A 251,390-nucleotide genomic window follows, 5' to 3' on the forward strand; every position below is an offset into this window, starting at 1 on the left:
TTCTCCTGTGCTCCCAATCACCCCCAATGCTCTCGTCCTAATTATACATGTGCAGCCCGAGATAAACCAAAACTATTGGGAGATTTCTCAGGCTTTCCTGTCTTCTGCGTATCTCCAGCGAGCAGGGAAAACATCCCTATCAGCACCAGAGCAGGAGAGAAATGGGATCTGGCTGCAGACGTCTCTGTGTCGTATCTAAGCTCCTTCCGGCCCCCTCCTCCATCCAAACCTATCATCACCCAGGTCGAATTCACTTTTGCAAAGAAAAACAGATTGGAGGCGAGGAAGCAGCCCAGCTACGTTACTTTAGATTTCTCTTTACGTCTTTTCCTTCTTTTATCTGCTCAACAAATGCTGGACTTCCAGAATAACAGGATACAGAATAACAAGAGTTGGAAGGGACCTGGTAGGTCATCTAGTCCAACCCTCTTTCCAAGCAGCCCCACAACATTTCTGACAGAGGGCAGTCGAGGCTCTTCTTGAAAGCCTCCAGTGATGAAGCTCCCACAACTTCCGAAGGCAACTTCTGTTCCATGGGTTGATTGTTCTCACTGTCAGAAAATTTCTCCTCGTTTCTAGGTTGAATTTCTCCTTGATCAGTTTCCATCCATTCTTCCTTGTCTAATCTATTCCATTCCATTCTATTCTGTATTTTCTATTCTATTCTATTCTATTCTATTCTATTCTATTCTATTCTATTCTATTCTATATTTACTATTCTATTCTATTCTATTCTGTATTTTCTATTCTATTCTATTCTATTCTATTCTATTCTCCTTGTTATTATTACGAGACCGCCTTCTGCCACCAATAGCCTCCCACCGGCCAGTGCGCTCACACAGAGTGGGCCTCCTCAGGGTGCCGTCGGCCAGACAATGTCGGCTGGCGACCCCCAGGGGGAGAACCTTCTCTGTGGTGGCGCCCACCCTCTGGAACAACCTCCCCCCAGAGTTACGGATAATAACAGACCTCCGGATTTTTCGTCGGGCCCTAAAAACCCATTTATTTCAACTAGCTGGGCTGGCTTGAGTCAAATTTTAAACTGATTTTAAATTGGAATTGTTTTAATTACGGCCAAAAGATTTAATCATTTTAATCAGTTTTTAGATTTTGTATGTTTTGTATGTATGTCTTGTTTTATTTTGGCTGTTCACCGCCCTGAGTCCTATATTGGAGAAGGGCGGTATAGAAATTTAAACAAATAAATAAATAAATAAATAAATTATATTTTTTTTTATTTATTTTTTTTAATTTGATTTATATGCCGCCCTTCTCCGGAGACTCAGGGCGGCTTACAATGCGCTAAGCAATAGCCTTCATCCTTTTGTATATTTTATACAAAGTCAGCTTATTGCCCCCACAAACTGGGTCCTCATATTATATTCTTCTCTTTATTATTCTATTCTACTCTCTTTGTTATTATATTATATTATATTCTTCTCTATTATTCTATTCTATTCTCTTTATTATTCTATTCTATTCTTAATTATTCTATTCTCTTTGTTATTATATTATATATTCTTCTCTTCTCTTTATTATTCTCTTCCCTTCTCTTTATTATTCTATTCTTCTGTTCTCTTTATTATTCTATTCTATTCTCTTTGTTATTTTATTCTATTCTATTCTATTCTATTCTATTCTATTCTATTCTATTCTATTCTATTCTGTATTTTCTACTCTACTCTACTCCATTCCCATTCCCATTCCCTATTCTATTCCATCCCATCCCATTCCACTCTATTATTCTATTCTATTCTGTTCCGTTCCGTTCCATTCTGTATTCTGTTCTATTCTATTCTATTCTATTCTATTCCGCTTTCTATATTCTATACTCTATTCTATTCCACTTTCTATATTCTATTCTATTCTATTCTATTCTATTCTATTCTATTCCACTTTCTATATTCTATACTCTATTCTATTCCACTTTCTATATTCTATTCTATTCTATTCTATTCTATTCCATTCCATTCCATTCCATTCCATTCCATTCCATTTTCTATTCTATTCTATTCTATTCTATTCTATTCTATTCCACTTTCTATATTCTATACTCTATTCTATTCCACTTTCTATATTCTATTCTATTCCACTTTCTATATTCTATTCTATTCTATTCTATTCTATTCTATTCTATTCTATTCCATTCCATTCCATTCCATTCCATTTTCTATTCTATTCTATTCTGTTCTGTTCTGTTCTGTTCTGTTCTGTTCTATTCTATTCTATTCTATTCTATTCTATTCTATTCTATTCCATTCCATTCCATTCCATTTTCTATTCTATTCTATTCTGTTCTGTTCTGTTCTGTTCTGTTCTGTTCTATTCTATTCTATTCTATTCTATTCTAATTCTCCTCTCCCATCCCATCCCATTCTCAGCCTCGGGAGGGGCTTTCCCCCCCCCGCCGCCCACCTAAGTTCAAAGCGAGCAAAGGGAGCGCGCGAGCCGCCCGCACTTTTCCCTCGGTGACGTCACCGCGTTCTAATCCCCGGGGTTGCCCCGGGAGATCGAACCCTCCGGCTCCGCCTTTCCCTTCCCTGGGGAAAAAGGCGTTCGGAGGCGGGGCCGAAGCCGGACCTGCCTTCGCCTCTCCGGATTGGTCAGAGGGGCTGCCCTTCCAAGACACGGGGCTCCGCCATTGGACAAGGCCCGGCCCCTGCCTGGGCTTGCGAGGCTTGGGAGAGAAAAAAAAAGGGTCTGGACGCGAGTCGAAGCTCTCGGGCTCCGCGGGTGCTAGGGAAGAAGGGGCGGCGAGACGGGGGGGCTCCGGGTTGCATGAGCCTCCCCCCCCTTGTCCTTTGCAAAAAAAAAAAAAGCCCCCCCAGCTTTGCAAAGCCGAAGTTGCAAACCTCCAAATTTTGCAAAAAAAAAAAAAAAAACCTCCAGCAAAATTGGCATTTATTGGGGGGCGATTTTAAAGAAAAAAAACCCCGCCCTCTCTGGAGTTGCTAGGAGAGGGGGGGGTCTTGAAGAGGAGGGGGTCCCCCTTGCCCCCTCCCCCAAATAAGTGGGGAAAGGCTGCCCCCCCCCCACTTCCAGGAAAGGCTTGGAAAGCATTTTGGGTGGGTGGGCTCTGCTGGTACTACGATTCCCCCCCCCCCAACCCGGACAGATGCTGACTTCGTGGCAGCCGAGATGACCCCGGAAGAAGAGAGCCCCCCAGGAGGGGAGGCTGATGGGGACCCAGCCTGCCCGCTCCCCTTCCCCAGGCATCTTTCCAAGAGCTGCAACCTGCAGAAGGTGAGGCTGAAGGGGATTGGGGGGGTAGGGGCAAAGGGGGTGGCTGGGTGACCCACACACACACCAGGGTGGATAAAAAACAATGATTTTTTTAAAAAAAAATCAAAAAAATCAGATTTTTTTGATTTAAATCGGATTTTTTGTGATTTTTATCGAATTTATTTTAATAAAAAACTTTTGGGGTAAAAATCTATCGTAAGATAGTTTTCTATTTAAGATACATAAATGATTTAGTTTACTCAGCATGAAATGGAGCTTAGTTATGTAGCAGGAGGCTGTATATTCTGCAACACTGGGACTATCGGTGAGTCAACGGTGGGTCAAAGGAGTAGCAGAGATGACAGTTGCTCTTTAAAAATTATGATTTAAATCGAGTTGATTAAAAACAAGCCTTTTTACTAGGGATTTAAATCATGATTTAAATCGTGATTTAAATCAACTCGATTTAAATCAAATCCACCTTGCAGGCACGGGAAGGGTTTTGTGGCTCCCGGTGTTTTCTTTTCTGTGGGGAACGGGTCCAAATGGCTCTTTGAGTGTTTAAGGTGGCAGACCCCTGTGCTAGTAGATCTGCTTCGCCTTCCCACCCACCCCCAAGCTGGTGCCCAAGATCCCTACTCTCTCCCATTGAAAGCAATCTGGCACAGACAAAGGAAAGTGGAGCTGTTGGCAGGGAGAAATCTCAAAAGGCATGGGTGTGTGGCAGGGTGGATTTGATTTAAATCGAGTTGATTTAAATCACAATTTAAATCATGATTTAAATCCCTAGTAAAAAGGCTTGATTTAAATCAACTCGATTTAAATCATAATTGTTAAAGAGCAACTGTCATCTCTGCTACTCCTTTGACCCACTGTTGACTCACCGATAGTCCCAGTGTTGCAGAATATACAGCCCCATGCTACATAACGAAGCTCCATTTCATGCTGAATAAAGTAAATTATTTATGTATCTTAAATAGAAAACTATCTTATGATAGATTTTTACCCCAAAAGTTTTTTATTAAAATACATTCGATAAAAATTAAAAAAAATCCGATTTAAATAAAAAAAAATCTGATTTTTTTGATTTTTTTTAAAAAAAATCATTGATTTTTATCCATCCTGGATCGTAGGGTCCTTGGTGCTCTCTGAGCTTGGAGGGTTTTTTTTGGAGACATCTCATGACCTAACTAGGTAATACCATCAGTGCTAGAAGGGAGGGGATTTGAGGAGGAGAAGGGGAACGAAAACTGTGGGGTCCTTGGTGCTCTCTGAGCTTGGTGGTTTCCTTGCAGAAGTTTCATGACCCAAACTAGGGGAAAATCATCAACTTCTGGTTATCCATCTAATTTGGATAATGAAACATCTGCAAGAAAATAATTAACTCAGAAAAGGGTCCTGCTGGACTTTTACAGTTGTACAGTGATGGTGAGTTTGGACATGACCTCCAGACGGGGTTTCTTGATGACCAGCGAGACTTTCCATAGGAGCCTGCTTTGGCCCAAGGAAGACCTGAAATGGCCAACGAAGGCGTCGTCCTCTCCTGAGACATCCTGTTTCCTAATGCTCACCTGCAAACACGTTGCTTCATCACACCTGTTGTCGAGATTGTCTCGTAAACAGCTTTTGTAATCGACGCTCCTCGCCGCCTGTTGAGTATCGTAAACCTGAGAGCCACTCAGTTCCTGCTTTCTGATCTGCAGGCTTGCAAAACTATATTTTGCTCTTTTTTTAAAAAAAGAAAATTAAGACAGCAAGCCTGAAATCTTATGTTTGTTGAATTTGTACTGGCGGGTGTGGGGTACATCGACAACCCCTGAAGCAGGGGTGAAATGCTCCCGGTTCTGACCGGATTGCCCAATCCAGTAGCGATGGAGGCGGGTGATTAGGAGAACCGGTAGCAAAAATCCCTGCAAACATCCCCCCCCCCCCCCAATTGCCCAGCTGAGCCATGCAATCATCAGAGGCTTTTTTATTTTATTTTTAAAAGCATTTTTTCTACAACCTCTTCGGACGAAAAAAATGCTTTTAAAAGTAAAAAAAAAAAAGCCTCTGATGATCGCGCGGCTCAGCTGGGATCATCAGAGGCTTTTAAAAGCATTTTTTCTACAACCTCTTCAACTGAAGAGGTTATAGAAAAAATGTTTTTAAAAGGAAAAAAAAGCCTCTGCCGATCAGGCAAGTCAGCTGGGATTGTCAGAGGCTTTAAAAGCATTTTCAGCCAAAGAGGTTGTAGAAAAAATAGTTTAAAAAGTTTTTAAAAAAAAAAAAAAAAGTTGGCCATGCCCACTCAGTCATATTACCCCCACACACACACACCAAGCCACGCCCACAGAACCGGTAGTAACAAATTTTACATTTCACCACTGCCCTGAAGTGTCTTTTGGAAGGGATAAAGGGACTTTTCGTGGCGGCTTCTAAGTGCCATCCAAAATTGTGTAAAATTGCAACCCAATCGCTGTGAAAAAAAAAAAATGAGAGAGAGGTATTTTGCAAAAATTGTTTTTAAAACGTTTAAACATGCCATGTATTAAATTACAGTAGTCCTCAATTTACAATGGTTCCTTTAGTGACTGTTCAAATTGCAACAGCACTGAAAAAGTGACTTATGACCATTTTCACACTTGCAGCATCCCCAGAGTCATGTGATCAAAATCCAGACAGTTGGCAACTGACTGGTACTTATGACAGTTGCAGTGTCCCAGGGTCACATGACCCCCTTTTGGGACCTTCCGACAAGCCAAGTCAATGGGGAAGCCAGATTCACTTAACAACTGTGTCCCTAACTTACCCACTGCAGTGTTTCACTTAACAACGGTGGCAAGAAAGGTCGTAAAACGGAGCCAAACTCACTGAACATCTGCCTCGCTTAGCAACGGAAATGTTGGGCTCAATTGTCATAAATCGAGGACTACCTATTTGCTATTCTAGTGCAGATTAGTTCTAATTAATTCTAAATTAATTCTAATTTGGAGTTTTCTTGCATTTATTGTCACAAAAGATGTTGGTCATTTAAGTCATTTCTATAATTATGATTTAAGTGACTGGTATAAATATAAATGCAAGAAAATTCCATGTCAGAATACAGGTAATCCTCAATTTACCACCACAATTGAGCTCAAAATTTATGTTGCTAAGTGAAACATTTGTTAAAATGAGTTTTGCCTCATTTTACGACCTTCCTTGACACCGTTGTTAAGTGAATCACTGTAGTGCTTAAATTTAGTCAAACGGTTGTTAAGTGAATCTGGCTTCCCCATCGAAATTGCTTCTCAGAAGGTCGCAAAAGGTGATCCAGGGACACTGCGACTGTCATAAATATGAATCAGTTGTCCAGCATTCGAATGTAAATCACAGGATTCTGCAATGGTCGTAAGTATGAAAAACAGTCCTAAGTCAATTTTTTTCACTGCTGTTGTAACTTTGAATGGTCACTAAGTGAACTGTTGTAAATCGAGGACTACCTGTAATATAGGGAACTTCACATGCTTAAAATTTTGTTTAAAAATGCCTGGAATGGGGAGAAATATTACTTTTCAGAATTGTTCCAGATTAACAGAGTTGGAAGGGACCTTATAGGTCATCTAGTCCAACCCCCCGCCCAAGCAGGAGAACCTACACAATTTTGGACAGATGGCAGTCCAGTCTCTTCTTGAAAGCTTCCAGGGATGAAGCTCCCACAACTTCCGAAGGCAACTTCTGTTCTGCTGGTTCTCAATGTCAGAAAATTCCTCCTTATTTCCAGGTTGAATCTCTCCTTGGTCAGTTTCCATCCATTATTCCTTATCTGGCCTTCGGGTGCCTTGGAAAATAGCTTGACCCCCTCCTCTCTGGGGCAGCCCCTCAAATATTGGAAGATGCTCTCCTGTCTCCCCTGGTCCTTCTCTTCACTAGACCAGCCATGCCCAGTTCCTGCAACCGTTCATCGTATGTTTTAGCCTCCAGTCCCCTCATCATCCTGATTGCTCTTCTCTGCACTTTTTCTAAAGTCTCAACATCTTTTTTATAGTGTGGTGACCAAAACTGGATGCAGGACTCTAGGTGTGGTCTTACTAAGGCTTTGTAGAGTGGTATTAGCACCTTCCTTGATCTTGATTCTATCCCTTTGTTAATGCAATTTAGGATTGCATTGGCTTTTTTGGCTGCCGTTGCACACAGCTGGCTCCTATTTACCTGGTTGTCCACTAAGACTCCAAGATCCCTCTCACAGTCACTGCTATTAAGAAACCTGGTTTCACCCAGTCTAAAAATCATTTAACCTGTTGGACAACAGCTGCTGCCATTTCTCCCAACTGGTTTGTGCTAGAATTTTTTTTTAAAAAATCCTTTCCTTGTTGACTTGAACAAGCGAAAAGAAAAATGAAAGTTTAACCTATCCTGCCGGAGGTCAAAAAAGGAAACAGAAAATCTGTGATCTGAAAGGTGAGGTTATCCAATGGGGCGATGAATTATTGGCTTTGGAAATCCAGAAAAAAAATATTCTATTTGAGTTTACTGTGCCTGCACAATACAGTCCTCGACTTATGACCAGCTGCTTAATAATTTATGATTCCCCCATAGGTATAGGTAGTCCTCAACTTACAACCGCCATTGAGCTCCAGATTTCTGTTGCTAAGCGAGACAGTTTGCTAAGCGAGCTTTGTTCCATTTTACGACCTTCCTTGCCCCGGTCGTTAAATGAATCACTACCGTTGTTAAGTTGGTAACACTGTTGTTAAGCGAATCTGGCTTTCCCCATTAACTTTGCTCATCAGAATGGTCGCAGAAGCGGATCACCTGTCCCTGGGACACTGCCACTGTCATAAATGTGAGTCAGTGACCACATCTGAATTTTGATCTCCTGATCACGGAGATGTTACAACAGTCGTAAGTGTGAAAAACGGTCATCAGTCAACTTTTTTTCTGGTGTAACTTTTCCTGATGTAACTTCGAACGGTCACTAAACGAACTGTTGTAGGTCGAGGACTACCTGTACTTAAAAATGATTCAGATGGCCACTCCTATCCTCTGTATTTATAGCAGTTTGCAGAGTCCCACAGTCACATCAGGGTAATTTCCAATGATTTGGGGGGTTTTTTTGGCAAAAAACGCATTTATTTCTTGTTTTCAGCAAAAACACCCCATAGCGAACAATGAGTTCGCTTAACAACCTGGGTATCTGCTTAATGACCATGCAGTTATTTAACAACTGATGCAGAAAAAGGGGGTAAGAATGGGTCCTATCACATGGCGAGTTGCTTTATGACTATCACAATTGGTGACCGTAATTGGCAGACTCCATTACGGTCATAAATATGAGAACTAACACATTGGAAGGTATCAGGTGAAGGAAATCAGAGTTACGCTAACTCAAGTTTCGGAAAATAATTTAACCCTTCTGGGGGAGGGAGATGACCTGGAAGTGTTTCCTTTACATTGGGAAACTTGAGTTTTTGAAAAGCAGTTTTGGGTAATGAAGGAAAAAGTTTGGGAAAGTTTTGGCTTAAGATCTTTGGCAGAATACAGCAATTGTGCTGTGATTCATTATGGATGAGTTTCCTTGTTTGTTTGTTTGTTTATTTTTTCAAAGTGCTTGCCAAATGAAGCACAATAAAATAAGTTAAAATAATACATGAATAATCCTGCAAGATTGGTGTTGAGAGGGAGGGAGGAAGAAAATGGAAGGGAAGGAAGAAGAGAAAGAAGGAGGGAGGGAGGAAATAGGGTGGGAGTGAGAGAGGGAGGGGAGGAGGGAAGGAAGGAAAGGGAGGGAGGGAGGGGAAATAGGAGGGAGGGAGGAAATAGAGACAGAAGGGAGAGAAATAGGAAGGAGGGAGGGAGGGAAGAAGGAGGAAATGGAGAAGAAAGGAGAAAGAAAAAGGAGTGAGAAACAGGAAGGGGAAAGGAAGGAGAGAGAAAAGAGGGAAGGAGAGGGAGGAAGAGAAATAGGGAAGGGAAGAAGAAGGAAGGAAATGGAGAAGAAAGGAGAGAAAGAAAAAGGCAGGGGAATTGAAGGAGAAAAAGAAGGAAGGGGGAGAGAAGGAAGGAGAGAAAGAAGAATGGAAGGAAACAAAGGGAAAGGAAAATGAAAGGGAACGGCAAAGAAAGGAAACGGAGGAAGGAAAGGAAAGGAGAAAAAAGGGAAAAGAAAGAAAGGAAAAAGGAAAGGAGACAGAGGAAGGAAAGGAGAAAGAAAAAAGGAAAAGAAGGGAAGGAAAGGAAAGGAGAAATGAAAAGAAAGAAGGAAGGAAGGAAGTAAAGAAGGGGAAAGGAAAGAATGAAATGAAATGAAAGAAGAGGAGGAAAGGAAAGGAAAGGAAGACACAGGGAAGGCTCAGGGCCCCTTCCTTCACACCATTTATTTTCCTCCCCTTTGCTGGCTCAGGGAAGCCCCTGCTTGTCCATCCGATCTGGGTGAGGGGTTTCCCCTCTTTTTCCAAAACTTGATGTGGCGGCACCTCCAAATCTCAGCATCCGAAGTTTTTAAAAGAGGGGAGAGGGAGGCAAAGCAGGCCCCCCACCCACCCACCCCCAATCCCCACGCTCTCATTGTAGAGGGGTTGAAGAAGGTTGCCATGGCAACGGGTGCCTGGGCCGTTATCTCTTCTGCCGAATGAAAGGGGCTTGTCAGGAGGGCTTCGTCCATCTGCTTCCGGCCGGGCCTGCTTGCTCCGTTGTTTTGCAAAGGGGACGTTTTTTTCCCCCCTTCGATATTTTTCTTTCTCTCTCCAAAATACAGGTGGTCCTCGACTTACGACCGCAATGGAGCCCAAAGCTTCCTTTGCTAAGCGAGACGGTGGTTCAGTGAGTTTTGCCCCGTTTTACGACCTTTCTCGCCAGAGTTGTTAAGTGAGTCACTGCAGTTGCCAAGTTAGTAACACGGTTGTTAAGTGAATCTGCCTTCTCTCCCCCCCTCCCCCGCCTTGATTTTGCTGGTCGCAAAATGACCCCGGGACACTGCAACGGTCATAAATATGAGTCAGTTGCCAAGCGTCTGAATTTTGACCACCTGACTGTGGAGATGCTGCAGCGGTCGTAAGAGTGAAAAATGATCATAAATTATTATTTTTTTTTAGTGCCGTTATAACTTTGACCTGTCATCCAGTTGCATGGGACTTCGATTCCCAGAATTCCCAAACCGGAAGATAAAAGAATGAACCAATGGTTTTGAAGCTTGGTCCCTTTAAGATGGGTGGACTTCAACTCCCAGAATTCCCCAGCCCGCACGCTAAAAGAATAGACCAGTGTTTTTCAAGTATGGCCACTTTAAGATGGATAGACTTCAGCTTCAATAGCTGGCTGGGGAATTCTGGGAGTTGAAGTCCATCCATCTTAAAGTGGCTCGCGGATCTGCGTGCACGCTGATCGTGCGTCTCTCATGCACATGGGTGTTCGTGCGCACTCGCCAGTCATTTCCACGGCCCAGTTGCAAACCCCACATAGCCCACTAGTGGGCGGCAGCCGACAGGTTGGGGACCTCTGGACTAGAAGACATCCAAGCTCCTTCCGACTCTGTTATTTTGTGATTCTGATGTTGTTACCTAGTTGGGTAATGAAATGTCTGCAAGAAAACCACCAAGCTCAGTAGCACCAAGGACCCCACATCCCTCCTCCTCCTCTTCTCTTCTAGCACTGATGATGTTACCTAGTTGGGTAATGAAACATCTGCAAGAAAACTAGCTAATTCTGAGAGCACTAAGGATGTCGTAACCATCCTCCTCCTCTTCTTCCACCTCCTCGTCCTCACAAATGCCCCTTCCTTCTAGCACTGATGATATTACCTAGTTGGGTAATGAAACGTCTGCAAGAAAACCAATTTCAGAGAGCACCAGGGACCCTATAGTCATCGTCCTCCTTCTCTTGTAGCACTGATGATGTTACCTAGTTGGGTAATGAAACGTCTGCAAGAAAACCACCAAGCTCGGAGAGCGCCAAGGACCCCACAGTTCAACCCCAAGCTACAAATAATTTAATTTAATTTATCGCATTTCTATGCCGCCCAACTCCCAAGGGACTCTGGGCGGCTTACAGCAAAAATAATGCAAACAATGAACATAGAAAAATTATTAAAAACATTATAAAAACATTTTTAAAACATTAAAAGCCCATGCACAAAATATTCTTTTCTGTTAACCCTGATTCTTCTTTTCTTCCGCCTTCTCTCCTTCTTTTAATTGCTTTGGCTTAAATATTCCATCCTGCATTCCCTCATTTTTAATAACGTGGCTTCCCCCAGATCGGGAACTGCGCGATGGGAACCTATGTTTGTGTTTTCTTTCCGGCTTGTTCCTGACTTCAGGGAGTTGCAGTAGACAGATAATGAACTTCATTACGTGGAAAATCAGTAAGGGCAGCCAAAAAAAATAACGCCTTAAATTTGTGCAACCACGGGTGATAACAACTTCAGCTGGTTCTTTGTCAGCTCTCTCTTTTGCAAAACTAAACACGGCCACACCCAACCAGCTGTGTAGAAAGAAGTTGTGAGGGTCGGCTTATGAATTTGTGATGGACACCGACCTCCTGAATCTCCAGCCAGGTGGAGACTGGTACTAGCAATTGAAGTTCTACCATCTGAACAACACCAACTTGGAAGAAGGACAGGTTGGCCTGTTTCGGAGGAAGACTAAGGGGTCTTCAAAGACATTTTCTGTCTTTGATGTGGAGAGTGGTGGGACGGAGGAGACATTGTTCCAAGTGGTTTGAAGAGGAATTAAAAATTTGAGATGTAGTGATGGCTACCACCTTGGCTGGCTGGCTTCAAAAAAGTTGGTCCTCGGTTGGACCAATTCATGGGAGTCCTATGGATCAGCAGTTCTTAACTTTTGAGGGCAGCAGGACCAACTCCGAAGATCAACTTTTACTGGTCCTCCTTGGTTGGCCTCCTTGGTTGGTCCAAGTTGTGGATTAAATAGATCAGGTGCCCAATCCAGCAGAACACAGTTTACACTCTTAAATTAAGGACTCGGGCAACCTCAGAGTCGCACTAACTAAATAAAAAAGTTACTATCCCAAGAATTTCTCCTTCTAGCACTGATGATGTTATCTAGTTTGGTAAGGAAATGTCTGCAAGAAAGCAATCAAGCTCAGAAAGCACCAAGGATCTCACAGTCGTTGTCATCCTCCTCCTCCTCCTCCTCTTCCTCCTCTCCACAAACCCAACTCCCTTCTAGCACTGATGATGTTATCTAGTTGGGTAATGAAACATCTGCAAGAAAACCACCAATCTCAGAGAACACCAGGGACCCCATAGTCCTCCTCCTTCTCGTCCTCCTCCTCCTTCTCCTCCTCCTCCTCTTCCTCCTCCTCCTCCTCTCCACAAACCCAACTCCCTTCTAGCATTGATGATGTTACCTAGTTGACTCATGAAACATGTCCAAGAAAACCTACCAAACTCAGAAAGCACCAAGGACCCTTCATTTCCGCCCTGAGCCACAAATATTCTCCTTTTAACTGAACTTCGCTATTCAGCCGAATGGAATGTCCTCTCCTTTTTTTGTACCCAGCTTTTGAAAGTAAATTGGGGAGGGGGGGGCAGGCCCTGGCCTGAAGGAATTCTGACATAACTTCTACTCTTGGTTGCTAAGGCTGGGGGTTCGGTGGAAGGAGGGCTTTATCTGAAGGTCAGCGTGGTGTATTCTTCTTCATCGCTGACTCACCCCTCACTCTCAAAGGGGCCCTTTCTTCCCACGTCTGGACAACTTTAGAAAGTTTCATTTCATCATTTACAGGAATGGTTTCTCCTTACAATAACACTGCTCCTCCTCCTCCCCACCCCCCCCTCCCCCAAGATGAGTTCGCTCTGGGAAAGTTTTAAAAAACACTAAACTTCCGTGGGATTATTTAACAATACATTTGCATCGTCCCTCACTTGGCTTTATCCAATATTTTGGAAGAGTTTGGAACTTTTTTCCTAGATGTGCATTTTACAGAGAGTCCTTGGTGAATGACCGCAATGGAGCAAGGGAGCCCAGAATTTTTGTTGCTAAGCGAGACAGTCATTAGGTGTATTTTGCCCCGTTTTATGACCTTTCTGGCCTCAGTTGCTAAGTGAATCACCGCCATTGATAGGTTAGTAACCCGGTTGATAACCAAATCTGACTTCCCTCTGGACTTTGCTTGTCGGACCCCAGGACACTGCAAACTCGCCATAAATATGAGTTAGTTGCCAAGTGTCCAAATTTTGATCAGATGACTGTAAGAATTCTGCAATGGTCATAAGTGTGAAAAAAGGTCATAAGTCACTTGATGGTCACTAAACGACTGGTTGTAAATCAAGGACTAAATGTAGTTTTGAACTTTTTATGCACATTTTATTGGGGAAATGTTTTGTTGAGTTCAGTAGCAATTACTCTTAAGTAAATCAGGTTGAATGTCAAACTTGGGCTCAAGATCAATCAGAATAAAGCTGCTCAGGCAGGAAACCCTATTCCATTCTGACAAGTGACTCTCCAGTTTCTTCTTTAAAACCTGCAGTGATGAAACAACCACAACTTCTAGTGGCAAGCTGTTCCACTGGTTAATTGTCCTCACTGTTAGGAAGTTTCTCCTTATTTCTAGGTTGAATCTCTCCTTGTTCAGTTTCCATCCTTTGCTTCTTCTCCTGCCTGCAGGTGCTTTGGAGAATAATTTGACCCCCTCTTCTTTGGGGCAGCCCCTCAAATACTGGAAAACTGCTATCATGTCACTCCTGGTCCTTCTTTTCTCTAGACTGGCCATATCCAATTCCTGCAACTGTTCTTCATAATTATTTATAATTATTTATACAAGATTAGAGTACAGTAGAGTAGAGTATATATAATTATTTATGGAAATACTTCAACCGAAAGATTCAGTTTTGATTTGAAGTAGAGGTTAGTGGTTTTTTCCCCCACTTCTGTCAATTATGAATGTATTTTCTAGAAATTAAGCTGGAAAGTCAACTTGTGGTTCCATTTGCAAGATTAAAAGCCTAAACCCCCTTCCTTGAGAGCAGGTTACACTGAAACTGTAAGGAAAACTTATCAGAAAATGTCCTGAACGTTGAAATGCCTCTGTTGTGTTACTCCCACATCTAAAATCAGTCTTGCAAAGTAAATTCATTCTAGCAAGATCACTGCATAAATTTTTTTAAAAAACATTTTTTTCATCTGCTGTATAAACAGGGATGCAATATTACCATAATGTATGTGTGAACCGTTTAGCACACTCTGGAAGCTGCCAGGTAAATATTACCCTGTGCTTTTAATTTAATTTGTGCTCGGAAGATCCAGCTGGAAAGATATGAAAATAAGTCCAGTATTTCACTTGCTGAAAACCAGCCCTCGTTTCTGCTTTCAGATCAGCCTTTTCCAAATTCAGAAGATCTCGCTTTAACAGGGAGTTGTTGTTGTTGTTGTTGTTGTTGTTATTGATTTAATTTTCAATTAGATTCCCAGTCTGGGAGTGGTACAAAACTTAACAGATCAAGTCGTTACCAAGGACCTAAGAGCTGTTAAGGTAACATCTGACTATATAGGCAGTTCTGAATAATGTATTGTTTTGTTTTTTTTGCAAAATCAGAATAGTCAGGTCTGATAAATTCAAAATTTCCACATATCTAGGCAGCTCTTTGGGGATTGCTCCAAGGGCTCCTGCTATTATTGGCACAACCATTTATTTCTTCCTCCACAATCGCCCGACTTCAATTTGCAGATCGCGATATTTCGTTATTTTTTCTAGCTGTTTCTCTCCAATTCCTGCATCACCTGATATTGCAATATCAACGAACCAGATACTTTTCTTTTCCACAACAGTGATGTCAGGCGTGTTGTGGGCCAGAGGTCTGTCTGTTTGGATCCGAAAGTCCCACAGGATCTTGACTTGCTCATTTGCAAGAACTTTGTCAATTTGTTGTTCCCAGTGATTTTTGCTTGCATTCGAACCCAAACTTCTGTCAAAGTTTCCCATGTATGATTTTGGCAACTCGATCGTGACGTTGTAGATAATCCATTTGTGAGATTATTGCTTCAGCTCCCTGATAAGGTGATCCACTGTTTTATTTTTCTCGTTGCATAAGCAACCTTTTGCTGACGGGTTAAATTTTTGCTCTCATGGAATTGGTCTGCTGGGTTTGTTCTTGGGCAGCCAAAACGAAGCCTTCAGTTTCTTTCTTCAGCTCCCCTGATCTCAACCAGATCCATGTTAAATGTCTATGGAGATTCTCTGTTGTTCAGATCAAGGTTGTCCCAAAGGTGTTGTTGGAAGAAATGTCCACCTGGGTTCAATTCCAAGTGGGGAGAAAGACACTGGAAACATGGTGGCTGCTTGAAAAGATGGTTTATTGGTGGACAGGACCACATGGTTTTGTGGTCCTGGGCAAAAAGGCACATGGGAGAGAGAGAGAGAGAGAGAGAGAGAGAGAGAGAGAGAGGGAGAGAGAGAGAGAGAATTTGAGCTTGTATTCTGATTGATTGTCAGACTTCCATGGGGCCATGCAGGGGTAAGGTTATCTTTTGAGTCCTAGGCTTGGTTGAGCCTTGCTGAGTGATACAATCTCCCCAGGTACTATGTGGTGAGTTTTGTTGCTAGATGGATAGAGGGCTAATCCTACCTTTGTTGGATTTTGGGTGAGGGCATTTGCTTATGAATAGACCTAGCTATCTCTTTATCTCTTAAGTGCAGACATCTGCTGTGGGGCTATTGAGAGTGCGGGGGCTATTAAGAGTGAGTCTGCTTCCTGCCTAAAAAAACATGTTTCTCCATTTCTCATCCAGGGAGGTATAATATTCTGTCTTTTTTTTAATATTTCCTAGAATATTTCATTTTTCTAGGAGAGGGGTAAGGGACACGGTGGCTCAGTTGGCTAAAATACTGAGCTTATCGAGCGAAAGGTCGGCAGTTCAGCAGTTCGAATCCCTAGTGCCGCATAACGGGGTGAGCTCCCGTGACTTGTCCCAGCTTCTGCCAACCTAGCAGTTCGAAAGCAGTTAAAAAAATGCAAGTAGAAAAATAGGGACCACTTTTGGTGGGAAGGGAACAGCGTTCCGTGCGCCTTTGGCGTTGAGTCATGCCGGCCACGTGACCACGGAGACGTCTTCGGACAGCGCTGGCTCTTCGGCTTTGAAATGGAGGTGAGCACCGCCCCCTAGAGTTGGGAACGACTAGCACATATGTGCGAGGGGAACCTTTACCTTTAGGAGACGGGTGAGTGCTAATTTCCTACAGTATTTTCTCAAGAGGGAACTGGACTTTTTTCTTTGAAGATCTTTTGCTTCTCTCCCGAGAAGCTTCTTCAGCTCTGACTGGATGGAGATAAATCCTTCCATTCCCCACCATCGGAGCTGAAGAAGCTTCTCTGGTGAGAAGCGAAATGTCTTCAAAGAAAAACCAGAAAGTCCAGTTGCCTCTTGGAAAAAAAGCTACCTTTTCTTCAATGTCCTTCAGGGACATTGTCCTTATTTGTTGTTGCTGTAGTTGTTGTCATTATGCTTAATTTCCTTTTTTTTTTTTTTTTTTTTTGGCAGGGTTGCGACTCCTTGGCCCAGACGCAACGCACCAAGTTACAACACCGCCGCGCAAGAATCAACCAGCAGATCAACAAAGAGATGAGGATGAGAACCGGGGCCGAGAATCTGTTCAGGTTTGCATGGGCTAAATTAGCATCCTAAAGGCGAGTGCGAATAATGTGGGTTCGTCACAAGGGTTCCTTCTTTGAGACGAGTCACCAGAAGACGTAAACGGGGATGGCTTTGATTGTGTTCTGCCCCAGCTACGGACCCCAAAGAACGCAGCACACACAAAGTCCGTTCAAACCTTAGTTTACTAAAGAAACCAGTTTTTTACAACGGTTGTTAATTAACTGCATTAACAGTCGCCAAGAATTCAAAGAATAATAACTGAAAGCTTACTATGGTTGGCAGAATGCCCAGAAGCAATTTGCAGGAAGCTGATAAGATAAGCAAGACAAGACACGAAGGTTGTTCCCTGCAAATTGCTTCAGTCAACATTCCTCCTTAAATAGGCTAAGGGAGTGGTCAATTAGCCCCAAGCCTTACTCTCGAGGAGACCTCCTCCTGAGGAGCCACTCCTGCCTTTTGGCAGCTCTGCACGCCCGTGCATCGAGAAGAGGCTCCTCCTCTTCGTCCTCTTCACTTAAAGGAGCTTCTGGAGGTTCTGAAGGCCCTGGCTGAATCTCTGCCTCTGGCACCACATCTTCTCCAGCCTCCTCACTGTCCGACTCGAGTGCCAGCTGCACAGGCTGCTGTCGCAGCCCCACACCAGCCTCCTCGCTGTTGGAATCAGCTACTATCTGCACAGGCCGTGTAGGGGCCACAACAGCTTGCATGAAGAGTGAAAAACCCAAAAGCTGCAACTTAGGGGCAGTTGGTATGCAAAGTTCTGATGAAAAGGCCGCAGCTGGTGACCTCCGCAGCCTCTTTTTTTACCTGATGCTCAGCAAATTTTTTTGGCTCTTGAAGTTCATAAACTTAGAAAGGGAGGAAAGGAAAACATTTGTAGAGGTACGCAGTACACACAACTGCCTACACAGTCACATAGTCCAAAGAAGGGAGATGTTGGCTTGAAAACATTCAAAACATCCTTTCTGGATAAGTCAATGCCTGCAAAAAAAAATTCCCACTTATACAAGTATCTTCACTGAAGGCTTTTTCAATATTCATGGCCATTGTGCTAAATTCTCAACCAATTTCTGTCCGTTTTGTTGACGTTGTATTGCAGGCGGTTCTTAATTTACATCCATTTGTTTAGCAGCTATTTGACGTTATAAAGGTGCTGAAAAAAAGTAGCTTAGTTATGACCGTTTTTCACACTTACGGCCATTGTGTCATTTGATCAAAATTTAAACACTTGGCAACTGGCATGTACTTATGACAGTTGCAGTGTCCTGGGATTATGTGATCCCCTTTTGCGAGCCAAGTCCATGCGGAAGCCAGATGCAGCTAACAGTTGTGTTACTGACTTACTACCTGCAGCGATTCACTTAACAACAGTGGCAAGAAAGGACGTAAAATGGGGCAAAAATCACTTAACAACTGCGGGGGAAATTTTGGGCTCAATTGTTGTAAGTCAAGGACCACTACCTGCACAGGCAACCCTTGACTTACGACCATTCATTTAACAACTGTTTTAAGTTACAACGTCAAAGTGACTTATGATCTGTCCTCGCCCTTATGTCCGTTGCAGCATCCCCGTGATCAAAAGTTGGGCGCTTGGCAAGCAATTGCAGGATCCTAGGGAAGGATCTCTATCCGCGTCCTTCCCAGCCCACTCTTAACAAAGTCAACAGGAGGGGAAGTTGGATTCACTTAATGACTGATTCGCTTAACAACCATGGCCAAAAGGTCATATATTTGGCGCGATTCCACAACCATTCTTGCTTAGCCATGGAAATTCTGATTTCGACTTTGGCCGTAAGTCGAGGTCCACCTGTGTTTCAGCTTATCTGGAGAGACCCAAGTTGTAGGAAGGCTACCAAGGAGGTTCTCTTCCTTGGAGTCCTGCATGCCACAAATTTTGTAACACGTCAACAGTGTTTTATCTCAGTCTGCAGCCGGGCACGGATTCCTTTGGCTCAGCCTGAGCGGGAATGGCGAGCGTTGGGAATTGCAGTTTCCAAGGCGCCTCCCCCTCGTGGGACACTGGGCTGGGACGTTCCCCTGGGACGTGTCCGTTTTCCATCCCGGCATCTGTCAAAACAAGATTGCTATTTTTATAAACTTTTATTCATTAAACATGAAACTCAGTCAACTGAACATTTAAAAATGTATTACAAATATCATTGACCAGCACTGATGGTTATTATTGTTTAAATTGACAGTATACACAGCAAACAAGATGACCATGCTGGACTTCGTATCCCAAATCACTAGTCGAACACTTCCCAAGCGTTTAGGACTTTGTTGTTGTTGTAGTTGTTATTGTTGTTATTATTTATTTTATTCATTAAACATGAAACTCAGTCAACTGAACATTCAAAAATGCATCACAAATACCATTGACTGGAGCTAATGGTTGATACAGGTTGCTGCCAGCGTCCTAGGGATCAACCAAGTCCCTTCTTAAGATGTACGATGTTTATTTATTTATTTATTTATTTATTTATTTATTTATTAAATTTGTATACCGCCCTACTCCCGAAGGACTCAGGGCGGTGAACAGCCAAATAAAATACATATAATACAAATGTTAAAAACCGTTAAAATACAATTAAATAATTGGCTCAGAGAACAAAATTTAAAACCCCCAAATTCATAAGACAAAATTTAAAATTTAGAAATTTTAAAAAGTTTAAAAGAGAGGTTAGGCCAGGCCGGCCTGCTGGAAAAGATAGCACGGCGGAAATGTTCCAAGTAGCTGGCATGTTCCAAGTTGATGGCATGTTCCAAGTAGTGCGGATTTTAGCAGTTCCGCTGGTGTTATTGCAGGAAGCTGCAATTTCTTGATGTATTTTGCATAATTCTTGGACGTGGTACCAAGTTCCCCAATGACAGTGGGTATCACGGATACATGTTTCATCCATAGCCGAGTAGTTTCGATGTCCAGGTCACGATATTTCATGATTTTTTTTCCAGTTCTTTTTCTTCGACTCTGGCGTCTCCTGGTATTATTATTATTAATTGCGCAGTCAGCCAGATGTTCAGTAGGTTTGGCATTTTTGTCTCCCGTTGCATCCTTACCAAGGACCTGGGATAGGCAGATTATTATTATTATTGTTGTTGATGAAGATGATGTTATTTTTATTATTTTATTGAAACTTGGTCAACTGAACATTTAAAAATGTATCACAAATATCATTGACCAGCATTGACAATTATTATTATTATTATTATTATTATTATTATTATTATTATTACAGGTAGTCCTCGACTTACGACCACAATTGAGCCCAAAAATTATGTGGTTAACTGAGGAAATTTGTTAAGCGTGTTTTGTCCCATTTTACTACTTTTCTTGCCATCGTTGTTAAGTGAATTTAACACTGCCGTTGTTAAATTAGTCGCACGGTTGTTAACTGAATCTGGCTTCTCCATTGTCTTTGCTGGTTGGAAGGTCGTAAAAGGAGATTACGCACACACACACACACACACCCGGGGACTCTGCAACCGTCATAAGTATGAAACAGTTGCCAAGCCTCTCAATGTAAATCATGTGAACCAGGGAGATACTGGAATGGTCGTACCTGTGAAAAACCGTCGTAAGCCTCTTTTTTCAGTGCCATTGTAACTTTGAACGGTCACTAAATGGACTATTGTAAGTCGAAGACTAACTGTAGAAAAAAACGAAAGATCTCTCAACCGTGTGCAGGTAATCCTCGACTTACGACCCAACATTTCCGTTGTAAAGTGAGACATCAGTTAAGCGGGTTTTATCCTGTTTTACAACCTCCCTTGCCTCGGTTGTTAAGTGAACCACTGCGGTTGTTAAGTTAGTCCCGCGGTTGTTAAGTGAATCAGACTTCACAATTGACTTGGCTTGTCAGAAGGTCACAAAAGTGGATCACATGACCCTCTGGGGACACTGCAACCGTCATAAGTACGAGTCAGTTGCCAAACATCTGAATTTTGATCACATGATCGCAGGCAGGGATGCTACAAAGGTCGCAGTTGTGGAAAACCGATCCTAAGTCACTTTTTTTCAGTGCAGTCGTAACTTCGAAGGGTCACTAAATGGACCATTGTAAGTCGAGGACTAACTTGCAGAGACTGAGTAATTTTTTTTTCTCTTTTCTTCACTTTGGTCTCAGGGCCACCAGTAACCACAAAGTCAAAGAGACGGTTGCTTTGGAACTCAGCTACGTCAACTCCAACTTGCAGCTACTGAAGGAGGAACTGGAAGAGCTGAACAGTTGCATGGAGGTCTACCAGAATGACAGGTGAGGTGATTGACAGCTGTCAGCTTGGAGACAGGGGAAGATTCTGGGGGTGGACTTCAGGGGTTGGGAAATTAAGTTGTCCTTTGCGAACTTAATTTGCAAAATTAAAATTTGCCTTTCCACTGGACATCTCTGGAATGGAATCTTGGACCTTCTCAAAACCTCCTCGACTTAACGACCGTAATGGAGCCTGCTGCCCATTACAGTCATAAAACAGGTCACCCATGCGACCAGCCTGATTTTACAACCTTTTATGTGGCGGCTATTAATAGACACCACGGTCATTAAGCAAAGTAATGGAACACTTTTGCTGAAAACCGAAAAACGCCACTTTTTGGCAGAGCCGTCTTAAAACGAGGTCGTGTGAATGACCTTAACGGCCATAAATGCGGGCCAGTTGCCGGGTGGAGGAAGGGATTCAGCCATCAGAACTTGAGAACCAATTGATTTTTCAAGCCATTCAGTACATTGCAAGTAGTCCTCAACTTACAACCGTTCATTTAGTGACCGAAGTTACAACGGCACCGGAAATAAAGTGACTCAGGGGTGTTTTTTCGCGCTTACGACCTCTGTAGCATCCCCACGGTCCCGCGATCAAAATTCAACGGACAACTGACTCATCCTTACGACCATCGTAAAGTGATCCCTTTTTCCAGACCTTTTGACAAGCAAAATCAATGGGGAAGCCAAGGTTCGCTTAACAACCAGGTTACCCACTTTACCCCCTGCCGCGATTCCACTTAACCGCTGACGGCAAGGAAGGTCCTAAAAATGGGGGCAAAGCTCACTTACCGACCGAAATGTTGGGCTCGATCGATTGGTCGTAAGTCGAGGGCGGCCGGTATCTTCCTTCTTCCTGAGAAATAAACCAAATAAGCTCTGGAAAAAAAACTGGTTCTCCGAAGCGAAGAGAACTGGAATTCTCCCAGCAGATTTCCTGACTTTCAAAATTCCCCCGGCTAATTTTCCAAGTTGACTCACGCAGTGACGAACGCCGACGGGGTTGAGAACATGTCCTGGAACAAACAACTGAGGGCATCAGCCAGATCATCTGAGTCACTTTTGTTGTTGTTGTTAATTGTGAAGTCGTGTCCAACCCATCGTGACCCCATGGACCACGTTCCTCCAGGCCTTCCTGTCCTCTACCATCCCTCAGAGTCTATTTAAGCTCATGCCGACTGCTTCAGTGACTCCATCCAGCCACCTCGTTCTCTGTCGTCCCCTTCTTCTTTTGCCCTCCATCGTTCCCAGCATTCGGCTCTTCTCCAGGGAGTCCTTCCTTCTCATTCGGTGGCCAAAGCATTTGAGTTTCCTCTTCAGGATCTGGCCTTCTAAAGAGCAGTCAGGGTTGATCTCCTCTAGGACCGACCGGTTGGATGGCCTTGCAGTCCAAGGGACTCACAGGAGTCTTCTCCAGCACCAGGGTTCAAAGGCCTCCATTCGTTGGCGCTCAGCCTTCCTTATGGTCCAACTTTCACAGCCATCCATTGCAACTGGGAAAACCATCGCCTTGGCTATACACACTTTTGTTGGCAGGGTGATGTCTCTGCTTTTTAGTATGCTGCCTAGATTTGCCATGGCTTTCCTCCTCAGGAGCAAGCGTCTTTTAATTTCTTGGCTGCGGTGATCTTGGAGTCCAGGAAAATAAAATCTGTCACGACCTCCATTTCTTCCCCATCTATTTGCCAGGAATTGAGAGGGCCGGATGCCATGATCTTAGTTTTTTTTAATGTTGAGTTTCAAGCAGGGGTGAAATGCTCCCGGTTCGGACCGGATCACCTGATCCAGTAGCAATGGCAGGGGGTGGTTCAGAGAACCGGTAGCAAACATCCCTGCCCCCTCCCCCAATGCCCAGCTGAGCCGCGCGATCATCAGAGGCTTTTTAAAAAAAAATTTAAAAGCATTTTATCTATAACCTCTTCGGCGGACAAAACGCTTTTAAAAGTAAAAAAAAAAAGCCTCTGATGATCGCGCGGCTCAGCTGGGATCGTCAGTGGCTTTTAAAAGCATTTTTTCTACAACCTCTTCGGCAAAAGAAGTTGTAGAAAAAATGCTTTTAAAAGCCTCTCTGATGATCCCAGCTGAGTTGCCTGATCGTCAGAGGCTTTTAAAAGCATTTTTTTTTTTTTTTACAACAAACTTTCTGGCCGAAGAAGTTGTAGAAAAAATGGTTTTAAAAGTTTTTTTAAAAAAAAAACCTTGGCCAAGCCCACCCAGTTACATACCCCACCCACCCACCAAGCCATGCCCACAGAACCGGTAGTAACAAATTTTACATTTCAGCACTGGTTTCAAGCCAACTTTTGCACTCTCCTTCTTCACCCGCATCAAGAGGCTCTTTCGCTCCTCTTCGCTTTCTGCCATTAGAGTGGTATCATCGGTATATCTGAGGTTGTTGATATTTCTCCCGGCAATCTTAATTCCAACTTTTCAGTCATCCAGCTCCACCTTTCTCAGTTTCGGGACAGCCGCCATGGCTGTCGTTCCACTGCCGCCTGCATGAAGGGAAAGCCTCTGGCCCCGAGGAACCTGCCCGTTCCTCTTGGCCGCCCAAGGGGTCCCTTCTTGTCCCCCTGTCCCTGCAAGACAGGGGAGGTCCACAGACCTGTCGGCAGCTTAGCAGACGGGGTTTTGGCGAAGCTCTGCGGAGCTCGCCATTTCCCCATCTGTGTCCCTGCGGCGCCAACCGGAAGTCGTCCAGCCCCACCTTTCTCATGATGTGCTCTGCATGTAAGTTAAATAGGCAGGGCGACTTAATGAGCCGCATTCTGAATATTAAACTTCGGAATATACTTTTGCAATATGGGAAGTCCTCAGGTTACAACCGTTCGTTTAGCGACAGTTCAAGGTTACGACGGCGCTGGGGAAAAAAGCAACTTAAGACCGTGGCAGCCTTCCTCACAGTCACGGGATCAAAATTCGGATGCTTGGCAACTGACTCGTATTTATGACGGTTGCAGTGTCCCCGGGGTCACGTGATCCCCCCTCTTTTTTTTTTAATCTCACATGTTTTCTTGTACTGTGAGTTATACAGAGTATGTAGCAGTGGTGGGTTCCTCCCGGTTCGGTCCGGTTCGGCCGAGCCGATAACGGTGATGATATGATGTCACTGAACCGGTTCTCTTTGTTCGGGAGCTGGGCCCTCCCGCCCCCCCTCGCCCCCCGCATTCTTCTTCTTTTTTTTATTGAAAAGTTTTATAAGAAATACAAACATTTTTCCTCCCCCACCCTTTCCCCCTTCCCCCCAACCCCCCTCCCTAGACTTCCCAGAACAGGCACAGGGTATAGCATTCACAAACATAAAGCTAAAATATGCTAACAAATTATTGCATTCATATTCTCCCTAGGCCTTTAACTCCTTATAGCTCAAAAACTATAAACATAAACTACTTAAAAATATTTCATTCATAAGCTATATGAATCTTCTTGTTCGGGTACTTTTTTTGCATATAGTCAATCCATCTTCTCCATTCTGATATGATCCTCTTTTGTGACCTTCCAACAAGCCCAAGCCAAAAGTCCACAAGGGAATCCAAACTTTCTGTCGCTAAGCGAGACAGTTGTTAAGTGAGACGTTTGCCCTGTTTTATGATTTTCCTTACCACATTGGTTGAGTGAATCACTACAGTTGTTAAGTAAGGAACCCGGTTGTTAAGTGAATCGGGCTTCCCCATCGACTTTGCTTGTCAGGAGGTTGCAAAAGGGGATCACGTAACTCCGGGACACTGCGACCGTCATAAATATGAACCAGTTGCCGAGCCTCTGAATTTATATCACGTGACCCTGGGGATGCTGCAACGGTCGCAAGTGTGAAAAACGGGCCTTTTTTCAGTGTCGTAACATTGAACGGTCACTAAACGAACGGTTGTAAATTGAGGAATACCTATAATTGGGCCTCTGTGGCTCCTCCAAAATTTGCTCTCATCCTTCTCACCGTTTCTCTCCCTCCCTCCCTCTCTCTCTCTTTCTTTCTTTTTCTCTCTCCCCCTCTCTTTTTCTCTCCCTCTCTTTCTCTCTCTCTCTCTTCTCTCTTGCTCTCTATTTTTTCCCCATTTTTTTCTCTATCTTCATCTCTCTTTTTCTCTCCTCTCTCTCCGTCTCTCCCTCTTCTCTCTCTCTCTTGCTCTCTTTTCTCTCTCTTTCTCCCTCTGTCTTTCTTTCCTCTCTATCTACTTCTGTCTCACCCTCTTCTCTCTCTCTCTTTCTCCCTCTTCTTTCTTACTCTCTCTTTTTCCCCTCTTTTTTCTCTCCCTCTCTTTCTCTCTCTCTCTCTTCTCTCTTTTTTCCCCTCTCTTTTTTTCTCTCACTCCATCTCTCTCTTCTCTCTTGCTCTTTTTCCCCTCTTTTTTCTCTCTCTTCATCTCTCTTTCTCTCTCCTCTCTCTCTCCATCTCTCCTTCTTCTATCTCTCTCTCTCTTTCTCTCTCTCTCTCTTCTCTCTTTTTTCCCCTCTCTTTTTTTCTCTCACTCCATCTCTCTCTTCTCTCTTGCTCTTTTTCCCCTCTTTTTTCTCTCTCTTCATCTCTCTTTCTCTCTCCTCTCTCTCTCCATCTCTCCTTCTTCTATCTCTCTCTCTCTTTCTCTCTCTCCCTCCTCTCTTGCTCTCTCTTTTTTCTCTTTCTCCCTTTCTCTCTCCTCTCTCTCTACTTCTGTCTCACCCTCTTCTCTCTCTTTCTCTCTCTTCTTTCTTTCTCTCTCTCTCTTCCCTCTTGCTCTCTCTTTTTCCCCCTCTCTTTCTCTCCCTCTCTTTCTCTCTCTCTCTCTTCTCTCTTTTTTCCCCTCTCTTTTTTTCTCTCACTCCATCTCTCTCTTCTCTCTTGCTCTTTTTCCCCTCTTTTTTTCTCTCACTCCATCTCTCTCTTCTCTCTTGCTCTTTTTCCCCTCTTTTTTCTCTCTCTTCATCTCTCTTTCTCTCTCCTCTCTCTCTCTCCATCTCTCCTTCTTCTATCTCTCTCTCTCTCTTTCTCTCTCTCCCTCTTCTCTCTTGCTCTCTCTTTTTTCTCTCTCCCTTTCCCTCTCCTCTCTCTCTACTTCTATCTAACCCTCTTCTCTCTCTTTCTCTCTCTTCTTTCTTTCTCTCTCTCTCTTCCCTCTTGCTCTCTCTTTTTCCCCCTCTCTTTCTCTCCCTCTCTTTCTCTCTCTTCTATCTCTCCCACTCTCTCTTCTCTCTCTTTCTCTCTCTCAGTGACTCCATTAGCGTCCCGATGATCCCCCTGGGGTTGAAGGAGACCAAAGAACTGGACTGGGCAGCTCCTCTGAAGGTAAGGAGATCTCGCAGGAGGCGTTGGTGATCCAGTCTGCAGCCTTTTAAGGGATGCAAAGAGTTGGGTACCAAACAGCCCTTAAGTCTGGTGGACTTCTCATGAATTCCTAATTTCCAAAAACTGAGTTTCCCTTGGGGAACTGGGGTGTGAAATTCTCTGGCTGGGGGGCGGGGGCGGATAGAATTGAAGAAAGCGGTTTACAGGTTGTCCTCGACTTACAACAGTCTATTTAGTGACCGTTCAAAGTTACGACGGCACTGAAAAAAGTGACATAGGACTGTTTTTCACAGTTACGACCATTGCAAGAATCCCCACAGTCACATGATCAAGATTCAGAAGCTTGGCCACTGGCACGTACTTATGACGGTTGCCAGGGGGGAGGGGGGTGTCACATGATTCCCCTTTGCGACCTTCTGACCAGCAAAGCCCATGGGGGAGCCAGATTCACTTAACAACCCTGTGACTAACTTAAGAACTGCAATGATTCACTTAACAACGGTGTCAAGAACAGTCATAAAAATGAGGCAAAACCAGTGCCGGGATTCAGCCGGTTCGCATCTATTCTGGCGAACCGGTTGTTAACTTTCTAAGCAGTTCGGAGAACCGGTTGTTGAAAGAAATCTTATTTTGTTTTTTTCCACTTTACAGGGCTAATCCTGTAAGGAAGGCAGGAAGGAAACATTCTGGTGTCATTTCTAGCCTAATCTTTATTGCCCTCCTTACAGAAACTGCCTCTCTGGCTAACCCTTATTACATTGTAACAGCAAAGGCAAAGCACCGATCAACGTGAGTGACGTTGAGTTGACCACACCCACCCAGTCACATGAGACCATGGAGCCACACCTCCCCAGCTGGTCATTAGGGCAGAGAACTGGTTGTTAAATTAATTGAATCCCACCACTGGGCAAAATGTGTGTAATAAACGTCTCACAGAACAACAGAAAACTCAGTTCTGTTCGCAAGCCAAGGACTTGATTACACAGTGACCTTGAAAGCGGGAATTTCAGGCAAACGAGCTAACAACAACAACAACAACAACTGTGTTTTCATTTTGTGCACAATTCCAGGCCGTCATTAAAGAACACTACAAGGAAGACGAAGACTCTTACAAGGAGGAGCTGAAAGCCCTTGTGGATTTGCGCCAGGTGTGTCATCTTTGAGCAAGAAAACTTTGGGGGCAAAAGGCATCTGGTCTGCGGTGTGTCTTTGTATGTGTGTGTGTGTGTGTGTGTGTTGCGGAGGGGGGGCAAGTTTGCAAGATGGCAGGTGTGGCATCACAATGAAAACTCCTGAATTTCAGTTGCAATGCCTCCCTTTGCACCTTCCAGATAGTCACATATTTATTGGCAAAGGCATCTGGTCTTTCTCTCTCTCTCTCTCTCTCTCTCTCCCTCCCTCCCTCTGTGTGTGTGTGTGTATTGCATGGGGGGCACAAGTTTGCAAGATGGCAGGTGTGGCATCGCAATGGAAACTCAAGAATTTCAGTTGCAATGCCTCCCCTGCACCTTCCAGATGTTCACATACTTATTGCCAAAGGCATCTGGTCTCTCTCTCTCTCTCCCTCCCTCCTTCCCTCCCTCTGTGTGTGTTTTTGTGTGTGTTGCTGGGAGGGGGGGGGACGAGGTTGCAAGATGGTAGGTGTGGCATCTCAATGAAAACTCAAGAATTTCAGTTGCAATGCCTCCCCTGCACCTTCCAGATGTTCGCGTACTTATCGGCAAACACCTCTAGTTTGTCACTAAGGTAAGGCCTCCACTTACAACCATAGTTAGCAACCATTAAAAGTCACGACATTTCAAAAGTGACTTACTGCTGGCAGTCCTCATCTTACGACCGCAGTTGAGCCCAAAATTTATGTCGCGGAGTGAAAAATTGGTGAAGTGAATTTGCCCCATTTTACGACTCCTTGCCGCGTTGGTTCAGTGCGGTTCTTAAACGAGTAACACGGTTGCTAAGTGAATCTGGCTTTCCCTGTGGACTTGGCTTGTTGGAAGGTCGCCAAATGACTCCTGAATACGGCGACAGTCATAAATGTGAGTCAGTTGCCAAGCATCCGAATGCAAATCCCGTGACCACGGGGTTTGCCGCAACGGTCATAAGTGCGAAAAGGTCATAAGTCCCCTTTTTTCAATGCCGTTGTAACTTCGAACGGTCACTAAATGAACGGTCGTAAGTCGAGGAATACCTGTACCCGTTTTCGCATCTCTTACCATCATTGCAGCATTCCCCAAGATTGTGTGATCAAAATTTAGCCGCTTGCAAGTTGTTCCCCATTTGTGACCTTCTAGCAACCCAAGTCAGTCCGGGAGCTTGGTTCACTTAAGGACGGCATGAGTGGCTGAACGACTGTACCCGATTCCCTTAACGACGGTGTTGAAAAACAGGTTGTAAAAGGGGGCGCAGTTCGCTTAGCCGCCGCCTTGCCTAGCCTTATCAATCCCAGTTGTGGCCATAAATCGAGGACTGTACCTGTCTTTTGAGCGGGAGGTTGAATCTGGAGTTCTTACCTGCGCCAAGGTAGGGCATCTCCTTTGGAAGGCGACCTGTTGCTCCATCACTGGAGGCTTTGAAGAAGAGATTGGACAACCAGTTTTTCCAAAACGGGACCGGATCTCCTGCTTGAGCATGGGGTTAGACTAGATGATCCCCGAAGGCCCCTTCCAATTCTATTACTCTGTTATTCTGTATCCCCATTGACAGAACAATTAACCAGTGGAACTACTGGCCTCCAGAATGTTCCAACACGAAGTGTTTAAGAAGAGATTGGACAACCAATAGGATAGGGTCTCCTGCTTGAGCAGAGGGTTGGACTGGATGACCTCGAAGGCCCCTTCCGACTGTTATTCATGGCTCTTTGCCTTTCTCCCGTCTTGTGTCCCCAACAGGCCATGCGGGCACCCAGCCGGAACAAGGCGGGTCTTGAACTCCTGATGGAATATTACAGCCAGCTCTACTTCCTCGACAACCGTTTCTTCTCGCCCCATCAGAATCTGGGACTTTTCTTCCACTGGTCAGTGGGACCTGTGGGACCTTTGCCACATTTGCCTTGAGAGAATCGAGAGAAGAGAAAGTTGGCAGCTCGGGTTTGAACTGTGGAGTCCTTGATGCTCTCTGAGCTGGGTGGATTTCTTGCAGACGTTTTGTGACCCGACTAGGGTACATGATCAGTGCTAGAAGGAAGAGGGGGGTTTACACATTTCAGGACTGACAATGTTACCTAGTTGGGTCATGAAATGTCTGTAAGAAAACCTCCAAGCTCAGAAAGCACCAAGGACCCTTCAGTCGTCCTCCTTCTCCTCCTCATCTCCTCCTCTTCCTCTCTTCCATGTTTCCCCGAAAATAAGACCCTGTCTTATATTTTTTTGAACCTTGAAATAAGTGTTTGGCCCTATTGCCATGTGCTCAAAAATTGGGCTTATTATCAGGGGATGTCTTATTTTGGGGGAAACAGGGTATCTATCTATCTATCTATCTATCTATCTATCTATCTATCTATCTATCTATCCATCTATCCCTATCATCTTTCTTTCTTTCTTTCTTTCTTTCTTCCTTCCTTCCTTCCTTCCTTCCTTCCTTTCTTTCTTCCTTCCTCCCTCCCTCCCTCCCTCCCTCCCTCCCTCCCTCCCTCTCTCTCTCTCCCGTGTTTCCCTGAAAATAAGACCCTGTCTTATATTTTTTTGAACCTTGAAATAAGTGTTTGGCCCTATCGCCATGTGCTCAAAAGCCCAATTGGGCTTATTATCAGGGGATGTTTTATTTTGGGGTACAACCTCCTTCCTTCTAGCACTGATGAGGTTACCTAGTTGGGTAATGAAACATCTGCAAGAAAACTACCAAGTTCTGAGAGCACCAAGGACCTCACAGTCCTCCACTCCAGACACCACTGTTCCTTCTTGCACTGATAATGTTACCTAGTAGGGTAATGAAACATCTGCAAGAAAACAAGCAAGCTCAGATCATCCAGGACCTCACATTCCTCCTCCTCCTCCTCCTCCTCCCCCCTCTCTTGTAACACTGATGATGTTATCTAGTTGGGTGTTGTGACCTCGGCTTCCTGAGTCATTAAAACACACAAGAGTAGTCCCAAAAACCTCTTTTATTGCAACAGCTGTGAATTCTGTTCATTCGCAGATGAGTCCCAATTAATTGCAAAAAGTCCTTTCGGGATAATCACCCACCTTTATCTCCCTTGACACGCTGCCAAAGACCTACTTGGCAAAGCCACATGGAGTCCAGAATCAAACAGAGCTTCAGGCTTTAAACTGCACAGAATGAATAAAGTTGCTTCCTGCAAAAGCCCACATGCCTTTGCTCCTCTTTTAAGCCTTATGGGAGGGGCCAGTCATCTCCAAGCCTTACTCCTGAGTTGTCCCTTTTGTTTTAACTGTTCTTGCCTTCTGGCAGCTCTGCGCATACACCCACTGGGAACAGGCTCCCACTGTTCCTCTGCCTCGCTGAGGTCTGACTCTGGAGGCTCCGGAAGCAGCACGTACCTCCCAGATGGCCCTTTCTCTGCCTCCGATGCAGAGCCCTTGTCCGAGCCATCCCCAGACTCCAGGACTGGCCCATTTGTCCTCTCCAGTCTCCTCACTGTCTGTTCTGCCCCAGCTCCGGATTTCCAAGGATATTGACACACACCAACGGTCCTTATCAAATTTATTAAGTAGCAAGAATAAACCAAAGTTCAGCAAAGGTTGGCAACCAGCCCAGAAAGCAAGATAAGACTTTTCCAAAAATGCTCTGATGATAATTACAAGTTGTTTCCAGCAAGAAACTTACTAATGCGTATGACTTAAATAGGCTAAGGGAGTGACCAAGTATCTTCAAGCCTTACTCTCGAGGAGACCTCCTCCTCCTGAGTAGCCACTCCTGCCTTTTGGCAGCCCTGCGTGCTCGAGCATTGAGGAGAGGCTCCTTCACTTCGCTCTCTGCATTTGAAGGAGCCTCTGGAGGTTCTGAAGGTCCTGGCTGAGTCTCTGCCTCTGGCACCAGATCCTCTTCGGCCTCCTCGCTGTCCGACGCGAGCGCCGGCTGCGCAGGCTGCTGGCGTGACACCACACCAGCCTCGTCGTCGGGATCAGCCATGATCCGCGCAGGCCGCTGGCGGGCCACAACACTGTCCAACTCTGCTGCTAGCTCCACAGGCTGCTGGCGGACCACAACATTGGGTAATGAAATGTCTGCAAGAAAACCACCAAGCATAGAGAGAACTATGGACCCCATAGTCCTCCTCCTCCTCCTCTTCCTCTCCGCACACCCCACTCCGTCTAGTACTGAAGATGTTCTCTAGTTGGGTCATGAAACGTCTGCAACAAAACCACTCAGCTCAGGGAGCACCTGTTGTGGTTCCGTTGCCTGAGCCTGGGCTATCGACAGATGCAGACTCTGAGAGTGAGGGAGAGGAGTTGGCAAGGCCTCCCTCTCCAGGACCCTCCTCTCTGGCAATGCCTCCAGAGGACACCGAAGGCCAAAAGATAGGCCCAGAGCCAAGCACGTCCCCGCAGCCACAGGTGGACAGTGACGAAGGAGATAAGTGGTGGCTGGACCCTCGGCAGAGGCGCAGGGAGAAGCATGCGCAGCAGAGGGGAAGGCGTGCCAGAGATTAGCTGAGTCACTGGACCACACCCCACAGGGTATAAATGTGGGTGTGGTGGCCGGTTCAGAGCAAAAACTAGAAATAATCCATGATCTCTGCGTTACTGGACTTTGCCTGCTTTATCGAACTGCATTTGGATTAATCCTTGTATTGTTGAAAACTCTGCCTGTTTTATCGGAATGCTTGCAGTCTAATCTTTGTTTTGTGTGAGTAAAGTCTGAATTGGCAGCTAGCCACTGGGTTGCTGCCAGCTTTATTTTCAAAGAATTTTGTCGTGTGGCTTATTAACTCCGGGCCATCTGTGGGGGTACGTGAGTGGAACGGGGACAGAACAGCACCAAAGACCCCACAGTTCAACCCCCGACCTGCCAAACGTTCTCCTTTCTTGGCTAACCCCGTTGTAGTCTCCATCTCCTTTGTCTTACCGCTCTGCTCTTCTTCCCAGGTACGATTCGCTGACGGGAGTGCCCTCTCACCAGCGGGCCTTGGCTTTCGAGAAAGGAAGCGTGCTTTTTAATATCGGAGCCTTGCACACCCAGATCGGCGCGCGCCAGGACCGTACCACTTTGCAGGGGGTGGACTGCGCCATCGAAGCCTTCCAAAGGGCATCGGGTACGTTGACTTGGGCGAAGCCTCCTTAGCTCCTTCCAATTGGGAGTGGGGACTTAGATAGTGTTGAGGTTCGGATTCATGCAAACATGTTATTCCACGCCAAGATTAGTAGGACGCAGCTCGACCTTCATATATGCAGGTCGTCCTCGACTTACGACCAACATTGGGAGCAGAATTTCAGTTGTTAAGCGAGGTTTTGTTAAGGGAACAGAACAGAATACCTGCCAGTTGCCAAGGACAATTCCTTGCGCCCTAGAAATAAACCATTTCCGTAGTTGAATAAAATCTCCTGATTTCCCCCAATCGGCTAAGATAATGGAGGTCTCCAAACTTGGGAGCTTTATGACTTGTAGACTTCAATTCCCAGAATTCCCTTGCCGATTTCGGAATTCTGGGAGTTGAAGTCCACAAGTCGTAAAGTAGCCAAGTTTGCAGACTCCTGTGCTAAGACTGTGGTGGGCTTCCCCACTAGACTGCAAATCCCCCAGACTCAGTACAGCTTAATTTAACCCATGGTGCGAATTCAAATCCTTCCCTTTCCCGTCTCATATCCCTCCCTTCCTTCCTCCCTCACCATTCTCTCCCTCCCTCCCTTCTTCCCTTCCTTCCCCTTCTCATCCTCCCTTTTTCCCTCCCTCCCCATTTTCTCTCTCCCTCCCTTCACATCTCCCTTTCTTTCTCCCTTCCTTCCCCTTCTCATCTTCCTTCTTCCCCATTCTCTCCCTCCCTCCTTTCCTCTCTTCCTTCCCCTTCTTATCTTCCTCCCTCTCTCTCCATTCTCTCCCTCCCTTCCTCCCCTTCTCATCTTCCTCCCTCCTTCCCCATTCTCTTCTTCCCTTTCTCCCTTCTTTCCTTCTTCCCTTCCTCCCTCCCTCTCCATTCTGTCCCTCCCTTCCTTCCTTCCCCTTCTCATCTCCCTTCTTCTCTTCTTCCCCATTCTCTCCCTCCCTCCCTCCCTTCCCCTTCTTATCTTCCTTCCTCCCTCTCTCTCCATTCTCTACCTCCCTTCCTTTCTTCCTTCCTTCCTTCCCCTTCTCATCTTCCTCCCTCCCTCCCTCCCTCCCCATTATCTCCTTTCCTTTCTCTCTTCTTTCCTTCTTCCCTTCCTCCCTCCCTCCCTCCCTTCCTTCCTTCCCCCTTCTCATCTTCCTTCCTTCCTTTCTGCCAATTTTTCCTAGAAATTTGCCTCCTGAACTGTAAAACAAATCACACACAAACTTGACAGTAATTCTTTGCTTGGCTCCTCGAGGCTAAATCCTATTGAGTTCAACCAGCGGTGAAATCCTCTTACCTTCGCTACCTGGTTCTTGAATGGGAGCGCGCACGCCTCTTCTGTGCATGCGCAGAGGGTCAAAAACGGGAGGTAATGACATCCCGATTGGTGGGCGGAGCCTCCCACCACCGGCGCTACCAGTTCGTGCAACCCGGATAAATCCAGCTGGATTTCACCGCTGAGTTCAACGGCATCGACTGTCCTTTGATGGGGCAACAGTTGAGAGCGGATGGTCCTTGACTTACAACCATTCATTTAGTGTCCGTTCAAAGTTGCAACAGCCCTGAAAAATGTAACTTAGGACTGTTTTTCACATTTACAACCGTTGCAGCCTCCCAATGGTCACGTGATCGAAAGCAACATGCTTGGAAACTGGCCTGTATTTGTGCCTGTTGCATTGCCCCCCCCCTTGCAAATCACGTGACCCCCTTTTGCGACCTTCCGACGAGCAAAGCCGATGGGGAAACCGGAATTCACTTTACAGCCGCGTGACTAACTTAGCCACTGCAGGGATTCACTTAACAACCCTGGCAAAAAAGGTCGCAAAACGGGACACAACTCACTTAACAACTGTCCCGCTTAGCAACAGAAATTTTGGGCTCCGCTGCGGTCATAAGTGGAGGATCTCCTCCGGCCTCTCCTTTTGCAGGCGCCTTCAACTACCTGAAGGAGAACTTCTCCAACGCTCCCAGCCTCGACATGAGCAGCCCCTCCCTCAACATGCTGGTCCGTCTGATGATCTCCCAGGTGCAGGAATGCGTCTTCGAGAAGGTTCTCCTGCTGGGAGCCCAGAGCGACTTCCTTGTCTACCTGCAGCTCGCCCAGGAAGCAGCCCGGGTAGGGAATCCGGGGACGGGGGCAAGAGGGAACGGAGGCCTCTTGAATCCCACCAGAGGGGACCAGGCCCAGTGAGGGGGGGAGAAGCTTCCTTCTCCAAGCTTGTGGGTGGGTTTCCGAACATTTTGTTACCTGGCTAGGTAACGTCTTCAGCAGAGTTGAGGGGATGTCAATGTTGGTGTTCTTCTGCTGATAGGGGCTTCGTGTGGACCAGTAGGTTTCATTAAGGAATTCGCAGAGTAACCCTTGAGTAGCAAGGGTGTGCACATGAAAGCGATGGAGAGTAGTTACAAATAAACACAGTCAACACACAGATACACTGAGTTGTGTTTACTTTCAGGAAATAGTAAGGCACAATCCACTAAACAGTCCAGGTCATACACATATAAAGCAGGAGATAGCAAAACGACAGTCCCGGGATAATCCAATAACTAAGTCTTCTTACCAGTCGTCGTAGTCATTCACAGTAAACAGTTCTTCTGGATTTGCAAACAGTAGCATACAGAGATATCAGAGAGCGAGATCAGCAAAGAGAAACAAACCATGTTTCTAGCTCCCTCTTAAGGACATTGGCTACAGAGCTAACCAATCAGGACACAGTATGATGCAATACAGCAGTCTTAAAGTTATATTGATGGTTTATATATTGCCAACCCAACAAGTTAGGTAATAGTCATTTCCTAACAGGTCTTGTGATGGAGAGGTCATGTCAGGTGACATTCGCATTAGGTGAGGGCCTTGCATTGGGTTAGGTGTGGGTCATGTCAAGTGAGGGTCATGATGGGTCAGGTGATGGGCACATCAGGTGAGGTTCATGTCAGGTGAGAGTCTTGTGGTGAGTCAGGTGTGGTTGCCTCAAGGGAGAGTCTTGTGATGGGTCAGATGTGGGTTGCATCAAGGGAGGGTCTTGCAATGGACCTTGTGATGGGCCAGGTGAGGGTCACATCAGGTGAAGGCCTTGTGATAGGTCAGATGTGGGTCATGTCAGGTGAGGGTCTTGTGATGGGTCAGATGGGGGTTGCCTCAAGGGAGGGTCTTGTGATGGGTCAGATGTGGGTTGCATCAAGGGAGGGTCTTGTGATGGGTCAGGTGAGGGTCACATCAGGTGAGAGTTATGTCAGGTGAAGATCTTGTGAAGAGTCAGGTGAGGGTCACATCAGGTGAAGGCCTTGTGATAGGTCAGGTGTGGGTCATGTCAGATGAGGGTCTTGTGAGGGAAGGTCACCTCAGATGAGGGTCACTGGTAGGTGAAGTGCTGGTTGTGTGTGGGGGGCTTCTGTGGGTTGGTTGAAGGTCAATGCTATCTCTGGTCGGCTGTGCAGTGGATTTGAGGGGTTCATAGGCTGGTTGAAGTTCGATGGGTCTGTTGATGGAATTGCGTGTGGAGGGCCAACCCACGTAACCCCTCCCCATCCGTCACTTCCCCTCCCAGTGACCCTCACCTCAGGTGACCCAACCTCCACCCCGAGCTACAGAAGTTCACCACCATCGCGAACCTGGCACCATGCTATGGAATCCGCCAAGCCAGATGTTCTTCTGGTGGCCATCGAGGGACACTGTCCTCTTCCTTGCTTGCCTCCTTGGACTTCCCGTCTTCAGCTTGCCCTCTCTTTCCCTCCCCAGGTGGAAGAGGTCTACTCCTTGGTGCACCAGACCATGGCCCAGCCCCACGTCAAGGACTACGTGCCTTTCTCCTGGACCTCCATGGTGCACGTCAAAGCCGAGCACTTCAAGGCCCTCTCGCACTACTACGCTGCGGTTGCCCTTTGCGACTGCCCCTGTGAGTAACCACGGCTGCCAAGAGCTTCTCTTGTTCTCACGGAGGACTGTCTGAGGAGGGGAAGAAGGGAGGGGAGGAATTATGTAGGGAGGGAACAGATCTGAGCTGTACGTAGAGCACCCACATTATACGGTAAAACCTCTGTTTTTTCCTTTTTTCCTCCCTTCCTTCCTTCCTCCCTCCTTCCTTTCTTTTCATAGTCTTTCTTTCCTTCCTTCTTTCTTACCTTTTTTCCTTCCTTCCTCCTTCTTTCCTTCCTCCCTCTCTTCTTTCTTCCCTTCCCCTTCTCATCTTTCTTCTTTTTTTCCTCCCTTCTCTCTTCCCTCCCTCTCTCCCCTTCTCTCCCGCCTTCCTTCCTTTCTCCCTCCCACTTCTTCCCTCCCTCCCTGCCTTCCTCTCTTCTTCCCTTCCCTTCCCCTACTCATCTTCCTCCCTCCCCCTTCTCTCCCACCTTCCTTCCTCCCTCCTACTTCTCCCCTCCCTCCCTCCTTCCTTCCTTTCTTTTCATAGTCCTTCTTTCCTTCCTCCCACTCTTCTTTCTTTCCTTCCCCTTCTCTTCTTTCTTCTTTTCTTCCTTCCTTCCTTTCTTCCTCCCACTTATCCCCTCCCTCCCTTCCTCCTTCCTTCCTTTCTTTTCAGTCTTTCCTTCCTTCCTTCCTTTTTACCTTTTTTCCTTCCTTCTTCTTTCCTTCCTCCCTCTCTTCCTCCCTTCTTTCTTCCTTTCCTTTCCCTTCTCATCTTCCTCCCTCTCCCTTCTCTCCCTCCCTCCCTCTCCCTTCTATCCTTCCTTCCCTCCCTCCTTTCCTCCTTCTTTCCCTCTTATCTCCCTTCCTCCCTCTTAAAGGATTTAGAAGCAACATTTAGAAAGGAAGATTGAGTGGGTCAGCCATGGCTGCCCTTCTGAAACTGAATGTATCTTTGCAGAGTCTTTGGGAAGATAATCTGTTGGAAGGGGGGAAATGCATTCAAATGTTGACCCCCCTTTTAATGAAATTTCAACTCTACTGAAGTTCCCAGCTGGTTTCCTTAACTTAGTTTAGCTCCTCCTCTCCCTCAGTTGCTCAGGGGCGGCCGTGATCCTAAACTTCATCCTTCACTAAGCCAAGGAGGCTTTAGCTAGCAAAATGAGGATAAGGCGAGATCTTCCCATCCTCTGCAGGATTTGATTGGTCCAAGACTGTCAGACAAGAGTGTGTGTTAGACACATTTTTTCAATAATCTGCAGAGCTTCCTTCCTGGTTTGCAATCTTTGCTTTGAATGGCCTGCCCTGAATTTGCTAGGAGAGCTGCCCTACCTCGCTTTATCCCTCTCCATAAGTTTAAATGAAAGTTGATTCTCCCTTCCTCTTGGATGCGTTATTCCTGAGCATCTAAGCCAGTGGTGAAATCCATTTTTTTTTTTACTACCTGTAAAAAAGGTAGTGGGCGTGGCCCACTACCTGTGGGCGTGGCCTGGTGGATGTGGTCTGGCTTGGTGGGTGTGGCAGGGGAAGGATACTGCAAAATCTCCATTCCCACCCCACTCTGGGGCCAGCCAGAGGTGGTATTTGCTGGTTCTCCGAACTGCTCAAAATTTCCGCTACCAGTTCTCCAGAACCTGCTGGATTTCAGCCCTGATCTAAGCCAGAGGTGGGGAAACGATGGTCCCTTTATGACTTGTGGACTTCAATTCCCAGAATTCCCAAGCCAACATGACTGGCTCAGGAATTCTGGGAGTTGAAGTCCACAGATCCATGTCGGCTCAGGAATTCTGGGAGTTGAAGTCCACAGATCCATGTCGCTTCAGGAATTCTGGGAGTTGAAGTCCACAGATCCATGTCGGCTCAGGAATTCTGGGAGTTGAAGTCCACAGGTCCATGCTGGCTCAGGAATTCTGGGAGTTGAAGTCCACAAGTCCATGCCGGCTCAGGAATTCTGGGAGTTGAAGTCCACAGATCCATGTCGGCTCAGGAATTCTGGGAGTTGAAGTCCACAGATCCATGTTGCTTCAGGAATTCTGGGAGTTGAAGTCCACAAGTCCATGCCGGCTCAGGAATTCTGGGAGTTGAAGTCCACAGATCCATGCTGGCTCAGGAATTCTGGGAGTTGAAGTCCACAGGTCCATGCTGGCTCAGGAATTCTGGGAGTTGAAGTCCACAAGTCCATGCCAGCTCAGGAATTCTGGGAGTTGAAGTCCACAGGTCCATGTCGGCTCAGGAATTCTGGGAGTTGAAGTCCACAGATCCATGTTGCTTCAGGAATTCTGGGAGTTGAAGTCCACAAGTCCATGCCGGCTCAGGAATTCTGGGAGTTGAAGTCCACAGATCCATGTCGGCTCAGGAATTCTGGGAGTTGAAGTCCACAGATCCATGCTGGCTCAGGAATTCTGGGAGTTGAAGTCCACAGATCCATGCTGGCTCAGGAATTCTGGGAGTTGAAGTCCACAGATCCATGCTAAGCTCAGGAATTCTGGGAGTTGAAGTCCACAGGTCATAAAAGTGCCATGGTTCCCCACCTTGGTCTAAGCCGCGCTGGCTGGGGGATTCTGGGAGTTGAAGTTCACTGGAAGTTCACCCATCTTCAAGCTTCCAAGGTTGAGAAACACTGGTCTAAGCCAAGAAAGGTCCAGCAACTCTCCATCCCTTCTTCCTACCTTCTCTATTTCTGCAGGCACGTCGGAGGTGGATTTTCCCGAGCATGAAAAAGCCTTCCTCCAGTTTCACGTTTCCACACCAGAAGGACCGGCTCCTTTCTTACTTTTGCAAGACCAGGAAGCGCGCCGGCGACTAGGTGAGTGATCCCCCACCCCCGCAAAAAACACCCAGGTGCAGAAATGAAAGTCAGAGGTCTGACAAGAGCAGGGACATCTCCTAGGCTGCTAATAGTGTCAGTACTCCTCAACTTAAGAACCATCAGTTAGCAACTGTTCAAAGTTACAATGGCACTGAAAAAACGGAATTTAACCGGTCCTCGCACTTATGACTCGAGCAACATGTCCAAAGTCACGTGATCAAAATTCCAGTACAGGTAATCCTCGACTTACAACCATTCGTTTAGTGACCGTTCAGAGTTACAATTGGCACTAAAAAAAAAGTTATTTGGGTCTGTTTTTCAGACTTACGACCATTGCAACACCTCTGTGGTCATGTGATCAGAACTCAGACGATTGGCAACTGGCATGTCTTTATGACACTTGCAGTGTCCCGGGGTGATCCCCTTTTGTGACCTTTGACCAGCAAAGTCATTGGGGAAGTCAGATTCGCTTAACAACCGGGTTACTAATTTAACACCTGCAGTGATTCACTTAAGGACGGTGCTTAGAAAGTTCGTAAAGTGCAACAAAACTCCCTTCGCCACTGTCTCGCTTAGCAACAGAAATTTTGGGCTGAATGGGAGTCGTAAGTCGAGGACTAACTACAGTAGTGGCCAAAATTGTGGAAATCTTTCGGGAAAAAATGTATTTTTGAGGTTTGATGGCTAATAACACCACTTTTTTTTTTTTTTTTTTTTTTTTGGAGTTTCAAGATAATCCTGTTCCACTGCTGGAACAGCCTGGGAATAGCCCAGATCTTAACCCAATTGGAAATCTAGGGAGCCGAATAAAGAAATTTGTTCGTCAGAAGCGACCCAGCAATAAAACCCAGTTAATAGAAGCCATCATTCAATCTTGGTTTCACGTTATAAAAAGCTGCAGAACTAAAAGACTTGGTTCACTCCATGGGAAGACCTTGTAAGGCCATAATTCATACTAAAGGTTACCCAACTAAGTATTAACTGACATGGTGATAATTGTTGTATATCTCATTTTTTCTATGTGTTTCACTTTCCTTCTTTATACCGTAACTGCTATTCTAACAGCAAATCCTTCATAAAAGTTACTGCATTACAATCTTGATTAAATTATCTTTCCATTGATATAGAATTTTATGGTACCACTCCAAAAAAAACCTGGTGTTATTAGCTAGTTTTAGAAAATACATTTTTCCCAAAAGGTTTCCACAATTTTGGCCACTACTGTATATTGGTTGGAAGAACTGTTTTCCGCAGAACCGGTCCCTGGTAAGATCCAAAAGATTGGGGGAACCACTGCCCTATACTACCCCAGACAAATGTTTCTCCAATTTCTTTATTCAAATTTATTTATTTAGCATATGGCAAATGTATGGATTTATAGCAGTTCAAATATTAATGTCCAGTTCTCACAGCCATTCAAGGACAGGGTGGTCTATGTTAAAAAAAAAATCAGTCATTGGGCCGGTGTAAGCTCTTGATGGACATTAGGACACAATGTGTTGAGGAGCACCACAGTCACACTGAGGGGTAGAGACGAGATCCCACTTAAACAATGAATCCTGGCAGACACCATGTTGGGTAGGAGTTGTGGCCCGTCAGTGGCCTGTGCAGCTAGTAGCTGATTCAGACAGTGAGGAGGCTGGTGTGGTGCTGCGCCAGCAGCCTGTGCAGCTGGCGCTCGAGTCGGACAGTGAGGAGGCTGGAGAAGATGTGGTGCCAGAGGCAGGGATTCAGCCAGGGCCTTCAGAACCTCCAGAAGCTTCCATGGGTGAAGAGGATGAAGAGGAGGAGCCTCTTCTCAATGCACAGGCGCGCAGAACTGCCAAAAGGCAGGAGTTGCTCCTCAGGAGGAGGTTTCCTCGAGAGTAAGGCTTGGGGCTAATTGGCCACTCCCTTAGCCTATTTAAGGAGGAATGCCGACTGAAGCAATTTGCAGGGAGCAATTTTAGTTCAATCTCCTTCGCGCCTGGATTCTCTGCAAAATTGCTTCTGGGCTTTCTGCCAACTCTAGTAAGACTGTGATTACCTTATCTTAGAATTCTGGTAGGCTGTTAAGACAGTTTATTAACAGCTTTTTGGTTGATAAAGACTAAGTAAAATAAGCTTTGTATAGAGTTTGTGTGTGCTGCATTCTTTGGGGTCCGTAGCTGGGGCAGCACAGGTAGGGATCCTTTTCAGAGTTGACCAATGCTGGCGAGGAAGGTGGCACCTTTTGTGTAGGGTCATCTACATAACTGCGTGTATCTGGGCATTCAGCAGTCCATTTGGCTTTCCATTGTGTGTTGACGTCAAAGTTGTTAGACATTTGTTGAGCGAGTGCCAAAGAGGGCTTCCTGGATTTAAGCCTGCCAATTGATAGATGAGGAAGATCAGCGTGCGCAGGAAGAAGTGGGTTTCTCATAATTTTGGACCTTTCTGGAATTGTAGTTCCAGAAGCTTCTTCTTCTTGAAAACCTCCAGTCATGGAGCTCCTTGTCAGACCTGGAAGCCATTTTTATTTGCCTTGGGCCTTCAGGCCTGCCATATTTACTGCTACTGTGGGAAATTGGGAGGGTGGATTGTATGTAGCCAGGGTGATATGTAGTCATAATAACATCCCTTTCTCAGAAAGTCAAGGACATCTTGCCCTGCATCTGGATAGTTGGAACAGGGAGACATCTCCAGTTGGGATGGTGCTTGGATTGGACCTTGTGATGGACATGTGGGCACAGGGGAAGGGATTTGGACTTTCTTTTGGGTGGGGAAAACCTGGAAGCTTTCAGATTTGGGTTTTCCCAGATGTGCCAATATGACATCTCTCATAAAATGGAACTTTGAAGAACTTCTGGCCTCGGAGTCTTCTTTCGTTGGGGGTGTTCCTTGGAACCCTGACACTCCCACAGCTTCTGGAACCATCTCTCTTGTCTCCTAGCCAACCAAGCAGAACATTGGGATTGTGACGTTAATTTGTGTCGTGGATTCCGGAAGTGCCAACATCCACACCCATAATGTAGATTTGCTTCCTATAAGGGGCAACATTTTTTGTCGGTGTGAATTGTAGAACTTCTTCTCGTAGAACGACTTCCTTTTTTTAAAATTAAGCTCGTTCGGTCCGCTTGGAAAATCGTATTTAAATTTAAGGTAAGGGTACCAGAGGTTTTTTTTTTTTTTAGCCAACTCTCAAAATTTAGAGGACAGTTTTGCTAGGGCAGTTTCTCAGTTGTGTTGATGGATGGAGCAGGTGTGATGTTTCCTGAGCACTGAGGGATTTATTTTTTTATATAATTTTATTTATGTTTTGTTTTCTTCAACATATATATTTAGTGAACAGTACATTGTCTGGGTCAATTTGCTTTATACAAAATACTAGTAATATTATTTAGCTATACATAATGATAATCTTTCAAATTCTAAGATTTACATATACATTTTGGTTCTGATGTATTATATTTTGTAGCAGTATGCATAGTAATGTTTTCCCAATTTCTACTTTCTGCCTCTTATTTTTAACCCCTAATACAACAATTCCCATATTAAGAAGTATTAGGTATCTATCCATCATCTCTTACTCTTTACTGTTTAAGCATTATGTGATCGTAATCTGTCAGCTTCTAACATTTACTTATACATACAGTAGTGGCCAAAATTGTGGAAAACCTTTTGGGAAAAGTGTATTTTTGAGGTTTGATGGCTAATAACACCCCTTTTTTTTGGTGGGGGGGGAGTTTCAAGATAATCATATTCCACTACTAGAATGGCCTCAGAATAGCCCAGACCTGAACCCAATTAAAAATCTATGGAGCCGACTAAAGAAACTTGTTAGTCAGAAGCGACACAGCAATAAAACCCAGTTAATAGAAGCCATCATTCAATCTTGGTTTCACATTATAACAGTTGCAGAACTAAAAGACTTGGTTCACTCGATGGGAAGACATTGTAAGGCCGTCATTCATGCTAAAGGTTACCCAACTAAGAATTAACTGACATGGTGATCATTTTTATACTGTATATCTCGTTTTTTCTATGGTGACCATTTTTGTATATCTCATTTTTTTCGACCTGTTTCACTTTTCTCCTTTATACTGTAACTGCTATTCTAATAGCAAATCCTTCGTAAAAGTTATTGCATTACATTCTTGATTAAATTGTCTTTCCATTGATATATAACTTTACGGTATTACTATTACAACAAAAAAAAAGTGGTGTTATTAGCTAAGTTTTAGAAAATACACTTTTCCCAAAAGGTTTCTACAATTTTGGCCACTACTGCAGTAGTTATAGTAACTTATATCAGGTAACAGTATGCATAACAACAGTTTCCCAAGTTTTCGTTTCTAGCTCTATTTTCTAATCTTTAATCAAACAAATCCCATATTAAGATGTATTCTATATCTATCTATCATCCTTTGCCCTTTTTAGTATTTCAACTCTTTTAGTATTTCAACTATTTTAAACTGTTTTTAAACAGTTTTGTATGTCCTGTTTTTTACTTTGGCTATTCACCGCCCTGAGTCCTAATTGGAGAAGGGCAGTATAGAAATTGAAATAAATAAATAAATAAATAAATAAATAAATAAATAAATAAATAAATAAATAAACTCTAATTGACTTTTTGATCCATCTCCCATGCTTCTCCCTTGGGATCTTGTATCCCTCTACATCACTCATGTTTAATCTAAATATTCTATCTGCTCTACATCTGCCTTGTTGTCTACTCTCTAAAACAGGAGTCTCCAACCTTGGCAACTTGAAGACTTGTGGACTTCAACTCCTAGAATTCCTCAGCCAGCTTTGCTAGGAGTTGAAGTCCACAAGTCTTCAAGTTGCCAAGGTTGGAGACCCCTGCTCTAAAATACCCATCAGTACCTCTTTCGTCCTTTCTAAGGGATCTTTCTCTCTGCGCTCTTCTATATCTTCTACTGAGGGGGTTTATGAGAAGGATCAACCAGGTCCTTTCAGAAAAGTAGCCAACCCAAGGCTGTGGCGTTGGGCTGTGGGTTTTGATTCTCCAAGGTGGACATGCGTGAGTTGTGTTTTTGCAGGGAAAGCTCACCTCAAGAAAGCCATAATCGAGCATGAGGAGGCCATGAGGATCCATAGCTTGTGCAAGATCTTGAGGAAGATGGATATCTTGCAGGAGGTCCTTTCGCTGGCCCACAAACGGTCCCTCAGCAAATACTCCGAAATTGACCATGAGGAAGATTTCTTTGAAACCGCGGAAGCCCCAGACATCCATCGTAAGTGAACAAGTAGATGAGTTGGGCTTTTGTGGTTGTGATTCATCAGATGGCAGCCCTTGCCAATCGTGGCTGGATGTGAGTTGGAAGAGACCTTGGAGGTCTTCTAGACAAACCTCCCTGCTCAAGTAGACCAGTGGTGAAATCTGAACCGGTTTACTACTGGTTCGCTGGCTGCGCACGCGCACCACACACCAAATGTGAGGTGTGGGTGTGCGCACGCACAGTGCACACCGAAAGAAGGCTTGGGAAGGTGTTAAGGATATTCTTGGCTCATAACCGATGTTATGGGTTATTGAGCAGAGTACCCCTTGCGTATGCACATGAAAGTGGCTGAGAGTGAATAAACACAGTTAATATACTGACACACTGAGTTGTGGTAGTCTTTTACTTTTAGGAAAAAGCAAAGCAAAGTCCAATAACAATCCAAGTCATACACAGATAAGGCGATAGTTAAAATATCAATTCAGGGATATTCCAAGTACAAAGTCTTCTTACCAGTTGTTGTCATTACACAATAAAACAGTTCTTCTTGAGTTTCAAACAGGAACAAGTTCAGTATTAAAACATTCAATAAATAGTAGAAAGCAACAAGTAGCAATGATCAAACAGTGATCATGCAGAGAGAACAGGTAGAGAGTAACAGCAAATAAGCAGATAAAATGGTGTAGTGTCCACAAGCCATGATTCAGGCTTCCCCTTAAGTACATTGGCTACAGAGCTTAGCCAATCAGGATACAGGATGATGCAATACAGTCTTAAAGCAATATAATACCTTTTGACAAACATGTATTGGTAGTTTATATATTGCCTGACCAACTAGTTAGACAATAGCCATTTCCTAACAGAAGGTAAGTAGAACAGCGCGGGGGGGTGGGGTGTGATCAGCTGTGGCACGCGATCGTTGGAGCCTTTTTAAAAACTTTTTTAATGCATTTTTTTACGATCGGCTCACGCAAGCTGGTTGTAAAAAAATGCATTTAAAAAGTAACAAAAAAGTCTCCAACGATCACGCGCCACAGCTGTGATTGTTGGACCGTTTTTTTCTCTTTTAAAAGCATTTTTTATTACCGGCTCAGGGGAATAGGTAGTAAAAAAAAATGCATTTAAAAGGTAAAAAAAGGCTCTGACAATCACAGGTGTGGCGCGCGATCGTGGGAGTCTTTTTTTTTACCTTTTAAATGCATTTTTTTACTACCTATTCGCCCGAGCCGGTAGTAAAAAAATGCACTTAAAAGGTAAAAAAAGGCTCCGACGATCGCATGCCACAGCTGTGATCGTCAGAGCCTTTTTTTTTTAACATTTTACCTTTTCGCTGAACCGGTAGTAAAAAAATGCTTAAAAAGTAAAAAAGAAAAAAAAGTTTTGACGATCGCGCGTCACTCAGCTGATCATCGGAACTTTTGTTTTTACTACCGGTTCAGGCGAACCTGACTGAACCGGTAGCATTTTCACCCCTGCAGGAAACCCTATCCCATCCCAGATAAATGTCTAATCTCTTCTTGAAAACCTCCAGTGATGGAGTATTCACAACTTCTGCAGGCAAATTGTTCCACTGATTAATTGTCCTCATTCTCAAGAAATTCCTCCTTAGTTCCAGGTTGCTTCTCTCCTTGATGAGTTTCCATCCGTTGCTTCTTGTCATGCCTTCTGGTGCTTTGGAGAACAGATTGAAACCCACCCTCCCCTCTTTCTGGCAACCCTTCAAATACTGGAACACTGCTATCATGTCCCCCCTAGTCATTCTTTTCGTTACACTAGACCCGTGATGGCAAACCTATGGCACACGTGCCACAGGTGGCACACGGAGCCATATCTGTGGGTACGTGAATGTTGCCCTAGCTCAATTCCAGCGCACTGGCCAGCTAATTTTTGGGCCTTCCGGGCCCATCAGAAGTTGGGAGCAGGCTGTTTCCGGCCTCCGGAGGACCTCGGGGGCATGGGGGAGGCTGTTTTTGCCCTCCCCAGGCTCCAAGAAAGCCTCTAGAGCCTGGGGAGGGTGAAAAATAGGCATACCGGGCCCACCGGTAACCTTTTTGCCGTTGCGTGCCACAAGCTGGGTGAGCGCTGATGGGGGGGGGGTCTGTGCATGCGCAGGGGGGCGGGGCAAAGCAGGGTGCCTTGAATTATGGGTGTGGGCACACGCGTGCGCAACCTCCCCCGCTCTCCCCCCGCTTTTGGCACGGGATGGCAAAAAGGTTAGCCATCACTAGACTAGACATACCCAATTCCTGCAACTGGTTTTTTGGTGGGGTGGGGATTGAATTTAGAGAAATTTGGTCTTCGCTATCCCTGAGCCCCAATGGAACAATCTGTTTGGCTCAAAAAAGGGTAAAATTGGAGTAATAACAGAGTTGGAAGGGACCTTGGAGGTCTTCTAGTCCAACTCCCTGCTCTGGCAGGAAACTATATCTTTTCAGACAAATGGCTGTCCAGTCTCTTCTTAAAAGCCTCCAGTGTTGGGGCATTCACAACTTCTGCAGGCAAGTTGTTCCACTGATTAATTGTTCTCACTGTCAGGAAGTTTCTCCTTAGTTCCGGGTTACTTCTCTCCTCGATGAGTTTCCACCCGTTGCTTCTTGTCTTGCCTTTTAGTGCTTTGGAAAATAGGTTGGCCCCCTCTTCTTTATGGCAGCCCCTCAAATATTGGAAGACTGCTATCATGTTGCCCCAAGTCCTTCTTTTCACTAGACAAAGACATATCCAGTATCTAAGATCTACAAGCAAAGCCATGTAGGTCTTTCAAGGTTAAATTAATCCTTGGAATTGTGCCTGGAAACCTCGTGTAATACAACACCCACAACATAGATGAAAGGTAGCTATAACAGCTGTGGCCTGTTGGCATGCAAGTACCATATTTTTTGGAGTATAAGACGCACCTTTTTCCCCCCTAAAAGGGGGTAAAAATTTAGGTGCATCTTATACACCGAATGTAGCCCCGCCCACACACTGGCCCCCACCCTTTGGCCTCTGCCTCATAGCAGTTACCTCCTTGCAAGCAAACAGCAAGAAGAAACAGCTCGTTTCAGCTTCAGCACAGCCTAATTAGCACAAGTTGATTGGATTGGCCTCCCGACTCTCAGCTGTTTTGCTCTCAGCTGTTTTACGCAGGGCTCTGCTGCTTGCTGCAAGAATGTAAATTGCTGGGAGCAGATTTTTTTTTTTCTTGTGCTAATCAAGCTATGCTGAAAACGAAAATGAAAGTAAAGCAGGCTGTTTGCTGTTTGCTGCAAGGAGGCAAAATTGCTGGGAGGCAGAGGGAGATTTCTTTTTCTTCTTTTCCTCACCAAAAAAGGTAGGTGCGTCTTATACTCCGGTGCGTCTTATACGCCGAAAAATACGGTAGCTACAGTTTGCTCTAATTCCAGTTTCTGACCAGTCTTCAAGTGGTGTGCCACTCGTCATGCATTGCAATAATCTGCCCTGTGGTGACAAGGACATGAATGAGTGTCACCTTGGCCAGTTGGCTTGCGGCCAACACGTTGACCAGAACAAGGTGAAGATCTCTTGGCCATAGCTTCTACCTACTCTTCCGATAGTAACCATAAGTCCAAGAGGACCTTTAAGCCACAGAGTTACATTTTCATGGGGTTGCTGCCAACACAACAGCTTTTGGAGCAGACAACACAACATTAAAAAATTAAATAAATAAATAAATAAATGGTTGGGTTCATCCATGACCTCCATTGACCAGTAGCAAAGACATGTTCCTTTGGTGTTTCATGAAGGATCAGAGACCTGATTATGCTCACTATTAAACTCTCCCTTCATGGCTTCTGAAGTTCTAAGTGTCATTCCAGCTCTTTTTTTTAGATGTTCTAGGTTGTTCTAGGTTGAAGGACTAGGAACTTGCCCAGAGTCAAATTCTGTATTTGGGTGAATGGAAAGCACACTTTTTATTTTTGGTCTTAGATCCATCTTCATTGTGAACTAAAGTATGGAAGAAACCAGGTTCCAAAGTTGTAACGTTTTCCCTCCTGTTGTATTCTTCTAGCCAAAACACATCAGAGACCTGAAATCAAATCTCCCAACTTCTCCAAGGTGAAGGTCATCGACATCTTTCATAGACTGGTAAGTTCGATACCTCCTGTGAGAGAATTGTGTTTGTGTGGACAGCAAAGGTCCTGTCCTCATAGAACTAGAATTCAAACAGCCCTGTGTGTTGTGATTTCCAGTATACACTTGTGCACTATCATTGCATGGTTCTCCAACTTTCATAAGAGTTCACATTTACCCAGGAAAGTTGTTGGACACAAGAGTAGAGTTGGAGTAAAATCGGAATTTCCTGATAGACTTAGTTGCCATCAAGTCGGTTCTGGAGATGGCAGGAACCAACGTTCACCATCTCAGCTTGTCTCCAGAAATAATGAATAGCTGTTCCAAGGACAGTGTCATCATCTCTTTGATCCTGTCAGGGTTCCAAGGAACACCCCCAACGAAAGAAGACTCCGAGGCTTGAAGTTCCACAAAGTTCCATTTTATTAGAGATGTCATATTGGCACATCTGGGAAAACCCAAATCTGAAAGCTTCCAGGTTTTCCCCACCCAAAAGAAAGTCCAAGTCCCTTCCCCTGCACCCACATGTCCATCACATGGTCCAATTAATGCACCGTCCCAACTGGAGATACCTCCCAGTTCCAGCCCTCCAGGTGCAGGGCAGGATGTCCTTGACTCTCTGAGAAAAGAATGTTATTATGACTACATATCACCCTGGCTCCGTACAATCCCCCTCTCCCAATTTCCCACAGTAGTAAATGTGGCAGGCCTGTTGACCCAATATAAAAGATGGCTTCCAGGCCTGACACCTTCCTTCCCTCAACTTTTCCCAAGAGTAATCTGTAAGTTTTCCAAGGATCTTCCAGTGAGGCTGTCCATTCAGCCAATGCATTATCTTTCCATTCTACTTTTTCCTCCACTTTGTCAGTAGAATAATTTTGCCTAGGCCATATCTCCTGGTGCCCCATGACCAAAGCATGTGAAGTTTTGGTATTGTTCTGTCCCCGTCCCACATACGCACCCCCACAGACGGCCTGGAGTTAATAAGCCACACGACAAAACTCTTTGAAGATAAAGCTGGCAGCAACCCAATGGCTAGCTGCTAATTCAGACTTTACTCACACAAAACAAAGATTAGACTGCAAGCATTCCGATAAAGCAGGCAAAGTTTCCGCAATACAAGGATTAGTCCAAATGCAGTCCGACAAGGCAGGCAGAAGTCCAGTAACACAGAGATCATGGATTATTTCTAGTTTTTGCTCGTCACAAACTGAACCAGCCACCACACCCACATTTATACCCTGTGGGGTGTGGTCCAGTGACAAAGCTAATCTCTGGCACGCCTTCCCCTCTGCTGCGCACGCTTCTCCCTGCGCCTCTGCCGAGGGTCCAGCCAGCACTTATCTTCATCGTTGCTGTCCACCTGTGGCTGCGGGGACGTGCTTAGCTCTGGGCCTATCTTTTGGCCTTCGGTGTCCTCCGGAGGCATTGCCAGAGAGGAGGGTCCTGGAGAGGGAGGCCTTGCCAACTCCTCTCCCTCACTCTCAGAGTCTGTCGATAGCCCAGACTCAGGCAACGGAGCCACAACAGGTATCAGCTCAAAAGAAGAAGAATTGTCCTCTGCTTGGCTATTTCCTCCTGCCCACATTGTAACTAACCTCCAGAATTTGCTGACCAGTTAAGCACGGAGAACTCAAAAGGAGGCGAAGTTATTGGTGGAGAACGTTCTATCAGAGGCTCTTAACCACAATGGTTCAGTGGGCCTTAGAGAGGCCAGACACAGTCGATCTGTGAGTGTTAGTTGATGGGGAAGAGTGATCAGAGTGACAAGTGTTAATGTGGGGTCTGGGTGCTCTCTGAGCATGGTTGCTTGCTTGCAGACATTTCATGACCCAACTACATAACATCATCAATGCTAGAAAGAAATGGGGTTTGCTCTTATTTTATATACATGTGGCTTGCCCTGTCAGTGTTGGTGGGAGTGTTCTTGCTGGTTCCTTGATTAGGCTGTTGTTTATTGTTTGGTTGTTGGTCCACTATTAATCGTGGTGTTAATCTCTAGATCTCTAATCTCTAGAGATCAATGCTCCCTCCTGTCAGCGTCTCAGCACTGACATAGAAAAGGGAGGATGAAGCCTGAACTTTTGCCTGCTAAATCCCTTTGAAGATTCGGTCTCCTTGGAGATGAGGAGGGGGGAACCATTCCTGTGAACTGACGAAAAGGGAATCAGGAGAGTGACTTGGAAGATAGCCAATGAGAAGCAGAGAATTGGGGATCGGAAAGGGAGGGATTGGGGGGCAAAGGTCAGTATTGACCGTCTGTCAGGTTTCGATGCTATCTCAAAATAAATGAACTTCCAAACTGCCGATCTTTAAGGAAATTTTCTCTTTATTCGAGCACAGCAACCTGATCCTGACTCTTCGCGGTCAGTACTGACCTTTGCCCCCCAATCCCTCCCTTTCCGATCCCCAATTCTCTGCTTCTCATTGTCTATCTTCCAAGCCACTCTCCTGATTCCCTTTTCGTCAGTTCACAGGAATGTCTCCCCCCCTCTCCCATCTCCGAGGGGACAGAATCTTCAAAGGGATTTAGCAGGCAAAAGTTCAGACTTCATCCTCCCTTTTCTATGTCAGTGCTGAGACGCTGACACCTCCCTTCTAGCACTGATGATGTTCTCTAGTTGGGTAATAAAACATTTGCAAGAAATCAAGCAAGCTTAGAGAGCTCCAAGGACCTCGTAGTTGTTGTCCTCCTCCTTCTCCTCCTCCTCCTCCTCACCCTGCAAATCCTCCTCCCTTCTAAAACTGATGAGGTTCTCCAGTTGGGCAATGAAATGTCTGCGAGGAAGGAACCAAGCTCAGAGAACTCCAAGGACCCTATCTGTCATTGTCCTCCCTCTCCCTCCTCTTCCTCTCCACAAGCAACGCTCCCTTCTAGCACTGATGATGTTACCTAATTGGATCATGAAATGTCGCTAGAAAACCACCAAGCTCAGAGATCGCCGAGGATCCACAATTCAGCCCTGAGCTACAAATATTCCCTTCTGTTGACCAGTGTAACGTATGAACAACTTCAGAATGCCTCCGCGACCCAGCCCCATCTCTCCCTGTCTTCTAGTGCATGATCTGTTTTTCCCCCCTCCCACCAGGGACCCCTCTCCGTTTTCTCTGCCAAGAATAAGTGGCACCCCACACGGACGGTGCACTTGGTCCGCGGAGCAAACGGCTTTGGATTCACCCTGCGAGGCGATTCTCCGGTCCTGGTCGCTGGGATCATCGCTGGTGGGTGTGCGGCGGTGAGTTGCCCATCCTGTAACAAGCAAGCTGGGATCCAGGGTTGCTTTGGAAATCTTACAGGGGTTCCCAGTTTCAGAGGGGCTGTTAGATCTGCCAGCACTTGGTTCCATTTGTTGAGAAAGGTATAGTTTTATTAGAAGTCAATTACATTGCAGTAATGCATAGCCGGAACTAAAAATCGTTCGCCCAAATCCCTAAATTCAACTTCTTCCTTCCTTTTATTTTATTTATTTATTTATTTATTTATTTTATTTCAAATTTATATACCACACCTTCTCCCAAGGGACTCAGGGCGGTGTACAGCCAGATAAAAACATACATTACAAACATTAAGAACAATTAAAAGGATATATATTAATTTGGCCCCAGTTTAAAATGACAAACCAATTAAAAATTAAATATATGTTAAGCCATAATTGTCTCCCATCGCTGATCCCTCCACGACCAATCATATTCAAACAAGATGTTTTCAGAACGATGACTTCAAGTTGGTATGCAGCTGCCTTCTTCTCCCAGCCTTGAAGCAGCATCTCAGGCAGATACAGCAGTTACTTTCGCTTTCCCCCAAGCATTCCCCCTTCCATCCACACACACACACACAGTTCATGCAGTCACCGCACGGTAGCAAAGTACACAAAGCGAACGTAAGATGGCAACTACAGGGGCAGTCTTGGGTCAGGATGGAAATCCGATGCTGGGAGAAATTCAGTAGAAGCTCAAGAACCCATAACGATGTTGATAAACATTCCAGTTGGTTCTTGGCCAGTTAGCTTAGTTTTCAGCCAATAAGAGCCATATCCGTGCATCTACAAAGCGGGTCATTCCGCGTTCCTCTTAAGAACTTCGGCGCCTGGGAGAACAGATAGATGGAACCTGAATCCCTGGACACAAAAACAAGGACTTCATCGCCCAAGTCACAAAGAAGGGGGTGACCTCGGCCACCGTATGGAACTTCAAAGGGAGAGTATGCAAAATTAATGGCCGAGAAGAATAGTCTTATCAGCAGCTATGAACCATGAGAGGTAAATTAATCTGCATGACCCAGCGGTCATGCTGTGTGTCCAGAAGACCAGCTGCCAGATGGCAAACAACAGGAAAAGTTTTTGTTTTGATGGAGCTATTTTGGTGGTGTGTTTCCAACCTCCTTTTCCGTGCCCCCTCCTACGGCGTGTTCATCTTGCATCCCTCTTTCCTGGCTGACCTCCCCAAGGTTTTTTTTAATGTATTTATTATGGATTAACAGAGTTGGAAGGGACCTTGTAGGTCATCTAGTCCAACCCCCACCCCCACCCAAGCAGGAGACCCTACACCATTTTTGAGAGATGGCAGTCGAGTCTCTTAAAAGCTTCCAGGGATGAAGCTCCCACAACTTCTGAAGGCAACTTCTGTTCCATTAGTTGACTGTTCTCGCCATCAGAAAATTTTTCTTTATTTCCAGATTGAATCTCTCCTTGGTCAGTTTCCATCCTTTATTCCTTGTCTGGCCTTCGGGTGCTTTGGAGAATAGCTTGACCCCCTTCCTCCTCTCTGTGGCAGCCCCTCAAGTATCGGAAGACTGCTATCCTGTCTCCCCTGGTCCTTCTCCTCACTAGACTAGCCAGGCCCAGTTTTTGCAACCGTTCATCGTATGTTTTAGCCTCAGGTCCCCTCATCCTCCTGGTTGCTCTTCTCTGCACTTTTTCTAGAGTCTCAATATTCTTTACAGATTAACAAGAGTTGGAAGGGACCTTGTAGGTCATCTAGTCTAACCCCCTGTTCAAGCAGGAGACACTACCATTTCTGACAGATGGCAGTCCAGTCTCTTCTTGAAAGCTTCCAGGGATGAAGCTCCCACAACTTCTGAAGGCAACTTCTGTTCCATGGGTGGATTGTTCTCACTGTCAGAAAATTCCTCCTTATTTCCAGGTTGAATCTCTCCTTGATCAGTTTCCATCCATTATTCCTTGTCTGGCCTTCAGGTGCTTTGGACAATAGCTTGACCCCCTTCCTCCTCTCTGGGGCAGCCCCTCAAATATTGAAACGCTATCATGTCTCCCCTGGTCCTTCTCTTCACTAGACTAGCCAGGCCCAGTTCCTGCAACCGTTCTTCGTATGTTTTAGCCTCCAGTCCCCTCATCATCCTGGTTGCTCTCCTCTGCACTCTTTCTAGAGTCTCAATATTCTTTTTTATAGTGTGGTGATAGTGTGGTATGTTTTAGTCTCCCTTCCCACCCTTTCCCAGCCTCTCCCCTCCCATCTAAACCAACTCCAGCAAATTATATACCTCTATAGGAAGCCGGTCTGAAGGAAGGAGACTACATTGTCTCCATCAATGGCCAAGACTGCAGGTGGTCGAAACACGCAGATGTGGTGCAGCTGTTGAAGGTGGCTGGAGAGGAGGGGGTGAAAGTGGGCGTTATCACTCTGCTGCCCCCAGAAGGACAGAGTGCGGTAAGCCAAGGCGGATGGGGCCAGAAATGGTGGATGGGGCCAGTAGGGTGGAACCCAACTGTTCTGGGACCCGGGGGTCTCCAAGAGAGGGTTTGCAATCTTTTACATCTAGTTATAATGGACATATAACCGTTTTTCACACTTAATGACCATTGCAGCATCCTGGTCACGTGATCAAAATTTGGTTGCTTGGCAACCAGTTCGTAGTTATGACGGTCGCAGTGTCCCCGGATCACATGATCCCCTTTTGTGACCTCCTGATAAGCGAAGTCCATGGAAAAGCCAGTTTCGCTTAACAACCCGGTCGCTAATTTAACCGCTGCAGTGATTAACTAAACGGCGGTAAAGAAGGTTGTAAAATGAGGACAAAACTCACTTAACAAATGTCTCACATCATTAGCCACATCAATTTGGGGTTCCATGGTGGGCGTAAGTCGAGGACTACCGATATAACCTATTTGTGAGCGTTCCAAGTAATGCACCCATTGAAAGCAGAATTCCGTGGCGGGTAGATTCCTCAAAGAACAATTTATTGGATACTTCATATTGGCACAGCTGGTGAAAACCGACTCTGAGAGTTCCCACGGCTTTCACCCGATTAAAAAGTGAAAATTCCCCCTTTCCCCCAAGTCATCAGTCACATTGCCCAATAGAGCCGGTTGCTTGGTTACTCCGCTCCTCCTCACCCCAGCCGCCTGTTGGAATGTCCTTGGTTCCCACAGAAAAACGTTTTCTTTTGACGATAAAACCCCAGTCTATTTCCCCCACTCCCTGTCCCTCCTTCTTCTTCCTTGTGGCAACCCTGAAGCCTCCAAGATGAACCTCAGCCAGGTTTGCTTCAGAGTTGACAGTCGGGCCCCCTTAACTGACGAGGAGCTCCTGAAAAAAAGAAAAGAAACTACATAGAGGTTCATCAGTGTTTAAATTAACCACCTCTTCCTCCCCCTTGAGGTCCCTTTGGTTTTTGAGGATATTTCTCTTGGAACTGTTTAACCAACCTGTGTACCTTTACATCCCAGCTCTTTACTCATGTAGCTTCAGAGAGTGGCTACCCCAGGGGTCGGCAACCTTAAACACTCAAAGAGCCACAAAGGTCATAACCGGAAGCCCCCCGCTCAATTCTGGAGCCGACCGGAAGTCCGGTTCCCCCACTCCTAGCACAGCGTCCTTTTTCCTCTACCTGTCCTAACCGAAAGCCCGGCTCAATTGTGGAGCCGACCGGCGACAGGCAGTCTCAGCAAAGGGATGAAAGAGCCACATGCGGCTCCAGAGCCTCAGGTTGCTGACCCTTAGGCTACTCCTTCCGTTGTACTAGGTATTGCAATCTCCCCTCGTACAATCTGATATCTATTATTCTCTTTATTTCGTAATGCTTTCAGGGTTGACACTATTCTTGAGCATCTGGCCCTTCCTTTTTTTTCTCCAGAAAGCGGATAAGAAGCCGACAGCCACGACCTCCGGAGCGGGAGCTGCGCTGAAAAGCAACAAAGAGAACAGCCGCAAGACCCCCCTGCCGAGCAAGGCTTCCGGGGGTCTCCTCGCTTGGGGACGGAAGAGCAAACGCAGCAAAAGCTGCAGCTCCGTGACCCTCCCCTTCACCGTGGGGGATAACAAACCGGCCCACTGAGCCTGCCCAGATCCATCATCCCCCTGGACCTGGAGAAGAGGCGATGGATGTCCATCACACAGATGTTTTGGACCTCTTCAAACGAGACTCATTTTGGGAAGGTGGACCAGAGTTGTATCACCTTGCTTCTGGGGATGGGCGGGGTGGGGTGGGGTGGGGTGAAATGTGCCTTGGGAGAAAAATTAATTCTGCACCACTAAACTTCCTGATGACTTAAGACGAAGCTCTGTCATTATGGGATATCTGCCTCTTTAAAACCTGTTCTGTCCCCAACCACACGCACACACACCAACAGACGTTCAGGAGTTAAAGACCAAACCAGCCGGCAAAATCCTTTTCCTTAAGATAACGGAACTTGGCAACAACCTAGTGTCTGCCTGCCAAGAGTTTATTATTTATGAAGAGGAGAGATAACTTCTCCCCACTTCTGATACATCAAAAGAAACAGCTCAATAATTACGGAGTTAATCAAGTCCAGAGATAATCCAGCTAAGTCTTATAGCAAAAGTCCGGCAATGCAGAATGGCGTGGAAGCTTTCAGCTTTGTTCGTTACAAGGTTTGACTGGCCACCACACTCCCTTTTTTTACCCTGTGGGGTATGGTCCAGTGACTCAGCCTAATCGCAGGCACGCCTTTTCTTCTGTTGTGCGCGCTTATTTCTGCGACGCTGGCGTGGATCCAGCCAAGACTCATTACCCTCATCACTGTCCATCTGTGGCTGCGTGGACGTGCTTGGCCCCGCCCTATCTCTTGCCCTTTGGCGGACACCGAAGGCATTGCCAGAGAGGAGGGTCCTGGAGAGGGAGGCCTTGCCAGCTCCTCTCCTTCACTCTCAGAGTCCTCTCCTGCCGATGACACAGGCTCAGGAACAGAACAGGTAACAACACAACCAGACATTGGAGACCCAGTTGTGCGCATCTTGCCCTGTTGGGGAATATTTTTCTGGAGGTATCAGACTGGATTGTTGGAAATTAGGATGGATGGACATTGAAACGGAGCCTCGAAGGAGGACTTCAAATCTTGCTGGTATCAGTGGACCAGAAGAATTTGGGGAAGGTCCTCTGCAACGGCTTGAACCGATCCTTGTGGAGGAATGGCTGGGATTCACCAAGGCCCAGCTTGCCGGGGTGGGGGTGGGGTGGGCCTGTCCTTGGGAAGAACAGTGCAGCTATCCTCAGCCCATCATCGAAAAAAGGGGGAGGGGCACAGCTCTTGGGGTGGAAGGGAGACAGATGCTAAAAGGGCTTTGGGAGAATATCTGTAGGAGGAACCCAAAGGTGCTCTTTCAGGAAGCAATTGGACTTTCTGAATTTTCTTTGAAGACATTTCACTTCTCATCCAAGAAGCTCCCAGAGACCGGTAAGATCCCACAGAGTTGCTCTCCTCCGGGTCCCATCAGCTAAACAATGCCGGCTGGCGGGCCCGCAGGGGAGGGCCTTGTCTGTGGCTGCCCCAGCTCTCTGGAACCAGTTACCTCCTGAGGTCCGGACCATCCCAACCCCATTGGCCTTCCGAAAAGCGGTGAAGACCTGGCTTTTCCGGCAGGCCTGGGGCCGTTGATCTTGCTTTGCGATCTGACGAGATCCGGCCATGAATGGTGTGAATGGGTTTTAATGTTTTTAATTTTTAAGTGTTTTTATAGTGATTTTTTTGAGTGTATTGTGAGCCGCCCTGGGTCTTCGGAGAGGGGCGGCATATAAATTGAATGAATGAATAAATAAATAATCAATCAATCATCTTCAGCTCTGACTGAATGGTGGGGAATAGAAGGATTGATACTCCTTGCAGACAGCTGGTCATTTGCATCCTTTTAGAGAGTCGTTGAGGCCACTTGGAGGTTTACCTGTGTCCTTGGGGTCACCTGAGTGGTGCAAATGGGTGTGGCCTTTTTGGAACAGTTGAAAGGACTGTGTTGTAGACGGTGGATAGGTGGTGTTGTATCCCTCCCCCTCTGTTGAGGGAGGGCTGTTCAGTATGGACATAGATGGCCTTTTGGACCCCTCTTTCAAATCAGGTGACCCTGAGGACACAGGTAAACCTCCAAGAGGCCTCAACAACTCACTAAAAGGATGCAAATGACCAGCTGTCTGCAAGGAGTATCAATCCTTCCATTCCCCGCCATGCAGTCAAAACTGAAGAAGCTTCTCAGATGAGAAGCGAAATGTCTTAAAAAAAAACCAGAAAGTCCAGTTGCCTCTTGAAAAAGCACCTTTGGGACAACCATGACTTGGATGATGGAGAATCTCCATAGACACCTGTAGGAGGAAAAGACTCGCCCAGCTGCATCTGAAAGAGGAGACTTGCAAGAAAACAGTTGGCTTGGTATAGTTGGCCAACCGTTGCTCAACAGGAGAGGATTTCACGAGTGGAGGTGAGAGTTGGGCACAAACACCAAGCTTTCCATGTCGGGCTTAAGACGATATGTGAAGGACCATCCTAGGAGAAGGATAGAATTGGGAAGATCGAAACATTAAGGACAACATTCTCAGTAGATGTTGCCACTTCTCTTAACGATCAATCTTTTATCGAGGATTGAGGGGAATAAATTATATTGTCTCTTTTTCAGGGTCATTTAGGTTGAGCATTTCCAACACTCTAGATTCTAGAAGGTTTCATATTCATGCTAAACCCTACTTCGTTGATTACATATGCGGCTTGTTTGTAACCTTCCTCCAACCAGATGTTGACAAACCAGAATAACAGCTGGAAGGGACCTTGGAGGTCTTCTAGTCCAACCCCTTGCTCAAGCAGGAGATTCTATAACCATGATGGCGAACCTATGGCACGCGTGCCACAGGTGGCACGCAACACCTTCTCTGTGGACACGCAAGCCGTCGCCCCAGTTAAGCTCCGCTGCGCATACCAACGTGCCTCCCACCAGCCAGCTGGTCATCTGGTCGCATGTGTGAGGGTTGGCTGCTTGCAGGGAGGCCGCATATGCAGGGGAGTGCGCACATGCATGGGAGTGGACCGTTGCACGGGGTTGTGAGGGGGCGGGACACATGCACGGGGTCCACACACACGTTGCATTTTGGGGGTTCAGGTTCGCGCCCTTTGGGCACTCCGTCTTGAAAAGGTTCGCCATCATAGTCTGATAACATGGACAAATGGTTGTTCAATCTCTTCTTTAAACCTTCAGTGATGGAGCACCCAGAATCCATCCCGTTTCTGTTGATGGTCTACAAAAGAAAGTCCCTGCAGGACAGATGGTGGGAAGATTCCGTTCTCGAGCCCGATAAGAGCCGCTGGCCATGGATTTTCTTCCCAACTTGGCACCGACTGCTTTCTAATGGGGTCACTTAGAAGCTCCCCTTGGGATGGTCCAATGGTTGCAGGAAATCAATCACCGGATCTGCAAGTATCTAACTGGCCTAACATGCTGGACAGGATGGTGGTTGGAAGACTGGGGATGTGGGACAATACACCTGGACGCATTTTGAGACTGGGGATACCAAGGCTCGCTCTGGTGCTAGAGTGTCCTCATCTACTTGGAAGCTGGTGGTCAGGGTGACTGCCCTGAAGCTTCAAAACATGAGTGATTGTGATGGTCAGCAATGGTGGGAGCCCTGTGTCTACCCCTCAGGCCATCTTCACTAAAGAGAGTCAAAACAACCAGGTTCTTTGGCCAAGCAATGATAAGGCTGTAACAGAAAGACTCCTAAATCCATCTGCCAAGGTCATGGCTCATGGGTATGTCTAATGTAATGAAAAGAAGGACTAGGGGTGACATGTTAGCAGTGTTCCAGTATCTGAGGGGCTGCCACAAAAAGAGGTGGTCAAGCTATTCTCCAAACTACCTGAAGGGAGGATAAGAAGCAAATGGACGGAAACTAATCAAGGAGAGAAGCAACCTGGAAATGAGAAACTTCCTAACAATGAGAACAATTAACCAGAGGAACAGCTTGCCTCCAGAAGTTGTGAATGCTCTAACACTGGAAGTATCAAAATCACATGAAGTATTGGTACTGCTTTATAATGCCTTGGTAAAACGACACCTGGAATTCTACATCCAGTTTTGGTTGCCATAATGTGAAAAAGATGTCGGAGACTCTAGAAAGAGTGCAGAGAAGAGCAGCAAAGAGGATTAGGGGACGAGGCTAAAACATACGATGAACGGTTGCAAGAACTGGGCATGTCTAGTTTAATAAAAAGGAGGACTAGGATTGACATGATAGAAGTGTTCCAATATCTCAGGGGCTGCCCCAAAGAAGAGGGAGTCAAGCTATTCTCCAAAGCACCTGAAGGCAGGACAAGAAGCAATGGGTGGAAACTAACCAAGGAGAGAAGCAACCTAGAACTAAGGAGAAATTTCCTGACAGTGAGAGCAATTAACCAGTTGGAACAACTTTCCTCCAGAAGTTGTGAATGCTCCAACACTAGAAGGTTTTAAGAAGAGATTGGACAACTGTTTGTCTGAAACGGTACAGGGTTTCCTGTCTGAGCAGAGGGTTGGACTAGAAGACCTCCGAGGTCCCTTCCAACTCTTTGTTATTCTGCTTTCTGTTTTTGTGGCTTCCCCAACCAGGTGAGTTAACGGAAAGGCTGCTGGTAAATTTCCGTAGGGTCCTTCCAACTTGACGTTTGAGAAGATTCTTTCTCCTGGTGACTGGAAGCCATCAGCCGTGTGGTGTTTGAAGACCAGTTTCTGTGCTTTTCTGCATTTTATTTAACAGTCACAGTGCTGGTTGGACTTGAGGCTCGACTTTAGAAGTCGCTTCTAGTGCCGGATGTTAGTCTTGGAAAATGTTCTATAGCAATAAAAAAAAAGTGTGCCTCAAGTGTACACCATGTCTCTCTCTTGACATGCGTCATGCCAGCCATGTGCAGCAGCAGCCAAAAAAGCTAATACCATCCTAGGCTGCATCAACAGAGGGATGGAGTCAAGATCACGAGAAGTGTTAATACCACTTGGTAAGGCCACCTTTGGAATCCTGCATCCAGTTTTTGTCACCACGATGTAAAAAAGATGTTGAGACTCTAGAAAGAGTGCAGAGAAGAGCAAGAAAGATGATTAGGGGACTGGAGACTAAAACATACGATGAACAGTTGCAGGAACTGGGTATGTCTAGTTTAATGAAGAGGACTAGGGGAGACATGATAGCAGTCTTCCAATATTTGAGGGGCTGCTGCAGAGAGGAGGGGCTCGAGCTATTCTCCAAAGCACCTGAAGGCCAGACAAGGAATAATGGATGGAAACTGAACAAGGAGAGATTCAACCTAGAACCAAGGAGGAATTTCCTAATAGTGAGGACAATCAGCCAGTGGAACAACTTGCCACCACAAGTTGTGGGTGCTCGAAAACTGGAGGCTAAAACATATGAAGAACAGTTGCTGGAATTGGGTATGCCTAGTATAATGAAGAGAAGGACTTAGGGTGACATGATAACAGTGTTCCAATATTTGAGGGGCTGCCACAAAAGAAGAGAGGGGGGTCAGCCTATTCTCCAAAGCACCTGAAGGCAGGACAAGAAGCAATGGGGGGGGGGGGGAATTTGTCAAAGAGAGAAGCAACCTAGAACCAAGGAGGAATTTCCTGTTAGTGATGACAATTAATCAGTGGAACAACTTGCCTCCAGAAGTTGTGGGTGCTCCAACACTGGAAGTTTTTAAGAAGAGATTGGACAACTATTTGTCTGAAATGGTATACACTGTACCATTTGGGAGGTTGTAAGCGTGAAAACTGGTCATAAGTCACTTCAGTGCCTGTAGCTTCGGTCACTAAGCAAGTCGTTGTAAGTCGAGGGCTACTTCTACAGCTCTTGATGGTTATAGAATAGAATAGAATTCTTTATTGGCCAAGTGGGGTTGGACACCCAAGGGATTTATCTTCCTCCTCCTTTGCTATTTTTTTCCCCCCTGCATATATATTGCAATGTAACTTTGGGAAAACGAGAGGAATTCAGCTAAATGAAGTTGTGAAGGAAAGAATAAACGGCATGTGAAGTTTTGGGCTGCTATTGTTCAGCCCAAAGACTGATTCAACCAGTTTCAGCTCATATTTTCCTGGTTTGTGCCAGGCATCGTTTTTACAGTATATAATCCATTTCTCATTAAAGGGGTGATTGCAACATGCCTTCTCTTTCAATGGAAAGCTAGACAGACTGCCAAGTTTAAATGTCTTGGGAATCCCAAAGGTGATTTTTCTTTTTTCCAAGAGGCTGCTGGACTTTCTTGTTTTTTCTTTTGAAGACGTTTCGCTTCTTCTCCAAGAAGCTTCTTCAGCTCTGATTGGATGGTGGGGAATGGAAGGATTGATACTCCTTGCAGACACCTGGTCATTTACATCCTTTTAGAGGGTCGTTGAGGCCACTTGGAGGTTTATCTCTGTCCTCGGGGTCACATGAGTGGTGCAAATAGTTCCTGTAGTCTGCAATTTTTCTTCCCTCTGGAAAAGAGCCTTGGTGGTGCAGCGGACTAAAGTGCTGTTAAGTAGCACTTACCTGCCAGCTGCCTGCAATTACTGCAAGTTTGAATCTCACCAGGCTCAAGGTTGACTCAGCCTTCCATCCTTTCGAGGTAGGTAAAATGAGGACCCGGATTGTGGGGGCAATAAACTGACTTTGTATAAAAAAGAACACCGCTTGGGAGGAGCCGAAAGCCCTACTAAGCAGGTATATACAAAAGTATGAAGGCTATTGCTTAACGCATTGTAAGCCGCCCTGGGTCTCCAGAGAAGGGCGGCATATAAATCGAACCAATAAATCAATAAATAAAATCCCTACAGACTTTTAGCTATAAAATTTGGGATGAAGATCCTTGGAATGGTGTGGGAGTAGGAATTGATTTCCAGAGGAAAAATTGCAGACTACAGGAACCAGGAGCACAACTCAGGTGACCCTGGGACAGTGGTGAAATGTAAAATTTGTTGCTACCGGTTCTGTGGGCGTGGCTTGGTGGGGCGTGTCATGTGAATGGGTGGGCGGGGCCAACTTTTTTTTTTTAACTTTTTTAAAGCATTTTTTACCTACCGGTTTGGGCGAATAGGTAGTAAAAAATGCTTTTAAAAAATAAAAAAAAAAGGTTCCAACAATAAGATCGTAATTATCATTTGTAAAGGAGTCAGAAGAATACATTAGAGTCAGTATAGCAGCCAGCCTTATTTTGACTTTTGGTCTTGATTGCAAGGAAAGCTGAGAATTTAGTTTCTCAGAGATGCCGAAGGAAGCTTCATCTGTGAATTTTCATCCCAAACTCTTTTAGTAACGACAATTATTTCAATCATTTCAGGGTGATATCTGAGGAGAAATCTCCCAACATCTCATCTTCATTTATGAATATAGTAAAGGCCAGAAATCAGTCCTATGTCTCTTAAATTGGAGGGGTTTTTTTCCCCTTTCTTTTTAATCGCTTGCTCTTTTTTCCCCCCCTTTCCTGTTTTCCTTTCGATTTGGCTTTTATTCTGTGGAAAAATTCTTCACAAACATCAATTAAAAAAGGGGAAACTGAACCGTGTTTTTTTTTTCCCACCTGCTGCATGTGGCCGATAACACTCGACTTATAACTGTAATTGAGGCCGGAACTACTGTCATAAATCATTGCGGTCATTAAGCAGCTCACCACGTGTGACTGGACCTGATTTTACCACGTTGTTTGGAAGCATGAAACAAATTCAGCCGTCATTAAGTAAATCCATTTTACCCAATGGCCGGAGTTTTTTGCCATAAATTGAAAGCAAACACCGGAAACTGGCACAAAAACGTCAAAAATCACATTCACAAGACCGAGATGCTGCATATCATCCTAAAGGTGAGTGGATGGCCGAACACACAAAATGGTAATCACCCCAAAAGTGCTTTTCAAAAGAACAACTGGACTTTCTTGGGGTTTTTTTTCCTTGAAGACGTTTTGCTTCTCATCCAAGGAGCTTCTTCAGTTCTTCTTCAATTTACCTTAGTAAGGCCACACCTGGAATCCTGCATCCACTACATTAAAAAAAAAAAAGATGTTTTGAGATTTTGGAAAAAGTGCAGAGAAGAGCAACTAAGGTGATTAAAGGACCGGAGACTAAAACATACGAAATGGGTTATCTCTAGCGTAGAGAAAAGGAGGAGGTGGGGGGGCATGATATTAGTATTCCAGGTTTCGAAGGGCTGTTACACAAAGAAGAGAGGGTCAACCTGTTCTCCAAAGCACTTAAAAACAGGACAAGAAATGATGGAAACTAATCAAGGAGTGAAGCAATCTGGGGAAACTTCCTAACAGTGAGAACAATTAACCTGTGGAACTACTTGCCTCCAGAAGTTGTGGGTACTTCATCACTGGAGGTTTTTAAGAAAAGACTGGACAGTCACTTGTATAGGGTCTCCTGCTTGGACTCAGGGGAGAAATGCTCCGAAGCCTGCTACTGGTTCACTGCGCGGGTGCATGCGTGGTACGCACCAAATGTGTGCTTCGCATACATGCGCACCACATGTTACCGCGCAGCGCTGAAAAAGGAGGCTTAAGAAGCCTTTTCTAAGATAAGTAGAACAGCGAGGGGGAAGGGAAACAGCTGTGCTGCGTGATGTAGATTTGCTAGAAAGCAGGATTTCCTGCTTTCTAGCAAATATAAATCGCGTGGCACAGCTGATCATTGGAAATACCAGTTCGTCTGAATCGGTAGCATTTCTTTACTACCGGTTCGGGTGAACTGGTCTGAAACGGTAGCATTTCACCCCTGGTTGGACTAGAAGACTTCCAAGGTCTCTTCCAGCTTTATTCTGATTGAGAAGTGAAATGTCTTCAAGGAAAAGTCCAGTTGCCTTTTGAAAAGCACCTTTGGGACAATCATGATCTGGATGATTTGAGAATCTCCATAGGTCACCATGTGGGGTGTGTATATGTGTGTGTGCGCGCGCGTATGACCACGCCACCTCCAACACCAAGACTAGGGGGGGGCTCTTTTATTCCTGGCTACGCCGTGTTTTGTGGTTATTCCCACAGAAGTTACGAAGCAGGAATCGCACCCTTGTCTCGGTCGTGGAAGGAAAAGGCTGGGATGACGTTGCTATTGGTAGATTTGAGGGGGATGAACAGATTGAGCCTCGATTCCCACAAGTCTGCCGTATGAGATGATCTGATAGAACAGGGATGGGCTATTAATTTTCTCAAGATTTCAATAAAGGCAGGCACAGCTACGCCCCTCTATGTATTAATGATTCACTTGTGGAGGTGCTTAGCATCATCACGTTTCTGGGTGTGCAGCTAACAAGTAGGCTCTCAACAGCAAGACCCTGGTGAAGCAGGCACAGGAGTGCCTGGATTTTCTACGTCACATGAGAAAAGTACATCTTCCTTTCCCTATCCTTACCACTTCCAGCATAGGGACAATCGAGAGCATCCTGTCGTAGGGCATTACTGTCTGGTTTGGAAGCATTACTGCTTCCTATCACCTAGATACCACTATCACTTAGATAGTGCAAATGGGTGTGAACCTTCTTGGAACTGCTGAAAGGACTGTGTTGTATAGGTGATGTCGTATCCCTCCCCCTCTGTTGAGAGAAGGCTGTTCGATTTTGACATCGATGGCCTCCTTGAGCCCTCTTTCAAACCAGCGGCCTTCTCTGTCCAGATTGTGGACTTTGCTGTCTTGAAAAGAGTGACCTTTGTCTTTCAAATGCAGGCAGACTGCTGAATCTGATGGGTTTGTTCTTCTACGTTGTGCCATGGGTTTAGGAAGTGGTTGTTTTGTTTCTCCAATTCACAGATTTGCAAATGTCTCACTGCTTTGTGCTGCATATATAACATTGCTTGAATATGCGTGGACTTCAACTCCTGGAACTCCCCAGCCAAAATTCTGGGAGTGGAAGTCCACACATTTTCAAGTTGCTAAGGTTGAGATATGCTCAGTCTCTTAATCCAGGGTACGGGACATAAAGGGCTTGGTGGACTTCCTTAGCCATTTTCCTAGCATCACATAATGACGGGAAGACCCATCACCAACCCCTTGCTTTAACATAGGGTGGGGAGGGACCAGACAAAACAATTGGACGTAGGTGTTGAGAACATGATGTTGTCTCATGTTGCTAGCTGAGGGGTTCCAGAATTGCTCTGCACCTGTCTGCTGTTGATTGGCCTATTTCTAAGAATGGGTCCAGCACTCTTGTGGGCATCCGTTACACTGTTTTTTCAAGTAAACCAATCGATGCTTTTGCTTCCAAGACCTCCAAGATCCCTTCCAACTCTTGTTATTCTGTTAATGAGCTGGAAATAGCAATAGCAATAGCATTTAGACTTATATACTGCTTCACAGTGCTTTTCCAGCCCTCTAAGTGGTTTACAGAGTCAGCATTATTGCCTTCAACAACCTGGATCCTCATTTTACCGACCTCGGAAGGACGGAAGGCTGAGTCAACCTTGAACCTGGTGAGATTCGAACTGCCAAATTGCAGTCAGCTGGCAGTCAGCAGAAGTAGCCTGCAGTACTGCACTCTAACCACTGCGCCACCATGACTCATGGAGAGCGTGTTGTGGGCCATTCAACCATCTAAACATCAAAATCTCACCAACCGTGGTAGCCCACCAATGCATTATTTCTCGGAAAGAAGGCCAGACATCTTAGGAGACAAGACTCTGCGTGTAACCCTTTAATCGTCATCGGAAAGCTTCATTCCCAAGAGCAGGAATAAATATATTTCTGAAAGGTGGGGGGGAGAGGGGAGGCAAAACGCTGGAAAGCAACAACCGAATAAATAACAAAAAAAGAGCATTCTTCTCACGCACGAAGAAAAAATAAAAGTTGGCATGAATGATATTTACAACTCGGAACTCCGTTCTGTGGTTAGTCAACGGAGCGCGTCGGTAATTCCCGTGACAGCTTTGTAACCGCATTCCCGTGACTAAACCCATATCTCTCCCCCCCACCCCAATTCAGCTGGGTTGAGACTGCAATTCCCATCCTCCCCAGCCAGGGTGCTGGGAATTGCAGTCCTAATGCTGCTGGAGGTGGATACCAGATTGGAGGGGGGAAAAAAATCTCTATTATCAGTGTTTCCCAACCTTGACAGCCGCTTTAAGATGGGTGGACTTCAATTCCCAGAATTCCCCAGGCTGGGGAATTCTGGGAGTTGAAGTCCACTCATCTTAAAGCAGCCAAGGTTGAGAAACACTTCTCTATATAATAAATTCTCTCAAGAAGGACAGAAATTGTGTGCCTGCTGTTAAGACGAGGTTATTCTCCAGTCATCTGCATCAGATTGACCTGTGTCTACCCTGCAAATTCCCCAAAAATCATAGCTAGGCCCTGACCATCATTCTTTCTTGACTGACCGAACCACCCAAAAAAAATCCCACTCAGATTCTCAAACAGCTGTAAAAAGAGGCAGGTTTCCTTCCTATTTACAAAAAAAAAAAAAAGGCATCTTGGCCAGAGACTTTCTAAGCCGATCGTGCAAAATCGATGACCGTCGGAAAAAGAGGGGCCAAGGGCTTTGCAAACCGGGCTCGGAGTCTTTGGTCCTTCTCTCTTTTCTGCGCTGTTTCTCACCGACCCCAAGTGCAAACAAAGCAGGGATTCCCCCAGCCGAAAAGATCAGCGGTGAACCTGAGCTGCTAGGCCGGGGAAAGGGCTTCCGGAATGGAAGGAGTTACGATCCAGGCTGGAAGACTGGTGGCCCTGGTTTTCCCATTTGGAGATCCATCTGGACTCCCAGTTTTTATTGGGGTGGAGGAGCCCCCCCCCCCCAAATTGATCACAAAGGCTGCCCCGGTGCCAAATCTTGCATTCCAGCCTATAAGCTCGACCTTTTTCTGGACTGGTCCCAATTGGGAAAGTCAACACTTCCATGACTTCTGCCACATGCGTTGTTCTCCACCTCCCGTGTTTGCTGGGTGATTAAGGGAGCTGAGAACTAACCCAAACGACAAACAAGATGGCAGGTGACCTTGAGTTGCCCAGCTAGGTAGCTCCTCTATGCTTCATCCTGCAACAGGATGCGATTTAGGAGTAAACGCTCTGCAGCTGGAATAATCTCAAGGTAAGAGAGTTGGAGAGCTGTTCCTTTTTAAGAAGGAGAGGCTCTGGTCTTTTGGAATAAAAGGCACTTTCTCTGAAAACCACAAGCTCCTCCAAGAACTGTTTAGCACCCAAGGGGTGAATGGGACTCTCTCCTCCAGTTGGCCAGGAGCAGCCAACAACCCCTAGGAGCATTCTTGCATCCTTCTCTAATAAAAGCACTGAAAGATGCTAGAAACCACAGCACGTGAGACACATGTAGCATGGCAGAGTTGAGGTAGCCCCACCACGGCCGACAATATCCCAGAAGCGGACTTGCCTTGGTGGGAGGCCCCTCACTACATCAGCTCATCCAACTCTACAGACCTTCAAGGCCACCATCCTGGCCTTTGGTCAAGTGGAGAGAGAGGGCCTTAGGGCTGATATGGGTCTGATAGACTGTAGAAAGCAGGAAGGCAGGAGAGCAAGAGACAAGTGGTGGGACAGGATCCCTGCTGTGTCAGAACTCTCTACCCCTGTAGGCCAGAATCATGGTTAGAGCCCAAGATGTTCTCCACCAACTGTCCCTTCCAAGGACCACCTAGTTTCTCTTAGATGATCTCTATCTCTTTCTGGTTCTCTGCTCATAGATGCACAAACACAAGATAAAGATTGTCCGCTCCAGGATAGAAGCCATGTTCCTACAGATACAGAGACATCTCCCATACGTTGTGATGGGATGGATGGATGGATGGATGGAGAAGTAAAGTTCAACTCATTGCACTTTCTGATTTTCTTTCATCTTGGGGAAACTGATGGCTTTGTTTCTTGGAAAAAAACAAAATCAGATTTCAACAGTGGAAGTTGAGAAATAAACGTGAAAGACTGAGGGTCACTCCTTTTGAAGAAGGTTGGGCAGGGAGCAACAACCTCCCGTGTTCATAGAGCATGTTAAACATGCTCAAATGTTGCCAATGCAAAGCATTTTTAGCTGTTGCTTTCCACCCCATAACCCCTATCTCTAAATACCTTTTTTTTTTGCCCCATAAGGATGTGCAAGATACCCAAGTATAAGCATTTGGGACAGAGGACACTTTATGGGAATGTTTATTCTCACCACTACTGCTGGCCTTCTCGCATTTCTGGCCTATGGAAGAGAACTTAGCTCCTTCCTTCGGGGAGAAAAAAAAATGTCTGGAAACCTGGTGGAGAATGCCCCAGATCCAGCCAAAGTCTATCATTTAAGGTGCCGTAAGGATTTGGTTGTGGACAGGGTCTTCCTGGAAGCCGAGCAGGACCCACCTTCTCTAATACCAAAGCACTGAGTGCAGGAAGGGATGTTGAGATGAGGTTGGGGGAGAATGGACAACTCCAGAATCGGGGCACCCCACTTCTTGTCGTCACCACCACTCAACTGGGGAGCTGCGACCATCAACCTTTCTGCCTTTCACTTAAGGAGAAGTCAAGAAAGTGCTCCGGTTCTGTATCACAGTGTATAAAATTCTGCCCGACAAGAAAAACGAGTGACCAGAACGAAACTCCCTTCTCGTTATTCCCCTCCTGTTTCAAGGGCCTTTTGTGGGGCACTGAGATGTTGAGATGCGGTGGGGGGGGGCTGCATGGCTTGGCCCCCTTTGGCAGTGACTGTGCTACAACAAGGAAGGAAAAAGGAAGGGGGAGGGGTCTTCCCCAAATCTTAAAAGCCTGCCGGTGTTTGAGCCTCGCCAACAGATAGTCCGTGGCTTCCAGAGGTGCCACCCCCCCCACACCTTAGAGTTCTCAATGGTCAATCTGATGGCACCCCCTCCCCTTCCACAGAAGCAATCAGACTAACTGACCTCCTGGGAGGCCAGTTCACTTTCCGCGCAACGCCAGTCTTTGTGATCTGCGTCCTATCACCTTTGTTACCTCCCATTCCTCTGACTCGTCTGAAAAGGATTCAGCTACCATCTTGGACATTCGACCCCCCAACCACCCCTATTGACCCATTCAAAAGTTCCCTCAGCTGCCCGAACCAGGTACTGCGCCCCCATTTCCACAGGACAGACTTAATTTTGGGGAGGTAGACAGGCCTCTTGGCTTTTCTAGCTTGGTTCAGAGTTCTCCCGAATGGTGTCGGGTTGTCCATTTATGTAGACACTCCTGATGAAGTCCTGGTCAGGGGACCGCTAAGAGGCAGCCATATTTTGTCCATCGCACAGGCCCCAAGGGGTTCCTGGGCAACTTCAGATGCCCAAGTTGGCATAGCCAAGATGGCAAGGTCAGTGGCCCGCAGCTTTCTCTTCGGGTGCTTCACAAGGTTGGCATCTCCTGCTGCATCAAAAAAATGGTTCTCACTGACTAACTTCGGGATACGGGAGAAGATCCAGGTGATGGTTGTCCAACTGCGGTCCGGTCCTGTTGGCACAGGGGCTATAGCACTCCCTCCATGAAGCCTGTGTCCAGGTGCTGGATGAGCACCCGGATGAAGGACATTTCCTTGCGGGTGTTTTCAAAAATAATCCTTGGGTCGTCCGACTGGCAGCGCAGACAGTTGGGGGCCATCACCATGGCAAGGTTGTTGACGTCCATCTTGGTGATGGCCACATTACCTGGCTGCACGAACACCTGTGAGAAGTGAGAAGAAGGGAGGAGGTGTTACAGTTGTTAAATTAGTTACACGGTTGTTAACTGAGTCTGGCTTCCCCGTTGACTTTACTTGTCAGAAGGTCACAAAAGGTGATCACGTGACCTCAGGACACTTCATCCATCCTCAATTGGACTGGATAACCATTTGTCTGAAGTGGTGTAGGATTTCCTGCCTATGCAGGGGGTTGGACTAGAAGACCTCCAAGGGCCCTTCCAATTCTTGTTATTCTATTCTAAATATGATCAGCTCAGTGGTGGGTTTCAATTTTTTTTACTACCGGTTCTGTGGGTGTGACTTGGTGGGCATGGCATGGCTTGGTGGGCGTGGCTTGATGGGCGTGGCAGGGGAAGGATACTGTAAAACCTCCATTCCCACCCCACTCCAGGGGAAGGATACTATAAAATCTCCATTCCCTCCCCACTCCAGGGGAAGGTTACTGCAAAATACCCATTTCCTCCTGATCAGCTGGGACTCGGAAGGCAGAGAATAGATGGGAACGGGGCCAGTCAGAGGTGGTATTTACCGGTTCTCCAAACTACTCAAAATTTACACTACCGGTTCTCCAGAACTGGTCAGAACCTGCTGAAACCCACCTCTGATCCATCTGTCAAATATTCAAATGTAAAATCATGTGACCATGGGGAAGGTGCAACGGTTGTAAGTGTGAAAAAGGGTCATAAGTCACTTTTTTCAGTGCCGTTGCAACCGCGAACAGTCACTAAACAAACTGTTGTAAGTCAAGAACTACCTCTACTAAAAGTCTCATTCTTGTAACGTTTAATTGGACAAAACGGACCATAGGGGAATAATTTTTAAACCAAGGTACCTCAAATGGGCTAATGTATAGAACACATTCCAAATCCAGAACCCATGACTCCCATGGAACTGAAATTTGGCAACATGATCATCTGTGATCATGTTCATGTTTATGTCATGAACATGATCACAGAACAGTTCATGACATAATATAAAATGTCATAAAGCATTTGTGCTGATATTTGACTGTGCTACGCAGTTCAGTCAACAGTTCAGTATGAGCTGTTTTCAAGGCAAATTACATTTCTGAACATAAATATCCCAACTTTTTGAGGGAAAGCAGGGCATTAAGAAGCCCTGCCACTCCCCAATCCAGGCATCAAGGAATTTGGTAAGAAAATATCTCTGAAAAGATGACTCAGTGTGTCAGAGATGATCTAGTATACTACTCAAACTTTCTGTTAAGATACTTAAATTTAGTAGCTGGAGTCGTGGGGTTGTGCAGTGAGCCATAACACACAGTTGTGGTTGATTGGTTGAAGAGTGTTGGCTCCTGCGTGAGGCAATCTGCGCTGTGATTGGTTGCTATGCATGTGGAGGGGGCATTTTCCTTTTTTCCCGCCTTTTTCTTCCGTGCACCCTTTTGAGATTTACCTCATGATGCTCCTGTTTGCCTGACTATCTAGTTTGACTATCTAGTTGTAAAATGTATTTATTTATATAAAACTACACATTCGCGTCAATGTCTCTGACTACATTTGGACATCTACTGTGCAATTTCCAGACACTCTCATGTCTGTAAACCTTTAAATGGATGAAACAACACATCGTGAGGCAAATGTTTTTGAACCAGAATGGGACTATTTGCCACGGTCAACTCACCGCAGCGAACTCACTACAGGACAACTTTCTGTGACCCACTAGTTGTGAGATTCACTTAGTTCCCCTTATTTTGGTTGACCACATTTTCATCAAAATTATTTTATCTCTTATATCAAAGGAAATCATTCCTATGACTAGCAGCTATTATAATGCTAATGTCAGCATTTGAAGCAATGCATCCATTGAAAGCAGAATTCTGAGGCAGGTAGCTTCCTCAAAGAACAGTTTATTGGATACTTCATATTGGCACAACTGGTGAAAACCGACTCTGAAAGTTCCTGCGGTTTTCACCTGATTAAAAAGTGAAAGTTTCCCTTTAACCCCTCCCCAGGCATCAGTCACATTATCCAATGAAAGTGTCAGTCAATTGCGCGGTTACTCTACTCCTCCTCTTCCCTGCCACCTGTTGAAATGTCCTTGGTTCCCACAGGAAAACTTTTTGCTTTGACTACAAGACCCCAGCTAACTATTTTCTCTCCCTCCCTCTCTTGTGGCAACTCTGAAGCTGTAAAGCTGGTCTCAGTCTGGTTTAGGGTTGACAGTTTTGATGGGGGAAAAAAGGAATTAATCCCACATTGAATTGTCCAGTGACGAGGCTGTGGCTAATAGTCCTAGACACTTTTCGAACCAATGTACCCCAAATGGGCTAACTTGCAGAATGCATCCAAAATCCAGGTATATGACAAGCATGCTCACATATTGCAGGAGAGAAAAACTATTCCTATTCTGAGGAGCAGGGAGTGTAGAGATCTAGAACTAAGGAAAAAAACTCCTGAGAACAATTAGTCAGTGGAATGGGTTGCTTTCAGAAGTTGTGGATTCTCCATCACAAGTTTTTAAGAAGAGACTGAACAGCCATTTGTCCGGAATGATATAGGACAGTGATGGCTAACCTTTTTGCCGTCATGTGCCAAAAGCGTGGGAGCGTGGGGGGGTTGTGCGCACATGTGCCCACACCCATAATTCAATGGACCCCCGCTCCACCCCCCCTTGCACATGTGCGCATGTCCCCCCGCACTCCCCCGTTTTTGGCGCGATGGCAAAAAGGTTACCGGTGGGCCCGGTAAGTCCGTTTTTCGCCCTCCCCAGGCTCCTGAGGCTTTCTTGGAGGCTTTCTTGGAGCCTGGGGAGGGTGAAAACTGCCTCCCCCACCCCTCCCGAGGCCCTCCGGAGGCTGGAAACGGCCCGTTTCCCAACTTCCGGTGGGCCTGGAAGGCCTGAAAATCAGCTGACCGATGCGTGCTGGACCTAAGCTAGGGCAACACTTGCGTGCCCACAGATATGGCTCCGCGGGCCACCTATGGCACAGGTGCCATAGGTTCGCCATCACGGATATAGGATCTCTAGCCAGAGAGTTGGACTTGAAGACCTCCAACGTCCCTTCCACTCCTATTATTCTATGTTCTATGTCCACTCTAGGAGTTCAACTTCTCAAGGCATCCTTCATCCTTCTTGGAGGACCTCACATGCCCCAGCCTAATGCAATCGTGTTGGTAGAGAAAGTTGTGCCATCCTCCTTCTCTTAGGGATGGAGTAGGCATGCTTTTGATCATGCTTAGGTGCATTCTCAGCCCAGGTACGGTCAGTAGGATAAGTACCACCGCCTATGTCCCAGGGGTGCTTTATTTCCCAAGAGTCAACTGGACTTCCTTTGTTTTTCCTTGAAGAGGTTTCGCTTCTCATCCAAGAAGCTTCCTCAGTTCTGATTGAATGGTGGAGAATGGAAGGATTTATATTCCTTGCGGTCATCTCATCTTTCGCACTCTCTCTGAGAAACATTGAGGCCGCTTGCAGATTTTGTCAGCCCTGGAGCCATCTTTAATGGGAGTCTTCAGAGTTTTCCCCAGATGTGTCGAATAAATCTACTGATTCTGTTGGGGGTGTTACTTGGAACCCTGACAGGTTTATCTGTGCCCTCAGGGTCACCCAAATAGCGCAAATGGGTGTGGAACCTTCTTGGAACTGCCGAAGAAGCTTCTTTGGGATGAGAAGCGAAACGTCTTCAAGGAAAAACAAAGGAAGTCCAGTTGCCTCTTGAAAAAAAAGGACCTTTGGGACAACCATGACGTGGATGAACGAGAATCTCTACAAACCCCGCCATCCGTAAACTGGATTCCGGAGCTACCTTACCTGGAGGAAACGGATGAGGTAGCAAAGCACCATTTTGTTGATCCTGGGCAGGGAGTGGACGACGGCGATGGCAGCTTCAGGATTCTCGTAGTGGGTGATGCACTCTTCGTAAAACTCGTGTGGGATCAGAGGCTCCTCAAGTTCGCGATACCAGAGCTTCAGCAAGGAGGCTGGCAGGGAGAAACGAGAGGAATCAGAAAGGCCCCAGAAGAGGAAAGACGAACTCCTTGGCTTCAGACGTCACTGAAAACAACTCTTGAGTTTGTCAAATCTCCTTTTTTTCCTCCTGAAGGCAGAGGTGGGAGGCACATGAATTAATAACCGGTTCGCCCCAGCACCGAAAATGTGAGCGCACACACACTTGCACGCATGCGCACGGCTTAAGAATGCGGCTAAATAGTGTTGTGGTTTGCCAGCAGCCTGTGGAGCTGGCAGCGGAGTTGGACAGCGATGAGGCTGAGGAAGAACAGGGGCCAGGCCCGGAGGCTGTGGAAGGCCCGGAGGAGGGCTCTGCATCGGAGGCAGAGATGGGGCCAGGGCCATCGGGGAGCAATGCGCAGACTCCGGAGCCTCCAGAGGCTGACAGTAGAGAGGCAGAGGAACAGGAAGAGCCTGTTCCTAGTGCACGTATGAGAAGAGCTGCCAGAAGGCAGGAGCAGATAAAGCAGAGAGGACGACTCAGGAGTAAAGCCAAGAGATGATTGGCCCCTCCCATAAGGCTTAAAAGACCAGACACGGCTCTTGGGCTCTTTGCCGGAAAACAACGTTGAGAGATTTGCTTCTTTTTCACTGTATTCATTTTTTATCGGCGTCTTCTGCTTCTGAACTTTTGCCAAGAAAAGCCTTTGGCAGTTTGCCTAATTATCCCAAGGTCAGAGATAAACTGAAGAACGGTGTTTTGAGGACTCTGCTTTCATTTAATTTGGAATACGCTGAGAACGAGTTAATTCTCAGCTGTTTTAATAAAACCTGCTTGTTTTTTTGGAACTGTTTTGCATTTAATATCAACTACGTGGGCCTGGGTCACAACAAATAGTCAAAGATGAAGGATTTGGTTCATCTGCCTTTAATCGACTATATCATAACCATGGATCTGTGTATTGGGTGAACCCCTTAAGTCAGTACAGGTAGTCCTCGACATACAACCACAATTGAGCCCAAAATTTCCGTTGCTAAGCGAGACAGCGAGTTTTGCCCCATTTTATGACCTTCCTTGCCACAGCTGTTAAGTTGAATCCATGCAGTTAAGTTGGTTATGAGTTTGTTAAGTGAATCTGGCATCCCCGTTTGTCTTTGCTGGTCGGAAGTTCGCAAAAGGGGATTGTGTGACTCAGGGACCCAGCGACGGTCATAAATATGAACGCCAAGCATCCGAATTTTGATCACGTGACCAAAATGGTGATGCTGCAACGGTTGTAAGTGTGAAAAAGGCTCATAAGTCACTTTTTTCACGGCTGTTGTAACTTCAAACAGTCACTAAATGAACTGTTGTAGATCGAGGACGGGAGTGGGAAAGTGACAAATTTCAACCGAAAATTGCCAGAACAACTGCCCGGCAAACCATCTCCCTCTCAGCTATTTGTGTTGCATCATCCATTACGTTTCTTTACATTAAAGTTACAACGGCACTGAAAAAAGTGATTTATGACCATTTTTCACACTTACAACCGTTGCATTGTCCCATGGTCACATCATCAAAATTCAGACAGTTGGGACATTTGGAAACTCAGTGGCTCATAGTTATGACGGTTGCAACGTCCCGGGGTCATGTGGTCCCCTTTTGCGACCGCCTGACAAGCAAAATCCATGGGGGTCAGCGAGATTCACTTAAGAACCGTGGTTCTAAGTTAATAAACTGGAGTGACTCGCTTAACAACTGTGGCGAGAAAGGTCGTAAAATGGGGCAAAAACTCACTGAACAACTATCTCACGGAAAATTTGGGCTAAGTCGGGGTCGTCGGTCGAGATCTACCTGTACGAAGATAAAAATAGAAATTAACCAATATTTCCCACCTGTTATTACCTGCAGGGCAGAGGTGAAATGCTCCTGGTTCAGCCCAGTTCGGAGAACCGGTAGCGATGGCGGCACGAGGCTCCGCCCACCCGCCCGGTCGTCGTTACTTTCTGCTTTTAACCAGGAAGTAACCTATTTTTTACCCTCTGCACATGCGCAGAAGGATTTGAACATGCGCAGAGGGTCCGTGCACAGAGGGCATGTGCACTTCCAAAACTGGTTGGGAAGGTAAGAAGATTTCACCCCTGCTGCAGGGTATATATTCAATTGGCCTAGGGATTAAATAAGAGGGCCATGTGCCTTTTTATATCTTTTAGCCTTCCGGTTTATAAGCCGAAAGAGTGGGGGAAATGCTCCCCTTATTCAAGCGAGACAAAACTCAGAAATGGCTTCCTGTCCAGGATGAAGCCCACAAAAGTGGGGCAGATCCAGCTGGAGGAGAAAGACCAAGCCGTCCTGTGGAGAGATGTCCTTCCACTGCTGTCACTCTCACCAGGAACGTGGGGGTCTTCTAAGCCAGTGGGGATTTTCCATTGGTCCACCTGCAGTTTGAGAGCGTTGACTTCATCGATGTCCCCAGGAACTCTGCAGAAGAGAAGAAAGGAATTCCTCAGAGACACGGAGACACGTTGGGCCAACGTCTAACGTCTTGAGCCGCGGTGGCGCAGTGGTTAGAGTGCAGTACTGCAGGCTACTTCTGCCGACTGCCTGCAGGTTGGCAGTTTGATTCTCACCGGCTCAAGATTGACTCAGCCTTCCATCTTCCGAGGTGGGTAAAATGAGGACCCAGATTGTTGGGGGCAAGAGGTTGTCTCTGTAAACCGCTTAGAGAGGGCTGCAAAGCACTGTGAAGCGGGATATACATCTAAGTGCTATTGCTATTGCTATTCTCCTGGCAAGGAAGACACCCCAGCCAGTTGTCTTCATACCCTCAGGCCAAGAGAGACGTGAGCTTCACTGCACTGAATACTAGTCAAAGCTAACTGTCAGCACTTCAAGCTGCATTTACTCTAGTGCTGACATAAGAAGGAGAAGGGAGGCATCTGGAAAGGGACGTTTGACTTTTCACCTACTTATTTTCCCTGGAGATAATATCCCCTAGGAGATGGGATGGGAGGGGGGAAATTCCTTTGAGCTGGAGCAGTAGATTAGGGGTAGAATGACTTGGAAGATGGCCAATGAGTGCAGGGGAGTGGGGAACGGAAAGGGAGGGTTTTGGGTCTGGAAGTCAGTGTTGGCTTCAATGGAGTCGGATTTTAGAATGTCGTGCTTAATAAATAGGAGTTTTCCTTCAAAGACTTTGTTTGAAATGCAATTTATTTGAGACAACCTCGAAACCTGACACTAACATTTTAGCACAGGTAGTCCTCAATTTACAACAGTTCATTTACCGACCGTTCAAAGTTACAATGGCACTGGGGGAAAAAGGGATTTATGACCATTTTTCACACTTACGACCGCTGCAACACCCCCCCAGGGTTGTGGGATCAAAATCCGGCTGTTTGCAACTGATTCGTATTTATGACGGTTGCAGCGTCCCGGGGTCATGCGATCCCCATTTGCGACCATCTGACAAGCAAAGTCGATGGGGGAAGCCAGATTCACTTAACGACTAACTTATCGCTTGCGGTGATTCACTTATACAACCGTGGCAAGAAAGGTCGCAAAATGAGGCAAAACTTGACGAACGTTTCACTTCGCGACAGAAATGTTGGACTCACTTGTGGCCATAAGTCGAGGACTACCTGTATTTCAAGGGAAGCTCTCGCTGGTCCCCCTTGGGGAAGAGATTTTGCACTGAGAGTTAAATCTCTAAAAAGATGGAATGTTTATGCGGGGGTAAACTCTACAGAGAAAAAGGAATGTAGGAACGGAAATAAGTTTCAGTATTCCTCGGTGTTATACAGGAAGGCAAACACGGTAAAATACAAGGTCGCAAGATCCCCGCAATAACAAAAGAAGGAAAAGTGGAACAAACTTAGGGGTGTATGTTCCTTGTTCCTTTCAATAATGGGTGAATAATCACATCAGTAGTGGGTTTCACTTACCTTCGCTACACTTGCTTTGCTCGCGCGTGGCGCTTTTGAGCATGCGCAGAGTGTCCATGATGATGTCTGGGCGGGTGGCCGGAGCCTCCCGAACCAGGGCGAACCGGTAGAAACCCACCACTGAATCACATGGTGCCTGCACACAGTTGTTAACCCTCTGTTTGTAGGTCTCCATACCAGTTTCAAGCTGCCGAGTCTTTTCATCAACAACTGTGGTGGAATGCAGTCTGGATTTCCAGAGGGGAGGGGCTGCATTCCAGAGGACCAAGAGACAGCAAAATTTGGATAGTTCAGTTGGGAGGAAGAGAGTTAAGAGGGCACCTCCCTAGAAGTTCTCAGAACAATTGAATGATACCAGTAGTTACTTCAGTCTGGCAAGATTCTGTCTACAGGTGAGGAACAATAAAGGAAACTGCTCAGAAGTAACTCTATACCTGTCTTTCCAGGATTTGGGGACCTGACAACAATAGGACCTGTCTCATATTGACAAGTTAAAAGACGTCCAGACAAAGATGATTTATAACAGGGCTGTCAAATTCATGGCCCGCGGGCCAGTTGTGTCACACGCTGGCCACGCCCACACCCGGTTTAGCGAAGGGGGAAAAAGTTGTGATACGTCACGTGACACCGCCGTGACGACGTGAGTTGGACACCCCTGATTTATAAGGACTTGAAAACATGTCCAAGAGGACATGATGAAGAAGTTGAGATGTTCATTCTGGAGAAAAGAAGGCAGAGGGAAGAAACTATATCTGGGACTCTGCAGAGATGGTCAAGAACTATTTTTTGTGGCCACAGAAATCAGTAATAATAGGTGAAAGTTGCAGCTAAGTTGCCTAAATATAAGCGAAAATTTCCAGATAGTAAAATTCATCCAATAGTGGGTAGCAGTTCTCCATCTCTGGAGGTTTTTAAGAAAACAGCTGGGTGGCCACCAGCCAGGTTGATCTTGTGGTCCTTTTCAACCCCAGAGTTTGATGATTCCTGGTTGTCCACCTAAAAAACCTCCCCTGTAAACAACTAACAAAGCTGAGCCTACTTTCTCTCTCTTTTTCATTTCTTCTGCCTCTTTTTTCAATACTAATTCCTTGTTCCAGTTTCTCATAGCCTTTTTTCCTTCTGTTCCACTATCCCCTCTTAGGGATTTCCCAGTATCCCAGCACTTCTGCTCCTCAATCTGTCCAATCTGGTTTTTTCCTAGCTCCTTCACCCTATCTTCAATAAGTCAAGAATCTTTAGAAGCATCACATAATCCTGATTTCTCCCTGAGCTCAAGAATGTCCTACCAACAACACCCCAGCTCAAGTCTTCCAACCGCAATGTCTCCATCGTTTCATAGCCCTCAACTGAACTTGAGAAGCTCCTCAGATGGAGAAAGGAGAGCCCTTCAAGGTGCAAATTACCTGAAGATGCCCTCGGTCTGGTCTCCGTTGAGTGCCAGCACCTCTTCTGATAGCCTGGTCTGCACCCACGGGAGCTGGCGATCTGGGTACCTCTCCTTCTGCATGTTCATGATTTCTTGCAGGGAGCTTCCAAACATGGAAGGGTTGAAGACGGCATTCTTGGCGTGACGAATCTCTTCGATGTTCGGCTTCTTCAGACCCTACGAGGAGGAGGAGCACATTTGGGACAAGAAGAGAGTGGGATGTCACGAGACTCAGGTGGAATGGGTCTCCTCTGACCTGGGACACAGTCTCTTAGCACCAATAACAGCATTCCCCCCAAGGAACTAGATTTCCACAGTGAGAGAACCCACCACAGAAAGAGGGAAGAGGATATGCCTAGAAAAAGTAAGCATTTGCGCGTGGATTGAGGTCGGGCACTGGTCAATCCAGGACAAGGTTCGTTTTCTGGATTTTTACAGCTCTGCAGAAGTCATATTTAAGTGTGGCAGCCAGAACTGCAAACAACATCTGTATGCAGTTGCACCGCAAAAAAAAAAATATTAAAGAGCAGCCTGAAATGTTTTGGGTTCCAATAAAAATAGTCTGCCTAACATCTGCAATCTTCACCTCGAAGCCGAGGTGGCGCAGTGGTTAGATGTGCAGTACTGCAGCTACTTCAGCCGACTGCTAGTTCAGCGGATCAAATCTCACCGGCTCAAGGTTGACTCAGCCTTCCATCCTTCCGAGGTGGGTAAAATGAGGACCCAGATTGTTGGGGGGGCAATAGGCTATTTAGTATACTGTCGATTGTTGTAATCCGCCCAGAGTCCTCAGAGAGTGGGCGGCATAGAAATGTGATTAATAAAATAAATAAATAAAATAAATAAACCTCTCTCATACCAACTTTCGGGACTGAAAAACTGCTTACTATTTGTGAAGCCTGCTTTTGTGTGTGGGGGGGGGGGTTTCCGAGTTTTGAATAGGTGTAAAATGAAAACGTTCACACAAATTATGGCCTGTCTTCTCCCAGTTATATCTACCTGACCTACTAGAGCAGGGAGGCAAGGAAGGCTCTGGGTCCCCTCTCCTAAGGAAGTCCATCTAGTCCAGGGGTCAGCAACCTGCAGCTCTGGAGCCGCATGTGGCTCTTTCACTCCTCTGCTGCGGCTCGCTGGCACTCAAAATATGCGTCACAACCGCCAATGTGCGACACCCGCCGGCACGCGATTTATTGAGCTTTTCAACCCCCAGTAGGCCAACCATGAATAAATCCAAGAAAAGAAAACTTTCAGAAGAAAACACAACGTTTAATTCGACTACATATGCTAGTTTTGTGGCCGCTCAAGAAATAGTCAGGCCCGGGAAGGGTTTTTGTGGCTCCCGGTGTTTTCTTTTCTGTGGGAAACGGGTCCAAGTGGCTCTTTGAGCGTTTAAGGTTGCAGGCCCCTGATCTAGTCAGAGGTAGGCTGCTGCCGGTTCGGACCGGTTCAACTGAACCGGTAGTTCCGACCAGCGGCTGGGCCCACCCACCTGCCCTGGTGCTATTCCATCCTTTATAACCGCTGTACGTTTGATGCCCTGCACATGCATGGAAGGCGCACGCACTCACATTTTCTGTTCTAGGCAAACCGGATGTTACATTATGTGACGTCCACCTCTGCATCTAGTGCAGGGGTATCAAATTCAAGCTCTGGGAGCCAGAGCCGGCATGCGGGGTGCTTAGATCTGGCTTGCAGGACTGCCCTGGAGACAGTGAAGACTGCCCCATGGTGCCTCTGCCAATGAAAACGGAGCTCGGGAGGTCCTTCTGAGCTCTTTTTTCACTGGCAGAGGGTTGCAGGAGGCCATCGCAGCCAAAAACGGAGCTCGGGATCCCATTTTCGTTGGTAGAGCGCTGGGGCCACCACAGGCGTCAACGATATGAGTGACATCGAGCTGGCCATACCCACCCTGGCGACGCCCACTCCGTCCATCCCCGTTCCCCGTCCCCCCGAGGTCAAACACAACCCTGATGTGGCCCTCAATGAAATCGAGTTTGACACCCCTGATCTAGTGGGATTCAGAAGAAGGGCTTTCTCTGCGGTGGCTCCCTCCAGATGCAACATCGTACCCACAGAAATAAGGTTGGCTCCCATTTTGAGCCTCTTTTGCAAGGCCCTGAGGACCTGGTTTTGAGAACGGGCCTGGGGAACCCCGAGTTGGATGGAGCCATCAAAATGATTGATTGATTGATTGATTGATTTAGATTTATATGCCGGCCTTCTCCGGAGACTCAGGGCGGCTTACAATGCGTTAAGCAATAGCCTTCATACTTTTGTACATTTTATACAAAGTCAGCTTATTGCCCCCACAAACTGGGTCCTCAATTTACCCACCTTAGAAAGGATGGAAGGCTGAGTCGACTTTGAGCCTGGTGAGAATTGAACTCGCAGTAATTGCAGGCAGCTTAATAACAGGGTGCCTTAAACCACTGTACTACCAAGGCTCTAAATTTATTATTTATAGTAGGTTTTTATCTTTGTAAGCCACCCGGAGCCACTGAGAGCGAGCTGAGCGGCTGTATCGACTTTCTTAAATAAACCAACAAGCATTTTGAGAAACCCACGAGAGCGTCCTTAAAAGCCAAGATCTCAAGGACAGCTTCAAACCACGGTGCTCAAAGCCAACTTTGAACCTCGTTTCAAATCTCCGGTATTGGAATCGAGGAGCTTGGAAAGCAGGACCTGCTGCAATCCAGATGCTGGCCGCCGAGAGGCAGCCTGACACCAAGAGGCAGAAGCCGAGGACCTCAAGGCGTACAGAAGGTGGCTGAATGGGCTGCTATCCATAAGGGGGAGGGAAGCCTTGTTGGGAAAACACCCAGGAATGTCACTTTGGGCGTCACTGTGACTTTGACGGAAGACGGCCGAGCGCCGCATAGGCTGAGAAGCAGCCCATTAACCAGAGGCCTCCTTCCTCATTAGAAGATCATCCGCTCCAATGCATAGGAAGGTAGTGGAAGAGCTGGAGGAGAAGATTGAGAGTTCTGACAGCACCAAAGACTCTACGGTCCTGCTCCTCCCTTTCTCTTTTTTCCCTCCATTCCAAACACCCAGTCCCTTCTAGCACTGTGTTCTGTCCCCGTCTCACACACGCACACAAACAGATAGCCAGGGGTTAAATAAAACTGGCAGACAACAAATTCTTTCGATAAGAGGATTGGCAGCAACCCAGTAGCTGCTTGCCAAGAACTTTAGTCATAGAGGGAGGGGTTGTTCCTCCGACAGATAAACCCAAACAAGATACACACAGTTCAAGAATTGTCAAGTCCAGTCCGTATTAAAGCCAAGGCAGATAACGTTGTTTCCAAGATACAATGTGACTCGCTAGTAGTTAGTTTTGTCCGTCACAGAGTCTGAATGGCCACTCACCCCCTTTTATAGCCTGTGGGGTGTGGTCCAATGACTCAGCCTAATCTCTGGCACGCCTCCTCTTCTGCTGCGTGCACCTGTCTCTCCGACGCTGGCGTGGATCCAGCCAAGACTTATCTCCATCACTGTCCGACTGTGAGGAGATACCTGGCTCCTCGCCAATCTCTTCTCCTTCAGGAAACACCTGAGGCATTGCCAGAGAGGAGGGTCCTGGAGAGGGAGGCCTGGCCGACTCCTCTCCTTCATGTTCGGAGCCTTCTCCCTCCGATAACACAGGCTCAGGTAACGGAGCCACAACACACTGATGATGTTACCTAGTTGGGTCATGAAATGTCTGCAAAGAAACAACCAAGGACCCCACAGTCCTCCTCCACCTCCCTCCTCTCTGCAAACCCCATTCCTTCTAGCTCTGATGATGTTACCTAGTTGGGTCATGAAATATCTGCAAGGAAACCACCCAGCTCATAGAGCACTAAAGACCAACCCTGAGCTACAACTCTTCCATTGACAAAGTTGCCTTCTTAGGCCACTGACCTCCCCTTGGTATCTTTCTCAGCCTGGTTTTCGGAACACCTGCAAGTGGAAATGCCAGGTGTGGCTCTTGGGATCGTTGACCTCCAGCACACTGGCTGTACCCTGACTTGAACCCTATTTTTACAGCTGGGACGCAACCTTCTGCTGAATCAGGCCTAACGCTCCCACCAGATGTGCTCAGGAAACACACAACCAGGACAAGGGAAATGCAGCGTCTCGTTTCCAAACTTGCACCCACATTTCCCTATCAGGCTGATGTACAGATGTTGGGAGTACAAGTAGTTCTCGATTTACAACAGTCCCGTTTAGTGACCGTTGAAAGTTACAACAGCACTGGAAAAAGCGACTTGTGATCTTTTTCACAGTTATGACCGTTGCAGCATCCCCGTCGTCACGGAATCCAAATTCAGGCGCTCGGCCACCGACTCGTATTTATGACGGTTGCAGTGTCCCGGTGTGTGTGTGTGTGTGTGTGTGTGTGTGTGTGTGTGTGTGTGTGTCACGTGCCCCCCTTTTGCGACCGTCTGACAGGCAAAGTCAATGGGGAAGTCAGAGTCACTGAACAAGCAGGTTACTAACTTCTCAACTGCGGTGATTCACTTAGCAACGGTGGCCAGAACGGTCGTAAAATGGAACAAAACTTCACTGAACACATTTCTCCTTTAGCCACATAAATTCTGGGCTCAATTGTGGTCGTGAAGCCGAGGCAACAGGCCTCAATCCCCCCACTTAGCAGTTGGTAATGGGAGATAAATGCTTTTTTGGGTTACAGCTAGTCCTCGACTTACAACGGTTCATTTAGTGACCGTTCAAACTTAAAACGGCACTAGGACCGTTTTCCACACTTACGACCGTTGCAGCATCCCCGGGGTCACGTGATCAAAATTCAGATGCTTGGCCACTGACTCGTATTTGCGACGTTGGCAGTGTCCCGAGGTCACGTTGATCCCCTTTTTGCGACCCTCAGACAAGCAAAGTCAACGGGGAAGCCAGATTCGCTTAATGACCCCCTGTCGCTCACTTGACAACGGCAAGAGACTCGCGGGGACCAGAAAGGTCGTAAAATGAGGCCAAACTCACTTCACACCACGATCGCATTTGGCAATGGAAATGCTGGGCTCGATTGGATTGTAAGCCATCCAGAGTCGCTGGATACGAGACGGACGGCAAAGAAATTTAATAAACAAACAAACAAACAAATAAATAAAACACATCAATAAATGATCACGGATGTAAGTCGAGGACTATCTCTAGAGATCAACTCCGTACATTCTCTGCTATTTCACTTTGCTCAATTCGGTCTTCCTTTGAAGTCCGGCCAACTTGCTCTTAAAATAAATCCCCTTTTATTCTGTGCTCCGCCTTCTACTTCTTCCCACTTCTCCCTCCCAATTGGGGGCAGTGGTGGAGGGGGCTGGGGCGGGGGGGGGAACCGAGAGCTGCAGCCATTTGTCCTGATGAAAACCGGGGACCCGGTGAATCATTCTATGCGGCTCAAACCAGCTGGACGCAGAGCTTAGCAACTGGGAAGAGGCTTGACAGCTGCGGCTCCTGCGTGGCCGCCACCTGTGTTTGCCGTAAGCGTGACGTAGGGGCAGCGTTAAACGGCAATGCCCAGCCTTCTCCAAAGTGGCGCCCCTGCCCCACCCCCCCCCCAGTTGGTGGGTTTGCAGGGAATCAAAATCAGAAAGGCGCATTCTCTGCAGGATTAGCAAAGAATGCAACTCGGGCTGGAAAAACCCAAGCAGGGACCTCACCTGTCAGGGCAGCAATCCAGAGAGGGAAGGGAGATGTTTCCTACCCAAAACGCACTAACGCAGGAGTTGGGGGCCCCGGTTTTTTTTTTTTTTTTTGTTCTCAGGCTCAGCTTTTCATGGCTGCCCTACCGGCTTTGGAACTCACCCGGCTCGAGACCCTCAGAATCACTGCAGAGATTCACATGCAGGTCCTTTAAGGCACGCATGGCGTCGCCCAGGTTCGTCTAGGTGTGCCTGGACGAATGAATTGCAGAGAGGCACCTCGCCTGGGAGAAGTCCCAAGCAGAGCCTTTTAAGCATATCTATTTATTTATTTATTTATCATGTCTGCCTGTCTGTCTATCTATCTATCTACCTACCTATGTACCTACCCATCCAATCCATCCATCTTATCTATCTTACTGATCTACCTACCTACCTATCTACCCATCTATCTATATCTACCTACCTACCCATCCATCATCCTACCTACCTTACCTATCTACCTATCTATCTTCCATCCATCCATCCATCATTCTATATCTTTCTTTCTATCTGTCTATCTGTCTATCCGTCTATCCATCGTCCATCCATCCTTCCATCATCTTACCTACCTTACCTATCTACCTATCTTCCATCCATCCATCCATCATTCTATATCTTTTTTCTGTCTATCTATCCATCCATCCATCCTTCCATCATCTTATCTACCTTACCTATCCACTTATCTACCTATCTATATCTGTGTCTATCTACCTATCTACCCATCCAATCCATCCATCTTATCTATCTTACTGATCTACCTACCTACCTATCTACCCATCTATCTATATCTACCTACCTACCCATCCATCATCCTACCTACCTTACCTATCTACCTATCTTCCATCCATCCATCCATCCATCCATCATTCTATATCTTTCTATCTATCTATCTATCCATCTACCCATCGTCCATCCATCCTTCCATCATCTTACCTACCTTACCTATCTACCTATCTTCCATCCATCCATCCATCATTCTATATCTGTTTTCTGTCTATCCATCCATCCATCCATCCTTCCATCATCTTATCTACCTTACCTATCTACTTATCTATCTATATCTGTGTCTATCTACCAATCCAATCCATCCATTTTATCTATTTTACCAATCTACCTACCTATCTACCCATCCATCATCTTACCTATCTACCTATCTATCATCCATCCATCCATCATTCTATATCTTTCTATCTTTCTATCTGTCTCTGTCCACCCATCTACCCATCTATCTATCTATCCATCCATCCTTCCTTTCTTCCTTCCTTCCCTTTCCTTCCTTCCATCCATCCATCATATCTATCCATCCATCCATCCACCCACCCACCCATCCATCCATCCATCTGGGATATACATGTTTTCAAAAACATGTACCCCTAAGGCCGTGATGGCGAACCTATAGCACGCATGCCACAGGTGGCACGTGGAGTCATATCTGTGGGCACGTGAGCGTTGCCTTAAGTCAGCTCCGCCAGCTGATTTTCGGGCCTTCTGCGCCCACTGGAAATCAGGAAACGGGCTGTTTCCGGCCTCCGGGTGGAGTAGGGAAGGCTGTTTTCACCCTCCGCAGGCTCCTAGAAAGGCTCTGAAGCCTGGGGAGGGTGAAAAACTGGCCTTCCAGTCCCACCGGAAGTTGGGAAACAGACCATTTCCAGTCTCCACAGGGCCTCCAGGGGGGGTGGGGAAGGCTGTTTTCACCCTCCCGAGGCTCCAAGAAAGCCTCTGGAGCCTGGGGAGGGCGAAAAACGGGCCTACCAGGCCCACTGTGCCATCACATGCAAAAAGTGGGGGGAGTGTGTGGGGGGGTCACGCGCGCATGCGCAGGGGGGTCAGGATGCATTGAATTATGGATATGGGCACCCGCACATGCAACCCCCCCATGCTCCCCCCCACTTTTGGCACGCAACACCAAAAAGGTTAGCCATCACTACCCTAAGGTATGGGTTCAAATGCATGTTTGCAGAGAGAATAGAGAAGATGAATTAGATTGATATTGTCATTTGTTTGCTTAATTATGGTGAGCCACCCAGAGTCATGGAAAGTTAGGTGGCATGTAAGTTTTAAAAATTATTATTATGAGTATTAATAATGTCCCCCGTCTCCTCCCCTTCCTTCCCCTTCCCCTACTCCGCAAACCCCATTCTATTCTTGTACTGATGGTGTTACCCAGTTGGGTCACGATGTCAGCACTTCAAACTGCATTTACTCTAGTGCTGACATAAGAAGGAGAGGCGGAGGCGTCTGGAAAGGGACGTTTGACTTTTCACCTACTTATTTTCCCTGGAGATAATATCCCCTAGGAGATGGGATGGGAGGGGGGAAATTCCTTTGAGCTGGAGCGGTAGATTAGGGGTAGAATGACTTGGAAGATGGCCAATGAGTGCAGGGGGGTGGGGAACGGAAAGGGAGGGTTTGGGGGCTGGAAGTCAGTGTTGGCTTCGATGGAGTTGGGTTTTAGAATGTTATGCTTAATAAATAGGAGTTTTCCTTCAAAGACTTTGTTTGAAATGCAATTTATTTGAGACGACCTCGAAGCCTGACAGAAAGCCAACACTGACTTCCAGACCCAAAACCCTCCCTTTCTGTTCCCCACTGACACACAAAACATCTGCAAGAGAACCGCCAAGGACATCACAGTCCTCCTCCTTCTCTTTTTCCTCTCTGCACATCCCACTCCCTCTAGCACTGATGATGTTACCTAGCTGGGTCATGAAACATCTGCAAGAAAACCACCCAGCTCAGAGAGAACCAAGGACCCCAGAGTTCAATCCTGAGCGACAAATATTCTCTTCTATTGGCACTACATCATTGGGAGTCTTTTCTGCTTTCTACCCAGCTCTTTCCTTCTTTATTATTTATTTTATTTATTATGAAATTTATATTGCTGCCTATTCGCCCATGGAGCCTCAAGGTGGCTTTACCTTCTCGTCGGACATACAATTCTGGATGCCCAGGAGCATCTTCAAGAGGCGGATCAAAAATATCAACCCTTTTGAGGCCTGGCACAAGACCTACTGGCCTTTTGGGGGAGCTGGAAGAAGACGGGCCTGTGATTAGACGTGGTGATCCCTTGAAGGTTTTGGAGATGGTGAGATGGCTCTCCTCTACTGGCTGGTCCCTTCCTACATTTTATGTTTAATGGTTAATGGACGTTTGCTTCATTACCTGCTTTCATTTGCTTCTGGTGGATTTTCTTTCAAGGTTGACTCAGCCTTCTGTCCTTCTGAGGTGGGTAAAATGAGGACCCAGATTGTTGGGGGCAAGAGGCTGACTCTGTAAACCGCTTAGAGGGGGCTGTAAAAGCACTGTGAAGCGGTATATAAGTCTAAGTGCTATGAGGGTTTTGTTTTCTTTAAACCTCGTGAGCTGCCCAGAGTCTCACACACATGTTGAGATGGTTGCTGGTATATATTGAATAAACACATAAAATCCCATCATTGCAGGGATGTTTTTGATGGTCCCTGATTCTGGAGTTCTCAGTGCCCTCTTAATCCTTGAGGGAAAAAAAATGTTGGTAAGCAAGACAACATCTGGACAGGAAGCTCTTGAGTTAACCTCTCCACCAACTTTCCCCTCTTGGGCAAAAGGACCAGGGCCTTTTGAGTTGAGTTGAGTTGGATGTCTTGGCTCACTCATTGACATGCAATCAAGGTCAAGATTCGGGAGTGGCTTCCAATGTCTTGGGATAGGCTTCCAACTTCGACCCAACCACCCCACGCTTTCCCATGATCACTTAGCCACCAACTCTGGTCTCCCAAGGCCACCTTGATAGACGATGCAAAAGAGAAAAGGGGGAGAGGAGATACCTTCTTGGCGCCAGTCAACGCTGCCTTCTGGAGCTTGCTGTAACAATACTTGGCGTAAGTGCTTACCGCCACCCCTACAAGAGAGAAGGGAGGAAGGAGAGAGGAAGAAAGAGAAAGAGAGAGAGAGAGAGAGAGAAAGTCAGAGCAAGGACAATTCACGAGCCGCCACCCCAGGAGGAAGGGGCAAAGAGGAGAGACCCAAGCAGCTGAACGAGAAGAAGCAACGCAACCAGCAAGGTGTCCTGCACAAGAGGTCCCATGGCAAGCAGACCCTCTTCCCCATCTGTCTTGAGCATCTTCCTGAAGTCCCTACCCGAGAAGGGCCCTGGTGGGGCTGAGGCTCTGCTTAGACAAGATCCCATCTCAGCAACGTTCTCTGGAGTCCCATCAAGTCAACTCTTGGCCAGGTGGCACTTCCTTCTTCTGCCTCTTCCTGAATGCTATGAACTCACTCTGGCCATTAACCTCAAATTCAGGAGACCTACAACTGACACTCTAGGACCACAAGCCTTGGCCCAGGTAGACCTCCAAGCCTCGAGGCTCGTTGAGGCCACTTGGAGGTCTGTCCGTGTCCTCAGGGTCACCTGAGTAGTGCAAATGGGGATTTTTTTCCCCAAAGTCTGCAGAAAAATTGCAGACTACTGGAACCATCCACACTCCATCTTTTGAGATGGAGACAACACAGACTCGTCCCCAACGGCCTACGCCTGAATTCCACCGTGAAGGGACAGAGGGCAGAAAACATCCTGCAGAAAACACAGCTGCACAACATGATCCTTTCGGCAGTCCCAAGAAGGTTCCACACCCATTTGCACCACTCAGGTGACCCTGATGACACAGATAAGCCTCCAAGTGGCCTCAACGACCCTCTAAAAAGGATGCAAATGACCAGCTGTGTCTGCAAGGAGTATCAATCCTTCTGTTCCCCACCATCCAGTCAGAACTGAAGAAGCTTCTGGGATGAGAAGCAAAATGTCTTCAAAAGAAAAAAAACAGAAAGTCCAGTGGCCTCTTGGGGGAAAAAAAAGAACTTTTGGGACGAGGAGAAGAACGTGTGTGTGTGTGTGTGTGTGTGTGTCACATCAGTGGTGGGTTTCAAAAATTTTTACTAGTGGTTCTGTGGGTGTGGCTAGATGGGCGTGGCTTGGTGGGTGTGGCTAGATGGGTGTGGCTTGGTGGGTGTGGCTAGATGGGTGTGGCTTGGTGGGTGTGGCTAGATGGGCGTGGCTTGGTGGGTGTGGCTAGATGAGCATGGCGTGTTGGGCGTGGCAGGGGAAGGATACTGTAAAATCTCCATTCCCACCCCACTCCAGAAAAGGGCTGACCTTTTTCTAGCGTTTGTCCAGAGTGTGAAAACTTAGCTAGCACTGATGATATTCCATAGTTGGGTCATGAAATGTTGGCAAAAAAAACCCCAACAACTAAGCTCAGGAAATGCAGAGAACCCAAACCTGCTCCCTTCTAGCACTGATGATGTTACCTAGTTGGGTCAAAAAATGTCTGCAAGAAAACAGCCAAGCTCAGAGACCACCCAGGACCCAACCTCCCTCCCTTCTAGCACTGAGGGTGTTCCCTACTTGGGTCATGAAATGCTTGCCAAGAAAACAACCAAGCTCAGAAAGCACCCAAGACCCAACCCTACACTCTCCTAGCCCTGATGATGTTACCTAGTTGGGTCATAAGACGTCTGCAAGGAAACCTCCAAGCTCAGAGAGCACCCAGGTACCACAGGGAGAAAGATCTTCTCGTCCAGGATGCTCAGGTGGAACATCTCTTGTTGACGTAGCCTAGAGTTGGGAGATCTTATGAAGCCACTACCACCCTCCATGGACCTCCTCAGATGGAGAAAGTGATGTCACGCATGGTGTGACCTCACTATGAGTTCTGGAGGACCCTTGTGGCTCCAACTCTGACCCACAGAAGGAAGATGAGACATATATTATCCTGGTCGGTTTCTTACCTGAAGGATGGTGGGCTAAGCCCTTGAAGTTTCTCTTCTGGCCAGGACACCCAACTTTTGTCCAGGCAGGTGGACACTCAAACATTGCCCCCCACCCTCATCTCTAGCACAGGTGCCCTTTGCAAGAGCCCTCCAGCTCTGCTCTCTTGTCTTCACAGGACACTGAAATACCTAACAGGTTTGTTGTCAAGATTTGTGGACTTCAACTCCCAGAATTCCCCACCCAGCATTTTGAGGAATTCTGGGAGTTGAAGTCCACAACTCTTAAAGTCGCCAAGTTTGGAGACCCCTGAGTCACGGCCCGTTAAAACTTTGCAGTCGTAATATGGGTTCCGCAGTAACCCTGGGTTCCATAAATGACGTTATCGTGCAGTCAATCACGCATTGGGGCTACAGGTTCACCAGGTGCACCCATGTGGCCCGTGAACCTACATCCATGGGTATGTTGGCGTGAGACAAGGGCCGGACAAATGGAAGGAGGTCAGTCCCCCCTTCCTGGATAGGAAAACTGCTTTTCCCTCTTACAACCCTCGCTCCCCCACATTCCTGACTCCCCAGTGAGGTGGGAGGACAACTTGCAGAGGACAATCTGTGTCAGAGCCAGCCTTGACCACGAGCACCTCGGAAGGTTCGACTGAAGTCAGTAGGGTGTTGGAGAAAAGGTGATTAGCAGTAGGTCCCGTCCACCCAAAATCAGGATGTAGAGGCGCCCCCCACCCCCCAACATTAGCAGCTAGGAGAAGAATGAAGCCGTGTTATGGGGAGACCAAGCAGAGACTAAGAAGCTGCAGAAAAAAAAAGGAAGTCGTTGACTAGACTAAGGAGAAGAGGCTGCTAAAGGAAGGTTTGGTTCTCACGCCCTACCATCGTGGTCTTCGACATAAGGTTTGGGCTTTTTTCTCAATTTGGACTTCTTCTTACTGTTTCTCTCCAGGAGGTCTTTAATGTGCTGGGTCACTGAGGAACAAAGAGAAGGATGAGGACGATGGGGACGGAAGACAAAAGGCAGAAGACGTGTGGGGACAATGCGCATTTCCAAGGTTCACGCCAGTGGTGGGTTTCAACATTTTTTTTACTACCGGTTCTGTGGGTGTGGCTTGGTGGGCATGGCATGGCTTGGTGGGCGGGGCAGTGTAAGGTTACTGCAAAATCCCCATTTCCTCCCGATCAGCTGGGACTCTGGAGGCAGAGAATAGATGGGGGCGGGGCCAGTCATAATTTTTACTACCGGTTCTCCGAACTACTCAAAATTTCTGCTACCGGTTCGTCAGAACCTGCTGAAACCCACCTCTGGTCCACGCCCTCAAAAAGGTACTTGAGAAGGTCACAGGCCTTCTTCATCATGGATTGTCCCAGGTGATCCAGGAAGGAGAAAGAACTTGCCCCCTTGTCTTCTCCACCACAGAAGGACACCATGAAGATATTTTTTAGAAGTTGGGAGTTTTGATTTTGGGTCAAAAAGAAAAAAAATATTGAGAATATCAGCATATTCTCAAGGTCAGCAAAATGCAACTCGCAAATATTTACACTGGAGCCCATTTCGGGTCATCATTTCTTATCTCCAGCCTGTTACAGGTAGTCCTTGACTTACAACCGTTCGTTTAGTGACCGCTCAAAGTTACAACGACACTGAAAAAAAGTGACATGATCCTTTTTCACACTTACAACCGTTGCAGCATCCCCCCCATGGTCATGCGATCGAAGTTCGGACACTTGGCAACTGACTCGTATTTACGACCGTTGCTGCGTTTCGGGGTCACGCAATCCCCTTTTGCGACCTTCTCCTTCTTATAACGGAGAAGGCAGATTCACTTAACAACCGTGTGACTAACTTAAGGGCTGCAGCAATTCACTTAACCACCCGGCAAGAAATGTCGTAAAATGGGGCAAAGTTCACTTGGTGACGGTCTCACTTAGCAGCAGAAGTGTTGGGCTCAATGGTGGTCGTAAGTCGAGGACTACCTGCATTTTGCCTTTCCTGGATATAATCACTGAGTTGTAGGTCACCAATCAAGGAACATGCAATGAACGGAGCTATTTATGGAGATCCTCCATCATTCAGTTCCTGGTTGATCCAAAGGTCCTATTTTTTCAAGAGGCAACTGGACTTTCTAATTTTTTCTTGGAAGATGTTTCGCTTCTCATCCAAGGAGCTTCTTCAGCTCTGACTGGATGGTGGGGAATGGAAGGATTGATACTCCTTGCAGACAGCCTGGTTATTTGCATCCTTTTAGAGGGTCCTTGAGGCCACCTGGAAGTATCTCTGTGTCCTCAGGGTCACCCGGTTTGAAAGAAGGGTCAAAGAAAATATGTCCAAATTGAACAGCCCTCTCTCAACAGAGGGGGAGGGATAGGACATCATCTATTGTGTACAACACAATCCTTTCAGCTGTTCCAAGAAGGCTCCACACCCGTTGGCACCACTCAGGTGACCCCAAGGACAGAGATAAACCTCCAAGTGGCCTCAACGACTCTCTAAAAGGATGCCAATGACCAGCTGCGTCTGCAAGGAGTATCAATCCTTCCCTTCCCCACCATCCCAGTCAGAGCTGAAGAAGCTTCTCGGATGAGAAGCGAAACGTCTTCAAAGCAAAAACAAGAAAGTCCAGTTGTCTCTTGGGGAAAAAAAAGTGGGACAACCAGGACCTGGAGGACGGAGAATCTCTATACAGATTTTCAGCTATACAATTTGGGATGAACAGCCTTTGAATGGTGTGGGAGTAGGAATGGATTTCCAGAGGGAGGAAAATTGCAGACTACAGGAACTATTTGCACCACTCAGGTGACCCCAAGGACAGAGATAAATCTCCAAGTGGCGTCAACGACCCTCTAAAAGGATGCAAGTGATCAGCTGTGTCTGCAAGGAGTATCAATCCTTCCTTTCCCCACCATCCCAGTCAGAGCTGAAGAAGCTTCTCGGATGAGAAGAGAAACGTCTTCCAAGAAAAAAAAGAAAGTCCAGTTGCCTCTTGAAAAAAAGCACCTTTGGGAATGAATGGAGATGATAACAACAATGCTACACATGAAATGAAATCCTCCCACCGTTGAGTTCTCACTAAAGGCCAGTGAGAACAACTAAGAACAATAACAAAAAAGTAGTGAATGTTGAATAAATAGTTTGGGAAGTGGGATTGTTGAAGACCCGAGTCTACCTACCAAGCTATCTTTCCTCCTAGGAGTACCAGCATGGAAAAGGATGTGTGTATATGTGTGTATGCTCGCATATTGAGTAGTTTTTCCTGATGTAATGGACTCCAGTTACGGTCACCTTAAAAGCACAGAAGCCACAAAGCAAACACTTTCTGTAACTGAAGCATTTGTGGTCATTCTTCTTACCTTCTTGTGATGTCAAGATAGCTGTTAGATCACTACTGGTTTTATAATGTTTCTATCCTGGACAAAGTGATTAATATGCAGAAAACAAAGCGTTGGAAGGGACCTTGGAGGTCTTCTAGTCCAATCCCTTGCTCAAGCAGGAGACCCCATACCATTCTGGACAAATGGCTGTTCGGTCTCTTCTTGAAAGCCTCCAGTGATGGAGCACCCACAAGTTCTGGAGGCAAGACGTTCCACTGAGTCATTGTTCTCGCTGTCAGGAAATTTCTCCTTCGTCCTAGGTTGCTTCTCTCCTTGATTAGTTTCCATCCATTGCTTCTTCTCCTGCCTTCTGGTGCTTTGGAGAAGAGGTCAATCTCTTTTCTCTATGACAGCCACTCAACTATTGGAAGACTGCTATCATGTCATCCCTAGTCCTTCTGTTCAATGGCTAGACATACCTCGTTCCCTTAATTGTCCATCATGTGGTTTAGCCTCCAGACTCTTAGTTGCTCTTCTCTGCTCTTCTCTTTCTATGGTACCACATCTCATCATGGATCTTCTAATCTAGTCCAATCCCATGCTTGAGCAGGAGACCCTATACCATCCTGGACAAATGTCTGTCCAGTCTCTTCTTGAAAACTTCCAGTGATGGAGCACCTACAACTTCTGAAGGCCAGCCGTTCTACTGATTAATTGTTCTAGTCTAGTTGTCAGGAATTTTCTCCTTAGTTCTAGGTTTGACATACCTAGTTCCTGCCACTGTTCATTGTATGGTTTAGCTTCCAGTCCCATAATCATTTTTGTTACTCTTCTCTGCACTCTTTCTAGACTACAAAAGTGTCCTGTGGCTGGGAACCAGCTGAGCACCACCCCCAGAACTACCATCTCATCCCACCGAATTGCTGACCTTCGTCCGTTCTTGTGGGCGAAACAAGATACTCAATTCAGGAGCACATTGCGGTTGACAATCAAGTCTTCTTCTGCAAGTCCAACCATCTATGACAACGTGCCAGAGGAAAGGGGAGGAGGTCCAGTACCTTGAGTTGACTTTCTTGGCTGTCAATCGGAGGGCTTGGTCCTGTGTTGGAAAGCCTCAGAGGTGACACGATGGACCTCCACAGGCTGTACACTGATGGGGATGCTGCTAGCATATTGGCACAGTGTCCCCTGTTCTGTGTATCCTCCTTCTCCTCCTCCTTGTTTATCTCCTCCTCTTCCTCCTTGTCTATCTCCTCCTCTTCCTCTTCCTCCTAACTTCTCCTCGTCTATCTCCTCCTCCTCTATCTCCTCCTCTTCCTCCTCGTGAATCTCTTCTTCCTCCTCTAACTTCTCCTCCTCCTTGTCTATCTCCTCTTTTTCCACCTCTACCTTCTCCTCCTTGTCTATCTCCTCTTCCTCATCTATCTCCTCCTCTTCCTCCTCGTCTATCTCCTCCTCTTCCTCCATCTCCTCCTCCTTCTCTATCCCCTCCTCCTCCTCGTCTATCTCCTCTTTTTCCTCCTCTACCTCCTCTTCCTTGTCTATCTCCTCCTCTTCTTCCTCGTCTATCTCCTCCTCTTCTTCGTCGTCTATCTCCTCCTCTTCCTCCATCTCCTCCTCCTTCTCTATCCCCTCCTCCTCTTCCTCTATCTCCTCCTCTTCCTCCTCTATCTTCTCCTCCTCCTCGTCTATCTCCTCTTCCTCCTCTATCTTCTCCTCCTCCCCTATCTTCTCCTCTCCACAAACCCCACTCCCTTCGAACACTGATGATGTTACCTAGTTTGGCAAGGAAACATCTTCAAGAAAGCAACCACGTTCAATCACGGGGACTGTTGGACTTGCACAAGGAGGCTTAAAATGGAGTTGGGTCAACAGTAGCTCAGGATGCTGTGGGAATCAAGCCAATGTCTTAATAATTTGGAGGTCTTTGACTGGGAAGTGGTACCTCAGGGCTTTGAACCAATCAGGCAGGCTAAGTCCAAAAACATCTGTCTTTCTCGGGCCACTACATGCTCTAGGAACTCCCATCATGGGTCATGTCAATCAGGCTGGCGTGAACCCACCCACCAAGACTTGATTTGTGTCCAGGTCTCCCTGGGCCACTTGCAAGGAAACCTACCCAGGACCAGGCAATTTTAGTGGTGCCTCCATTCTGATTTAATGGCCGGTCACTCCAGGAGCCTGGTCATCTAATTAAAGGCTTCCATGGGCAGCCCACGGAGATAATCAAAGGTTGCTGGAGAAGAAGCAGTTCCATTTCCAGCTTCAGGGTGGTAAAATGAGTTAGGAACAGATTTCCACCCTAGGAATATTCCTGCCAAGAAGGACTTCAACATTTAGACCTGGGCTGTCTTGGCCACTTTAAGACTTGTGGACGTCGACTCCCAGAATTCTGGGAGTCGACGTCCACAAGTCTTAAAGAGGCCAAGATTGGACAGCCCTGCATTAGGAGGCCTTGAGCAGAAGATGCTTCATCCAGGAAGCCAGTTCCTGAGAAACCAGCAATGTCAGTTTGACCTTCCTGGGCCTTCAGGTGAACCACAAGGCCTAGCCCAGTGATGGCTAACCTTTTGGCCATGGCGTGCCGGGGGGGGGCAGGGGAGGTTTGCGCGCGTGCCAACACCCATAATTCTATGTGCCCCACCCTGCTCCTGGCACGCAATGACCTGGTAGACCCGTTTTTCTCTCTCACCTGGCTCCAGATCCTCTCTATGCATCTGGGGAGGGTGAAAACAGCCTTCCCCACCCCTTCGGAGGCCAAAGGCTGTTTTTGCCCTCCCCAGACACATAGAGATGATCTGGAGCCAGGTGAGAAACAAAAACGGGCCTTCCACACCCACCCCCAGGCCCTCCAGAGGCAGGAAACATCCTGTTTCCCTACTTCTGGTGGGCCCAGAAGGCCCGAAAATCAGCTGGCGCACCAGAGCTGAGCTGGCGTGCCTACTGATATGGGTACGTGTGCCACCTGTGGCACGCGTGCCATAGGCTCACCAACACAAGTCTAGCCTCTTGCATAAAACCCCTCAACTCTAGAAAAAGAAAAACACCACAACTTCTTAAGGACACCAGGGGGCTCCAGAGAAAATAAACCTCGATTTAACCCACCATCGGTGGTTAAACAAGGCTGGAGTTTTAATCGGGGAGGGAGGCGGAGGAAACTCAGTCTGGTTCCAGAACGCACAACACAAAAGCACAAGAGAAGGCCTGTGTGGCCAACTTGCTGTCGCCCACACGCACAACCTCACATCACAAAGAGCCACAAGCGAAGAACAAGGGGTTGTAATGTCAGGGCCTCCCAGCATGGGTGGGGTGGGCAGAGGCGAGGAAGGACTGAGTCGAAACCCCGAACAAGTCAGCCTCTGTTGGGTCTGGAATGGGGATGGGGGACCCCGACATGGAGGAAATAAGAAAAGGAGCTTTCTCGTGTCTCGAATTTGCATCTCCAGAACTCCCACCAAATGTCCTCGTTAGTCAGAAACTTGCAACGGCTGATTCTGAGCCAAAAAACAAATCGGAATTATGTGGCCCGGTTTTGATGAAGGCTAATAAAAGGAGAATCCTTGTAGCTCAGGGTTGGCAGGAGGGATCCTTGGTACTGTCTGAGCTGGGTTGTTTTCTTGCAGACATTTCATTACCCTATTAGATAATATCATCAGTGCTAGAAGGAATGGGGGGTTGGGGTTGGGAGGAGAAGGACTGAGGTGTCCTTGGCGCTCTCTGAGCTTGGATGCTTTCTAGCAGATGTTTCATTACCCTACTAGGTAACATCACCAGTAATCCATCCATCCATCCTTCCTTCCTTCCTTCCTTCTCCCAGACGTTTCATGACCCAACTAGGTAACATCATCAGTCTGTCAGGTTTTGATGTCATCTCAAATAAATTGCACTCCCAAACAATTAATCTTTGCTGAAATATTCCATTTATTGAGTACGACAGATCTGGCCCCGACTTCGTCGTAGCCGATACTAACCCTCTGACCCCCAAACCCTTCCCTTTCCGTTCCCCAATTCTCCTCTTCTCATTGGCCATCTTCCAAGTCAGTCTCCCCAGCTTCTGACCTCACCCCACAGGAATGTTCCCCCCTCCCATCCCATCTCCTAGGGGATATTATCTACAGAGAAAATAAGTGGGTGAAAAGTCAAGCCTCGTCTTTTTATGGCAGCATCAGAATGCTGACACAGTCTTCCTTCCTTCCTTCCTTCCTTCCTTCCTTCCTTCCTTCCTTCCTTCCTTCCTTCCTTTCCTTCCTTCCTTCCTTCCTTCCTTCCTTCCTTCCTTCCTTCCTTCCTTCCTTCCTTCCTTTCCTTCCTTCGTGGGCTGGAGGCTAAAACATATGAAGAACGGTTGCAGGAACTGGGCCTGGCTAGTTTAAAGAAAAGAAGGACCAGGGGAGACAGGATAGCAGTCTTCCAATATCTCAGGGGCTGCCCCAAAGAAGAGGGAGACAAGCTATTCTCCAAAGGACTTGAAGGCAGGACAAGAAGGAATAGATGGAAACTGATCAAGGAGAGAAGCAACCTAGAACTAAGAAGAAGACATTCCTGACAGGGAAGAACAATTAGCCAGTGGAACTGCTTGCTTCCAGAAGCTGTGGGTGCTCCATCAATGGAGATTTTCAAGAAGAGACTTGTCTGAAATGGTATGGGGTCTCCTGTTTGAGCAGGGGGTTGGACTAGAAGACCTCCAGAGTCCCTTTCAGTCCTATGATTCTACGACTCCCAATATCATATTCCAATTATGCAAAAACCATCCCCGCAGACCAACAAATTGGATGGGATACGGTCATCCTTCATCAAAACTGCTGTGCAAAACTGTTGTAAATTTATTGCGAGAGGCCTCACCTGTCTAATTTTATGATGGTGCTTTTGCTATTTCTTGCTCAGTTGTTTTCCTTTGTTCCGTTTCACTATAGACATTTTTTTAAAAAAAATAATAATGCACCAAAAAAAAAAAAAAAAAAGAAGAAGAAGAATTTGGTTTGCATTATGGAGACCAATTATGTAATTTAGCTTTGCAATCTGGTTTTAAATTACTGGGGTTTTAAATTTGTTCAGCCAAATTATTTAATTCGTTTGATTCTATTTTAAATTTTGTATTTATATGTTTTATTCTATGGCTGTTCACTGCCCTGAGTCCTTCGGGAGTAGGGCGGTATACAAATTAAAAAAAAAAGAAAAAAAGACATATTTATTTTCTTGTAGAACTTCGAGTCTGGAGAAGGGGTTGTTAATTTGCTTGAAGTGCTGGCCAAAACTGGAGGAATTTTTCAGCAAATATCGCAAGAAAAAGAAAAAAAAACAACCTTCGGTGAAAAAAAAGGACCGTGTTTAAAGCGTCTTGAGATTCTGCTCAATTTGGGTGAGATTATAAAATGAAAAGCCTGGATTGTTTTCACTGTTCTTCTGATTTTCTTTCGACTGCTTTGCGTTCCAAGGGGGGGGAAAAAATTCACTGGAAGCCAAAACTGGAGCAAAAAAGAGGACTTGTCATCCTTTCCAATGTACTTGAGATGCTTCAGCGAAAGCGGAGGTTAAAAATAGCTTTTTGGCAGAGGCCTTCCAACGTTTCAGCCTCCTTCCCTTCGCAGAAGCCGCCTCACCAGATGCTTCAAGGCAGCACCAGAAAAAAAAACAACAGAATTTGTGGATCCAAGATCCAGGTTTCTAGACCTCATGAAATAGGAGCCCTGTTTTGGGCTCCTGCTCCATGGTGGGAAAGAATTTGCTTGGAAAAAAAAAAGGACAACTAAATATCTGTTATTCTTGCTTTTTTCAGGAGAGGTGCTTTTTTCAAGAGGCAACTGGACTTTCTGGGTTTTTTTTGAAGATGTTTCCCTTCTCATACAAGGAGCTTCTTCAGTTCTGACTGGATGGTGGGGAAGGGAAGGATTGATACTCCTTGCAGACAGCTGGTCATTTGCATCCTTTTAGAGCAGTGTTTCTCAACCTTGGAAGCTTGAAGATGGGTGGACTTCAACTCCCAGAATCCCCCAGCCAGCAGCGCTGGCTGGGGGATTCTGGGAGTTGAAGTCCACCCATCTTCAAGCTACCAAGGTTGAGAAACACTGTTTTAGAGGGTCTTTGAGGCCACTTGGACGTTTGTCTGTGTCTTCAAAGAAAAACCAGAAGTCCAGTTGCCTGTTGAGAAATCACTCTTGGGACAACCATGACCTGGATGACTGAGTATCTCCATAGACGTTTTTCAGGAGAGGTGGTCCAATTTTGAGCCAGCGTCTGCAGAGGTGGACCTCTTAGATGCAGAGAACTTCTAGATTCCTTGAAGATCTCCAGAAATTACATCAGCTTCCCCCGATTGGTGTCGTCCAACTGGCGATCCTTGGAATGTCCAGCCACCACGATCAAAATCCCAAACTTTGCAGGAGGGTCTTCACACAGAGAGCTTAGTTGGAGACCATGTGGTGGAGACTGGTGAGGAACCTAGGTCTCCAAGGTCTAGGTTCCTCAACAGTCTCCATCACATGGAGGTCTTCTCATCCACTATGTCTAGAAGTCAATGGATTGTGGAAGGCAGGTTGACAATAATTGTGACAATAATTGTGAGCCCTATCTACAGAATTCTTCTCCAACCTGCTGTCCAACCTGGACAGCAGAATTCTTCTCCAACCTGCTGTCCTAGTCTTGCTTCAATCCAGCCATGCTGGTGAAGGATTATGGGAAAAATCGCAATAATTTCATCTGTGTTGAAACCTATATTTAGGGTTCCCTTTGAATGGGAGCATCAGGAAGTGGTTGACCTCACAGTAGGTCATCTCGCTACCTCGCTACTTCTTCTGAGCCTCCTCCAGGACACAGGAAGAAGGGTTGTCCCATCCAGAAGACCAAGGGAAGTTCTGAGGACACCATTTATCCCAAGCCTTGGACTTCTTATTCCATAAAACACAGCCCTGTCTCCAAAAATCTTCTCCAACCGGCGTCTTTCAATTCAATCCGTGGTGCTGGCCACGGATTACGGGAAATTGCAAGCCAACGTATCTAGAAGTCAATGGATTGTGGAAGGCGGGTTTGACAATAATTAGGAGCTTTAGGATTTTGGGAAATTGTGTGGTCCTCAGGGTTGAGCTTAGGGCCGTGATGGCGAACCTATGGCACGCGTGCCACAGGTGGCACATGGACCCATATCGGTGGGCACGTGAGCTCAGCTCTGAAGCACATGTGCGGGCTGGGCAGCTGATTTTCGGGCCTTCTGGACCCACCAGAAGTAGGGAAACGGGCCATTTCCAGCCTCTGAAGGCCTCCGGGAGGATGGGAAAGGCTGTTTTTGCCCTCCCCAGGCTCCTAGGGAGGCTCTGGAGCCTGGGGAGAGCAAAAAACGGGCCTACCGGGCACACCGTGCCATCGCATGCCCAAAGCAGGGGGAACACCGAGGGGGTGTTTCACGCACATGCGTGGGGGGTAGGGTATATATAATTATGGGTGTGGGCACACACACACATGAGCCCCCCCCATACTCCCCCCGCTTTTGGCACGCGATGGCAAAAAGGTTAGCCATCACTGGCCTAGGGCCACCTGGATGAACAGATGCTCTTGGAAGTCATAGATTCATAGGACTGAAAAAGAGACCTTGGAGGTCTTCTAGTCCAACCTCCTGGGGCTACCAAGGACAAAGCCAAAGACATTTCCATACCCCTTGAATGAAATCGTTTGGGGGCTGTTACCCCCTTACTCAAAGGACGTTCCGTTGCTTCGTGAGCTAGAACCGTCTTTTTCAACCTCGGTGACTTTGAAGGTGGCCTTCAACTCTCAAGAATCCCCCAGGGATCTTGCTGTTAGAACAAGAGCCTTGATAGTACAGGGGTTTAAGGCACCCTGTTATTAAGCTGGTTATTAAGACCAGCTGCCTGCAATTACTGCAGGGTTCGAATCTCGCCAAGGCTCAAGGTTGACTCAGCCTTCCATCCTTTCTAAGGTAGGTGAAATGAGGACCCAGTTTGTGGGGGCAATAAGCTGACTTTGTATAAATATACAAAAGGATGAAGGCTATTGCTGAGCGCATTGTAAGCCGCCCTGAGTCTTTGGAGAAGGGCGGCATATAAATCAAATTAAAAAATAAAAAAAAAATAAAAAAAATAACAGCCCAGGGCTCACAGCGCCTGGCACAACCGATTACCAGCTTTAATTGTTGGACGATAAAAGCAGGAGGAGGCGAGCAGCCGGGAGGATGATTCAAAGCCGGCGACAGGTGACATTTATAGGAAGATGACGCGCTCAGCAGAAAACCGATGCTCAAGGGAAAAGGTCTCCTGCTTCCGAATCAACAAGCAGAGAGGTATGGATCAGTGGTGAAATGCAAAGTTTGTTACTACCGGTTCTGTGGGCGTGGCTTGGTGGTGGTGGTGGGTAATATGACTGAGTGGGCGTGGCCATTTTTTTTCCTTTTTACTTTTAAAAGCATTTTTTTCTACAACCTCTTCGGCTGAAGAGGTTGTAAAAAAAATGCTTTTAAAAGCCTCTGACGATCCCAGCTGAACCGCGCGATCATCAGAGGCTTTTTTTTTTACTTTTAAAAGCATTTTTTCAGCCAAAGAGGTTGTAGAAAAAATGCTTTTAAAAGCCTCTGACGTTCCCAGCTGAGTTGCCTGATCGGCAGAGGCTTTCTTTTCTTTCTTTTTTTTTTAGCCTCTGACAATCCCAAATGACTTGCCTGATCAGCAGAGGCTTTTTTTCTTTTTAAAAACATTTTTTCTATAACCTCTTTGGCCAAAGAGGTTGTAGAAAAAATGCTTTTAAAAGCCTCTGACGATCCCAGCTGAGCCGCGCTATCATCAGAGGCTTTTTTTTTTACTTTTAAAAGCATTTTTTCGGCCAAAGAGGTTGTAGAAAAAATGTTTTTAAAAGCCTCTGACGATCCCAGCTGAGTTGCCTGATCAGCAGAGGCTTTTTTTCCTTTTAAAAACATTTTTTCTATAACCTCTTTGGCCAAAGAGGTTGTAGAAAAAAATGTTTTTAAAAGTCTCTGACGATCCCAGCTGAGCCACACTATCATAAGAGGCTTTTTTTTTTTTTTACTTTTAAAAATTTACTTTTAAAAATTTTTTCGGCCAAAGAGGTTGTAGAAAAAGTGCTTTTTAAAATAAAAAAAAGCCTCTGATGATTGCGCGGCTCAGCTGGGCAATGGGGGGGGCAGGGATTTTTGCTACTAGTTCTCCGAACCACCCGCCTCCATCCCTACTGGATCGGGCGATCTGGTCGGAACCAGGAGCATTTCACCCCTGGTATGGATCTCCTTGGCTCTTAGGACAATTGAATGTGGCCTCCTGGTCACGCACGCTTCACCACGAGTCCCCAGCCGCAACTGACCCGTTGTGGGTGTTTATCCTCGGCTGGTTCTCTGCTGGAGTTCTCCCGCTGCCACTGGTCAGTAATTCCCCCAGCCCCGTGATGGTAAACCTACGCATGCGCCTCCTGCCGGCCAGCTGATTTTCAGGTCTCTGCTGCATATGCGCGGGTGGGGGGGGGACGCATGTGTTGTGGCCCGCCAGCGGCCTGCGCGGATTGTGGCAGATCCCGACGACGAAGAGGCTGGTGTGGTGTCGTGCCAGCAGCCTGTGCAGCCGGTGCTCGAGGCTGAAGACGATGTGGTGCCAGAGGCGGAGACTCAGCCAGGGCCTTCAGAACCTCCAGAGGCTCCTTCCAGTGGAGAGAGCGAAGTGGAGGAGCCTCTCCTCAATGCTCGAGCACGCAGGGCTGCCAAAAGGCAGGAGTGGCTACTCAGGAGGAGGAGGAGGTCTCCTCGAGAGTAAGTCCTGAGGATAATTGGCCACTCCCTTAGCCTATTTAAGTCACACGCCCGTTAGTAAGTTTCTTGCTGGAAACAACTTGTAATTATCATCAGAGCATTTTGGAGAGTGAGTGTCTTATGGTATCTTGTTTTCTGGGCTGGTTGCCAACCTTTGCCGGACTTTGTTTATTCTTGGTACGTTATAACTTTGATAAGGACTGTTGGTGTGTGTCACAATCCTTAGGAATCTGGAGCTGGGGCAGAACAGCACGTGGGAGACATGCGTGCATCCGCGGGGGGGAGGTGCGTGCATCCGCGGGGGGGGATGGGGGATGCAGTGCGCCGCCTCAGGCCCATTTTGGGCCTAGCAGGCCTCTCTGCAGCCTCCTGGGACCAAAAATGGGCCATGGGGGGGGGGGCGCACCTACCTGTGGCCTATTTTTGGTCCCAGGAGGCTCCAGGGAGGCTTGCTAGGCCCAAAACGGGTTTGGGGGGGGCGCACACACATGCGCAGGGGAGGCGGGGGTGTCACAAACGCATTGCATTATGGGTGCAGGCACACATGCATGTTTTTGGCACGCGACGACAAAAAGGTTAGCCATCACTGCTCTAGCCCCTTCTCCTGGATGATTCGTAGAGGGACAATTTCTCCCTGGCCCATTGGCTGCATGAGACAAATGGCCACCTATCCCGGAGGCCGATCAGCCACCGGGAGAAGCTGAAAAAGTGGGTAGGGGTCATGGCTTAGCAGATGAATTTCCCCCCTGCTGGCGAGAATCTGTGCAGAACGTGGCTGGCTGGCTGGGAAAATATAGGATAATGGAGAGTGGCTTAATAGTCAGTTGGGCGGCACAGAGATTTAATCAATAAATAATTTGATAAATAGAGCAATGGGGTCCCCGGTGCTCTCTGAGCTTGGTTGTTTTCCTTGGAGACGTTACATTAACTGACTAGGGAACATCATCAGTGCTGGAAGGGACTGAGATGAAAGAAATTGCCTTCTTGCACTGATGATGTTACCTAGTTGGGTAATGAAATGTCTCCAAGGAAACCGCCAAGCTCAGAGAGGACTAAGGACCCCGTAGCCATCCACCTCCTCCTTCCTCCTGGCACTGGTGAAGTTATTGTCAGCATTCTGATGCTGCCATAAAAAGACGAGGCTTGACTTTTCACCCACTTATTTTCTCTGTAGATAATATCCCCTAGGAGATGGGATGGGAGGGGGGAACATTCCTGTGGGCTGAGGTCAGAAGCTGGGGAGACTGACTTGGAAGATGGCCAATGAGAAGAGGAGAATTGGGGAACGGAAAGGGGAGGGTTTGGGGGTCAGAGGGTTAGTATCGGCTACGACGAAGTCGGGGCCAGATCTGTCGTACTCAATAAATGGAATATTTCAGCAAAGATTAATTGTTTGGGAGTGCAATTTATTTGAGATGACATCGAAACCTGACAGTTATCTAGTCGGGTAATGGAATGTCTGCAAGGAAACCAACAAGCTCAGAGAGCACTAAGGACCTTGTAGCCATCCTCCTCCTTCTCCCTCCATTCTAGCACTGATGATGTTACCTAATTGGGTCATGAAATGTCAGCAAGAAAACCTCCAAGTTCAGAGAACACCAAGGACTCCAGAGCTCAATCCTGAGCTACAATATTCTCCTCTAAAATAAATAAATATTGTGCTTTCTCGGCCCTAAACTGACAAAGCATATGAGCATGGCACGTATTTTGGTGCACCACAAATGCACAAGTGTGCCGACATGTTTGTGTGGCTCAGATAATCTCACCCAAAACATTAAACTCACCTCCTGTTGAGACTCATGCCGCAATTAGCTATATTTGCCTCCAGAAGTTGTGGGTGGTCCAATACAGGTAGTCCTTGACTTACGACCAAAATTGAGCCTAACATTTCTGTTGCTAAGTGAAACACGGGTCCCATATTTTCGACCGTTCTTTTAAGTGAGTCACCGCAGTTGTTAAGATAGGAACACAGTTGTGAATCTGGCATCGGAGAAGGTGGATCAGGACACTGCAGCGGTCATAAATATGAGTCAGCTGCAAAACATCTGAATTTTGATCACGCGACCATGGAGGATGCCGCAACGGTCGTAAGTGTGAAAAACGGTCATAAGTCACTTTTTTCAGGGCTGTTGTAATTTCAAACATGGCCGCTGAATGAACTGTTATAAGTCGAGGACTACCTGTATTGGAGGTTTTTAAGACAAGACTGGACAACCATTTGTCTAAAATGGTATAGGGCCTTTTGCTTGAGTAGGGGGTTGGACTAGATGACCTCCAAGGTCCCTTCCAATTCTGTTATGTCTCAGCCTGGGACACCACTGCTGGCCACCAAGATGTCTTCTTTTGATCTTAAATTTGAACCCTGCCTTTTGGGGAAGGGGAGAAGCTGAGAAGCCAACCAGGACCCGGCCCGGTCAACGGTGAGTTGAGTCCCTCTTACCTTTGGTGTCGTTCACCGGGTCCATGTGCCTGTAGATGTATCCCTCTAAGTAGGAATGGAACTTGGGCGTGGGAGGGAAGAAAGCCAGGCAGATGGACATCAGCTCCCAACCCTGGGCGAGACTCTCATAGCGGAAGTTCTCGGTGGTCTGCCGGCACAACTGGATGTAGAGCTCATCTCGGAGGCCTTGCATACTCCATCCTTTGGTGGCGATCTCCAGAGCTACGTTGAGCTGGTCCGTCTTGGACCGCCGGTCGCCCATGTACATCTGGATGAGCTTGAATATCTCACAGGCTTCCTTCTTGACATTGCGGTCGCTGGTCATGATCATGGGTTTCTTGATGGACTCGCTGCTCCATGCCAGCATGTTGGCGATGGAGATCTTGCGTCGGAAGAGACCTTGGGTGTGCTTGTTGAAGTGTTTGGAGGCCCAGTTCTCAATGTCCGTCTCCGAGGAGGGCTTCCTCAGGTTGAAGGTGGGGAAGACGCAGCTGTTGCTGGGCATCATGTTCCGGTTTTGGCGGCTGCTCTCAAACTGGACGCAGGCGCCAAGATCTTCTGACTGCGGAGACAAGGCAAGAGAGGACAACAGTGACCCAACGGCCTTGCGTGAGGGGAGACCACAGACCACCCAAGGAACGGTGAAGTCCACCCCCAAATATTCTTCTTCGCTCCAACCACACGGGAAAATGGAAGAAGAGCCATCAATCATGTCCCAAAGGTGCTTTTTAATAAGATAAGACAGATAAAAGTCTGTAGAGATTCTCCGTCATCCAAGTCATGGTTCTCCCAAAGGTGCTTTTTCAGGAGGCAACTGGACTTTCTGATTTTTCTTTGAAGACATTTCGCTTCTCATCCAAGGAGCTTCTTCAGCTCTGACTGGATGGTGGGTAATAGAAGGATTTATACTCCTTGCAGACAGATGGTTATTTGCATCCTTTTAGAGAGAGTCGTTGAGGCCACTTGGAGGTTTATCTGTATCCTCAGGATAAACCTCCTGAGAGATAAATCTCTACAGACTTTTAGCTATATAATTTGGGATGAACAGCCTTGGAATGGTGTGGGTGTAGGAATGGCTTTCCAGAGAGAGAAAAATTGCAGACTACAGGAACTATTTGCACCACTCAGGTGACCCCGAGGACAGAGATAAACTTCCAAGTGGCCTCAACAACCCTCTAAAAAGATGCAAATGACCAGCTGTCTGCAAGGAGTAGAAATCCTTCCCTTCTTCACCATTCAGTCAGAGCTGAAGAAGCTTCTTGGATGAGAAGTGAAATGTCTTCAAAAGGAAAAAACAAGAATGTCCTGTTGCCTCTTGAAAAAAAGCACCTTTGGGATTTAAGATAGATAAGATCACCTTTATTGTCAGTTCAGTGGCACACATTAAAAATGAAATTCTGTTGCCCGCTCTCAAAAGTAAGTATACATCTACCCATACCCATACCCAACACACATATACACAAAATACATACACACACACAAACATGTATATACACACACGTATACATATATGTATTAATCACTGTCCATTTTCAATGCGTAGCGGAAAGAAAAAACTTGAGAAGTCACAAGGTTGATACTGTATGGACCAAAACTGTTGTTCTGCTTCGGGTACCACGAAGCCCCCTCCCAGAAGGTAACAAGGAGAACAGGTCGTTGAGAGGATGTGTAGCATCCCTATTAATCCTACGGACCCTGCTCAAGCATCGCTTACATGCCGTGTCCTGGGTAGAAGGGAGTGAACTGCCAATGATCTTTTCTGCTGTCCTCACCACTCTCTCCACTGCCTTTCTGACTGAAGCAGTAATGCTTCCACACCGGACAGTAATGCAATACGACGGGATGCTTTCAATTATAGAAAGTGGTAAGGACAGGGGGACGAAGATTTTCAAAAGTCAGCTGGACTTTTCTTGAGTTGTGTTCCTTGAAAACATTTCACTTCTCACCCAAGAAGCTTCTTCAGTTCTTCAGAATATACAACCATACAACTTCAGAACAGGTTGTGAAGAGGATGTGTAGTGTCCCAGACAATCCTACGGGCCCTACTCAAGCACTGCTTCTAGCCCACGTCCTGGATAGAAGGGAGTGAACTGCCAATGATCTTTTCTGCTGTCCTCACCACTCTCTGCACTGCCTTCCTGTCTGAAGCAGTAATGCTTCCAAACCAGACTGTAATACAATATGACAGGACGCTCTTGATTATCCCTCTAGAAAGTGGTAAGGACAGGGGAAGGATGATTTTTCAAAAGGCAACTGGACTTTTTCTTGGTTTTCGTTCCTTGAAAACGTTTCACTTCTCATCCAAGAAGCTTCTTCAGTTCTTCAGTATATACAACCACACAACTTCAGAACTGAAGAAGCTTCTTGGGTGAGAAGCAAAAGGCTTCTTCGTGGTGCAACGCCAGGATTCAATTGGGAGAAAACTTTCTTCTTTGCACATGAAAAGACCTAGATTCTACTCTATGGAATCTCTTTCCTAGAGGGGTAGTCCTCAATTTACAGCCGTTCTTTTAGTGACCATTACTAACGAAACAACTCTAGCAATTCGCTTAACAACGGTGGCAGGAAAGGTTGTAAATGGGGACAAAACTCACTTGACAACTGTCTTGCTTAGCAATCTGAATTTTGGGGGTCAATTATGGTCAAGGACTACCTGTATGATAACAGTTTAATACACATTCAAAATTTGCTCCTTTAAAATAAATGAACTTCAAATGTGATTATGCAATTTATTCAATTCCATGTCATTTACACATGCTTATTAAAGCATACCTGGATTTATCAAATTAAAAATGCTACCAGTGACATCAATACTGTACATATTATTAGCCTCCAATTCAGTATCCCTTTGGGCAGGGGTCTCCAAAGTTCGCAATTTTAAAACTTGTGGACTTCAGCTCCCAGAATTCCCCCGCCAGCCATGCTGGCTGAGGAATTCTAGGAGTTGAAGTCCACAAGTCTTAAAGTTGCTAAGTTTGGGGAGTCCTGCCTTAGGGACTAAACTCCCAGGATTCCCAGCCAAGACTCCCTCTTACCTCTCATATGGAACCTAGGAATTCTGGGAACTGTAGTTCCAGCACTCCCGAAGGGCTAGAGAAGAAAACTCTTGATTTATCACCTTCCCAAACCGTTAATGGGCTGTTATGTGCAAACATTACAAACATTTTCCCTCTCCTTAAAGGAGCATTCCCACTGAAAGATATGTGTACTGTCTTCCTGTAGACTAAAATTCCCCCGTCGGCCATGATGTTTCCAAATATTCACTTTCTTTATTAAATTTATGCTCACTATCCAAAGCGACTCTGGGCGCCTCTACAATACAATGAAATCATGAATATCAAAAGATTAGAGCCTGAGTGGCGTAGGAGGCTAATGCCTCCTACTGAGGCAGCATTTAACATCCAGCTGCCTGCAATTACTGCAGGTTCGAATCTCCCCAGGCTCAAGGTTGACTCAGCCTTCCATCCTTTCTAAGGTAGGTAAATTGAGGACCCAGTTTGTGGGGGCAAAAAGCTGACTTTGTAAAAATATACAAAAGTATGAAGGCTATTGCTTAACGCATTGTAAGCCGCCCTGAGTCTCCGGAGAAGGGCGGCATATAAATCAAAATAATAAATAAATAAATTAATAATAATAATAATAATAATAATAATAATAATAATAATAATAATAATAATATGCTCTCTTGCAGGCCTCTTACTAAGCCAGAGGTGTCAAACTCAAGGCCCGCAGGCTTGACCATACGGACCATGGGGTGCTAAAATCCAGCCTGTGGGGCCGGCCTGGAAATATCAAAGGATCAGCCTCTTTGCCTCTGCTGGCCAAAATGGACCTCTTGCACCCCCTTCCCCCCCCCCACCGTGGCCCATTTTCGGCCTCCCTGGCATCCTGCAGCACTCTGCCGGCCAAAAACGGGCTGCACGAAGCAGTGGTGGGTTTCAAAAATTGTTACTACCGGTTCTGTGGGCGTGACTTGGTGGGCGTGGCATGGCATGGGTTGGTGGGCGTGGCTTAGTGGGTGTGGCAGAGGAAGGATACTGTAAAATCTCCATTCCTTCGCGACCCCAGGGGAAGGTTACTGCAAAATCCCCATTTCCTCCCTGATCGGGGGACTCGGGAGGCAGAGAAGAGATCGGGGAGGGGCCAGTCAGAGGTGGCATTTACCGGTTCTCCGAACTACTCAAAATTTCCGCTACCGGTTCTCCAGAACTGGTCAGAACCTGCTGAATCCCACCTCTGGCACGAAGGTCTCGCGGGGCCCATTTTTGCTACAGGAGGCCATAAAGGGCAAAAATTAGGCGTGGGGGGGGCATGTGTGTCCCCATACTCCACCCCGTTTTGGCTGGCAGGGTGCTGCAGAGGGGTCCATCCAGTCTGCCACCCGTTCCCCGCCCCTCCCCCCTCGCCGGCCCGCAGAGAACTACAGTGCTGATCCAGCCCTCGAAGAAGTCCAGTTTGACACCCTTGTACTAAGCATACACAGATTTCCCGCCCGGATATTTTAGTTCCTCTTAAATCCCTGCCATTTAGTTCTTTTTTATTCATTTGGTTCACTTAACTGTGCACTAAAGTTCTTACACAGCCCATCTCACCCAATTGGGTGGTTTATTCCTCAATATAAAATGATAGAAATGCCTGAACAGAAGCACAGATAAAACAGAGGTTAAAAAATCAGGATGAACACTTACAGGTTAAAAGTTAAAAACTAAAATAAAATTCAGTAGGCTATAAACATTTTAACGAAGCAGAAGGAGCTCTCTCAAACTACCAGCCATGCCCAGAGTTACATCTCACTCTTAAGAATGCCCCCCCTCCCCCCGTGCTAACTTTCCATGGAGAAAAATAAAAAGTTAAAACTACAGACTGTGATTATCATGTTAGCAAATACAGTCCTTTGCTAGGAGTGTTTTATATTTGAGACTAGCTGATAACCTGGTGTTGCCCGGGTATTTATTTATCCCAATCCACCTTACCAGAGGGAGCCCCCTTGTGAAGTACTGTGAAGCCGTTACCATGGCAACTCCACAGTGTTGTACAGTAGAAGCCATTTTAAGGCACAACAGGCTGTATCTTAACAGAAGCTGAATCCAAGATGCACACTGTCAAAAGTACTATGATTTGACACTATATATAATTCATTCATTTTCATTTCAGCGGCCCAGGCATTCCAGAGTTATGCTGGAACACACGCACACAGAGAGATTCACACTCACCCACCCCAAGGGGTGCTAGGGGTGTCTTACCCACACAGTATTTTTTTCCGGATAGTAAGCCGTCTGTGTACCAAGTTTGGTTGAAATTGCTCAAGGTGTTCCAGAGTTATGCTGGAACATACATACACACACACATCCATTTATATATATATATATAGATTTGGAGAGTATCCTGACACCCTTCAAATAATTACTAGAGTGCCACGCAGAAAAAATTTAAACCTGTTTGCCATCATTCCAAAGTGCAGATTCAGGAACAAAAGATTGAAGTTAAAAATCATCTTGAGATATAAGAGATATTGCTGAGCCCCATCCCCACTGCATCAAAACTTAGATGACCAAAGGATCCTGAATCCTTTCCAAATACTGGGGAAAAAATTCTCAGGGTTTCTTGCAACCGTGTTTGGCGAATATCTTTCTTCCTTCTTCACTGGAACAATCTTCCAAACAGAGAATAAAGCTGAGGACAAGCTTATAATCAATCTTACGCAGAGGGTAAACATATGTTAGAAGCTTAGGGCTTCGTGGGATTATAAAATGGGTTGGAAGCAAGCCAAATTTAATAGAATAACAGAAATACGTGGCTTTTTATGGTTTAAGAAAAACAGCATAACAGTGTTGGAAGGGTCTGTCCACTTATGAGGAATCAGTCGGAAGGGACCTTGGAGGTCTTCTAGTCCAGCCCCCTGCTCAGGCAGGAACCCCTATACCATTTCACACAAACGGTTGTCCAATCTCTTCTTAAAAACTTCCAGTGTTGGAGCACCTACAACTTCTGGTGGCAAGTTGTTCCACTGGTTAATTGTTCTCACTGTCAGGAAATTTATCTTTAATTCTAGCTTGGTTCTCTCCTTGAATAGTTTCCATCCATCGCTTCTTGTCCCGCTTTGGAGAATAGGTAGACCCCCTCTTCTCTGTGGCAGCCCCTGTGCCAGAAAACCCCCCAACTCCAAATAAAGACTCTGAAGCAAGCGTTTTTCAAAGTTCTATTTACTAGAATAGGTAAACCGGCACATCTGGGAAAACCCGAATCGGAGAGGTCCGGGTTTTCCCTCAGTAAATCAAAACCCCCCAAACCATCCCCTCACTCCTCAGACGATCACATGCTCCAATCAACCGCCGTCCCATCTCGAGACCTCACTCCGACCACTCCTTCTCCAGATGCAGGATCGGCCTGACCTTGACCGACAGGAAGAATGCTATTATGTCTCCAGGCAACCCCTCTACTAAATCCCCCCTCCGACTTTCCCGCACAGGAGAAGGTGGCAGCAGGGGGACACCTGTGGTGGCCAAGTGTTAAGGTAGGACTTCCCCAAGACCCTCACGCACTCTCATTATAATCTCCTTCCATCCTTCCCTCTTCATTCTCCTTTCTTCTTCCTTCTCCTCTTTCCTTATTTTTCCTTCCTTGCTCTCTTCCCATCTTTTTCTTTTCTTTCCTCTTTCCCTTTCGCCTTCCTTCCTTCCTTCTTTCCCTTTCTTCTCTATGTCTTATTTCCTTCCTCCCTCTCCCTCCCCTCCCTCCTCATTCATCTTCTTGATGCCTTCCTTCCTTCCTTCCTTTCTTTCTTCCTTCCTTCCATCCCTCTCTCCCCTCACCCAATATCCATCTTTCCTTCCTTCTTTCCTTCCTTCTTTCCTTCCTTCCTTCCTGCCTGCCTTCCTTCTATTCTTTTTCCTTCCCTCTTCCTTCTCCTTTCTCCTTCCTTCCCCTCTTTCCTTCTTTTTCCTTCCTTGCTCTCTTCCCATCTTTTTCTCTGTCTTTCCTCTTTTCCCTTTCGCCTTCCTTCCTCTTCCTTCCTTCTTTTCCTTTCTTCTCTATGTCTTATTTCCTTCCTCCCTCTCCCTCCTCCCTCCCCTCCCTCCTCATTCATCTTCTTGATGCCTTCCATCCTTTCTTCCTTCCATCCCTCTCTCCCCTCACCCAATATCCATCTTTCCATCCATCCTTCCTTCCTTCCTTCCTTCTATTCTTTTTCCTTCCCTCTTCCTTCTCCTTTCTCCTTCCTTCCCCTCTTTCCTTCTTTTTCCTTCCTTGCTCTCTTCCCATCTTTTTCTCTGTCTTTCCTCTTTTCCCTTTCTCCTTTCCTGTCCCTTCTTCCATGCTCAAATGCAACAGGGGAAACACTTCTCCTTTTGTTTTGATTTTAGTTTGTTTTGAGAGCCCTCTGGCAGCGAAAACGGAGCTCGGGGAGGGGGATGGGGACCCGCGCAGCCCCCCCCATCCGTGCCCCATTTTCAGTTGTGACGGCCTCGTACCCCAGCTCCATTTGCACTGCCAGAGGTGCAACTTTGCTGTTTCCAGGCCAGCCCCGCGGGCCAGATCTGAGCACCCCGTGGGGCCAAATCCGGCCCGCGGGCTTCGGGTTTGACACCCGTGTCTTAGAGGCTCCAACGAAACTTTCTTTAATTGCTTTCAAATTGCTCGAGGATGGAAGAGGACAGGCGATTTATTTGTTTGCCAGCGATATGTTAATGAGGTTCCTTCTGACACTTAAGGATTCCCCGGGGCTTAATTTGCAGGAAGAAATGAAGTCATCAAATGTGGCCAGGGGGAATCCGAGGCACGGCGAAGGATTTCATGCTGGCTTTAGTCACCGGTGACTCAAAACTATACCGTTTCAATCAGAATAGCGCTCCCATGTAACACCTCTCCTGCACGAGCTGCACTGGCTCCCGGTGGTCTTCCGGGTGCGCTTCAAGGTTTTGGTTACCACCTTTAAAGCGCTCCATGGCTTAGGACCTGGTTATCTACGGGACCGCCTACTACCACCAATAGCCTCCCACCGGCCAGTACGCTCCCATAGAGAGGGGCTCCTCCGGGTGCCGTCAGCCAAACAGTGTCGACTGGCGGCCCCTAGGGGGAGAGCCTTCTCTGTGGGGGCACCTACTATCTGGAATGAGCTCCCCCCGGAGATACGGAGGATCCCGGATCTGCGCTCCTTCCGCCGTGCTGTGAAGACCTTTTTATTCCACCAGGCGGGCTTGGCCTGATCTCTTCCCTTTTTAAATATGTAAATTTTAATCTGTTTTTAAATTATTGGGGTGTTTTAATCTGTCTGGGCCAAAATGATTTAATTTGATTTTATCTGGTTTTTAAATTTTTTGTATCTATGTATTTTATTGTTGGCTGTTCACCGCCCTGAGTCCTTCGGGAGTAGGGCGGTATACAAATCAAATAAACAAACAAACAAACAAATAGAGCTGGGAGGTGGGACCTTGGAGGTCTTCTAATCCAGCCCCTCCCGGCTCACGCAGGAGCCCCAAAACCATGTTGCAAAGCCACGCGTACAAATAGAAATGTTGTATTTTCTTGACCCCTGACAATTTTATCTCCATTCCATTTGAGAATGAATCTTTTCTATCGGAGGGTTTCTTGTTTTATCCCTTAGAAATAATCAGTGCCGTTTCTGCAGGTGGACTAGTCTAACTTTTATTCTGCAAAGCATTGATCTTGCGAAGGTGGGCGGCTGGGAAGTCTGCAGCGGAATCAATAGTTCCATTGATCCTCCCCGCGTAGGCCGGCCTCGGCTTGTTTGGATTTCATCACAAACAGACAAAAAAAAACAACAACCATGGTCCGAATGCCTTGGTTTAAGGAAATCACAATGAACCGTCCCAGCAGGTTTGAACATAGCTGAGAAAAAGAAGAAGAAAAAAACAGGAGAAAATAGCTATATCCCAGGGGTTGAGATCAGGGGTAAAATCCAGCAGGTTCTGACGAACTGGCGGCGGAAATTCTGAGCAGTTCGGAGAACTGGCAAATACCACCCAGAGTGGGCTGGGAATGGGGATTTTGCAGTCTCCTTCCCCCAGGAGTGGGGAGGGAATGGAGGTTTTGCAATATCCTTCCCCTGGAGAGGAGTGGGAATCAGGGGTGGGTTCTAAATTTTTTTACTACTGGTTCTGTGGGCGTGGAGGTCATGTGACTAGGTGGCGTGGCTAGCTGGTCAGAGTCATTTCTGGAAGGTCCTCGCACTTACGACCCGACTCATTTGTTTGCTTTTAACACTGATCAGCTGTAGGGCGGCCCTTTGAAGCCCCCCGGCAAGAGTTTAAACAGAGTTTTTTTCCCTCTAGTCATCAGCTGGGACTCAGGAGGCAGCAATAGATTGGGGGTGGGACCAAATAAAAGGTAAGAATAACGTGGGGGGGTGGGGGGGTGGGGGGGTGGGGGGGAGAACCGGTTCGGTGACGTCATATCGTCACCGCTACCGGCTCGGCCGAACCAGACCAAACCGGGAGGAACCCACCACTGGTGGGAATAGAGATTTTGCAATATCCTTCCCCTGGAGTGGGGAGGGAATGGGGATTTTGCAGTATCCTTCCCCTGGAGTGGGGAGGGAATGGGGATTTTGCAGTATCCTTCCCCTGGAGTGGGGAGGGAATGGGGATTTTGCAGTATCCTTCCCCTGGAGATGCTTTTGCGATTTGACAGGGTCCTTGGTGCTCTGTGAACTTGGTGGTTTTCTTGCGGACCTTTTATGACCCAACTAGGTGGCATCATCAGTGCTAGAAGGGAGTGGAGTTTGCAGGGGGGAGGAGGAGGAGGAGGAGGACGAGAAGGAGAACTATGGGGTCCTTGGTGCTCTCTGAACTTGGCGGTTTTCTTGCAGATAACATCATCACTGCTAAAAGGTGTAAACCTCACTCCATTCTAACACTGATGATGTCACCCAGTAACGAAACGTCTGTAAGAAAACAAGCAAACTCGAAGACCCTACAGTCCTCCTCCTCCTCCTCCCTGCTCTCTTCTAGCACTGATGATGTTACCCAGTAGTGTAACAAAACGTCTGCAAGGAAACAAGCAAGCTCAGAGACCCCACAGTCATTGTCTTCCTCCTCCTCCTCCTCCTCCTTTCTGGAAACCCCATTCCAGCAACCGTTCTTCATGTTTTAGCCTCCAGTGGAAGGAGGGAGGGAGGGAGGGAGGGAGGAAGGAAGGAAGGAAGGAAGGGGGAAGGAAGGAAGGAAGGAAGGAAGGAAGGAAGGAAGGGGGAAGGAAGGAAAGGAAGGAAGGAAGGAAGAAGGAAGGAAGGAAGGAAGGGAAGGAAGGAAGGAAGGAAGGAAGGAAGGAAAGGAAGGAGGAAGGAAGGAAGGAAGGAAGGAAAGGAAGGAAGGAAGGAATGGAAGGAAAGGAAGGAAGGAAAGGAAGGAAGGGAAGGAAGGAAGGAAAGGAAGGAAGGAAGGAATGGAAGGAAAGGAAGGAAGGAAAGGAAGGAAGGAAAGGAAGGAAGGAGGAAGGGAAGGAAGGAAGGAAGGAAGGGAAAGAAGAAGGAAGGAAGGAAGGAAGGAAAGGAAGGAAGAAGGAAGGAAGGAAGGAAGGAAAGGAAGGAAGGAAAGGAAGGAAGAAGGAAGGAAGGAAGGGGGAAGGAAGGAAAGGAAGGAAGGAAGGAAGAAGGAAGGAAGGAAGGAAGGGAAGGAAGGAAGGAAGGAAGGAAGGAAGGAAGGAAGGAAAGGAAGGAGGAAGGAAGGAAGGAAGGAAGGAAAGGAAGGAAGGAAGGAATGGAAGGAAAGGAAGGAAGGAAAGGAAGGAAGGAAAGGAAGGAAGGAAAGGAAGGAAGGAAGGAATGGAAGGAAAGGAAGGAAGGAAGAAAGGAAGGGAAGGAAGGAAGGAAGGAAGGAAGGAAGGAAGGAAGGGAAAGAAGAAGGAAGGAAGGAAGGAAAGGAAGGAAGAAGGAAGGAAGGAAGGAAGGAAAGGAAGGAAGGAAAGGAAGGAAGAAGGAAGGAAGGAAGGAAGGAAGGAAAGGAAGGAGGAAGGAAGGAAGGAAGGAAGGAAGGAAGGAAGGAAGGAAGGAAGGAAGGAAAGGAAGGAGGAAGGAAGGAAGGAAGGAAGGAAAGGAAGGAAGGAAGGAATGGAAGGAAAGGAAGGAAGGAAAGGAAGGAAGGAAAGGAAGGAAGGAGGAAGGGAAGGAAGGAAGGAAGGAAAGGAAGGAAGGAAGAAGGAAGGAAGGAAGGAAGGAAGGAAGGAAAGGAAGGAAGGAAGGAAAGGAAGGAAGGAAAGGAAGGAAGGAGGAAGGGAAGGAAGGAAAGGAAGGAAGGAAGGAAGGAAGGAAGGAAGGAAGGAAGGAAGGAAGGAAGGAAGGAAGGATGGATGGATTACTGGTGATGTTACCTAGTAGGGTCACGAAACGTCTATAAGCAACCAACCACGCTCAGACAGCACCAAGAATCTCACAGAAAGAAGAAATATCATTTGCTTTCACGCATTCATTCTTTCCTTCTCTCTCTCTCTCTCTCTCTCTCTCTCTAAAAGACAATTCCTGTCCCATTTCTCACTTTTATGCTTGTTTTCTCTGAAGTGCCCTTTGGACCTGTATCTGATATCGAAAGCATCATGACCTTCCTGCACAAAAGGATATCTTTGCACAACTTACATAATCCGTTATCATTCGTGCAGTCATGCAAATGTGACAAATTATATAAGTTAGGCCTTCTTATGTCACAAGGGCTACGGAAGCTCAGAACAGCATAAGCAGTACAACTCATCGCAGGGCCCAGTTTCGGAGTTTCTGCAGCATCACAAACAGACACGAAATCAGCAAAGCCAGAGGCCCAGAGAATCGCCAAGAGTCGGGCATGACTGAATGGATCACATCTTCATCATCATCACCGACAACAACATCAACAACGGCAATTTCGAAATAAAAGGAGAAGGGGAGCAGTGCAATTCTGAACCCAAAGAAATAGCAATAGGAATAGCAATAGCCCTTAGACTTATATACTGCTTTCCAGTGCTTTCCAGCCCCCTCTAAGCATTTTACAGAGTCAGCCTCTTGCCCCCAACAATCTGGGTCCTCATTTTACCCACCTCGGAAGGATGGAAGGCTGAGTCAACCTTCAGTCGATCAGAATCGAACTCCTGGCAGTGGGCAGAGTCAGCCTGCAGTACTGCACTCTAACCACTGCACCACCTACCTACCTACCTTCCTTCCTTCCTTCCTTCCTTCCTTCCTTCCTTCCTTCCTTCCTTCCTTCCTTCCTTCCTTCCCACTTAGCAACAGACTTATATACCACTTCACAGTGCTTTTTGCAGCCCTCTCTAAGCGGTTTACAGAGTCAGCCTCTTGCCCCCAACAATCTGGGTCCTCATTTTACCCACCTCGGAAGGATGGAAGTCTAAGTCAACCTTGAGCCTGGTCAGGATCGAACTCCTGGCAGTGAGTTAGCCTGCAATACTGCATTCTAACCACTGCGCCACCACAGCTCTTAAGCATCATCCCTCCTTCAATTTCCTGCTCATTCCTGGCCCTGCTCGTCTTACCTGGGACGGATGCAAGTACGGCTCGGGCGACGCCAAATTCGTCTGCACCGACACGCTCTTCTCCAACAGGATCTGCGGAAAAGCCAACTTCTCAAACGGGTTGCGTTTCCAGTGCTTGTTGTCCTGCTGGGCCAGAGCCTCGTCCTCGCTGAAGGCGCGCACCACCGGACCTGGCATAGGCAGCGGCACGGCCCCATCGCTCTCGTACCCTGAACCATCCTTCTGGGAGTCCCAGCTGCTGCGCTGCTTCATATGGTAGTGGGCTTGCTGTGCTTCCCAAGCCAGGCGGGCCTGAGCCAGGAAGGGCTCTGCTGAAGCCCTGCAGGACTCACCTTCCATTGACCGGCTGTCCAGACGCCCGCCCGGGGACCGGCTGCACCCGGACAGAGGCCTGTCCTCTGGCATGCCTTCGTCACGCTCGCCGGAGCCGTCGGTGGACGACGTGTTGGGGTCGTACGAAAAAGCGGGCTTCCGGCTCTTTCGTTTGCGGCTGCCCGGGGAGTAACCTGTGGAGGACAACGTGTTCTGCTGGCTGGAGCAGGACATGGAGTCCTCCCCCTGCGACGGCATGACGGCCGGAGGGCTGTGCCGGAAATCTGCGCCTTCCATGCTGCTGTAATCTCCAGATTTGATCTCCAGGCGCTGGTCCCGCATCAGGCAGGGGCTGTGCTGCAGCGAGTAGGAGCCACCGATGGGGTTGGGGGAGTATTTGTGGCGGGGGGCACTCTTCATGGTAGGGCTGGACCCAACCTGCTCCACATACACCAGTTGCCGCACATACTCCTTGCCGGCCGGGCTGTACTCCAGGCTCATAAAGCGGTCCGAGCCCTTCTGTTTGGTCAAGACCAGCTGCTGGTAGGGGGAGTTGGAGCCCTGTTTGGGTGACTGTAGGAATGGGTGGGGTTTGCGGATGGGGGACTTTTGGGGAGAACCCGCTTTGTAACTCCCGCTGGCCTCGAACTGCATATCCACCGGTGGCTCGTCGTAGATGGGAGCCTGGTACTCCATGGGAGGCTCCTCGTACAAGGGCGGCTCGTAGGCGTAGCGCGGAGAGGAGGGCTGCGATTCGCTGGAGTGCTTACGGTGCTGGCCCTGCATCGGGGAACAGAAGGGGTCCCCCCGGCCCAGCAGCGGGGAGCAGCTGCCCACATGATCGGCCCGTTTCAGGAAGGGCGACTGCTTCCGCTCGGGGAAGAAGACCGAGTTGTCGGAATCGGTGGCAAAGGTTTGGAGGTTGGGGGACGGCTGGCCACCTGAGGGCCTCCGCGACCGGGTGCCCTGCTGATGGTCAAGGGTGTAGCCGTTACCCTGGTGCATCAGGAAGCTGGGCTCGCGGTCCGTCACCTTGATCAGCATCCGTTCCTTCGTCCCAGTGTTCCACCGGAGAGAAGATGCCCTGAGTAGAAGAGAAAGAGAAGAATGGGGCTCAGGAAGAAAGACAAGCGATGTCTTCTCGTCCACGGACATCGTATTTTTATCAGGACTTCTCTACATCTGTAACACAAAAAGAGGCTGGACAGAAGCGCATTCATCGGTAGAACCCCAAATGACCCAGCGTGTCCATGAGGGCTTCCTCCTTTGGGGAACTTTTTGAGAACTTACCCTGCTATGATCTAGACTAGGGGTCTCCAAACTTTAAGATTTGTGAAGAACTTCAACTCCCAGAATTCCTGGCTGCCCACAATTTTTAAAGTTGCCAAGTTTGCAGAGGCCTGAAAGCAGCTGCAAGACGTATCACATCGTACAATACCGGTTGATTAAATTGTGGGTTTTATTTTAATTTATATCCCGCCTTTATTGCTTTTGCGGATATTCAGGGGTTTGAGTAACGCATCCAAAGAAACTAGAACTTTGAGGCAAGAAGGTTCCTCAAAGAACATGTTTATTGGATACATCATATTGGCACGGCTTAGTGAAAACCAAGTCTCAAAGTTTCCCGCTATTATAGCATAATTAAAGAGTAAATGTTTCCCTCCCCAAGTGTCATAGGTCATATTGTCCAATTAAAGCAGTTGGCTGGCTCCTTGGTCACTCCTTTCCTCCTTCAACTGACACCTGTTGGGATGACCTTGGTTCCCATGAGAAAAACTCTTTGTTTTGTCTGCGAGACGTTCTATTTACTTCCCTCCTCCCCCGCCCCAGAGTACATGGCAACTATGAAGCAGCAAAAGATGGCTTCAGCCAGGTTCAATTCAGAGTTGACAGTAGGTAGGAGAAAAACAAGCTAAGCTGGAAGGTGGAATTAAACATGCCATTAGTTTTGCACTCCCACAACGGTTCCAAATGTCAGGTTTCGATGCTATCTCAAAATAAATGAATTTCCAAACTGCCGATCTTTGAGGAAATTCTCTCTTTATTGAGCATAGTGATCTGTCCCTGGCTCTTTCGCGGTCAGCACTGACCTTTGCCCCCCAAGCCCTCCCTTTCTGATCCCCAATTCTCTGCGTCTCATTGGCTATCTTCCAAGCCACTCTCCTCATCCCATCTCCATCAGATCACAGGATTGTCTCCCCTCCTCCCATCTCCGAGGAAACAGAATCTTCAAAGGAATTAAGTAGGCAAAAGTTCAAGCTTCTCCTCTCCTTTTCATATGTCAGTGCTGGAACGCTGACACCAAATCCAGCCCGTTGTGAATTCCATTGAATCTTACCTAGGGCAACTTAGCTTGGACCGTTAGTTAACTAGATCCTTATATTAGCAGTGGCAATAATAAACTCTTCTCTGCCTTGAACTCAGCAAATGCTCCTGGTTATTTGCTCCTGACAAATAACTCAAGGTGGCAAACATATCCTACACTAGCCATGGCGAACCTTTTTTGCACCGAGTGCCCAAACCGGACCGTGATGGGGAACCTATGGCACGCATGCCAGAGGTGGCACGCAGAGCCCTCTCTGTGGGCATGCGCGCCATCGACAGCTGCTATTTTGGTTTCCAGCTCGGACATGCACTCCGGCCACCTGAACTTCGTGCACGCCAGAGCCCCGGCAACTCGGAGACCAGCTGGTCGGTGCACATGCGTGCGCCGGCCAACGGGTCTTCGGGTTTCCGGCATGTGCATGCGCACCGACCAGCTGGTTTTTGGGTTGCCAGGGCTCCGGCATGCGCGAAGACCAAAACAGTAGCTGTCGACGCCACCCACGCCCACAGAGAGGGCTTCGCCATCATGGTCCAACACACCTTCTTCCTCCTGTTGATATCTCTTACCATAGTGTTTCTCAACTTTGTGACAACTGTCCCATTGGCATATGCAGCAAAAGAAACTCCTGGAGCATTATTTTGCCAAGAGTATAACTTTACTGATAATTCCACATAGGCACAGAAGCCCCAAAGCCAGTTCTGAAGTTTTCACGCGCGAAGCAGCATAACTCAACTCTCCTTTTCTCCCCTGGGCCACCCGCCATTCATTGTCCACCAATTAATTACATTCAATTAATTTTGGGAAACGGGCTGAGCGCCTTGGAACTTCCCCATCATTTGACCTCAGGCACCAGGATGTCATTGGCCAAGTTGGCTCTTTTGCATTCCCAAGCTTCCCCTACATTCGAAACCTGACCACCCCCATCCCTGTTTCTGTTGAGAGCGGAGTGCGTAGCGAGTCAGCCACAACACTTTAAGAAGTGAGGGCTTTCACTCACAGAGTTCCCCAGCCTTACTGTCATGACCATCCTTCCCCATCCCACTGATGCTTTCAGGGAACTGATCTCCAACACACCTTTGGAAGCACCAGGTTGGAAAAAGTTGGTCTAATACCGTTAGTTTTCGATTTATGACCATCGTCGCAGAAGGCTGAGTCAACCCTGACCTGGTCAGGATCGAACTCCTGGCAGTGGGCAGCATTAGCCTGCAATTGTCAAGTTTCGAGGTCGTCTCAAATAAATTGCATTTCAAACAAAGTCTTTGAAGTAAAAGTCCCATTTATTAAGCACGACATTCTGAATCCGACTCCAATTGCAGCCAACACTGACTTCCAGACCCAAAACCCTCCCTTCCCCGTTCCCCACTCCCCTGCACTCATTGGCCATCTTCCAAGCCATTTTCCCCTAATCTACTCCAGCTCAAAGGAATTTCCCCCCTCCCATCCCATCTCCTAGGGGATATTATCTCCAGGGAAAATAAGTAGGTAAAAAGTCAAACGTCCCTTTCCAGAGGCCTCCGCTTCTCCTTCTTATGTCAGCACTAGAGGAAATGCAGCTTGAAGTGCTGACATAAATACTTGCAGTGGGCCCGCGGGGGGTTTCTCTGTGGCTGCCCCAGCTCTCTGGAACCTGTTACCTCCTGAGGTCCTGACCATCCCCACCCTATTGACCTTCCGAAAAGCTGTGAAGACCTGACTTTTCCGGCAGGCCTGGGGCCGTTGATCTCGTTTTGTGATTTATTTATTTATTTATTTATTTATTTATTTATTTATTTATTTAATTATTTATTTATTTTATTGATCTGGCGAGATCCGGCCATGAATGGTGTGAATGTGTTCTAAGGTTTTTAATGTTTTTTAATCTTTTAAATGTTTTTAGAATGGTTTTTTTTAAAATTTATTGTGAGCTGCCCTGAGTCTCTGGAGACGGGCGGCATATAAATTTAATAAATAAATAAATTTTAATAAATAAATGCAGCATTCTAACTATTCTAACCACTGGGCCACCGCAGCTCTTTATAATTGGAAGGATGTATTTTGGGGGGGTGCATCCTTCTTTGGAAAAAGTTTGGAAAAAGTGCAAAGGAGAGCAAGTTAAGATGATTAAAGACCTGGAGACTAAAACATATGAAGAATAGCTGCAGGATTTGGGTTTGGCCAGTCTAGAGAAAAGGACTAGTGGGGACATGAGAGCAAGTATTCCAGTATTTGAGGGGTTGCCCCCAAAGAAGAGGGGGTCAAATTATTCTCCAAAGCACCTGAAGGCAGGACAAGAAACAACAGATGGGAACGAATCAAGGAGAGAAGCAACCTGGAATTGAGGAGAAACTTCCACAACTAACCAGTGGAACAGCTTGCCACCAGAAGTTGTGGGTGCTCCATCACTGGAGGCTTTTAAGAAGAGACTGGACAGCCACTTGTCTGAAATGGGATAGGATCTGGTGCCTTGTGTGATTTAGATTCATCGAAGCGAGCCTGTTTCCTGGAAAATCAATGGAGCTGGATGTTAGAAATGTGTTTTCGGATGCTCCCTTCCCCAGGAGGCCTTCCCAGCAACCTACTTCTGCGATCCTTCAAAATAAGCCTGCAGTAACATTTCTAACCAACCGAGCAGGCTGTGCCTCGCCTAGTGGGATAACCGTAACTAATATAATTACCTACGTGAGAATCCATAGCTCTGCCGGGTAGCTATTGAAAACTGGGATTTTTTGTCTCTAATGGAAGGTGAGTGACAGCATTTCCTCCCTTCGCAACCGTAATCTCTCCCGTTTTAAAGTCTTTTGGGAAAAAACAACAACAACACCCCGAGATCATTTAGCTTCACGTTAGATGACGAAGACTCCACCGTCGTTTCCAAACCGCCCTTCGAGAACCTCTCTGAGCTCTCGCCCTATTTATTTTTACCGTTCTTCCCCAATTTAAGAAGGTACAAAAGAAAAGAAGAAGAAGAAAAAATAAAAGCTCAGCTAAAAGTCGGCTTTTATTGTTCTGCACCGTTAATGGGTTTCCTTACCACTGAACGCTTTCATAAAACCCGAGCAGGTTCGTTCGATAAAGAACAAAAAGCAATGTACGAAGTGGAGAGAGAGAGAGAGAGAGAGAGAGAGAGAGGGAGGGAGAGAGAGAGAGAGAGAGAGAGAGAGAGAGAGAGAGAAAGGAAGGTTCCTGCAAAGGTTAGAGAATGGAAGGGTTTTGGTGGAGGGCTAAATTAAAATGCCTTTTCTTTTCTCTTTTTATTTTTCTGCCTCCTGTTACTTCCGGCTCATTGTTCTTCCTTCTTTTCTCTGCGCTTTGCGTTAACGTTTCTCTTACCCCAAAAAGAGAAAAGCCAGCAGGATGGATAGGAGTTCAACTTTGGGACTACAAAGCCTATATTTGCATCTGAAGTCTCCAAGGTCCTTTTTTGCAGGGGGGGGTCGTGTTCATATTATAAGTGCACAGTTATGGTTTAATAAGATATCCAAAAAGGGAATGGGAATGGAATGGAATGGAATGGAATGGAACGGAACGGAACGGAACGGAACGGAACGGAACGGAACGGAACGGAACAGAACAGAAGAGAACAGAACAGAAGAGAACAGAACAGAATAGAATAAGGAGTGGAGTGGAGTGGAGTGGAGTGGAGTGGAGTGGAGTGGAGTGGAGTGGAGTGGAGTGGAGTGGAGTGGAAGGGAAGAGAAGAGAAGAGAAGAGAAGAGAAGAGAAGAGAAGAGAAGAGAAGAGAAGAGAAGAGAAGAGAAGAGAAGAGAAGAGAAGAGAAGAGAATAAGGAGTGGAGTGGAGTGGAGTGGAATGGAATGGAATGGAATGGAATGGAATGGAATGGAATAGAATAGAATAGAATAGAATAGAATAGAATAGAATAGAATAGAATAGAATAGAATAGAATAGAATAGAATAGAATAGAATAGAATAAGGAATGGAGTGGAGTGGAGTGGAGTGGAGTGGAGTGGAGTGGAGTGGAGTGGAGTGGAATGGAATGGAATGGAATGGAATGGAATGGAATGGAATAGAATAGAATAGAATAGAATAGAATAGAATAGAATAATAACATATGGAATGGAATGGAATGGAATGGAATGGAAAGGAACGGAACGGAACGGAACGGAACGGAACGGAACAGAACAGAACAGAACAGAACAGAACAGAATAGAATAAGGAGTGGAGTGGAGTGGAGTGGAGTGGAGTGGAGTGGAGTGGAGTGGAGTGGAGTGGAGTGGAGTGGAGTAGAGTAGAGTAGAGTAGAGTAGAGTAGAGTAGAGTAGAGTAGAGTAGAGTAGAGTAGAGTAGAGTAGAGTAGAAGACCTCTGAGTCAGGGGTGGGTTTCACTTACCTTTCCTACCGGTTTGCTCGCATGTGCAGATAGTATTTGTCTGCACGTCTGTCTCCGGCCATCTGTCAGAAATGGCGTAGGGCCGTGATGGCGAACCTATGGCACGCATGCCCAAAGTGGCACACGAAGCCATGTTGCCCAGCACACGCGGCCTTGTCTGTTTGTCTTCCGGGTTTCTGGCACGCATGCACCCGCAACTATCAGCTGTCCTTTGCGCGCAGGCCAGTGCCGAAAACCGGTGTGTGTGCATGCGTGCCAGCCAGCTGATTGTCGGGTGCGCATGCATACCGGAACCCAGAAGGTCAGCTTTTCCGGAGCACAATCCCTTTGCGCACGCAGCAGTGCTGAAAACCGGCTTGCAAATGTGTGCCAGCCAGGTGACCATCAGGCGTGCATGCCTGCTAGAACCCAGAAGTTCGGCTTTTCCAGAGTGCGGCCCCGACAAGCGTGCGTGTGAGCGCACATTTCCATGCAACCTTTCACCATCACTGGTGTAGGGTCTCCTGCTTGGGCGGTAGTGGGTTGGACTAGATGACCTACAAGGTCCCTTCCAACTCTGTTATATTGTTGTTCTGAGATTTCTCTCCATCTTCCAGATTTTTTTTTTTAAATTTTTATTTATTTCTTTACAACAAAATATTTATTCGCACACAGATCGCGACGGGAGCTTTACAGAATATATTAACTTCAGTCAAGATATACAAATAAAAAAAAAAAATCTACACTAACCTTATCCTTTTTTTATTCTATTATTCAACCAAGTATACCATTGGTCCCAGCACTGAAAATATATGGAGTCCTTTTGATCTCTCAAAATTTTTGTTAACCTGTCAGCTTCCGCATATTCGATAATTTTCCCCAGAATCAGGTCTTCAGCCGGTAGGTTTTTCCCCTTCCAATGTTGAGCAAAATATATTCTTGCTGCGGTTGTGATATATGTAGTCAAACACCATATATTCGTGCCTATCTTATCTGGCCTAATATTTAATAGATAGTATTCTGGTTTCAATTGTAATTTACATCCCGTGATTTCTAATATCCACCTCTGTATAAATCTCCAAAATTCGATTGCCTTAGGGCAGGTCCACCATACATGATAATAAGTACCTATCTCCCCACACTTCCAACAATTTGGGGAGAGTCCTGGAAACATTTTGGCTAATCGAGCGGGAGGGAGATGCCATCTATACACCATCTTCCAGATTTTGAGCATCTTCCTTCAGGCATCTCCGAATGGAGCAAGGAAATGAGAGGGGGGAGGGAGGGGGAGGGACCCTCCCCCTTTATCCTGGGTTCTATCAGTGCCATCCCTCTTCCGGGCACAACTAAGTTTTCTCAACTGCTGGGACGCAATTGCATGTAGCCAGAGGCCCTGCCTGCCCATCTGTTCGTTCCCAGGATTAATAAGTTTACCAAACGCATCGGAAAAGCAGGCAGGAAACACCTGTTGTAATTAAAACCTGCCAGCGTGTAAACCCTTAGTCCATCGGCCACAGAAGCCATTAGAAAAGAAATTGCATCTGATTTCCTTGCAGCTGTGGCAGAGAAGCTGGGCTGGGCTCCGGCTTGAAATCAGCTGGTGGCAGAGATTCTGTTTGATCCGTAAACTTCAGGAGAAGAAAAAAAAAATCCCTTTTTAGGATTTGACAGGCCGAATAATAAATAGCAACTTCTCTTCCCAGCAGCATCGCTTCGGAAGACCCTTCCCCTCCGTAACTTTCAGAATAGAATGACAGAGTTGGAAGGGACTTTGGAGGTCTTCTATTTATTTATTTATTTATTTGGTTCGATTTATATGCCGCCCTTCTCCAGAGACTCAGGGTGGCTTACAATGTGTTAAGCAATAGCCTTCATATTTTTGTATATACCTGCTTAGTAGGGCTTTCGGCCCCCACCCTAAGCAGTGTTCTTTTTTATACAAAGTCAGCTTATTGCCCCCACAATCCGGGTCCTCATTTTACCTACCTCGGAAGGATGGAAGGCTGAGTCAATCTTGAGCCTGGTGAGATTCGAACTCGCAGTAATTTCAGGCAGCTGCTGTTACTTAACAGTGCTTTAGTCTGCTGCGCTACCAAGGCTCTGATTAAGATTAAGAGAGTTGGAAGGGACCTTGGAGGTCTTCTAGTCCAACCCCCTGCTCAAGCAGGAGACCCTCTACCCAAAAGTGGCACGCAGACCCTCTCTCCAGGTCTGTTGCTCTTCTGGGTTTGGGAGCGTGGCCAGCTGGACTTCACATGCACAGGAGCACCAGAAACCAGCTGTCCCGTGCACATGCGCGTGCCAGGAAGATGATTATCCGGTTTTCTGGCATGCACATGCACATCGGCCACTGAGTCCTTCAGGAGTAGGGCGGTATATAAATCAAAGAAAGATAAAGAAAGATAGTCTTCTGGTTTCTGGTGTGCGCATGTGCACCGCCCAGCTGCTCTTCACATGCACAGGCGTGCCAGAAACCAAAAGATCATCTTCCCAGCGTGCGCATGCACACCGGGTGGCTGCTCTTCCGGTTTCCGGCATGCGCACGCTCATGCGCGCATGGTCCCGTTTCAGCACTCGGTGCCGAAAAGGTTCGCCAACACTGCCCGATACCATTTCAGACAAGTGCTTCTGTCCAATCTCTTCTTGAAAACCTCCAGTGATGGAGCACCCACGACTTCTGGATGCAGGCCGTTGATTAAAAGAATTACAGAATACTATTTGGAAGGGACCTTGGAGGTCTTCTAGTCCAACCCCCTGCTGAAGCGGGAGATCCCCATATGACAGATGGCTGTCCAGGCTCTTCTTGAAAGCCTCCAGTGATGAAGCTCCCACAACTTCCGAAGGCAACTTCTGTTCCATTGGTTGTGTTCTGTCCCCGCTCACACACGCACACAAACAGACAGCCGAGGGTTAAATAAACTGGCAGACAACCAATTCTTCCGATAAGACGCTTGGCAGCAACCCAGTAGCTGCTTGCCAAGAACTTTTACTCAATAAACAAAATACCCCCAGTCAAGAATTTCCAGTTCGTAAAATAAATCCAAGGCTGATAATATTGTTTCCAAAGATGCAATGTGACTCGATAGTAGTTAGTTTTGTCCGTCACAGAGTCTGAATGGCCACCTCACCTCCTTTTATATCCTGTGGGTTGTGGTCCAGTGACTCAGCCTAATCTCGGGCACGGCTTTTCTTCTGTTGCGTGCGCTTATCTCTGCGACGCTGGCGTGGATCCAGCCAAGACTCATTACCCTCATCACTGTCCACCTGTGGCTGCGTGGACGTGCTTGGCCCTGACCCTATCTCTTGCCCTTCGGCGGACACCGAAGGCATTGCCAGAGAGGAGGGTCCTGGAGAGGGAGGCCTTGCCAACTCCTCTCCTTCACTCTCGGAGTCCTCTCCTGCCGATGACACAGGCTCAGGTAACGGAGCCACAACAGGTTGATTGTTCTCCCTGTCAGAAAATTCCTCCTTATTTTCAGGTTGAGTCTCTCCTTGTTCAGTTTCCATCCGTTATTCCTTGTCTGGCCTTCAGGTGCTTTGGAAAATAGCTTGACCCCCTTCCTCCTCTCTGTGGCAGCCCCTCAAATATTGGAAGATGCTCTCCTGTCTCCCCTGGTCCTTCTCTTCACTAGACTAGCCAGGCTCAGTTCCTGCAACCGTTCATCGTATGTTTTAGCCTCCAGTTCCCTCATCATCTTGGTTGCTCTTCTCTGCACTCTTCCCAAAATCTTTTTTTTACACTGTGATGACCAAAACTGGATGCAGCATTCTAGGAAGACACACAGAAATGATCAGAGATTCTCTATAATTTCAGCGTAACCAGCTGGGCAGAGAGCCCCCCAGGTGTGATCTGAAGTTTATTCTCTTTTTGCATCTTGCACAGTCAGTGGTTGCGCCCTGCACAAACTGTCTTTCCAGGCCCGTTAGCCAAGAAAACAATTCCATGGAGCGGCTGATGGACAGAAGCCAAGTAGCTGTAAATTATCATTTGCCTGTGGTGGTGGTTGCCTTTTGTTGTTGGGATTTTTTTTCAGAGTCTGCTCAATGATTTGGAAAAAAAAAAACAGAATTCTGCACTTTTCCTGTCTCAAGCTGGGCTCCGGCCCTCTCTTCACATCTGAGTTGCACCTAATTGTGACACTCGCTGCGTGCGGAACAGAAAAAGGAGGCGATTTTCCAGCCTTGTAAACAATTTTTAGAGACGGCGCGCGGTCCCGGATAGGAGTGATAGCAGCTCGGTGAGGGTTTCGAGGCAGCCTCTCCACCCCAATGCATCAAGCTGTCATCCCAGCCTTGCAGGGTGGACGTATTCGTGCCATTTTTACTGCTGGGTTCCTCTGCCAAAGAACACGGATTTGGATTTAGTGCCGATGACTAAGGGTCTTTTTGTACAAACGGAACCCAAACACGACTCGGTTTTAATTTTCTGTCTCTGCCTTTTCTGGAGAACACGGATGTATAAATTGTATGGAAGAGTGGGTGTTGTTGTTTTTTTTTAACATGTCCACAAGGAAAAACTCAAGAGTTTTAATAGAATAATGAAGTTGGAAGGGACCTTGGAGGTCTTCTAGTCCAACCCCCTGCTCAAGCAGGAGACCTTATACCAGTGATGGCTAACCTTTTTTTTCCTCGGGTGCCAAAAGTGTGCGCATGTGCATGATAGCGCACACGTGTGCCTACACCCATAATGCAATGCCCCCCATGCATGACCTGTCCCTCTGTGCATGTGCACGCAATCCCCCCCGGACTCCCCCGCCCCCTGCACAGGAATGTACAACACCCCTCCCGCACCCCGCACCCCGCATGCGCGCGCGACCCCCCCTCCCCCTGCACCCCGTTTTGGGCCTAGCAGGCCTCCCTGAATCCTTCGGAGGCCGGAAACGGCCCATTTCCAGACTTCCGGTAGGCCTGGTTCTCACCCTCCATAAGCTCCGGAGACAACGGAGGCTTTCCTGGAGCCTCCAGGAGGGCGAAAATGGCCTCCGGAGGCCGGAAACGGCCCATTTCTGGATTTCTGGTACTTCCGGGAGGCCCATTTTTCACTCTCCCAGAGCCTCCGCGCAAGACCTGTACTTACCTGGCATCCAAAAGGGGCTGCATGGAGACTCCTGGGAGGGGAGGAGCGGCATGGGCATGCACTTTCGTCTCCCGCACGCGCGGCAGAGACCCAAAAGTCAGCTGGCCGGTGGGAGGCTCGCGCATATGCACGCTTGAGCTGATCTAGGGCGACAGCTCACATGCCCGCAGAAGTGGTTCTGTGTGCCACCTGTGGTATGTGTGCCATAGGTTTGTCATGACAGCCTTATACCATTTGAGACAAGTGGCTGTCGAGTCTTCTCCTTATTTCCAGGTTGAATCTCTCCTCGGTCAGTTTCCATCCATTATTCCTTGTCTGGCCTTCAGGTGCTTTGGACAATAGCTTGACCCCCTTCCTCCTCTCTGTGGCAGCCCATCAAATATTGGAAGATGCTATCCTGTCTCCCCTGGTCCTTCTCTTGACTAGACCAGCCATGCCCAGTTCCTGCAACCGTTCATCGTATGTTTTAGCCTCCAGTCCCCTCATCATCCTGGTTGCTCTTCTCTGCACTTTTTCCAGAGTCTCAACATCTTTTTTATAGTGTGATGACCAAAACTGGATGCAGGATTCTAAGTGTGGTCTTACTAAGGCTCTGTAGAGTGGTATTAGTACCTCACTTGATCTTGATTGCATCCCTCTGTTCATGCAATTTAGGATTGCATTGGCTTCTTTTGTCTGCCGCAGCACACGGCTGGCTCATATTTAAGTGATAATCCACTAGGACTCCAAGATCCCTCTCACAGTTACTACTATTGAGCCAGGTACCACCTATGCTGCCTTCAGGTGCTTTGGAAAGCAGCTTGACCCCCTTCCTCCTCTCTGTGGCAGCCCCTCAAATATTGGAAGAGGCTCTCCTGTCTCCCCTGGTCCTTCTCTTCACTAGACTTAGCCAGGCCCAGTTCCTGCAACTGTTCATATCGTATGTTTTAGCCTCCAGTCCCCTAATCCTCCTGGTTGCTCTTCTCTGCATTCTTCCCAAAATAAAAGCAAGGTGCCACCTGATTCTTAGCTGGATGGGAGACAGTTAGGACAGTGTTAAAAAAAAGTGACTTTTTTTTTTTTTTAATTTGATTTATATGCCGCCCTTCTCCGGAGACTCAGGGCAGCTTACAATGCGTTAAGCAATAGCCTTCATTCTTTTGTATATTTTATACAAAGTCAGCTTATTGCCCCCACAAACTGGGTCCTCATTTCACCTACCTTAGAAACGATGGAAGGCTGAGTCAACCTTGAGCTTTGGAGAGATTCAAACCAGCAGAAATTGCAGGCAGCTGTGTTAATAACAGGGTGCATTAAACCACTGTACTATCAAGGCTTGGCAATCAGTACGTATTTATAATGGTTGCAGCCTCCTGGGATCACCATCTGTGATCTTGACAACGAGCTTCCAATGAACAAGAAGTCCAGGGAAAGCAGCATTCGCTTAATGACCACTGGGTTCACTTTACAAAATTGGTGATGTGCTTAATGAGCCCAGTTTTTTTAAAAAAAAAAGATTGTAAAAACAGACGCACCTCGCTTAACATGCGCCTCACTTAAATGACGGAAGTTGCTGTCCCAATTGCGGTCGCAAATTCTTCCTCGCTTAGCAACGGAATTTCGAGTCTCCATTTCGGTCACAAGTTCAGAACTATCTGTAGTTGCCAAGAAAAGGATGCACTGTTTCCAGAGTTGAAGTTTGCTTTAAAAGAGGCCGTGCCTTTCATTTACATTTCCTGCACTTCCAACTTAATTATAGTCAGTGTGATTTCTCCCCAGACTGATCTGTAATTAATTCGCCCCTTCTGTCTCATTAAACAGGAAGTTTGGGAGGTCTGTGCAAACTACGCCCCAACGTTTCCTGAGGCTGGAAGCTTAAATTATGCATTTCGAGCTTAGCCTGAAGGTGCTTTTTCAAAAGGCGACTGGCCTTCCTTCGTTCTTCCTCTCCTTCTCTTCCCTCCTTCTAACTTTCTCTTCTGCTCCTCTTTCCCCTCCCTTTTCTTCCTCTCCTTTTCCCTTTCTTCATTTCCTCCCCTTCTCTTCCTCTTTCTCCCCCTACTTCCTTTGTTCTTCCTCTCCTTCTCTTTCCTACTTCCCTTTCTCTTCCCTCACTCCTCTCTTCTTTCTTCCTTCTAACCTTTTCCTCTGCTCCTTTTTTCCCTCCCTTTTCTTCCTCTCCTTTTCCCTTTCTTCTTTCTCCTCCCCTTCTCTTCCTTCCTCTTTCTCCTCCTACTTCCTTCATTCTTCCTCTCCTTCTCTTTCCAACTTCCTGTTCTCTTCCCCCACTCCTCTTTTCTTCCCCCTTCTAACCTTCTCCTCTACTCCTCTTTCCCCTCCCTCTTCTTCCTTTCCTTTTCCCTTTCTTGTTTCTCCTTTCCTCTTCTGTCCTCTCTTCTCCTTTCCCCTCTCTCCTGTTGTTTCCCTTTTCAGTTCAATCTAAAGTGGTAATCGAGCAGCCCCGATTTCCTAATTATCTTTATTCTCATTTCAATTTCTTATTCAATTATTATTTATTTTTATTTCATCATTTGCATACATTTTTATAATATCTCACTTTTTTCCCTTTTACCCCTCCCCCCCTTTCTCCTTTTATTTGACATCATCTGGGTATCTATTTTTCTAATTCTTTTCTCCCATCTATTCTCCATCTATTTTATCTCTGTGTCCTTATTCGTGCTTTTTTTCTAACCAATCATAAAATTTATCCCATGTCTTGAAATACACCGACTCCCCTTTATCTTTTATTCTCAATGTTTCTCCCGTTGGAAGGAGAAATTATAAAGAAAATTTTGGAATGTGCAGAAATGAATAGACCGTGTTCTTAATTTAACAACTGCAGTGATTCACTGAACACCTTTTGCAAGAAAAATCATAGAATGGGACAAAAGTCACTTTAACCAAATTCTCAGCAACATCAAATCTGGGCTCATTTGCGGTCATAAATCGAGGGCTACCTATATTTCAAGAGTGATCTTATGACCTACAGATAGTCCTTGATTTACGAGAACAATTGGGACTAGGATTTCCGAGTGAGTCATGTTAGATTGTACAACCTTTTTTTTGGGACATGGTTGTTAACCAAACCACTGCCACTGTTAAATGAAGCATGCAGTCGTTAAGCGAATCCAGTTTGCGCCATTGTCGGCAGCTTGTTGGAAGCCACCTGGAAAGGTTGCAAGTAGCCATCCGATGACCCTTGCCTCCAGAAGTGGTAGGTGCCCCATCACTGGAGATTGGACAGACGCTTGTCTGGAACAGTGCAAGCCAGGGTCTCCTGCTTGGCCCAAAGGTGCTTTTTCAAGGGGCAACTGGACTTCATGTTTTTTCTTTGAAGAGGTTTCACTTCCCATCCAAGAAGCTTCTTCCGCTCTGGAGAATCTCATTATTGTCAGCACTTCAACCTGCATTTATTCTAATGCTGACATAAGAAGGAGAAGAGGGGGCAGCTGGCAAGAGGATGCTTGACATTTCACCTACTTATTTTCCTTGAAGATAATATCCCCTAGGAGATGAGAGGGAGGGGGACATTCCTGGGAGCTTAGGTAGTAGATATGGGGAGAGTGATTAGAAGAAGGCCAATGAGATGCAGAGATTTGGGGAACGGAAAGGGAGGGTTTGGGAAGTCAGGAAGTCAGTGTTGGCTATGCCACGATCGGGGGCAGATTGTCGTGCTTAATAAAATGAAAGATTTCTTCGAAGACTATCTGTTTGGAACTGCAATTAATTTTATTTGAGACGATATCGAAACCTGACAATTATCTTACAGAGCGGAAGAAGCTTCTTGGAGGAGAAGTGAAACGTCTTCAGAGGAAAACCGGAAAGTCCAGTTGCCTCTTGAAATAACACCTGTTGTGGCCTGGGGGCTGCCGGTCCCTCTGGCAGCTGAACCAGATGAGGAGGAGGAGGAGGAGGCGTGGGAATCAGGATCAGCATCAAGGCAACCTGAGAGCTCCCAAGGGGGAAGAGGAAATAGAGCTGGCAGAGAGAGAGAGAGACAAAGAGCTGTCCGTCAGCCCTCAGATGGAGAGTCAACAGCCCCCAGGTCTGGAAGTGGCTGATGAGGAAGAGGAGGAAGAGCTGGATCCAGTGCCTGACGCATGGATGCGCAGAAGGCAGAGGAGAGGAGAGCAGTGGAAATCTATGGGCTGGTCCTCGTGACGGAAGAGGCACTGCTGCTAGCGAAGCCCCACTTTAGCTCTGGGGATAAAAGGCAGGGGGCAGAGACAAATAGATGTGGCAGACAACTATTCATCTTCCTGCCGGACAGATTTGTTAGCCTCTGGTGAGAGAGAAATTTTTTGCCGGTGGCTGCCGACGCTCCTACTAAAAGAATCATTGATTTAAATACAGAAGGTTTGTCCTGTTTGGGGAGCTGGATCAGGACAACACCTTTGGGACAACCATGATCTGGATGACGGAGAATCTCCAGAGACGTCTCCTGCTTGAGCAGGGAGTTGGGACTAGATGACCTCCAAGGTCCCTTCCAACCTATGATTCTGCGTTCAATGCTTACCTGCCCCTCCTCAGCTGCTACAATCTCCATGCTGTAAGACGAGCAAAGGACCATCTCTGGGATTTTGAAGGTCACTGACACCAAAGCTTATATATATCAACAGGGTGACATTTTGCCATTGTGTTTTCTATCCCGGTTCCAATCATCCCTTAACATTTATTTAACGCGCTTCTCCTTTGCGGCTCAGAGCACCGGGCTGATGGGTTTCGCCGTTTCCCCGAAGGACAAAACGCTTACGTTTCTTGTGCTTCAAGCCCTTTAAACCCCCCCCCCAGTGAGTCACCAAAAGCAATGAACCCTGGCCAGAAAATGACACATATGCGTGGGGACTGAGGTTTTACTAACCACTAGGGCATGCCGTCTTTCGAATTTTGGAGACGGCGTTCTGAAAAGAAAGAATTTTTTTTTAATTTGATTTATATGCCGCCCTTCTCCGGAGACTCAGGGCAGCTTACAATGCGTTAAGCAATAGCCTTCATACTTTTGTATATTTTATACAAAGTCAGTTTATTGCCCCCACAAACTGGGTCCTCATTTCACCTACCTTAGAAAGGATGGAAGGCTGAGTCAACCTTGAGCCTGGTGAGATTCGAACTTGCAGTAATTGCAAGCAGCAGTTGTTAATAACAGTGCTTTAGTCCACTGTACTACAGGCTCTTTATACTTTATACAAAATATACTTCTGTGTATTTATACAAAGTCAGCTTATTGCCCCCACAAACTGGGTCCTCATTTTACCTACCTTAGAAAGGATGGAAGGCTGAGTCAACCTTGAGCCTGGTGAGATTTGAACTTACAGTAATTGCAGACAGCTGGTGTTAATCACAAAGCTTTTTTAGTCTGCTGAGCCACCAGGCTCAGCAGACTAAGCCACCAGGGATCAACGGACCATCTGTTGACTACACCAGGGATCAACGGACTTGGTAATTTGTGGACTTCAACTCCCAAAATTCTGGGAGTTGAAGTCACCAAGTCTTAAAGTCTGAAAGTTTTCCTAAATTCAGAGACCCCTGCTCTAGAGAGGGGAAGAAAACCCATTTCTGGGTCCTGTCTCCTTCGTGTCAGCTGAGCCCCCATCCCAGCCCCAGCCCCGAGAAAGCAAGAATGGGGGGAAAAAAGAAACGAGGGCAGAAACTGCCTCTCCCCCAGCCAGCTCTCCTTTTAACGAGAGACAATAATGAGAAAAGAGAACAAATATTGACGCTCGGTGGCTGGCTGGCTCCAGAGCAAACAGCTGGGTACAATTCCGAACGACAAGATTATGGAGAGCCGGCAGCCTGGCAGCCTTCTGTTTGAGAGGTCGATTTTATCACCCCGAAATGAGGTTGCAATAATCAAAGGCTTGCATGGGATACTTTCTTCCCCACCACCTTTGCCTGCCGAAGGGAAGCTGCCAGCCCAGCCTTTTTTTAAAGGGGCAAACATCTGGCCCATCGGAGGTTTCTTTGGTTGAGCTCCTAGCCCTACGACCAAGATTAACATTAGTCTAACAACAACCAAGAAGCAAACAAGCAAGTTGACGGCAATCAAGGAGCCATCAAAACCACTCCCACCAACAATGATGGGGCCACCCACTTGTATATAAGATAACCCTTATTGTCAGTTTTTTTTTAAGGTGAGCGCACTGGCCCACATTAACAATGAAATTCTGTTACTGGGTCTCAAAAGAAAGTATATTATCTACCTGTACACATAAATAAGCTCACGCAAGCTCACGTGCGTGGGCGCAATGCAAACCGGTAGTAAAGGTAAGTAGAACCAACCCCTGATGTGACTGCAAGTAGTTGTGGGTGTGCGGCCATTGTAACGTCAAAGATGGGTTTTTTAGTAGCTTTTGGGGTGGGGGTTTATCATACCTCCGGATGGTTATTAAATGAATGTTTGTAAATCAAGGATTATCTGTAGCGTACAGACATTCTGCCATAAACCTCTTTCCATTTCTACCATTAAACTCCCCTGGTGTTGCAACCCTACTACAAGGCGAAAACCAGCACCCATTTTCACCCGTTCAGGTTCAAAACCCTTTGAGCAGTCCTTCTCAAACACGACAACTTTAAGATCTGTGGACTACAATTCCCAGAATTCCTCAGCCAGTTAGGACTTATAGTTCATACATCTTCCTGTCTGGGGAATTCTGGGAGTTGAAGTCCTCAGCTCTTCAAGCATGCTGGCTGGGAATTCTAGGAGTTAAAAATCTGCATATTTTACAGCATGCTTCCTGGGGAATTCTGGGAGCTGAAGTCTATGCATTTGAACGCATACTGGCTGGGGAATTCTGGGAGTTGAAATCTACACACTTTAAAGCCTGCTGCCTGGGGAATTCTGGGAATTGAAGTCTATGCGTTTTAAGCATGCTGCCTGGGGAATTCTGGGAGTATCAGTCCCCCCATCTTAAAGCACGCTAGGTGGGGAATTCTAAAAGTTGAAATCTATACACTTTAAGGCTACTGCCTGGGGAATTCTGGGAGTTGAAGTCCACTCATCTTCAAGCTGCCAAAGTTGAGGAAGACTCCTCTTAAGGGAGGCTGCTCACCGGTAGTGAAACCGTTGTCCATCGGAGCCGTAGTCTCGGTAGAGCTCGTATTCCTTTTCAAAAACTCCAGGCGGCGAAGAGCTGTGGATGAGAGTCGAGAAAAACCAAGGATTAAAGGAAGAACGAAGGGCCATCTGATGATTTCACGCATGCAACATGAAAATGCTTAGTTGTTGCAACAATTCCATCAGGACAAGATGCAGCAGTCCATTGACGATTCCAAGACAAAGGCCCCTCTTTAGGAGACAGCAGACTCCACATTTTGGACACGGAGGACCGCTGGATTGAAAGAACGGTCAAAGAGGCCATCTATGTCCAAATTAAACAACCCTTTCTCTGTTTAAGATTTTAAGAAGATGTTGGATAACCATTTGTCTGAAGTGGTGTAGGGTTTCCTGCCTAGGCAGGAGGTTGGACTAGAAGACCTCCAAGGTCCCTTCCAACTCTGTTATTCGGTTACTATTTGTCTGGATGCAACATCATCTATCTCCACTCAACAACACAGTCCTTTCAACTGTTCCAAAAAGGCCACACCCATTTGCACCACTCAGGTGACCCCGAGGACACAGGTAAACCTCCAAGTGGCCTCAATGACTCTCTAAAAGGATGCAAAGGACCAGCTGTCTGCAACCAGCAACCTGGAACTAAGGAGAAACTTTCTAACAGTGAGGACAATTAACCAGTGGAACAGCTTGCCACCAGAAGTTGGGGGTGCTCCATTAGTGGAGGTTTTTAAGAAGAGGCTGGACAGTCACTTGTCTGGAATGGTATCGGATTTCCTGCTTGAGCATGGGGCTAGACTAGAAGATCTTCAAGGTCCCTTCCAGCTCTATTCCGATTCCGATTCCTGCATTTAAGGAGCACAACTCTCAGTGAAGTTCCCACGACCAGGTTCTAAAACAGACCTTTGCTTGGAAATTGTGTTTCTTGACATTCTTACTGCAATCTTCTCTTGGCTGTCAGCCTTTGTCTCCCTACCAATTTCCCTCCCCCCGAAATTTTTTTTTTCTCAGCTGCCAAGAATACCTATGAATACACAAAACGCTTTTTCCTTGTCGTGTGTTTGATGAAGTGGATCGAACACCATAAAAGCTGATGCAACTGTTTTTTTTTTTTAAGTGAGCTCTTCGAGAGGGGTAACAAGGGTAATTTTATCTCCTGTAGACTTTTAAATGTAAAACTAGGTGAAACGAGGGCTCTTTGGGAGAATCTGACAGGCGGAGAAATCCAACAGAAAGCCTCCCCCCCCAACCTTCAAACCCCACTCCTGTGGTTCCAGAGGGCAACCAAAGATGCCGTCAAAAGCCCTTTACTGCCCCAATGAAACCCCAGCTCTTGCCTACCTCTTCTAGACCTCTTCCTTTTAGCACTCATGATGTAACATTATCAGTGCTAGAAGGATAACCCAACTAGGTTACAATATCAGTGGGAGGAGGAGGAGGAGGGATTCTTTAGTGCTCTCTGAGCTTGGTCGTTTTCTTGCAGATGTTTCATTACCCCACTAAGTAATTTCATCAGTGATGTCCCCCTTCCTTCCTTCCTTCCTTCCTTCCTTCCTTCCTTCCTTCCATCTTTTTGGTGCTCTCTGAACGTGATTGTTTTCTTGCATTTACCAACTAGGTAACATCATCAGTGCTAGAAGGAAGTGGGGTTTGCAGAGAGGAGGAGGAGGAGGAGGAGGAGGGGGGAGGGGGAGGGGGGGAGGGGGAGGGGGAGGAGGAATTCCTTAGTGCTCTGAGATTGTTTGTTTTCTTGCAGGCATTTCATGACCCAACTTGGTAACATCATCAGTGCTAGAAGGAAGTGGGGTTTGCGAGGAGGAGGAGGAGGAGGAGGAGGAGGAGGAGGAGGAGGAGGAGGAGGAGGAGGAGGAGGAGGAGGAGGAGGAGGAGGAGGAGGAGGAGGAGGAGGAATTCCTTAGTGGTCTCTGAGATTGTTTGTTTTCTTGCAGGCATTTCATGACCCAACTTGGTAACATCTTCAGTGCTAGAAGGAAGTGGGGTTTGCGAGGAGGAGGAGGAGGAACAGGAGGAGGAGGAAGGGGAGGATTGTGGGCTCCTTGGGGTTCTCTGAGCTTAGTTGTTTTTTGTTTTTGTTTTTAATTTGATTTATATGCCGCCCTTCTCCGGAGACTCAGGGCGGCTTACAGTGTGTTAAGCAATAGCCTTCATACTTTTTTTTGTATATTTTATACAAAGTCAGCTTATTGCCCCCACAAACTGGGTCCTCAATTTACCTACCTTAGAAAGGATGGAAGACTGAGTCAACCTTGAGCCTGGGGAGATTCGAACTTGCTTTAATTGCAGACAGCTGGTGTTAAATTACAGTGCTTCTGTCTGTTGAGCTCTTCAGGCTCCTCGTTTTCTTGGCAGACATTTCATTACCCAACTAAGTAACATCATCACTGCCACACACGTTCAAAACTTGGAGGTGGCTGGACAGAGTTAAACTGGGCTTATCTGTGGCAATGATCCTGGTTCCCAAGGCCTGCTTGGTGCATCAATGGTGGTAAAGAAACGAGTGGTTTGAGGAATCCGTTAAACCAGCTGCTAAATAATTTGATTTAGTCTTTCCTCAACTGCTCAGTCAGGCACAGATTGGTTAATGGACCGGGATTCCATGTTCCTGCAGCTGAAGTTGACGGAGATGATGGAGGTATAATTTATTTGGTCCTCCAGGACAGGTGTCTGTCTGCAACCTTGGCAACTTGACGACTTGTGGACTTCAATTCCCAGAATTCCTCAGCCAGCGCACGTGCGCTGGCTGAGGAATTCTGGGAGTTGAAGTCCACAAATCGTCAAGTTGCCAAGGTTGGAGACCCCTGCTCCAGGAAATCGCAATGGAGCAGAAGGGCAGGTGAGCAGGTATTGCCCACCTGGTCAGGGTAAAAGAAGAGAATTAGACAACCATTTGTCTGAAGTGGTGTAGGATTTCCTGCCTAAGCAGGGGGTTGGACTAGAAGACCTCCAAGGTCCCTTCCAACTCTATTATTCTATTCTATTCTATTCTATTCTATTCTATTCTATTCTATTCTATTCTATTCTATTCTATTCTATTCTATTCTATTCTTTATTCTATTCCATTCCATTCCATTCTATTCCATACCATCCCAGTGGGATGATAACAACAGGTAGTCCTCGACTTACAACACTTCATTTAGTGACCATTCAAAGCTGCAACGGCACTGAAAAATATGACTTCTGAGCGTTTTTCACACTTACGACCATTGCAAGCATCCCCATGGTCACATGATCGGAATTCAAAAGCTTGGCAACTGACTTGTATTTATGACGGTTGCAGAGTCCTGGGGTCACGTGATTCCCTTTTACGACCTTCTAACGAAGGTCAATGAGGAAGCCAGATTCGCTTAGCGACCATGTGATTCATTTAACACCGGCAGTGATCCACTTAACAACTGTGGTGTTTGACAGGGTGACACCTGGGAAAAAGGTTGCGGGAATCCAGATGTTGAGTGAAAAGATGGGTTTTCTTAAACCCAGGTATGGCACGAATGGTTGTAAAATGAGGCAAAATTCACTTAACAACCATCTTGCTTAGCAAAGGACATTTTGGGGCTCAATTCTGGTCGTACATCCAGGGTGAGCGGTCGGTTTTACTGGGATAGTGCCTGAGTGGGTTAAATCTACGGTGGGAAAAGCAGCTATTGTGTGAACATGCTTTCGCTTGTAAAAAAAAAAAGCATGCAAAAATGTGCAAATTTCATTCCGTCCACGTAATGCCCTTCGCCGAGAGCATCACACGAAGAACAGAGCCGTGGTGGGATTTTGAAAAATCAGGAGGAAACGAGAAAGCCTCACCAGCGGAGGCGTTGGCGCTAATGAAGGAAGCAGGAATAAAGAGGGGAAAGAAAGGGGATTTGTGGCGGATGGAATGCAGTGCACAAGCCAGGATAAAGTTGCGATAGAAATTAGCTCCGACAACAAGCTTAAATTAACGAGGCCCCTGGGCCTAACGCTCGCGACTTGCAGGGGGGGGCATTGTGTTCGAATCCCGTTCCAGTGGGTTCTTTGTTGTAGCCTCCAGAGCTCTTGCTAATAATCAGAATCAGAATCGAGCTGGAAGGGACCTTGGAGGTCTTCTAGTCCAGCCCCTTGCTCAAGCAGGAGCTCCTGGCTCCTGTGTCGTTCCGCGCACAGCAACACTTGTGTTGCCTTTCGCACCCTGCCATTTGTGAGCTACAACAGGGAGGTGTCCAACTACGGCCATTTTTAAGACCAGTTGTTCTGCCCCAGCTATGGACCCCAAAGAACGCAGCACACACAAAATCCGTTCAAACCTTAGTTTATTAAAAAGACCAGTTTTTTACAACACCGGCTGTTAATTAACTGCATTAACAGCCGCCAAGAATTCAAAGAATAATAACCGAAAGCTTACTGTGGTTGGCAGAATGCCCAGAAGCAATTTGCAGGAAGCTGATAAGATAAGCAAGACAAGACATGAAGGAATGTGAACGAAGTTGTTCCCTGCAAATTGCTTCAGTCGGCGTTCCTCCTTAAATAGGCTAAGGGAGTGGACAATTAGCCCCAAGCCTTACTCTCGAGGAGACCTCCTCCTGAGGAGCCACTCCTGCCTTTTGGCAGCTCTGCGCCCCCGTGCATTGAGAAGAGGCTCCTCCTCCTCTTCCTCTTCACTTATGGGAGCTTCTGTAGGTTCTGAAGGGCCTGGCTGAATCCCTGCCTCTGACACCACATCTTCTCCAGCCTCCTCATTGTCCAACTCAAGTGCCAGCTGCACAGGCTGCTGGCGCAGCACCACACCAGCCTCCTCGCCGTCGGAATCAGCTACTAGCTGCACAGGCTGCTGATGGGCCACAACACCAGTGGAATTCAACTCCCAGAATTCCCCAGCCAGCCATTAGGGGACAAGAGGACAAGGGGATGGCGTTGAAGGAAACCCAAGATCGTGTGAAGCATTAAGTACCCATTTGTAAAGCCTTAGTAAGGCCACACCTGGAATCCTGCATCCAGTTTTGGTCGCCACGTTACAAAAAAAGATGTTGAGACTTTGGGAAAAACTGCAAAGAAGAGCAAACTAAGATGATTGAAGGCCTGGAGACGAAAACATAGGAAGAACGGTTGCAGGATTTGAGTTTGGCTAGGAAGAAAAGAAGGACGGGAGGGGGAGGGGGGGAACGATAGCAGTATTCCAATATTTGAGGGGCTGCCCCAGAGGAGAGAGGGTCAAGCTATTCTACAAAGCACCAGAAGGCAGGACAAAAAAACCATGGATGGAAACTAATCAAGGAGACTTAAAGGTGCTTTATTCCAACTTTCTTATTTTTCTGTGAAGACCTTTCGCTTCTCATCCAAGAAGCTTCTTCAGCTCTGACTGGAGGGTGGGGGAATGGAAGGATTTATACTTGAATTCTTGCAAATGTCCAGCTGTCTGCAAGGAATTCCTCACCGGATGGTCATAATAATGTGGAAAGGTTGACCAAATAAAGATTTGAGGAAGGTCTTCAAAAGATAAAAACCAAGAAAGTCCACTTGTCTCTTGAAATAAAGCACCTTTGGGACAACTATAACCTGGATGACCGAGAATCTCCATAGACAATTCATCAAAGAGAGAAACAACCTGGAATTAAGGAGAAACTTCCTAACAGTGAGGACAATTAACCAGTGGAACAACTTGCCACCAGAAGTTGTAGGTGCTTCATCCCTGGAAGTTTTTAAGAAGAGGCTGGTCAGCCACTTGTCTGAAATGGTACAGAGTTTCCTGCCGAGCAGGGGGTTGGACTAGAAGACCTCCAAGGTCCCTTTCAATTCTGTCATGCTGTTATTCTGAATCAATGCAGTTGTTAAGTTAGTAACCCTGTCATTAAGTGAATCTGGCTTCCCCATTGATGTTGCTTATCAGACGGTCGCAAAAGCTGATCGCATGACCCCGGGACACTGCCACCGTCATAAATACGAACCAGTTGCCAAGCGTCCAAATTTAGATCATGTGACCATGGGGATGCTGCAATGGCCATAAGTGTGAAAAACGGTCCTAAGTCACTTCTTTTCAGTGTCGTCGTATTTTTGAATGAACTGTTGTAAGTCAAGGACCACTCCCAAGGTCCCTTCCAGCTGTATTCTGACTCGGAAGGAATATCTTCACACCCCAAGGACCCTAGAAAGCGATCTTCCATCTTCTTAGCTGGGCCTTCACTCCCAGCTGGGCTACATCTTCAGAACATCCTTCTTCCTTCTGATGCTTCAAGGATGGCTTGCATCCCAGGAGGAAAGGGGAAAGCTCGCTTATCTCTCTTCCCCGATATCCTGTCTTTATTTTGTCTTCAACATCTGGGCGCACATCCATCACAGCACGCCTGCGCTGCTATTGAACTGCCTGGGAAGAGCAGGTGGTCCTTGGGGCCTCGACAAGCCAAAGTTGGATTATTTATTTATTTATTAGTTCGATTTATATATGCCGCCCTTTCTCCGGAGACTCAGGGAGGCTTACAATGCATTATAGCAATAGCCTTCATACTTTTGTATATACCTGCTTAGTATGGCTTCCCCCCCCCCGCCAAGCGGTGTTCTTTTTACGCAAAGTCAGCTTATTGCCCCCACAAACCGGGTCCTCATTTTACCTACCTCGGAAGGATGGAAGGCTGAGTCAACCTTGAGCCTGGTGAGAATTGAACTCGCAGTAATTGCAGGCAGCTGGCAGCTAAGTGCTACTTTAACAGCAGTAGTTTAGTCCACTGCACCACCAAGGCTCTTAATCAAAGATTAAGCTCAAGGAATCCTTTTGCCCACCCTGGAGACTTCCAGCAGCATCAAAGTTGGGTCAAGGGCTCCAGCGGGGAGGGGGAGGGGGGGTCCCCAGCGACTGAATTGGCCAATCCACTGAAATCCCTTTCTCCCCACCCCAGGCCAATTCCCGCCAAGGCAAAGTCACCCCAAATCTTCATCAAACCTCTGCCCAGATGTGACACACACATCCAAGGAGTTAGTTTGCCCCCCCCCCAAAAAAAGCAGGAGAAAAGGTCAGCCCAGTTCTACCCTCTAAATTCTCTAGAGGGGCAATTTTAACAGGTAGTTTGTTAAAAAAAAACGCTGAGATTTGAGCAGAAGGAAGAAAGAGGGCTAGGAAGGAGGGAGGGAGGGAGGGAGAGAGAGAATGCAAAAGGGAAAGGGATGCAAATGAGGAGGAGGGAAATGCAAATGACGGATGGACAGAAGGAAGGAAGGAGGATGGGAGGGAGGGAGGGAGGGGAAGAGAATGGAAAAGGAAGGAAAGGAGGGAGGGAGGATAGAATGAAAGAAGGATGGATGGATGGATGGATGGATGGATGGAGCAAGGAAGCAAGCAAAGGGGAGGGAGGAAGGGAGGAAGGAAGGAAGGAAGGAAGGAAGGAAGGAAGGGGGAGGGAGGGAGGATAGAATGAAAGAACAATAGAGGGAGGGAGGAAGCAAGGAAGGAATCAAAGAGAAGGGAAGGAAGAGAGGCAGGGAAAGAAGGAAGGAAGGAAGGAAGGGGGAGGGGGAGGGAGGGAGGGAGGGAAGGGGGACAGAATGAAGGAAGGATAGATGGATGGATGGATTGATTGATGGAAGGAGGGAGGGAGGAAGCAAGGAAGCAAGCAAAGGGAAGGGAGTGAGTGAGGATAGAAGGAAGGAAGGAAGGAAGGAAGGAAGGAAGGAAGGAAGGAAGGAAGGAAGGAAGGAAGGAAGGAAGGAAGGGGGAGGGTGGGAGGGAGGGAGGGAGGATAGAATGAAAGAAGGATGGAGGGAGGGAGGGAGGGAGGAAGCAAGGAAGCAAGAAAAGGGAAGGAAGGGAGGCAGGGAAGGGAGGAAGGGAGGAAGGAAAGGGGAGGGAGGGAAGGAGGATAGAATGAAGGAAGGATGGATGGATGGATGGATGGAAGGAGGGAGAAAGCAAGGAAGCAAAGGGAAGGGAGAGAGGGAGGGAGGGAGGGAGGATAGAATGAAGGAAGGAAGGAAGGAAGGAAAGGAGGGAGGGAGGGAGGGAGGGAGAATAGAAGGATAGAATGAATGAATGAATGAATGAATGAAGGAAGGAAGGAAGGAAGGAAGGAAGGAAGGGAGGGAGGGAGGGAGGGATATCTGCATATCTGCCCACCCACTTCCATGCACATCCAGACAACCTCTTTATGGCCCACTATTAACATTTGGCAATTCCAAAGTGATTCAAATATTAATAACCACTTTCCATCAATTTATTGCATCCAACGCCTTCCAAGCACTTCCGATACGTAATCCGGTCACGCAGATTAAGGCGACCGAGTGGGGCAAGAGCCGAGACGCCGGGGGGGGGAGGGGGATAAGTAAGTGGGTGGGTGGGGACGGAGAGGGGGAGGTCCTCCTCTGCTTTCAGAATATCCCATAAAATTTAAAATAAATAAATATATATATATATATATAAAATCCCAGCGCCCTGGGTGTGTTCCATCCCATTAGAGCGTAATTGCAGCCGGAGACTCACCTGGGGCACCCGCCTTTCGATTCAACACATCCATTAAAATTTTCTGCCAGGTGGTTTATTACTTTTAATGGAATTAAGTGCGCTTTTAAGCGGCTCTTATGTTTTTCCAGCGCGCCTGGAAATTTGTCTCTCTGAAAAACAAGACTGGAAACGCTTCTTGTGGGCCCCGGGGGAAGTGGTCCACATCCAAGTTTCGCGCCCCCCCCACCCCACCCGCGCCCCCCAGACAAGCTAACATATTCCTGCCCCAGAGAATCATCTACCGTTTGACGCAATTCACGGGTTCGAATCCTCCGGAGAGCATATCTGATCTCAGGCACGCTAAATTCTGGTTGGGGGGTGATGGGGAAAATGATCTCAGATCCTGGCCTAAAATACAGGGGAGTCCTCCAGTTACGACCGTTGTAGACACTGCCTTTGACCGTTGTAACGGTCGTAAAACAGATCGCTTACGGGACCGGCCTGATTTTACAAGGGTGGTTTTTTTGTTGGGTTTTTTAGCAGCAGTCATTCAGTGAAGATGATGGTCATTAAGTGTGAATGCAAAGAAAACACTGGTAGCTTATGGTTTGCTGTCGTGCCCCCCCAAAAATAGAAGCGAAACTGTCGTAAAAACGTGTTTCAGGATGATGCCAATGGCCATAAAGGCAACCCGTGTTCATGTGACTCACGGGGAAGGACCGTCAGAACTTCAGATCCTGGTCATAAATCCCTTTTCCAGGTAGGTCGTAAGTTGGAACACTCGCTAAGCAATCCGTCGTAAGTCAAGGACTGCATGTACAGGTAGTCCGTGACTTACGACCACAACGGAGCCCAAAATTTCTGTTCTTAAGTGAGGCATTTGTTACGTGAGTTTTGCCCCGTTTTATGACTTTTCTTGCCACCGTCGTTAAATGATTCACCGCCATTGTTAAGTTAGTAACCGGGCTGTGAAGTGAATCTGGGCTTCCCTGTCGACTTTGCTAGTCAGAAGGCCGCAAAAGGGGATTGCGTGACCCCGGGATGCTGCAACCGTCATAAATATGAGTCAGCTGCCAAGCATCCGAATTTTGAACACGTGACCATGATGATGCTGCAACGGTCATTAGTGTGAAAACCGGTCATAAGTCATGTTTTTCAGGGCTGTTGTCACTTTGAATGGTCACTAAATGAACTGTTGTATGTTGAGGACTACCTGTACTTGCCCAGACAGGACCAGGTTTCATTCCTTGCAATGAGAAATGCAAGAAGACCATGAGAAATTATCCACGGTCACCACATATGCAGGAAGTTCTTGACTTAGCAACAGTTGGTTTAGTGACCATTCAAAAAACAACAGCACTGAAAAAAGGAACTTACGCCTGTTTTTCACACTTATGACCGTTGCAGCATCCCGGTGGTCACGAGTGCAAAACTCAGACGCTTGGTAATTGACTCACATTTATGACGGTTGCAGTGTCCCCGGGATCACATGATCCCCTTTCACGACCTTAGGACAAGCAAAGTCAAGGGGGAATCCAGATTCATTTAACAACCATGTTACTCACTTGACAACCGAGTGATCCGCTTAACGGCTGTGGCAGGAAAATGGGGCAAAACTCAACCGAACGACTGTCTAGCTTAGCAATGGAAATTTGGGGCTCAATTGGGGTCGTAAGTCGAGGACTAGCTGTCTTACGAAGAAATAAAGGCAGCCCAAATTCCCTTCTGCTAGAAAGGATGCAGCAATCAGACTTTTTAAGTTAATTCTGCACTGGAAGTCCTCGACTTACAACAGTTCACTTAGTGACCATTCAAAGTTACGACGACATTTTAAAAAGTAACCTAGGATTGTTTTTCAGACTTACGACCATTGCAGCATCACCATGGTCACGTGATCAAAATTCAGACGTTTGGCAAACTGACTCATACTTATGACCGTTGCCGTGTTCCCAGATTCATGCGATCCCCTTTTGCGGCCTTCGGATAAGCAAAGTCAATGGGGAAAACCAGATTCATTGAACAGCTGTTTTTCTCGCTTAACGACTCTGGCAAGAAAATGGGGCAAACCTCCCCATCTCGCTTAGCAACGGAAATTGGTGGCTCAATTGTGGTCGTAAATTGAGGACTACCTGTATTTCGAAGACATAAACGCATCCCCAATTCCCTTCTGCTAAAAATTCAGATGCTTGGCAACTGGCTCGTATTTATGACGGGTCCCAGGATCCCCTTTTGCGACCTTCTGGCAAGAAGCCAAGGGGGAAGCCAGATTCGCATAACGACCGTGTGACTCACTTAATGACTGAAGTGATTCACTTAACAACGGTAGCAAGAAAAGTCATAAAATGGGACCAAGCTGTGGTCGTAAGTCCGGGACTGGCTGTATTATGAACAAAATATACGCAGCCCTAATTCCCTTCTGCTAAAAAGGATACAGCAAACCTGGGAAGCAAATTCACCTTGCAACCTTAGGTTAATTCTGTAATTTTGGGGGGGATGTCCGAAACGAACCATTTTGGGGGGCATGTCCCTGCGAAGCTCCCAGTGATCCCCAGCTGCAAAGGGGAAGCCCCAGGGGTGAAATGCTCCCGGTTCAGACCAGATTGCCTGATCCGGTAGCGATGGCGGCGGGTGGTTCGGAGAACCGGTAGCAAAAATCCCTGCGCCCCCCCCCCCCATGCCCAGCTGAGCCACACGATCATGAGAGGCTGTTTTTTTTACTTTTAAAAGCATTTTTTCTATAACCTCTTCGGCCGAAGAAGTCGTAGGGAAAAAAAAAAAGCCTTTAAAAGCCTCTGACGATCCCAGCTGAGTTGCCGGATCGTCAGAGGCTTCTAAAAGCATTTTTTTTCAGCAACCTCTTAAGGTTGTAGAAAAAATGCTTTTAAAAGTTTTTTTAAAAAAAAAAAAGTTGGCCACGCCCACCCTGTCACATTAAACCCCCCCACCCCCACCAAGCCACGTCCACAGAACCGGTAGTAACAACACTACCCCACCTGCAACCCTCCCTTCTCAGCCGACAATTTAAAAAGAGTTAGCAAAGCACCAAGAAGGCTGAAAGGGGAAAAACGCACAACTGTGACAGAGGAACGCACAAGAACATCCAGAGCTGTCAGGACTGTTCGTTCTGCCAGGAAGGAGCTGTCGGCACGTGGCAGAAGAGGGGGAGAGGGGAGCACTGATGCTCCGTGGTCCTCTTGACCTTGTACGGTCCGGTAATTGTCTGCATTTTATACCGCTAAGCAGGGTCTCTTCCGCCTCGGCGGTATCAAGATGCAATTTTCAGCATCGGTGGAGGCTGGCACGCCTGACCTTACAGTAGCGGCCAAAATTGTGGAAACTTTGGGGGGGGGGGGGGGAAAGTGTATTTTCTAAAACTAGCTAATAACACCACTTTTTTGGGGGGGGGGAGTAGTACCATAAAATTATATATCAATGGAAAGAGAATTTAATCAAGAATGTAATGCAATAACTTTTATGGAGGATTTGCTATTAGAATAGCAGTTGGAACATATGGTATAATTGGTTAGACGTAAAACTGCTATATAAGGAATATGTAATGTATGTCTATTACAATGAGAAAATACTGTTATCTATTTATAACTATTAGTGTGATTTTAAAAAGTAGATAATTAGATTATATAATACATGGACTGGTATAATTAGAAATTAGGTTAATCGTGTTAATGTAAGTGATATCGATACCGAAACGCTGTAATGAGTGAAAATGTTGTTTTTAAAGTTGAAATATGTTTAATAAAAATTTATTTACAGAGAAGAAGAATAGCAGTTACAGTATAAAGGAGAAAAGTGAAACACGTAGAAAAAATTAGAGATGCAAAAATGATCACCATGCCAGTTAATAGTTGGGTAAACTTTAGTGTTTCTCAACCTTGGAAGCTTGAAGATGGGTGGACTTCAACTCCCAGAATCCCCCAGCCAGCAGTGCTGGCTGGGGGCTTCTGGGAGTTGAAGTCCACCCATCTTCAAGCTTCCAAGGTTGAGAAACACTGTTTTAGCATGAATTCTGGCCTTACAACGTCTTCCCATGGAGTGAACCAAGTCTTTTAGTTCTGCAGCTGTTCTAATGGGAAACCAAGATGGAATGATGGCTTCTATGAACTGGGTTTTATTGCTGGGTTGCTTCTGACTAACAAGTTTCTTTAGTCGGTTGGCTCCATAGATTTTCAGTTGGGTTAAGAAGGTCTGGGCTTACTTTGTAGTTCATTCGTGTGTATCCTACTACATGTATCCCAACCACACCCACGCAGCCTTTCCTAGCATTTGCACAAAGACATCTGCAATTGTGCCAAACAGAACAGAATAAAAGAGTTGGAAGGGACCTTAAAGGTCATCTAGTCCAACCCCCCGCCCGAGCAGGAAACCCTAGCCCATTTTTGATAGATGGCAGTCCAGTCTGTTCTTGAAAGCCTCCAGTGATGAAGCTCCCACAACTTCCAAAGGCAACTTCTGTTCCACTGGTTGATTGTTCTCCCTGTCAGAAAATTCCTCCTTATTTCCAGGTTGAATCTCTCCTTGGTCAGTTTCCATCCATTATTCCTTGTCTGGCCTTCGGGTGCTTTGGAAAATAGCTTGACCCCCCTCCTCTCTTCAAATATTGGAAGACGGCTATCCTGTCTCCCCTGGTCCTTCTCTTCACTAGACCAGCCATGCCCGGTTCCTGCAACCGTTCATCATATGTTTTAGCCTCCAGTCCCCTCATCATCCTGGTTGCTCTTCTCTGCACTCTTTCTAGAGTCTCAACATCTTTTTTATAGTGTGGTGACCAAAATTGAATGCAGTGTTCTAGGTGTGATCGTACTAAGGCTTTGTAGAGTGGTATTAGTACCTCCCTTGACCTTGATTGTATCTCTCTGTTAATGCAATTTAGGATTGCACTGGGTTTTTTGGCTGCTGCCGCACACTGCTAGCTTGTATTTAACTGCTTGTCCACTAAGACTCCAAGATCCCTCTCACAATTCCTGCTATTAAGCCTGGTTCCTCCCACCTCCAAGGTTTTAAGAAAAAATGTCCCCCCCCCAATAACGAAGAAACGAAAGGCAGAACCCCGGGAAACAACTACAAGCTACGAGGTCACCTTATCCCCCACCTCCTGCTCCCCAGCCTCTATTTACTCTCTCCATCTTCATTATTTTTATACTAAGGTTGGAGTCGAAGTAGAATTACGCCGACTTTTGCCTGCCCTTGCTCCATGTCCCTGCTATTAAACTGGCTGTCACTTCGAAGATGCTGATTGCGGCGGAGATACCAACCAGCTCCAGGCGCAAGACTGCAGAGTAACCATCCTTGTGACAACTCAACTCAACCCACAACTCAGCTTTGGAGTTGCCTCGATTTGCAAATGTAAGGCAGTCCAAGGCTGAAAAAATAAGAGAATAACAGAGTTGGAAGGGACCTTGGAGGTCTTCTAGTCCAACCCCCGGCCCAAGCAGGAGACCCCAGACCAGTGTTTCTCAACCTTGGTAGCTTGAAGATGGGTGGACTTCAACTCCCAGAATCCCCCAGCCAGCAGCGCTGGCTGGGGGATTCTGGGAGTTGAAGTCCACCCATCTTCAAGCTTCCAAGGTTGAGAAACACTGTCCTAGACCATTTCAGACAAATGGATGTTCCAATCTCTTCTTAAGAACTTCCAGTGTTGTGAGCACTCACAACTTCTGGAGGCAAGGCACTACACTAGGGGTTTCTAAAATTGGCAATTTAAGACTTGTGGATGGCTGGGGAATTCTGGGAGTTGAAAGTCTACACGTCTTAAAGTTGCCAGATTTGGAGACCTCTACCCTGTACCATTCCACGACAAATGGTTCTCAAATCTCTTCTGGGAAACATCCTGTGATGGAGCAGCTACAACTTCTGGAGGGAAGCGTTCCATTCATTGTTCTCACTGTTAGGAAATTTCTCCTCAGTTCTAGGTTGCTTCTCTCCTTGGTTAGTTTCCATCCGTTGCTTCTTGTCCTGCCTTCTGGGGCTTTGGAGAATAGCTGGACTCACTCTTCTCCATGACGTTCCCTCAAATATTGGAGGACCGCTAGTCTAGAGAAAAGAAGGACTAGGGGTGACATGATAGCAATCTTCCAGTAATTGAGGGAGTGCCACAAAGAAGTGGGGCTCAAACTGTTTTCCAAAGAACCAGAAGGCAAGACAAGAAGAAATGGATGGAAACTAATCAAGGAGAGAAGCAACCTGGAACTAAGGAGAAACTTCCTAACAGTGAGGACAATTAACCAGTGAATGTCTCGCCTCCAGAAGTTGTGGATGCTCCATCACTGGAGTTTTTAAGAAAAAATATATTTTAGCCTCCAGCCCCCTAATCGTATTTGTTGCTGTTTTCTGCACTCTTTCCAGAGTTTCCACATTTTTTTTTACAATAGGATGACCAAAACTGGATGCAGTATTCCAAGTGTGGTCCTACTAAGGCTTTATAAAAAGGTACTAATACTTCACTCAACATCTCCAGGTCAATGGCCCAAAGGCCTCCAGCCAGTTTTCATGCCTAAGACAAGGCTAGAACTCACCATCTCCTGGTGATTAGCCCAATGTCACCCACCAGCTTTCGTGCCTAAGACAGGACTAGAACTCACCATCTCAAGGTCAATGGCCCAATGTCACCCACCAGCTTCCGTGCCTAGGAGAGGACTAGAACTCACCATCTCCTGGGGATTGGCCCAATGTCACCCACCAGCTTTCATGCCTAGGAGGACTAGAAGTCACCATCTCCTGGTGATTGGCCCAATGTCACCCAGCAGCTTTCGTGCCTAAGACAGGACTAGAACTCACCATCTCCTGGTGATTGGCCCAATGTCACCCACCAGCTTTCATGCCTAGGAGAGGACTAGAACTCACCATCTCCTGGTGATTGGCCCAATGTCACCCACCAGCTTTCATGCCTAGGAGAGGACTAGAACTCACCATTTCCTGGTGATTGGCCCAATGTCACCCAGCCGGCTTTCGTGCCTAAAACAGGACTAGAATTCACCATCTCCTGGTGATTGGCCCAATGTCACCCACCAGCTTTCATGCCTAGGAGAGGACTAGAATTCACCATCTCCTGGTGATTGGCCCAATGTCACCCACCAGCTTTCATGCCTAGGAGAGGACTAGAACTCACCATCTCCTGGGGATTGGCCCAAAGTCAGCCAGCCGGCTTTCGTGCCTAAGACAGGACTAGAACTCACCATCTCCTGGGGATTGGCCCAATGTCACCCACCAGCTTTCATGCCTAGGAGAGGACTAGAACTCACCATTTCCTGGTGATTGACCCAATGTCACCCACCAGCTTTCGTGCCTAGGAGGACTAGAAGTCACCATCTCCTGGTAATTGGCCCAATGTCACCCACCAGCTTTCGTGCCTAAGACAGGACTAGAACTCACCATCTCCAGGTCAATGGCCCAATGTCACCCACCAGCTTCCGTGCCTAGGAGAGGACTAGAACTCACCATCTCCTGGGGACTGGCCCAATGTCACCCACCAGCTTTCGTGCCCAAGACAGGACTAGAATTCACCATCTCCAGGTCAATGGCCCAATGTCACCCACCAGCTTTCGTGCCTAAGACAGGACTAGAACTCACATCTCCTAGTTTCCAGCCCGGTGCCTTCACCACTAGATCAAACTGGTCATCACTTATGAAGTTCTAGATGGCGCTGTGTCGATTATTAGTGAAACCACTTGTCTCCTGTTCATTCTGCCCAACCCACCGGAGCCAACAGGGTTGGCACACACCATGGGTCTCTCTTCTAAAGCGATGTCACCTAATGGCACTTAGGGAATATGCCTTTTGTGTCCGAGCAGCCCCTATAGGACAGGAAATCATCCCCCTTTCTTCTCTCACGAGACCCAGAAGATTCCTTGACATTCTGAAAAGCTTTAAAAATTAGGCTATTCCCTCTGGCATTGGGTCAAAGGATTATGCCAGCTCAGCTGCATGGCTACATCTGTAGACAAAGGCAAATACCTTTTTGACCCCGGCTGCATTGTAGTAATGCTATCATGCCTATTTATTTATTTTTTTAAAAAGAGGATTTTTATTGTTAAATCCTAATTTACTGTTAACTGCCCAGAATTGTAGAATTAAAGAGGGAAGGCCATGCAAACTGTTTATAAATGAACAAGAAATAAATATTTTAATTTGGTTCTTTGGTTGGCAACCAAGGCTGTGTATTCTCTTCTGGTCTATTCAATTTATTTGCTGAATATTTTATTGAGGGAGGTTGGTTTCCAAGGAAGATGAGCGTGAATCAGAATCAGAATAGAGATGGACGGGACCTTGGAGGTCTTCTAGTCCAGCCCCTTGCCCAAGCAGTAGATCCTATACCATTTCAGACTGATGGTTATCCAATCTTTTCTTTAACAATCCTCCAGTGATGAAGCACCTACAACTTCTGGTGGCAAGCTGTTCCACTGATTAATTGTCCTCATTGTTAGGAAGTTTTTCCTTAGTTCCAGGTTGCTTCTCTCCTTGATTAGTTTCCATCCATTGTTTCTTGTCCTGCCTTCTGGTGCTTTGGAAAATAGGTGGAGCCCCCCCTCTTCTTTGGGGCAGCCCCTCAAATACTGGAAGACTGCTATCATGTCCCCCCAGGTCCTTCTTTCCCCCTAGTCTCCAAACCCTGCAATTCTGTGGTTTGAGAACTGAAGGAAGGACCATCAATAATCTGCATTACGCTAATGAAGTTACTCTGACAGTTGATAATGCGAAGAGTTGGCCAACAGAGGATACAATCAAGCTCAAGCTGAAAGAAAGAAAGAAAGAAAGAAAGAAAGAAAGAAAGAAAGAAAGAAAGAAAGGAAGGAAGGAAGGAAGGAAGGAAGGAAGGAAGGAAGGAAGGAAGGAAGGAAGGAAGGAAGGAAGGAAGGAAAGAGGGGGAGGGTGGGTGGGTGGGTGGGAGGGAAGGAGGGAGGAAGGAAGGAAGGAAGGAAGGAAGGAAGGGAGGGAGGGAGGGAGGGAGGGAGAGAGAGAGAGAGAGAGAGAGAGAGAGAGAGAGAGAGAGAGAGAAAGAAAGGAAGGATGGATTTTCAGTTGGAAAATCCTACCATCCCTCCATCTCTGGCCGCAGACTTTCCGGGGTACTCGCTGTGCCCCAATTACACCCCCCCACTTCTGCTCCCAGCCTTGTAGGAATAAATTGCCTTATAATTGCACAGAGAAGTGAAAAGTCTTCCCGAGGATAATCAGCTAAATTTAGAGAGCTTTTCAGAGACGGGTGCATGGAACCAGCGGGCCTCGCTCGGCCGCGGCCAGCTGGTAATTTCCCACCGGTTTAATTTGTGGCAAACGAATGCAGCCCCCTGCAAGACCCTGGCCTTAGTCCTGAACCTGGGCGAGGGGCCATTAGAGAAGATCCCCCCCAGACCCGCTGTTTTTGCTCGACGTGCAGAGTTCAGCCCGCCGTCCAAATGTTCCACTCAAACATCTTCTTACACGATGGCGGTAAGGGAAGGAAATTGTTCAGGTCAAAAATGCACAAACCAAGGAATGACTCAGAAATGAATATAATAGGTGTTTTTCTTTCTCCAGCCCTGGATAAACCCAGCTGAAGGATATATTCAGGTTAGAAAAGAAGCAGAAATACTGTACCTTTCTTAAAATACAACCGCCCGTAACCGCGGTGCCAACACGTCTCCGAAAATAATTTCCACTTCCACTTGCAACAGAAATTACAGACGGCATAAACCGCCCTGCTCCTTCTCCTAACCTGGCCTGGGAGTCCTTAACTTACAACTGTTGTGTTTTTTAAAAAAATACTTTTATTAAGCAGTTTTTTAAAAAAACAAAAAAAAACAAAAAGGGATATTAACACTTTCTTCTTTTCAACAGTTTCGTGTCAGTAATCCATACTTATACATTTTCTCTCTCTTATCTTAGTATATCTTTTATACATATATTTCTAATATATCATTCATATATATATATGTATGTATGTATGTATGTATGTATGTATGTATGTATGTATGTATGTAGGTCTTTGGTTATTCAGGTTTTCTCCCGCATCTCCCGATCACACACATTGCTCCTAGAAGCACGAAGCCGAGAACACCAGCCTGAAGATGACGAATGAGACTTCGTCGAAACGTTGCCAAGACACCTCCAATTTTACATGGGAGAAAACCCGAATAACCAAAGACCTACATACAAACACCCGCGAAAACCTCAGAAAACATATATATATGTGTATATATATATACTATGTATATATAGTCTTCGCTTGTCCTTTTTTTCCCTTTTCCTCCAACCATTTATACCCGTGATGGCGAACCTATGACATGCGTGCCACAGGTGGCACTTGAAGCCATATTGGTGGGCACACGAGCATTGCCCTAGTTCAGCTCCAGCACGCATGCGTGCATCAGCCAGCTGATTTTTGGGCCTTCTGGGCCCACTGGAAATCGGGAAAAAGGCCGTTTCCGGCGTCCGGGGGGGGGGCGTTTTCGCCCTCCTCAGGCTCCTAGAAAGGCTCTGGAGCCTGGGGAGGGCAAAAAAAACGCCCTACTGGGCCCACGGTGCCATCGCACGGTCAAAAGCAGGGGGAACCGGGGGGGGGTCGTGCACGCATGTGTGGGGGATGGGGTGCATTGAATTATGGCTGTGGGCATGCACACGTATAACACACACACACACCGTGCTCCCCCCGCTTTTGGCACGCGACGGCAAAATGGTTAGCCGTCACTGATTTATACCATCTCTCCCAGACTACGTAATATTCTGTTTCCTCTTTTTCTTGTATCTCCTTCGTAAGCTTATCCATTTCCGCACACTCCATGATTTTTCTCAACTTACAACTGTTCGCGTTTAGTGACCTTTCGAAGTTACAACGGCCCGGGGAAAAAAAGCGTTTCACACTGACGACCGTTGCAAGAATCCCTACAGTCACATGACCGAAATTCAGATGCTTGGCAATTGGCATGGACTTATGACGGTTGCAGTGTCCTCCCCGGGGGTCATGTGATTCCCGTTTTGCGACCTTCTGACAAGCCAAGTCAAGGGGAAAGCCAGATTCACTTAACAACCGTGTTACTAATTTAACACGGTTAAAGGGGAAAGCCGTGATGTCAGCCTTGGAAGCCATATTAGGCCGGAAGCTTCAACGCACATGAGGAGGTGGCAACATTGAAGCTTCTGGCCTAATATGGCTTCCAAGGCTGACAGGCGTCCCTCCACCCCGCAGAAAGAACCACATCCTGAAAAATACTTTCCCACACATGAAGAGATGGCACCGTTCACTTAACGGTGGCATAAATATTCATAAAATGGGACAAAGCTCACTTAATTTCTCACTTAACAACTGTCTGCAAGAAAATGGGGCAAAGCTCCCTTCACTGTCTCACTTAGCAGCGGAAATTTGAGGGTCATTTGTGGTCGTAACTCCAGGTGGCTAGCTGCATAATACAACGAAATGAACGCAGCCCAAATTCCCTTCTGCTAAAAATTCAGACGCTTGTACAACTGACTCGTATATATGGAGAGTCCCAGGGGGGGGAGTGTCACGCAATCCCCTTTTGCGACCTTCTGATGAGCAAAGTCAATGAGGAAGCCAGATAACGACCGGGTGACTAACTTAAGAACTGTGCTGATTCACTTAAGAACGGTGGCGAGAAAAGTCGTAAAATCAGGCAGAATCAGTCTCGTCTAGAAATATAAATACTGGGGCCAATTCAAGGGTGGGTTCTAAAATTTTTTACTACCGGTTCTGTGGGTGTGGCTTATTTTGTGGGCGTGGCTTGATGTGGGTGTGGCTTATTTTGTGGGCGTGGCTTGATGGTCATGTGACAATTCTTTAGGATTTAGCAGAGGTACTGGTCTTCCAGGCTTTTAACTGCTTGCAGAGCTGTACTGGTCTACCCATTTATTTTTTGCAGGCACTGATCTACTCATGTATTTTTGCAGGCACTGGTCTACTCATTTGTTTTCTTTTAACACTGATCAGCTGTAGGGCGGCCCTTTGAAGCCCCGCGGCAAGAGTTTAAACAGTTTTTTTCCCTCTAGCCATCAGCTGGGACTCAGGAGGCAGCAATAGATTGGGGGTGGGACCAAATAAAAGATAAGAATAATGCGGGGGGGTGGGGTGGGGGCGGGGGGGCAGAACATCATATCTGTTGTGGCTCCGTCCTCCGAGCCTATCTTATCGGAGGAAGAAGGCTTCGAACATGAAGGAGAGGAGACGGCCAGGCCTCCCTCTCCAGGACCCTCCTCTCTGGCAATGCCTCAGGTGTCTCTCGAAGGAGAAGAGATTGGCCAGGAGCCAGGTATTTCCGAGCCGTCGGATAGTGACGAAGAAACATTGTGGTTGGACCCACGCCAGCGTCGGAGAGACAAGCAGGCGCAGCAGAAAAGGAGGCATGCCAGAGATTAAGCTGAGTCACTGGACCACACCCCACAGGCTATAAAAGGGAGTGTGGTGGCCATTCGGACTCTGTGATGGACAAAGCTAATCTCTGGCGAGGCACTTTGCACCTTCGGACACAACACCTATTTTGCTGTGGATTTAATTACAAACTGGACTATTCAAACTGTGTGTATTTTTGTCTGTGTTATCGGAGTAAAAGTTCTTGGCAGGCAGCCACGGAGTTGCTACCAAGTTCCTTATCACTGACGTTGAGTGTTTGAAGAGTTTATTTAATCCTCGGCTGGCTGGTTGGGTGTGTGCGTGGTACGGAGACAGAACAATATCGTCACCGCTACCGGCTCGGGAGAACTGGGCCGAACCGGGAGGAACCCACCACTGGACCAATTGCAGTCGTAAGTCAAGGACTACTTGTGTTCTGTGGCCATCCTCCTGAGTCCCCCAACTGGCCAGGCACACTTTTTGAGGGACCCCCTCCCCTTTGCTACCAAGTTCTCACCCCGTAGCGCTGGGTGTAAGAAAAGACTCCCGCAGAAAACCACCTGTTGCTCCTTTCCCCCCTCCTCCCTCCGTGGTTAATTACTCCTGGCACGGATCTGATAATTGCTATTATTAATTATATTAATGAGCCACTGCTCAGAGCCCCCCAAGGGATGGTGCGACAAAGATAGCACGTTCTAATCTTCGGAGAGAGGAAAAAGCTTTCCTTCTTTCAAAAAAAAAAAAAAAAAGAGGGATAAGGGAGATTTAGGTGAAATGAAAAAGGGGGATTATTTTATTATATAGAAATATAATAAAATAAAATAAATAAATAAATAAATAAATTATTCCATACTTAGGGCGTTAGGTGTTTTGGTTAATTTTTACTGGACCTTTTTGCCGATTAAGTAAGGAGAGCAGAAGATTGGGAGAAAACCAGGGTGAGGCCTCAAACGAAGATTTATTGGATTTTATTTTAAGAGTGAGAAATTGTTCCTGGTGAATCTACATGGCTGGGGATAAAGTTATGTTTCCTCCTCAAAAAAACATCCTTTTTTCCTCTTTTTTGGGGGGCGAGGTAGGTTTTCTTTTCTTTTTAAGATTTTTAATGTCTTTCTGTATTTCATTTTGCATTTCTGGTCCTCGACGTACGACCACAACTGAGCCACAAATTTCCACTGCTAAGCATGAGGAGTTGTTGAGTGAGTTTTGGTCCCGTTTTAAGATGTTTTCCTGTTGTTAGGCGAATCGCTACCGTTGTTATGTTAGTGACGCGGTTGCTAAGTGAATCTCAGCTCACAGCCGTTTGTTTAGGGACTGTTCAAAGTTACAACGTCACTGAAAAAAAGGGGACTTATGACCGTTTTTCACACTTATGACTGTTGCAGCGTCCCAACAGTCACGTGATCAAAATTCAAAAGCTTGACAACTGACTCATACTTATGACGCTTTCAATGTCCCGGGGGGTCACATGATCCCCTTCTGAGATCTTCTGACAAGCGAAGTCCATGAGGAAGCTGGATTCACTTAACAACCGTGTGACTAATTTAACAACTGCAGTGATTCACTTAACAAAAGTGGCAGGAAAGGTCGTAGAATGGGGCAAAACTCGCTTAACAAGCGTCTCCCTTAAATGTCTCCCTGCCTATAAAAGAACCTAATGCAAAAAAAAAAAAAAAAGGACATTAAAAATATTTAAAAAGAGAGCCTTGGTAGTACAGGGGTTTAAGGCACCCTGTTATTAAGCTTATTAAGACCAGCTGCCTGCAATTCCTGCAGGGTTCGAATCTCGCCAAGGCTCAAGGTTGACTCAGCCTTCCATCCTTTCTAAGGTAGGTGAAATGAGGACCCAGTTTGTGGGGGCCATAAGCTGACTTTGTATAAATATACACAAGGATGAAGGCTATTGCTTAGCGCACTGTAAGCCGCCCTGAGTCTCCGGAGAAGGGCGGCATATAAATCAAATTTAAAAAAAAAAAAAAAAAAAACCGTAGGAAAAAAATCCACCCCCCAAAATTGGGGTGTGGGGGGTAGAAACAGGAAGGAGAAGGAATTTCATCCTCAGCAACTGCTGCATCACTTGACAACAGAAATATTGGGCTCAATTGTGGTCGTAAACCGAAGACTACTTGTACTGGTTTTTATATTTTAACGTTTGATTGCACCACTGCAGAAAGTCCCTCTGTGACGGAGAACGGGCACTTCAAAAAAACCGTGAAAAACAAAGAATTAAAAAAAGGTGAAATCGTGGCAACTGGACCAAAGTTTATTCAAACCAGGGCTGAGTTCTAAATTTTTTTACTACTGGTTCTGTGGGCGTGGCTTATTTTGTGGGGGTGGCTTGGGGGTCATGTGCCTAGGTGGGTGTGGCTAGCTGGTCAGAGTCATTTCTGGAAGGTCCTCGCACTTACGACCAGTCCTCGCACTTACGACCCGGCTCATTTGTTTGTTTTTAACACTGATCAGCTGCAGGGCAGCCCTTTGAAGCCCCCCCCCGGCAAGAGTTTAAACAGTTTTTTTTCCCCTCTAGTCATCAGCTGGGACTCAGGAGGCAGCAATAGATTGGGGGTGGGACCAAATAAAAGTTAAGAATAACGTCGGGGGGTGGGGGGAGGGAGGGAGAACCAGTTCGGTGACATCATATCATCACCGCTACCGGCTCGACCGAACCGGACCGAATCGGGAGGAACCCACCACTGATTCAAACTGAGATGTTTCGTTACTTATCCAAGTAACTTCTTTGGTCAAAATGAAAGTTTTTGGACAGTCATAGAACAGGGGGAAGTCAAACTCGTGGCCCACAGGCTGGAGGCGTCACGCGGTGGCCACGCCCACTCCTGGTTTAGCGAAGGGGGGGGCGAAAGTCATGACACGTCATGTGACAACAACGTGACAATGCAAATTTGACACCCCTGGCACAGAGCAATCGTTCCCAACCCTTCTAGTATGGTGGTCCAGCCCAGTGTGCATATAAATGAGTGGCAGTACGTCCATGCACACCTCCATTTGTTTAATAAATGGAGGATGCCTGCGGTCGTGTGCAAAGTTCCACTCGTGCACATGCACTCCCGCGCGAAGCTCCAATCGTGCAAATGGGAGTTTCGCACGCGACTGCCAGAGCCCTCCGTCCGCACAAGGAGAGCTTCGCGTGCAAGCGCCCTCGGCTCACACGAGCGGAGCGTCACACGCGCACACCTGCCCATTTCTCACACGGCCCGGTTTCAAACCGTCTGTGGCCCGTTGGTGGGTCGGGGTCTGTGGGTCAGGGACTCCTGGCATAGATAGAGTCAGAGAGTCATTGCAAGGCGCTAATTCTTCCATAGCAATAGCAATAACACTTAAGACTTATATACTGCTTTCCAGTGCTTTCCAGCCCCCTCTAAGCATTTTACAGAGTCAGCCTCTTGCCCCCAACAATCTGGATCCTCATTTTACCCACCTCAGAAGGATGGAAGTCTAAGTCAACCTTGAGCCGATCAGAATCGAACTCCTGGCAGTGGGCAGAGTCAGCCTGCAATACTGCACTCTAACCACTGCACCACCACCTACCTACCTTCCTTCCTTCCTTCCTTCCTTCCTTCCTTCCTTCCTTCCTTCCTTCCTTCCTTCCTTCTTTCCCTTTCTCTCTTCCCATCCCTCCCTCCCTTGAATATCCATCCATCTTCCTTCTTCCCACCCTCCCTCCCTCCCACTTAGCAATAGCTCTTAGACATAGATACCGCTTCACAGTGCTTTTACAGTCCTCTCTAAGCGGTTTATAAGAGCCGAGGTGGTTAGAGTGCAGTACTGCAGGCTACTTCAGCTGAATGCTAGCTGCAGTTCAGCAGTTCAAATCTCACCAGCTCAAGGTTGACTCAGCCTTCCATCCTTCCGAGGTGAGTAAAATGAGGACGCAGATTGTTGGGGTGACTCTGTAAACCGCTTAGAGAGGTCTGTAAAAGCACTGTGAAGCAGTATATAAGTCTAAGTGCTATTGCTATTACAGAGTCAGCCTTTTGCCCCCAACAATCTGGGTCCTCATTTTACCCACCTCGGAAGGACAGAAGGCTGAGTCAACCTTGAGCCTGGTGAGATTCGATCTGCCAAATTGCAGGTAGCTGGCAGTCAGCAGAAGTCGCCTGCAGTACTGCACTCTAACTACTGCGCCACCGTGGCTCTGCGCCACCATACTGATTTTGTAGGGGTTTCTCCCCAAAATGTAAGACTCTCTGACTCTCTGCCTAACCCAACATTTTCATCTTGACGGAAGAAATTACTTGGGTGAGTAACGAAACGTCTCCGGTTAATAAACTTTGCCACGGTTTAACCTTTTTTGAGATCCTTTTGGCCTGGATGATCTAGACTTCATTTACATAGCGAAATACAAACAGAAGCATAAATTGCCTGGTTACCTTTCTGCTTCTTCCTTAACGATGGCGAACTGAGTCGGCTGCCGGCTGGGCCGGTTCTGCTCCGGGACTTTCTCTCCGCCTTCCAGCTCCTGCTCCAGAGAGGAGCTGGTGCTGCCTTCTCGGCTGACATTGGTGCTGCGCCCGGGGCTGTTCTCGGTGGAGGCCCGAGGCGACTCGGTGTTCTGCTTCAACGTCTGGAGCTTGGCCAGAGGGATGATGTCGCAGTTCTGCGGCCGGTGCCACACCGTCCGTTGGGTGGTGGCATTGTAGTAGTAGAAACGGGAGGTGTTGGGGTCGAAGAGCTCCCACCACTGGTTCTCGTTGGTGCGCTTGATGCGGACGCCGGCGGGAGGGTCCCACACGCACTCGCCCGTGATCAGGTTGGCGTACATGCGCTCCCGCGTGCGAGGTTCAATGATTTCCACCCATTCCAACCTGCGAGGGGGAAGAGAGAGAGAGAGAGAGGGAGGGGGCTCTTAGAAACTGGCATGTATAGAAGCGCTTTCTTTTTCTTTGTTTATTTTGTTCTTTTACTTCCTTTTAGTTTCTTCTCTCTGTACGGTTGGAAGTCACCTAGACTAGAGGAGCCCCATGGCAAGACAGGAGACATATAGTAGTAGAAAGAAGATATAGGAGGGAGGGAGGGAGGGAGGGAGGGAGGGAGGGCAGAAAGAAAATAGGAAAGAAGAATGGAGGGAGGGAGGGAGGAGAGTTGGAGGGGGTGGGAAGGAGGGAGGGAGGAAGGGAGGTGGGCAGAAAGAAAATAGAAAAGAAGAATGGAGGGAAGGAGAGAGGGACGGAGGAGAGTTGGTGGGTGTGGGGAGGAGAGATGGAGGAAGGGGGGGAGGAGGAAGAAAGGAAGGAAGGAAGGAAGGAAGGAAGGAAGGAAGGAAGGAAGGAAGGAAGGAAGGAAGGAAGGCGGGCAGAAAGAAAATAAGAAAGAAGAATGGAGGGAGGGAGGGAGGAGAGTTGGAAGGGGTGGGAAGGAGAGATGGAGGGAGGAGAGTTGGAGGGGGTGGGAAGGAGAGATGGAGGGGGTGGGAAGGAGAGATGGAGGGAGGGAGGAAGGTGGGCAGAAAGAAAATAGAAAAGAAGAATGGAGGGAGGGAGAAAGGGAGGAGAGTTGGAGGGTGTGGGAAGGAGAGATCGAGGGAGGGAGGGAGGGAGGGAGGAAAGAAGGGAAGAAGGCGGGCAGAAAGAAAATAGGAAAGAAGAATGGAGGGAGGGAGGAGAGTTGGAAGGGGTGGGGAGGAGAGATGGAGGGAGGGAGGGAAAGAAGGAAGGAAGGAAGGAAGGAAGGAAGGAAGGAAGGAAGGAAGGAAGGAAGGAAGGAAGGAAGGAAGGAGAGACAGAGGGGAAAGGAGGGAAGAAGGAGGGAAGGATTTATTTAGCTCATCGTTTTATGAATAGGAATCTTCTCAGGTGCTGGTTAGCCCCTGTTAGTAGTTCAATAAGGATCAACAGAATTCAGCGGAGCTTGGATTTAGTTTGCTTGTGACCACATAAGGATCCTAGGCTAATTCCTCTTTTGACTCCACCTCCAGTCTCTGCCACCCTTCTCCTACATCACCTCCCTCATGTGATATTTTGTATGGTACCCCCGTCTTTTCCACTTAGGAACCCCCTCCCCAAACGTGAGATCCACAGGTGTGTGTGTGTGTATGTGTGTGTCACTGCCAAGATTGTTGCCTCGACAAAAGCAGGCAAGGATCTACTCTTTTGATTTGCACTTTGTCCTTTTTTTGCCACGCATACCAATTCTACGACAGACGCCCCTAGTTAATTCCACAACTTTTGTTGTCTCCTCCCCTGGGCAGGAGACAAACTGGCAAAGGCAACGAACACCGGTCTGAACCTCAAACATCAGCAAACAACCTAAGAAAGTTTACCACGGGTTCCAACTGAATCCTTTTGCTCGGAAATTCTGGATCTCTGTTTTGGATTCCAATAGCAGATGTTTCAAACTACGGCTTATCCCTCCTACTCATACAAATAAATGTAATTAGATACCCGTCTCTTAATTGTGGCCTATGGTGTTTTTTGTTTTTTTTTTCGTTTTTTTTTTTAAATCTCAAACTGTGAAAGGGAGGAGATTATGGAAGAAACAGATCGAAGACCACAGGAAAAACAGAAACAAAATACAGATAAAACTTCAAAGGTGGCATCACGTAAGTTGGAGGTGCTACGTCGGACGTACGGAACGACAGAAAGGTAGCTTGGAAAGCAGCTGGGACACAGATGTGCAACAGGAGTTTTGAGGCCTTCTAAGAACCTGTATTTCTCCACCTTGGCCACTGGGAGACGTAGGAACTACAAATCCCAGAATTCCCCAGCCAGCTTTGAAGCGATTTGGGTGTAGGGCAGAGCTGTCCAATCGCGGCCACTTTAAAACTTGTGAACTTCAACTCCCAGGATCCCATGCTCGCTTAGGGAATTCTGGGAGATGGCTGGCTGGGGAATTCTGGGAGTTGAAGTCCACAAATCTTAAAGCTGCCAAAATTGGACACCCTTGGTCTAGATCAGGGGTCAGCAACCTGCGGCTCTGGAGCCGCATGTGGCTCTTTCACCTCTCTGTTGCGGCTCCTTGTCACTCAAAATATGCGTCACAACCGCCAATGTGCGACACCCACCGGCATACAATTTATTGAGCTTTTCAACCCTCGATAGGCCAACCATGGATAAATCCAAGAAAAGAAAAGTTTCGGAAGAAAACAGAATGTTTAATTCGACTACATAGGCTAGTTTTGTGGCCGCTCAAGAAATAGTCAGGCCCGGGAAGGGTTTTTGTGGCTCCCGGTGTTTTCTTTTCTGTGGGAAACGGGTCCAAATGGCTCTTTGAGTGTTTAAAGTTGCAGGCCCCTGGTTTAGATCTCCTGCTTGAGAAGTGGATTGGACTAAAAGACTTCCAAGGTACTTTCCAACTCTTGTTATTCTTTTGTTCTGTAGAGGCAGTCCTCAACTTACGACCAGAATTTATGTCGCTAAGTGAGAAATTTGTTAAGTGAGTTTTGTCCCACTTTTTACGATTTTTCTCACCATATTTCTTAAGGGAATCTCTGCACTTGTTCAATTAGTAACACGGTTGTTAAGTGAATCTGGCCTCCCCGTGGACTTTGCTTATCAGAAGGTTACAAAAGGGGCTCACGTGACCAAAAGGGGACTCTGCAACCGTCATAAATATGAGTCAGTTGCTAAGCGTCTGAATTTTGATCATGTGACCATGGGGACGCTGCAACGGTCGTAAGTGTGAAAAACGGTCCCTTTTTTCACTGCCGTTGTAACCTTGGTCACTAAACGAACTGTCGTAAGTCGAGGAGTCCCTGTACTTGTGGAGTTCCAACCCCCAGAATCTCATGCTGGCTGGGGAATTCTGGGAGTGGAAGTCCACACGTCTTAAAAGTGGCCAAGGTCGGACAACGGGTGTCCTGTTCAAGCAGGTGGATGGACTAGAAGACCTCCAAGGTCCCTTCCAATTTTATCTTTTTTTTTTTTAATTTGATTTACATGCCGCCCTTCTCCGGAGACTCAGGGCGGCTTACAATGCGTTAAGCAATAGCCTTCATACTTTTGTATATTTATACAAAGTCAGGTTTTGGTTACCACCTTTAGAGCGCTCCATGGCTCAGGACCAGGGTACTTACGAGACCGCCTTCTGCCACCAGTAGCCTCTCACCGACCAGTACGCTCCCATAGAGAGGGGCTCCTCAGGGTGCTGTCGGCCAAACAGCGTCGACTGGCGGCCCCCAGGGGGAGAGCCTTCTCTGTGGGGGCACCTGCCATCTGGAACGAGCTCCCCCCGGAGATACGGAGGATTCAAGACCTACGCATCTTCCGCCGCGCCCTAAAAACATTTTTATTCCAACAGGCTGGTCTGGCCTAACTCTCCCTTTTAAAATGGGTTTTAAATGTTTTATATAAATTGGATGTCTTAAATTTTTTTGAGCCCAAATTATTTAATTTATTTTTAATACTTTTTAACTTTTGTATGTCCTTTGTATTTTTATCTCGGCTGTTCACTGCCCTCCGGGAGTAGGGCGGTATACAAATACGATAAAACAAGAGCCTTGATAGTACAGTGGTCTACGCACCCTGTTATTAACACAGCTGCCTGCAATTTACTGCTGGTTCGAATCTCTCCAAGGCTCAAGGTTGACTCAGCTTTCCATCCTTTCTAAGGTAGGTGAAATGAGGACCCAGTTTGTGGGGGCAATAAGCTGACTTTGTATAAATATACAAAAGGATGAAGGCTATTGCTTAGCGCATTGTAAGCCGCCCTGAGTCTCCGGAGAAGGGCGGCATATAAATCAAATTAAAATAAATAAAATAAATAAATAAATAAATAAATAAATAAACATTGCCCCCATAATCTGGGTCTTCGTTCTGTATCAACATTCTGTACATCATTGTACATTCTGTACATCACTCTGTATTCAACAAGGTTGCATAGGCCAAATCCACAAATTTCCCATAACCGTCCGTTAACTACAATCCAATCAACAAACGACAATTGGCCGGTTTCGAGTCAATCCTAATCCATAACCCTCCGAGATTTATCAATGGAGTAAATAAACGGAACCGTGGTTGACGAGCCGTCCGTTCAACCAAGGAGCTAACCGATAGTCCGTCCGCACGACTTTCCGTTATTAAAATCCAAATGTCGCTGATTCTATTTCCCCCTTGTTCTAAGAGGCCTCCATTCAGAGCCTCGTCTGGCAGGGAGTTTTGCATCCGAGAGCAGCTCGCTGCAAAGCCACCAACGCACCCGGCAACCGAGGAGGACTGCAAAGCCCATCTGTTCTGTTGTTCAAAGCAACGGCGAGCGAGCTGCAATTAAAACGGAGGCTGCTCCAATTCGGTTATGAATTATCTCTTGGGTTCTGGAAGGCCCTTCAAGTCCTGGCTCTGCTCCCAGGCCCGTCTGTGCAACAACCCTGGTTGTGGTGCGTTTAATTTTCTTTTTTCTTTCCTCCGCTCTCCCCCCACACCCCACCCCATTATGGCTGCTCTGCTTTTAACAGCATATTCTGATTTGTTACAAGCGACTCAGAATCCAGAGGGGAATGAGGCGATGAGGAGGTTTTTTTTCCGGTTGCTGTAGGAACAGCAAGCCAGGATTCAGAAGAGCGTTTCTGGCATCCTGGGTGCACCGTCGTCGCCCAGAATTGCCCATTTTCATTGTCGGTTGCCATGCGGAGATGCATCTCCCAGGAAACACTATCGGTTTCCGTGGCTGCTTTCCTTGCATCTTGCGAAGATTCCCCAGCACCAGGGTTATCTGTTTTGTTTTTTTGGGGGGAAAAAGTTTTATTTTAGATTAAAAATAAAAAAATTAAAAAAATTTAAAAAAAAACACAACAACAACATAAAAATATCATCCTTACAAACAATTATAGACAGCATCTCAATCGGTTGAAATCATTTCGTGCTTACAGTTCTCCAAATCTCCTCATATAGCAATTATTCTTTACTTAAACTGAAGATAAATATTTAAACATTTCATATATGCTAACTCATCTCCATACTTTTTTGTCAAACCATTGATAAAATAGCTCCCATATCAAATAATATTGTTTATCTTCCTCTTCTCTTATTTCAAATGTCAATCTACTCATTTCAGCACAGTCCAACATTTTCATAATAATTTCTTCATCAGTAAATTATCTTCTCTCCTTTCCAGTTTTTGGCAAATACAATTCTGGCCGCTGTTAAAATGTTCACAATTAAGTATTGTAATTCTTTATTAAATGTCTCTGGTAAAATTCCTAATAAAAATATTTCTGGTTTAAAGTCAATATGTCTCTTTGTCATTTTTTCTAACCACATATGTATTTTAGTCCAAAATCTCCTTGCTTCCATGCATGTCCACCACATATGGTAGTACAATCCTGGAGTTTGATGCCACGTCCAACATTTCTCCGATTTATTCTTAAACATCCTGGCTATTCTCATTGGGGGTAAATGCCACCTGTAGCACCAGGGTTATCTGTTGAAGTAGCAAAGGGAAGGAAGCTGAGGGGTCCTTGGTGCTCTCTGAGCTTGCTGGTTTTCCTACAGGTGTTCTGTTACCCAACCAGCTAAGTGGCACTGATGATGTTACCTAGTAGGGTAATGAAACCGCCACCAAGCTCAGAGACCCCTAAGGACCCCACAGTCATCATCTTCCTCCTCCTCCTCTTCCTCCTCCTCTCCGCATCCCCACTCGCTTCCAGCATTGATGACTTTACCTAGCAGGATAATGAAACACCACCAAGTTCAGAGATCCCCCAAGGACCACACAGTTGTCATCCTCATCCTCTCTGCAAACTCACCATGGCCAACTGGCCCCAGCCAACTCACCATGGCCAACTAGACCCAGACAACTCACCATGGCCAACTAGACCCAGACAACTCACCATGGCCAACTACACCCAGACAACTCACCATGGCCAATTCACCATGGCCAACTAGACCCAGACAACTCACCATGGCCAATTCACCATGGCCAACTAGACCCAGACAACTCACCATGGCCAACTACACCCAGACAACTCACCATGGCCAATTCACCATGGCCAACTACACCCAGACAACTCACCATGGCCAATTCACCATGGCCAACTACACCCAGACAACTCACCATGGCCAACTCACCATGGCCAACTAGACCCAGACAACTCACCATGGCCAACTACACCCAGACAACTCACCATGGCCAATTCACCATGGCCAACTACACCCAGACAACTCACCATGGCCAATTCACCATGGCCAACTAGACCCAGACAACTCACCATGGACAACTCACCATGGCCAACTAGACCCAGACAACTCACCATGGAAAACTAGCCCCAGCCAACTCACCATGGACAACTCACCATGGCCAACTGGCCCCAGCCAATTCACCGTGGCCAACTCACCACGGCACAAGAATTACACTAATATCAAAATGGTGGAATACAATAATTAAAGAAAGGATGCCAAAGGAGGGGCAGAATGAAAGATGAATGACAAAAATTAAAATATTTATTTATTTTAAATAAGTAAACTCAATTGTTAAATTGTCCTGCGGCGAGTTGACCATGGTGAATTGGCCACTGCATCCTGGCCATGGCGAGCTGCCCCATTTTGTCGTTTGGCACCCCAGGACAAGACAGGACAGGAAGCATCTACCGTTGTGCAACTTTCTGAGACCTTCAGAAGTGAGGGTCCCCAAAGGTGGATATATAACCCATCAAATCAGCTGGAAAAATGGAGTGGCTGGTCGGTGTTCAGCTGAGGTCTTGGAGGGTCCTGCTGTGGTCCCAAGGAAGCCGAGGACCTGCATGGCGAGAGTCCAGGCCCTGCAGGGAGCTGATCTCAACGGATGCGGTGAGGAATGACCACCTCCGGTCAAATGCGCTGTGGCACTTTTTGCAAACGGATTGCCGAGGCTGCTGTGTGCACTGTCGGGGAACTGTAGGTGCGCCCGCTTTTCCTGTGAGAATGCCCACTCACCCGTGCACATGGCAACACCGGCTTTTCAACACACTTGCATTGCATGCTGCTTGCCACCGGGTGTGGCAAGAGGACTCGGTGCCTTCTCCCAAATTCCTCTTGCAGATCGGTTTGGTAAGGAAGTTGGTACTCCTCCTCCTCTTCCTCCTCCTCCCTGCAAACCCCCCTCCCTTCTAGCACTGATAACGTTTCCTAGTTTGGGTCATGAAACGTTTGCAAGAAAACCACCAAGCTGAGAGTGACCGAAGACCCCACAGTCCTCCTCCTCCTCTTCCTCCTCCTCCTCCTCCTCTTCTCTGCATACCTCCCACCCTTCTGCCACTGATAATGTTACCTAGTTTGGGTCATGAAACGTTTGCAAGAAAAACACCAAGTTCAGAGAGACCAAAGACCCCATAGTCCTCTCCTTCTTCTTCTTCTTCATCTTCCTCCTCCTCTCTGTAAACCCCCCACCCCACCCTTCTAGCATGGATTCTAGCATTCTCCTAGCACTGTTTCCTAGTTTGGGTCATGAAACATCTGCAAGAAACATCTGCAAGCTGAGAGACCCCCAAGAACCCCACAGTCCTCCTCTCCCCTTCTCCCCCTCCTTCACCACCTCCTCCTCCTCCACTCTGCAAGCCCCCCTCCCTTCTAGCACCGATATCATTACCTGGTTTGGGTAATGAAACATCTGCAAGAAAACCACCAAGCTCGGAGAGCACCTAAGACTGTGCTCTCCTCCTCCTCTTCCTCCTCCTCCTCCCTGCAAACCCCCCTCCCTTCTAGCACCAATAACGTTACCTGGTTTGGGCAATGAAACATCTGTAAGAAAACCACCAAGCTCGGAGAGCACCCAAGACTGTGCTCTCCTCCTCCTCTTCCTCCTCCTCCTCCCTGCAAACCCCCCTCCCTTCTAGCACCAATAACGTTACCTGGTTTGGGCAATGAAACATCTGCAAGAAAACCACCAAGCTCGGAGAGCACCCAAGACTGTGCTCTCCTCCTCCTCTTCCTCCTCCTCCTCCCTGCAAACCCCCCCTCCCTTCTAGCACCGATAACGTTACCTGGTTTGGGCAATGAAACATCTGTAAGAAAACCACCAAGTTGAGAACCAAGGACCCCACAGTCCTCCTCCTCTTCCCTCCCCTTCCTCCTCCTCCTCCTCCTCCTCCTCCTCCTCCTCCTCTCTGCAAACCCCCCTCCTTTCTAGCATTGATAATAACGTTACCTGGTTTGGGTCCTGAAACATCCACAAGAAAACCACCAAACTCAGAGAGCACCAAAGACTGTGCTCTCCTCCTCTACCTCCCTGCAAACCCCTCTCCCTTCTTGCACCAACAACATTACCTGGTTGAGTCATGTCATACCTGCAGGAAAACCACCAAGCTCAGAGAGCCCCAAAGACCCCACAATCTTGCTCCTCCTCCTCCTCTTCCTCCTCCTCCTCCCTGCAAGCCCCCCTCCCTTCTAGCACCGATAACGTTACCTGGTTTGGGCAATGAAACATCTGTAAGAAAACCGCCAAGTTGAGAACCAAGGACCTCATAGTCCTCCTCCTCCTCTTCTCTGCAAACCCCCCTCCCTTCTAGCACCAATAACATTACCTGGTTGAGTAATGAAACACCTGCAAGAAAGCCACCAAGCTCAGAAACCCCCAAAGACCCCACAATCTTGCTCCTCCTCCTCCTCCCACCCTTCTCCTCCTCCTCCTCCTCCTCCCTGCAAGCCCCCCTCCCTTCTAGCACCGATAATGTTACCTGGTTTGGGTAATGAAACATCTGCAAGAAAAACACCAAGATGAGAGAGCCCCAAGGACCCCCGATGTGGAGAAATGCTGGCCAGCGTCCTCCACCAGAAGAGGTGGCAGCTCTTCTGCTCAAGCTTCCTGCAGGAAGACTCGCTCCCAGAGCCTCTTCACAGCCAAGGACGCCCCCAAATGCCACAGGAGCCTCCAAGTCCTTCTACAGCATTCCTCGTGCCCAAGCGAAGCGCCCAGGAAAAGGGGGGGGGGCAGCCCGGGCGTGGAATCTGCCGTTCAATCTGCCCGCTTGATGGAAATTTGGAGAAAGCAGACGGCACGGGGCAAAGAAGCAGTTTGGCACCTGCACTTCTAACCCTTTTCTCTATCCTGGAACCTCCTCTGTTGGCAAGTCAGGCTATAATAAAAACCACGATGCCGCCCACAGAATTATGCAAGGCCCTTAGCAGCTTGCAATGATCTAAATTTGGCTGGTTGCAGAAAAAGCAAACCTTGGACCCGGTTAGTCCTTAAGATGATCAGGATGTTCCAGAAGACGTAAAAAAATTAGAATAGAATAGAATAGAATAGAATAGAATAGAATAGAATAGAATAGAATAGAATAGAATAGAATAGAATAGAATAGAATAGAATAAGGAATGGAATGGAATGGAATGGAATGGAATGGAATGGAATAGAATAGAATAGAATAGAATAGAATAGAATAGAATAGAATAGAATAGAATAGAATAGAATAGAATAGAATAGAATAGAATAGGGAAGGGAAAGGAAAGGAAAGGAAAGGAAAGGAAAGGAAAGGAAAGGAAAGGAAAGGAAAGGAAAGGAAAGGAAAGGAATGGAATGGAATGGAATGGAATGGAATGGAATGGAATGGAATAGAATAGAATAGAATAGAATAGAATAGAATAGAATAGAATAGAATAGAATAGAATAGAATAGAATAGAATAGAATAGGGAAGGGAAAGGAAAGGAAAGGAAAGGAAAGGAAAGGAAAGGAAAGGAAAGGAAAGGAAAGGAAAGGAAAGGAAAGGAAAGGAAAGGAAAGGAAAGGAAAGGAATGGAATGGAATGGAATGGAATGGAATGGAATGGAATGGAATGGAATGGAATGGAATAGAATAGAATAGAATAGAATAGAATAGAACATGGAATGGAACAGAATAAGGAAGGGAACGGAACGGAACAGAACAGAATAAGGAATGGCATGGCATGGCATGACATGGATGGCATAGAATAGAATAGAATAGAATAGAATAGAATAGAATAGAATAGAATAGAATAGAATAGAATAGAATAGAATAGAATAAGGAATGGAACAGAATAAGGAATGGAATGGCATGGCATGGCATGACATGGATGGAATAGAATAGAATAGAATAGAATAGAATAGAATAGAATAGAATAGAATAGAATAGAATAGAATAGGGAATGGCATGGCATAGCATGGCATGGCATGGCATGGCATAGAATGGAATAGAATAAGGAAAGGAAAGGAAAGGAAAGGAAAGGAAAGGAAAGGAAAGGAAAGGAAAGGAAAGGAAAGGAAAGGAATGGAATGGAATGGAATGGAATAGAATAGAATAGAATAGAATAGAATGTGGAAGGGACCTTGGAGGTCTTCTAGTCCACCCCCCCACCCCTCTGCTCAAGCCGGAGAACTCAAACCATGTCAGATAAGTGACTATCTAATCTCTTCTTAAAAACCTCCAGTGATGAAGCACCCACGATTTCTGGAGGCAACTTCTGTTCCACCGGTTAATTGCTCCTCCCTGCTAGGAAATTTCTCCTTCATTCCAGGTTGCTTCTCTCTTTGATTAGTTTCCAACCATTGACGATAGCAAACGACTTCCGTTTTTGTTTTAAGCAAAGATGGGAGAGGAATTTTCTCTGCTTTTAACCTTCACATTTCCTCCCCCCCCCCATACGGAAAAAAAAAAAGTTAAATCTGCTTTTAAACCTGAACACACCACACAAAACCAAACACTCTACACCCTCTTGGACTACAACATACCAGAATACAGAACACAGCCTTGGGCCGAGAAAGGTCGGTCAATCCTAACAGAGAGCTTAAGTCTATGACGCGACAATGCCGAATTGTTCTTATAAACCTCAGCTCAGCAGACTTCATTTCAGTCTTCCTCGTCACCGCAACTGATTCTTGGAGGTCATCTAGTCCAACCCCCTGCTCAAGCAGGAGGCCCTCTATAATAACATTTCAGGCCAATGGTTGTCCAGTCTCTTCTTAAAAGCCTCCAGTGTTGGAGCAGCCACAGCCTCTGGTGGCAAGCTGTTCTGCTGATTAATGAACAGAACAAGAGAGTTGGAAGGGACCTCAGAGGTCTTCTAGTCCAACCCCGTTTAAGCAGGAGATCCTATTTCAGACAGACGGTTGTCTAATCTCTTCTTTAAAAAAAAATCCCAATGTTGGAGACCCCGCAGGATCAGGAGAGAATTTATTATTTACTTATTTACTTATTTACTTATTTACTTATTTATTTATTTATTTATTTATTTATTTGTTTGTTTGGTTTGGTTTGGTTTGGTTTATATGCCGCCCTTCTCCGGAGACTCAGGGCGGCTTACAATGCCTTAAGCAATAGCTTTCATACTTTTGTATATACCTGCTTAGTAGGGCTTTCGGCCCCCCACCCCCAAGCGGCCCCAAGGGTGCCAAGATGATCTGCTCCAGCCCCACCACCCCCTAACCCAGCGCAAGACCACCTCTGCTTGCCAGGACCGTCCCCGGCTCTCTGCCATGCCAACCTCCTGCCTAGGCTGAGACCTCTCCCGCCTCAAGCAGCCCCGATTTTCCCTTCTTGGCAAAGCCTCCCCTCCTTTTCCACCCCAAACCTGCAATTACGCCCCACCCTTGGCCTCCCTTGGCCAGGCTGTGCAATTACCTTAACAATGCGCAGGATGGTCAAATGGCCACACGCAGCTTCCCAAATAATACCTCTCCCTCTCTCTCCTCTCTTTCTCTCTCCCCTTCTTTCTTTTTCCTCTCTCTCTCTCCCCACTTTCTCTTTCTCCTTTCTCTCCCCCTCCTCCCTCTCTTCCTCTCTTCTCTCCTCCCTTCTTTTTCTCTCTCCTCTCCCTTTTTTCTCTCCCCTCGCTTTCTCTTCTCCCTCCCTCCCTCTCTCCTTTCTCTCCCTCTCCCTCCCACTCTCGCTCTGTCCTCTTTCTCTTCCCCCTTTCCTCTCCTCCCTCCCTTTCCTTTTTCTCCTCTCTCCCTCCTTTCTCTCTCCCCTCCTCCCTCTCTTCCTTTCTCTCTCTTCTCTCCTCTCCCCTCTTTTTCTATCTTTTTCTTTCTCTCCTTTTTCTCTCCCCTCGCTTTCTCCTCTCCCTCCCTCCCTCTCCTCCCTTCTCTCCCTCTCCCTCCCACTCTCGCTCTGTCCTTTCTCTTCCCCCTTTCCTCTCTCCTCCCTCCCTTTCCTTTTTCTTTTTTCTCCTCTCTCCCTCCCTCTCCCCTCTCCTTTCCTTTCTTTCTCCCTTTTTCTCTCCTCTCACCCTTTCTCCCTCTCCTTCCCGCTGTCCTCTCTCCACCTTTCCTCTCCTCCCTCCCTCTCCCTTTCTCTTTCTCCTCTCTCCTCTCCCTCTCTCCTCTTTCTCTCTCCCCCTCCTCCCTCTTCCTCTCCTCTCCTCTCCTTTCTTTTTCTATCTTTTTCTTTCTCCTTTTTTCTCTCCCCTTTCTCTCCTCTCCCTCCCTCCCTTTCTCTCTCCCTCTCCCTCCCACTCTGTCCTCTTTCTCTCCCCCCTTTCCTCTCCTCCCTCCCTTTCCTTTCTTCCTCTCTCCTCTCTCCCTCCCTTTCTCTCTCCTCCCTCTCCTCTCCCTTCTTTTTTTCTTTCTTTCACCCTTCCTCTCTCACCCTTTCTCTCCCTCCTTCCCGCTGTCCTCTCTCCCCCACCTTTCCTCTCTCCTCCCTCCCTTTCTCTCCCCCTTTTCTTCCTCTCCTCTCTTCCTTTCTCTCTTCTCTCCCTCTCCTCTCCTCCCTCTCCCTTTCTCTCCTCTTCCTTCTTTCTTTTTCTCTCTCCCTTTCTCTCCTCTCCCTCTTTCTCTCTCCTTCCCTTTCTCTCCTCCCCTCTCTTTCTCTCCCTCTCCCTCCCGCTCTCTCTGTGTCCTCTTTCTCTCTCCCCCCTTCTCTTTCCTCTCTCCTCCCTCCCTCCCTCCCTCCCTTTCTCTCTCTCTCTCTCTCAGCAGCTCAGGAAACCAAGGGTGGCAACCTCCGTCTTAGCTCATCCGGCACTCACACAAAAGCCGAAGCCCAGGGAGCCGTAAGACGCAAGCCTTGGGCCGCGACCGATGCTATTCTGGAGATCCGGTTGCTTCCACGCCAGAGCCGAAAGCAGCAACTGAGTCACAACTGCCCCAGGGGATATCTGTGCGTTTAAATGCAGGGTGGCTTTGGCCAAGGAGCAGCTTGGCAGTCTGCTCTGCGCGCTCGGACGGACGTTGAGCCCGAAAAAGGCCAGACGATCAGCTTCCGGCTACCTGGATATATATATATATCTTATCCTTTTTCTACCGCCTTCAGAAATCCAGAAAAGCCTTAAAGCGGGGAGTCCTCGACTTACGACCAAAACTCAGGCTGGAGTTAAGTCCTTAAGTCACGGAAGCCACCTATCTGGGGTTTTTTTTTTTGAAGCAGTTGTTAAGTGAACCCACTTTTTTTCAATGGGCGCTGATGATGCTACCTAGTCAGGTAATGAAAAATCTGCAGGAAATTGGGACAGAAATAAAACATGATATAAAAACGCCGCTCAAGACGAAGCTGACTTGGGCATCCGCTCTATTCCTACGCTCTGCATTCTCTTGGCCTCTCTTCCCTTATCAGCAAAGTAATGAAGAATATTATTTTATCCAGTTGGCAAGGTCACATCAAGGTGATAAATGTTGTCAGCTCGGTCTCGTCCTTCCGCTGTAGGTGACGGTTGAGACAGAAATGGATCACGGCCGCCTAAAACTGCTTAACCTTCTTTTTTACCTTCAAGCTTCGCCTACAATATTTCTGTTTTATTTAATATGTATTTAATATGTATTTATTATACATTGATTACGTAGATTATATCTGCTGGGAAAAAACCTCTGCATTGGCGACAGGAAAGGCATCCGGCCAGTAAACACTTGGCTCCATTTGTTGCCCAGACTTCACCCCACAAGGGGTTATGGGGTTATTAAAAAGATGATGATTTAATATGTATTTGCTAAGAATTTTTCATGGCTCTTTAGAGGTGGATTTGTATGAGCAGAAACCATTAAATATTTATTTATTATTTATTTATTTATTAGTCCAATTTATATGCCGCCCTTTCTCCGGAGACTCAGGGCGGCTTACAATGCTTTTAAGCAATAGCCTTCATACTTTTGTATATACCTGCTTAGTAGGGCTTTCGGGCCCCCCCAAGCGGTGTTCTTTTTTTATACAAAGTCAGCTTATTGCCCCCACAATCCGGGTCCTCAATTTACCTACCTCAAAAGGGTGGAAGGCTGAGTCAACCTTGAGCCTGGCGAGATTTGAACTTACAGTAATTGCAGGCAGCTGGCAGCTAAGTGCTAGCACTTAACAGCACTTAGTCCGCTGCACCACCGAGGCTCTTCTGAAATATTCTAGTTAGTACATCTCCAGGCTTTGGGTTACTACAGAAGAAATTCAGGTAGTCCTCAACTTACGACCACAAATGAGCCCAAAATTGATGTTGCTTAAGCGAGAAATTCGTAAACTGCGTTTGGCTTCATTTTACGACTTTTCTTGCCACGTTCGTTGAGTGAATCACTGCAGCTGTTAACTTAGTCACAAGGTTGTTAAGTGAATCTGGGGTTATTCCCCGTTGACTTTGATTGTCAGAAGGTTGTAAAAGGGGATCGTGTGACCCCCCCGGACACCGCAACAGTGGTGGGATTCAAAATGTTTTACTACCAGTTCTGTGGGTGTGGCTTGGTGGGCATGGCAGGGGAAGGATACTGTAAAATCTCCATTCCCACCCCACTCCAGGGGAAGGATACTGCAAAATCCCCATTTTCTCCCAATCAGCTGGGACTCGGGAGGCAGAGAATACATGGGGGTGGGGCCAATCAGAGATGGTATTTGCCGATTCTCCGAACTACTCAAAATTTCCGCTACCGGTTCTTCAGAACTGGTCAGAACCTGCTGAATACCACACCTCTGCACCGCGACTGTCATAAATACGAGACAGTGGTCAAGTATCCGAATGTAAATCATGTCAATGCTGAAGCTAGCCTGACCGAAGCCATTTTGTCTGCTTCAGTGTTGCCACACTGGCGCTGAGAGTCAGGGAGGGGGGGATTTGAGATAGAGGGAATTTTGTAGCCAAAACAAAATACTTTCTCTTGAGAACCAAGGTCATTCTCGCACCTGGTCAAAAGGAGGTGGAATGATGACACCCGGTTGTCGGACTGCATGGCGATTGGACCGTGTGACTGATTGTTTTGAGAAAATAGAACATCTTTTACTTTTAATGAGGTGAAAACCGCAGGAGTCTTCAGAGTCGGTTTTCACCAGATATGTGCCAATATGATATTTCCAATAAAAGTAATCTTTGAGGATAGAATATTTCCCCTAGAGGAGAAATGGGAAAAAATCTTAAGGGAGGAGGCAGATGGATTTTTCTTCCGAGAATGGGAACCCAAATCCCACCAGCCCAGGGGTGAAATCCAGCAGGTTCTGTCAGGTTCTACAGAACCGGTAGCGGAAATTTTGAGCAGTTCAGAGAACCGGCAAATACCACCTCTGGCTGGCCCCAGAGTGGGGTGGGAATGGAGATTTTGCAATATCCTTCCCCCAGGAGTGGGGAGGGAATGGGGATTTTGCAGTATCCTTCCCCTGCCACGCCCACCAAGCCACGCCACACCACGCCCACCAAGCCACGCCCACAGAACCGGTAGTAAAAAAATTTGGATTTCACCACTAGATCAGCCCCTTTTTGCAAAAAAGTACCCAGGCTCCGCCATTTGTCCTATCATTACTGTCAGTCCTCATCTTCCGTTAATTGTGGGAATTGCCGGGCCAGACTAGATAAGGTTCAACGGCATTCAAAGAAGAATCGGACTTTGCTTATTTGTGCCTATGTAAAGATTCCAGGCTAATTCCCCACTTGACTCCTCCCCTAGCTTAGCTCTCTCTCTTCAATACAGGTAGTCCTCGATTTACAACACTTCATTTAGTGACCGTTTGAAGTTACAACGGCACTGAAAAAAGTGACGTATGACCATTTTTCACACCGACAGTTTATTTATTTATTTATTTATTTATTTATTATTTAAATTTGTATACTGCCCTTCTCCCGAAGGACTCAGGGCGGTGCACAGCCAAAATTAAAATACATACAATACAAAATTTAAAATAATTTAAAAGCAGAATTAAATCAAATTGGCTTCCCAAAATATTAAAACCCATTACCCTTAAAATAACCCATTTAAAATTTTAAGCCAGCCCAGCTTGCTGAAATAGGAAAGTCTTCAAAGCTCGACGGAAGGTATGGAGGTCCGGGATTAGTCGTATTCCTGGGGGTAGCTCGTTCCAGAGGGCGGGTGCCCCCACAGAGAAAGCTCTCCCCCTGGGGGTCGTCAGTCGGCATTGCTTGACCGACGGCACCCTAAGTTGTTGCAGCATCCCTTTGGTCACGTGATTAAAATCCAGATGCGTTGGGAACGGACTCATATTTATGGCGGGTTGCAGTGTCCTGGGGTTCATTTAACAACCAGTGATTCTAACTTAACAGCTGCAGTGATTCCCTTAACAACTGGGGCAAGAAAAGTCTTCAAATAGGGCAAAGCTCGTTCAGCCAATGTTTCGCTTAGCAACAGAAATGTTGGGCTCAACTGCGATCAGAAGTGAAGGACTACCTGTACTGTAAATCCAAGGAAACGAAATCGCTTGGCATTCCCACCCGCATCTAAAAATAGAAAGGTTTTTGTGCCAAGAATATGCCATTTGAAAAAGTACTTTTTTTCACAGCTACACAAAAGGTTTTCAAAGAACCTGGGTTTTTCTGGCATGTAAGGGGGAAGGTTGGAAAGCACCGGATCCTGGAAAGTAGCATAATTGATATCCGAACAGATTCTTATCCCTGTCCTTAAAGATTGCCTGCTTGTGTCTACGTAAAGATTCCAGACTATTTCCCCATTTGACTCCTCCTGACTCAGCCACTCTCTCTTCTCTCTCTCTTCTCTCTCTCCTCTCGCTCGCTCCTCTCTTTCCTCTCTCTTGCTCACTCCTCTCCCTCCTCTCCTCTCTTGCTCACTCTTCTCTCTCCTCTCCCTGTCCTCTCTTCTCTCTCTCCTCTCTCTTCTCTATCTCCCTCTGCTCTATTGCTCGCTCCTCTCCTCGCTCCTCTCCTGTCTATCTATCTGTCTTTCTCTCCTCTCTGCCCTCTCTTCTCCCTCTTGCTTGGTCCTCCAGCAGTCTGCGGAGCTGGCAGCGGAGTCGGATAGTGAGGAGGCTGGGGAGGACCATGGGCCAGTCCTGGAGTCTGGGAAAGGCCCGGATGAGGGCTCTGCGTCAGAGGCAGAGATGGGGCCAGAGCCATCTGGGAGTGATGCGCAGACTCCGGAGCCCCCAGAGTCAGACAACCGAGAGGCAGAGGAACAGGAGGAGCCTGTTCCTAGTGCACGCATGCGCAGAGCTGCCAGAAGGCAACAGCAGCTAAAGCAAAAGGGACGACTCGGGAGTAAGGCCAGGAGATGATTGGCCCCTCCCATAAGGCTTAAAAGAGAAACAAAAGCCTTTTGCAGGAAAGCAACGTTGCTAACTCTGTTTCCAGTCGGCATCTCTTGTTTGTTTCTGAACTCCGTGGGGCTTTGCCAAGTAAGGCCTTTGGCAACGTGTCAAAGAAGATAAAGGTTGGTGATTATCCCGAAGGACTTCTTCCGAAGGACTTTTGGGATTCAGCTGGGAATGAACGTAATTCTCAGCTGTTACAATAAAATAGGGGTTTTTTGGGACTAATTGTGTCTTGTAATGACTCAGTAAGGTCACAACACCTCTGTCCTCTCTCTCTCTCTCTCCAATACACAGCAGACATTTCCAAACTGTGCGATGTTCTAAAAAGTAGAGATCATAATTGCATCCTTTTCGCTCTTAAGGCAGATCCGCTGATCCGCGAGAACAACGGTTCCATTTTGCCTTATCTTCTTCACCCATCGCTGCCAAACCTAATGCGAATATAAAACCACAAGATCAAATGCCCTTGCGAAAGGAGCTTCAAAGAACCTTTTATCCGCACGGCGTTTGGATTGTCTTCTTTGTCCATTCATTTCTTTCTCCCCGCTTGTTCCCTTCCAAATGCAGGATTCGATTCCTCTCGGCCGTGCCACGGACGGTCAGTTCCCTCGTTATTCCTGCGAGACCCCCTGCCGGGTAGCCTTCGAGGGCGAGAGACAAGATGTACAGATCCATTTTTGCACTGCTCACTTCAGATCTCCTGGAGAGAAACCCCTGGCTGGAAGAGAGAGTCTTCACGGCGCAATGCTTACTCCCCCAGAAGAAGCGAAAATACTGTAGTCTTCAGAAATGTACCCTTTTCTTAGTCAACTTGAGGAAACGGATGTCTACGGAGATTTTCAATCATCGTGATCCCAAAGGTGCTTCTTTCAAAAGGCAACTGGACTTTCTTCGGGTTTTTTCCCTGAAAACATTTCGCTTCTCATCCAGGAAGTTTCTTCAGTTCTCCTCCTCTCCTCTCCTCTCCTCTAATTTTTTCTTTGCTTTTCTTTCTTCTTTCTTTCTTTCTTTTCTTTTTTCTTTTTCTTTTCTCTTTTCTTTTCTTTTTTCTTCTTTCTTTTCTTTTTTTTCTTCTCTTCTCTTTTCTTCTTTTCTTTTCTCCTCTCTTCTCTTCTCTTCCTCTCCTCTTTTTTTCTTTTCTTTTCTTCTTTTCTCTTCTCTTCTTCCCTTTTCTTTTTTTTCTTTTTCTCTTCTCTTTTCTTCCTCTCCTCTCCTCTTCTTCCCTTCCCTTCCCCTCTTCTCTTCTCTTCTCTTCTCCCCTTCTTTTCTTTTCTTGTCTTTTCTTCTTTTCTTTTTTCTTTCTTTTCTTTTCGTCTTCTCTTCTCTTTTTTTCTTTTCTTTTCTTTTTTTCTTTTCTTTCTTCTTTCTTTCTTTCTTTCTTTTTTTTCCTTCATTCATTCCTTCCTTTCTTCTTTTTTTTCCTTTCTTTTTCTCTTTTTTTCCTTTCCTTCTTTCTTTCCTTCTTTCAACTGAAGAAGCTTCTTGGCTAAGAAGCAAAACATTTTTAGGAAAAAAAATCCCAATAAAGACTAGTTGCCTTTTTAAAAAAAGCATCTTTGGGATAACCATGACTTGGATGATTGAGAATCTCCATAGAAACTGAGAAGATGGCTTCTTCAGTTCACTCTTTCCTTCCTTCCTTCCTTCCTTCCTTCCTTCCTTCCTTCCTTCCTTCCTCCCTCCCTCCCTCCCCGTCCCTTCCTTTTCTTTGAACTAAAGATGCTTCTTGGATGAGAAGCCAAACATTTTCAAGGAAAATAACCTAAGAATGTCCAGTTGCCTTTTCGAAAAAGCACCTTGAGGAAACCGATGTTCCACTTTGCAAATTACATCCTCCAAATTAACATCAAATTAAAATGCATGGAAATTTGGCATCCTCCATCATTTCCACCCCAATTTTTTTTTCGCCCCTGGTACTCTTGCCTTCCTTCCAAGATTCTCTTGGGTTATCTTTTGCTAGCCAGCAAGCTTTCATCCCTGGCTTATCCCAAGCAACAGTCGCCTTTTTCCCACCGATGCAGATTTATGACGGTGGCGAGAGCAAAATCCCATTTCATTAATCAGGGTTTCCATCACGAACTTACGTCATCCTGTTTGGGTCACCCTGAAAACCTCCGTGCGGGCACCGTGCCATATGTCTGCAGGCAGCTGCCAAAGATATATTGACCAAGAGCATTAAGGGTTTCTAAGAACACATTTAATTACGGCTGCGTCAGCGCCTAGCGCACAATTGGTCCGACAAAGAAAACATCCCAGCTTCTTTGGCTATATTTATTTCTCCACCAGGACTGCACAGCTACCTGGCCATCGGCCCTTCTGAGCTAAACGTAATTAAGGGGGGGGAGATGAGAGCCCTTGCCAAAAATCTCCATTTCTACTGCCCAGAATTTTCGTGTGGCCCCAAATTATTATTATTAAATTTATTTGCCGCCTGTCTCGCCCTGGCGCTATTCTAGGTGACTCAAAACCATAAAAACAAAGAAATCGAAAGGAAATTTAAACCACGAAGGTTAAATAATAGAATGAAGAAAATAAAAACAAAATATACAAACAGCCAAGATAAGCCCAAGTTATGGGGCTGCCCACTAGATGCCATGTACGGTTTACTCAGGATATTCTATCACCCATCTTTCTTTCTTTCCTTCTTTCTTTCTTTCTTTCTTTTTCTTTCCTTTTTTTCCTTCCTTCCTTTTCTCTTTCCTTTCTTTTTCTTTCCTCCTCTTTTTCTTTCATTTCTTTCTTTCTATCTTTCTATTTTTATCAATCAATCCATCCCTCTCTTTCTCTCTCTGTCAATCAATTAGTTTTTTATCCCACTTTTTATTACTTTGATAAGTAATTCAAGGAGGTGGACATAGTTAATACTCCTTCCTCCTCCTATTTTCGTCACAACAACAACCCAGTGAGGTGGGTTGGGCTGAGAGAGGGACTGGCCCAAAGTCACCCAGATGGCTTTCATGCCTAACGTGCGACTATAATTCACCAACTCCTGATGATTGGCCCGAAGTCAATCATCTGGCTTTTGTGTCTAAGATGAGACTAGAACTCACCATCTCCAGGTGATTGACCCAAAGTCACACAACTGGCTTTCATGCTTAGAGTGGTACTAGAACTCACTGTCTCCTGGTGATTGGCTCGAAGTCTCATATGATTTTCATGCCTAAGACAGGACTAGAACTCACCATCTCCAGGTCATTGGCCCAAAGTCACTCATCTGGTTTTCACGCCTAAGACGGGACAGGACTAGAACTCACCCTCTCCTAGTGATTGGCTCAGAGACCCAGCTGGCTTTCATGCCCAACGTTGGAACTAAAATTCACCAATTCCTGGTGATTGACCCAAAGTCATCCAGCTGGCATTCATGCCTAAGGCAGGACTAGAACTCACCATCTTCTGGTGTCTAGGCCAGGTCAGGAAACTAACTATGCAAGATCTGTCCAATCTAATAAAGAGAAGGATTAGGAAAGATGTGATGACTGCCTTTCTTGAGGGGCTGTCCCAATAAGAGGACCAACTTGTTCTCCAAAGCACCAGAGGGCAGGACAAGAAACAATGGATGGAAACTAACCAAGGAGAGAGACAACCTGGAATTGAGGAGAAACTTCCTAATAGTGTGGACAATCAATCAATGGAATGGCTTGCCTCCAGAAGTTGTGGGTGCTCCAATGCTGGAGGTTTTCATTGGATAATCATATGACCAGGATGGTATAAGGTCTTCTGCTTTCAGCAGAGAGTTGGACTAGAAGACCTCTGAGGTACCTTCCAGCCCTGTGTTCTAGGATCATCTGGATATCCGAAGGGAGAATGTTCCAGAGGGCAGAGAAGACACATGTAATTCCCACCGACTGACATTCCTTGATTGACAGGAACCATAGCACGCCCAACCTGCTTGTCCAAACTGGACAGGTAGGAGACAATCCTTTAGGTCAGGGATCTCCAACTTTGGCAATTTTAAGCCTGGAGGACTCTGGGAGTTGAAGTCCTCCAGGCTTAAAATTGCCAAGGTTGGAGACTCCTGCTTTAGGTAACCCAACCCTGAGCCACGAAGGGCTTTAAAGGTGACAACCAGCCTCTTGAACTGCAGTTGAGTTGAATTGTTCTGTTGGTGTGGAACAGTCCTTCCCATGCTTATCCGAACCCAACAAAATAAGAGGAAGCAAAGTATCACAATCAAGACTCTACACCAGGGGGCCTCCAAACTTGGTGACTTTAGTGGACTTCAACTCTCAGAATTCCTCAGCCAGCTTGGAGAATTCTGGGAGTCGAAGTCCACAAGTCCTCCAGTTGCCAACTTTGGAGATCCCAAGCTCTACGGCAAGAAAGCAAAAGTTCACAAAAGAAACACGTTTGCGCCATTTATTCTTTCTTTCCCCATCCAAGGCAGAACAAGCAACGGTACGCAGCTCTGAAGTCCTATCTCAAGGGGGTTGCAACTCAGCAGCTATCCCAACTTCTAAAATTTCACAAGAAAGGCCTCCTTCCTCATGTGGGAATTTATGCACCTTCGCCCGGTCTTCTCATATGATGCAAGAACACAAGTAGAGGCTCTCCTGAGGCTATCTTCTGTCATTGTTCAGGATGCCACAAGGGCAGTATTCTTTTGAGGGAGGGTGGCCGAGGACCCCATGAGAAACAGTGTGGTGAGATTTAAAACATGGGGAGAGGGCTGCAGCCCGAAAAAGAGGAAGGAGAAACCCTGCATTCTTAAAAGAATAACAAGGTTGGAAGAGAACTTGGATGTCTTCTAGTCCAATCCCCTGCCCAAGAAGGAGTCCTTATTCCATACTGGATGAATGGTTGTCCAATCTCTTCTTGAAAACCTCCAGTGTTGGAGCATCCATAACTTCTGGAGGCAGTTGCTTGGAGATATACTTGAATATTTCATGGCCTCTACTCAAAGAACCTATAAATCCACCTCTAAAGATTCCAATCTCTCCTTGAAAACCTCTAGCAATGAAGCACCCACAACTTCTGGAGGCAAGTTGTTTCACTGGTTAATTGTTCTCATTCTCAGGAAATTCCTTCTTATTTCTAGTTCTCTCCTTGATGAGTTTCCACCCATTGCTTCTTGTCCTGCCTTCCGGTGCTTTGGAGAATAGGTTGACCCCCATCTTCATTCTGGTAGCCCTTTAGATATGAGAACATTGCTATCTTCCCTTTTTGAGAACTATCTCATCTGATCCATGACCCCCGCATAATATTGGCAATCTAGCCCCAAATTTGGACCATATGAGAGGGTTAAATTGAGCGGTTATGGCAACGTTCCTCAACCTTGGCGAGTTTAAGATGGGTGGACTCCAATTCCCAAATGAAGGATGGGAAGCTACGTTGAATGTCCACCTTGGTGGAGAGAAAGTTTGGAAAGGGGTTACTAGAGGAGGAATGCAGGAAAAGTGGGAGCAACGGGTGCATTGGGAAGAAAAATGAAGGGCCCTCAAGAAGCAATAGCGGTCAAAAAGATCAACACACAGTGCGAATCTCCAGTGGTTTTGATGTCCTCCAGCTTTTCTCCTCATGTCTATGCCTTGATATCTCTGAATTGTGACTGTTCCTACTGCAACTGGAACAGCTGTTGAATAAGCAGGGTCCATTAAGGCCAGTGTTTCTCAACCATGACAATTTTAAGATGGGTGGACTTCAACTCCCAGCTTGGTTGGCTGGGGAATTCTGGGAGTTGAAGTCCACCCATCTTATAGTTTTCATGGCTGAGAAACACCCATTTAGACATTTCTCCTGCAGTGATCCAAAGCCCGGAGATATTTCTTTCAAAATCAACAGAATAACAGAACAGAATAAAGAGATGGAAGGGACCTTGGAGGTCTTCTAGCCCAACCTTCTGCTCAAGCAGAAGACTGAATACCATTCTGGACAAATGGTTGTCCAATTTCTTCTTAAAATCCTCCAGTGTTGAAGCACCGACAACTTCTGTAGGCAACTGCCTGGAGATACACTTGAATATTTCATGGCTTTTGCTCAAAGAAACTATAAATTCACTTCTAAAGATCCATGAAGATTTCTCCTCTTGAAGATGTAAGCCGATGCATCTTAATGCTCTGCTAAGTGAGACTTATTGAGTCTTCATTAGCCTCCTTCCCAAACATAATTTACTAACTGAAATATTCTGCCCAAATACTAGTGCCAAGCCGGAAGGCAGCATATAAACTATGCTGACTGGGGAATTCTTAAACCTGCCAAGATTGAGAAGTCTTGGATTGGAGGATGACGAGGGACCAGTACAAGGGATGGGCAACCCAAAAGACACAATAGGAATAAATGGGCGATTTACACCAAGGAGGGAAGTAAGAAATGGGGTTCCCCCCCTACCCCCAAGGATCTGTTTGAGCCTCAGGCCTATTCCAGTTGGCCATATTGGGTGGCAACTTTTGCAAATAAGAATTAAAGAGGTGTTTAATGAGCTTTGATGAACTCCAGAGGAATCTCCCCAGCCTCAATCAGAATAGAGCTGGAAGGGGCCTTGGAGGTCTTCTAGTCCAGCCCCCTGTTCAAGCAGGAGAACTATACCATTTCAGACAAGTGACTGTCCAGTCTCTTCTTTAAAAGCCTCCAGTGATGAAGCACCCACAACGTCTTAAGGCAAGCTGTTCCACTGACTAATAGTTCTAACGGGACCGCCTACTACCACCAATAGCCTCCCACCGGCCAGTACGCTCCCATAGAGAGGGGCTCCTCCAGGTGCCGTCAGCCAAACAATGTCGACTGGCGGCCCCCAGGGGGAGATCCTTCTCTGTGGGGGCACCTACTATCTGGAACGAGCTCCCCCCGGAGATACGGAGGATCCCGGATCTGCGCACCTTCCGCCGCGCTCTAAAGACCTTTTTATTCCACCAGGCGGGCCTGGCCTAACTTTCTCCCTCTTTTTAATTACGCAAATTTTAATTGTTTTTTTAAATGATTGGGGTTTTAATATGTTTGGGCCAAATTTGTTTAATTCGATTTTACTTTGTTTTTAAATTTTGTATCTATGTATTTTTACTGTTTGGCTGTTCACCGCCCTGAGTCCTTCGGGAGTAGGGCGGTATATAAATTAAATAAATAATAATATTAATAACTGCCTCCTTAATTCCAGGTGGCTTCTCTCCTTGATTAGTTTCCATCCGTTATTTCTTGTCTTGACTTCCGGTGCTTTGGAGAATAAGTTGAACCCCTTCTTCTTTGTGGCAGTCTCTCAAATACCGGAAGACTGTTATCATGCCCCCCCCCATCATGCCACGGTGAGGAGGGGGGACACACACACTTAAACGGCAAATTTAAGGCCTGTCAGCCAGGGCAAACGTTGCCCAAACACAGGAGGAGAACGAAGAAGGAACATACGGAGGTCACACATGAAGGGAGAGAGAGGGGAGGGGGGCTTGATTACCCGATGAGACCCCGGGGATTAAACCCAGGACTTGGTGAAAAGGAACGAGCGATGTGAAATTCCAAAGCCTCTGCAATTCACAGCATAATTCCCTCTGGCATTTAAAAAGAACCTTTTGCATTGAGAGGCTGGGAAAGCAGAGAGAGAGAGAGAGAGAAAAAAAAAAACCTGCCACCAACGCTTTGCAATTCCTGCAGTTTTGCTCAAACAGTACCCAGTCAGGCATGGCATCAATGGGGCCTTTGAAATCCGCAAGACTCCGAAAAACATCTGACTCAGCCAGCAGCTCCTTCAATTACCTTCTTGTTTTAACTCGAACCCACTGGGGCTCGGCACTCCAGTGGGTTCCAAAGAAGACCATCTGAAGGATGTGAAGGCCCTCCTGGCAGGAGCTCCGGGCTGCCAGAAGGAGGCTTAATCCTCCAGCTTGCCAAGAGCGACGCACGGCAGTATCTAAATACGTTTCTGAGAAAACTGGCACCAGCTCGCTCTCTCGCTCTCGTTCTCGCTCCATTGTGAAGACTCGCCGTGAAGCCGAGGCACCGCAGAGAGGCTGGAAGCGAAGCTGACATCCCCACCAGTTTCCCCAAAAGATTCTACCAGCCCACCACCCACTCGTGCGCCAGGCGTCGAGAAAGTTCTCGACGCCACGTCTCCCTTGCGTGCGTGCTACCGTCGATCAGGAGAAAAGCCGTACTCTTTCTCAACTCTGAACAGGCTGGGCCGCCTAGAGAGAATGTAAACTAAAGAATGGATTTTTAGACTTGTCCCAAAGGTGCTTTTTTTCCCAAGAGTCGACTGGACTTTGTTTTTTGTTTTTTTCTTTGAAGACGTTTCGCTTCTCCTCCAAGGAGCTTCTTCAGCTCTAACTGAATGGTGGGGCATGGAAGGATTGATGCTCCTTGCAGACAGGTGGCCATTTGCAGCCTTTTAGAGAGTCGTTGAGGCCATTTGGACACAGATGGCCACACAACATGGATAAACCTCCAGGCGGCCTCAACAACCCTCAGAAAGGATGCAAAGGACCAGCTGTCTGCAAGGAGTATCAATCCTTCCATTCCCCACCATCCAGTCAGAGCTGAAGAAGCTTCTTGGAGGAGAAGTGAAATGTCTTCAAAAGAAAAAACAAGAAAGTCCAGCTGCCTTTTGAAAAAAAAACCTTTGGGACAACTACGACCTGGACGACTGAGAATCGCTACAGACTTTTCGCTATTCTAGAACTTTCTTCAGAGAGAGACTTCTCCAGAGTTGGGGAGAGGACAACCTTGGCTGGTTTTATAGCAGTATCTGACTTTATCTAAATGTCAGGTTGTCTATATATAATAATTATGTGGCTCGGCACCTCCAGGGAGCATTTGCACTGGTATGACGGGTGATATTTTCAAGAAACGTGTTTTGGCCCGAGGCTTCCTGCAAGGCGAGGTCAAAAAAGTCAAGATGGCAGCTGCAGCGTTTTGAAATTCTGTTGCTTTTTCTTTCAACGTGCATTCCAAGTCAGAATTAAGGCAAGGAAAGGAGGTAGATGATCAAGGCATAAAAATATCAGCTATGCTATCTTCCAGAATCCTCTGCTTTCCAACCTCGCCTTGCACTCCAGAAAAACACAACTTCTTTGAAAACCTTTGTGGAGCTGTGAAAAAGGAGCATTTTTCTAAATGGCACTCTCTTGGCATTTAATACTCCTTTCTATTTTTAAAATGCGGGTGGGAATGCCAAGCGATTTTGTTTCCTTGGATTTGCGGAAGTGTAAATCCAGGACAGATGTAACACACACACAGAAACATACACACCTCTACCTGTTTCCTCTTTTTCTCTCTCTCCCAGGACCACCGTCAATAATTCTTTGGCCCTCAAAGTGTTTGAATGGCAGAATAACAAGAGTTGGAAGGGATCTTGGAGGTCTTCTAGTCCAACCCAGTGCTCAAGCAGGAGACCCTATATACGAGGGATGGCTAACCTTTTTTTTTCCTCGGGTACCAAAAGCGTGTGCATGTGGGCAATAACGCACGTGTGTGTACCCACACACCAGGGGAGAAATGCTCCCGGTTCGGACCGGAGCACCCGATCCGGTAGCGATGGAGGCGGGTGGTTCGGAGAACCGGTAGCAAAAATCCCTGCCCCCCCATGCCCAGCTGAGCCGCGCAATCATCAGAGGCTTTTTTTTTTTTTACTTTTAAAAGCATTTTTTCTACAACCTCTTCGGCCAAAAAATGCTTTTAAAAGTAAAAAAAAAGCCTCTGATGATCGCGCGGCTCAGCTGGGATCGTCAGAGCCTTTTGAAAGCATTTTTTTACAACCTCTTCGCCGAATAAGTTGTAGAAAAAATGCTTTTAAAAGTAAAAAATAAAAATTGGCCACGCCCACCGTCACATTAACAGCCCCCCGCCCCCCACCAAGCCACGCTCACAGAACCGGTAGTAACTAATTTTAGATTTCACCACTGCCACGTCCATAATGCAATGCCCCCCCGGCACTCCCCCGCCCCCTGCACAGACGTGTGCGACCCTCCCACTCCCCCTCCGTGCATGTGCGCGCGACACACACACCCCCCGCATCTCGTTTTGGGCCTAGCAGGCTTCCCTGAAGCCTCCGGAGGCCAGAAACGGCCCATTTCCAGACTTCCGGTAGGCCTGTTTATCGCCCTCCACAAGCTCTGGAGGCTCCGGAGGCTTTCCCGGAGCCTCCAGGAGGGTGAAAACGGCCTCTGGAGGCCGGAAACGGGCCGTTTCCGGACTTCTGGTACTTCCAGGAGGCCCGTTTTTCAACCTCCCAGAGCCTCCGTGCAAGCCCTGGCATCAAAAACGGGCTGCATGGAGACTCCTGGGAGGGGAGGAGCGGCATGGGCATGCACACGCATCTCCCACATGCGCGGCAGAGACCTGAAAGTCAGCTGGCCGGTGGGAGGCTCGCGCACATGCGCGGTTGAGCTGATCTAGGGCGACGGCTGGCGTGCCCGCAGAAATGGCTCCGTGTGCCACCTGTTCGCCATCGCAGTTATATACCATTCCAGACAAATGGATGTCCAGTCTCTTGTCCCAAAGGTCCTTTTTTCTCAAGAGGCAACTGTGCTTTCTTGTTTTTCTCTGAAGACGTTTCACTTCTCATCCAAGAAGCTTCTTCAGTTCGGTCTAATGTCTTCTTAAAAACCTCCAGTGATGGAGCACCCACAACTTCTGGTGGCAAGTCGTTTCACTGGATAGCTCAGCAGACTAATGCATTGTAATGCACTGTAATTTAACTCCAGCTGTCTGCAATTAGTAAGTTCGAATCTCGCCAGGCTCAAGGTTGACTCAGCCTTCCATCCTTTCTAAGGTAGGTAAAATGAGGACCCAGTTTGTGGGGGCAATAAGCTGACTTTGTATAAATATACAAAAGTATATTTTGTATAAAGTATAAAGAGCCTGTAGTACAGTGGACTAAAGCACTGTTATTAACATCTGCTGCTTGCAATTATTGCAAGTTCAAATTCACCAGGCTCAAGGTTGACTCAGCCTTCCATCCTTTCAAAGGTAGGTGAAATGAGGACCCAGATTGTGGGGGCAATAATATACAAAAGTATGAAGGCTATTGCTTAACGCATTGTAAGCCGCCCTGAGTCTCCGGAAAAGGGCGGCATATAAATCAATTTTTTTAAAAAAATTGTTCTCATTGTCAGGAAATTTTTCCTTAGTTCGAGGTTGGTTCTCTCCTTGATTACTTTCCATCCGTTGCTTCTTGTTCTGTCTTCAGGTGCTTTGGAGAAAACTATATTGCGTACCTTCGTAAGCATAGAATGAATATTTATATCTTATCTGCCAACGTGCTGGCTGGGGAATGCTGGGAGTTGAAGTCCACTCGTTTTAAGGTTGAGAAACACCGAGCGTCAGATAAATTCCTTGCCTTATCTCTCGATTTCTGCTTTCCCCATGAGATCTGAACAACTCCATCCAGCCTCTTCCAATTCAACACGAAGGAAGCTCCGAAGACAGGATACGTGTTCAATTACCTGTTCGTGGCCAGCCTGTCAAATTAGGAACCTCCTGCCGTCTTCTCTAAGCCGAGCTTTTTAAAATTCATTGCCTATTTCCTGAACTCGGCCAGATGAAATCCTTCCCCTCCGCCTCAGCAGGCAGAAAGAGCTTAGTGAGACACCAATATTCGGAGGGAGGAGCAGGAGGAGGGGAGGCTCTTTAGAACTGGAGGGGCTGGGTCCATTCCTGGTCAGAAGGTCCCACATGGATCCTTCAACCTCAAGGCAACAGAACCATTGAAAGCCAAAACTTTCTCTATCTCAAGGAAGGCCATTCTTTGCTGCTATGTTTGGGAGCCCAATACAACATGGCTGTCAGGTTTCGATGCTATCTCAAAATAAATGAATTTCCAAACTCCCGATCTTTGAGGAAATTTTCTCTTTATTGAGCATAGTGATCTCTCCCTGGCTCTTTCGCGGTCAGCACTGACCATTGCCCCCCCAAGCCCTCCCTTTCCGATCCCCAATTTTCTGCATCTCATTGGCTATCTTCCAAGCCACTCTCCTCATCCCATCTCCGTCAGATCACAGGAATGTCCCCCCTCCTCCCTTCTCCGAGGAAACAGAATCTTCAAAGGAATTAAGTAGGCAAAAGTTCAAGCTTCCCCTCTCCTTTTCATATGTCAGCGCTGGAACGCTGACAATGGCATTTGAAGACCAAGTACAACCAATATCATGCGAAGAGTTGGTACTGCTCTACAAAGCCTTGGTAAGGCCACACTTGGAATCCTGCATTCAGTTTTGGTCGCCATGATGTAAAAAAGATGTGGAGAATCTAGAAAGGGTGCAGAGAAGAGCAACGAAGATGATTAGGGGACTGGAGGCTAAAACATACAAAGAACGGTTGCAGGAACTGGACATGGCTAGTTTAATAAAAAGGAGGACTAGAGGTGACATGATAGCGGTCTTCCAATATTTGAGGGGCTGCCACAAAGAAGAGGGAGTCAACTTGTTCTCCAAAGCACCAGAAGGCAGGACAAGAAGCAACGGATGGAAACTCATCAAGGAGAGAAGCAACTTTGAACCAAGGAGAAACTTCCTAGCAGTGAGGACAATTAATCAATGGAGCAGAAGTTGCCTTCAGAAGTTGTGGGTGCTCCATCAATGGAGGCTTTCAAGAAGTGAGTGGAATGGTAGAAGGTCTCTTGCCTGAGCCGAGGGTTGGATTAGAAGACCTCCAAGATCCCCTTCCAACTTTGTTTATTCTGTTTAATTAATCAGTGGAAAATCTTGCCTCCAGAAGTTATGGATGCTCCATTACTGGAAATTTCAAGAAGAGACTGAACAGCCATTTATCCAGAATGATATAGGGCAGCGGTATCCAACCTTGAGAACTTTAAGACTTCTGGACGTCAACTCCCAGAATTTCCCAGCCAGTCATGCCAATATAGGGTCTACTGCTTGAGTAGGGACCTCAAGGAGGTCCTCCAAGACCTCCAAGGCCCCTTCCAACTCTGTCATTCTGTTAACTCTGCTAAAAAAAGGATTCCTGCAGAATAGTCAGAGGAGAAGGAGAAGACAACAGAATCTAGGAACAGAAGGGCACTGCAAAATCCTACTCAAGAGAGGCTACGACCTACCCGTTCGCTCCTATGGAGCTGTGTCAGCCTGTGGGTGGATCTGACCTTCTGGAAAACACAAGATGTTCTCTCGGCACTGGAGTGGTGAAGGAAGGAGACACAGACACTTAAATTTCCAACCCCAACTCCGAGTCTTTCCTGGCCTGAAAGCCTCCAGAATTGGTGCTAGGTTCCTCCATGCTGGGGGCCCATCAGTAAGCAAGACACTGCCTTCTGGACCCATCACTGTCTCCATGGGATCTTCAAGGGCAACTCTTGAGGGACAGCTTCAACATTTCCCCAGCAGCCCCAACCATCCATGCTTTAGCTGTCTGCTGCTTCAACTACTGTCTCTTGCTGTCAGGATCACACAACGGGAAGAGCAGAAAAAACCTTACGCCGTTAGCTAAAAACCCAGGAGGAACCTGGTAGGATCGTTTTACGACTTGCAGATTTGATTTGAAGGCAGGAGTAAGTGACCTGCTAAATCCTTGAATGAGAGATGATTGGAAACTCCAGTACTGTGGGATAAGTTGAAGATGTCTCCCGGATAAAGGGAAAAGCAAATAATCTCCCTGTTGTGGGGTCCTTGTGCTCTCTGAGCTTGGTGGTTTTCTTGTAGACATTCCATAACCAAACTAGGTAATATCATCAATGCTGTGAGAAGTGGGGGTTTGCTCTCTCATCCCACTCTTTTCTGGCACTGATGATGGCACCTAGTTGGGTCATAAAACGCCTGCAAGGAAACCGCCAAGCTCAGAAACCTCAAAAGACCCCACAATCCTCCTCTTCCTCTTCCTCCTCCTCTCCTCCAAACCCCAGTACCTTCTAGCACTGATGATATTGCCTAGTTAGGTCATGAAACATCTGCAAGAAAGCCACCAAGCTCAGAACGCACCAAGGACCCCAGAGTTGTTGTCCTCCTCCTCTTCACATACCCCACTCCCACTAGCACTGATGACGTTACATTGTTGGGTTATGAAATGTCTGCAAGAAAACCACCAAGCTCAGAACGCACCAAGGAACCCGCAGTCGTCGTCCTCTTCCTCCTCTTTGCACACCCCACCCCCTTCAAGCACTGATGATGTTACTTAGTTGGGTTATAAAACGTCTGCAAGAAAACCACCAATCTCAGAACGCACCGAGGACCCCCACAGTTCAACCCTTCAGCTACGAAATAGTCTATCGATTTCCATACCGCTACAAAGAAAACTCCAGGGATTTTTTTCCATGGGCCCAGCAGGAGCGAAGCCTGGCTCGGGGGGGGGGGGCAGGGGGGGTTCAGCCTGATTTTTTTAGCATTCGGTAGGTCGTGCCTTCGAAGCCTCCAGGCGGTTTGTCTTAACTTTATTTGGGCGCAGCTGAGCACCCAAAGGATGACTCCAGACCAGAGACACTCAAGAGGGAAGTTATACATGGCTTAGGCCCAGGGTATTTCGCGGACCATCTGCGGCCAGCGACTGCTCCCCATCGCCCGGTGCGTTCCCACAGGGAGGGCCTTCTTGGGGTGCCGTCGGCCAGACAATGTCAGCTGGCGACCCCTAGGGAGCGGGCCTTCTCTGTGGGCGCACCTACCTTGTGGAATCAGCTCCCCCTGGGGCTCCGGGTGGCCCCTGACCTTCGCTCTTTCCGCCGTGGCCTTAAAACATGGCTATTCCGCCTGGCCGGCTTGGACTGAAGGGGTTTTAGAGGGGATTTTAATGGTTTTTTATAGTTTTATTGGGTATTTTTTAAAAATTGAACTTTGTGTGTTTTATTGTTGTGAGCTGCCCTGAGTCCTTTCGGAGATATAAGTCCGATATATTCGGCATATAAGCCTGAAAAATAAATAAATAAATAAATAAATAAAAACATAAAAACATAAAAACATAAAAACATAATTCACAGCAACGGCCTTTTGCTAGGAAGGGTCTTCGTGAAACGGCGGTGACGGACAGACTCAGCGGACTGCAGGATAAGGCGGGCGTCCCTCACCCATCGGACTTAAAAGCTTCTTCCAAAACACACGAAAATTGTGCCCCTCTATTTCGAGCAAAGCCGCTCAAAACCGTTTCAGGCGGAAGGGCCGTGTTCCAGGCAATCACGACCGAAATAATGAAGAACTTCGTCATCATTAGCAGGGGATTTTAATGGCTTCCTGCCAGGAAATAATTCAAACCCCCCCCCCACTCTCCATCCTTCCCGTTAATTCCATTTAAGTGCCTCTGGAACAGAGTCAAGGGAAGGGGGGGCGGTAAGCGTCAGATGCCACTGCAGAGGGAAAATCCAGCATGAGGGACCCCTTTCCCCCCTACCCAAATCAAAAGGGCTAAAAGCCCACCAGAGGCTCATTGCAATATTTTCTGGGCTTCGTCTAACCCAGCCGTTGCCTTCTGCTCTCGCGGGTTAGCAGGAAGTAAATATACCAGTTTCTTGAAATTTCACTACCCAGGGAAATTTATTTCATTGCCTCGATTTGCAAATGCAAGGCAGTCCAAGGCTGAAAAAAAAATAACAGAATAACAGAATTGGAAGGGATCTTGGAAGCCTTTTAAAGTCCAACCTCCTGCTCAGGCAGGAAACCTCTACCATTTCAGACAAACGGCGGTCCATTTCATTTCATTTCATTTCATTTATTAAATTTTTATACCGCCCCCTCTCCCGAAGGACTCGGGGCGGTGAACAGCCAGGATTAAAAAACATACAATATAAACATTAAAACATAATTAAATCTATATTGGCTTCCCCCAATTTAAAACCCCTTACCCATAAAATTAACCAATTAAAAAATTTTAAGCCAGTCCGGCTTGCTGAAATAAAAAAAGTCTTCAGAGAGCACGGCGAAAGGTCCGGAGATCCGGGATCAGTCGTATCCCTGGGGGTAGCTCATTCCACAGGGTGGGTGACCCCACAGAGAAGGCTCTTCTCCTGGGGGTCGCCAGCCGACATTGCCTGACCGACGGCACCCTGAAGAGGCCCTCTCTGTGCGAGCGTGTTGGCCGGTGGGAGGTTATCGGTGGCAGAAGGTGGTCTCGTAAATAACCGGGCCCTAAGCCATGGAGCGCTTTGAAGATGAGAACCAATACCTTGAAGCCCACCCAGAAGCCCACTGGAAGTCAATGCAGCTCGCGCAGGAGAGGTGTCACGTGGGAGCGCCATGTCGCCCCCATAAGTACCCGCGCGGCTGCATTCTGCACCAGCTGGAGCTCCGGGTGCTCCTCAAGGGGAGCCCCATGTAGAGAGCGTTGCAGTAGTCCAGGTGTGACGTGATGAGGGCATGAGTGACCGTGCATAAGGAGTCCTGATCCAGAAAGGGGCGCAACTGGCGTATCAGGCGAACCTGATAGAAAGCCCCCCTGGCCACGGCCGTCGTATGCTCTTCCAAAGACAGCCGTGCGTCCAGGAGGACGCCCAAGTTACATGCCCTCTTCATGGGGGCCAATGTCTCGCCCCCAAAAGCCAGTGATGGCACCAGCTGCCTATATATGGTCCAAGCTCTTCTTAAAAACTTCCAGTGATGGATCACCCATAACTTCTGCAGGGAAGCCGTTCCACTGGTTAATTGTTCCCACCGTCAGGGAATTCCTCTTTAATTCAAGATTGCTTCTCTCCTTGATGAGTTTCCACCCATTGCTTCTTGTCCTGCCCTCGGGTGCTTTGGAGCAGCGGTTACCAACTGGTGGTCCGTGAGAAAATTTTGGTGGTCCGCAGAAAAATTATTTGCATTTTTAATATTGCACTAAATCAGGGGTCCTCAAACTACGGCCCCTGGGATGGATACGTGCAATGAATGTTTGTGTTGCTGCAGAGAGTCTCCCCCTCTGGGGTCCTTTTGTGTGGGTCAGAGGGGGGCAGAAATTCTGACTCGGGGTCTGCTTTGGCCTCCTGGTGCAGGGCTTTGGGTAAAGGCTGGAGGGAAGGGCCGCTGGTGGCGAAGAGCCGGAGAGCCTTGTTCCAGTGGGACAGCATCATGGCCTGGAACTGGCTGACCATCTCAGCCTGCTGAGCCTCCAGGCGCCGGTACCTGTCCTTGCACTCCCGCAGGTCCTCCCTCTGCTTGGAAAGCCTATGCTCCTAGTCCTCAGTGAGGTGCTTCTGCTGAGCCTCCTTCTCGGTCAGATCCAATTTGGACTGAGCTGTTTTGCCAACTCTTTCTCATGGTGGCTGCTTAGCTCCAGCAACTGCTTCCTGTTGGGGCCTTAAGGAGTCCAGGCGGGCAGGCAAGGAGTGGCGAGTAGAGGCTGGCAAGGCGCCCCTCGACGTGAGTGACATCAAGTTGGCCACGCCCACCCAGTCACATGACCACCTAGCCGCGCCCACCCAGCCAGTCATTAGGCAGATCATATTAGTGGTCCGCGGGATTTAAAATTATGAATTTCGTGGTCCCTGAGGTCTGAAAAGTTGGTGACCCCTGCTTTGGAGAATAGCTTGACTGCTTCTTCTTTGTGGCAGCTCCTCAAATATTGGAATGCTGCTATCATGTAACCCCTAATCCTTTTCGTTGAAACCAGTTCCTGCAACTGTTCTTCGTATGCTTTAGCCTAGGCCAAAACTGGGAGAAAATGCAGAGGCCCACAGCAAGTAGAATAACAATTAAGGGGAATATTTGTACCTCAGGGTTGAAACGATGGGGTCCTCTGTGCTCCTGAGCTTGCTTGCTTTCTTGCAAGCTCAGAGAGCACCAAGGACCCCCTCAGTAGGATAACAGAACAACACAGTTGGAAGGGACCTTGGAGGTCTTCTAGTCCAACCCCCTGCTCAGGCAGGAGACCCTACACCATTTCAGCCAGGGGGCTGTCCAGTCTCTTCTGAAAGACCTCCAGTGATGAAGCATCTACAACTTCTGAAGGCAAGCAACGCCACTGATTAACTGTTCTCACTTGTCAAGAAATTCCTCCTTAGTTCCACATTGCTTCTTTCCTTGATGAGTTTTCATCCGTTGCTTCTTGTCCTGCCTTCAGGAGCTTTGGAGAATAAATGAACCCCCCTCCTGTTGGCCAAAACTGGGAGGAAATGCCAAAGCAGGTTGCTCCGAATCCGAGCGGATGCATTTATGAATTTGGCCCCAGAGGTGCGATTCGGTTCCTCTGCAGCATTAATCCCGAAAATGGCCGGAAGGAATTTTTATCTACATTTTCATGTGATTTTTAAAAGAGAGAGAAGCCAAGAAAAGCTCTTTCAACCCAAGAAATCGTGGAAAGAAGGAATGCAGAGGGAGAAGAGAAATGATGAGAAGGCACATCCATCCTGCATTTAAGCTGAGATCTTCAACAGGATGCAATGTGCCCCTTAATGTCTCCTGGGTAAAAGTCCTCTAATTACCCACTCAAAATAGTCACAATTTGTTTGTGACTATTCGAATACAACAGCACTGGGGGGAAAAGTGACTTATGACCGTTTCTCAAACTTACGACCATTGCAAGCATCCCTGTGGTCCTGCGATCAAAACTCAGACACTTAGCGACTGACTCATAGTTACAACGGTTTTTGCAATCCTCTTTTGAGACCTTCTGGATTAAAACTTTTTTTTTATTAGTTTATCGAAGTATAAAGTACAAAGGGGAAAAAAACATGGAAAAAAGTAAGAAGAGAGGAAGCAAAAAAGAGGGGGGTATATCGTAATGGGAGAAAAAAAGGAAAAAGGCACCAATTTCCGACTCTCTTTGGCACAGCCAAAGGTAACAACATTACAACGACAACTTTCTGCTTTTACACAGCAATATGTGCAAGCCATTTCCGTAAAAAAAAAACCTGTCTTATTTACAAAAACAGAATCTTTTCTTTCTTTCTTTCTTTCTTTCTTTCTTTCTTTCTTTCTTTCTTTCTTCTTTCCTTCCTTCCTTCCTTCCTTCCTTCTTTCTTCTTTCTTTCTTTCTTTCTCATTGCAAACACAAAATCCGGAAGCCATTTCGAACCAGAGACAAAATTAAATATAATCTCTTATTTTGGATAAAAGAAACATTTTAACCATCTCAGCTTTCCCTTGCTGTGGGGAATAAATATATCATTTATTCTCATATTTTCAAATGTAGTGCATAATATTTTACCAATTTTTACCCTTTTGAGACCTTCTGACAAGGAAAGCTAAGGGGGGGAAAAGCCCAAAATCACTTAACAACCGTGTTACTCACTTAACAACGGCAGCCATTCAAATTAACCATTGTGGCAAGCAAGGTCACAAAATGGGGCCAAACTCACTTAACAACGGCCTCACTTAGCGAGGGAAATTTGGGGCTCCGTTCCTTAAGACTTAGAGATTGTAAAGTTAAGGGATTTATTTTATTTTTCTTTAGAGGAGGCCAAGAGAAATATGAAAATGAAGATTTGAAATACATGCCAACCCATTTTTTCTTTTGTTTTGTTGTTGTTATAGATTTATCATAGCTGCTCGGTGAATTCCAGCGAAGCCTGATTGACAGCTCTGCTCTAATGTGTGGGGTGAAAATTGATTATACGCCAGCTTTCAGTTTTCCAGACATTTTGCCACAGTTCTGGTTTCAAGAAAGGATTCGGGAACATTTCGAACGTTTAGAAGCTCGTTTAAAATGCAAATATTTGTGCGGGGTTTCGCTTCTTCTTTTCTTTTCTTTTCTTTTTTTTTTAAAGCATAGATCGCACACGTGAGCACTTGGGAAAGCATCCTGGGGAACATGAACCTGTCTGTCATAACAAATGCCATGTGTTCCCCCTCCTTTCCCATTGAAGAAGTCAGCCCACATCTGATGGTACCAGTGCAAAATTCCCACGCAGCAGAATGCCAAGAAGACGCAGCGCATGCCAGGGGGTAGAGATGCTGCAAGCTTCAAAACCGAGAAGGATCCGTTTTCAGCATCAATGCACTAAGGGAAGGCAAGGGCTTCCCAACCGTGGCGATTTTTAAGATGGGTGGATTTCAAAGCCCAGAATCCCCCAGCCAGTTTATGCAAGACATATGTTTAATAACTAAGTAAATAAAACTTTTAAAAACTCCCAGAATTCCCCAGCCAGCATGCTTTCAAGTGAGGGCACTTCAACTCCCAGAATCCCCCAGTTAGCAGGATTTAAGATGGATGGACATCAACTCCCAGAATCCTCCAGTTAGCAGGCTTTAAGATGGATGGACTTCAACTCCCAGAATCCCCCAGTTAGCAGGTTTTAAAATGGATGGACTTCAACTCCCAGAATCCCCCAGTTAGCAGGCTTTAAGATGGATGGACTTCTACTCCCAGAATCCCCCAGTTAGCAGGCTTTAAGATGGATGGACTTCAACTCCCAGAATCCCCCAGTTAGCAGGTTTTAAAATGGATGGACTTCAACTCCCAGAATCCCCCAGTTAGCAGGCTTTAAGATGGATGGACTTCTACTCCCAGAATCCCCCAGTTAGCAGGCTTTAAGATGGATGGACTTCAACTCCCAGAATCCCCCAGTTAGCAGGCTTTAAGATGGATGGACTTCTACTCCCAGAATCCCCCAGTTAGCAGGCTTTAAGATGGATGGACTTCAACTCCCAGAATCCCCTAGCCAGCAAGTCTCTAGGCAAGTCTCTAAATTCATTCCCCAGAATCCCCCAAAATAAATCTAAATAAAATTAAAAATAAAATTAAATTAAAAATAAAATAAAATAAAATAAAATAAAATAAAATAATAAAATAAAATAAAATAAAATAATAAAATAAAATAAAATAAAATAAAATAATAAAATAAAATAAATAAAATAAAATAAAATAAAATAAAATAATAAAATAAAATAAAATAAAATAAAATAATAAAATAAAATAAAATAAAATAAAATAAAATAAAACAAAACTCTCAGAATACCTCAGGCATCATGCTTTAAGTGGGTGAATTACAACTTCCCGAATTTCCCAGCTAGCAGGGTTTCATATGAGTGGACTTCATCCCCCAGAATTCCCCAAGCCAGCATGCCTTAAATCTGTGGACTTCAACTCCCAGAATTCCATGCTGGCTTGGGGAATTCTGGGAGTTGAAGTCCATCCATATTAAAATCGCCTCGGTTAAGCCTTTTAGAATCCAATTCAACCAGTGCTGGAGACAGCCTGGTTTTTAAATTCCCAGAAGCCCCCTCCCCACTATCCTCAGCCTCTAGTATTTAAAAAAAAAAACAACCAAGAGAAAAGATGCACCAGGAGAACAAAGTCAGCCTTGTCCTTTCCGCAAAGAGACTCAGCCATGAATTTGTTCTGCTTGTTCCACTGTCCCTGTTTGCGCATATTTAGCACATCAAAAGGATCCTTTGGAGGCCGGAGAGAGAGAGAGAGAGAGAGAGAGAGGCTGTTGTGTTCCTGGACTCTTCACAGACCCCTTTTCTTCTGAAGCCCACCTTCAAACACCCACTGACAGAAGGAGGCAATGAGCGAATAAAAGATGTCGCGGCCAGTTCACCAGCCAGCGATGAAAGGGCCGCTGTGACAGGGACGCGCCGGCGATAAACAAGGAACAAACAAACATCTGCTTTCAAGCCGGGATGAGTGGAAGCCTTTGAGAGTTATAGCGGCAGATTTGTTGAATGCTTTATTTTTAATAGCGTTTCGGGCAAGGCTCAGAGAAACCCAAAAGTTGCAAAGGAGGAGAACGGGATTGCAAAAATCGCTCGGCGAAACCGGGAAGGTCAAACATGGTAGGCAGCAGGTCGTCCTCGACTTACGACCACAATTGAGCCCAGAAGGCATGTGGCTAAGTGAGAAATTTCCTACGTGGGGTTTGCCCCCATTTTCACGACTTTTCTTGCCGCATTTGTTAAGTGAATCACTGCAGTGGCTCAGTTAGCAACACGGTTGTTAAATGAATCCGGCATCCCCATTGACTTTGCTTCTCAGAAGGTCGCAAAAGGAGGACACTGCAAATGTCGTAACTACGAATCAGTTGCCAAGCATCTGAATTTTAATCACGTGACCCTGGGGAATGCTGGAAGAATCGTGTGAAAAATGGCCATAAGTCACTTCTTTTCAGTGCTGTTGTAACTTCAAAGGGTCACTAAATAAAGTGAAGTGAAGTGTTGTAAGTCAAGGACTACTACCTGCATTCTATCCTGAACAAATGTCTGTCCAATCTCTTCTTGAAAAGCTCCATGATGAGCTCTGGAGAAATTTGCCAATTTGGTGACACTCTTATAAAGCTTGCGGGAAACAGCCATCACCGCTTCAAAAGTAAAATACAATGTGGGGATTGACTGCAAAGGCTGGAAATTGTAGCCCCTACACACCTTCATCACTCCCTCCTAACACTGATGGTGTTACCTAGATTGGTAATGAAACATAAATAAGAGCCTTGGTGGTGCAGCAGACTAAAGTGCTGTTAAATAGCACCAGCTGCCTGCAATTACTGCAAGTTCAAATCTCACCAGGCTCAAGGTTGACTCAGCCTTCCATCCTTCTGAGGGAGGTAAAATGAGGACCCGGTTTGTGGGGGCAATAAGCTGACTTTGTATATAAAAAAAAACACCGCTTTGGGGGGCCCCCAAAAGCCCTACTAAGCAGGTATAAACAAAAGTATGAAGGCTATTGCTTAACGCATTGTAAGCCGCCCTGAGTCTCCGGAGAAGGGCGGCATATAAATCGAACCAATAAATAAATAAATAAATAAATAAATAAATATGCAAGAAAATCACCAAGCTCAGAGAGCACCAAGGACCCTACAGTCATCGTCCTCCTTCTCTTGTAGCACTGATGATATTACCTAGTTGGGTAATGAAATGTCTGCAAGAAAACCACCAAGCTCAGATTGCACCAAGGACCCTAAGCTACAATACATCCTCCTTTATCTCCTTCCTCCTTGCATATTCTGGTTTTAAAAACTCCAAACCACCTAAACCAGTGTTTCCCAAAGTGTGGTACGCGTACCCCCAGGGGTACGGGAAGAGTTTGGTGGGGGTACGCGTTGCACCGGAGTTTGGTGGGGATCACGTGGGAATATCCACTGCACCATGCTTAGCTGCGCCCACAGAACAAGGAAAGAAATAGGCGCGTATCGTAGTTTTTACACGGGAACTGGGGCCATCGTACATCGTATCGCAACTCATTATGGCGGGAACTTCTGCGCATCCTTCGCGCAGCTCGGGTTCGGCCATTTTTAAACTGCGGGAACATTAACAGTTGACGTTGAGCCGCGGAGCTGTTTAAACGCCGGAGAATTGCAGTGTTATCTAAGTGTTTCCCAAAGTGTGGTACGCGTACCCCCAGGGGTACCATATGTTTTTTATGAGGGGTACTCAGCGTTACGAAAATTATAGAAGGGGTACACATATGTCAAAAGTTTGGGAAACACTGACCTAAACCAAACTTATTGTGCCAGGATGGACAGGCCTCCCGACTTCAGAATTTATTCCTATTTTTCTGAAATCAATTATCGTCTTTGGCTGAAGTGGGGGGGGGACATATTCAGCTCTTCCAGCTTTGTAAACCTCTCCTGTTTCCAAAGTCTTCCCAATCCCTTCCTGCGAGACCCTCCACCCCCTCCCCCTTCCCAGCTCTGTATTCCCAATCCAGCCATCTTCCACTTTTCTTGACGTTTCCATAAAAGGGAGATTAATTTAGGCCGATGAGATTATTGCAAAGACGAGAGGGGATCTCTTTTGTCGCGGGGGATCTCTGCCAGAGCAACCCGGCATTGTGAGGGGGCCGGTGGGGATTGCAGCTCCAATCCCCCCTGTTCAAAAGAGCTGAAGCTAAGCCCCCAATTAAGAGAAAATGAAGGGCGATACAGCCTCGACCTCCCACCCACTCAAAAGTTTTGAGAGATTTAAAAACCCATCGAAAGGCGGTTTTTTATCTTTGGCTCCGTTCAATTCCCACACAGGAGCACCAAACATTCCAAAAAGGTTGCCGAAACGTGCATAGGGGTTCCTAGCAGAGATGACAAAATGGACTGTTTTAATCGGAGAAAATAATATTTATTTTTTCGTTCATTTACGACCTTTTTATGCCACCTATCTCCCCTACAAGGTGATTATGGTCAGATTACAGATTATAAAAGAGAGACAGACAGAAAAATATCAATAAAGGAGAATATTTGTAGCTCAGAGTCGAAATGAGGAGTCCTTGGAGTCTCTGAGCTTAATTGGGGTTTGTTTGTTTTTTGCAGACGTTTTATTACCCTGCTAGGTAACATCCTCAGTGCTAGAAGGGAGTGTAGAACAAACCCACTGCCTTCTAGAACTGATGATGCTACCTAGTTGGAAAACAAAACGTCTGCAAGAAAATTACGAGCACCAAGGACTCCACAATCCTCCTTCTCTTCCTCCTCTCTGCAAACGCTCCTCCCTTCTAACACTGATGATGTTACCTAGTTGGGTAATGAAATGTCTGCAAAAAAGCAACCAATTTCACAGAGCACCAAGGACCCCAGTTGTTGTCCTCCTTCTCCTCCTCCTCCTCCTCCTCCTCCTCCTCTCCACAAACCCCACCCCCTAGTAGCAGTGATGTTACCTAGTTTGAGTAATGTCTGCAAGAAAACCACCAAGTTCAGAGAGCTCCAAGGACCCCACAAACAGAAAGATAATTAAAATATTAAAACTATATCAAAAAAAAAACCTACACCGTAACAGACAGAGAATATATCCAGAAAGGATCTTTTTCTGCTTGGAAACCATTTCTGGACTTTCTGCTCGAGACAGGGAGTGGGGGTGGGGGAAATAACTCTTGACTTTGGGTTTTGCTGATTAACCAGTTAAGTTAGTAAAGTCAAAAATTCAGATTTTAATTTTACTTTGCCGTGTTGATAAAAGCTGGAAATTAATGCTGTTTTTTTCCTTTTTCCTTTCCCCTGTGACCGGCATCTCTCCTCTTATTTCCCTTCTCCTATTATCTTTATTTTCATTTTCATTTTGTGCTGTGATTACTCTTAATAAAATTCTTGGGGAAAAAATAACACGCACAAGTTTCCAGAAAGGTTAAACAACCGGGCAAAAGTTTTAAGTCCACCAATCAGTCAATGGTTACTCCAATGTCGTTCTTGGTTCACCCATCTTACAGGTTGCTTTTGGGATATTTCTGTGCTAATTTTGCACGCCAGAGCAAAAAGCAACCTCGTGGTGACACAACTCACCTCACCAGGTTGTGCGCACAGAATACAAATAATCCTTGACATACAACAGTTTGTTTAGTGCCCATTGTTCTGCCCCAGCTACGGACCCCAAAGAATACAGCACACACAAAGTCTGTACCAAACTTAAATTTACTAAAATAACTCAGTCTTTTCTCAACAAAGGCTGTTCAGAAACTTTCTTAACAGCCTACAAGAAACCAAAGATAAAGTAATCACAATCTTACTAAAGTTGGCAGAAAGCCCAGAAGCAATTTGCAGAGAATCCAGACGCGAACTAAAGTTGTTCCCTACAAATTGCTTCAGTCGGCATTCCTCCTTAAATAGGCTAAGGGAGTGGCCAATTAGCCCCAAGCCTTACTCTCGAGGAGACCTCCTCCTGAGGAGCCACTCCTGCCTTTTGGCTGCTCTGCGCACCCGTGCATTGAGAAGAGGCTCCTCCTCTTCTTCCTCTTCACCCATGGAAGCTTCTGGAGGTTCTGAAGGCCCTGGCCGAATCTCTGCCTCTGGCACCACATCTTCTCCAGCCTCCTCACTGTCTGACTCGAGTGCCAGCTGCACAGGCTGCTGGCACAGCATCACACCAGCCTCCTCGCTGTCCGAATCAGCTACAATCCGTACAGGCTGCTGACGGGCCACAACACCTATTATGACACCGAAAAAGGTGATTTATCACCGTTTTTCACACCTACAACCGTTGCGGCAACCCCATGATCAAAATTCGGACGCTTGGTAACCAACCGACTCATATTTATGACGGCGACAGTGTCCCGGGGGTCACGTGATCCCCTTTTGCGACCTTCCAACAAGTGAAATCAACGGGGGAAACCAGATTCACTTAACAACCAGGTTATTAACGCAACAAGTGCAGGGTTTTGCTTAACAACTGTGGCAAAGAAAGGTCGTAAAACGGGGCAAAAACTCACTTAACAAATGTTCCAGTTAGCAACAAAAATGCCGGGCTCAATTGTGGTCATAAGTCGAGGACTACCGGGTACAGAATAACAGAGTTGGAAGGGACCTTGGAGGTCATCTAGTCCAACCCACTGCCCAAACAGGAGACCCTATACTCGTGTTGGCAAACCTATGGCACACGTGCCCGAGGAGGCACGCAGAGCCATTTTTCCGGGCACGCGAGCTGTCGCCCAACTCACCTGCAGCTGCGCACGCATGTACAGCCCAGCTGGTGTTCGGGCCTCCAGTGCGCATGCGTGCAATTCAGGAGACCCCGCTGGTCTTTGGAGCTCTCCCGCGCATGCCCGTGTTTGCGCATGCGCACGAGTACTTGCACGCAGCATGCAGATGGAATTTGCACGTGTGTGCATTGCACCCACGAAATGGTGCGACTGTGTATGCAGCGCACGGGGCATGAAAGCCATACACATGCGCAATGGTGCAGGGAGGAGCTGCGTGTTAGTGCGGATGGCACGCATATGCGCAAGGTGTGCAAAGTATGTACCTTTTCGGCACTCAGTGAGTAAAAGGTTCGCCACCACTAGGCTATACTAGTTGTTAGGGAATGGCTATTGCCTAACTGGTTGAGTTGGCAATATATATAAACCATCAATGCATGTTTGCAGTCAAAATGTATTGTATAGCTTTAAGACTGTAATGCTGTATTGCATCATACTGTATTCTGATTGGCTAGCTCTGTAGCCAATGTACTTAAGAGGAAGCTTAAATCATGGCTTATTTTTTCTTATTACATTATTATTGCTACCTCTGCTCCTCTCTGCCTGTTCTCTCTGCATGATTACTGCTTGATCATTGCTACTTGTTGTTTTCTACTGTTTTACTGATTGTTTTACTGCTGTACTTGTTCCTGTTTGCAACTCCAAAAAGAACTGTTTTATTGCATATGACTACAACAACTGTTAAGAAGACTTTGTTCTTGGAATATCCCTGGATTGACAATTTAACTACCTTTATCTGTGTATGACCTGGATTGGTTATTGGACTTTGTTTTGCTTTTTCCTTAAAAGTAAAAGAATATCACAACTCAGTGTGTCTGTGTATTGACAGTGCTAATTCACGATCACCCTCAGCCGTTTCTCATGTGCACAACCTTGTTACTCAAGGGTTACTCTGTGCATATTCCTTAACACTAGTGATTACGAACCTTTTCAGCACCAAGTGCCCAAACCGGAACGCACGTGCGCGTGCTGGAGCCCCAGAAACTTGGTCTTCGTGTGCTCCAGAGCCCTGGAAACCCGAAGAGCAGCTGGCTTTTGTGCATGCGTGCCCCGGCCTCCTGGTCTCTGGCACGCGCATGTGCACCAGCCAGCTGCTCTCTGTGTGTGCCGGAGCCCCGGAAACCCGAAGACGAGCATGCATGCTGGCCAGCTGATCTTCAGGTTTCCGGGGCTCCGGCACACACAATGATCAGCTGGCCGGCGCACATGTGCGCGCCGAAAACCAAAAGAGCAGCTGGCGACGGCACTCATGCCCACAGAGAGGGCTTTGTGTGCCACACTCTGGCATGCATGCCATAGGTTTGCCATCACAACCCTATACCATTCTGGACAAATGGCTTCTTGGAAACCTCTACCGATGGAGCACCCACCGTTTCTGGGGACAAGCCCTTCCACCGATCAATTGTTGTGTTTCGGATGGCCAATACACAAACGGTCGTTAAGCCCAGGACCCCCGGCATCTCATTAAACCCAAGCCTTGAATTTCAGAATTCTTTTAATCCGACATATCCGCAGCCCCCTCTCCCGGATGCCGTTGCAAAATAAAAAGAAATGAAATGAAATGCGTATGCAGGGGCTTCAGGATGCTAAAATAAAACTGAACGGGCCTCCTGCAGCTAAGCGTTGGACGAGCGACTGGAGAAAACCAGATAAGCCAAACTGGTCACAAATGGTTTCCGCTTGTTTTAATCTGGGTTCCTTCCTTTTGGGGGAAGAAGCCGCAAAAGACAACCGATAAATGATAAATTCAGTGAAGCGAGGCTGTGAGGAACAGCGTTGCAAGGGGGGGGGAAGAAATTTCTCCAGCCAGAGAATGACGATGGCTCATGAAACATTTACTGATTTTTTTTTTTTTTTAAATTACTCCTCGGTCAACTTCAAACGTCGAAGGAGGTTTGCTGCAAATCTCGCCATCCTTGCAACACCGAGGTCAAATCCAACATTTGATTTATACCCGGACAACTTTCCGGATAAAAGCAACTGACCTGACGGACAATTTATTCCGTGCAAAATAAAAAACATCGTTCTTGGGGGGGAGGGGGGGATGTTTCGATGCAAAAAGGGAAGATCAGAAAAAAACATGCGCCTCTAAAATACTTCTTTTCCAGCATTTCAAGGAGGCGGCAGGAATGAAGGTTATTTTCCCCACTCAAAATGGGGGGGGGGCATTTTGCTCAGCCTTTGCTCTGCAGGCGAAGAAGGCCTGCTTAATTGCAAGAAATAACACAACTGCCTTTTACAACAATCGAAGTGTGCACAGCAGCGCTGGTATTCACTTACCTTCCCTACCGGTTCGCAAATGTGAGCGCGCATGCATCTACACATGTGCCCAACCCCACAAATGTGATTAAATGGGATGGCATAGAGCCAGAGCAGAGGGGGCGGGCTCACCCACGATTTCCACTACCGGTTCAGGCAAACTGTTCCAAACCGGCTGAATACCACCTCTGGCAGGCAGGCAGGCAGGCAGATAGAGCTGCTCACCGATGAGCTTGATTGCAGGCAGGGAGATTCAGTTGCTTGCTGATGCAATGGATTACAGGGATTACAGCAAGCGAAGCAAGGCAGGCGTGCGAAGGTAAGCAAGCTGGAGGCTGGGGGGAGGAAGGGATTTTTGCTACCGGTTCTCCGAACTGCCCGCCGCCATCGCTACCTACTCGCCCGAGTCGGTCCAAACCGGGAGCATTTCACCCCTGCCCCACTCCCTTCTAGCACTGAAGATGTTACCTAGTTGGGTCATGAAATGTTTGCAAGAAAACCATCATGTTCAAGACGGCACCGAACAAAAAACCCCTTCTAACACCGATGATGTTCCATAGTCAGATAACAAAACATCTGCAAGCTAACCACCAAACTCTGAGAGCACCAAGGACCCCACAGAACCCGAGTTGCTACAACCATGCACCACGAGCATTATCGCAAATGGAAGCAAAGGCTGCAAACAAGCACATGACGAAGCGTGCCCTGTGACTGGTTATCTGGGTCACAGATTCACCAAGTTTCAAACAGCACAATTTCGACCCGCAACTGGATTTCCCCTCCGGCTTCACCATGAGCTCGTTGTCTGCAAGCGCTCCCGAGATGCAGCCCATGTCCTGCGCTTGCAAGAGCACTGCAAACATGCGCCTTGTGCACAAGGTTGGAAGGAAGCGGTTCATTTCAAAGATGTCGCCAAGGGCTCGTCTTTCTCCGCCTGCCCCCCCTCCCCTCCTTTCAAACACTCGAATAAGCAGGAAAAGCTGAGCAAGGCCCTTCTAAGACCAGAGATGCAAGTCATTTTTCTTTAAGTAAAAAAAAAACCTTCCCTGGAGAAATGCCCAAATTCCATAATAATAACCTTCTTGCACTTCTTGAAGAACGTGGCAGAGGCCGTTAGATGCCACACTGAGCCGGGGAAATGTTGCATTCCCATGTTACGAATCACAGAATAACAGAATTGGAAGGGACCTTGGAGGTCTTCTAGTCCAACCCCCTGCTCAAACAGGACAGCCTGTACCATTTCAGACCAAGGGCTCCCCAATTTCTTCTTGAAAACCTCCAGTGATGGAGCGAGCACCCACAACTTCTGGAGGCAAGTCGTTTTCACTGGTTAATTGTTCTGCCAATGGGGATATAGCATAACAGAGTAACGGACGGTACCTTGGAGGTCATGTAGTCCAACCCCCTGCTTAGGCAGGAAACCTTTACACCACTTCAGACAAATGGTTATCCAACATATTCTTAAAAACTTCCAGTGTTGGAGCATCCACAACTTCTGGAGGCAAGTTGTTCCACTGATGAATTGTTCTAACTGTCAGGAAATTCCTCCTTAGTTCTAGGTTGCTTCTCTCCTTGATTAGTCTCCATCCATTGCTTCTTTTCCTGCCTTCAGGTGCTTTGGAGAATAGCTGGACCCCCTCTTTTCCATGACGTTCCCTCAAATATTGGAAGACTGCTATCATGTCACCCCAAGTCCTTCTTTTCACTAGACTAGACAGTTCCAAGGAAGAGCATCCAAGGTAAGGCAGGACGAGTGATGTTTTTAAGGGGAAAAGGCCTGCTTAGCAAAAAAGTTGGAGAGCGGAAGGGTCCTTACCTAAGACACAGTCTTAAGAAACCCCAGCAGCTCTCCCAGATATGGACTGTCAGGTTTCGATGTCGTCTCAAATAAAATAAATTGCATTTCCAAACAAATAGTCTTTGATGAAATCTTTCATTTATTAAGCACGACAATCTGTCCCTGATTATGGCGTAGCTAACACTGACTTCCTGACCCCAAACCTTCCCTTTCTGTTCCTCAATTCTCTGCGTCTCATTGGCCATCTTCCAAATCACTCTCCCCATATCTACTACTTCAGCTCCCAGGAATGTCCCCCCTCCCATCTTATCTCCTAGGGGATATTATCTTCAGGGAAATTAAGTAGCTGAGAAGTCAAGCGTCCTCTTGCCAGATGCCCCCTCTTCTCCTTCTCATGTCAGCACTAGAGTAAATGCAGGTTGAAGTACTGACAGGACTTCTCTTCAATTGTGACTTAGGACCAAAATGTGAAGAAAAGAAGAGCAAAGAAGAGCAACCAAGAGGATTAGGGGACTGGAGGCTAAAACATACGAAGAACGGATGCAGGAACTAGGCATGACTAGTCTAGTGAAGAGAAGGACCAGGGGAGACACGATAGCAGTGTTTCAATATCTCAGGGGCTGCCCCAAAGAAGAGGGAGTCAAGCTATTCTCCAAAGCACCAGAAAGCAGGATAAGAAGCAGCGGATGGAAACTAATCAAGGAGAGAAGCAACCTAGAACTAAGGAAAAATTTCCTGACAGTGAGAACAATTAACTAGTTGGAACAAATTGCCTCCGGAAGTTGTAAATGCTCCAACATTGGAAGTTTCCAAGAAGAGACTGGACAAACATTTATCTAAAATGGTACAGGTTCTCCTGCTTGAGCAGGGGGTTGGACTAGAAGACCTCCAAGGTCCCTTCAAATTCCGTTAGTCGGTTAGTCTGTATCCCTGTTGCCAGAATAATTAATCCAGGGGTCTGCAACCTTAAACACTCAAAGACCCATTTGGACCCGTTTCCCACAGAAAAGAAAACACCGGGAGCCACAAAACCCTTCCCGTGCCTGACTATTTCTTGAGCGGCCACAAAACTAGCATATGTAGTCGAATTAAACGTTCTGTTTTCTTCCGAAACTTTTCTTTTCTTGGATTTATCCATGGTTGGCCTACCAGGGGTTGAAAAACTCAATAAGTCATGTGCCAGTGGGTGTCATACATTTGCAGTTGTGACACCTATTTTGAGTGACAGGGAGTCGCAGCAGACGGGTGAAAGAGCCACATGCGGCTCTAGAGCCGCAGGTTGCTGACCCCTGAAATAACCAGTGGAACAACTTGCCTCCAGTAATTGCGAATGCTCCAACACTGGACGTTTTGAAGAAGAGACTAGACAACCATTTGACTGAAATGATCTAGGGCAGTGTTTCTCAACCTTGGAAGCTTGAAGATGGGTGGACTTCAACTCCCAGAATCCCCCAGCCAGCGCTGCTGGCTGGGGGATTCTGGCAGTTGAAGTCCACCCATCTTCAAGCTTCCAAGGTTGAGAAACACTGGTATAGAGTTTTCTGCCTGAGCAGGGGGTTGGACTAGAAGACCTCCAAGGTCTCTTCTGTTATTCCATCCCATCTAAGAGGCATTCCAAAAGGAAGATACGAAAGTCACCCAAGTTGAAGCAAAGGTCCTGGCAATGGAGACAGAGCTCAAGAACGAGGCGAATACTTCTGTGCCAGGTGTGTGGGAATCAAGGAGGCAGAGGTAATTCCTCCAAGGGTTCCAGAAAAAAAAATACAGGTCGTCCTCGACTTACAACTATTAATTTAGCGACCGTTCAAAATTGCATGAAAAAAAAACCTGACTTACGACTGCCTTTCACACTTAACGACTGCAGAATCTCCATGGTCACATGACTGACATCCGGAGGCGTGGCCACCGGCTGGTACCTATGATGGCTGCAGGGGTCATGCGATCAGTATGTCCCAAACCTTTTGGAAATGTAAACAAATAACCTGGCACATATTACCACATGTGGTGGACCTGTATAAAGGCACGGAAATTTTGGGCACAAATCCATACGTAGTTTAAAAAAATGATCAGACAACATATAGATTTTAAGCCAGAATTGTTTTTATTAGGCATTATATCCAGTGGTGGGATTCAGCCGCTTCAGGCCGCTTCAGGCAAACCGGTAGTTAAATTGCTGGCTGGCCCTGCCCCTCCCCCCCACCTCTTCCAGGAGTCCCCATGTGCCCCATTTTGACTCCCAGGTAAGTGCAGGGAGGTCTAGGCCCAAAATGGGGCGCAGGAGGCGCGGCTTACGACTGCCTTTCACACTTACGATTCCCGAATCTCCATGGTCACATGACCTAAATTCGGATGCGTTGCAACCGGCTCGTATTTATGATGACTGCAGGGGTCATGTGATTCCCCCTATTGTGACCTTCTGATACACCAAGTCAAGGGGGAAGCCCGATTCAGTCAACAGCCACGTTGCTCACTTAATAAATGCAGTGATTTGCTTAACAAGTGTGGCAAGCAAGGCCCTAAAATGGCGCCAAGCTCACTCCACAGGTGTCCTGCTTCAGCATTGGAGATTTTTGTCCTCGAATTGTGGTTGTACGTTGAGGACTGCCGGGACGCATCCTGCCATCCTGCAGAGGAGTGCTTGGAGCAACACAGCCGTTACTCATATCGGGGGGGGGGAGAGTGCATTTTAATTAGCAGCTCCTCTCTCGTGTCTTAGATGTTACCTAAGCAACCATCTCCAAGTAAGGGAGGCCAAATTAATCCAGGTGGCATCTGGATCCCGTCTCCATCCATCCTAAGCCACTTTTCGGGTGGCGGGGAGATTGTCCCACTGTTAGCGCGATGGAGGGGTTATCCGTAGGCTCAGTGTTGTGGCCTGTCAGCCGCCAGCCCCTCCAACAGCCAAATCAGAGGAGGAAGAGGAGGAGGCGTGGAAGTCAGGGCCAGCATCAAGGCAACCTGAGAGCTCTGAGAGGGAAGAAGGAATGGAGCTGTCAGAAAGAGAGATAGAGAGGCGGAGCCTGGGTCGCCCGTCAGCCCTCAAATGGAGCACCCAATTTAAAGTAGAAATCTACTGAAAAAATCCGAAATTATCGCTAAATATTGCAGAAAAAAAGGCGCACCAGTCTGATCACCAGCGACTGAGTGAAAAGACTGAGCATGCGCAGATGAAGGGGGAGTGTCCAGGCTGTGGAGGAAGTTTGATTGGCACTCAGTCGATCCAATAGGACTGAAGATTACCCAGCAAGTGGAATGTCGGAGCAGCGATGCAGGAAAATGGAGCTGTCAGAAAGAGAGATAGAGAGGCGGAGCCTGGGTCGCCCGTCAGCCCTCAGATGGAGAGTCAACAGACCCCAGGTCTGGAGGTGGCTGATGAGGAAGAGGAGGAACAGCTAGGTCCAGTGCCTAATGCCCGGCTGTGTATAAGGCAGAGGAGAGGAGAGCAGTGGAAATCTATGGGCCGGTCCTTGGGACGGAAGATGCACCGCTGCTAGCGAAGCCCCACTTTAGCTCTGGGGATAAAAGCAGGGGGCGGAGATGAATAGATGTGGTAGATAACTATTCATCTTCTGGATGGACGGACTTGTTAGCCTGCGTTGAGAGAGAAACTTTTTGCCGGGGCTGCTGGCGCTTCTAATAAAGGAATTTTTGAGTTCACTTCAGAGGGTTTTGACGTGTCTGGGGAGCTGGGGCAGAACAGTCCGGCTGCAAAATGAGGGGGCTGCCTTGGTTGAAAGGCCAGCGATGGCCTCCCTCAACTGAGACGGGCAGGGCAAGACGTCCCACCATCACTGGTCCGAAGAAGACAAGGTAGAAAGCCGTCCGACGATGCTGGTTTGTCTCTGCCTGCGATGGATCTGCATATCCCATTGTGCAAGGCCGAAAGCGGACAAACTTTGCAGGGGCTAAACTGCACAACTGTCACCAAAGGTGCTTTTTCAAGAGGCAACTGGATTTTCTTTCTTTTTTTTTTTTTCTTTGAAGACGTTTCACTTCTCATCCAAGAAGCTTCTTTGGATGAGAAGAGAAACATCTTCAAAAGAAAAAAACAAGGAAGTCCAGTTGCCTCTTGAAAAAGCACCTTTGGGACAACCATGACCTGGAGGATTGAGAATCTCTACAGACAAGTGTCACCGTCTTTTTCAAAAGTCGTATTTTGGACTTCCTATCGCCCTGCGGCTTCTCTCGGTGGTCTCCCATCCAAAGACTCAGCGGATTTGATCTTTTGGGGCTGATGAAGGACAGCTACCTCCTGGCCCAAAGTCAGCACAATAGTAGGAGGAAGACTAATCTGTGGAACAATTTCCTCCAGAAGTTGTGGGTGCTCCATCACTGGAGGTTTCTAAGAAGAGATTGGCAGGCATTTGTCTGAAATGGCAATGGGGCTTCCTGCCTGAGCAGGGGGTTGGACTAGAAGACCTCCAAGGTCCCTTCCAACACTGCTATTCTGCTAGTTAAATGGATTGATGAAGCAACTGCACTCAGTTAATTTCACAGTGCACCTTTCGGCCCGATTTCATGCCTCCTGTGTCTCTCTCAAGAGAGACTCGGCCGTCCATCACATAAGGTCAATCAAGTCAAAATGGCGACCACAAGATGGTGGCCTCGAGGCTCCGCCCACCCGCTCTCCGAAAAGCACAAGGCAAGGCCTTTTATAAGCCCCTCCTTTCAACTTTGGCTTCAAGGATGCTGGGCCATATAATACGAACCACAAACATCTTTGGGGGAGAAAAAAAAGAGACCATGAACAGGTAACGCAGAGGTAATACATTGCTACTACAGGTAATACGTTGCGTTGCACGACGGTGTGAATTCTCACATGCTAAAAATATGCCGGAGAGGTCTTCTTTCTGCAGGGAAGCTTCCTGGCGGAGGGTGGCGTGACGGAGGCGCCTGTGACAGGTCATCAGAGAAGAAATAAAGCCTCCGAGCTGCAGGATACCTGGCAGCAGATCCCAGATCCCACATTACCTTGTCCATCCGAATGATGGAACCGCAGGCTTGAGGGGGTTTTTAAATCAACCCGCTGCGCAGTGCAGGAATTCAGGTTTTAAGCACAGGTTTTCGCCAGGCTTGTGATTCAGAACCGCAAGCCCAGGTAGCCAACCTTACCTTAGAGCAGGGGTCAGCAACCTGTGGCTCTTTGGGCCCTCTGCTGTGGCTCCGTCAGGTGATCCCATCACTGGCTCCCAGTCCCTCCCAGTCACTCCTCGCCCGTAAGCGGACAGGGCAGAGACAGAGAAATACAGAGAGAGAGGGAGAGAGGGAGAGACATAGAGAGATACAGAGAGGGGGAGATAGAGAGAGACATAGAGAGATACAGAGAGAGGGGGAGAGAGAGGGAGAGAGAGAGAGAGACAGAGAGAGAGGGGGAGAGAGAGGGAGAGAGAGGGAGAGAGAGAGAGATACAGAGAGAGAGGGGGAGAGAGAGGGAGAGAGAGAGAGATACAGAGAGAGGGGGGAGAGAGAGGGAGAGAGAGAGATACAGAGAGGGGGAGATAGAGAGAGACATAGAGAGATACAGAGAGAGGGGGAGAGAGAGAGACAGAGAGATACAGAGAGAGAGGGGGAGAGAGAGGGAGAGAGAGACAGAGACAGAGAGATACAGAGAGGGGGAGATAGAGAGAGACATAGAGAGATACAGAGAGAGAGAGAGATACAGAGAGAGAGGGGGGGAGAGAGAGGGATACAGAGAGAGGGGGAGAGAGAGAGAGAGAGACATAGAGAGATACAGAGAGGGAGAGAGAGAGACATAGAGAGATACAGAGAGGGGGAGAGAGAGAGAGAGACAGAGAGATACAGAGAGAGGGGGAGAGAGAGAGAGAGACATAGAGAGATACAGAGAGGGAGAGAGAGAGAGACATAGAGAGATACAGAGAGGGGGGAGAGAGAGATATAGAGAGATACAGAGAGAGAGAGACAGAGAGATACAGAGAGAGGGGGAGAGAGAGAGAGAGAGATACAGAGATACAGAGAGAGGGGGAGAGAGAGAGAGAGACATAGAGAGATACAGAGAGAGGGGGAGAGAGAGAGACATAGAGAGATACAGATAGGGAGAGAGAGAGAGACATAGAGAGATACAGAGAGAGAGAGAGAGAGACATAGAGAGATAGAGAGAGAGAGGGAGAGAGAGGGAAGGGAGTGAGAGATATGACTGGCTGGGTAGGCGTAGGTGTGGGGTGGGTCATGTGACTGGTGGAAGTGAGTGACATCGAATTGGCCACGCCCACCCAGGTTTTGTGGCTCCCGGTGTTTTATTTTCTGTGGGAAACGGGTCCAAACGGCTCTTTGAGTGCTTAAGGTTGCAGAACCCTGCCTTAGAGGGAGATTTTGAGAGGCAGGTCGTCCTTGACATGCGGCCGCTTGTTTAGCGACCGTTCGAAGTCACGTTGAAGAAAAGTGGCTTAGCACCGGTGTGGCCTTACCAAGACCTAGTAAAGTGGTATTGACACTTCACGCGATCTCGATTCCATCCCTGTTAATGCAGCCGAGGATTATGTTGGCCTTTTTGGCTGCCGCCGCACACAGCTGGCTTCTTATTTAAGTGGCTAGTCCACCCAGATCCCTCTCGCAGTTACTGCTACTGATCTAGGTTACACCTATACCCGTGATGGCGAACCTATCACACGTGTGACAGAGGTAGCACGCAGAGCCCTCTCTGTGGGCAGGCGCGCAATTGTCAGCTGCTGTTCTAGTTTCTAGCGTACAAATGCGTGCCAGCCAGCTGCTCTTCGTGAGCACCGGAAACCCAAAAACCAGCTGGCTGGTGCGCATGCATGCACCGGCCACCTGGTCTTTGGGTTTCCTGTGTGGCAGCTGGTCTTCGCGCACACTGGAGCGCCAAAAACCCAAAGGCCAGGTGGGCAGTGCACATGTGCGCACCAGTCAGCCGGTCTTGGGGTTTCCGGTGCGCCAGCGCATGCGCGGCATTCCGGTTTGGGCACTCGGTGCCAAAAAGTTTCACCATCACTTGATCTGTCCCCGTCTACACACACACACAAACACAGCCAGCCGAGGGTTAAGGAAGCACTTGGCACACACACAGGTCGTTATCTCAAACTTGGCAGCAATATAATCACCGTCTGCCAAGAGCTTTTACTGCAACAGATAACATAAAATTACATACGCATTGCAAATAGTCCAGCAAAACAATATTCCTTTCGGCAGCTTCAGACGTTGTTCAAGTGACTAGCCAAAGTTCGTTTTTGTTCGTCACGGAGTTTTACCAGCCACCACCCTCTCTTATATAGTCTCTGGGGTGTGGTCCAGTGACTCAGTTCTAATCCCTAGCACGCCTCCTTAACTCCTGCAACCGTTTATCACGCCTTCGTTGGCGTGCATCCAGGAATGACAGCTCTCCATCTTCGCTCTCATCCGAGACACCTGGCTCCTGGCTAATCTCCTCTCCCTCGGCCGGCACCTGAGACAGTGCCAGAGGGGAAGGGCCTGGAGAGGGAGGCCTGGCTGACTCCTCTTCCTCATGTTCGGAGCTTTCTTCCTCCGATGAGATAGGCTCAGAGGGCGGGGCCACAACATCACTGACCTATACGATACCTGTGCATTCGGGTTTCTTTGCCCAAGCGTAAAACCTTATTTTTATCTACATCAAATATCGTTTCGTTACAGAGGTCTGTCAAGATCTTTTTGGATCCTGAGCTCGTCTTCTGGGTTGTCGTCCGCAAAATTGAGGGGTTCCCCTTCAATTCCCTCATCTAGATCGTTTATGAGGATATAAACGCCATAAACGTCATAATGGAAATAAAATATTTAAAATAAAATAAAGTATTTCCATTATCGTATATAATGCTCGAGTGATGCAGTGGCCCAGAGGTGGAGCTCTCGCCTCGCAATCAGGAGGCTGGCGAGTTCGATCCTAGGTAGAGGCAGATACTTCTCTCTCTGGGCATGATGAGAATTTATCTACTGAATATAACTCCGCATTGGAGACAGGAAGGGCATCCGGCCAGTAAAACACTCAGCTCCATTCAGTTGCCCAGACTCCACCCCGCAAGGGATTATGGGGTCATTAAAAGACAATGATGATCATATATAATGATCCTCCGAAGGGGTTTTGTTTCTTGCACTTCTTGCCCCCCACCCCCAAGGATGCCTCCAACTGATTCTACGATTGCCAAGCAGAAAGACCACTGCTGTTGTGGCCCGCCAGCGGCCTGCGCAGGCCGTGGCTGATCCCGACGACAAGGAGGCTGGTGTGGTGTCGCGCCAGCAGCCTGCGCAGCCGGCGCTCGCGTCGGACAGTGAGGAGGCCGAAGAGGATGTGATGCCAGAGGTAGAGACTCAGCCAGGGCCTTCAGAACCTCCAGAGGCTCCTTCCAGTGGAGAGAGTGAAGTGGAGGAGCCTCTCCTCAATGCTCGGGCACGCAGGGCTACCAAAAGGCAGGAGTGGCTACTCAGGAGGAGAAGGTCTCCTCAAGAGTAAGGCTTGAGGATAATTGGCCACTCCCTTAGCCTATTTAAGTCACACGCCGTTAGTAAGTTTCTTGCTGGAAACAACTTGTAATTATCATCAGAGCATTTTTGGAAAAGTCTTATCTTGCTTTCTGGGCTGGTTGCCAACCTTTGCTGGACTTTGGTTTATTCTTGCTACTTAATAAATTTGATAAGCTTCGCTGGTGTGTGTCAATATCCTCGGAAATCCGGAGCTGGGGCAGAACAACTGCAAAACACATCACTTTTCTTCCTTAGCGGCTTTAATGGAACGTGAGGAAACTCAAAGCATAAAACCCCAAATGTCTGGATGTTCCCATTTCCCGTGAAATCTCATCACCGAAGCAAGCAGAACAAATTGCATAATCAACGTCTCATCTGGAAGCATCGTTGGTTCGTACTTGGCCAGAATTTTCCAGCCAAACAAAATGTACCATACTTTAAAAAAAAAAAATACATTCTTAAAAAAGATTCACTCCCACAGCCTAAACACACTTTGGTGTCAGGCATGCAACAAATCTCGTAGCAACAGAAATCAGATATTTTCTGTTTCGAATGTTGTTGGTTTTTTTTTTTTAAATGTTGAGGAGAAGACACGAGTTACTTCTAAAGGGCTGTCCGAGGATGGGCTAGCGCTAGGGAATTCTGGGAGTGGAAGTCCACAGGTGAGGGGATTAGGGGACTGGAGGCTAAATCATACGAACGACGGTTGCAGGAATTGGGTAGTTCTAGCCAGGGGTGGGTTCTACAATTTTTTACTACCGGTTCTGTGGGCGTGGCTTATTTTGTGGGTGTGGCTTGATGGTCATGTGACAATTATTTAGGATTTAGCTGTTCTGTCCCCAACCACACGCACACACACCAACAGACGTTCAGGAGTAAAAGACCAAACCAGCCGGCAAAATCCTTTTCCTTAAGATAACGGAACTTGGCAACAACCTGGAGGCTGCCTGCCAAGAGTCTATTATTTACAAAGAGGAGAGATAACTTCTCCCCACTTCTGGTACATCAAAGGAAAACAGCTCAATAATTACAGAGTCAATCAAGTCCAGAGATAATCCAGCAAAGTCTATAGCAAAAGTCCGGCAATGCAGAATGGCGTGGAAGCTTTCAGCTTTGTTCATCACAAGGCTTCACTGGCCACCACGCTCCCTTTTATATCCTGTGGGGTGTGGTCCAGTGACTCAGCCTAATCTCTGGCACACCTTTTCTTCTGTTGCGCGCGCTTATCTCTGCGACGCTGGCATGGATCCAGCCAAGACTCATTACCCTCATCACTGTCCATCTGTGGCTGTGTGGACGTGCTTGGCCCTGGCCCTATCTCTTGCCCTTCGGTAGACACTGAAGGCATTGCCAGAGAGGAGGGTCCTGGAGAGGGAGGCTTTGTCAACTCCTCTTCTTCACTCTCGGAGTCCTCTCCTGCCACTGACACAGGCTCAGGTAACGGAGCCACAACATTAGCAGAGGTACTGGTCTACCAGGCTTTTAACTGCTTGCAGAGCTGTACTGATCTACCCATTTGTTTTTGGAGGCACCGGTCTACTCATTCGTTTTTGGAGGCACCGGTCTACCACCACACTGCCTTTTAACACTGATCAGCTGTAGGGCAGCCCTTTGAAGCCCCGCGGCAAGAGTTTAAACAGTTTTTTTCCTTCTAGCCAATCAGCTGGGACTCGGGAGGCAGCAATAGATTGGGAGTGGGGCTAAATAAAAGGTAAGAATAACGCGGTGGGGTCCAGCTCCCGAACAAAGAGAACCGGTTCGGTGACGTCATATCGTCACCGCAACCGGCTCAGCCGAACCGGGAGGAACCCACCACTGGGTCTAGCTTAATGAAAGGAAGGTCTAGGGGTGACAGGATAGCAGTCTTCCAATATTTCAGGGGCTGCCACAAAGAAGGGGGTGAGAATCAACCAGTGATGAAATCCAAATTTTTTTACTACTGGTTGGTGGGCGTGGTGTGGCTTGGTGGGTGTGGCAGGGGAAAGGATATTGCAAAATCTCCATTCCCACCCCACTCTGGGGCCAGCCAGAGGTGGCATTTGCCGGTTCTCCGAACTACTCAAAAATTTCTGCTACCGGTTCTCCAGAACATGTCAGAACCTGCTGGATTTCACCCCTGGGATCAACCTATTCTCCCAAGTACCTGGAAGCATCATAGGTGATACCTGGCTCAATAGTAGGAACTCAATAGTAGGAACAGTGAACGGGATCTTGGAATCCTAGTGGACAATCGCTTAAATATGAGCCAGCCGTGTGCAGCAGCAGCCAAAAAAGCCAACACAATCCTAGGCTGCATTAACAGAGGGATAGAATCAAGATCTCATGAAGTGTTAATACCACTTTACAAGGCCTTGGTAAGGCCACACTTGGAATCCTGCATTCAGTTTTGATTGCCACGATGTAAAAAAGGATGCGAAGGCTCTGGAAAGAGTGCAGAGAAGAGCAACAGAGAGGATTAGGGGACTGGAGGCCCAAAACATACAAAGAACGGTTGCAGGAATCGGGTTTGTCCAGCCTAGTGAAGAGAAGGACATAATAGCAGTGTTCCAGTATTTGGGGGGCTGCCCCAAAGAAGAGGGGGTTCAAACTATTCTCCAAAGCACCAGAAGGCAGGACAAGAAGCAATGGGTAGAAACTCATCAAGGAGAGAAGGAATCTAGAACTAAGGAGAAATTTCCTGACAGTGAGGACAATTAACCAGTGGAACAGCTTCATCACTGGACGTTTCCAAGAAGAGACTGGACAGCCATTTATCTGAAATGGTATATGGGGTTTCATGCCTGAGCAGTGGGTTGGACTAGAGGACCTCCAAGGTCCCTTCCAACTCCGTTATTCTCTCTTCAAAGTTGAGAAAGACTGACCCAGTTTTTACAGTTCCAGAATTTGATCGATCTGCCCTCATGTTCAGGATACGTTTGAGTTTGACCCAGATCACGTGGGGCAGAGCTAAAGTCAGCCCAAGGAAGGAACATGTTTTGAAGATACTGGCAGTCCTTGACTTATAACCGTTTGTTTAGTGACTGTTCAAAGTTGCATCAGTGAAAAAAGGGATTTAACGACCGTCCTCATACTTATGACGGTAGCAACACCCCCCCCCCCCCGTTCCCTGATCAAAATTCAGGCCCTTGGCGACGAGCTCGTATTTATGACGGTTGCAACGTCACATGATCGCTGTTCACAACTATCCCAGCTGAAATTCCAACATGCGAAGTCAATGGGGGGGAAGCTGGTTTCACTTAACGACCACATGAGTCAGTTAACGGCAATGATTATTTAGAATAATTAGAACAACCATTTGTCTGAAATGGTATATGGGGGTTCATGCCTGAGCAGGGGGTTGGACTAGAAGACCTCCGAGGTACCTTTCAACTCGGTTATTCTACTCTACTCTAAGAAGAGGAGTGAGCAGTGAACTCTCTGGTGGTTTATTCTGTTGTGTTGTTCTATTCCATTCCATTCCATTCCATTCCTTATTCTATTCTATTCCTTGTTCTGTTCTATTCTATTCTATTCTATTCTATTCTATTCTATTCTATTCTATTCTATTCTATTCTATTAATTCTATTCTGATTCTGATTCTGATTCTGATTCTATTCTGTTCTGTTCTGTTCTGCTGTTCTGCTCCATTCTCTATTCGATTCTATTCGATTCTATTCTATTCTATTCTATTCTATTCTATTCTATTCTATTCTATTCTATTCTATTCTACTCTACTCTACTCTACTCTACTCTACTCTACTCTACTCTACTCCATTCTCTATTCTATTCTACTCTATTCTACTCTACTCTACTCCATTCTCTATTCTATTCTATTCTATTCTATTAATTCTATTCTGATTCTGATTCTGATTCTGATTCTATTCTGTTCTGTTCTGCTCTGTTCTGCTCCATTCTCTATTCGATTCTATTCTATTCTATTCTATTCTACTCTACTCCACTCCATTCTCTATTCTATTCTACTCTATTCTACTCTACTCTACTCCATTCTCTATTCTATTCTATTCTATTCTATTCTATTAATTCTATTCTATTCTATTCTGATTCTATTCTATTCTATTCTATTCTACTCTACTCTACTCCGTTCTGTTCTATTCTATTCTACTCTATTCTACTCTACTCTACTCCATTCTCTATTCTATTCTATTAATTCTATTCTATTCTATTCTATTCTATTCTATTAATTCTATTCTATTCTATTCTATTCTGATTCTATTCTTTTCTATTCTATTCTACTCTACTCCGTTCTGTTCTATTCTATTCTACTCTATTCTACTCTACTCTACTCCGTTCTCTATTCTACTCTAGTCTACTCTAGTCTACTCTACTCTACTCTACTCCATTCTCTATTCTATTCTATTCTATTCTATTCTATTCTATTCTATTCTATTCTATTCTGATTCTGATTCTGATTCTGATTCTATTCTGTTCTGCTTTCTATCCTGTATTTTATTATTCTATTCTAATTCAAATTTTATTCTATTCCATTCTTTAACAGCCAAAAAAAAAAATCACAAAATTGGGCATGGACTCATTCAACAACAGTCTTGCTCAGCAACCAGAATTCTATTCTCAACTGAGGTTGTAAGTCGAGGACTATGCTAGACCATAATTGCTAGATACGGCCCGTCTCGTTCATAACCTCCCGACTTGCTTTCCTGGCCAATGTGAGTAAAATTGTGGCGCACAACAAGCCGTCGGAGAGGTTAGAAAATGAAAAATGAAAATTAAATTCCACAATATTAGGATATTAACATGCTTAAAATGGCTAAAGTAGATCTACGGGGCTGGAGAGAGAGCAAAAAATAACTGTAAGCAAGCAACATATTAACGGGGCTGTTTCCATTAAAGTCATAAAACACTGTTTATGGTAGCTATTGTCTAAATAAAGGCAGCAGATGCCGTACTTTATACCGAAATTGAATGCCGTGATCTTCGGAGAACTTAATATCTAATTAACAGGGAAAGTAAAGGGAAAAACTCCCCGTCGGGCTGAGCTCCCAATGACTTCAGGGCCACGGAGTTTCCTTCCTGGCAGCCATATAGGACAACTTTTCTGGCCAGGAAACGCTCAAGGAAGTCTCAGCCCTGCCTGTCGCTCTCTTGTGCCCTCCTGCTTGCACCTGGGCAGGCAAGGTGTTCGTGGAGAATGCGGATGTTTGAACCCGTTTGGATGGTCTCTGGATGCGCTCTGCTCTGGTACTATCCTGGCTACCGAGAGGCCCTACGGCCCTGGACCTCCGGAAAGGAGGAGGTGACCCAGAGAGAGATAGACAGACAGACAGACAGACAAATGGGATGGATGGATGGGATGGGATGAACAGATAGATGACAAATAGATGAGAGAGAGAGAGAGACAGATGAGATGGATGGATGGATGATGGATGGATAAATGGGATGGGATAGATGAACAGATAAATGACAAATAGATGAGAGAGAGAGAGAGAGAGAGAGAGAGAGAGAGAGATGGGATGGATGGATGATGGATGGATAGATGGGATGGGATAGATGAACAGATAGATGTCAAATAGATGAGAGAGAGACACACACACAGAGATGGAATGGATGGATGGATGGATGGATGGACGGACGGACGGACGGATAGATGGGATAGATGAACAGATAGATGACAAATAGGTGAGAGAGAGAGAGAGAGAGAGAGAGAGACAGATGAGATGGATGGATGGATGATGGATGGATAAATGGGATGGGATAGATGAACAGATAAATGACAGATGAGAGAGAGAGAGAGAGAGAGAGAGATGGGATGGATGGATGGATAGATGGAATGGGATAGATGATGACAAATAGATGAGAGAGAGAGAGAGAGAGAGAGACTGAGACACACACAGATGGGATGGGATGGGTAGGTGGGTAGGTAGGTGGATGGGATGGGATGGGATGAACAGATAGATAAAGAGAGAGAGAGAGAGAGAGAGACTGAGAGGGACACACAGATGGATGAGATGGATGGATGGATGACAAATAGGTGAGAGAGAGATTGATACACAGATGGGTGTGATGAATGGATGGCATGGATGGACAGACAGATAGTGATAGATGGATAGATGGATAGATGGATGGATGGATGGATAGATGGATAGATAGATAGATAGATAGATAGATAGATAGATAGATAGATAGATAGATGCCAAAGAGAGATTGGCAGACACACAGTTGGGTCAGATGGATGGATGGATGACATGGATGGGTGGAATAGAAGAATAGATGAATGAATATAGGTGGATGGAAAGAGAGAGAAAAAAATAAAATAGAAATAAAGAGACGGCCGAGATGGACAGACAAGACACAGATAGGATAGAAATATATAGAGATGGATGAGATGGACAGAGGGGAGATGAGTGAACAGACAGATATAGAGAGATGAGATAGACATCGGTAGACAGACACACAGATAGATCAAGTGAATTGATGGATGACATGGATGGATGGAATGGAAGAATAGATGAATGAATATAGGTGAATGGAGAGAGAAAGAGAGAGAGAGAGATAAGATAGAAATATAGACAGATGAGATGTAGACAGGCAGGTGGATAGATAGAAATATATAGAGATGGATGAGCTGGATGGACGGATAGACAGACACTTGTGCCCACCCCAAAGCCTACTAGGCCTGAACCGGACAAAACCAAGAGGGAACATCCAAATTAAATCAATATGAGCCAAAGTGGTAGGGGTGTTTTTCAGCTGAGAAAACCGGTTACGGAGAAGGTGCCTTGTCTTATGTGTGTGTTTCACACAGAAGTAATTTATATTCAGGCAGAGTTAAATGGTCGATACACAACCGCACGAGACAGATGGAGAAATGTCAGCGTTAAGAAGAAAAAAATGGAGGCGGCATTGCAGCGATTCATCTACCTGAAACGAAAACAGGAGACGGGATTAAAGTAGATTGTTTGCTTTGTGTCCTACCCGTGCGATAGCTCAAAGAGGAAAACTTGGCATGACAAGTACCGCCATCCTCCCCCTTTCAAGGGCCACACAGGTATACTGGCACCTGCAAAAATTAAAGTATCCCAAGAAGGGAGGGAGAAAAAGGGGGACACAATATATTACAGGCCGATCAGCCTGTTGACAATATTTCTAAAAATGTAAAATGGGTATAAAGCTCTGGTGGCTCAGCAGACTAATTAACATCCACTTACATCTGCTGCCTGCAATTACTGCAAGTTCAAATCTCACCAGGCTCGAGGTTGACTCAGCCTTCCATCCTTTCTAAGGTAGGTGAAATGAGGACCCAAATTATGGGGGCAATAAGATGACTTTGTATAAATGTACAAAAAGTATGAAGGCTATTGCTTAACGCCTTGTAAGCCGCCCTGAGTCTCCGGAGAAGGGCGGCATATAAATCAAATAAAAAATAAAAAATAAAATAAAGCAATTTTGTGTAAATGCTTTAAAAATAGGGGGGCAATTATTAAAAGTCGGCATGGAATGGTCAGAATGAAGTCAAACTCATCTTACTTCATCTTTTGATCGGGTGACTTTCTTAGTAGATTGCAGGTATGCGGCTGACATAATATATCTTGGCCAGTAAATGATCTAATAGTGTTTCTCAACCTTGGCCATTTGAAGACACATGGACTTCAACTCCCAGCTGGCTGGGGAATTCTGGGAGTTGAAGTCCACGTGGCTTCAAGAGGCCAAGGTAGAAAAACATTAATTTAATAAAATACCACGCTGTGTTCTGAATACACGTGTGGGCAATCCAGAAAGGATCAGGCAACACCCGAACGATTATTGGGGGGTAACATACATATTCTGACCACCAAGCTTCATTACAGATGTTAGAAACACTATATTTAATCGTGCAAAAGAGCCAATGGATGAATCGTTGTAGGTGACAGCCCTAAACTTCGAACTTTATGCTCCTTTTCCCACTCTCTAGGCTAAGAGTTGGGCCATTCCTATTTTGCGGATGGATGAATGGGTACATAGATAGGTGGATGAAATGGATGGATGGATGGGATAGGATAGATTAGAAATAGACAGACAGATGAGATGGATGGATGGATGCATGGATGGATGGATGGATGGAGGTTAATGGATGGATAGGATAGAAATAGACAAATAGAGGAGATGGATGGATGGACGGATGGATGGATGGATGGATGGAGATGGATGAGATGGATGGATGGATGGATATAGGTTAATGGATGGATAGGATAGAAATCAATAGACAGATGAAATGGATGGAATGAAAGATGGATGGATGGATAGATGGATGTGGGTTAATAGATGGATAGGATAGAAATAGACAGATGTATAAGATAGATGGATGGATGGAGAGAGATGGATGAGATGGATGAATGAATATAGGTGAATGGATGGAAATAGGGATAAACAAACAGATGAGATGGATGGATGAATGGATGAATGAATGTAGGTGAATGGATGGACATAGTTAAGCTAGAAATAGGGATAAACAGACAGATGAGGTGGATGGATGGATGGATGGAAGGGTATAGGTTAATAGCTGGATAGGATAGAAATAGATAACATTTCCCTGAAAACAAGACCTATCCAGAAAATAAGCCCTAGCATGTTTTTACATGTGTAGTATAAGCCCTACTCCCTACTCCCAAAATAAGCCCTACTTAAGAGCCTGCACAGACGCCCATCCGTCCGCCCATTCCATCTGGTTGCTCGCAGTGCTCTGGCCACGAAGCAAGGTGGGATGATGGTCTAGCTGCCCCATGCGCCCCACACCATCTTACCTCAGGACCCACGCAGACAGGCCGTCCACGCCCTGACACCTGCCTTGCGGCGCCAACAGCCCTGTGCAGCAGGAGCCCACGTGGCCGCCGGCCCACTTCTTCTGCTTGCTCACGGCTGCAATGGAGCAGGAAGCCAAGGGGTGTGTCGGTGCCAGAGCCGCGAGTCGAGGCAGGTGTCAGTGCATGGATGGCCTGGTTGCGGGGACCCGGAGGTAAGCCAGTGCAGGGCACATGGGGCAGCTCCACCCGCCTCGCTTCATGGCTGCGGCACCGGCACCGATGCATTGCTCGGACTCGTGCTCTGTTGCAGCCGTGAGCAAGCAGACGAAGTGGGCTGGCAGCTACGTAGGGTCCTGTTGGATGGGGATGCAGGTGCGGTGGTCATCAGGCGAGGCAGGTGTCAGGGCGTGGGTGGACTAGCTGCGGGAGACAGACAGACGGATGAGACGGACGGACGGATGGAAGAACAGACAGAAATAGATGGATGAGACGGTTGGGTTTATTATTTTTGCATTTGTTCTCGTTATTAACTACCTGGAGTGTCACTGTATTATAGAAAGGCAGAGTATTAGTCACTAAGCACATCAATAAAAGCATGATTTAAGGACAGTAGCTACCATGCAAATAAGCGTCTCTCAAATGATTTGAGCCGAAATGCTTTATTTTGATCCCATACAATGAAGAATGTCGAAACGTACGCACACACATACCAAAAACACACACAGCAAAACATATCGAAGGAAGCAAACTAAAAAAGAATATGGAAATGAATGTTATTTCTTTCTTTATATAAAAAAAAGGATTTTTCAGTATAAATATCCTTTAAAAATATCTCTCCTTGTTTCTAACACTTTCCATTTATTCATTTATTTTAGACCCATTATGTTACATCTAATTCCTAAGCACATCCCTGTGACAATAGAATGAATATTAATGTAAAGCAATATAGCATTGAAGAGAGCCAATTCAGTCAAGTGGTTAAGATGTTGAGCCACAAACTGGGAGACTGTGAGTTCTAGTCCTGCCATAGGCACGAAAAGAAGATGGGGGACTTTGGGCCAATCACCAGGAGACTGTGAGTTCTAGTCCTGCCTTAGTCATGAGAGTTGGCTGGGTTACTCTGGGCCAATCACCAGGAGATGGTGAATTCTAGTCCAAAGCATGACTATGAGAGTTGGCTGGAGAACATTGGGCCAATCACTAGGAGATGGTGAATTCTAGTCCTGCCTTAGTCATGAGAGTTGGCTGTGGGACACTGGGCCAATCACCAGGAGATGGTGAATTCTAGTCCAAAGCATGACTATGAGAGTTGGCTGGGGAACATTGGGCCAATCACTAGGAGATGGTGAATTCTAGTCTTGCCTTAGTCATGAGAGTTGGCTGTGGGACACTGGGCCAATCACCAGGAGATGGTGAATTCTAGTCCAAAGCATGACTATGAGAGTTGGCTGGGGAACATTGGGCCAATCACTAGGAGATGGTGAGTTCTAGTCCCGCCTTTGTTATGAGAACTGCTGGGTTACTCTGGGCCAATCACCAGGAGATGGTGAATTCTAGTCCCGCCTTAGTCATGAGAGTTGGCTGGGTTACTCTGGGCCAATCACCAGGAGATGGTGAGTTCTAGTCCCGCCTTTGTTATGAGAACTGCTGGGTTACTCTGGGACAATCACCAGGAGATGGTGAGTTCTAGTCCCACTTTAGGCACGAAAGCTGCTGGGTGACTTGGTCATTCTCGTTCAAGGTTGTTGTGGGAAAAACAGAAACAGGAAGGGGTATTAGGTACATTCGCTACCTCGAGTTACTTATAAACAATAATAAAGGTGAGATAAAAAAATGAAAAGGCAGCGATCCGTATTTTTGTAAGGCCGTTACAGGAATGTCACATGAAAAATCACCGGAAGTCAAGCTTTATCACGGGGGTCCCTCCACGCAAGAAAGCAGATTGAGGAACGCAGAGTAACAACAAATTTGTAGCGTATTCCGTTCCGTGGGACTTCCTTCCGACGCGATTCCACTGGCCCAATACCTCTCTTCCACCATTCAAAACTCCACAGAGACCCACAAAACGAGACCTCCATGTCCCGAAAGTCGCATCTGTTCTTCTCTTGATCTATGGAGCACCACTTATAGAGAGCTGGATGACTTCTCCACAAGAACTGGACTTTGGCAAATCAAACAATAGTTCACGTCGGCCTCCACCACCTCAGAAGAGAAGTTCTTCTTCCTTCAACGCTGCCTCTACCACGGGCTCCTCAGAAAAGCTCTGCAGATGTTCCTCAACCATTGATTCGGAGAAGGCCTGTCCACAACGAATTGGGAGTTTGGAGGTCTCCATCTCAGCTATAATTTCTTCTACAGCTAAGATTCCAGATACCCTGTTTCTCCGAAAATAAGACCTCCCCTGATAATAAGCCCAATCGGGCTTTTGAGCTCATGCGCTAAAATAAGCCTCCCCCCGAAAATAAGCCCTCCCTGAAAATATTTAAACACAGAGCTGGAAATCAGGTAAGACGGCAAGAGGAGCCCCATCTTGCTCCACGCGCCCCAAAATCCAGGAGCCTGGATAGCTCAGCAGACTAATGCATTGTAATTTAACTCCAGCTATCTGCAATTAGTAAGTTCGAATCTCGCCAAGGCTCAAGGTCGACTCAGCCTTCCATCCTTTCTAAGGTAGGTAAATTGAGGACCCAGTTTGTGGGGGCAATAAGCTGACTTTGTATAAATATACAAAAGGATAAAGGCTATTGCTTAACGCATTGTAAGCCGCCCTGAGTCTCCGGAGAAGGGCGGCATATAAATCAAATTTAAAAAAAAAAAAATAAGACCTCCCCGAAAATAAGGCCAAGTGCTTATTTTGGGGTTCAAAAAAATATAAGACAGGGTCTTATTTTCGGGAAAACACGGTAGCTGGTTCAGCCTCAAAGTCTGGAAGAAAAACAGACCGAGGAGGAGGAGGAGGAGGAGGAGGAGGAGGAGGAGGAGGAGGAGGAGGAGGAGGAGGAGGAGGAAGAAAAATGCTGCGTCTTCTTTTGATATTTACCGGAAAGCTATAAGAAGGATAGAATCCGCGTGCTGGCATTTTAAGGTCCATCGTCAAGAAATTCAAATTGCTTCAAGCAAAAGCAGAGGAGGAGATTGGAAATGCTGGTCAATGGTGGCTTGAGGTTGCGACCATCCAAGATCTGGGGTTTAGAAATGATTAGAAATGGGGAGAAGACTGAAAGGAAGGGCCACCATCATCAATCATCATCCTATCCACTGCAGGATGAAGACCTCGTCCGCATGTTTCCAACTTATACTGTCCAGAGCTTTCTCTTTGCCAATGGGCGCCCGCCATGCTTGCATGATGTTACACGGGGAGTCCTCGGCTTACGACCACAACTGAGCCCAACATTTCCGTTGCTAAGTGAAACACTTAAGTGAACTTTGCCCCCTTTTTTTATGGCCTTTCCTGCCAGAGCTGTTGAGTGAATAATACAGTTGTCCAAGTGAATCTGGCTTTCCCCGTGGGTTTCGCTGGTCGGCAGATCCCAAAAAGGGATCCCGTAACACACACCCATGGGACATTGCAACCGTTGTAAATATGAGTCAGTTGCCAAGCGTCTGAATTTTGATCACGTGACCACGGGGATGTTACAACAGTCGTACGTGTGAAAAATGGTCGTAAGTTCACTTTTTTCACTGTAACTTTGATCGGTCGCTAAACAAACTGCTGTAAGTTGAGGACTACCTGTATACACACACACACACACTCACACACACAGAGGTAGTCCTCAACCTATGACCACAATTGAGCCCAAAATGAGTTTTTCCCCATTTTATGACCTTTCTCGCCAGAATTGTTAAGTGAATGACTGCAGTTAAATTAGTAAAGCGGTTGTTAAGTGAATCTGCCTTCCCCACTGACATTCCTCATCAGAATGTCGCTAAAGGAGATCACATGACCCCGGGATGCTGCAACTGTCATAAATGTGAGTCAGCTGCCAAGTATCCGAATGTAAATCACGTGACCACGGGGGATGCTGGAATAGTCGTCTGAAAAACAGTCGTAAGTCACTTTTTTCAGTGGCGTTGTAACTTCGAATGGTCACTAAATGAACAGTTGTAAGTTGAGGACTACCTGTATGTACATAGTACCGATGTTTCTCCACTTAAAGCCACAACTGAGCACAAAATTCCTTTGCTGCTAAGCGAGATGGTTGTTAGGTGAGTTTTGCCCCATTTTACGACCATTCTCGCCATAGTTGTTAAGTGAATCACTGCACTTGTTAAGTGAGTAACATGGTTGTTAAGTAAATCTGGCTTCTCCATTGACAAAAGGTCACAAAAGGGGGATTTCATGACCCCCAACACCACACTACAACCATCATAAATACGAGTGGGTAGGCCAAGAGACTGAATTTCGACCATGGGGATGCTGCAACGGTCGTAAGTGTGAAAAACGATCGTAAGTCACTTTTTTCAGTGCCGTTGTAAATCTGAACGGTCACTAAACAAACCGTTGTAACTTGAGGACTATCTGTATGAGACACATTGTTCATCATGATGAAATGGCAGAGAAGAGCCGCTTTCAATCTCCATTTTTTTAATCCTTGCATAAAAATTCAAGGACCCCAAAATCTCCAACCGTACATTTAAAATTTTAAGGACAGGGTCTTTTTCAATTCAAATTCACCTTTAGAGACCACAAACTCAGCAATCAAGCGACCTTTGACCTTCTGCTTTGCATGAAGCCCGAAAACTTGGGAGGAAAACTTTTGAGTGGGCCACGGTCCCCTTCCCCACTAAATCGGTAGCACAAAATCTCTCTCATCCCTTTTGCTCCAATCCCACAAACAAGAGCAAACAAAAATTGCTGAAGATCCATCCAAGTTAATAATCCTGGCATGACAGTCTCAAAAAAAAAATTGATTTTTTTTAATGAATACAGGTAGTCCTCTAATTATGACAATTGAGCCCAAAATTTCCATCCTTAAGCAAGACAGTCGCTAAGTGAATCTTGCCCCGTTTTATGACCTTTCTGGCTTCGCTTGCAAGAAGGTCGCAAAAGGGGATCCCGTGGCCCCCAGGGAGGCCGCCGCAACCGTCATAAATCTGAATCAGTTTTGCCAAAGGTCTGAATTTCGATCCCGTGACCATGGGGATGTTGGAACGGTCGTAACTGTGAAAAACGGTGAGCTGTCATTAATGTGAGTCAGCTGAATGTAAATCACGTGACCATGGGGATGCCGCCATGGTCATTAAGGGCGAAAAATGGCCGTAAGTCACTTTTCCCAGTGCCGCTGTCGAGAGCGAGAACGAGCTGTAAAAGGTTAGGCAACGCATTTGTGAATAATTGATGCAGCAAAGAGAAAAGTTGGACTGGGGACAGATTCTCCCACCCCCCCACCTCAATACCTAAAATCAAAGCCACATCTTGCTAAATTTAAACCCTCGGTGTGCAAACTGCAGGGGTGTCGTTTTCGCTCTGCCCCCCGCCCCCCATTTCCATCCCCGGGCAATTAGCATCCGACAGCACAGATGCAGACCCGAGGCAGCATCTTGCTACGGCAGTTCACGCTCAAAAGCAACAACTAACAGGACCACATTTAGCCAGGCTCGCTCCCGCACAACCACACAGGATGTGCCCCGCATCCGAGAGCGCCAAGAAACGGAGCGGCTGCCATCCAACTGGCACCTTCCGAAGCTCCGACGGGCCAGAGGTGATACGGTGTCAATTGGCCGGAGAGCCACCGAATCTCCAAGCAAAGCCACCTGGCTCGTTCGCACACAAGCCAAGATCAGATCCAGTCTGCTGGGGAAAGGGGGGGAGGGTTTAAGAGGGCCAAGCACGATTTCCCCACCCCCTCCACCCCCCCCCCAAAAAATAGAGAGAGAGAGAGAGAGAGAGAGCAGGCGAGGGATTTGCAAAGCTGGAGCCTTGGAAGGAAAGGGAGAGAAACGTGCCAGCTGCATACCAATCCTCGCCCTTGGGTGCTCCTGAGTGTGTTCCGGGCTAAGCCTCGCACACACCCGGCCTTCACACACACACACACACACACACCACCCGAATGCCAACCTTTGCCCTCTCACTGCACCACCAGGCCGCTGCAGCCCACCCGAGCCGCAGAAGGCAGGTGCCCACATTCGCCTCTCCCGGCGGAGAAGCAGTGCCACCTTCTCGAAGGTCCGTCGCGCACGGCGTGCCCGCTCTCTGGTGTCGTCCTTCAGAACTCCTTCCGACGATACGGGGTATCTGAGCAAGGCAAACCCCCCCACACACACACACCCTTTCACAAGCTCCTTCCTTCCCCACTCCTCTCCCCCCCCCACCTCCCCGCCTTCCTCCACCCTGCAGCCTCCATGCTTTCCACATCTCCGCAAGAGCTTCCATCCGCCCTACACACCCCTCAGCCCCCCCCAAGGAAAAAGACCCCCACCCCCCCAATAAACAACCACGCACGGGCTCCAGCCCCACAGCCCCCACCCCACCAGGCAACAGCCATCAAGGCTTGCAAAAAAATTAAAAAAAAAAAACCAGGGCCGCAGGAGCAATGCATGCCAGCCTTTGCAATTCGCCTCTCCCCCCATCCCTTGTCCCCAAAATCTATTTCTTGCTGGGGGGGGGGAAGACACCCCTTAAATAGACCACCCACCCACCCACCCACCCTTGAAGCCTGATTCTTCTTCTCCTTCCCTCCCCCCCCCCCAAGACATTACAGCAAAGCAATCTGGCAGGGTGGGAAGAGGGGAGACGGAGGAAACGGCACCTGCTGCAAAGGGATGGGTGAAAGCAGGTGCTATGCCAAGGGGGGGGGTCCCTCCAAAGAGACCCCCAGTGAAAGGGAGGAGGGAGAGGGGGGGAAGGTCAGATGGAGGAGGAGGAGGAGGGGGTTGCAGAATGACCCCCAGGGAGTAACATGGAGTGGGGGGGGTCTTATAGGGGAGCAATATATGGACTCCCCCCCCACAAGCAGGAAGAAAAGGGGCACCCCACGGGCATCGAGAAGGTCCTGTCCTAAAGGGTCCTGCCACCCCCATCCCCCTTTTGGCAGGTCAGCTGGAAGGGGGGGAGAGGAGAAAGATTGGGGTGCAAGGGAGGGATTGGACCCCCCCCAATCCTGGGTGGGGCTCTGGCTGGGGGTGGGAGCCTCGTCCCAAAGGGGGAGGAAGGGGCGGAAAGGGGAGGAGGATTTTGGACGCCCCCAGCCCCAATTACAGAGGAAGGGAAAGAGGGGAGGGGGGGTTCCTGCAAGGAGCCAAGGCTGCGGATGATGGGAGCTGGGGTGAAGCAGGCAGCGCAAGGGCAGCGGGGTATTGCTGCTGCTGGAGGGGACCCCCTCCCCTCAAGGATGCTTGGGGAGGGGGGGGCTGCAGCTGCATCCCGGGGGGGGGGTCCCCATAAGGGGTCAGGGGGGAGGAAGGGGGGGTCTTTCCTACCTCTCCGCCATCTTCGCCCCGGGCCGGCGGGGTGGTCACCGGGCGCGGCGAGGGGCGGCGGCCCCCGCCCGGCAGCCCATGGCCCCGGCAGCGCTGCGGCTCCCGCTCCGCCGCCGCCGCCTCCCGGCCACCGACTGACCAAGAGAGCCGCCGGCACACAAGCTCCGCCCCCGACGCGTCCCGCCGTCACCACCGACAACCGGCCGCAGCCAATCGCGATCGGCGGGGAGGCGGGGCCGAGCTAGCCGGGACCCTCCCTCTCCACTCCCTCTGCCCCCCCCGCCGCACCCCCGCTGCACGACGCCACCGTCCCCTCCCGCCCGAGGCCTCACGGGAGACGTAGTCTCCGTCGCCTCTCCGCCGGCAGCCATGTTGGGCCTGGAGCTGGCTAAAATAGAGGCGCTCTGCTCATGCCCAGAAGCCCCTCCTCCCTTAGTTTTAAAGGCTTCCAGGCTGAGCCTGCAGGTTGCTCTAGTGGCCCTGTTCAGTGTGATTTGCCTCTGTTAGTATTGAACCATGATTTGATCTATCATGGTTTGTTCTTTGTTGGTTTCGTTCGAATAGAATAGAATAGAATAGAATAGAATAGAATAGAATAGAATAGAATAGAATAGAATAGAATTTAAAGAGTAGAATAGAGTAGAATAGAATGAATAGAATAGAACGAATAGAATAGAATTTACAGAATAGAATAGAATTAATAGAATAAAATACAATTTACAGAATAGAGTGGAATAGAATAGAATAGAATGAATAGAATAGAATAGAATTTACAGAATAGAATAGAGTAGAATAGAATAGAATAGAATGAATAGAATGGAATATACAGAATAGAGTAGAGTAGAATAGAATTACTAGAATAGAATTTACAGAATACAATAGAATGGAATAGAATAGAATTTACAGAGTAGAATAGAATGGAATGGAATTTACAGAATACAATAGAATGGAATAGAATAGAATGGAATTTACAGAGTAGAATAGAATGGAATAGAATTAATAGAATAGAATTTACAGAATAGAATAGAATAGAGCGGAATGGAATGGAATAGAATTAATAGAATCAATAGAATATAATTAATAGAATAGAATAGAATTTACAGAATAGAATAGAATAGAGTAGAATAGAATAGAATAACAGTGTTGGAAGGGACCTTGTATGTCATCTAATCCAACCCCACCCCACTCAAACAGGAGACCCTACACAAGTGGTGGGATCCAAGTAATTTAACAACTGGTTCTCTGCCCTAATGATTTCTTCCAACCACCAGTTTGCCAAACTGCTCCGAAAGTTTCGTTTCTCATCCAAGAAGCTTCTTCATTTCTGAAGAACTAAAGAAGCTTCTTGGAAGAGAAGCGAAACATCTTCAAGGAAAAAACAAAGTCCAATTGCCTTTTGATAAAGCATTTGTGGGACAACCCTGGCCTGGATCATTGAGAATCTCCATGTACATTAAACCAAGGTTTGTTTGAACAAGTTATATTTGGCAAAGTTTGAGCAGTAAAAAGCAACAATCCACATTGTTGGTATGGTCTTTGCTAATGAATGGAAAGCCCTTCTTGCATGTTTAGTAATAATGTTTGGCCCAAGGACATGAGAATAGCAAATAACAAAAAATATGTATACTTTGTGAGTAGGTGAGCATAACCAGCAATTATCTTTAGTTTACAAAATACTGTTTGTAGAGATAGTATTTCTGGAAGTTGCACAATTGGAAAAGCAGTTAATGAAGTCAGAGAAAGAAAGTGAGTGAAACAGAGCAATACAGATACTATTGACCGCCAACTGAAAGTTGGACTTTGAAGAAGTAGGATGGGAAGAATATAGATGCCTATCACCTTGGGTGCTGGAGAAGACTTGAGAAGACTTTAGAATAGTCAACAAAACAAATAATTACTGATAGAAGAGAATATTTGTAACTCAGGGTTCACCTGTGAGGTCCTTGGTACTCTGTGCAAATGTTGATTTCTTGCAGACGTTTAATGACCCAACTGGGCAACGTCATGAGTGGAAGAAGGGAATGGGATTTTGCAGGGAGTGGGAGAGGAAGAAGAGGAGGAGGAGGAGGAGCAAGGTAGATGAACTCAGCTAGAATAGAATAGAATAAATTTTTTTATTGGCCAAGTGTGATTGGACACACAAGGAATTTGTCTTGGTGCACCATTGGAAGACTTAAAAGACCAGGTTAGGGACAAATCACCCTGGTGAAAAATCTACTTAATGTGATTGGTAAGACTAACTTTTAAGGCATATAATCAATCGATCGATCGATGATATAGAATAGATAGAGCTATAAATACTCAGAGGCCATGACTGAAGGACAGAAAGATCTTGGCTAAAGGAAACGGGAACAATTTCAGAACAGGAATATCGACTGATTGACGATCAATCAATTAGTTGACTTTTATTCCATAGAATAATGCCCATTTGTACATGTGTGAAACAGTTATCAACAAATCAGACTAAAACATTCAACTTTAATAGCCTGGTTAAAGAATCCATCTTAATGACTCGACCAAGGAAAAACCAAGGGAAGTGGGTAGGTTCATCAACAGGCCTGCAATTCCAATTAAGTTCTCCCCTCCCTTCTTCTCTCTCTCTCTCTCTCTGTCCCTCCCTCTGTCCCTCCCTCTGTCCCTCTCTCTCTCTCTCTCTCTCTCTCTCTCTCTCTCTCTCTCTCTCTCTCTCTTTCTCTCTCTTCCTGCTTGCATCCTAGGTGAAGATCAGTGGTGGGTTGCTACAGGTTCAACTGGTAGTGGCGGTGGCGGGAGGCTCCACCAGCCCGCCCAGACGCTTCTGCGCATGTGCAGAAGTGTTGTGTGTGCACGCAAGCACGCATGCGCCCACAAGCAAACCGGTAGTGACGGGTTTTGAAACCTGCACCTGGTGAAGATGCTCAATAGCAAACAGAGTGAAGTGACATAGGAGCTCTCGTCTTCCCACAGAGGAAGAACATCTCTTCAAAGACCCCAAGACCCTAGAAAGAGTGCAGAGAAGAGCAACGAGGACGATCAAGGATCTGGAGACTAAATTGTCGGATGGACAGTTGAGGGAAGCAGATATGTTTAGCCTGAGGAAGAGAACACTTAGAGGAGACACGACAGCATCTTCCAATACTTGAAGAATTGTCCCAGGGAAGAGGACCTCAACATATTCTCCGTAATACCCGAGGGCAAGACGAGAAGCAGCGGGTGGAAGTTCCTCAGAGGGAGATCCAACCCGGAATTGAGGAGACATTTCCTGATAGTGAGAAGGATGATCAGTGGAACGGCTTGCCTTCAGAAACAACTCACTGGAGGTCTTCAAGAAAAGATTGGACGGCCATTTGTCCTGGGTAGAATAAGGACTCCTGCCCTGGGAAGGAGATTGGACTAGAAGACCTCCAAGTTTCCTTCCAGCCTTAAGATTCTATTCTATGAACACTACCATCTGATAGGAATGATCTGATCAATCCTGGGTACTGATAAGCCAGGGGTCTCCAACCTTGGCAACTTTAAGACTTCCAACTTGTGGACTTGTGGACTTCAACTCCCAGAGTTCCTCAGCCAGCTGGCTGAGGAACTCTGGGAGTTGAAGTCCACAAGTCCACAAGTTGCCAAGGTTGGAGTCCTCTCTGATAAACCACTCTTGATTGCTCCTGAGCAAACCATAACTCTGGAGTTACAGGTCCAATTTTCTCCTGGGATGGATAAAGGATAGGTCAGTTCACAACTTTCACCATGCAGAGGTGTGAAAACGAGGATCAGTGCTGCAACCCGCTCATAAAAGTTACGGGGAACCAGTTTTGACCCCTGTAATTCAGGGTCTTACATAAAAATAGGGATTGGGATGTCTTTGTCCTGCTGATGAATTTCATCCCCAACTCCTGGTCTCTTTCCAAACGGAAGAAATACACCAGGACAGATAATTGCAAGAGGGCGTTTATTCTTCATAGATTTCCTTTCAGTGCAGAATGAGGAAGAGTAATAAAATATTCTGAATTTGAACGCCTCTTTGGAAAAACAGCTTCCCTCCTGTTCAGGTTTTAGAGTGGTGTTTCTCAATGAAATGGCCATTTTAAGACGCGTGGATTTCAATTTCCAGAATTCCGTAGCCACAATGCTGGGAAGTTTTAAAGCAGGCCGGCTGTAGGAGAAAGATGGCAAAGAATGGAGGTGGAGTCAAATGAGGAATCAGCGTAGAATCCCTGCATTGCCACAAGTGAACTAACTCCAACCTCCCTTGAATTCCCTGGATCCTTCTTGCATTCCAAGAAGCTGCTAACCATTACAGATAGTTTTTGACTTACAAAAATTCATTTAATGACCAGAGTTACAATGGCACTGAAAAAAGTGATTTAGGACCATTTTTCATAATTAAGACCATTGTAGCATTCCCATAGTAATGTGATGCTTGGCAACTGGTTCATATTTATAATGGTTACAGCATCCCAGAGTCACGAGATCCTCTTTTGCAACCTTCTGATAAGCAAAGGCATTGGGGAAGCCAGATTCACTTAACAACTGTGTGACTCACTTAACGACTGACGTGATTCGTATAACAGATGCGGCAAGAAAGGTCAGAAAATGGGGCAAAACTCACGCAACGACTGTCTTGGTTAGCAACATAAATTTTGGATATTATGTTCATAGGTTGAGGACTATCTATCGTTGTGAAGATTCCTGTGTATAGATTGTGCATAAATCAGTTTGTTTGTTTTGTTTTGTTTTATTAGATTTATATACCGCCCTACTCCCGAAGGACTCAGGGCGGTGAACAGGCACAGAATAAAATACATAGATACAAAAGTTAAAAAACATAATTAAAACCAGATCTTGGCACCTTCCGTCGCGCGCTTAAAACGTTTTTATTTCATCAAGCTGGCCTGGCCTAAATCATCTCCTCTTTTAAATTTAAATTTTAAACATAAATTTTAATCTGTTTAATTATGGGGTATTTTAAAATTCAGCCTAAATTATTTAATTCGTTTTAATTTATTTTAAATTTTGTATTTCTGTGTTTTATCTTCTGGCTGTTCACCGCCCTGAGTCCTTCGGGAGAAGGGCGGTATAGAAATTTAATAAAATAAAAATAAAATAAAATAAAATAAATAATTTAGCCCGAGACAATTAAAAATCCCAATAATGTAAAACAGATTAAAATTTCGATTTAAAAGAATTTTAAAACAAAAATTCACTTAAAAAAAAAATTAAATGAGCCTTCGTGTATGGACCTGACGCGTCTGACACTGGCTGAGGGAATTCTGGGAATCGAAGTCCAAATTTAATTTAAAAAATGCACAAAATAAAAAAAAATTATCAGTAGGGCGAAATGTCTAGAGAAGCGAAGCAGCTCGTTCACATTGGCAGCCTCCAAACAGGTTGCCCAAGCCTTAGATTTTTCTCAGCAGGGACGGGGGGGGGGGTTAGACTACATGACCTCGCAATGCCCCTCCGACTCCACCAACCGATGTTCATATTAGCCCCCGTTTTCTCAACCTGCTTTTGCGGCGGGGGGGTGTATCTGAGGACCCAAAGAACATCCCCAGGCTGTCCACCCAATGCCCCCCACCCAATTTCGGCGAGCCTCTCATTCTCTCGCAGAACCCAGGCTGAATTCTTTCTCCGTGGGGCTTTTCAAAGGCTTGGCGAAAGGCCCGTGAGGCCACCGTGGCCTTTGAGGGCTGTGATGCGGATCAGTGACTAATCAGGAGATGCTTGCATCTCTCGCCACGACAACCGGGTATCGGCGTTGCCATGGAAGCAGGCGAGTGGGGGGGGGGAGAGGCGAATTGGTTCCCCTCCCTGCCATTGGAGTAGCTGAATAAATGTTTAATCGCCTTTTCAAGAGAGACAGTTGTTGGCAAGATGTCGCCCTGAGGGTTTCACTCTGGTTTTTCAATCAGAACAGAGCTGGAAGGGACCTGGGAGGTCTTCTAGTCCAACCCCCTGATCAAGGAGGAGACCCTATACCAGTGTTTCTCAACCTTGGAAGCTTGAAGATGGGTGGACTTCAACTCCCAGAATCCCCCAGCCAGCAGCGCTGGCTGGGGGATTCTGGGAGTTGAAGTCCACCCATCTTCAAGCTACCAAGGTTGAGAAACACTGCCCTATAACTACACCATTTCTGACAAGTGGAGGGCCCAAAGTGCGTGTGCATGCGAATGCACATGTGAGTGCCAGAACCCCCAAAATGCAATGCAAGCACCCACCTGTGCATGCGCCCCGGCCCCTTCGCACATGCACCCTTCTCCTCCATGCTCCATTTTGGCTTCAAGGTTGGTGCAGGAGGCTTTCCAAGCTCAAACGGGGCACGGGGGGTGCTGCGTGAGGGGCCCCCTTTGCCCCGTTTTGGGCCCTGGAAAGCCACTTGCACCAACCTGCACCCCCCACGCATGCGTTCCCCCCCCCACATGCATGCACAGCAGTGGTGGGTTACCCCCGGTTCGGACAGGTCAGAGGGATCCTGGCTTAATAGTGGCTAATTCTGTCTCACACCTGTATTAGGACCCTTTTCAGGTGATGCCTGGAACTCTGAAATGATATAGGGTTTCCTGCCGAAGCAGGGGGGTGGACTAGAAGACCTCCAAGGTCCCTTCCAACTCTGTTATTCTATACTATTCTATTCTATTCCATTCCATTATTCTATTCTATTCTATTCTATTCTATTCTGTACTTTATTATTCTATTCTATTCTATTCTATTCTATTCTTTATTATTCTATTCTATTCTATTCTGTACTTTATTATTCTATTCTATTCTATTCTATTCTATTCTGTACTTTATTATTCTATTCTATTCTATTCTATTCTGTACTTTAGTATTCTATTCTATTCTATTCTATTCTATTCTATTCTTTATTATTCTATTCTATTCTATTCTGTACTTTATTATTCTATTCTATTCTATTCTATTCTATTCTGTACTTTATTATTCTATTCTATTCTATTCTATTCTATTCTGTACTTTAGTATTCTATTCTATTCTATTCTATTCTGTACTTTAGTATTCTATTCTATTCTATTCTATTCTATTCTATTCTATTCTATTCTATTTTTAAATTTTATGGATATGTGTGTTTTATTGTGGCTGTGCACCGCCCTGAGTCCCTCGGGAGAAGGGCGGTATAAAAATTTAAATAATAAATAAATAAATAATAAATTTTCTATTTCTATTTCTATTTCTATTTCTATTTATTTCTATTTCTATTTCTATTTCTATTCCTATTCCTATTCCTATTCCTATTCCTATTCCTATTCCTATTCTATTGTATCTCAGCAAAAGCGCTCCATTCCTTTTCTCCCGTTAAAGGTGGCATTAAACCAGCAGCGAACAAACCAATTATGACTCAGAAGGGTGGAACGATCAGTCCAGCTGTTTGTTCCTAAATAATGGAGATGATGGCCAGCAGGTTTTGGCTTGCACAGATGTGGAAGATGCAGAGGCTGCAGAATCCAAGAAAGGGTGCCAACGCCGGGCACCCCCCCAAGCGGCGCGAGATGGCTGGCGGCACAGGTGCCAACGCTGTCCTTGAAGCTCCAGCAGTTTAGCAAGATGTTGGGTCATCCATCTTTGCCTTTTGATAAATATCCCAGTGGGGCTGGAAGCCTGAAAGCAGGACGGAGGCCTTCTGTTCCTCCGAGCTGCTTTTTAGGTCTCTCCTTTACAGATGGAGGGGTTGAACGTGTGAGAATAGAATAGAATAGAAATTAGAATAGAGAATAAAATAGAATAGAAAAAATAGAATAGAAAATAAAATAAAATGCAGAATACAGAATACAGAATACAGAAGAGAAGAGAAGGGAATAGGAAGAGAATAGAATACAGAATAGAATACAGATAGAATAGAAAACAATAGAATTGAATTGAATTCAGAATTAGGATAGGATAGGATAGGATAGGATAGGATAGGATAGGATAGGATAGGATAGGATAGGATAGAATAGAATAGAATAGAATAGAATAGAATAGAATAGAATAGAATAGAATAGAATTAATAATAAAATACGGAATGGAATTGAATGGAATGAGGAATAGAATGTAGACTTGACTAGACCAGAAAAGGGGAGAGGAGAGAATATATGGAAGGGAAGGGAAGGGAAGGGAAGGGAAGGGAAGGGAAGATATGGAATAGAATTGAATGGAGTGGAGTGGAGTACGACAGAACAGAACAGAATATTATTTATTGGCCAAGTCTGATTGGACACACAAGGAATTTGTCTCCGGAGCAGAAGTTCTCAGTCTACATACAAACAATGAAGCTACAAATCATGAATCATAAGAATCACCAACAAAGCGATAGTCCTAAAATAGGTCAGGGGTGAAATCCAGCAAGTTCTGACAGGTTCTGGAGAACTGGTAGCGGAAATTTTGAGTAGTTTGGAGAACCGGCAAATGCCACCTCTGGCTGGCCCCCGAGGGGGGTGGTAATGGAGATTTTGCAGTATCCTTTCCCTGCCACGCCCACCAAGCCACACCATGCCCACAGAACCGGTAGTAAAAATATTTGAATTTCACCACTGGAGTAGGTAATAGGAGAGGTGAGAAGGATAATAGTAATAGAGTCCTACTGCATGATTAGATACCTTCAGGCATAAGACAGGGTTGAGAATAGAATATTTTCTTTGGCCCAGTGTGACTACTAGAACCACAAGGAATTCTTGGGGGTGGAAAGGAAGGCCAAGAGGAAGGTCCCCGTCACGTTCGATCGTATGCAATCTCTTTCTTTGGGATTACTTGCAATTGTCCCCATTTCTGCAACTGGTGCTCCAGAGAAGGATGAGGTTTTCAGTAGACTTCGCCCATCTGGTGCCCTCAAATGTCTTGGATTAGAGCTCCCACCAGCTTATCCAGCAGAGTCAAAATAGTTGGAAAGTCCTTTTTATGAGGGGAAGGGGAGGGAGAGGAGAAGGGGAGGGGGATGGGAAGGTAAGGTAAGTGGAAGATAGGGAAGGGAAGGAGGAGGGGGAGGAGGAAGGGAAGGGAAAGGGGAAGAGGGGGGAGAAGGGGGAGGGGGAAAGGAAAGGAAAGAAGAGGGGAGGGGAGAGAAGGGAGTAGGGAGGGAAGGGAGAGGGGAGGGATCCAGTGTTTCCAAACACCCTCAAGTATGTAAACTCTGCAGAAGCTTTACTTTACTTTTACTTTTATTTGATTTATATACCGCCCTACTCCCGAAGGACTCAGGGCGGTGAACAGCCAACAATAAAATACATACATACAAAATTTAAAAAGCAGAAATAAAATCGAATTAAATAGTTTGGCCCAGACAGATTAAAAAAAAACTCCAATCAATTTAAAACAAATTAAACTTTGAATATTAAAAATATTTAAAAATTATTTAAAAAGAGGGAGAAAGTTCCTCCTCAATTAATCTTTTCAACTTAAAACCACCAAGGGGGCAATTCATCCTCATCACCCTCGCTGCCCAGAGAGGGCCGAGATTGCTCTGGGGCACAGCAAGCAGTTGGATTGCCAAAGTTAACTGGGGGGGTGGGGGTGGGAATGACCCATTGCCATTGAGGATCTTGAGTTCTCCAAGCCGTGTGCGGCAGCAGCCAAAAAAGCCAACACAATCCTAGGCTGCATTAACAGAGGGATGGAATCAAGATCACGAGAAGTGTTAATATCACTTTACAAGGTCTTGGTAAGGCCACACTTGGAATATTACATCCAGTTTTGGTCGCCATGATGTAAAAAAGATGTTGAGACTCTGGAAAGAGTGCAGAGAAGAGCAACTTTTAAAAAATTTTAAATTTTAAATTTGTCTTAAGAATTTGGGGTGTTTTAAATTTCGTTTTCCGGGCCAAATTATTTAACTGTATTTTAATGTTTTTTAACATTTGTATTATATGTATTTTATCTGGCTGTTCACCGCCCTGAGTCCTTCGGGAGTAGGGCGGTATACAAATTCAATAAATAAATAAATAAATAAATAAATAAATAAATAAACAAAGAAGATTAGGGGGCTGGAGGCTAAAACATATGAAGAACGATTGCTGGGATTAGGTAGTTTAATGAAAATAAGGACTAGTGGGGACATGATAGCAGTCTTCCAATATTTGAGGGGTTGCCACAAAGAAGAGGGAGTCAACCTATTCTCCAATCTTCTTGATGAACGTCTCTTTTCCTTTATGTACACTGAGCACAAATGCAGCAAGACAAATTCCTTGTATGTCCAATCACACTTGGCCAATAAAAAAATATCTAATCTATCCTATCCTATCCTATCATATCCTAGTCTATTCCAAAGCATCTGAGGGCAGGACAAGAAGCAACAGATGGAAACTAACCAAGGAGAGAAGCAACCTAGAACTAAGGAGAAGTTTCCTGACAGTGACAACAATTAACCAATGGAACTGCTTGCCACCAGAAGTTATGGGTGCTCCATCACTGGAGGTCTATAAGGAGAGACTGGACAACCGCTTGTCTGAAGTGGTCTAGGATCTCCTGTTGAGCAGGGGGTTGGATTAGAAGACCTCCAAGATCCCATCCAACTCTGTTATTCTTTTATCACATATGATGAAATGCAGGAATTGGGTATGTCTAGTATAGAGAAAAGATGAACTAGGGGTGATGTGATAGCAGTCTTCCAGTATTTGAGGGGCTGCCCCAAAGAAGACGGGGTCAACCTATTTTCCAAAGCACCTGAAGGCACCTGAAGAAGCAACGGATGGAAACTAAACAAGGGCAGAACCAGGGGGTTGGACTAGAAGATCTTCAAGGTGCCTTCCAAATCTGTTAATCTATTAAATCTGTTCAATCTGTCCCTTCCAACTCTGTACTCTGCTATTCTGTTTGCCCCCCACTCCCAAGATAACCCGGCTGCCCTCCTACAACCTTCCCCCCTGAGCTAAAGCTGACAAACATCTTCTCTCCAGATTTGATGGGAAAGATTCTGTATTTTGGGGCTGCCTTCCTTTGGGGCATTCTTGCCAATCCTTCCCTCCCCGTCTTCAGTGGCTCTTGGTAACCGAGCCTGGAATGCAAGGCAGCCTTCGGAGGGAGGGAGGGAGGGGGCGGCCGGCTCAAGCCAGCTTTGTCCCAGCAAGAATAGGTCCTTTGAGGACCAGCCATCTCTCTGTCTCTCTATCTCTCTCTCTCTGGCATCCATTGTGTGGAGTTAATAGGATGCACTGCCCAGCTGTTGGAGGTTTGGCCGCTGACCGGTTGCTGCCTTTTGGCTGGACAGTGGCATGCGAAGGAATGTTCTCCTTGGAGCTAAGAAAGGGCTTTTCACGGAAGTCACAGAACTGCCCGCCCACCAATCTGTCTTCTTAGGTTTATTTATCTCCTGCTTTTATTTTATTCATTCTTATTTTTCTTTATGTAAGTTTCATAGCAGCCCATCTCAGTCCGTGACTCTGGGCGGTTAACAGTTCCAATATATATATATAATATATTTATATCTATATCTATATCTATATCAGAGCACAGCCAAACCCCCAACCAATCAGAACACACCTCTGCCCAATCAGAACACAGCCAAGCTCCCACCCAATCAGTTCACACCCCCACTGGCAGTTAAAAGGAAGAAACAGCTGCGATCACACACATTGCTCCTAGAAGCACGAAGCCGAGAACACCAGCCTGAAGATGACGAATGAGACTTCGTCGAAACGTTGCCAAGAAACCTCCAATTTTACGCGGGAGAAAACCCGAATAACCAAAGACCTACATCTATATCTATCTATCTGTCTTGTCTATCAAAGCAATAAAGGTTTTTTACTGTTTTAAACTGTTCATAGCATATACTGTGTGTATATACTGTATATATGCTAAAAAATGCTACAAACCGTTTGAAACAATAAAAACCCTTTATTGCTTTTATAAGTAACTCAAGGCAGTGAACATCGGTAATCCTATTTTTTCATCTTAACAACAACCCTGTGAGGTGGATTGGGCTGGGAGAGAGGGACAGGCCCAAAGTCATTTAGCCGGTTTCTGCACCTAAAGCTCAGTTGGTTTTCATGTTTAAGACAGAACTAGAACTCACCATCTCCTGGTGATACTCAGCTGGCTTTCATGCCTAAGGCAGAACTAGAACTCACTGTCTCCTGTTGTTTGGTTCAAAATCACTCAGCTGGCTTTCGTACCTAAGATGGGACTAGAACTCCTAGTGACCTGGTGATTGGCCTAAAGTCGCCCGGCTGACTTTCAAGCCTAAGGCAGAACTAGAACTTACAGTCTCCTGGTGATTGGCCCAAAGTCACCCAGCCAGCTTTCATGCCTAAGGTGGGACTAGAACTCATCATCTCTCGGTTTCTACCTGGTGCCTTAATCGCTAGCCCAAACTGAATTTCATAGAATCGTTGAGCGATAAGAGGCACCTAACCCGGACTTCCGGTTGGCACCACCAGCGTTGCGGACGGTCTCTTCGGCCCGCCAGCCCCGTGATCTTGTTAAAGCCGCTTTGACAGCGCTAATCAGCTGTCTGACGGCTTGAAAACCTCTCCATCGGGAGAAGAGGGAGAGGAGAGCCGGTGGGTGTGGGCAGAGCTCCCCGTAAGCCCCTGGAATAACTCCAGGGGCTTGGAGGGCGAGAGCTCCCCAGTCAGCCCACTGAAGCTCCGGATCCGGGACAACTCTGTTTTAAACAGAGCCAGACGTCGCGACCAACTCTGCAGGCGAAAGTGAGACTAATTGATTTCAAGAGCAGACAGAGCAGAAACAGGAGAACAAGCACTTGCAAGTATCAACGCTAATTTTTCTTAATATACTAATTTTTGATGTTTTGTATTGTTTTTAATCATACTGTAATCCAACCAGAGTCACTTAATAGCAAAATGGGCGGCATATAAATTTAATAAATAAATAAAATAAACAAGGATCATCATTCTAGCACAATGTTTTTTAACCTTGGCCATTTTAAGATGTGTGGACTTCAATTCCCAGAATTCCCCCGTCAGCACAAATTCTTACTGGCTAGGGAATCCTGGGAGTTGAAGTCCACATATCTTAAAAACATTTTCAAGGTTGACAAACACTGCCTTTCTCCAAAACAAGGCAATTCTAGGGATTTGCTTCCAGATTCGCTGATATCCTGCAATCCTAAACTCCAAATGAAAAGCTGTTTGCAAACATGCATCTCCGGAGTGCTAGGAATATTTCATCACCCACACACAGTTTGTGGAATTGTCACATGGGTGTATTTTGCTTACTGTTCGCAAATTACTGTTCGCAAATTATTTTGCAGAGCCAGGAATTCGGCGCGAAATGTTTTCTGGCTTGCCACCAGCTTCAACATCAGAAAAGGTTGCCAAAAAATAAAATTCATTTCATTTCCCCCGGATTTCTGAAAGTTTGATGTTGGGCATGGTTTTGCTTCTCGATGGGACCTATCTGATGTGCAGAGTCAATTTTTGCAGAACTGTTCTAAGCTTCAACAGTCACTAAATCATCATCATCATCATCATGGTTTAACGACCCCATAATCCCTTGCGGGGTGGAGTCTGGGCAACTGAAGGGAGCTAACAGAGTGTTTACTGGCTGGATGCCTTTCCTGTCACCAATGCGGAGTTTTAGTCAGCAGATATATTCTCATTGCACCCAGAGAGAGAAATATCTGCCTCTAAGCAATAGCAATTAGACTTATATACCGCTTCACAGTGCTTTACAGCCCTCTCTAAGCGGTTTACAGAGTCGGCATCTTGCCCCCAACGGGTACCCATTTTACCGACCTCGGAAGGCTGAGTCAACCTTGAGCCGGTCAGGATCGAACTCCTGGCAGTCGGCAGAATTAACCTGCAATACAGCACTCTAACCACTATTCCACCATGGTCCTTCTTCCTTCCTTCCCACTTAGCAATAGCACTTCCCAGTGCTTTCCAGCCCTCTCTAAGCAGTTTACAGAGTCAGCCTCTTGCCCCCAACAATCTGGGTCCTCATTTTACCCACCTTGGAAGGACGGAAGGCTGAGTCAATCTCGAGCCTGGGGAGATTTGAACTACCAAATTGCAGGCAGCTAGCAGTCAGAAATAGCCTGCCGTGCTGCATTCTAACCGTCCACCATGGCTCTAGTCTAAATCAGCGGTCACCAACTGATGGTCTGTGGACCACTGATGGTCCGCGAGAAAATTTTGGTGGTCTGCAGAAAAATTATTTGCATTTTTTATATTGCACTAAATCAGGGGTCCTCAAACTATGGATATGTGCAATGAATGTTTGTATTGCTGCAGAGAGTCTCCCCCTTTGGGGTCTTTTTGTGCAGGTTGGAGGGGGCAGAAATTCCGACTTGGGGTCTGCTTCAGCCTCCTGGGGGAGGGGGCTTTGGGCGAAGAGCTGGAGGGCCTCGTTCCAGTGGGACTGCATCATGGTCTGGAACTGGCTGACCATCTCAGCCTGCTGAGCCTCCAGGCGCCGGTACCTGGCCTTGCACTCCCGCAGGTCCTCCCTCTGCTTGGAAAGCCTATGCTCCTAGTCCTCAGTGAGGTGCTTCTGCCGAGCCTCCTTCTCGATCAGATCCAATTTGAACTGAGCTATTTTGCCAACTCTTTCTCATGATGGCTGCTTCCTGTTGGGGCCCTAAGGAGCCCGGATGGGCAGGCAAGGAGTGGCGAGTAGAGGCTGGCAAGGTGCCCCTCAACGTGAGTGACATTGAGTTGGCCACGCCCACCCAGTCACATGACCACCTTGCCACACCCACCCAGCCATTCATTAGGCAGATCATATTAGTGGTCCGCGGGATTTAAAATTATGACTTTAGTGGTCCCTGAGGTCCGAAAGGTGGGTCTAAATTATCTACCTAGGATCGAACTCGCAGCCCCTCTGACTGTGAGGCGAGAGCTCCACCTCTAGGTTACCACACCACTCCCTGGAACGGTCACTAAATGAACTGTTGTAATTCGAGGAGTACCTGTAGCCAGGTGGGAAGCTTGGAGAGGCCATTTAGGGTGCTTTGCAGACCATCTCCCCACATCGAAGATGCCACCCTAATGGCTTTGGTGGCGCAGCAGACTAAAGCGCTGTTAAGTAACACCAGCTGCCTGCAATTACTGCAAGTTCGAATCTCACCAGGCTCAAGGTTGACTCAGCCTTCCATCCTTCCGAGGTAGGTAAAATGAGGACCCGGATTGTGGGGGCAATAAGCTGACTTTGTATAAAAAAGAACACCACTGGGGGGGGGGGCGAAAGCCCTACTAAGCAGGTATATATAAAAGTATGAAGGCTATTGCTTAACGCATTGCAAGCCGCCCTGAGTCTCCGGAGAAGGGCGGCATATAAATCGAACCAATAAATAAAAACGGGCAACGACGATCCCTGCCCGGGATGCCCTTCCCTTCCTTGCAGCGGGAGATCCAGAGACCTCGCTCCAAGCCCGGGCTGCAAGGGTCTCTCTCTCCCCCCCCACCCCCCAATTGTTTGTTTGTTTGTTTGTTTTATTAGATTTATATACCGCCCTACTCTCAAAGGACTCAGGGCGGTGAACAGGCACAAAATAAAATACATAAATACAAAAGTTAAAAGATATAATTAAAACCAGATTAAACAA

The 251,390-nt window shown here is 46.7% G+C and overlaps 2 protein-coding genes across 5 annotated transcripts; one reads left to right on the forward strand and one right to left on the reverse strand.

Moving 5' to 3' along the window:
- The first annotated feature begins 2,481 nt into the window (after window positions 1–2,481).
- RHPN1 (rhophilin Rho GTPase binding protein 1) lies at window positions 2,482–55,965 on the forward strand. Of its 2 annotated transcripts, XM_060681791.2 has the most exons (15): window positions 2,482–3,243; window positions 16,683–16,798; window positions 20,921–21,049; window positions 26,234–26,309; window positions 27,380–27,457; window positions 29,198–29,322; window positions 32,354–32,520; window positions 34,443–34,630; window positions 36,254–36,410; window positions 39,060–39,179; window positions 44,204–44,398; window positions 48,393–48,469; window positions 51,544–51,690; window positions 53,963–54,121; window positions 55,548–55,965. In XM_060681791.2, exons 1-15 carry the CDS (start codon window positions 3,139–3,141, stop codon window positions 55,746–55,748), a joined length of 2,040 nt encoding a protein of 679 aa, XP_060537774.2. In that variant the 5' UTR covers window positions 2,482–3,138; the 3' UTR covers window positions 55,749–55,965. The 2 variants fall into 2 exon arrangements, with proteins under 2 accessions (XP_060537774.2, XP_087747098.1); XM_087890972.1 differs by lacking the exon at window positions 53,963–54,121 and having other exon boundaries at window positions 2,644–3,243.
- Window positions 55,966–66,299: 10,334 nt separating this feature from the next.
- On the reverse strand, window positions 66,300–236,060 carry ARHGAP39 (Rho GTPase activating protein 39). 3 transcript variants are annotated; one of them, XM_087890970.1, is made up of 11 exons: window positions 235,925–236,060; window positions 163,155–163,589; window positions 138,015–138,095; window positions 118,964–120,359; window positions 106,487–107,048; window positions 91,857–91,949; window positions 89,033–89,106; window positions 79,523–79,722; window positions 76,565–76,656; window positions 74,058–74,227; window positions 66,300–70,267 (listed from the first exon to the last, which is right to left on the reverse strand). In XM_087890970.1, exons 1-11 carry the CDS (start codon window positions 235,933–235,935, stop codon window positions 70,073–70,075), a joined length of 3,309 nt encoding a protein of 1,102 aa, XP_087747096.1. In that variant the 5' UTR covers window positions 235,936–236,060; the 3' UTR covers window positions 66,300–70,072. The 3 variants fall into 3 exon arrangements, 2 of the variants coding, with proteins under 2 accessions (XP_087747096.1, XP_087747097.1); XR_015733464.1 differs by lacking the exon at window positions 89,033–89,106; XM_087890971.1 differs by lacking the exon at window positions 91,857–91,949.
- Between the last annotated feature and the right edge of the window lie 15,330 nt (window positions 236,061–251,390).

This window comes from Pantherophis guttatus, chromosome 3 (genome assembly GCF_059756535.1).
Source record: "Pantherophis guttatus breed Tessera chromosome 3, ASM5975653v1, whole genome shotgun sequence".
Classification (NCBI taxonomy): domain Eukaryota; kingdom Metazoa; phylum Chordata; class Lepidosauria; order Squamata; family Colubridae; genus Pantherophis; species Pantherophis guttatus.

Bases quoted from the DNA above. Each gene is read 5' to 3' on its own strand.
- RHPN1 (XM_060681791.2), top strand. From the start codon at position 3,139: ATGACCCCGGAAGAAGAGAGCCCCCCAGGAGGGGAGGCTGATGGGGAC. The intron at 21,050-26,233 runs GTGAGGTGATTG...TCTCTCTCTCAG, and splicing joins GAGGTCTACCAGAATGACAG to TGACTCCATTAGCGTCCCGA. The intron at 36,411-39,059 runs GTGAGTAACCAC...CTATTTCTGCAG, and splicing joins TGCCCTTTGCGACTGCCCCT to GCACGTCGGAGGTGGATTTT.
- ARHGAP39 (XM_087890970.1), bottom strand. The intron at 138,096-163,154 runs GTAACCAGGCAA...TCTCATCCACAG, and splicing joins GTTAAGGAAGAAGCAGAAAG to CTCTTCGCCGCCTGGAGTTT. The intron at 70,268-74,057 runs GTAAGGTAGCTC...CACTTCTCACAG, and splicing joins ACCTCATCCGTTTCCTCCAG to GTGTTCGTGCAGCCAGGTAA.